The 288358-nt window shown below is 42.6% G+C and overlaps 1 protein-coding gene across 1 annotated transcript; it reads left to right on the top strand.

The window, feature by feature from the left end:
- The first annotated feature begins 96138 nt into the window (after positions 1 to 96138).
- On the top strand, positions 96139 to 287343 carry ANKFN1 (ankyrin repeat and fibronectin type III domain containing 1). The gene is made up of 19 exons (XM_074970973.1): positions 96139 to 96290; positions 187125 to 187238; positions 194180 to 194381; positions 204114 to 204324; positions 211472 to 211666; positions 213433 to 213546; positions 236959 to 237056; positions 241498 to 241588; positions 245687 to 245794; positions 253769 to 253868; positions 255099 to 255231; positions 256398 to 256514; positions 260685 to 260900; positions 262982 to 263148; positions 265441 to 265591; positions 268879 to 269047; positions 273760 to 273926; positions 279820 to 280039; positions 285620 to 287343. The coding sequence occupies exons 3-19, from the start codon at positions 194196 to 194198 to the stop codon at positions 286411 to 286413; spliced, it is 3237 nt and encodes a 1078-aa protein (XP_074827074.1). The 5' UTR covers positions 96139 to 96290; positions 187125 to 187238; positions 194180 to 194195; the 3' UTR covers positions 286414 to 287343.
- Positions 287344 to 288358: the final 1015 nt, after the last annotated feature.

Here is a 288358-nt window from a genome sequence, read left to right as displayed (position 1 = left end):
TGCCAATAACCTAAGTAATACGGTTTTGTGGTTGCAGGCCAGGTAAAGATGGAGACTTTGGATGGTTTTGAGCCAAAACCAAGTTGTTTGTTTGGGTTGTTTCATTTTTTGTTACAACTATCTGCATTACATTACATATAGGTGCCACAATATACTGGGTGCTGTACACGCATAAGGTAAAAGAAAATCTCTGCCCTATGTAAGGATGGGGAGGAGTAGAACACAGGTCTGCAGGCCTCAAGGTTACTGAAACTTCTGCACTGCCAAGGGAGAACTATGATCAATGCACTATAAACCCTGGGAAACTAAGCGTCACAGGAAGTGCCACCCATGGAAGACCTGATTGGCGGCATCCCCTGTGACCATTGATTGATTGGTCCACATGCACTATTTAAGCATGATGATCCAGGAAGCTGTCTGTGCAACTCAGCAGTCCCCCGCATGATGTGACAACAGACCCCACTATCGCATCCTCCTTTGGACCCTGGCTCTGTTTTTCAGCTTTGACCCTTGGCTTGACTCCACTCTGGATTCCTGACTCTGGTTCTGACCTTTGGCTAGACCCGTGACTCCAGTTCTGACCACTAGACCTGACTCCTGGTCCTACTTGCTATCCTGGTTGTGATGCCCTGTGAGGGTCACAGTATAAATAGACAAGACACTCAAACAGTTTGAGAAAGGAAATAACTGGGACATTGAGGCACAGAGAGATGAAGTGAAGTGCCTACAAAGCCTGCAGCAGAGCTGGGAACTATACCCATAACTCCTGAGTCCCAGTCCAGTGCCTTAGCCACAAGAGCATCCACCTTGTTTGAACAGGTAAATCTGAAACTCAGGTGGAGGGGAACCCCATAAACTGATACCCAAATGAGGTTTGCATGAACCCCTGTAAACCCAAAATCCAGTTTCAGTCAAGTTTAATAATGACTGCATCTAATTTTCACTGTGCCTTTATAGGTTTTCATTCCTACCTGGATTTCTCAGACTGTGTTTGCTCTGGTAGAATATTGCAGATCCATGAACACTATCCAGAATGGATGGACCCGTGATTGGTGTCGCTCAACTTTTGCACATTGTTTTGACTCACCACATCTGGTTTTAGGTTAATGCCACTAATATGTGTCACTGTAACAGAACGGCCTGCCCTTTTAAGGCCAGGAGGCCTGGGGACATTCAACCCTGTTCAATTAGCCCTGCCTGCTACACCTGTGCTGGCTGAGGGACATAAGGGGAAGGAAGCCCAGCAGAGGAGAGCTAGTTGGAGGGGAGAGCAGAAGGCTGAGGAGAATCCCAAGAAGAGCACAAAGCGGACAAAGGCCTGTGAAAGACTCCAGGTGGGAAGGCCTAGCAGTGGCTGTTCAAGAAAGAGCAGGGAGCAAGCCAAAAGACCCCAAGAGGGGCTGAGAGGAGAGATGGAAAAGAGCCTGGGAAGAGTGACTGCTGAGCCCAAAGGGTGAGTGGAAGAGCACTTGAATTAGAGGAGAGAAGACAGACCCTTTGGGAAGGAGGGACTGGGCCCAGTTTAAGATTGAGGCAAAGATGGGGTGTTTTGTTTGTTTTGATTTGGATTCCCTGCTGGGGACGGACTTAGCTGGAGGACCAAGTTGCTGCAGTGTCACGTCTTTGGCTGGAGTAGGCTCCAGATGGTTGTGGGGATGCTGCGGCAGAGCAGCTGCAATGTCACACTGTGCTGCAAGGTGGCAAGGTTGAGCTTTGTAACAGACCCTTTCAGCGAGTGAGCTGTACAAATGGGATCTCCCTCCAGTTCTGGTCGCTGTTAAACAACCAGTCACTGGACACAGGTTTACATCGGTTTGCTCAAGTCGGTCCCATCCCTCAAGATGCTGAGTGTCTCCTGAGAAAGCCTTTGCATGGTACACAGTCTGAATCAGATTCATACCAATGTAGGGACAGAGAGGAGGTCGTTTGTGTATCAACTATTTAGAAGCTATGAGGGTGGCTCCAGCATCTGGTGTGGGCTGCCCTGAATTGCACTCCTGTTTCAGTAACAGAATAACTGAAGTGCAAGGATTCTCCTGCCCCCGGCTTGCTGACACCCAACTTCTGCTCCACTCCCAGCTCACCCTGGAATGGCCATGAGCCCAGGACTGCAGCAAAGACAGCTCAGAGATGACTCTCCTCCAGGGTGTTTTGAGCATCTAATCTGGGGCACCTTCCCTGCAACTCCTTAGTGCCAGCCTAGCTGGCATAGAGAAGTCTCAGGGCTCCACAGAATGGAACTTTGGTTTATGTGATTCAGAGTTTCACAAAGTTGGTTGGGACCATCACTTAGAATTTCTTGATTGTTTAGCGGGATTGTAAAAGCTTGAGGCCTAGGGTGGTTAAAATATTTGACTTCGTTTTACTTTCAAGCTAAAATGTAGAATCCACCCTAGTTCTTTCTTCAGAGCTTCCAACATTAGCATGGCAAGTGGCCAGACCTCAATTCAAGCTCATCTATACGCCATAACGCCAAAGAGTTCCAAACAGCGAGCCATCCCTGCAGTAAGGCTGGAAAACTTTTCCTTTAAAGCATTATATGAATCAAACCAGGATCATATTGCAACTGTTACAATAAATTGACCAGAATATGAGTATTGTTTAGCCATAAAAATCTGAAATTGGATCATGACCTACATGCGGTATAAGGCCCTATGTAAATAGTGCCAGCATGAAAAATGGGAATCTCTACATACTGTAACCATAAAAAGCTGTCGTTTCTCCTTCTCGCCGAGGAGTGCTTCACTTTTTGTGGATTTTTATCAGGGTCTTGTTGAGTGAAGCAGAGATTAAACTAAATACATATGGCCTAGAAACCACTTACGACTACTGTGTATAGATGGAGCAGACTATACTGAGATTGCGAGCTGGTGACTTGTATTTCAAAACAAGTTTAGTCCTTCTTTCTGTGGTTGTGGAGATTCTTGTACGTGTCTCTTTACATTACCTCAGCAATGAGAAGTGAGGAGGGCAAAGAATGTGTCTGGATCAAATTTGTTATGGTTTTGGTTCTCACGAGATGAATACAATAAAATCTAATGGGACCATATTTCTACCTTTTTCCCCCCTTTACTTGGATGGTTAGGCATGGGACTGAGATCATTCCTGATGGACTTGATCCAATGCCCATGAAGCTAATGGGTGTCCTTCTGTTGATTTTGATGGGCTTTGGATCAGGCCTTGTATATCATCTTTCAGCTTTTTCCATTCTGTAAATGTGTGCTTTCAGGGGAACGTGGCAGGAGAGACGAGATGCCCGACAGTTTTTTGTTTTTTTTTCATGTCCAGCCCTGGCAGCGAAATGAGCATTGGTGGTCTCCGTCTATCTTCTTCCAAGTGTAAATTTGCTCCATTTCCCAAGCTTAGAAAAACCAGGTCACTCCAAAGGGAAGCTGATGTGTCAGGCTCTGGTATAAATAGCAGCAGGGTTCCCCCACCTCTTATATAGCTGGCTTTGTTGTCATTTAATATTAGAAGTACTGTGGATTCAACATCCGTTCCCTTAAGTCTGGCATGGATGCAGAGATCTCAGGGGTTTCCATTAAGTTTTAAAATAGAATTATTATCTGTTTGTGTTATGGTGTGCACCCAAAAGCCCCAGTCTTGGTCTAAGCACATCCTCAGCTAGCGTAAAGCAGCTTCGCTCCATTGGCTTCAGTGAAGCCTCACCACTTTACACCAGTGCAGGGTCTAGCCCGCCTCATTTTAAGTTGAATTGGATGCCTTCCCATTTTCACGCATGGAGGCTGCCTAATGCTGGCGAGCCTGCGGATGCAGGTATTGCACATTTTGGACTGAGACAACAGCAAATTTCCAGAAACCAACTTCTTATAAAGATTAGAGGTAGCTGTGGATAAATGGAATTATTTGCATTGTAAATTCCAGCCAAGGTGTTTGGTTCAGAAGCAGCCAGAGAATGCAAGCATGAAATCTGAGAAGACTAGGATACCTGTGGACTGTGAAAGTTATTTACTTGTTGTTCAGTCATCTATCTGTGTCAAGAAGAGCTATGGGAGTGAAACCCAGAAGTACCACAACTTCCCAGGGTGACCTATTCCCGCAGGTTTTTGTCTATGTGATTGTCTGAACGCAGCTTCTCTTAGAACTCGCTTTATTTATTTGGGGGAAACTTTGCTCTATTAGTGTGAAACATTTATAGTAATATAAAGCATATTACTTTGTTAAGAATGGTAATGACTAGTGCCTTGATAAGGACAGCAATGCAAAAAGCTGTGGAATCACTCATAAAAATTCAATTTTCATTTTAAATGGTCTAGGTCACTAAGTGAATTGTCTTGGCTAAGATGTAAAATAGAGTCTGGACCCTGTCTGGTTTGTTAAAGATCTCATTTTTTCCCCCAGAAGAGTTAGCACAAAGGGGCTTAGCAATATTCCAAACTTCTTCTCCAGTTTCAAATAGAGACAGTATTTTACACTTCCTGTCTAAACTATAGAGTAGTGTTCCAGTGCAGTGCTCTGCTGCTCTTTGCCCCAGAGGCAGCTGCAATATTGTAGTGGGTGGAAATGATTCCTAGGTACTGTGTATGGCATTGTAAGGCCTTGGCTTCAGTGGGACTCCACGCATATGAGAGGGTTCATGCTAGTAAACCCTGATGCAAGATTGGAGTCTCCGTTTGTAAAGGACTTTGGGACTCTCCGGAAGGATAGGCATTTTATAAAAGTAACTGCTGCCTGCACCTGTGCTGTACATAAAGATTGCATAAGAATTTCACAGTGGCAATGGAGACAAAATTTATATCCTCTCGCTCCAAAACCCCACCCCATAAGAGCTGAGCTAAAGGAGATTCTCCATTAATTCTTAGCAATATAGTGCCTATGAAACACCCTAGATCCAGCTGAAAAGTTGTAATTCCACCCAGTAAAACGCAACAATAGCCTTTGCATTACAATATTATCAACTTAGGACAGAAAAAAAAAAGGAAGCTGATCAGTTTCCTTCACTTGATTTTGTTTGCAAGGTATTTGTGCATCTGTAGCTCCTTTTATGAATTCTTCCCCATCCCACCCCCCCAGGGAATCAATAGACTTGCCAAAATAATGAATGTAGTTCGACAAACCCCTGCGAAGCAGGAATTCTCTGTTTGCTGTCATTGTTTATTTTTGCAGAGGAATTTGACAAGTCTCTGGAAAGCAAGGAGACTGTGTGAGTGACACGATCAGGTTGTGTTGTGGAATGCAGATTACCTGCAAAGTTCATTTAAAACTTTTTGGATCACCAGAAGTTTTTCTCTTCCTCAATTTTTCTAAACTGCTATAATACTTTCAGCAGAGTATTAACAGAAAAATAGTGTAAATTCCTGACCTTAATAAAGCCTACTGGATTAGACACTTTCTCATGCTGTGACCAGGGGTGCTGGAACAATTTGTATAGTGGGAGAGCCACTGAACCACATTGTAAACTCTGTATATGATGGAAACCACTTCCAGCTAGGGGTTGTGGCAGCACCCCCAGGACCCTTAGTTCCAGCACCTATGGCTGTGACCTCCAATTCTATGTTGTCCCCAAGTAACAACATGACTTACATAATTGAATTAGAGTATTGCCAACCTCATCTGTTGGAAAAAGTCTGAGCCTGCCCCCCAAAATGATAAAATTGCCTTAAAAATGATGATTTTTTTAAAAAAAATCTTATTTGCCTTTTGGTTTCTGAGCCTATACGCTGTACTTGGGTCACATTTTCAAGGTTTTCGCTGCAACCCTGATGGCTAGAAACTTACTTTTTTAAAAAAGGAAAACCGAGAATCTCATGTAATTACAGGACATCAGGATCTGGGGCCCTAAGAAAAACACCAACACGAGACTCATAAGAGTTGGCAACATTGGGGTATGATCAGTGACAGAAGTAGGTTAGCCACCATGGACAATTAAGGTGCCTAAGGAGCACTCACAGAAGACAGGCAGTTGCAGAGACGCTAAATAAATTCTTTGCATCAGTCTTGACTGCAAAGGATGTGAGGGAGATTCCCACACTTGAGCCATTCTTTCTAGGTGACAAATCTGAGGAACTGTCCCAGACTGAGGTGTCAATAGAAGAGGTTTTGGAACAAATTTGATAAATTAAACAGTAATAAGTCACCAGAACCAGATGGCATTCACTCAAAAGTTCTGAAGGAACTCAAATCTGAAATTGCAAAATTATTGACTATGGTATGTAACCTATTACTTGAGTTAGCCTCTGTACCAGATGACTGGAGGATAGCTAATGTCACATCAATTTTTAAAAAGGGCTCCCTAGGTGATCCTGGCAGTTGCAGGCCTATTTCTTTGATCCTAAAGATAGAATTTAAATATGAATGATCTTCATCCTGTGGATAGGTCCACTGTATTCAATTTAAATACAATTGGGATTAATTCGACCTGTCTTTAAATTTTTTTTAAAAAGTTGCACACTGTACAATGTAGTCAAAGTATATGCTACACATAAACTAATGAACCCCGAATCTCGGCAGAACAAACCTCTATTGTACATACCATCAAATTATAAGTGGATGAAGTGCTGATCTAATGCAGTTAACCGGCAATATATATTTGTCTATTATGCTGAACCTGTCTGTACAATATTCAAGGTTCATACCTGCTTTTCTATATGATTGATATCCCACAAGAAAAATTGTTACAAATGGATTGTATTAAAATAGATTTTGCCTCTTTGTGTGAGATGACAAGTCTGTATTGAACATGTCACCCAGATTAGTAACATGATAAAATGCAATATGTGATGATGATGATGGGGGGGGGGGGGAGAAAGCAGCTATAGATCAAACAGAACAAACTCCTAGGGTAATATTTTTCAATGTGGCTTAGGACCCTCAGTTCCATTTTTGGCATTTAGGCATCTAAGTCTCATTGAATGTCAATGGGATTTAAGCTTCAAAGTCCCTTTTGAAAATGGGACTTAACCTAAGTCACAGAGGTGCTCTGAAAATTTTACCCTTCGGCAAGTAAATCAGATATTTTGATTGTGATCCTTCAAGGGTGACGCCACTCGGTCTGTGCACGATTGGGGTCCTTCTGAGGAATCTGTATTTGGAACATACTTGAGAAATACCTACTTTAATGACACGAAGGCACTTTGCACTAGTAAGGTCAGACTGGTTGATAAAATAGAAGGAGCATTATTCTTTTTCTTACCATGCCATATAGGGCCCGGTGTGGTAGGGTTAAAGCTTAGAAGAATTTTGAATCAGGTTTTCAAGCAGAACTTTGAGACTGAAATTGGCCGTATAACATCTGTTTCTTCTGCACTGATTACCAGAAGGCACCGAGCTTGATTCATTGTTCAGACACATGGCTGTGAAGACTTTGTGTGACACCAATGACTGAGGCTGCCGGCATTGCTCTGCAATGGAGAGTGCTGCTGAAAAACAGTGATTACTAGTTTTCTGATGCTGCCGTGAGGTTGTTCCCAGTCAGAGGAGAAATATAGAATAACAGTGCACTTAAATGGACACACTCAGGGCTATGACTATGGTTATAATTCACTATATCTATTTATATATGCACTTGATAGGAATCTGATACTTTTCCCCCCCTAATTGTTTTGCCACACAGGTGATTTGCATATTTATTTATTTGGGTGTGCTTGATTTGTCATCACCAGAGGGAATGAATGAGATTCTCTGGCTAGCTGGATTCCCTCTTTCCCTCTGTGGACACCATATTTCAATGGCGGTTACTCCCAACCAAAGCCCTGGACAATGTGCAGGAATGTAAAGTGTGTCTTCCCCCGCGGAGCACCATGAGATCGTTCTGCAGACGTGCATTGAAGAATCCGAGCCTGGAGGCAGAAGCCGGACTTCCAGTGGAATCCCTTCCCTTCGGCTGGGGGGGGGGGGGGGGAGGAGCTGGCAGTCACCACGCCGTTGCTAATGGTGATTTAGCTCCATCAGTGTCTGCAGCATTGGGACCTTTATTCTAGACGGGCAGCTGGCTCAGGGCAGGTGTAATCAACATGGTGACAGGGGCCATCTGCCTATCTACGTTACAGCATCTGTGTGATAGGGGGCTCAGAGGGGCCAATAGTTAGCACAACTGACTTCTAGCCCCGGGCCTCTCTGTCAGGGCCATAGAGTTGCCTGTTTCTGATCCTCAGCCAGGAATCTTCAGCTTTCCACTTGCACCTGGGCCTTGGCCCTTAAGTGAGGCATAGTAGGAGAACCCAGGCCCTTTCTCTCCACTGATTCCCAGCCCAAGGCCATGTGGGAAGCAATACTGGCAGGGTCCGCCCTGCAGTGAGTCCAAGTCCGTTGCCCTGTGCTGCTTCTTACCTATAGGTCCCTTCAATTTGGGGCATGGCCCCTATGACAGACAGTCACTCACTTAACAATAAGTGTCCAGAGGAGTAGGCCCTGCAGGACCCGCTGGTTCACAAAGGGGGTGGTGGTTGGAGAAGGCTCTGCCTGGTGCCTTACCTGCCCTGTGGACCCTTCTCAGGCTCCACCTTCCATCTGGCTTCCTGGAGAAGGGCTCCCCCTCCTGCCATTTGTCCACCACCTCTTGTCTGGGCTTCTGAGCTCCTTTTAGCTTGCTCCTCCAGTCAGAGCATGCTCAGCCAGGGTGGCATTACCTGGACCCAGTGTGAGGTTAGTATACCCTATTACTGCCATTGCCATGGGTTAGATCATTGAGTCTGATGCTATTGACTTCATTGGGCTTTGATCAGGCCCTATAAAGACCACAAAGCATCACAAAATCTTGCATTACCCTGAGAACCTCACATAGACATCCGAGCCAGAGTTACAATCCAGTGTTGGGTGCTCAGATACTATGAAGACAAGTACCTAGGTAGACAAAAATTCCTAAACTACCCCTTCATATGCATAATAGCAATGCATCTCCCAGAGTAAGTACAATTCTTTTTTTCTCTTAAAGGAGAGCTGCTATAAGGAGTGACTTTGATCATTATGGAGTGGTGGTTAAATCAAACCCTTTCCTGTTATGCCTTGAACATAACTTTCTAACAGTAGCAATAAATCCTATTATTTCTAAGATTGGTTTCACAGTGATCATGATTCACTGGATGTTCAGTGATTTAAATCCTGGATTCCCTGCTGCCAGATGTGGCTGGGGCTGGGTTAGACAGAACAAAACTTCTAAAGAACAATAATACACCTTGATTGGTGCTGTTGTAGCAGTGAGGGCACTAGTCCAAGCTCCAGCTCACACAGGAAGTCAGAGGCAGACCTTTTTCAAGCCACTTAGCCTCTCTGTGCCTTAGTTCCCCATCTGCAAAATGGGGCTAATAGCACTGCCCTACCTCATAGGGTGTTGTGAGGATAAACAATATTAAAGACTGTGAAGCAGTCAGATACCACAATAATGGGCCCCATATAAGTACATCCGATTTCCTATTTACCTGTATTTCTTAAGCCCACTGGGGCTTGCCTATACAGCTCATAGATACTGACACATGGACAGCTAATTCAGAGGAGCTCTCTGTAGGCCCAGCAGCCAAAGGTTCCGTGCTGCCCTCCAGAGAAATCCCACCTGGTGGAGCTTTTTATTTATTTTTTGTAACTCTTTGTTTGTTGTAGCACCCATCAGCACTCTCTAGACGCACAGAAAGCACAGGACAGGCAACGGTTCGGGGGTTTAAAGGGATTCAGCAGCGATCGAGGCAGTGCTTGGTGCATAGGAAGTTTTAGCTCTGTTGAACTCAAAGGTAAAACTCCCACTGACCTCAATGGAGGCCGGATTTCACCCACAGTATTTGCCATGCTAGTTCAGACAAATTGTCCGTCTCATCCTGTCTTTGGAAGTGGTCAGCATGTAAAGCTTCCAGGAGGGAAACCTCCCCATAGCATTTAGATTGTAATTTTCTCAGGGCAAGGGCTTGTCTTTCTGTTCCATTGTCTGTGCACACTTAATGTGCTGTCTGAATAATAGTAAGGCTCCTGTCCAGTTGTGCGAATACTGTGACATTAAGGGAGCAAATTCCTTCCATGAAAGTGAAATGTTTCCACAAAGCTCACAAGTTTCGCATGGCTGGAGTGCTCAGTGGATGGCACTGTAAAGTCTATCAGTTCAGAAGAGAGTCCAAAGCATAAACTTCACTCTGTAACTCTGGAATGCAGCCATCCAGTTTCCATCCTTTTTTTTTTTTTTTTTTTTAAATCCAGCACCTCCTTTCCTACAGTACTTGCGTTGCTGGTGGTAGCCAAAACAGGTGATGTGATACATTTTATTGGCATAGTAAAAGACTGAAATACTGAGGCTTTCAGGCTGCATAACAGGCTCTTTTTTGGAGAAGAGGGATCTCTGTGTGTGTGTGTGTGTGTTGTGCTGCGTCTCTTTAAGGATCTATCCAGCTACTCATAGGTCTATGCTTTAAATAACTGTTTAGTCTTATATGTCTCCATATGATCATGCAAGATATATTTCAAATACATCCTTATACGGCTTACTTAGGCACAATTCAGAAAAAGCATGTGCCCTACTCAGAATAGCTCTTTGACTTCAGTTGGTCTTGAGCATGTGCTTAAAGTTAAGCTCCATGCTTAAGTTCTCTCCTGAAGAAAGATGCTTTCCTGAATCAGGGGTTTACACATGTGTAGCCCCGCTGACTTAAGTGGATTAATGAGCATAATTTTGCCCTATGTTATAATGTTTACAAGCTTAAAGCAGGATGGTTCTCAATGCATGATATCTCAATGTGCAATGCATCCTTCCAAGCTGTAATTAGAGGAGCTTCACATTCTGTCCCGCACTAATTGCCGTCTAGGACTTAGACTGGATTTCCATTTCAGTGACACTTGTTAATGGCAATTCAGTGTCCAAAGACACAAACACATTGCTCTGCTTACATGGTACATTCTTCCTTAGTTCTAATGAGATCTGATGGTTCAACATTACTGGTACCTCTGTCCAAAATAAGTGTGGTATTGGTACATGCAATATGGCAGAAAGTAGTCCTGGTTCTGATCTCTCACTGGTTTTACACTGGCATAGCCCCATGGACTTTAGTGGAGTTACTCCAGATTTACACCCAAGGTAGTGCATTCAGATTATTTATTTAATATTGAGGGAACCCCAGTCCTGGATCAGGACACCTTGTTCTAGGAGTTGTACAAACCCAGAACTAAAAGACAGTCCCTGACCCAAAGAGTTTACATTCTTTGTGTCTACAGTATCCAAAGAAAGGAAACCTAGGTTGTTCAGGGACATCAGTAAAGAGAACTTGTAAATAACTGAGCTCACAGAGAGTGGCCAAAGATGATGTCTTTCAAGTGAAAATACATTTTCTCCAACATTGGAAGAGCCAGCTGCTGCTACGGTATGTTGGTTTTGATGTTTGATCAACTAGGGCTGCCCACACAGAAGGGGCATTGACAAATCCATTTGTTCCAATGATGGTTGGGTGAGTTTTGCTTCATTGTTAATGATGCAGGTCAAGTTGAACTGCTTTATTTCCTCTTCTGCCTGCAGGTTGTTTATAAGAATGGATTTCAGCATCTGCATTATGACTTTTAGTAGGTGAACAATAGAGACAAACTGCCGCTCAGTTCACATGCAAAAACAGATTCATGCTTTCTGTGATAGCATGGTTTGACCTCATGGCATCCGAGACTCATCTAGCTGTTTGCAGCCATTAGTAGTACTATTTATCATTATGCCTGTGTTAGTGTTTGTCTTTCCTCACCCATACCTACAATAACTCCTCACTTAACGTTGTAGTTATGTTCCTGAAAAATGCTACTTTAAGCTAAACGATGTTAAGCAAATCCAATTTCCCCATAAGAATTAATGTAAATGTGGGGATTAGGTTCCAGGGAATTTTTTTTCGCCAGGCAAAAGACATTATATACTTATACAGTATAAATTTTAAACAAACTATTTAATACTATACTCACCAGTGATGACTGTGAAGCTTGGTTGAGGTGGGGCGTAGTGGGGCTTTCCCCACTATGCCCGTCTAGCGCTCCTGCCGGGGAGCGGGGTTGGGGGCTTGCCCACTGCCCGGCTGGAATGCTGGGCAGGTGGAGTGGGATAAGCCCCCACACCCCAACCCTGCTCCCAAGCTGGAACGCCAGGTGGGCGGAATGGGGAAAGCTCCCACTCCCCAACCCTGCTCCCCAGCTGGAATACCGGGTGGGCGGAATGGGGCGAGCCCCCGCGCCCCGACCCCACTCCTCGGCAGGAGTGCCGGCTGGGTGGAATGGGGCAAGCCCCCGACCCCACTCCCCAGCAGGAGCGCTGGGTGGGCAGGTGGAGCGGGGCAAGTCAAACAACTTTATAATGGAATGTTGCACAACTTTAAACAAGTATGTTCTGTAATAGATCAGCAACCTAATAACGAAACAGTGTTAACCGGGATGACTTTAAGTGAGGAGTTACTCTATTTGTTTCTCTACATCTTGACTTTTTTTAGATTGCAAGCTCTCTGGGGCCAAGGTCTGTCATTTGTGAGGTGTTTGTACAGCTCCTAGCACGGGAGAGAAGCTGTCTTGGCTGAACTCCCTAGGTGCTACCACAATGCAAATAATTATAGAATTGAATCATAGAGTCATAGGACTGACAGGGAACTCAAGACATTTGTGAAATAACTAGTGATGACAACATGGGAGGAAGCAGGGTCTTGTGGTAAAAGCACTAGGCTGGGGTGTAAGAGATCTGGGTTCAACTCCTCTTTCTCTCTGACCATGGGCAAGTTACCTAAACCTTCTTGGTGCCTCATTTCTCCAGCATTGAAACAAGAGAATAGCCTACCCTCTCTTTGTCTTGTATACTTAGATCACAAGATGTTTGGGGCAAGGGCTGTGTTAAGTTGTTTTGTGCGACCCCTTTGTACTCTGGTATCTTGAGCGCAGCTGGAGCTGCTCAGCGCTGTTTGTAAGACAAACAACAAAATTCTAGAATTTGGCATTATTTCACAGAAAGAAAACTGCCAGCATTTTAGTTCAATCTCCAGCTGCTTTGATTTATAAATAAAACACTTCAATATTATTCTCTGAACACTTCACTTCAATCTCTGTCATTTGGGCTAGATGCTAATTTTGTTGTCCTAGTTTTACAGAACATTTAATTATAGGTGATGTCTGGAGAAGTCCGTCTGGCTGCTTTGGAAGCTGTTTAAGAAAGCGCTGAAATAAGTCTGCTTGGAGAGCCCTTCTGCAGCATTTGAAGAGATGAGTGTAGTGTGTGCGTGCAATGAGTTAAGTGATCTAAGAGGAGACATAATGTTCTGGAGGATTCAAGAACTGTTAGCACTGCCATGCAGGAGGCCCGGGACATAGTAGCCACGAAGGATTCTCTCCCCCCTTCTGCTCCTTTCTGGTGGAAAATTATGTCCGTCTTCTTCCTAATATTCCTGCCAGCTTATTCATGGAACATACCTCAGAGGAGGCAGCATGTTCCTAACCCCCAGTGTGGCTGGACGTGGAGGAGCTGCTAGTGCAGTAGATGAGAAAGACATTAGCCAAAAGGTAGGAAAGAACTGAAAGCCAAGCACATGTTGTGACATGGCAGGTGGGGGGTGTCTCATTTAGATGTGTGTGTGTGTGTGTGTGTCTGTCTGTCTTACAATTCCTTTCCCTGGTGTGTGTTTACTCCTTGACTAACAGCTTCTCCTGTGTCCTTGACTTTCTTTAAAAGAGCGTCTTGGCCAGAAAGAGGCGGCTGTGTGTGAAGGGAGGCATGTGTGGCCCCTTGCCACCTGTGTCTGCATTCACCTCCATAGTCCGTGCAAGGGGGCCAGGTGGTGCTGTGATTAGGTGTAGGTCAGTGATGCATGAGTGGGGGTTCCCTGAGGGCAGGGTTATTTTCAGAGGGAGGCTGTATAAATTGGTGTAAGGGATTGCAAGCCGGTGCAAAAGAGAGACTGAAAGTGATGTGTACAATGAAATACAACCAATAGAAAAGTGCAAGTATAAGCTAACATATCCTCCAACACCCAGAACACTTAATATATCATTTCTATTGCCATAGTACTGAGAGCATGGTCCCATTGTGCTACGCAGCGAACAAGCAGAACAGTCCCTGCTCCAACAAATCTAAGGCCTCCAATCCTGCAAATATGCATGTGCTTAAATTAACACACTGTGAGTAGTCCCACTAACTGTGGTGCAGTGTTGCCAGCTCTGTTTATTGCTCATGATATTTGCAGTTTTTCTTCAAGCTTCAGCTCCTGGAATCAGAGGACTTCATGAGAATCTCAGCTTTCATTTGGGGGAAAAAAAGTTCCTAGCCCACATTCTACAGGCCACTATCCTCCAATCCCACTGAGGGTTACCAAAAGAAACTGCACCATCTGCTCAAGAAACTCCCTGCTATAGCACAGGAACAAATCTACACAGACACACCCCTAGAGCCCCGACCAGGGGTATTCTGTCTGCTACCCAAGATCCATAAACCTGGAAATCCCGGACGCCCCATCATCTCAGGCATTAGCACTCTTACAGCAGGATTTTCTGGCTATTTGGACTCTCTCCTCAGACCCTACCCTACCAGCACTCCTAGCTATCTTCGAGACACCACTGACTTCCTGAGGAAACTACAGTGCATTGGTGATCTTCCTGAAAACACCATCCTGGCCACCATGGATGTAGAAACTCTTTACACCAATATTCCACATGAGGATGGACGACAAGCTGTCAGGAACAGTATCCCTGATGAGGCCACAGCACACCTGGTGGCTGAGCTTTGTGACTTTGTCCTCACCCACAACCATTTCAGAGACAACTTATACCTTCAAGCCAGCGGCACTGCTATGGGTACCCACATGGCCCCAGAGTATGTCAACATTTTTATGGCTGACTCAGCTCTTGTCCCTTAGCGCCCCTCCTCTACTTGCGCTACATTGATGACATCTTCATCATATGGACCCACAGTAAGGAGGCACTTGAATTCCACCATAATTTCAACAATTTCCACCCCACCATCAACCTCCGCCTGGACCAGTTCACACAAGAGATCCACTTCCTGGACACTACAGTGCACATAAGTGATGGTCACATAAATACCATCCTATACTGGAAACCTACTGACCGCTATACTTACCTACACCCCTCCAGCTTCCATCCAGAACACATCACATGATCCATTGTCTACAGCCAAGCCCTAAGATACAACCGCATTTGCTCCAATCCCTCAGATGGAGACAAACACCTACAAGGTCTTTATCAAGCATTCTTAAAACTACAGTACTCACCTGGCGAAGTGAGGAAACAGAATGACAGAGTGAGACTGGTACCCAGAAGTCACCTACTACTGGACAGGCCCAACAAGGAAAATAACAGAATATCACACTGGCCATTACATACAGCTCCCAGTTTAAACCTCTCCAGCACATTATCAATGATCTACAACCTATCCTGGAAAATGATCCCTCACTCTCCCAGACCTCGGGAGGCAGGCCAGTCTTCAGTTACAGACAGCCCCACAACCTGAAGCAAATATTCACCAGCAACTACACACCACACCACAGAAACACTAACCTAGGAACCAATCTCTGTAACAAACCCTGTTGCCTACTCTGTCCCCATATCTACTTTAGCAAAACCATCAGAGGACCCAACCACATCAGCCAAACCATCAGGGGCTCATTCACCTGCACGTCTACTAATGTGATATATGCCATCATGTGCCAACAATGCCCCTCTGCCATGTACATTGGCCAAACCGGACAGTCTCTACGTAAAAGAATAAATGGACACAAAGCAGACATCAGGAATGGTAACATACAAAAGCCAGTAGGAGAACACTTCAATCTCCCTGTATGTTCAATAACAGATTTAAAAGTAGCCATTCTTCAACCAAAAAACTTCAAAAACAAACTTCAAAGAGAAACTGCCGAGCTACAATTCATTTGCAAACTTAACACCATTAATTTGGGCTTGAATAGGGACTGGGAGTGGCTGGCTCACTACAAAAACAATTTTCCCTCTCTTGGTATTGACACCTCCCCATCAGTTATTGAGAGTGGACCACATCCACCCTGACTGAATTGGTCTTGTCAACACTGGTTCTCCACTTGTAAGGTAACTCCCTTCTCTTCATGTGCCGGTATATTTATGCCTGTATCTGTAATTTTCACTCCATGCATCTGAAGAAGTGGGGTTTTTTACCCATGAAAGCTTATGCCCAAATAAATCTGTTAGTCTTTAACGTGCCACCTGACTCCTCGTTCTTTTTGTGGATACACACTAACATGGGTACGCCTCTGATACTTGGCACCTAGCCCCCATGGTTGTGGAGAAAAGCTTGAAAACATGAAGCGGATGCACCCTAGAGGCTCAGCAGTCATTGTCAAGGCAAATCCTGAAGGAACTTAGCCTTCTTGCAGGTCACATACCATCCAAATTGATCTCTCACTAGGTCTTTAAAATGGTCAGGATGGTTATTTAGTTTATGTCCAATTTGGTGATTTTTATGACACTACCGGAGCTTTTGATGATCATGTGATCTCCAGCCATGTAGCAGCATCCCTTGGTAAAAGTGCCTTGTAATTCATTGGTCTACCGTCCTTATAAATATATGCATTCCAATAAACGGATCCAGTTGGCTGGGTTTGGCTCTGACTATCCTCATTTCCTTGTCCTGCCATTTAATATAGAGCAGCTGCTGTAAGACGATGGAATTGAAAACATCAATCTGCCGCTTGTCAGCCATTCTCAGCACCTATGTTTCACTGCACAATAGATCTGATATAACCATTGCCCTGTAGAGCCACAGCGTCATAGCAACCTTGTTGTCCTGACGTCTCCATGGAAGCCTCTGCATGGCATGGAACGTAGTGGTGGCTGCCGCTTTACCAGTGCTCAGAAGGCATATGTTAAAAAATGCCCATTTTTATTAATTAAAATACAAATAGAAACAAACTAACCTACCCTATAATCTTTAAGCCAATCTCCTAAGTCTTTGGGGCCTGCCTGATCATTCTTTGAATGCTTGGAGTCAGCGATACAAGTTGAGCATGTGCTGAAGTCTTTTGCGGGATCAGGGCCTAAGACCATCCGCTCCTGCACCCCACAAAAAAGGCACATAACGCTACGTCTACATTTGACCTGCAGCATCTTTAGATGACTGCAGCGGTTGCCGAGGTCTGAAGCTGTCACTGCTCAGACCACTGGAAGCTTTATCTTCACCATGTTACAATTTTTACAGGATTTATATTTAAAGAGGCCTGTCACTGAGCTCAGATGGAGCCAGATGTGGTTATAAAACTGATGGCAGAAGCAAAAGAGCAGGTCCCAGTGGCTAGATTATGAGGTTTAAACCAGAGTGCTGATCATCACCTGCTACTTGTTTTCTGTGTAGCCTTAAGTAAATCACTAAAACTCCCTGCCTCAGTTTCCTTATTTGTAAAATGAGACCATACTTTGCCTCCTGTGCTATGGATTATTTAGTTTGCAAGGGTCTTTTAAACATACACCACAACAGACGCGATGAGGGTAAGAGCAACGACCGTCTGTTTTAGTTTAAAAAAAAAAAGCAGAATTCAATTGAATAAGTATAAAATGTGCTAATTGTTCCCCCCTAAAACGTTTCTCTGGGACATTGCCAGTTAAAAACATCAGTTCAAGTAAAGGGATTTTTGGCAATGACTGCACATTTGATATTCTGGCTGTCTTGTTTTTTACACTAATGGTGTTTTTATTTGCCATATGGAAAAATACCTATATCCCAGATTATAGTAATCTCTTGGTACAAGGCCTCTTCTTGTCCGTCAGTCTCCATCTGAGGTACGGGAGAAGCCAGGAGGGGAAAGGGAGCTGGGTTGGATGTCAATGAAACAGCAAAAAGTAAAAAGCAAACACAGCAAAGGGTCCCTGCCTGCAACTGCATTGTACTGATTACACATATGAATGGCATGCTCATAGAACAATGATGTATGTATAACCCTAAGTGTTTTTCCCCTTTTATTGTATCATTGCTGATATTCCTTCTACAAGTGACAATTTTGCTGTGTTAATGAATAATAAATCCCTGCAGATTTAAGGGACCACAGAACCCTGTGTGTAAGAGAATCCATGTCCTTGGGCCAAATTTCTCTGTGTGTGTTAAATCCTTCCCTCTAGTTTACTGGATTACAGCTAGTGGAAGCATATGGAGCAAGAGGCTACAAAAGTAGACTGCTCTGATGAACTCCACAGGGAGCAGTTCCAGCTGCAGTTGGGTTTAAATCTGTTTTATGCTCATGTTACAAAACTTCCTGCTTCCAGCTATTTCTCTTGGATGGAAGATACCTAAAGTGTATGTTCTAACAGCCCAGGACTCCTACCTGTCCCACTAAGAACTGAGCCCAGAGCACCCCCTTTCTTTGTTTGTTCCATGTCTGATGATTGCACTGGTTGCAATATATATGGATTCAGGTTATGGCTTCAGTAATAAAATAATTAGAGAATCTTTGAAGGGTGAGATTGTCTCCTCTCTGCTTTAGTGTGGAAAAGAATCCAAGAGAGAGTGGCATGCAAAGGCACAGATTGATTGGAACTCACCACTCCATAGAGCTCAGAGGGTCTAATGCAAGGTTTTCAGACTGTGTGTATGTCTGTATAATAATACTTGGAGCTAATAGGGAGAATAACCTAATCTACACGATCATGACGCTCTCTAGCAGCTAGTTGCAAAGGCTATACATCCAACCCCTGTCCCCAACCAGAAGAAGCTCTCTTTTAGCTGAAGTATTGGATTCTTAGGGAGGAAAATCCAAGGTTCAGGCCCTGTTGATGACTATGAAATCAGTATGGGAATGAAGTCAGAGTTGATTCTATATGGTTACTTTACCATCAGCTTTATCTCAAAACTTTATTATAATCTGGGAACCAGACTCTTGTAAAGTAGAAGTTGTTCATGTCATTTCATTAATGATCTGGAACGAGTGAACAATGAATTGGCATAATTTGCAGACAATACGAAATTACTCAAGATAGCTAAATCCAAGGCAGACTGTGAGGAGTTACAAAGGGATCTCACAAAACTGGATGACTGGGCAACAAAATAGCAGATGAAATTCAGTGTTGATAAATGCAAAGTAATGTACCTGGGGGGAAAATAATCTCAACACATATATAATGATGGGTTCTAAATAGCTGTTACCATTCAAGATATAGATCTTAGAGTCACCGTGGACAGTTCTCTGAAAACTTCAGCTCAATGAGCATCAGTGATCAAAAAATCTAAAAAGGATAGAAGATAAGACTGAAAACATCATAATGTCACTATATAAATCCATGTGCGCCCACACTTTGCATGCTATGTCCAGTTCTGTCCTCCCCATCTGAAAAAGGAGATAGTGGAACTGGAAAAGGATCAGAGAAGGGCAACAAAGATGATCAAGGGTAGGGAATGACTTCCATATGAGGAGAGACTAAAAAGGGCAGGGTTGTTCAGCTTAGAAAAGAGACTGCTAAGAACAGGGCCAGATTTAAACCTTGCGCGCCCCTAGGTACAGCATCTTCAGCACTGTCCCCTACCTACAGGTGACCTTTGTTTGCACAGTTTTAAAGAGATAAGATGTCCCTAGAATGCCAGTGCCGCTAGGCACATGCCTAATTGGAAATCCAGCGTTGGCTAAGGAGGGATTTGATAGAGGTCTATAAAATCATGAACAATCTGGGAAAAGTGAAGAGAGAATTATTAATAGGCAGCAGGCTGAATACAGACAAGAGGAAGTACTTTTCACGCAATGCACAACTAAGCTGTGGAACTCATTGCCAAAGGATGCTGTGATGGCCAAAAGTATTACTGGGTTCAAAAAACAACTAGACAAATGGATGGAGGATAAATCCATAAGTGGCTATTAGCCAAGATGGTCAGGGACACAACCCCATGCTTGGGGCAAGCCTAACGCTCTGACTACCAGAAACTGGGAATGGAAGACCAGGTGGATCTCTTCATAACTGCCCTATTCTGTACGCTGCCCCTAAAACTCTGGTCCAGGTCACTGTTGGAGTCAGGATACTGGGCATGGTCTTACCCAGTGTGGCAGCTCTTATGTTCTTATGATAGAAATGCATTTCCCTCAACTCTCCCAACTCCAATCAATCCAGCTGAGATCAATTTTGGTTAGAATCTGGACAAATAATGGTAAACCTATTTATTTGAATTTCTAAACCATGACTACATTTGTTCCTTCTCTGTGTCTCTCTCCCTTTGTGTGATTTCAAAAGGAGATGTGACATATAGCACCAGTGACAATGTCATTTTTGTTTTTATCACTGTCCATTTAAATATCCTCTCATCTGACAAGTGGATTTGAAATTCACTTTGTTTGTGCATGTTCCATCCTGGAACTAGCACAAATAAGAGACCGTTCTGCTCAGAATGGAAAATTAATCAATGGCTGTAATGCTGGATTTTTGCTCTTTATTATTCTGACACATGAAGAAGTGGTAACAAACAAACCCTAGGACACCAATGGTGTATCACGCAGCTGTAAAATAAGTCTAAATCCTAACTTTACTGAGCTGTAAAGTCTGCTGGAAATTCTACTGATGTGAAGCATTTCTAAACTGAGATTTTCTTCTGTGAGGAAGACGGGGCATCTGCACTGCCATTGAAAACACAGCAGGGTCAAGCTCATCAGTGTATTTCTGGGGATGGTGTTGTGAATGGAATGGCCTTTCTATGTAAAAAAAAAATATTAAACTCTGAAAAAACATGTTCAATTTGTTTACGAGAATTGAAAGAAATCTTCCAAGTAAAGGACAATTCAGCTTTACAGGTTAACTGAAACCAAGGGTAAAATTCTGACCCCATTGAACTTAATAGATGCTTTGCTATTGATTGCAATCCTGTCCCTTCTAAAATCAAGTAAAGCAGATGTATCAGTAAAGGCAGTATTTGCTGCCTGAAGGTTTAAAAGCCTGCTATGCATGTCGTAGGAGCACAGATATAATTGTGCTTCTTGGCCGCATTCTACTCTGCTCACGAAGGAGGGTACTGTTCAATAGGATTATGGCTGGCAAATCAGGCCTTGAATTACTGCTCTCACCTTCCCTACTTTCATGCCTGCCTTATGCTACTAACATGAGAAAGGAATCAGGTCCTCTCATTTCTATTCAAAATCCTGAACTGGTTCTTCCTTGATTTAAAAAAATATATATAACTGGATGGCCTGCAAGCCTTTCTGGGTTGTTAATATGAATAATCCTGCACGGCAGCAGACTTGTGTTATCTGGAAATTAGGGTTGTGTGAAAAAAAAATGACCCTGTTCATTTGCTATGTTGGTGAATGATAAAATATTCTAATACATTCACTATTAATGTCACTTGAGAGGAACTGGAAGCAAATAGCTGCTGTGATTGTGAGCCATTGGCCTCATCGTTTTATATTGCGTGGCTTTGACTGTGAGTAATGTTCTCTGTCTTCGCTTCATGCTCAAACATAGATTTCTGCAGAATCGCACTTGGGTGGAGGCTAATTAAGGCTGTCATCCTGACAACACAGGATTGTGAATTACAGCAGATTTCAAGTGCTCAGCACCCCAATGGGGGCCAGATTTTCAAAAGCGGCTCAGCCCCCAATGTGTATCCAACATGCTGAGCTCTTTGGCAGATCTGGGCCAGTCCAATATCAAGTGACTCATGAAATAGAGGGTTCTGCTGCTTCCCTTTCTACTTAGTGGTACCCTGTCATCAACCCGTTGGTTCACAAAATCAGATAACTAAGAAGAGCCTGATCCAAAGTTCATGGAAGTCAATGAGTCTCTTTCAGCAGACTTCAGTGTGCTTTGGAGTAGGCCCTAATGCAGTGTTGCCAAGTCTCATGATAATTATTGTTTTCCTTAAAGCCCCAGCTCCTGGAGTGAAGTGGATATGTGATGAATTCAGCCTTCATTCTTAAAGCAAAAGTAAGTTTCTAGCCCTCGTGGCTGTGGAGAAAGCTTCAAAATGGGACCCCAGGGCACCCTAAAGGCTCGAAAAGCAGAAGGCAAATAAAAAGGACACCAAATCTATTATTTTTACATAATCTCATTATTTTTGGTGAGCCTGACTCATGATTTTTGAACATTTGGGGTTGGCAATACTACCCTAAGGGCTTGCCTTTATGGCAAGTGACTGTGCGGTGAGTCAGGGTGTGAAGCTACAGTGCACAAGCTTGCTGCACAGTAACCGCCGGTGTCAACACTTCTACAGTGCTCCAAAAGTCCTGAAGGGCTGTTGGCTTAAGCTGGGACTTTCAGTGCATGGTAGCAGTGTCCACAGAGGATGTTAACTGCATTAGCAAGCTGCTGCACTGTAGATTCACATCCTGGCTTTCTGCATGGTAATTTGCCATGGAAACATGCCGCAAGGCTTTCTAATCCTTAGATGTAGCTGTTTATAGGCTTAAGGGGGCTAGCCCTAATATTTCTTGGTCAGCCACAAAACAGTGATTCGTAAAGTACTGTACTTTTATGGCTCTCTGTGCCCCGCAGAGATATTTAAAGTGATTTTCATTATGTAACTTCCCTTAAGCTTCTGCAACTCCCGCCCTACCATCCAAGCCCTGGAGGTGGTGGGGAGGGGAGTGTCAACTTCCTGTGGTCATTCCTCTACACTGTTGATCCTGTCTTAAACACACCTGACTGAAAACAAAAGCCAACTGTAGCGGGGTCGACACCCGCTCCTGCCCTGGAGGGCTTAGAACAGCCTGGGAGAGGGCTATGGCTGGGGACAAGAAGACAGGGTTGATTGGGGAAGGCAGCAACAGCCATGCCCCAGTCAGGCCCAGCTGGCCCCTATAAGAGGCTGCGAGTCCAAACAGACTCTCTGCCTGTAGAGAGAGAGAAGGGCATGGCTGCAGGGGAGCCTAACCAAGTGCCTAGAGTGGAGCAGGGCTGGGGGAAGGTCAAGGGAGCTGGGGAACTCCGGCCTGGAAACCCCCTAGGCTGCGGCCTAGTCGAAGGCCAGTTAGGTACTGAGGTTGCAGGGGGGCAGCCCACAGGTAGGCAGAGGCAGCAGGTCCAAATCCCCCGTTGCCTGTGATGAGTGGCTTATATACTGCAGTCAGCCCCAGTGAATGGGGGCTAGATAGTGACTGAGCAGTAGCCAAAGACTGAGGTGAGGTAGGGATAGGGGGTGGAGGTTCCCCTGGGTGGGGAGACCCTGCAAGTGAGGGGTTACTGCCAGGGGGTAGCACCCAGGTGTACAAGGGGCACCGGGTCTGGGAGGGACACAGGGGCCTGGCATAAGTGGGACACCGGCCTGCAGAGGGTGCTCCAAGGCTGGAAGTAGAGCTACTTCCCAGGACACCAGCAGGAGGGGGTGAATCCGACATGCTTACACTAACCCTTAACAGTATGGAGTGACCTGAGGCAGTAGCCTCTACAGATACTTGTCTCTGTCCCAACTTTATGTATCACTATTGATTTTTGGATTGCTTATCATAGGGAGGTGAGAGACAGGAGCTTTGAACCATGGCCTGAAGATATTTTCCTTTCTGAAAGGCTCATTGGAGACATCTTGACCAAATGGATAGTTGACCCAAATAACAAAAGGGGGTGGAGAGGAGCGGTGACTCTTTCAGAAATGTCATTGAAATTTTTCTATTTATTTTTTCCAAATTCTAAACTTCAGCAAAAATTCTAATCTAGAACATTTCCAGCCCACTCTTGTTAGGCCCAAGATGCTGGCTCTCAGCATTAGCACAGTCTCGCTAGGCCTAGGCGCTCTCATTGCTATTCAATCTAGATCTGTAGATCTGCCACAGCTCCCACTCGAACTAGTGAAAATGGATGGGATAGTCTCCTATGAGTTCCTGTTAACCCCTCCCAGACCTGAGTTCCTTGCATGGGGGATGATGCATCCTAACCTGCCTTTTGCTGTTCCCCATTCCCCGCCAAAACGACTTATAGAGGGAAACAGGCATAGAAGAATACTCATCCCTACACACAGGTCCTCATTCCTCTAGCCGAATGCGAGACCCCCCCCCCCGATCTTACTCCTTCCACAAACTTGCAGCTTGACCAGAGGTGGGAATCAAACTCTTCATCTGTTTACAAACCCCTGTCACTGCATGAACAGCTGGAGGTACCAGACCCATTGCTACCTCTGTCCCTCCAGGAGTTCTCCTTGGGAAGTCTAGCACTGGGATGCTAATGCCGAGATGGTCCTACCCTGACTGCAGTTACTGACATCAGAGAAAGAGAAAATACCAGATCATCCCCATGTGAAACACCAGAAGTTCTGAATTTTTTATAAGACCATTCACTTTGAAATACAGAAAAAAACCCCATAGTTACCATAGCAACTGTCTCCTGGGCTGGCAGCGCTGATATTTTCTTTAGGGTACAAAGTTAGGGCATGATCCTGAAACTACTTCCTATCAGAATAGTTCTTATTCGTCTCACCGACTTCCCGGTGAGTTTTGTTTGATTAACAGCAGCAAAATTTCACCTTATGTGTTTGCAAACCTCTTTGCCCATCCCAGCATTGGGCTAGCAACAACAGAATAACCTGGCAAAGTTCCTCTCCTTTTTTTTCTATGAAATTTGTATATGTTGTTGACATCAGTGGGATCCCGGGAGTCCATCTGGATGGGCAGCTTGCAGTTTCTTGGCCACAGAGAGCTCTGTTTGCTTGAATATTTAGCAGAACATCTGTTCCATTATTGCATATAGGAGAGGTCTGATCCAACACTCAGCAGAAAGACTCCCATTGATTTCAATGAGCTTTCGATCAGGCCTGTAAAAAATAACATTTTGACACTTCTTCCTAAATCTTCATGGTCTATCCTTTCAGTTACATCAGTATGTCTTTGTATGCCCATCTAAAGGGAAGAGAGGGGGTCCTAGGATCAGGAATTACAGGTGCTAAAAGACACATTGTCACCTAATGCCCCGTATTGTTCTGCATTGCATATTCTTTGTTTTGTAAAGTTTTAAATACCAAGCGGTGAGGTCTCTACCACAATTTTTGGGAAGACTGTTACTAAGAGTGGAAAGAAGTTGGGCTGTATCCTCAGTTGCCATAAACTGGCATAGCTCTTGAGGTCAATGGAGTGATGCCAATTTACATCAGCTGATAATCTGGCCCATTTATCCTAACCTTCAGCCTAAGATTTCCTCTTCTTGATTTCCTCCTGCTACTCCTAGTAGAAAGGAGCATGACTGAACAGATCCCTTTGAGCCGAAGTGAATGCTTTTCCATTATAGAGCTGAGGAACCGAGCCAGCTTCCCCCTCACATGGAGATTGCCATTGCTTTTGACATGACCAGTGTCTCTGCCAACCTCAGCCTGCAGGACCTAGTCCTAAGCCCTAGCTTTTCCAGTTGGCTGCTCATAGGATGGTGCCAACAGAAGCACAGGGCTCACTATATTTACTAATTTAAAATGGGTGGAAAAAAATAACTGACTTGAGCCCAAATCAGGTTTCATTGATACTGCATAAAAGACCCATTTATTGAAAAAGTTGTGTGAAGAATCTGCCTCTTTTAGAATGAGAAGGGGAACATGCTGACCTGGGGATGCAATTTAAAAAAAAGTATAAGAAAACTCTAAAGGCATTTATTATTCAGTTTCTAAAGCATTAATTTCTCAGTATAGACAGCAGACCAATATCTTTGCTTGCAATTTGCTTTAGCCAAATACCAGCATTTAATTATTGGTTTGGTGTTGGACCACATCTGACCATCATCTGTGCTATGATTGGTCCTGTGGGGGAATAGTCAGTCATTTATAAAAGTAATCATGTATTTTGTCTAAAAAATTAGTACTTGTAGTGTGATTTGAGTGGCTGTGTTCCACCGATCACGATCTAGCATAAGTTCTGTTGCATTTTATCAAAGGAAAGTATTGATGTCTGTTTTTCAAGCTTTGCAATCAAGGCTTATTGACATGCACAAATACAGACTTCTTGGGACAGTTGATCTCTATATTGATCAAGCCCAGAAACCTGTAGCAGATGATCATTCTTTGAATTTCTCAGCCCTTTTTACCCTTTGGGAGCAACTTTCTAATTTAGGGTCAATGATGATCTGAAAGTTTTCAAGGGGTTAAGCGACTGCTATTAAAAAGGTTTGTGGAGACAGCTGTAGTAGATCGAATGAATGGAGGGGAGAACCGTTTCAAAACTCCACATAAAAGATGCTCCAGATAAGCCCCATTTTATAGATGAGGGTGGGGAGAGGAAGGGAGATAGGACTGAGCCACACAGAGGTTAAGTGATAAACACAAAATTAGAACCTGACTAAAATACAATAGTGATTTACTCAAGCTGACATGGCTTGTAATAATACCTATCTCCTAGGAGCTGTGAGATTAAGTCATTAGTATTTATGATGGTTTTTTGAGATCCTTGCGTGGAAGGTGCAAGGTGATAATGTGTGTGCACGGTGCTGTTTCACTGCAGTAAATTTCCTGTTGGAATCAGGGAGACTGAAACATAGTGTACAAGAGACACATTCACTCTCATTTCTCAGTTCATACATATGGCATAACTACTCATCCAAGACATCTGCCTGAGGTTTCCCAAATCAGCTCTCAGACCCCCAGACAAAGGAACACAGAAGAACAACTCCATGCAGCCACTGGCACATAACTGCTGTCCACAGGCTGAAGTTAGGTGTTGAGGTTCCTAAAGATGCAGATAGGTGCCTACGGGTATTTACAGAAGTGCTTAATCAGGTTAGGTGCCTAACTTCTAGTGGGAGATACACACTTCTGTAAATCCCAGTAGGGCCTATCTGGATCTTTAGGCACATAAATACATAAGGAAGAGATTGGGGGGGCCAGATTTGCAGTTTAGGATCTGAGTAAACCATGCACAGTTTCATGCCTCTTCTTCACAGGAGAGATGTTCTCACTTCTTTACTTTCAATGAAATTGTTTGGTTGACAGAATCTTTGACTACCTGAGCAGCTTTCCAACATTTTCTGGCCCATGGCCTGGATTCAATCATCATTATAACTGTATGAAAACCACGAATAGACAGCAACAAGAAGAAAACTCTTCCCCCAAAATGTATGTTTATCGTAAGAGGGGGAAAATGGAAGCTGGGGCCAGCCCTTCAGCGGGTGTAATCACCACAGCTTCATTTAAATCAGTGGAGCTACATCAGTTTACACAAGCTGAGGATCGATGCCTGAAACCTTAATTAGAGATGGGTCCAAGTTGCAGGGTTGAGATTCTAGGCTGGATCCAGATTTTTCCCCAAATTTGGGAATGTTCAGATTTCGGGCCCAGCTCTAGTTGTTGAATAGGTCTGTACTCTAGCAAGTAGGTGCGCACATAAATATATATTTAGTGCACATACCCTACCACCCAAGGGTTCTGAGGGACTTTTTGTTTATAAAGTGCTTTGAGATCCTCAGCTAGAAAATGGTAAGGAAAAGTTACATGTTCCTATAAAATAATGATTTGTTAACAACCATGCAATTAAATGACATATAGTCATAGAATTTCTCATAAGTGTCATCAAGAATGAATGTATCTGAATGAGAAATAATGCCTCTATCAAATGATCTCACAATTTTAAATTAATTCTCTCATGTCACCAATGTATTGTGATGGTTAACAGGTATAAAGTAGTTGCTTAAGTGGCTGGATGCTATTGTGTTAAATAAAATGAGACAAAGTCTCAATCATACAGTCATTATGGGTGAGCAATTGCCCATAATGGGAAATGGTTCTGAGTGTATATATTGTAATCAACTAATTCTTTTGTGTGCACTAATTTGAAAACCTAGGAATTGCTTTAGTGCATCAGAACAATGGCTCATCTAGACCAATATACTCTCTGTCTTACAGTGGCTAATAGCAAATGTTTTACAGAAAAGTGGAAAACTTCCACAAGAGACAACTCTGCTATAATGTACCTTTTAGGAAAGATGATTTCATGCTCCCAGTAATAGGTCATTGCCTTTATCTCTTGAAGCATGAGGATTGATATCGTTTACACATTTTTCTTTAGCCTGGTTAGCGTAACTAGAAATGACATAGGTAGCTTACTGTTTATAAGATGTCTGACACAATGCTGACTATATTTTTTTATAGTGACAAATGCATTCTGTGTGCCTGATTTTGCATTGTTTGATTTAGACAGAGCCTGGTCTATATTTTGAGGTGTGGGTTTGAACTTCAGCCACTTGATGGCCACATTTTATTTTATTTTTTCAAATTGTGCCCAGGCTATATTTGATATGTTGCAAAGAGCAGGAAGCTAAAACGTGTGTGGTCAGAAAAACCCTCCATACAGCCTCCTCTCTTTCTGTGCGTGAGTGTATCTATATCTATCTAGATATGTAAATTTCTACAGGGCTCCTCTGTAATTCATATTATCCTAGTAAAGTGTAATAAGGGTGGGGAAAACAATATAAGCCTCTGGGCTTGAGACACAGGCACTCACTTTGTTCCTTTGCTTTTGATGTTCCCGTATTGACCCAATATGTCACATTCCAATCCACTCTCCTCATCCAACCAATGGGTATGAACAGAGTGTGACCATTACTGCTCAATTCTTCACATGCCCTCATCCCAATAACTTGGTGCACTCCATGTCATAAACCCAGTGTTTTAATCTCTCTAAATTAATGTAGGCTATTAAGGCTGATTTCTGCCTTCATTCAGAAGTGTGCTTCCCTGTTGTCTTCCAAAGGCTTTCAAAGGTTTCACTGTTTAGGAAACTGCTATCCTTTAAAAATCTACAACTGGTTCAGACCACAACATGCCCCTCTGCTTAGAAGCACAGGCCCCCAAGAGTCTATCACCCCAGTACTCAACTCATTCCATTGTCTTCCTGTTGCATGGTGCCTCATCTTGCCTTACCTGATCATGACTTCCCATGACAGTTGTGGTCCACTAGAGCAATGGAGCGGTCACTGTTTAGAGTGAGACGTGTGTGCAGGAGATGGAATTTTCTCAGAGACTGGCTGACAAAGCTGGAGCTCATTCGTGGAAATGATCCAGATGATCACAAACTTTCAGAGCAAACTGAGAGTGCCCAAAACTTTGAATGAGCCCTCCCTCAAAAAACAAACACACACACACACACCCCACATCTGCAAAACAAGCTTGACACAGCAAAAACAGACCCACCCTGGGTCATCAGAGGTTGAACGTGGGATGTTTAACACCAAATTCTTAGTCCTGTACCACTTGACCTAAAGGAATCATTTCATTAATTGGTAGCAGTAGTAGGTTCTTATCTTCTGTGAACTCTCCACTAAAAGGGGACATGACCTACTCCGCTAGTACTTTATGAAAACACACACACACAAATTCCAGTCCTTGAAGATTTGGGGTTTAGAGAGAAAAGAGTAAGATGAGAGGAAAGAGAGAAGCATCTCTTAGTGAACATTTGATAATTTGAAGGGTGCTCAGATACAGTGCTGGTGGATACAGAGGAATAAGAATCTACAAAGATGGGAGAAAAAGGGTTGTCGTTGTCCCATTCTCTACAGTACAGCTTGTACCTTAGGTCTGGATTCTATTATAGTAAACAGAGTTTTGAAATGTAATTATCTAATAGCAGCAAGTTCTGAGAATTCATTGCCTCTGATTTCTATAGTGTTCCCAAGCTGGAGAGAGCGGAATTCTCACTTGTACTTTCTGTCAAGTCACAAAGCAATTCCAAAAGACTAAACTTACTTTTTTAATTCCAAGAAAGTGTCCTGAAAGAACAGCGCAAGCTCCGATTGGCACACTGGGGAAGTAACCAATAGAGCAATGCTAAAATGCCCCCAAAATTATTCAGAAAATTGTCTTTACCCCTAATTGCCTCATTTATCTTCAAGTAAGTGTGTGGTGGGGGTTTTTTTGTTTTGTTTTTTCCCTCCCCTAGTAAGAATTTGTCAGGCATTCATGTACCACTTTGTCCAGTAAAGGACTAAATCTGCTTTTTGTGGGCCGTGTGAATGGTTTCCATTGGAATGTAACGAAAAACCTCTCCATACACAGCGGCGACCAGATCCTGTGCTGGTATAAATTAATGTAGCCCCACTGAAGCCAGTAGAACTACACCGGTTTATATCAGCTGAGGCTCTGGTTCCGAAGGTAAAATTTAGCCCTTAAGAAGGAACCAGAACTTTCAGAAATCTGTTATTTTGGGCAGGTGTGTGTGTGTGTGTGTGTGTGTGTGTGTGTGTGTGTTCTTAGGAGGGGGAAGGGCGCACCGATTGGGGGAGAGAAGGGCTTTATTCTTGAACATTGATTATGAGCTTTAAAAATTGCCTTCAATTCAGAGAGCCAAATTCTGTCCTGAAGGTAATAGGATAGCAGAGGGCTTCAGGCCAGACTTTGATCCTGGGAATCTATGCTTTATCTGATCAGTTATGTAATAGGCTGACCTTACATGTCATATTTGTTTGTCAGCGGTATGATTCAGCAGCACATACAGAGCAGTTCTGATATAACTTTATATCAGTCTTAACTCAGGCAAACCTCCCGGGTCTGGAGAACTTGGCCTGGGTGACACACTGCCCTATGAAGTTCACCCTTGGTGCAGTGTCCCTGATTTTCTAAACCTCTCAAACCATTAATGTAAGTTTATCTATGGGCCTCTGATCCTTTCTGGCCCTTTGGTCCTTCTGTGAATTTCAGCTTTGAACTTATCTGTACTGTACAAGGTAAATTTTTTCTGAACCACATACGTGGCTTCTAAGTCCCATTTCAAACATGGCTTCGAGACTTAGGCATCTAGTCTCAAGGAACCCAAGCACTAGGGTTGCCAACAGTCCCTTATTACTCGGGACGTCCCTTATTTTTTCATCTCTGTACAACAAGATTGGGAACTGCTGAGTGCTGCAAAAAATCAGCAAGAAATACCCCTGGCAAATGTAGGTGAGTATTGTTTATTATTTGTTGTGTGTTTATTATTAATGATGCTGATAATAATACTGGGAGGAAGAGTGGGGCGGGTGTGCTAAGGAAACTCTTCCTTATTTGGCAACCCTAAGAGCCTAAATAACTTTTGAAAATGTTACCAATAATGATTATACAGGGTTTCTTGCAGACAAATATAGTTCCTTTAAAATCTCACTTGGGGGAGATCAGTTTTTTAATAATACTAGAAATAAATGCAGTAGATGAATATAGGGAGTACTTGAGATCAGACCTCTGCCAATGATTCAGGGCCTACTAAAGGAAAGCCCATTTCCTTTAATGGGGCTTTTATGAAGGTCACTGTCATGCAGCAGATATGAGACTACAGTGCAAACGAAAGAGCTTTAATAGAACTCACTTTACTATGCTCTGTACCCTCGCTCCATTCCCCAGCATATTTAAACCATACGATCTCTAAATTAGAGGACTCATTAGGAATAAGAGAGAGTGAAAAAAGAAATTTTTCAGTGCTCAAGCATGAAAAGAGAGAGAACCAGGACGGTGCAACATTCAGCGTTTATTACCCTATATGTAAGCATACCATCATACCATACCTTCCCATTAGGGGGCGCTATCTATCGTAACATCCCTTTGGTCACATTTGAGATAGCAAAACAGGCAAATGTCTCTGGGATTTTGATGCAATTCCATTGCTATGTTATATGAATGAGGATTCATCTGTTCAACACATGTAGGTTGCTTCCAAACACTGAGGAAATAATTTCATACTGGTAAGTCTTTCCCAGAACCACAACCAGGAGACCCTAGCTTGTTGGTTACAATAGGCTTTGGCCTTTGTGTCTCTCTTCTAGTTTGTCTGTTACTCCTTCCATCACTGCCAGTCATAGTAATGCTGGTGCTATAGGCACCAAGGTATGCATCCATCTTTAGTTGAGATCACATGTTGTACCAGGCTGCTGTTAAAGCTTTCTATGGGAGGTTTTTTTTTCTGTTCAAGAATGGCTTGCCATATATATTCTTTGCTTTATGCCCCTTTCTTTAATAGGCTCTGAGTAATTTTAATTGCTGATGTGGCTTTGCCATTTAACTGGCTGTGAGGTACTGATGATGTGATTTGACTGAATTCCCATTCCTGGGTAAATTGCACAAACTCATTGCAAGTAAACTGGGCTCTGTTTGAAGTTTGGGATATTATGCCTGCTTAAATGCTTCATTAATTTGCCTATGATGGTCATACTATCATACTATATTGTCCCTCTTGGGAAGCTGTCAATCGTAAGAAAAAAAACATCCATTGTGCCCCCAATAAGTGGGAAGGTGGGAGGAAGCTTGTGATTGTGTCTTAGCCATTGTTCAATGGTAATGTCTTAATAAACCAGCTGTAAATTGGAAAGGCAATAAGATGAAGGGGGAGAACCTTAAAATAACATCACTGTCCGCATAACAAGAATTCTTGCCTCTTGATTTTACTTGCAGTGCTCTACAGGAGGACTGCTTCTGCAGTCATGCCTCCTACAATGTTCTGTTTAGGGTTTTGCTTGTGTCAGATCAGTTCTCGTATTGCAGAGGTTCCTTCTTGAAAGATTAAAAACACTTTAATAGTGGCTTGGTTTGCAACACAACAACAGGCAAGAGTGTTTTTTGCCTTGTGATTTTTTTGGGGAGGGACAAGAGAAGGTCAGACAGCCTCCAGCACTCTAACCATTGTTCAGTGAAGAATCCTAGAGAATTAGAGATGGAAAAGACTTAATTGAATCTAATTTGCTGCCCACTAATGGCTATAGTGCATTTGAGCACCTGTCCACTCTTGTTTTAAGTATCGCAAGGGTTAACGTTACCTGTGCCAGAAGATAATTGAAGTGCCTTTCCCAGAAAACAGAGGGGATACTTTTTAATCAGCCAGCTTGATTGCCATTATTGTCTGACCCCAATGGATTTCCTTTGTCCCAGGAATAAAGCAATGCAAAACTGCTGAAAGTTTTCTTGGGAAATTATTGAACACTTCATTCCAGGAGATTTTGTGCCCCTTAAATACTATTTTTCCCTGAATGATGGTAAAATGGCTAATTTTTTTTCCACCAAAAACTTTCTAAGAGTTGAATTTTCACTTGTTTTCTATGCAAAGTCATTTGGTTTGCCAGTGGCGCAAAGAGTCAAGTGCTAGGATCCTGCAACAGGGATGCAAACCTGTTCTGCTGACTCAGCCTTTGAGTCAAGAGCTACCCCTGCCCAGAGATGTAATTATTTGTGCTGACTCACCCTCCTGGTCTGATTAGATGAGTCCTATCCACTCCGACCCAGTAATATAAAAAGTCTGGGAGTGACTCTTCAACCACAGTGAACTAGGGGTTGAGACAAGGGGCAGGTGGATATTCTACACTGATTACTCTAGGAACAGCTGAGCTCAGGAAAGTGAGGGTAAATTCTACCAACATTTAGTGCAACCTCCTCATCATTTGTCATTTACAATACTAATGTGGGGAAAATTTGTAGATTCCAGGGCCAGAAGCACTTGAAGCACTTGGCAGAGAGGAAGGTGATTAGGAACAGTCAAAATGGATTCACCAAGGGCAAGTCAGGCCTGACCAACCTGATTGCCTTCTATGATGTGACAACTGGCTTTGTAGATATGGGGAAAGCAGTGGACGTGATATATCTTGACTTCAGCAAAGCTTTTGATACAGTCTCCCACAGTATTCTTGCCAGCAAGTTAAAGTATGGATTGGACGAATGTACTATAAAGTGGATTGAAAGCTGGCTAGATTGTCAGGCTCAACGGGCAGTGATCAACGGCTTGATGTCTAGTTGGCAGCTGGTATCAAGCGGAGTGCCCTAGGAGTCAGTCCTGGGGCTGGTTTTGTTCAACATCTTTATTAATGATCTGGGTGATAGGATGGATGGCCCCTCAGCAAGTTCACAGATGACACTAAGCTGGGGGAGAGGTAGATACACTGGAGGGTAGGGATAGGGTCCAGAGGGACCTAGACAAATTGGAGGATTGGGTCAAAAGAAATCTGATGAGGTTCAACAAGGACAAGTGCAGAGTCCTGCACTTAGGATGGAAGAATCCCACGCTACAGGCTGGGGACCGATTGGCTAAGCAGCAGTTCTGCAGAAAAGGACCTGGGGATTACAGTGGATAAGAAGCTGGATATGAGCCAGCAGTGTGCCCTTGTTGCCAAGAAGGCTAACAGCATATTGGGCTACATTAGTAGGAGCACTGCCAGCAGATCGAGGGAAGTGATTATACCCCTCTATTCGGCACTGGTGAGGCCACATCTGGAGTATTGAGTCCAGTTTTGGCCTCCCTACTACAGAAAGGATGTGGACAAATTGAAGAGAGTCCAGCGGAGGGCAGTGAAAATGATTAGGGGACTGGGGCACATGACTTACAAGGAGAGGCTGAGGGGACTGGACTTGTTTAGTCTGCAGAAGAGAAGAGTGAAGGGGGATTTGATAGCAGCCTTCAACTACCTGAAGGGGTGATTCCAAAGAGGATGGAGCTCGGCTGTTCTCAGTGGTCGCAGATGACAGAACAAGGAGCAATGATCTCAAGTTGCAGTGGGGGTGGTCTAGATTGGATATTAGGAAAAACTATTTCACTAGAAGGGTGGTGAAGCACTGGAATGGCTTACCTAGGGAGGTGGTGGACTCTCCATCCTTAGAGGTTTTTAAGGCCCGGCTTGACAAAGCCCTGGCTGGGATGATTTAGTCGGTTGGTCCAGCTTTGAGCGGGAGGTTGGACTAGATGACCTCCCAAGGTCTCTTCCAACCCTAATCTTCTATGATTCTAAGGGACCTCTGTGATTATCTAGTCTGACCTCCTGTATAACAGGCCAGAGAATTTCCCCACAATAATTCCCAGAGCAATCTTTTAGAAAAATGTCCAGTGATTTAAAAATTGCCAGTGATGGAGAACCCACCACGACCCTTGGTAAATTGGTTCAATGGTTAATTGCTCTCATCATTAAAAATGTACACCTTCTTTCTAGTCTGAATATGTCTGGCTTCAACGTCCAGTCATGGGCTCGAGCTATACTTTTTCTGATAAATTGAAGACCCCATTATTATTATTTGTTCCCCATGTAGGTCCTTCTAGACTGTCATCACGACACTCCGTAACCTTCTCTTTAAGTTAAATAGATTGAGTTCCTTGAGTCTACCACTGGAAGGCATGTTTTCTTATCCTTTAATAATTCTTGTGGCTCTTCTGTGAATGCCTTTCAGTTTATCAACATCCTTCTTGAATTCTGGCCACTAGAATTGGACACAATATTCCACCAGCAATCGCACCAGTGCCAAATACAGAGGTAAAATAATCTCTCTACTCCTACTCAAGATTCCTCTGTTTATGCATGCCAGGATAGCATTAGCTGTTTTGGCAGCAAAGTCACATGAGTTCATGTTCAGCTGATTAATGTACTTGGGTGCAGTCCATGGACTTCAATTGTCTTTGTAAAACAGGTTGTAAATGGAAGTAGACCAGATCCTGAGTCAATGTAAATAGCTGTAGATCCTATGTGCAAAATCAGCCATGCTCACCCAAAGCCAATGCACTGCAGAACATCTACAGTTAAAATGCATGTGTTGCCAGTGGGTTTTTTAAAAGCAAGGGAATATATTCTATTGCTACATTAATTGTAAAATTGTTACATAAATCTCTGCCCAGTGGCTACACTAGTACTTCTCAGACTTATTTGCTGCAACCACAGGATCAGTCTAGTTATTAAGAATGGGTTGGGGGGGAAAGCTCCACAATGGAACGGAGCTGACTGTTTTGTTTTCGGAACTTACATCCCTGTTAGACCTCTTACTGTGATTATGAGAGCGTGCTACAACAGTTGTCATAGAAACTGAATCTTTTCTCATTACTACTTGCCCCTGCTTAGGTTGTGCTTTCACTTTCCTATTTTTAATGAAATTAGGCACTCAGTTAAATCCACTTATAAAAAATTTAATGAATTTCCCCCCTTACATGCTGTACAGAACAGATGCTAATGTTGTGTTCTCTTGTATATCAACCCTTCTTTCCATCTACAATTGCTCTTGAATGTATTAATATTTTCTATTTCTGTACTGCAGCAGCAAACAAATATTACTGTCTGAGGCAAATATTATCCAGTGGCTGATTGGTCCAAATTAACACTCTTCTGCCTCTTTCTGGAGGTTCAAAATACTTGATGACCAGACAATAGATGACATTACTGGCAGCAGTCACTGAGTAAGTTAAATATGAAAATGCAGGCTTAACACCACAATCCCTGGCTGTTTTCACATTAGGCGGGACACTGTACGAGTTTTAAAAAAATGTTTGGAGGGGGAAATATTTGTCAATTTTTTGTGGAAATGTTTTTCCAGCCAGCTCATTGAGACGTTGATATTTTGCCAAAAAACTGAAGTTTTGACAAATAGAGAGGGAATTGTTCAAAATAGTTTTTAAAACTTCCTTTGCATTTTTTTCAGCCATGTCTAGACACAGCTTCAAATTTCTTTTACTAATATAGGTCTGATTCCCCAATATGTTTACAGCAGCTTTACCTGGGTGCAACTCCACTGAAGTTGCAATGTAAAACTGCTGTGACAAAGTGGAAAATCAGACTTATCTCCAATTAACTGAAAGTCCTCCTTTGACCAAATTAAGTCCTCAAGGGTTGTACAACCCTTTGAATCTCCACTCTGAGGTGACTGCAGGCTCAAAGGGTCATCCCTTTGCACGCTTTGCCACAGAGCTCTGAGCCTGCTAATAGGGGACTGCCAGCTTCAGAAACTGCCTTCTGTGTTTCCTCACCTTGAATGTATTAGGATGCTGACTAGCTTTAAAGGGCTGCACTCAAAATAGACCCACTGTCATCCTAGGAACCCTTGTATTCGCACCATACGTACCACTGCAATGATATTTGTACAACATATGCCTTGTGAGGTGTCATTTAAAATCTAACGCGTTAGCCAGTAACATCATTGCAAAATGTATTTTACAATGCTGTATGTGGAATTATGGATACTTACTGACATTAAGTCCACACTACAAAATTAAGTCGTCCTAAGTTATGTCGTCGTACAGCCGCTGCAGTAATTAAATTGCTTTTGCCTGTCCACGCTATGCTCCTTGTGTCAGCAGTACGCGTCCTCACTAGCAGCACACCCTGGGTAGGTATAACACTTGCAACTCACCACCGTCAGCTCCCCAGCACTGCTCTGCTCTAGGTAGCTTGCTCCCAGGCAGCTAGCCCTTCCCACTCCAGGGCTAGAGTGAGACTCCTCCAGCTGGGTGTTTTGGGAAGGGTTTGCAATGCCTCACAGGGGAAAATGAGGCTTAAGCTGAGGGTGACTGGGAAAATGGTTTCAGCATGCCATGATGCAGTTCTCTCCGTCCCATAATTTTGACCAAACGTTTCAGGTTTGCTCACAATTGACATCAATGGGAATGTAGCGAGGCAACGACTCACCAGTGCGGCTCCTCCTGCTGGTCATCCTAGGAATTAGCTCTTCCAGCCCAGAGCGCCCTCTGCAGGCCAGTGTCTCGCCTGACGGTGGCCCCCATGTCCCTTCTGGACCCCGGTGCCCCTTTACCTTGGGGTGCTGCCCCCTGGCAGTACACCCACACTCTGGGTCTCCCCAGCCAGGGGAACCCCCAACCCTCTATCCCCACCTTGCCTCTGTGGCTACTGCCAGTTGTCATCTAAGCCCCTGCTCACTGGGGCAGACTGCAGTGTAATGGCTACTCATCATTGGCAGGGGGTAGGACCAGCTGCTGCTGCCTATTCCCAGGCTGCCCCTCTGCAGCCCTAGTACCTTTCTGGGCTTTTACCAAGGCCTGCAGCCTGCGGGTTTACCAGGCTGGAGCTCCCCAGCACTGCTCTGCTCTAGGTACCTTGCTCCCAGGCAGCTAGCCCTTCCCACTCCAGAGCTAGAGTGAGACTCCTCTAGCTTCTGCCCCATAGCCCTCTTATAAGGGCCAGCTGCTGCCAGGACCACCCCACTACAGGGAGTTAGACTTGCAGAATAAATTATTAGAACACCTTGCCAAGTATTCATGCATTTGTCAATTCTGGTCTATTGTACTGTAATGAACTTTACATGGGTCTACATCTGAAGACCACTCAGACATTTCCGCATACTGCAGTATGCTTGTGCCCTCTTACATAGTGGTTTCTCTTCCTGGGAAACTGAGAAACAGGACAGATTTCCAATTCCTTTCCAAATGCAGTTCAAGATGCTCGATTTGGTTCAGTCTGTAAGGCCTTCTCTGCTTTGGGTCCTGGGCAGGTAGGAGACCATCGTTCTCTCCATCCTTGATGCTGATCACTTTTTGGATGCTTTTGCTAACAGTTGCTGGATTTGTTCATCAGCGTGCTGGGTACATATTACATTCTTACTGATGAGTCCTGCATTCTGGAAGTTGCTTTTCCTCTTGGTCCGACGGATTCTGTATTTGTTGACTTTTGGGGCATACTGCAAGGTTCATCTATTTATTCAAGACGTATTGAAGGAGGTGGATTGGGTAGGGAGGTTTTGTGGGATGTGAAAATGTACTGCCTTTTTTCTCTAAGTCTGTATCATTTGAATGTTGTTAATGTCCCTGAAGAGTTTGTGATATGGGCATGGTATACAGTGAAAAAATGAATTTAACACACACATACTATAGTGATTTGCATCTTACATAGCAGAGCGTAGTGCAGATCAAGGAGGAAAAGTTTGCTTTGAGATTCAGCAAACAATTGTCTTTTTCAGATACTTTCCTTTTCCTGAGCTAGAAGAGAACAGGGCACAAAAAGAGCATCTAAAGCCACCCAATAATCCCCTATTTGTCTTACCACATTAGAACTAACAAAATGGCTTAACCTACAACACAGACCATTTTTTACAAAAAAAAAATTGCATCAAGGCTGACAGCTTGTGTACCAGGTTTCAGCCCGATACAATTTAGGAACAACGGTGCACTAAATCACTCGGGGGGGTTGGTGGAGAAGGTTTTGTCATCAAAATGGCAATTCAGATTTAACTCTACTGCAGATAAGTATGATAACTGTCCCTGCAGCACAGTATCGCTTGGCCAGAGAGATCCTCAGGGCAGAGACCCTGCCTTGCTGTTTTTGTAAAGCGACATACACACTTGATGACGGTGCTCTGTCAGGAAAGGCCCAGGTTCCTTCCTGTGCATAGGCTCTATTGGGTGCTGCAAAGGGGAGGCTGAACAGAGCCAGTTGTGGCTCCCTCATTTGTGGACTGGTTCTAGGCGAGCTCCGGAGTAGATCAGAACAATGTGGGGGCTCCTCTAAACCATGCCAGCATAGCAGCTCCCCAGGGGCTGTTTTTCAGCAGGGAATAGCTGTAGTCCAGGAGCATCCTGGACACCTCTCCTGGTCTGGCACACCCCCAGGTAGGGGGGTTGTATAGTATGCTGGTTCTTCATCATGATCTTCTCCAACACCAGTTGATGAGATTCAGCCATTTCCTGGCTCCTCTGTGCAGCCATTACAGTGCAAAGGGGCCAGATAGCAACAGAGAAGAAGAAACCATCTAATGTTACCTTTTATTTATGGGCTTGATTCAACCCTATTTGCACAGAGGCAGCTATGCTCCCCACCCCTGCAAATTCACCAGTCTGAACTGTAAATAATAAGCATATCTTATTCCAGTCTTAAAGTATTGTAAATATAAACCATGTTCTCCTGCTTCATTCCATGTCAATCTTCTCAACATTAACACAGTGGTCTGAAGTTTTTGTACAGGACAGAAAATAAGCCTCCTTTAGGTGGTGTGAGTGGGTCCGGAATCCACCGCCTGGGGATTGTGGGCTCTGGCAGTCATCCTGCCTAGGGGCCACGGTAGGTGGGGTAGGGGAACACAGGCCCTCCCGGTCCATCAGGTTCCAACCCAGGGCCCTGTGAGCCCTGCCCTGTGTCTTTCACCCTGACATGCCTCAAGTCAGCCTCCCTGGGTCACTGCCTAGCTCACCCTTTCCTTCAGTGGGCTGCGGTTTGTCCTGGCAAGCACTATCTTGCAGGTTGCCTACCTGTCTCTGGCCCATAAGAGGTGCTGCTCACCGATGCTCCTCCTTCTGAACTGGGCCTGGCTACGTCGTCCTCCAGAGCTCCCAAAGCCGGTCCTTCTCCCTGCCCTGTCCACCCCAGCTGAGCCAGTTGCCTCCCTTTCAGCCCCCGTCCATGTGGAGCATGCTCAGCATAGGCAGAGGGCAGAACCTCCTGAGCCCCGAGCTGCCCTTCCACCCTTTGCTCTCTGGAAAGGGGGTTTATACACCCCATCACAGTAGCCAAAAACCTCTGTGACTATGTAGATATTAAAACCTCTTCCCGAGGCCATGCTCCCTCACTTCATTTCTACTGAAGCCCGAATGTTGCATGAATAATTCCCATTCAGTACTGGTTTGTGTGCATCTGTTCACTTTCACAGGAATCTGTGATTTAAATTTTACCATTGTGTCCAGGGGGATTTTAATTTTACTGTGACAGGGTTACACATCAGTCAGCAAAGAAAGAGCGCTAAAAGAAAAATCCCTTCTGTCTGTTGTAACAGAATGTGGGTCATTGAGCAATGGCTTTTTGCTTTAATCCAATAACTAGTTCAGTTTCCTTTAAGAAAGTAGTGGTAACCTCTGTGGTTACCAATAATTGTTTCCATTGAAAAGTAACGTGCCAGACTATTCCTGTTCATGTCTGATCTCCCCCTGCCCTTTCTCAAAAGACTTAGCTGCCAAGACTTGCCGTCTATAGCAGTACATATTTAAAGTACAAGATTAGCCTTTTGTGTACACAAACCTCTCCAGCCTGCACTGAATATATTTTTACGGCTGTAGCTTTAAGCTGGCAGGCCAATTGCAGAGAGAGCTTTTCTGGCTTCTTTAAATATAGGAGACCTATCTGTCAACATGATACTGTCTGCATTGTCACTTGCTGTTGTGTAACCTAGACAGGAGAGAGAAGGGTGCATGTGTTGGGGCTTTTTTTGCTTCAATATCTTTGTCTACATCTCATTTACAGACAATATCTGTAAACAGATAGTGTGTTGGTTTTGATACTTTGAAATATCCTCGTCTAAGAACATTGTAAAATATATATCCCATGATTTGTTCAATAGTTTGATTGGGGGGGGGCACATTTCTTTATAATTAAAATATTCTTCTTTCTCTGTCCATAGGTTGGTCGCATTTAGGTCCTTCATCCAGTGATGTGCTGAGCACCCGTCAGTTTGTACTGAAGTCAGTTTGATTCTCTAATGTTTGGCCCCTTTTATTTCTATTGCTATTTATTTGTATTACACTATCACTTTGGGGCCCTATTTTGCCAGTTGCACTTCTCAAGACACAGTCCCTGCACTATATCGTGAGCCCCAGTTTAATGCCTTAACAACAAGCTGGTATTCGTGAGATCAGGCCCTTAGCCTTTCAACCCACAGAGGTGTGAATGTACAGGACTCTTGCATTTCAACTCTCTCGTGAGTTCTGATCTTACATTGAGTCAAGAGCATGATATTAATGGAGCCAATTTCCTTTCATATTTTAAGCTGTTTTAGCCCCCTCTAAAGCTAAGGGGCCAATCACCGTATCAGGGGCAGAAATCGTTATGCTTCCTCCATAACTGTACATTAGGGGCTTGTTGGCAAGATAATGACAGAGTTACTTACAACTATATGATGCGTTTTAATTGTCTAGGGAGCTACAGTGAACTTTTCATGAAAGGAAACAAACTGGCTTATTGCTGCCAATAGATTTCAGGGAAATACAGAGAAAAGAAGCGGAGACATTATTGAATAAAATTCCTGTGTGTGCTCCAGGCTGCAGCATCGCTCAATATTAGCCCTAGGAAAGTCATACATAACGATACAAGTAGCATCACAATTTGTACTAGTATTTCCAGGCAAGAATTCTCTTCCCGTATGACCTATTGAATGTAGATAGTTTGACAGTGCAAGTAAAACTAGTGTGTGTGCGGCTGCAGTAAACCATGATGGTGTTAAACGGGTTCATTTAATATGATCCTACCTGCTTTGACAGCTGGTAAGACTATATAACAATGACTGACGAAATTAATTGAAACCCTATCTTCTGTCATTAATTAACCAGCAGCTGTCATGACACCCCATAAAGATCTGGTGCCATACACAACATCTTGGAGGCATAGTATTTTTTAAAAAATGGAAGGGTACTGTGAGCTGAGGAGTAACAAATAATATGTAGCAAAATATGGGACTTTTGGACAAAATATTAACCAGTTAATATAGGTGAGATTTTTTTTCAAAGGCACCTTTAAAAAACTCAAATATCATTGAAATTCAATAACAGTTGGGTACCTAACTCCCCTAAGGTATCTTGAAAGTCCCAGCCGATATTTTTAGACAAAAATTGTCTTGGGCTTTCAACTTTAATATAAGAAAGTATATGCCCTGAAAAGCACATGCTCAATTTGCAAGTATTTACTACAACAAAATAGGTTGCAGCAGATTTGGCCCAGAGGAGTGAACAGATTTGCTCAAGTCCATATAGTGAGTCAGTTGCAAAGCTGGGAGCAGAACTCTGGGGATGACTGATTCCCATTTACATGCTCAGTTCAGTCCATTAAACCCTGAAACTGAGTCTGAGATGTTTAATTTTCAATCCCATCAGTTTCATACACAGTTATCTCTCAGGAGGTCAGAGCATAGGGATCCATTCTTTGATTCATGATGATTAATGCACAGCTGGTGATGTGGCTGTGACATAGCATGAATTTAATTACCAGAATAAGGCTGGGATGACATTGCTGGGATGGTTTGGGTGCAGTTGTCTCCACATGGGTAAGGGAATTTATAGAGCACTACTATCCTACTTCATTTTGGGAAGTCCACCAGCTGGTGGTGGTGCCACATGGAAACTCAGCAGGATCTACAAAACGAACATCAGAAGACTAAGGGGCGGGGGGCAGGGCAGATCCTAATCGAGCTGTAAATTGTCCATCCAGGGGGTTACACAACAATTTACACCAGCTGAGGATCTGCCCAAGGCTGATGAATGATCACTCTGCAGGATAAAAGGATGGTTCCAGCCATAGATATTTTCTGTTCTATCTAAAACCCCCTTTCCCACCTGTGAAATGGCACAGAATTGCAGGTGGACCTGGCACGCCAACCAAAAATGGCCCAGTTTCAGTGCGGCTGCCAGTATTTTCATACAGCTCTAGCCGCTGCTGGTTCTGTGTTGGGAGGTTGACAGCCAAGAGAATTCACATCTCAATTCTTGGTCTCTTCTTTCCTTCTCCATCATGCTCCCGTAGGGCTTTGGCAGTGAATTAGATGAGACTGAGCTTGTTCCAATCCCTGGTGCTGACTTTTGGCTTGTTAATATTTGGCAACAAAGCAGCACTTAATAGGCCTGACATTCTTGACTAGGAGATGATTGATCAAAAGTCAGGGCTAGGCATTTTTCCCCCCTAAATTCATAGTAACTTTACTTCCCAAGCTCCCACAAAAACAGAATGATTTGGACAATGGGATAGAAAGAATGATGATGGCTGGACCGGTGACAGAACAGAAGACAGTGGGGTACTGTGGAGTTGCCTTTTCCTTTCAGTTAGTTCTGCAGCTGCTGTAATCTTAATTTATAAAATGAGGAGGGAGGGAGTGTGTGTGTGTGTGTGTGTGTGTGTGTGTGAGAGAGAGAGAGAGAGAGAGAGAGAGAGAGAGAGAAATGTATTCTCTGGATTATGCCAACTGTACTCTTCAGGAATGTGACATTATGAAATGAGATTTCCACATGCCTACGGGAATGAGCAGACACTGTGTTTATTAGCCTCATAAAAATACAATCTTATATCAAGAACACCCAGGTTCTCTCCCCGTTTCCTCCTGCTAGTGTTGTGTGTCTGTGTCAGCCTTGCTCTGTTGCCAGTACTGGCCAGACTCTACTCAACTGGGGCTCTGAATGTCAGCCAAAAATAGCTGGCGTTGATTGGATGCTCTGGCGAGTTAATAACTCACAGCCAGTGAAAGTGCTTGGAGAAAAGAAGCAGAGTCATTGGCTGCTGGAAACTTGAGTCCACCTATTCGCTGTTGGGGTGACGGCTTTGACTTCCATACGATGTCCTAGAGGAGCTAGTCTAGTTGGGCTGCCTTTGAACTTGTTAAGGATGCTGACAGCACACATTCCCAATATGTCCAGGTATTGTTGTATAGGATGAAATTTGCTCTGGTGCAAAGCGCAGGGCCTATGAGCACTACTGAAGTTCTTAAATTAGGGGACAAGTGATGCAAAGGCCTTGTTCTCCATTGGGGTGAATTTCATCCATATAGCCTCATTCAATACCTCTTGAAGCTGATGGAAGACTTTCCATTGACTTTCAGTGGCCATTGGGTCAGGCCCAGGATAAAAGACACTTTTAAAAATGAAGATGCAGAGTTGTGCCATAAGGAGCTCAGAAATGAAATATGCAACCAATTAAAATGGAGGGAGCTGGTGTGACACAGGCTGCAGCAGCAGTGAAGCTAGCACACACCTAGTTGATTTCACAATTTTACTTTGAGGTTTTTTTATGGTTGTCATCTTAACTCTGTTGCCTATTTTGTTCTTGATCTTTGAGGAGAAAGCTAGGATTTATATATGCTTGGAAGTGTCAGGAATCGGGGCCTACAACAGAGCCAGTCTCTGGACAACCTAACAAGTGCAGTGGCCTTTCATAGGCTAACTGAATGGCTATAATGCCTGATTGGTGGGAAGAATCAGCAGACCAGCTCTTAAGCCCAGAAGCAGCAGCCCCCAGGTGTACAATAGCTGCATTTCATAAATATCTTTAGGGACATTCTGGACCAATATGTCATAATTTGCCTGGACAACATCCTCACTTTCTCTGAAAGTCAAGCCCTCCCATAATCAGCATGTGCACACTCTTGGAGAGACTCTGCCAAAACCACCTCAATGTGAAGCTTGAGAAATGCGAGTTCAATAAGGAAACAGTGGGTTTCTTGAGATGTATCATCTCAAATGAGGGATTTACTATGGACCCATGTAAGGTGTCTGCAATATCCAACTGGGCTGCACCCAAGGACATGAGTAGCGATTCTTTGGGTTCGCCAGTTTTTACAGGTGATTTATTAAAGGATTCTCTAGCCTGGTTGCACTCATAATGGTGCTTTTGCAAAAGGGAGCCTGGTTTGCTTGGTCCATGGTGGCTCAGTCAGCCTTTGAGTGACGGAAGAGCATCCACCTCAGCACCCATCATGATTCACCCCGATTCCAGTAAACAATTTGTGATTGAGGCAGACATCTTGAATTTTGCCATAGGTGCAGTTTTATCTCAGCATGCAGGCCCCACAACCAACTCTACCCCTTTGTCTTCTGTTCTTGGAAGCTAACCCTAGCAGAAAAAGATTATGGTATTTGGGACAAGGAGCTACTGGCTATCAAGGTAGCTTTCAAGAAGTGGCACCACCTCCTAGAATGAGCCTGGTTCCCAGTCAAAGTCCTGATGGACTACAAGAACCTGGAGTACCTACAGACTGCTAGATGCTCTAACCAATGCCAGATCCACTGGTCTCTCTCTCTCTCTCTCTCCTTCACTTTCTTTGACTAGGTGGTAACATTTGCCCAGGGAAGAAATGAGAAGGCAGATGCCCTATCCTACAAAGATTAATGTCTCAGACCTGGTGAATAAGCCTTTGCCATCATGTTGAAGATGTCCAACTTCATCAAAAGAATGATCGACAGCAGTTTGATGTCCTCCATCTACTCCATGCTCCCCAAAGATCCATTCACAACCCAGATCATCCCGACCTGATTCTGAGTTCCTCTATCACAAGGGTTGTATTTATTTTGTAGAGGGACAACCTGGGCTTCTGCTATTGAAACTATGCTGTTGTTCGCCACTTCTGGGCCATTCTGGCCATTGCAAGACCTGGAATCTGGTCTTGAGGAGCTTCTGGTGGCCAGGCCTATGAGCTTACATCAAGGATTAGATCAGGTCCTGCAACTTCTGCACCCGGACCAAGGACTCATGATCAAAACCCCTAGGCCGCCTCCAGTCTCTGCTCACACCTCCACAGCCTTGGTTTACTATATCTGTGAACTTCACTGTAGAACTGCCATCCTCAGAGGGACACTTGGTAACCCTGGTAGCTGTTGACCTCCTAATAAAGATGGTGCACTTCATCCCAATCCATACTGCTTCTACCACACAGCAGACGGCCTGGCTCTTCCTGGAAAATGTCTCCCACTTCCATGGGTTACCCAACAAAGCCCATTCTTGGAAAACTATGGCATTCATCTCCGCTTCCACCCAGAGACTTACCCATGGTTTTCCCAATACTGGCCATCACTGATTTAGACTCCCACCTGCACTGGGAGCTCAAGCAACAATCACAGTTTGCCAGAGAAGCCTACAAACATTGTGGAGAACAAGATCGCCCGGCTACCCCCAGTCTGGTGTAGGGGGCAAAGTGTGGCTCTCTGCCCAGAATTTTAAATCATGCCACCCATCTGGCAAACTAGACTGCTAATACCTGGGCCCCTTCAAGTTTATAGAACAGGTAAACCCAGTGGCCTTTAGGTTACAGCTGCCTGAATCCTTGAGGATCCATCCTGTCTCTCGCATCTTGCTTTTAAATCCCTACCCCGAGAACTCCAACCCACCACTGCCACCTGTAAGAAGGTGAACAGAAGGACTACTTGGTCCACCAAATCCTTGACTCTCAGAAAGTTTAGGGAAAGGCTCCAGTACCTGGTGGACTGTGAAGGCTACAGTATGGAAGAGCGGTCTCGGGAACTGGTAGAGCACATCTATTACAACAGTTTCATGGGGCCTGAGAAACTGGGCCCTGAAGACCCTTGCTGGGGAGGGGCGGAGTGTACTGTCAGAAATCAGGGATTGCAGCACAGCCAATCTATGGGCAACCTAACCAGCGCAGCCGGCCTGTAGGAGGCTGCCTGATCAGTGGGAAGAGTCCGCAAACCAGCTGTTATACCCAGCAGCATTTCAGTGGCTGCTCACAGCACTCACCCACAGCTGTAATAGCTCCTAGGCCTGCATGTTCCCAGCTGCTGCTATGAACCTTGCCTTGCCTCACTCTAGGTAGCCCAGCTCTGACTTCTGACTCTGGCTCTGACTCTTGGTCTGATACCTGGCCTCAGACTCTGACTCAGCCCCTGAGCGCCTGTTCCTGACTGATGATTCCTGCTCCAACCACTAGGCACGACTGCCCACATCCCAGTCTCTGAGAGCAAGAAGGAATGTGGAAATTTGGAAGAGACATAAATTTACTTTTAGCAGCTGTTTAAAAAATAGCCAGTACATTGCACTAGCTATTGAAGGTTTGTGAGGTTCTCAGATACTATAGCAGTGAACAAGTAAATAGATTTCCTGTGTCCTAGTCCTAGGCTTTAACCACAAGATCCTCCTCCCCTAACCTAAAGGATTAGTCTGCCCCCATTATTCAGACCGGCTCACATGGCTGCGTTATTCATGTGAAAACTTTTGCTACCGAGTGTAAAGTTAACACAAAATCCGGGTGAAAGCCAGTGGGGATAAATAAAGTGATTGGACTTGAAGCACAAATTATGTAGTGCAACCTGAAATCTTCCACTCCCAGCTTTATTCCCTTTTACTTGAGGAGCCACATGCTGGCTGGCCAGCTGTATTTCTATTTTCATTGGCCGTGGACTCTGCTGCAACAGCTGGACCTTTACATTCTCAGGAACAATTCCCATAATTTTATTTCCCTCACTGGTGCCCTCACTCAGCAAATGTGCTTTGTCCAAGCAATCCTTTTGATGCATCTTTATTTTTGCAAGTGCATGGTAACCTGCACCCACTGTTTTCCTCAAAGACTTACAGGTAACAGTTAGCTTCCAGAATGAATTCAAACCTGTGGTGCCTTGAATTATGTGCTTCATAATTTCTAGAATTTCAGCACCCCTTTCTATTGTAAAGATAAATGTCATAGACTGCTTCTCTTAAATCTGTAATGATTTAAAATGCAGCTCTAGCATTATGTGATTTCCATCATCCTTTAAGTGATTGTTTTAACTCCCTAATAGTAAATCTTTAAATGCATTTCAATATTCTGACATGCCACATCCTCCAAAGGACAGGTACAGAAAATCAGAGCTCTTTGACTGCATTTAAATCACCATCTGATTTTATCAAGTGCTGTTGAGAGATCTTCAATAATCCAACCAAATCCCAATTTGGGGAAATAAATCATGGCCCTTAAATACATTTCCCTTCTAGTGTCATTTAGAGAGGTTGCATGCTTCCTTCCCTAAGCTGCCAAGAAAGGGTGCTGTTAAGTGTGTATCATACTCCATTCCAGAGAACACTGCATTTCAGTGGTAGGTTTTCCATTCCTTTCATCTCCTCGGGGAGGGGGAAGAATGGAAGGGGATGGTAGGATCGTATAAGGTGTATTTTTAGGGATAAATTTATGTAACTGTAAGAAATAGTGACAGATTATCTGCCTCTGTAGCTTCAAACAAAACTGTTTTCAGGAATACATATTCCATCGGGGATAAATAAGTGTAAGAGAGAGAATCTAAAGCATACGTTCATATAGTGTCACTCCAGACACTTGGGGTGTGATGCAAAGCCCATTGAAGTAGATGGAAAGCTCTGATTAAGCAAACAGTAGTGCTTCAGTTCTTTCTAATTCAGGCAATAATTCTCTTCTCCTATCCCCCTGATATTGCACAGCATCTGTACTTTCCCATGCCATAGTCAGTGTTGCTATCCGTAGGAGATCTTTAGTGCTTCCATTTTTCATAGATTTTCGGGTCAGAAGGGACCATTATGGCTATGTACTCTGCTGACCTGGGCATAACACAAGCCATAGGCCCTATGAGATACAGTATATGAATTCGCAAAAAGAAAAGGAGTACTTGTGGCACCTTAGAGACTAACCAATTTATTTGAGCATAAGCTTTCGTGAGCTACAGCTCACTTCATCGGATGCATACTGTGGAAAGTGTAGAAGATCTTTTTATACACACAAAGCATGAAAAAATGGGTGTTTACCACTACAAAAGGTTTTCTCTCCCCCCACCCCACTCTCCTGCTGGTAATAGCTTATCTAAAGTGATCACTCTCTCCTTACAATGTGTATGATAATCAAGTTGGTCCACTTCCAGCACAAATCCAGGTTTTCTCCCCCCCACACACACACACACAAACCCACTCTCCTGTTGGTAATAGCTTATCTAAAGTGATCACTCTCCTTACAATGTGTATGATAATCAAGGTGGGCCATTTCCAGCACAAATCCAGGGTTTAACAAGAACATCTGGGGGGTGGGGGGGGGTTAGGAAAAAACAAGGGGAAATAGGTTACCTTGCATAATGACTTAGCCACTCCCAGTCTCTATTCAAGCCTAAGTTAATTGTATCCAATTTGCAAATGAATTCCAATTCAACAGTCTCTCGCTGGAGTCTGGTTTTGAAGTTTTTTTGTTGTAATATCGCAACTTTCATGTCTGTAATTGTGTGACCAGAGAGATTGAAGTGTTCTCCGACTGGTTTATGAATGTTATAATTCTTGATGTCTGATTTGTGTCCATTTATTCTTTTACGTAGAGACTGTCCAGTTTGACCAATGTACATGGCAGAGGGGCATTGCTGGCACATGATGACATATATCACATTGGTGGATGTGCAGGTGAACGAGCCTCTGATAGTGTGGCTGATGTTATTAGGCCCTGTGATGGTGTCCCCTGAATAGATATGTGGGCACAGTTGGCAACGGGCTTTGTTGCAAGGATAGGTTCCTGGGTTAGTGGTTCTGTTGTGTGGTATGTGGTTGCTGGTGAGTATTTGCTTCAGGTTCGGGGGCTGTCTGTAGGCAAGGACTGGCCTGTCTCCCAAGATTTGTGAGAGTGTTGGGTCATCCTTCAGGATAGGTTGTAGATCCTTAATAATGCGTTGGAGGGGTTTTAGTTCGGGGCTGAAGGTGACGGCTAGTGGCATTCTGTTATTTTCTTTGTTAGGCCTGTCCTGTAGTAGGTGACTTCTGGGAACTCTTCTGGCTCTATCAATCTGTTTCTTCACTTCCGCAGGTCGGTATTGTAGTTGTAAGAATGCTTGATAGAGATCTTGTAGGTGTTTGTCTCCGTCTGAGGGGTTGGAGCAAATGCGGTTGTATTGCAGAGCTTGGCTGTAGACAATGGATCGTGTGGTGTGGTCAGGGTGAAAGCTGGAGGCATGTAGGTAGGAATAGCGGTCAGTAGGTTTCCGGTATAGGGTGGTGTTTATGTGACCATCATTTATTAGCACTGTAGTGTCCAGGAAGTGGATCTCTTGTGTGGACTGAACCAGACTGAGGTTGATGGTGGGATGGAAATTGTTGAAATCATGGTGGAATTGCTCAAGGGCTTCTTTTCCATGGGTCCAGATGATGAAGATGTCATCAATATAGCGCAAGTAGAGTAGGGGCGTTAGGGGACGAGAGCTGAGGAAGCGTTGTTCTAAGTCAGCCATAAAAATGTTGGCATACTGTGGGGCCATGCGGGTACCCATAGCAGTGCCGCTGATCTGAAGGTATACATTGTCCCCAAATGTAAAATAGTTATGGGTAAGGACAAAGTCACAAAGTTCAGCCACCAGGTTAGCCGTGACATTATCGGGGATAGTGTTCTTGACGGCTTGTAGTCCATCTTTGTGTGGAATGTTGGTGTAGAAGGCTTCTACATCCATAGTGGCCAGGATGGTGTTATCAGGAAGATCACCGATGGATTGTAGTTTCCTCAGGAAGTCAGTGGTGTCTCGAAGGTAGCTGGGAGTGCTGGTAGCGTAGGGCCTGAGGAGGGAGTCTACATAGCCAGACAATCCTGCTGTCAGGGTGCCAATGCCTGAGATGATGGGGCACCCAGGATTTCCAGGTTTATGGATCTTGGGTAGTAGATAGAATATCCCAGGTCGGGGCTCCAGGGGTGTGTCTGTGCGGATTTGATCTTGTGCTTTTTTAGGGAGTTTCTTGAGTAAATGCTGTAGTTTCTTTTGGTAACTCTCAGTGGGATCAGAGGGTAATGGCTTGTAGAAAGTGGTGTTGGAGAGCTGCCGAGCAGCCTCTTGTTCATATTCCGACCTATTCATGATGACAACAGCACCTCCTTTGTCAGCCTTTTTGATTATGATGTCAGAGTTGTTTCTGAGGCTGTGGATGGCATTGTGTTCTGCACGGCTGAGGTCTCTGTGGATTAGTATGTTGTTCAGAGGTGTGTTGGAAATATTCCTTGAGTCGGAGACATCAAAAATAGGATTCTAGGTCACCACAGAACTGTATCATGTTCGTGGGGGTGGAGGGGCAAAAGGAGAGGCCCCGAGATAGGACAGCTGCTTCTGCTGGGCTGAGAGTACAGTTGGATAGGTTAACAATATTGCTGGGTGGGTTGAGGGAACCATTGCTGTGGCCCCTTGTGGCATGTAGTAGTTTAGAAAGTTTAGTGTCCTTTTTCTTTTGTAGAGAAGCAAAGTGTGTGTTGTAAATGGCTTATCTAGTTTTAGTAAAGTCCAGCCACGAGGAAGTTTGTGTGGAAGGTTGGTTTTTTATGAGAGTATCCATTTTTGAGAGCTCATTCTTTATCCTTCCCTGTTTGCTGTAGAGGATGTTGATCAGGTGGTTCCGCAGTTTCTTTGAGAGCGTGTGGCACAAGCTGTCAGCATAGTCTGTGTGGTATGTAGATTGTAATGGATTTTTTACCTTCAGTCCTTTTGGTACGATGTCCATCTGTTTGCATTTGGAAAGGAAGATGATGTCTGTCTGTATCTGTAGAAGTTTTTTCATGAATTGAGGAGGAGGCAATGGATGGCTTTATTGTGTGGCAGTATCTTATTGCTTCTGGGTGGTGGGGCGGGGGGCACAAAAGGCGGTAAAGGGAAAGAGAAAATAAAGTGACTGAAAATTGAAACAGATACTGAACATGTGGATTACTGCATGGATGGGAGATCATTTTGTCCCTACGCATTTTTGTTTTCCTTTTAGGATGATTTAAAAAAAATAGAATTGTTTTGTAAGGATCAAGAACCCTTTTATAGAATTATCCCATGTACTGAAAATGTCTGTCTTCCTCTTGATGTAGCAATGAGGGGGAGAGAGAGCAAGCGAGCTTCAGTTTAAACTTCTTGTATTCAGGGAGTTTAGACTGTTTGAACGGTGTGACTGAGATTTGACTAGATCATCTGAAAAGCTGAACACGGTTTTGTGTGTGATGACATCTCATCTTGTAGTTACCCCCAGCACAGGCTGCTGTTTACCCCTTTGCATGGGACGAATTTCACTTTGGCACCTTTCTGTAGAATAGGGTAATATTTAAGAGAGTCTGTCTAAACCCACTTATTTTCTCCATATTATAATTTAGAAATGGAGCAGCTTTTATTTTTCCAGGAGTTCACAAGTATCATTCAAAATTTCCCAGTAGAGAAATGCACTGATCCAAATCAATGAATTAAAGTAGCGGGTTATGGACATTTCTAATGAACATAGCTGACCTGTACCTATATCTGACTTTGACGCTATATAATAAGCAGTCACCACACTTACCACAAGCTTGGGTAATATTTATATTTTAGACTTAATACTCTAGTTCCAGGATGATGTGCTATTGCTGTCATTTTAACTGGCATTCCCTTCTGTCCTGAAGCATCAGATCTCTGAAGACCATGCGCCTGGTTACTGAACCTCCTGTTAGTGAAATCTATTGTTCGGATATGAGATCCTTCTGCAGAAAAATCATGGTTTAGCTTGGATCAGAATGATATGTTCCCTTTGTTTCTGTCGTAGTTCTCTTTATTTTGCAGCTCGCAGCTTGCACAGGTTCGTAAGAATGTTATTCATCTTTTGAAAACGTTGTAGAAAGAGTTGTGTAAATTCAAATGATGGCATCACTGTTACATGTACCATCAACTTCACAAATAATGCCCCATGAAATCATAATGTTCAATTCCATGCATGACAGATTTTCACAATATTCCTATTTCCAACTGTAAAAAGAAAAGGAGTACTTGTGGCACCTTAGAGACTAACCAATTTATTTGAGCATAAGCTTTCGTGAGCTACAGCTCACTTCATCGGATGCATACTGTGGAAAGCGTAGAAGATCTTTTTATATACACACAAAGCATGAAAAAATACCTCCTCCCACCCCACTCTTCCTGCTGGAGAGTGGGGTGGGAGGAGGTATTTTTTCATGCTTTGTGTGTATATAAAAAGATCTTCTACGCTTTCCATAGTATGCATCCGATGAAGTGAGCTGTAGCTCACGAAAGCTTGTGCTCAAATAAATTGGTTAGTCTCTAAGGTGCCACAAGTACTCCTTTTCTTTTTGCGAATACAGACTAACACGGCTGTTACTCTGAAACCTGCCATTTCCAACTGTGGAGACGGTAGCTCAGATTTTACTCTCGTCAGCTCTCTCAAGCTAAGCAGGCTCAAGATAGGTCAGGGTTTACATGGGAGATGTCTTGGCAGTACCCAGATGCTGCAGGCAGAAGAGTAGGGAGCATTCTTCCCATTTAATCAGTGTTGAACCAGTACCTGGTGTTAAGGGGCACTTTAGAATGAGAAGAAATGTCTTTTGGATATGGGGCAAAACAAAAGTCCTGACTGGCTAGAGCTGGCAGAGAAATTTATTTTTTTTTCCATGGAAAATTTCCAAAAATACCCAAAACACTTTTGGTTTCCATTTGAAAAAAAATTGGGGGGTTTCTTTGAAACCCCCCAAACTGAACATTTTCAAATGCTGCACATAGACAAAATGTCCCTATTTCCACCTTTTTGATAAAAAGACAACTGGTTTTGTTCAAAACAATTTGTGTATGGGGAAAAAATTCATTTTTTTTCTGTTGGCGTTGGGCTCTTGGGGCATAGTCCAAAATGGCAACATTAAATTCTGCCCATTTTAAGTCCCCTTGTATTTCCAAATGGAACAAAATACTTTTCATTTCCTGAACTTGCTGGCTGGCTTTCCTGTGTGCTGTTAAACAGTACATTTGTTTCACCCCAGACGTGGTTGCAATTCAGTAATGAGTAAAGAAGCATTAGGGCCAGATCCTGAGTTGGTGCAAATTGTGTAGCTCTGTTGAAGTCATGGAGCTATACCAACTGATGGCAGCTAAGGATCCGTCCCTTAATTTTTACATGCTGACTTAGAATTTTATTTTCTAAATGATACTTGACGTTTGTTAAGACCCTAAATAGGCTCAGTGGCCATGTAACATTGTTGTTAACACCATACAACTGGCTTCAAGACAGTCTATAGAGCTAATAGGGGGTGTAATTAAGCTTTTCAAGCTTCAAGCAGGACACTTCAGCTATCCAGGTTACCTTAGCATTTTCTGTGGTTACTAGCAAAGGAAGGGAGGGTTGTCTCATTAAGATATTTAGTGCATTTTAAAAAGTCTAGGTTTTAATGCCAGTGTATTGCTACTGACTGTATAAAACCATCATAGTTTTACCTGGATTTACTCACACACTTACAAGTTCATAAATAATACTTTGTAGACTTTCCATGGTTCAGAATGCCAATGGGAGACAGATGATACACTGTGCCGTCCTGCAGCAATCTAATGTGTTACCTCTTCATCTCAGGTTGCTGTCCCCTGGGTATTCAGATGGTATCAGCTGTCAGTTTCTTGTGTGTTGTTTCTTCCAGCACAAGCTCAGCAAGTGGAAGATGACAGACCCAAAGCTTTGCCTGCTTTAGGGGAGCAACAAAACTCCAATAATGGCATAAGAGTCTGCGTTCATCTGGGAATCTCAGACAAAGCAGCCTGGAGGAAAAGCATTTCTGTCGAAGAAGGTTTGTTTCAGCTGAAGCCCAAAGAGTACCAGAAGCAAAAACCACTGAGTAGACTGGCAAGAGGGAAAGACAAGCTGAAGCCACTGCATGTGAGTATCCTTTCATGATTTTTAAATCTGGTTTCTTTTCCTTTTAAGATGAGAAGGCTGGGAGGTGAAAACCTCATCTAGAAATAAACGCAGAGAGGAAGAGCAAAACTTGCATTTCCCTAAATAATGTTCATCAAATGTGAAGTGTTAGGCATATGCTTTCTTATCTATTCTCTAAATATGTGGCTGAAACTGTACAAAGAATGGATTTTAAAATCTTTGCAGGGGCAGAAAATTCCCTGTCATTTTGCCTGACAAGTGTCTACAGACATATTGATCACACAGGTGCTTAGTAGCAAGGTGCTTGTAAAGGATTTTGAATCAATTGATTTTCATGCAACCCAAAGACAAATAAGTGTAGCATTCAGGGAGGCTCTTATTCATTGTGTCTGTCTGTAAGGTTAGCGACATCTTCACTGTTCTCAGCAACTGCCAAGACTATGGAAGTATGGGTTAATTTCGTTTAATATCGGTGTGAATGCAGCTAAGATAGCCCAACGAGGAAACTGGCAGCATGGAACAAATATACCTGTTTTTATGGCATACCTGAGATTGAATTTATAGTGTTATGGACAATTTTTGTTTTGGCTGGTCCTTCAGGGGGTGGGCAGGGAGGTGTAAAAGAAGGTGAATGTGGGTTTGCACTTCTAGAAAGTCATTTATTCTCAACTTTCAGGAAGTGCAAACCCACATTCACCCTCTTTTACACCTCCCTGCCCACCCCCTGAAAAACCAGCCAAAACAAAAATAGTCCATAACACTATAAATTCAGTCTCAGGTGTACCATAAAAACAGATGCAGCACTGCCCCTCGTTGCAGTAATTACGGGGAGCCGTATTGATGGCTGTACTATGTCCACTTGGATCTTTGCATGTTTCAGAAATTGGTGCGGATGTTGTAAGAACGGGGGAATCATGTAGCCTGAGTTCCTTTACTATTGAAACGTTTGCCTGTATTTTGCCATAGCTCACTGAGGTGCTGTAGGGAAATACAGTGATTCATAGAACAGTATTCTTATGGAGGCTGCTCATGCAGCAGAAAGCTTGCCCTGTACCTTCGTGTACAATTCAAATGAATGCCTTGGAAATGGCATGATTTACTTGCCTGTGTCTTCTCAATATATGGCAGGTGAAACACACTATTGATGTTTTTTAATGGTGACTTGGGGATATTGCCTCTAGATCCTGACCAGGACTTTGGCAAAATAAACGTCCCCAGAGAATTCATCCCAAATCTGATACTGAGACCACTGCATATTGGGATAGGAACTTAGTCCCTTTAATTAAGATTGTCCCAGTAACCTGAGTGTTGTGAAATGAATTGATGGCCTCAGTCCAGTTCCTACTGGAGAGCTGTTCATCACAACTGGCATCATAATGGTCACCCTCTGTTGGCAGAAACGTTAAGGGCTGGGTAGTTATGGAGATTTATATATTCCATTCAGTCTAAATGGCCACTGAAGAATAGGACAATCCTATATTGGTTGATCAGTGTGGGGGTAAGCTTTCTGTGCCACTGCCCATAGGTCCTAAGTTTAAACAGAACCACAGTCTCCAAGGCCATGTCTACACACTTAAAATTTCCCACTCATGCAACTCCACTGGTGATAGCAATGTTCAGAGTACTAGTGTAGATTGGACACTGGCATTTCAACCCCCATGGTTTTTTTAACCCTGTTCACAGCAGGTTTACAAGACATGGGGTAAAATTTTCAAAAGTACCTCAATGACTTCGGAGCCTATGTCCCATTTTCAGAAGTGTCTTTGACACTTGAGAGCCTAGGTCTCATTGAAAGTCAATGGGACTTGGGAGCCTAGGTGTCTTAGACACTTTTCAAAATGGGATTTAGGCACTTTTGAAAATGTTGCCCATGTTGATTAAAATAAAAGATTTGCTTTGTGCACTAGATATCTCACCTTTGTTACCACCCAGAAGGAGAAACAATGGGAAATATTAAGAAAAGGCCCGAGCCCAAGACCTTCGCAAGTGCAATCTGCACTTTTAAGTTGATTGAATAGGAAGCTTTAAAGAAGACAGCCTGTGCCTAGAGCAGCTTGGAAAATATTTCCCTCCCCCTGAAAACCAGCTCAGTTTTTGGCATCTAAAAATATTTAGGCCTAAAACTGCCAAAAACAGGCAAAAAATGACTGAAAACTGCCTTTTAGATGGAGATTTTCACTTTTCCCACAAAAAAACATAAACTATTTAAGGAAGCAAATATTTACCACATAAATTTTTGTTTCATTGAAAATCCAGTGCTCCATCAATAAAAACACCTCTATGGAGTGCTTTGGCCCACCCCTTCCTGTAACCACTAATTTTCAAAGTATTGTCCTAGACTTTTAGTTGCATGGTTTGCTCTGATGTCCATACAGCCAAACCCCGCATTAAGATTTGAGAATGTAGCTGTTAGGATTATACACTGTATTCAATATTGGTGTTCAGCACTTCTGAGAAAATTCTGAAAAGAGTTTTTCGTTGCCTCAAGTTAACAATTTTAGTAACAATGTTCATTAGCGTCAAATATTCATTAACCCATTTGCTACATTTTAGTGGGGAGTTATTAATTGCATTTGGTAGGATGATGGATAATTAAGAAAAAAACACAGTGGAAGTTTTGTGCTGGGCTGTATATTTATCCAAAAAGAACACATTGTTAATGACAGTCAGATGGGATTGAATGCATAATTGAATAGAATAATTACCCTGTCTTCAAGACTCAGAACCATTCATGTCTTTCTTTTCCCCACCCCTGTCTTCAATATTCTCCTTATTTATATTCTTCTGATATTTCACAAATAAAGGGCTATGTGCAGTCTTTGATCTGTGAACTGGGAGTTCTGCAAATGGATCATGGGCAAAAATCCTACAGTCTATCACATCCAAAGCATGTTTGGCCTTGAATGCTTGATGATTTAGTTTTTAATGCTAATCCTCCTTTATCTAGAGAGAGCATGCTATCAAATCCAGCACGTTAAGTAAGCATGATCAATGCTTGGATGGGAGACTGAAGAAACACATGGGTGCTGCAGAAATGGGATTGGTGATTCAGTAGGTGATACTCTTCTCTCTTGAGTCAGTGTTCACTCAGTGTCCCTAGCAATGGACAAGGGAACACTGTTCTTCTGGATGTGCCATCTTTTACACAAGAATAAAACTACAGTCATGATTAGAGCTTCTGCAGAGGACAGAAGTACTGCAGAGGATTTTGAGATTCCAAAATCTGGCATTGAACTGAATTGGAACAAACCCCCAAAATATTGAAATTCTCCACAATGGAAACGTTGACAAAATCCAAACATTTTGTTTAGATTTTGGCTTTTTAAATTGTGCTGTATTATAGTATAAAATGTCATATGCATTTTTAAAAATCAAAACATAGTTGTTTCAGATAGAAATGTTTCATTCTGAAAATGTCGAAACAAGATGTTTTGACATCTTCAGAACTTTTTTTACTCTGAGTTTTTTTCCAAAAAGAAAATCTGGCAAAATCTACCGGATTTCACAAAGCATTTAGATTTCTATTAAACTGCATGTTATGACAGGATATGGCTCCACTGAAGTTTTTCTGACCAGCTCTAGTGCTGACTATTTCGGGTCATTAAAGATTCCATATCTCTTTTCATAGCCCTGGTGTCCTGGCCAAATTCCAGATTAGGTAATTACGTTATGTGTACGTTAATTCCTCCTGCAGTTTCAATGGATGTGGAATTCTCCTTCATGTCCCATCCTAAACCTGTTGTCCACTGTTGCTGGGCCCTGATGCTGTATCCTACTTCAGAAGTGGCTGCTGCATGGATGGATGAATTCAGCTCTATGTAACCATCAAAGGGGATGCTGGAGGTTGCATTAATTCACTGAGGTTATTGAATGGAAGACTCAATAGGAGGGCAAAGTAATATTAAAAATGAGTCTAAGCCAAGACTCTAAATCTCAACTCCCCATAAGTTTTGGAGGAAGGAGAAAGACTCAAAATAAGTGGCCCATTTCTTCAGAATAGGGTCAACCAAAACCTTAGTTCTGAAACCTCCCCACCCCACCCTTCCGTCAACTCTGTGGGAATTGAATGTTGCAACTCAGATCCATCTGTAATGATAGTGAGCACCACTGCTATATTATGGACACAACTGCTGGAAAGCAATGTGGCCAGTGATCTGCATCCTGATCATACAGTTACAAAGTTACCTCATCCCAGACCAAAACTTAGTGGCGGCATGGCTCTGGTGGGAAAATTTCTGATCTTAGTGTGCTCTTAACTGCAGCAGAAAAGTAGGATTGTAGATGTTGTCTGGAGGCCCAAGTGGGCTTGGAGCAGGTGCACCTGGAGAATTCTATTGGTATCCAAGAGACTGTCCTTATAGCACGGCATGGTAGCCCCAGAAAATCTGTATATCTGAGTGTTGGGCAATAGTGTTTTTTTTTTATCTTCAGTGGGGCAAAATCCTTTGTCAGTATTTCCAAGAAAGAGAGTTTTGCACCAACCTATTCCAGAGCATCTGTGATTAGATGACTGTCTATGAGATATTATTATTATTGTTCTATATTTGTATTTCGGTAGCACCAAACAGAGTTGAGGCCCCATTGTGCTAGGATCTGTACGGACACACAGTAAAGGATAATCCTAACCTTGAAAAATTTACAAGAGACCATTTAAAAAAAAGGGTAGGAAGAATTGATATCTCCATTTCACAGAGGAGGAACTGAGGCATCCAGATATTAAGCAACTTGCCCACAGTCACAAGGGAAGTCTGTAGCAATCAGGAATTGAATCCAGGTCTCCTGAGTCCCAAGCCAGTCCCTTAACTATAAGACTATCTATCTGTAATCCTATATATCTACCTACCTACTTATACAGCATCCAGAAGGCAGAGTTTCTCCACATCTCCTTTAGCCAATCACTGCCATATATGCAAAAGTCAGGTCAGAGTCTTCTTCCCCCTAGTCATCATCTAAGATGATTAAAGCAAAGATTTAACTTTGAGTGAATTAATTACAATTAATTGCTATATTTATAATGAGAAATTCTGTATTTTCCATAACACTTCAAGTAGAAGATCAGATTAAGAGCCCGCATGAAGGAAAATTACTTGGCGGTAAATTTTCTAAAGAATCAGCAACTTTGTAGGACCACAGGGTTAGTAATTTCTCAGCTATTAGATGAGTTTATATTTCAGGCAGGCAGTGAATAACCCTGTGAGAATGGAAGGGGGTGAGGAGATCTGGTTTACTGTAAATGAAGATGAGAAATGAGATGGAAATCTTCATCTTTTAATAAAACTATAGAACATGAAAGCTCTCCGGGTTCCCAACTCTGTAAAATAAGTTACAAGGGGCCATGAAATCATCCTGCTCTCTGGGGATAAATTCACTTCTGGTGTAAGTGCTTGTGTGTATATGTGTGTGTTTCTGTGTGCATCCCTATTAAATAAAACTGAGTGACTTTTTGGACAAATAGTTTATTCTCTTAAAAAATGCAGTTTGGTGTCAATTGAAACTATTTGCGAATCTGAGTTGAATTCGGCAAATAGTTTCAGCCCAAAAAAATGAGGACTTTTTAAGTCAAAAAGTTTCATTTTATCATTTTAAAAACTAAATGTTTTGACTTTTCATGTCAAAAGAATGTTTCCTTTAGAAATTTAGCTAGATTTTTTTTAAAAAGGTAAAAAGCACTCTAACTAAACAACATGAAATTAATTTTTTGTTATGTTTTGGATCAGATGAAATATTCTGTTTGCTCCAAAATGATTTTGATTTTTCGGTTCAGCCTCTGAACAAAAAAATCAATTGTCCATTCAGCTCTACTACTAAAATCAATGCACCATCACTGGCATAAGTAAGTGCGTTTTCATAGAGCTCAGTAGATTAATTACTTGACCCTGGCTCCAGCCACTTTGTATTGACTAAGCAATGCAAAGCAACAAGTAAGTTGGCCTAAAGGGACAACCAGCTATTCCCCCGACACAGAGGAATTGTCAGATGACACATATCTGGTGCAACCATTTCATATCCCCCTACTCCACGCCTCGGCTCCTTTGATGGTATATTCGGGGCCTGATCCTTGGTTGGCTCAGCTGGTCCTTATTGCCTTTGCAGCAAGAACTTGGGCTGCTTTAAATGAGGTGGTGCCACTTCAGTTCCTGGCTGGCCCTGAATTAGAAGAATGGAAATGCAGGTCCTTGGCTCAGCCTGTTTTCCTCAGCTGTGCTGAGCATAAACTCAATTCCTCCGAGGATTGAGCCCACAGAGCTATATTTGCTTGTGACAGGAGTGAATGTGTCCCCTTTGAAATCCAGCAAATTCCTTGGATAGCCAAAACGTTCTTTGGAAGTGAAATTGTCCCTTTACAGGCCACATTCTAAGCAAGTTCTAGCCAATTGAAAGAATGAAACAACAGGGCCCAAACCTGGTCAGATCCCACCTGAATAAGTCACCACTGAGGAGCAGCCTGGCTTTTAGTCAAGGAATCTGCATCCCCTTAGTGAGCAGAAACCAGAGGAAAATACTGAATTTTAGCAGCTGTGGGGAAAGGACAATTAGGGACAGAAAGACCTATTAAATTAGGTCTGTATGCTTATCTCAGTACAGTGCAGTAACTTATTTGTAGTCCTTGCAAAGGATGCCTGTAATTTATATAATTTGATATATTTCACACCTTCTATCCCAGGATCTCAAAGTGCTTTACAAACCCTAATGAACTGAGTTTAACCATATCTGTTAGGTAGGGGAGCTGCCATCTGTTGTCACCCCAAATTCTATAATAGTTATCATGCCAAAGGTCTAGAATAGTTTCTATTCTGACAACTATTTCTCCTAGGGCTTTAGTCACAAGATTAGAGCTGGATGGAACAATTATCCAGTGCAACGGGCCAATTTGTCAAAACCAAAATGTTCTGCGGGAATGTGATGATTTTGATTAAATTCTGATGGAAACTAGGCAGACATGTTTCCAGGCCTGGTTTCCTGACAGCTTTCCCACCCAGCTCCTCAGCAGCCTTCCTGGGGGGCTGCTAGGGAGCCCATGCTCCCAGCTCTCCGCACTCTCCATAGCTTCCATACTGCTGGCTCTGGGGCAGCCCACCAGACAGGCTGCTCTGGCACCTGGACTTCCAGGATTCCCAGCTTTGGGGCACCCTAACCTGCAGACTGCCTCTGAGCTTTACGGCTCTCCATTTGGTGGGCTGACAGGGTTCTGGGCAGCCCAGGGAGCCTTGGGAATATTTTACAATGGTTGAAACCAAATGTTTCAACTTTCGCAAAACAAAATTTTGGCATCCTCGTTCCTCAGGAAATGGTTTTGTGTTGTTCCATTTTAGGACATTATTTTTATAATTTCACAATTTCCCACAGAACAGGAATTTCAGTTTCTGGCCAACGCTACACAATTCTAAAACTGTTATTTTGGAACTTGGGAATGAACAGCATAGATGAAAGCAGATGTGCGCCCAATGCACGGGGAAGGGCTGGGGTGAGGGGAGAGGCACAGTGGGGCAAAGTTAATGAATAGCGGAATGCCATGTTTTGGGCCAGAGACACCAATTTAAACTAGCTGAGGAACGCCAATGACTTCAGTGAAGATGCGTGGATTTTCAGCAACAGAGAATTTGGTCCTGAGAATTTACATTTCTATGCAAAGGACATCTTAATAGCCAGTTTGTGCATCTGTCTTTCTGCTGCACTTCTTTGCTGCATGTCAGTAAGATTTAGGTTTCAGAGTAACAGCCGTGTTAGTCTGTATTCGCAAAAAGAAAAGGAGGACTTGTGGCACCTTAGAGACTAACCAATTTATTTGAGCATGAGCTTTCGTGAGCTACATCCGATGAAGTGAGCTGTAGCTCACGAAAGCTCATGCTCAAATAAATTGGTTAGTCTCTAAGGTGCCACAAGTACTCCTTTTCTTTTAGTAAGATTTAGGATTTTCAAAGATTCTGGAATGCACCTAAAATTTACTGGCCCAGCCCAATTAAACTACAGCAGGCTCTTTCCAGTTATAAACTCCTATTTATTCCTCTTCCATACTGTCTTAAACAGAATTATAGAGCATGCTTTCAAACTGCCTACTGGATCTGACTGTTATTTGTTTAATAGACCGGGGGAAGAGCTTCATGATTAAGACACTGCTTTCAAGCCTTTGATTCTATCTTATGCATCCACTCTGCAGCAGTTGAACATATTTGTAACCTCAGCAGTGAACCCACAATCGTCTTCAACTCTGGAAAAAATCACAGTGGAAGCTCACCAGTGAGCTAGCTGAAGGGACACTCTGCAGCCTACAATTTCCTTTTGTGCTACATATCATTTTAGCTGCATGATGAAAATGTAGGGACTGCGGAACTGGCTTTAAGCAAACAATTTTGTAAATGTTTTTGGGAGTTAATTGCCAAGCTTCATTTTCAGATGTTTATAGTAAATATAAGCAGGTTCCTAAGTATAATGTGATTGTGCAGCTACATAATAGGCAAATTTGATACATTGTTGTGCTCAAGAATCCTAAGATTTTTAATTTATTTCTTTTAGTTGTTCCTGATTCTCTTTTGCATTGCACCAGTCCAACTCCAATGAACTCAGGGAGACCCTGTAAGTTTCTAGTCATTATGTGTGAAGAGAGCCTTCCGCAGGCGAGGAAATTCTTGCTAAAAATCCACACCTCCGCTGCCGGCAGTGCAAGTCCATGTGTGATCACAATAGAGGGACCACTAGTGTACACAAGGTACTGGTGGTGGGCAGAGTTTTGAGCACCATGTCTTGTAGAGCTACTCTAAGCACTGTTAGACAACAAAGAGCTTAAAACAGCGGTGAACCCTTTCTGTATTAAGACGCACTGGTGGTCTCACTGGTGGAATTGCACAGCTGTGCCAGTGGGAAATTTGAGGCAAACAATGCCTGTTGCCAACATCTTCTAACTATGGATTCTGGCCTTGTCTACACTAAGTGCCAGATCCTTGGGTTTAGCTGATCTGTGCTCCGTGCCAAACCTGCTTGGCAGGGTGGGAATGGGAGGGAGGTGGCTGTGGTTACAGAAGCTCTCCTAAGCTTCCCTCCTGTTCCTCTCCTTCCTGCCTACGTAGCCACAGGATGGGGAGAACCCATGTCAAAGCAGCATTAAATGAGATGGAATCAGGATCTGTACCTATGAGCAGATATTGACAATGGTTTCTGGATCATTGCCGAACATATTTATCCTGGCCCACAAATACAGCTTAAACTGGTCTCCGAATCATGTCCTACTGTGGGCAGGACCATAGGGAAAAACAAAGGAACATTCCAATATTGGTTGTTTTTCCAGGAACGTAGCAGCAACGTTTCAGGACTTTAGCTTTTAACTGTTTGACTATATTTTTATCTTCAAGGAGAAACTGTGAGCAGTTGAAATAATATTAGAACTGGAACTGGGTGAAAATTTGGGGGCAAATAGTAAATTTGCTGAAAAATTTAGTTTTCAGGGAGTCAAAACTGTTTGTGAATTCAGGTCAAATTCGGTGAAAAGTTTCAGCCAAAAAACCCCTAAAACCAAAATTTTGAGAAATGTCAAAATGAACTGTTTAGAAAATGTCAAGTTGGAACAACAGTTTTGTTTAGATACAAATATTTTTTTCCAATTTTCCATTTTGTCAAGGGGAAAAAAAATCAGTTTGAAACAAAGCAATTTTTTTTCAAATTCTTTGGTTCAGCCCCCCAACCCAAAAAATCAATTATTCGCTCGGCTCTAATTAGAACACATTAAATTTCTGCCTTCACAGTGATTTTAAAATAAAATGATCTCTGCTGATGAAACTGAACCTGTTGGCAAAATACCAGTTTTTTGCTCCTTCCAAAGAGTCAAAACCAAAAACTGTGAAATAAAATACTAGAGAGAGAGAGAGAGAAACATTAGCAAATCCCATTGCTATGAAGGATCACCCAAAATGAGTGTCTGCCAGAATATAGTTTCTAAGTGTGGAGATATGATGCTTGTTATAGTTATGAATCTCCAAGAAGGGGAAAGGTTTAACTGTGGCTTGAATTGAGATTGCATAGATATTCATTATTCAATCTTTGGAGCACTCTTATATTCAGAGCTGTCAAATAGTAAAAACTGATCAAAGACTCATTAGTCATAAGTGTATCTTTAAAAAGGGTATCTTAGCCATTGCATTTCAGAGTCTGTTTCACATTAAAAGGCAGTGTGCAGCAGCATGGAGCTCTGGTACATTTTACCCTAGCAAGTGTTTCGTGATAGTGTGAACCAATATTGAAATGATCCAGAATAAAATAAAGCCTGAAGGACACAATTAATACACTGGGCTTTCCTCCCCTCCCCCCTTTAAAATCTAAAATTAATGTAGTGCTCATGAAAAGTGCCTGATCGATTAGCCATGGAAATAGAAGTCTTATAGTGAAGTCCAAGAATCTGATCTAAAGCTCGCTGAAATCAGTGGAAGACTCCTATTGAGTTGTTGGACCAGGAAACTACAGGAAGGATAGCAGAAGTAAAGCTCCGGTGTATTTCTCATTGTGTGACTCGACCATGCTTTGGAGCAGGTACCCCTCCATGGTGTGCAAGTGAGTAAGTGTGACCAAGATTCTGTTCCGGCCTCTCTCTACTGTACAGAAGGCACAAAGTTGTAGAACATGGTCCTAAGTGGCCAACTGAGAATTCCACCCACATATGGGAGCTCTGAGATGGTGTACAGTGGTGTGGCTGGCTCTGACACCAGCTGCCCCCACACATCCTGACTTAAGGGGCAAAAGGGGTGTGAGGGGATTTGAGGTGGTGGGGCAGTGTGTGCCCACTCTACCCTGGTCCTTAACCATGGTCTCATAAAGACCATAAGCAGTTGGCATAAATTAGAGCAGCCCTCAACCTACTCTAACATATGCTGATATGTAAGGATATTTATGTAAGATTTATTTGAAGAACTTTTGCAGACAAGACTCTGTCCTTTCCTACCCCTTCAATTTTCCAGTCATCTGCCTAGGTTTGGAGACTTGGTAGATTTCCAGCTTACTTGAAAGGGAAATCCATAACAGTCACAAACATCTTTTCAGTCCTGAAAGAATGTCACTCTGACATTTTAATACCAGTCCAAGACTTGCTCTGTTACCATGGACAAGTCACTTATCCTGGGAGACTCAGGTTCCCAACTGTAAGATGGAGATAACACGTTTCTACCATACAAGAGTGTTGTGAGGCTCAATTAAGGTTGGTAATGTTCTCTGAGAGCCTTTGATGGAGGGTGCTATGGCAGTCCAATGTATGAATGTGTATTATTCATATGCATAATATTAAATTCCTCTTGGTCAGAAGGTTCTTAAATTGTACAGGGTCCAAAAACTCTGCAAACATCTTCCTAAAAGACTAAATAGTGCTGCAAGATGAGAAAAACATGACTACGAATTTCTATTAGGTGATTAGATTTATTGCAAACAAAGAATATTTGTTCTTTGACTGGTAAAGAAAATAATGGATACTACTGATGGGGGGTGGGAGAAGGAAGAAACACTTTATACTTCACAATAATAGAAACCAATACAGTTAGAGATCAAGAATGTTTCCAATCTTCCTGGACTTTGTCTGAGACTCTGTTCCAATGTGAGCCTTTTTAAAAACACATTGTGATAATTAAAGATCAAAGTCTATGCACTATTAGAAATTCATTTCTCCTAATGTTATTCACTAAAAAGCTAGGGTATTATAGGAAACATAAAATGATCATTCAGCCAAGGTGTTGAATTTGTGGATCAGATTATTATGGAGTGAAAATCTACCCAATGATTGCATAAAACACCTCCTTTCAAATACATTTCCAGTGCTCATAAATGTACAAAGCCTGGCTAGAATTGCTACTCTGGCATTTTCAGAGTAACAGCCGTGTTAGTCTGTATTTGCAAAAAGAAAAAGAGTACTTGTGGCACCTTAGAGACTAACCAATTTATTTGAGCATAAGCTTTCGTGAGCTACAGCTCACTTCATCAGATGCATACTGTGGAAAGTACAGAAGATGTTTTTATACACACAAACCCTGAAAAAATGGGTGATTATCACTGCAAAAGGTTTTCTCTCCCCCCACCCCACTCTCCTGCTGGTAATAGCTTATGTAAAGTGATCACTCTCCTTACAATGTGTATGATAATCAAGGTGGGCCATTTCCAGCACAAATCCAGGTTTTCTCCCCCCCCAACACCCCCCCCAAAAAAAACCACTCTCCTGTTGGTAATAGTTTATCTAAAGTGATCACTCTCCTTACAATGTGTATGATAATCAAGGTGGGCCATTTCCAGCACAAATCCAGGTTTTCTCTCCCCCCCTCCCCAACACACACACAAACCCACTCTCCTGTTGGTAATAGCTTATATAAAGTGATTACTCTCCTTACAATGTGTGTGATAATCAAGGTGGGCCATTTCCAGCACAAATCCAGGGTTTAACAAGAACGTCTGGGGGGGAGGGTAGGAAAAAACAAGGGGAAATAGGTTACCTTGCATAATGACTTAGCCACTCCCAGTCTGAGTTCAAGCCTAAGTTAATTGCATCACTTTAGATAAGCTATTACCAACAGGAGAGTGGTTTTTTTTGTTTGTTTGTTTTTTGGGGGGGGGGTTGGAGGGGGAGAAAACCTGGATTTGTGCTGGAAATGGCCCACCTTGATTATCATACACATTGTAAGGAGAGTGATCACTTTACATAAGCTATTACCAGCAGGAGAGTGGGGTGGAGGGAGAGAAAACCTTTTGCAGTGATAATCACCCATTTTTTCATGGTTTGTGTGTATAAAAACGTCTTCTGTACTTTCCACAGTATGCATCCGATGAAGTGAGCTGTAGCTCACGAAAGCTTATGCTCAAATAAATTGGTTAGTCTCTAAGGTGCCAGAAGTACTCCTTTTCTTTTTACTCTGGCATTATTTTCTATGCTGAAACAGCAGAAGAAGAAATTCTGAGGGCTTGTTTGCATGCAGAGTTGCACTGAGTTAGTCTGAAGTGTGATTTTTTTTTTTTTTTAACTAGTGTAAGAGGATGCATTGGCACTCTCTGATTTTGGTTTAAACGTAAAGCTGAGCAAAAACTGGATTTTTCAACCCCTGGGAAATTCACAGACTTTGACATTTATTTTCCTCCTGATTTGGACAAAAAGTTGAAATATCAAAAAAATTTCACAGAATAGTTTGAAATTTTAATTCAGAAAAGTTTTGACATTTTTGAATAAAATGAGACATTTCAACATTCCTAGATTGGAACATTTCAGTTTCTTGAATTGAATTGAACTATTTCATTTTGAGTTGGTTCAACATCAGACTGCATCTGCCCAAAGTGTCTGATGGGAGTTGTATCTTGAGGGCCGAGTCCCCTTGTGTCTCACTGAGTCAGGCTTCCTGGCCAGACTACATCTCCCATAAAGCACCACAGTTATGTAACTTACCTGTTGCACCATGCTGTCAGAGGATACACAGCTGAGGACATGTAATCCAACCAAGAAGCCCAGCCAACAGGACTTTGGAAGTTTGTGCATAGACAAGTCTTGAGTTTTATACTCCTCTTTCCAGCACCTACCCAGTGTCCTCCCTATTCCCCTTTAGAAGTATTGGATATTCCACACCATTTACCCACAGATCTCCAGTCTTACTTTCCAAGACTCTTACAGACTCTACATTGGTATACAATTTATCAGTATTTTATTGTTTCCATGCATTTTTAATATGGTCTTTGAATGTTTGAGCCAGGGGTTCAGCAAACCATGACAGTGCAGAAGATGGGTTCTTCTGCATAAGTAGAGGTTTCTGATGTTTCTGAAAGAGGCCTGTGGGGAATTGGAAAACTTGTTATCTGTTTAGGGCCTGAAACTTGTCTCTATTGATTTTTAATGATGCCAGACCTGAGCTTAATGGACCCATTAGACAATAATAATATTGTACAAGACCAAAACAATTTCAATTCAATCAGATGCTTTGTCAATGTCAAAAGAAACTACAAACATCTGGATTTAGCCCCGGTCAACAGCTTGAAAATCTTGGCGTGTTGTTGAAAATAGTAATTATTCCAAATGTTATCTTGTTCACCCAACACACAGAAGAGGTGCTCAGTTATTGCAGTGATGAGCACAATATAAAAACCAATATGGAACAGAAAAGTTCATTTAACTATCACTGTTTCAGGTGCTTCTTTAACATTTTTACATACATACATTTTACCATCCAACTACTCAAAAAAAAAAAAAAAGTGTCCACACAATCCCTCTAATGATTCTTCTTAAAAATCACAGCAAAATTACTGCATGATTAAGTATTGAGGACTAAGTAGTTTGTAAGGACATGATTAAACAGTGCGACAATAGCAAAATGTTAAGTGTTCTGTCAGTTATATGTAGTTCTAGTGATGCTCTGGTAAAGTGCAACTGCAAACTCTTTTTTGTTATTGATGGTTGTTTCGTTATTATTAGAAGCCTGTGTGTGACAGGACTCAGAAATGTCTTTGCAAATTATTTATGAACAGCTGCTGAACGGGTTCTTACACTTCAGCAAAAATCAAAATAACAAGGCCTGTCAGTGATTATGAAGTGAGAGTCTGTAGCTTAATCCTAATTAAAGCTTGTCAAAACTTCTAGGTTTGGCTTTGGGAAATTTTTCAATAGTACTGCAGGGTGGTAGATTTTAGATAGTCAATATAAAAGCTTATGGGTAACATTTTTGTGTCTAAGTGGCTTAGGAGCCTATGTCTCAAAAGTCGGTGAGGCTTAGGTGCCTAAGTCACTTGTGCCCTTTTGAAACCTTACCCTGTACCTCATATGTTGTTTTTTGTACTACACTAGTCTTTAAAGCCAAGATCATGGTCACATTGTTCTAGACACATAAGAGATCGTCCTTACCATGAAGAGCTTGCAGTCTACATCAACATGGCAGACAAGAAGTGGGAGACAGGAAATATTATTATTCCCATTCTACAGATGAGGAACAGAGGTACATAGAGATTATGGGACTTGCCCAAAGTCACAAAGCCCTGGTCTACACTAGGACTTTAGGTCGAATTTAGCAGCGTTAAATCGATGTAAACCTGCACCCGTCCACACGATGAAGCCCTCCATTTCGACTTAAAGGGCTCTTAAAATCGATTTCCTTACTCCACCCCTGACAAGTGGATTAGTACTTAAATCGGCCTTGCCGGGTCGAATTTGGGGTACTGTGGACACAATTCGACGGTATTGGCCTCCGGGAGCTATCCCAGAGTGCTCCATTGTGACCGCTCTGGACAGCACTCTCTACTCAGATGCACTGGCCAGGTAGACAGGAAAAGAACCGCGAACTTTTGAATCTCATTTCCTGTTTGGCCAGCGTGGCAAGCTGCAGGTGACCATGCAGAGCTCATCAGCAGAGGTGACCATGATGGAGTCCCAGAATCGCAGAAGAGCTCCAGCATGGACTGAACGGGAGGTACGGGATCTGATCGCTGTATGGGGAGAGGAATCCGTGCTATCAGAACTCCGTTCCAGTTTTCGAAATGCCAAAACCTTTGTCAAAATCTCCCAGGGCATGAAGGACAGAGGCCATAACGGGGACCCAAAGCAGTACTGCGTGAAACTTAAGGAGCTGAGGCAAGCCTACCAGAAAACCAGAGAGGCGAACAGCCGCTCCGGGTCAGAGCCCCAAACATGCCGCTTCTATGATGAGCTGCATGCCATTTTAGGGGGTTCAGCCACCACTACCCCAGCCGTGTTGTTTGACTCCTTCAATGGAGATGGAGGCAACACGGAAGCAGGTTTTGGGGACGAAGACGATGATGATGATGATGGTGATGAGGTTGTAGATAGCTCACAGCAAGCAAGCAGAGAAACCGGTTTTCCCGACAGCCAGGAACTGTTTCTCACCCTGGACCTGGAGCCAGTACCCCCCGAACCCACCCAAGGCTGCCTCCTGGAACCGGCAGGCGGAGAAGGACCTCCAGTGAGTGTACCTTTTAAAATACTATACATGGTTTAAAAGCAAGCATGTGAAAGGATTAATTTGCCCTGGCATTCGCGGCTCTCCTGGATGTACTCCCAAAGCCTTTGCAAAAGGTTTCTGGGGAGGGCAGCCTTATTGCATCCTCCATGGTAGGACACTTTACCACTCCAGGCCAGTAACACGTACTCGGGAATCATTGTACAACAAAGCATTGCAGTGTATGTTTGCTGGCGCTTAAACAACATCCGTTCTTTATCTCTCTGTGTTATCCTCAGGAGAGTGAGATATCATTCATGGTCACCTGGTTGAAATAGGGTGCTTTTCTTCAGGGGACACTCAGAGGTGCCCGTTCCTGCTGGGCTGTTTGCCTGTGGCTGAACAGAAATGTTCCCCACTGTTAGCGATGGGGAGGGGGGAGGGTTGAGGGGGTAGCCACGCGGTGGGGGGAGGCAAAATGCGACCTTGTAACGAAAGCACGTGCTATGTATGTAATGTTAACAGCAAGGTTTACCCTGAAAGAATATAGCCACTGTTTTATAAAATGTGTCTTTTTAAATACCGCTGTCCCTTTTTTTTCTCCACCAGCTGCATGTGTTTCAATGATCACAGGATCTTCTCCTTCCCAGAGGCTAGTGAAGAAAAAAAAACGCACTCATGATGAAATGTTCTCTGAGCTCATGCTGTCCTCCCACACTGACAGAGCACAGACAAATGCGTGGAGGCAAATAATGTCAGAGTGCAGGAAAGCACAAAATGACCAGGAGGAGAGGTGGCGGGCTGAAGAGAGTAAGTGGCGGGCTGAAGAGAGGGCTGAAGCTCAAATGTGGCGGCAGCGTGATGAGAGGAGGCAGGATTCAATGCTGAGGCTGCTGGAGGACCAAACCAGTATGCTCCAGTGTATGGTTGAGCTGCAGCAAAGGCAGCTGGAGCACAGACTGCCACTACAGCCCCTGTGTAACCAACTGCCCTCCTCCCCAAGTTCCATAGCCTCCACACCCAGACACCCAAGAACGCGGTGGGGGGGGCCTCTGTCCAACCAGCCACTCCACCACAGAGGATTGCCCAAAAAACAGAAGGCTGGCATTCAATAAATTTTAAAGTTGTAAACTTTTAAAGTGCTGTGTGGCATTTTCCTTCTCTCCTCCACCACCCCTCCTGGGCTACCTTGGTAGTCATCTCCCTATTTGTGTGATGAATGAATAAAGAATGCATGAATGTGAAGCAACAATGACTTTATTGCCTCTGCAAGTGGTGATCGAAGGGAGGAGGGGAGGGTGGTTAGCTTACAGGGAAGTAGAGTGAACCAAGGGGCGGGGAGTTTCATCAAGGAGAAACAAACAGAACTTTCACACCGTAGCCTGGCCAGTCATGAACCTGGTTTTCAAAGCTTCTCTGATGCGTACCGCGCCCTCCTGTGCTCTTCTAACCGCCCTGATGTCTGGCTGTGCGTAACCAGCAGCCAGGCGATTTGCCTCAACCTCCCACCCCGCCATAAACGTCTCCCCCTTACTCTCACAGATATTGTGGAGCACACAGCAAGCAGTAATAACAGTGGGAATATTGGTTTCGCTGAGGTCTAAGCGAGTCAGTAAACTGCGCCAGCGCGCCTTTAAACATCCAAATGCACATTCTACCACCATTCTGCACTTGCTCAGCCTGTAGTTGAACAGCTCCTGACTACTGTCCAGGCTGCCTGTGTACAGCTTCATGAGCCATGGCATTAAGGGGTAGGCTGGGTCCCCAAGGATAACTATAGGCATTTCAACATCCCCAACAGTTATTTTCTGGTCTGGGAATAAAGTCCCTTCCTGCAGCTTTTGAAACAGACCAGAGTTCCTGAAGATGCGAGCGTCATGTACCTTTCCCGGCCATCCCACGTTGATGTTGGTGAAACGTCCCTTGAGATCCACCAGAGCTTGCAGCACTATTGAAAAGTACCCCTTGCGGTTTATGTACTCGCCGGCTTGGTGCTCCGGTGCCAAGATAGGGATATGGGTTCCGTCTATGGTCCCACCACAGTTAGGGAATCCCATTGCAGCAAAGCCATCCACTATGACCTGCACATTTCCCAGGGTCACTACCCTTGATATCAGCAGATCTTTGATTGCGTGGGCTACTTGCATCACAGCAGCCCCCACAGTAGATTTGCCCACTCCAAATTGATTCCCAACTGACTGGTAGCTGTCTGGCGTTGCAAGCTTCCACAGGGCTATCGCCACTCGCTTCTCAACTGTGAGGGCTGCTCTCATCTTGGTATTCATGTGCTTCAGGGCAGGGGAAAGCAAGTCACAAAGTTCCATGAAAGTGCCCTTACGCATGCGAAAGTTTCGCAGCCACTGGGAATCGTCCCAGACCTGCAACACTATGCGGTCCCACCAGTCTGTACTTGTTTCCCGAGCCCAGAATCGGCGTTCCACAGCATGAACCTGCCCCATTAGCACCATGATGCATGCATTGGCAGGGCCCATGCTTTCAGAGAAATCTGTGTCCATGTCCTGATCAGTCACGTGACCGCGCTGACGTCGCCTCCTCGCCCAGTATCGCTCTGCCAGGTTCTGGTGCTGCATATACTGCTGGATAATGCGTGTGGTGTTTAATGTGCTCCTAATTGCCAAAGTGAGCTGAGCGGCCTCCATGCTTGTCTTGCTATGGCGTCCGCACAGAAAAAAGGCGCGGAACGATTGTCTGCCGTTGCTCTGACGGAGGGACGGGTGACTGACGACATGGCTTACAGGGTTGGCTTACAGGGAATTAAAATCAACAAAGGGGGTGGCTTTACATCAATGAGTATTTCAGGCAGGACTTCACGGAAGGTTCCAATAAGCACCTAAGTAATTGTTCTTATTGGAACAAGCAGGTTGGTCTGGCCTCTGATTGATACATGGCTAGATTTACCTCGCTGCACCTTCTCTGTGAGTGACTTCAGTGTGACCTAGAGGAATGAGTCCCCTAGACGGGGGAGTGAGGGAAGCAAATGAGTACAAAACAAATCTGGTCTATTTCTTGTTTTGATCCACTCCATCGATCTTTTACATCTTTGGCTGGCAGCAGACGGTGCAGAAGGACTGCAAGCCATCCACATCTCATGGCTGCTTGGCAGAAGATGGTGCAGTAGGACTGCTAGCAATCCGTATCACCTGCCTGCTCACCATAAGATGGTTCAATAGGACTGACTGCAGGACTAAAGAGAATGACCTGGTCAAGTCACTCCAAATTTAGTCCCTGCACCCATGTCTGCCCAGGCGCTCCTGGCCAGCACCTCGGACATGACGATGACGGCTACCAGTCCTATTGCACCGTCTGCTGCCACAAGGCAATGGGTTTAATGCTGGTGTGTAGCAATGCAGTACCACATCTGCCAGCACCCAGGAGACATACGGTGACGGTTACCTGAGCGGGCTCCATGCTTGCTGTGGTATGGCGTCTGCACAGGTAATTCAAGAAAAAAGGCGCGAAACGATTGTCTGCTGCTGCTTTCACGGAGGGAGGGAGGGAACGGGGGCCTGACGATATGTACCCAGAACCACCCGCGACAATGTTTTAGCCCCATCAGGCATTGGGATCTCAACCCAGAATTCCAATGGGCAGCGGAGACTGCGGGAACTGTGGGATAGCTACCCACAGTGCAACACTCCGGAAGTCGACGCTTGCCTCGGTACTGTGGAAGCACTCCACCGAGTTAATGCACTGAGAGCATTTTCTGTGGGGACACACACACTCGAATATATAAAACCGATTTCTAAAAAACCAACTTCTATAAATTCGACCTAATTTCATAGTGTAGACATACCATAAGGAAGTCAGTGGTAGACTTGGAAATTGGACTCAGATCTCCTTAATTCTAGTCCAGTGCCTTAACTACAAGACCCTTTTTTCAAGAGTGTGTTTGGGAGTGGGGGGGAGAGAAGGGACACTCTGCTAGAACAACCAGTGAACAATCATGTGTCCAGAAATTTTGTGGTGAGCAGAAAATGTGACTTTTCACCTGAATGTTGGAACGTGGTGGCAGACCGTTTTTTCATGTTCACAACCTAAGTCTCATGCTTAGCAGTAACATTATGCAGCACCTAGACTTTGTGTATCTTGTAGGCTTGAATGCAAAGCAAATAACTAAGATCAACTAAAAGGTAAAAATCTCTCACATCCCCACAGTGGCTGCCATTTCTTCTTCTACACACAGACTTCCCAATAATACCAGTGGGAATTCTGCACAAGCTGTAAGAAGGCATGCCACTGAAGCACAACAGATGGAAGACCAGACCACATGAAATGGGTAAGACAATGGATATACATGACGGCTTAAAAATGAACCAGCATCCTTACTCCATCCGTATTAGCAATTTAGCCTTCTTAACTGAAGCCCTGGAAACAACGGGATTGAGCATCTGATGGTGTGAATTGAGGCAGAAGCACGGAAAGCAAAGGGGATATGTCAGTTTACACCAGCTAATGAGCTGGCCCCATTGACTTTTAAACACTCATCAAAATTGCCATAGATGCAAATGTATAGATGTCAAAAGCCCATGTTAGGTTTGATTTTTTTTTTTTAAAAAGGGATATTCATGCATGAAATCAAAGGGTGCATTTTAATTGCAAAGATGGAACACTGTATTTTGCTTGTAAGAAGAGTTGACACAGAAATGAGGCAGGATGTGGCATGTGGTTCGGTGTAATCTAGAGCATAGTTTTGGTCATGGAAAATGTGTCTGGCCATAGGGGACTAGGTCTTTTCAACTATAAAAAGTCAGCATGGTTCTCCTTTCCCTTTTATGGAATTTGTATAGTCTGTACCACATTTGCATAGTATTTATGACATTAATATTGGCAATGGGAGCAGAAAGGCAGTGTGGTTTTCTGGCTGTACAGACGACGGGGGGCAGGAGAACCGGAGACTCAAACTAGCTGTGACACCACATGAACTTCAGCAAGACACGCACCCACAGTTATAGTTGCCGTTGGAGCTCTTGTGAGGCTCTGAGTTAGAGTTGAGGCTGGATCATGTTCCGAGGCTAGGTTTTGGGTAGGGGCCATAGGTGTCCTAAAGTTGGGGTTTGGGGTTGAACCCCAATTGATGGCCTATGCAAAGGTTAGAGCGGGGCCTAGTTGATGGCCCCAGGCTAGGGTTAGTGTTGGGTCCCATAGGCAGCCACAGGAAAGCATTTGGGTTGGGGGCCTGTAGACTGTCCTGAGGTAGGGTTTGGGTTGGGGCCTGTAAATGATGGTGAGCTAAGGGTAGGGTTGGGGCCAGGGTTAGAGTGGGATTGTAGTCTCTGGCTAGGTTTAGGGTTAGAGCTGGATCACAGCCCTGAGTTACACTTAGGGCTGGGGCCTGTAGTTAGCCCCTGGGTAGAATTAAGATTGGGACTAGTTGGAGGTGCTGGGCCTGAGTTAGAACTGGGGCCTATTGGCTGTGGGCTAGAGTTGGCTGGGGACTTTCAGAGGCCCTGGGCAAGCGTTAGGTTTGTGGACCGAGCTAGGTTAGGCTTAATGGAGATGGTTGGGAGCCCTAAATTAGAGTTTAAGTTGGGGCCTCTGGGGCAGCCCAGGCTGCTATTAGAGCTGGAGAATCATATGAGGAACTATATCCAGTCTAGGTTTAGGGTTCAGGCATATAGATGGTACCCTGGATAGAGTTAGAGCATGTAAGTGGCCCAGAGCTAAGATTAGGGTTGCAGCTGCAGATGGCCATATGGCTTGGGGTTCCTAGAGGCTAGGGTTAGTGTTTGAAGCCAGTTGTATCTTTGGGCTATGGTTAGGGTGGCTGCCTACTGGTGGCCCCAGGCTAGGTATGAAGATAATACAATTTACACTAATGCAGGGGATAATGTGAAGCTTAATCTATTTATTCATTGTTAAGGAAAGATAAAGCACTATGTAAATGCTAAGGATGACTATCATCACATTTGCTAATGCAAAGTGAAGATGGATGCATAGGAATGAACTGAAGAATACCACAGTATCTAATGGAAGAGAGGAAATGTATTAATACATATTGTAATTACTAAAACTAAAATGTGGGGAGGACTCTGGGGCTAATATCCCAACTCATCTAAATAGTGCTCCGAAATCTTTCGCCCTAATGCTTATCTCAGTGATATCTAAAAGATGTTGCTTCAAAAGGAGCACTGTTCCCTAGCCCAGTGCTGGGGGACTGGATCAATACTGACCGAGATTGACGTGTGCCACTTACTTACTGAATCACCAGTCCTGCTATTTGGTCATGCATCAGCTGGCTCAAACCTATCTATCTTATCAGGAGATGGTAGCCATATGTAAGCGGGGGAATAGTCCTGCTACTGTGGGGAACTTTCCTGGCTTCTGCACTACCCTGGTGAAGTGGGCTAGCAAAAGGATTTGAGTCCTCGCTCCCACTACCTTTACCCAGTGGCCTCCCTGCCCTTGAGGACTCCCCTTCCACTCTCCTGCCTGGCAGAGTCCTCGTAACCCCAACAAGGCTGGGCCCAGGATTCCTGGGGGGCTCGACCCCCAACCCTGCTGTGGTCACCTAGGACAGGGGCTAGGGTGTCCCCACTCCAGGGTACTCTCTCTGCACTGGGCACTTCTCTGACCCACTGACCATTACATACAATTTAAAGCAAATGCAAGTTATTTAATCAACAATTAATTTTAAAAAGAATAAGGAAAAATGGGAAACGTTAAAGGAAACACATCACCCCGCTCTGTGGCAGGGAACTTCACAAACAGTGTCCCTGGAACATCAGGGCAGTTCACAGTCTGTTCCTTGTAAGTTCCAGGCCTTCTTCTCAGGCCCTGGCTGGGCTGCAGGGATGCTGTGGGCTGGACACTTGCTCTGGTGGTGGCCACACGCTCTCAGGCTCTAAGTGGTAGGACCCTTCTTCCCAGTGTTGCCCCTGCCCTGTCGGGATTACGATCCAAGCCTGGCCTGCAGAGCCTCTTGGCTGAGGCGTCTCCCTGTGCTGGGCCCGCTGCCCAGGGTCCCCCTCGCTCTCCCCAGCTGCTCACCGCGCCCAGCTCCGGACTGCTCCAGTCCCAGCTCCACCACTCGGTCTCTGCACTGCTGCTGCTGCTCTTCCTCCAGCTCCCTGGGCTGCTTCTCTGGCCCCTCTGGCTCTGGTTGCTGCAGCTCTGCTCCCAGGACAGGGTCTGCTCTGCAGGCTGCTTCTGTGACTGCTCCCAGCACTGACCTGCTTCCTGGGCTGCTTCTCTGGCCCCTCTGGCTCTGGTTGCTGCAGCTCTGCTCCCAGGACAGGGTCTGCTCTGCAGGCTGCTTCTGTGACTCTGCTCCCAGCACTGACCTGCTTCCTGGGCTGCTTTCCTGGCCCCTCTGGCTCTGGTTGCTGCAGCTCTCCTCCCAGGGCAAGTCTGCTCTCTCTGGGCTGTGCCTCTGGCTTTGGGGCTGCAGCTCTGCTCCCAGTACAGGGTCTGCTCTCTCTGGATCTGGCACAGCTCTGCTCCCCAGCTCAGCTTGGGCCCCTGCTTTCTCCTTAGCTCGGCCTCACTCTGTCTGACCCAGGCAAATCCAGCTCACACGGAGAACGGGACCTCCCTGGTCTCCTGACTCTCTGATTAGCCTGCCCGCCGTGTCATTCAGGCTGACGTAGAGCATTGGCCTTTCCCCATTGTTCCTGGGGGCCGTCAGTCTCAGGGTCCTGATTCCCCATCGACCCTTCCCCCTTTTTAGTACTGGGAGCTAGCAACTAAAACACCCCCACTGAATGTTAGTAAGGGGGCAACAGTCCCCTTACACATAGGTGAAATAGCTGTGATCACATTAAGGTAGGAGACCAAATGCTGCATTTCCTGGAACGTGTGTGCTGGAATAGATTGCATGCTGTTATTTAATACAATAAGCAGAGCTGCAGGTGACCAAATTTTCAGCAGAGTTGTGCAACCTGAAAACTTCTGCATTTTCAGTGTGCTTAGTATCTGTGTTTGACTGTCTGCTGTTCTGAGTCCATCTGAAAGAAGCATGTTTCAAATGTGGTGTGATAAGTAAAAGTGATTCCAGCCAAGATCCTCTGCTGTACTTATGGTAATGCCGAGCCATACATAGTCACCTGTCTCCATTTGGGTATCTCAACTTGTGCCCTATTGTAACAGGGCTGTGGTTTAAGTTACCTGTGAGATTCCCCCATTTGAGGAAACACATGTTTTCTAAGCTGCTTTTAATTAGGTTTATTTGGTCTTCACAAGGTATGGGGCAAGATTTTCAAGGTTGCCTCAGAGATTAAGTCACCAGGTTCCCATTAAAATTAATCGGAGTTGGGTATCCAAATAGCTTTGAAAAAAATCTCACCTTTAGTCTTTTTTTGGTGGTTGTTTTTCTTTTTAAACTGCAAAGTGGGACTGCGTGAGCCTTCTCTTAAGCACTTGCCTAAGTGTTTGGGTGACCAAGTGGGCCTAAAACACATCTTAAACCTTCCCTTTATTAATCTAACTAAAGGGGAAATCTCATCAGATTTTAGACAAAGTAGATTTGCCCACCTGAGCCTTTATAAAAGAACATCTCTGTCTAGAAGGGTGAAGCAAAGGCAGATAAGAACAATCAGGAGATAAAAATCTCAGCAAAGAAAAATAAGCATATCATTAATAGTGATTCCCTGTTGGGATCTGAGGCAGCTACAGGTATGACAGGAGACGGGGAGCAGCCTTCCAAGAAAATTGGGTTCAAAAGCTATAAAATTGCAAATAATATTTTAAAGAATAAATACAAAATCCCAACACCATTCATTTTTCTCAGTGTAACTTACAATAAATCCATTAAAATCCATCTACAATCTCCACTCTGTCTATTAATGCAGAGTCAACTCCTACGTGTGCAACCCTCACTTAGGTTGGTGAGCACTTGTTCAAACAAGTAGTCCAGCTCCTTACAGGGAGAGACCCATGAGCCCAATCAAGGGGCTGAATTGCCATCTACCGATGCTTGGATGGGCAGAGCCAGGAAGCACAAGAAGTTTCCACCATGATCCTTGCAAATCCTGTGCAAAGGGCAGAGCATGAAAGCAGCCCTAGTGAGCGAGGACTTGGTCCTTGTTTGTTTCAGGGACCCAGGGGGTGAATCACATCTAAAAGAGCTGGGTAGTAGGCGGAGCTGTAGACCTGCTCTTTCCTCCAGATCAACCCATAGATACGTATCAATAAACCCTGGGGAGCAACCCTTCATGTGCCTTGAGCAACCCTGGAAGAGTGACCTTCTTGATGCATTGTATCATCTGGTGCGCCCCCAGGGTGGGGTGGATGCTTGCATCTGAACTAGCTGCTCTGCTGATCAGTCCATGCAAGTCTCTCAACACCAGCAGGGATAGCAATAAGCATGAGAGTGTGAACTAATGGGCTGGGCAAGCTCTAGATTGACAGCTCGCTACTCTGTTTTTTCAAGCCTGATTCTGACATTAACTCCCTGTACATCATCAGTCCTTGAAACGAACTTCTCTGCCTCGGTTTACCAATCTGCTACATGGTGATAACAATACTTCTGGACCCCACAGGGGGTTGATTGGCTACTACACAGCTGTCATGTGGCAATGATTTCGAATTACTACCAAAATGAGTATAGCATTTAACAAGAGGAAGAGCGATCTGCTAAGTGAACTGGGACGCTTTTCAATTAACCAGGGAGCATGTCCATTGAAAATGAAAAAGTGATTTAATAGGATCTGTTGTAACTTGTTGCATACTGGCAGTCATGCTGGGCTGTGGAGCTATTTCTGTAGACATTTAAAGCAGGAAAAGCTGATGCACAAAGCTTGTGTTTTCAAAAGCATTTCACGATGATGGCTCTAGCTGCAGATGCTCTGCATTGCTACTGTCTAGGGCATACGATGGTAAAACCAGAGGAACAAACTCTGAATGGAAACGAGAGTTATTAATATACCATGCAAACATGTCTTCAATTTTGAAGCAAAAGGAGGAAAGTGCTATTTAGTGTAATTAGAAGAGATCAGTTTTCTAAAGTTAGATGTCACAAAAGGATACTTGTCAAGCAACACACTGATCATATTTTATTAGCACAATATTTCCAATGCATACTCATTTAATATGGAGCAAAATGCATTGCTTTCATTAACAAAAACATTCCTTTTGTTATGCCTGGCATTATGGCACTGCAATCAGGAAAAATAAAATATAACCTTGCCATGGAAATGTTGATTTCAATCCAGGCTCCTAGTTTGTGTGTGTGTGTCTCTCCTCTAACCATGCCCATGAACATCTAACGTCTAGCTCTAGTACATCTAATGAAATTACATTCTTGAGGACTGGTGTTCGGGTATTAAAGTTGTCAACATAAAAATATCAAATACCAGACTCAGTATTGCGGGGGTGTTTTTGCTATTAAATTAAATCTGGAATAAAAATAATTGTCCTTGGATTTTTATTTTATTTTATTGTATTTTATTTTTAAGAATTTCAGTAGCTTAGTTTAAAATGTTAAACATTTCTTGTAGGATTCTTTTGAGTGTTTAGTAGGGAACATCAGTTTATGGTAGATTGATTGTAGATTAGTGTCTGTGAAGTGACTTTTCAATACAATTAACCTACAGGGGTGGGGGGAAGGTCTAAATCATATGCTCCAATTTTTTTTTTCTGAATTCCTTGGAGGGTTCCATATGTTTACCTTTAACTGACTTTAGACTGTGTGTCCTTTTTGTGGTTGCTGGGAAGGGCTATTAAATTCTTTCATGTCTATTACTTTATTAAGGAATGTGAAGCCAGATACAAAATCACAGGAGAGCACAACAGTATGAAACACAAATAATCCTTGATGAGATGCACATCTTGAATAGGGATTAGGAAATGTTTTGCACTTAATTCTTCGCTTTGAGCTGTTAGACTTTAAAATTCCAAAAGGGGGCACTCTTACCCTCTGTCCAAAATATAATCCATCTGAGAAAATGCAGCACAGGTCTCTAATATTGTTCTGAAGTGAAAAGCATATTAAGTTCTTGTATTACTTTGGTAATATTAAAGTTTAACTCTGGTACATTGGTGATAAAAATGCTTATTTCTTTTAAAGACTGACTTTTTGAAATGTGAGATACTGGAGGTTATTGTTTTCTTATTAGCCACAATAATAAGAATAAGAATGTGGTCACTGTGGTGACTATGGTTAAAGTTATCAAACGTCTGTAGCTGGAGAGCAGTCATTGCTGATGGAGAGAACCATAAAAATGCCAAACTACATATACTCTTCAGTTGCTTTTGGGCATAAATCAAACACATTTATGATGAAGATTAAGAGAAAAACAGAATCCCAAACTGCTCCCCACTTTTCCAGCTAATTGGAAAGTGTATGAGTCAAATGTGTGAGTCAAAAAAATGTATGCTTTCTTGTGGAATGTAATTTATTGCCAAATCAGTTCAAATTGGTATTTTGCTCTTATTTCTACAGAGTACGTGGTAGAAATATAGCTTGTATTCTTTTAAATAAACTCTCCAAAGAATACATGTCAGCCATTCCTTTGTAATAAATAAGTTTTATGTTATATAATATCTGTTATGAAAACATGGCTACCTTCTAAAATGGACCGCAATATGCATTAGTAGCTATATACATCACAAGGTAATTATCTAAATAGTCTTTGTTACATTGTCCAGACTTTCATAACCTTCTTGCAGTTAAATACCACTACCCGTCCAGCAAGGATTCTAGATCAGAAATATAGGTATATAGGCTGGCTCACTGTAGGGTTCATTAAGGAATGTCATCCCAGAGAGAACTGTCAAGCCAATATCAAACAATCTGGAAGGGTGCTTCACATGGAATTCCAATGGGGACGGGCTAATGTTGTACCTAACAGTTTATTGCAGAGATCCTGCATATTGAAATCCACTTCCCTTGCTTTACCATTAGTGACACTAGAAAGAGCAAGAGGAGGTGGTGATGCAGATGGCATCAGTACTAGCAGTCGGGATGAAGCTCACTTTTCGAGTGGTCTTGACTTTAAGGGGGAGCTTTGGTGGAATCAGTTTGATGTCCATTGAGGAGAAGGTGACAGGGAACTAAGAAGCTGAATTCTCACTCCTGACTTATCTGAAAATGCCAGAAGACAGTCGGGGTATCTCAGAATGCTAGGGAGATGCACACTGGCACCCCACTCTACTGTGAGACTATGCTTCAAGTCACATAATCTAACCCAATGCATATAACTCTTGCCAAACAAATTCCAGTTGGGAATTTCACTCCCACTTAATGCAAACTGTGACCGGTATGATTCCAATCCACCACATGAATGTAGAAGGAGATATATTGCCAAAGTTCTTGTAACTTGCAAAGAAAAATCTTTTCTGTGTCATCTTAGAAACCAATGTCGGCTGTGCCGATACAATGTTTGTTTGTTCTGTTTTGTTTTTTTCTACAGTGAATTAGAATTCTATTCTAATTTAATACATGATTCAGATCTCACCGTTTTATTCCAGTATAACCCCATTAATGTCAGTGTGAGGATTTCTGCTGGTGTGAGATCAGAATTGGGCCACATGTATCAGGTAAAAAATCCAAACAAACAAACCAAAACCAATTTTCCCAAATAATCATCAATTTAAAAAAAAATTAATATGCAAAGTATTTAAAACATATATCTATCACTCAGACATTCCAAGCTCCATCACAATAAAAGTGTCTTAAACTAGGCATTAATACATTTTACTCAGGGAGTTTCTGTTCAATTCCACCTTCTGCATAGCAAGTAACTTAATTTTGGTTTTTGACAGTTCATGACTGTTGAATGCTCGTTGACTGCACATACAGATTTCTGGCATCCTTCCCCACATAGATCAATACTTTAAAGGGCCAGATTGTCAGGTGGTGTAAATCAGTGTACTTTCCAGTGAAGTGGAGGATCTAGTCTTTTGTTTGTGGTTTTAGTTTCAGGATCAGTGTTATAGGACTGCTCAGATATATGTTTGGGGTGGGATGGTGAGGCTGCATTGCTCCTGATCTTGGTTTTATTTAAACATTTTTCCTTGTTTCAGATTTAAAAAAAAAGTTTCTAGTGTTTAAGTTTCCAAAGACTTCCAAATACAGTTATCTATGAATTTAAAAATAATTACTATTCATTGGTGGTTATTCCTCAGGTCTTTGTCAATTACAATTTGCAACTCATCCTTATAAAACCAACACTGTATAATTTCCTATAATAGGGCCAAACCCTGCAAATGCTTACTATCACAAGTAGTCTGGTTGAAATCAATGGACTACTCCTGGTCACAAGTACTACAGACATAGGTGCTGGAACTAGGGGGCTGCTGCACCCCCTGGCCTGAAGTGGTATCCATCATATACAGGATTTACAGCAGTGGCATAGCCAGGATGGGACACGTGGGTGGGCCCCGACTTCGGGTGGGTGGCCCGGTGGGCGGGGTTTGCCCCACTCCACCTGCCAGGGAGCGGGGTCAGGGCATGCGGGCGGGCGGAGTGGGGCAAGCGCTGGGGCAGGAGCAGAGCAGGGGTTGGGGGGTGGCCCTGGATGCTCAGTGGGTGGGCCACGGCCAACCCAGTTCCACCTGTGGCAATGCCCCTGATTTACAGTTGGGTTCAGTGGCTCTCAGCACCCCCACTATACAAATTGTTCCAGCACCTCTGACTATGGGTGGTGGGTGTTTGCAAGATTGGGCTCAACAGCACGAACGCGGTGGGCTAGGTCCCCAGCTGGTGTAAATTGGCATGACTCCAGTCACTTCCATAGAGTGACACTGATTTACACCTGAGCATCTCACTCATAGACTCGCAATCCATTTTTTGTGCAGCAACAGGAGATAAAGTTTTCATGTGCTGTATAAACTGAAGCTAAAATGGATTATCGTTGCACTCTACCTTTATTATGACAAACAGTATACATGTGAGACGGATATTTTTAATAATGTGATCTTTAGCCTTGTTACCCATTAGATGATGTAGACCATTTTAAACCCACACTGGCTTTAAAAAAAAATCTTGCTCCTGAGGAAGACCATAGAAATTGCTCCATTATCTGTAAAAATTATAGAGAGATTTATTTGGGATTTTTTTTTAATTTTCTGAAATAAACCTTTGCATATAGATATTTTTTTTAATTGTCACATACATGGCATTTTTCAAGTAAATAAGAGTATAAGGTTTATATTATTTTAAATGTATATTGTATTTGTCTTCCCAACACTGTGGTTTTTAGTAATGTGAATACCGTAGTATGGAGCCACCCTATTAAACAGCCTGTTTTTGTAAGGAAACTGTTAGTCCACCTACAGTATTCTATTGCTTACTGTGTTCCTCCAATATGCTTAGCATTCCACAACCTAAATGATCATTTGTTGAACAAATTCATGCTTTTATTAGTCAAAATACAGAGAAAACAGAGCCCCCCTGTTTCAAGATATTTGCTAATGCACGGTTAATTATCACATATAGCTTACTATAATTCATTTTACAGGGAGACCTCCTGCAGGTAACATACTAGCAGTTTATGAAGCAAAATAACCTCACTATAGATTCGAACTGTTTCACTACTGGTCAGACAGTTGCTGCTTCTAGGCCTTCTCACTTCACATTGCTAATTTGAACAAGGCTTTATTTTTATATTTGTCAGCAGCAAGACTGTAGCATGGTTGTTAAACCTCTCCCAGGCCTAATTAGAGTAGCAATGCTAGCATTCATAATGAATCTCGTGTCCTGGGTTGGAGGAGGTAGCCGTGGTGCTACAGTAGCTTCCTGGCAGACAGTTGCTGGCAGGTTTAAGGTAGCTTGTGGCTTGCAATATTAAGTGACTGTTGAAATTCATTGACTCCACTGCGGCTTATGTGTCTAGATGACAACAAGTTTACACGGTTCTTTTATAGTTACAGCAAATGGGTCCATTTAAATATTTATTAGGTGATTATGGTGATGTGAAATGGAAAAAAAATGGCAAAATACAGCATTGCGTGTATAACTGTTTTAGCTGTTTATACAAAATAGGGCTGTGGTATCATTTGAAATTACAGCATCTTTTTTTGCTCATAAATATTTATAATGTATCAGTAGCTAGGCAGGCTAGTTTATTTGCATTTTGTTTCTTATTTAATTTGACATTCATTTGGGCAGCCATTAAAAGCTCTCCCTCTGATTTGACTGAAGTATATTTCAGTCAGCAGTCGAGTGACATTTTGATTAGCCTGGGTGAGATTCAGTTCTAGGAGCTCTTTTGCCTTTATGAGGCACAGAAAGGAGGAGTGTTGGCTGCATACGTTTGACGATGGGAATCGTGGCAAAAAGTTTGCTTCTCGCAAACTTTTCCTTGCAAGCAATTTGTCAGAATCTTAGAATCAAACTTAGTCAAACTTGATTTATTTTGCTCTTCATTAGACCTTTTTTATTGCTGCAAGAAAAGAGAGCACCAAAGCTGTGTGACTATATTTACCAAAAATTAACCAGCAGCCACGGTAAATTATGGAAAAAGAACAGGAGGACTTGTGGCACCTTAGCGACGAACAAATTTATTTGAGCATAATCATAAGCTTTCGTGAGCTACAGCTCACTTCATCGGATGCATCCGATGAAGTGAGCTGTAGCTGACGAAAGCTGATGCTCAAATAAAATTGTTCATCTCTAAGGTGCCACAAGTCCTCCTGTTCTTTTTGCAGATACAGACTAACACAGCTGCTACTCTGAAACCTGGTAAATTATGGATTTAAATAGAATGCTTGTGTCTATAGATATAAGGGAAGCACATTTTTTAAAACCCCTGCTCAGTTGAAAGTCTTAGCCGCTGCAGCGTTTACCTCCATATCAACAAAAGGAGAGAGGGCGACTCAAAATCCGTCTCTCAGCCAAAGGCAACAGAGTTTATCGTTCAGTTTTATAGAGGGAAATGAACTGGTAATGCCTATCCAGAGCTGCCCGAGCACCTCGATGTTCATTGCAAATGTTCACACTGATAAGCAGGCATAGCGAGGAAAAATCAAGAAAGGAGTGGGAAGTCTGAATAGAGGTTCGACTTATAAATAACGAGACAACCCAGCTACCTATTACCAGTAATTTGATCTAAAATTGTGCTGGGGAATTGGGAGAGAGGATTGCGTTCATGTCACTATCATTAAACCTGTGTTGCCATTACTTGGCTGTTTAAATTCTCTCCAGGCAAAAGGCTGGCATCCAGCCTCATTGCTATAGAACTAGAAAGAGGTTTAAGTCTTGTCTGTTACGTGCTAAGGTAAATCTGGAGTTGGGGAGTTACTCTAGCTTGAAAATGGGCTATAACTTAGCATAGAATTTGACCCATGCAATTTAACATATGCCTCTACAAGATGTGTTGAAATCCTTGAACCAAAGTTGATGGAAAGAGTCCCATCATCTTCAACAAGCTTTGGATACATCCCTTAGCTTCATATGTCAACATCAGTTCAACTGAACTAGTCCTGATGGACTGCTGCATTCCAGCTGCTTTGCACCTCTTCACTGTGAAGCATCCCTAAAAACTAGATTGGGATCGTCACACATCCTGACTGCCACTTTACAAGACATGGCCGGGGAAAGCAGGCAAGGCCAGGACTTCTCCACAGTCCCTGGCTAAGGCAATTATTTTGTAGGGCATTGGCCTTCGTAAGCCAACATAACTGAGCTATGTCAGGGAAGTGGGCATGAGCCAGTATTGAGGAACCCCCCCCCCCCCCGCCCTTGACACTTTCCCTCCTTGAGATGCACCATGCACTCTGCAGCTGCAGCCAAAAATCAGGGCCACCCTCTCTCTTGGAAGGAACACAAACAATTATCTCTTTCATCACTGCAAAAGATTGAATTGGATATTTTCTGAAATCTGTAGTCATTGGAGGAGGCAGAAGAGACAGTTTGGATCACAGGCTAGCCAAAGGCCTTGAGAGTCCATGTTGGGAACCATGGATCTTGAATGCTGGTCCACAGGGCTCTTAGGAGCTAGGGAGTCCCAACCTGCCACCCAGTGACCTGCTAACAGCTGCCAGAATAGCAGCTGAACTCTGACAGAGGACTCCAGTCCTGTGATCTGATCGGCGGAACACTGCGGGTCCTGACTGATCCCCAGATTCTGTTTAACCCAAGCACAGGACCAAGAAATTGTCCATGCAACTGGGGTCTGGCTGATTAGGCCCGCTTCCCATGCAATACCTGCTCTTACTGATCTAGTAACCTGACCCTGCCTGCCATCTATCTCCCAGTTTGTCCTCTGGCTAGCCTCAGACTCTGAACACCCAGTATCTGACCTGGCCTGCCTCCCAATTCCTACTTTGACTCTAGGTCAGACCACCCATACACTGGTCAAGACAGCTAGAGGTCTTCTGAAATCAACATGAAAATACTGAGAGTTTAAAGATTAAGGGAGGAATTGACCCTACCACTGCAACCACTTTTCGCCAGCCATACAGCCTTCCTAGGAATATCCCCTGCCGAAGAGTGTCATTGACTTCCACTGGAAATGAAGAAGTTCCCCACTTCTGAAAATTAGGCCCAATTAACCTTAAAAATAGGTTAGAAAAATCCTGATACCAAATCTGGGGACTTGTGCTATATTATGTAAAGTTGATCTGTTTCTGCTCTATCCCACTGGTGCAATGCCCGCAGACTGCTCCTGCGTAACTACGGTCAGGATTTGGCCCATTAGATAGAACATAGAGGAGCTGGGGTTTGGAGCTATTTCCTTTTGGCTTCTGCTCGATGCTTCCTTGGCTTGGGCCATCGCCCCCCGAGTGACATTGGAACCCTGTGTGCCAGGCCACAATGCCTCTCTCACAGATTTGGAGAAAGTGGGTGTAGAGATTCATGGAGCAGGGGACTCAGGCTGCTGGTGGGGTTGGATACCTCGAAGGGGTAGAGGAGGATCAGGTATGGGGGGTAGAGGGAATCTATATCTTCACACACACTTTAAAAGGTTCTCTGCAGCCCCTGACTTATATTGTACGCTGCCTATCACAAGGGGGGCCCCAATGGCTCATAGGCACTGCTATAATACAATTAATAGATAATAATGCAGTAATGCTTTTAACCTCCCCCCACAAAAAAAAAACAAACCCCACCTCACTGCCTATAGGTCATTCAGTCTTTTCTGTTGCACAAGTCCATTTCGGAATGAGAGTACTGAAAATTTTGAACTTCAGACAGTGACTTAATGCATTCATTTATCTCCCTTGGTAAATTGGGTTCAGATCTCAGCTGAAATGAATTTAATGTACTCTCCTATTAACCCCATTTATTCTTTCAACAACAGAAGAGAGAAGAGAAAGCTTTTCACCTGTAGGCCATCAGTTCTCAAATTCAGCCCAGGTCAGGAGTAATAGAAAATTGTTACTATTTGATTCCTGATAAATCATATGGTAGTTTCAGTCTAGTTCCTAGTTGACCTACAGCCTCAGCACAAAATCCACCACTAGATTTGGCACTAGTTGCACCAGGGAGGCCAAAAGACTGAAAGACCATGAACACTGAAGTATCCTATCACCCCCAGAGGTGTTTTTATGTAAACCACTATTCAGTGTCTGTTAACCTTCCACCTTCTGTATCTAATTTGGAGGATATGAGTTCTCTGGCACTGAAAGCTAAAGGATATAGTGCTATAGATACTTAAGCTTTAGCCCTGGAGATTCCCAGGTTCAATTCCTGTTGATGGCAATTGGTTAAACTGGTAGCTCACCATCAAGGCATGTTGATGTGCAGTCAGGAACCTGATAATGGATCTGGTTTTGTGCATACACAGAAGCCTTCAGTCTTCGGGGCTGTCAATCTGGTTCCTTTCACAAGCACTAAACTCATTTTAAAAAAAGAGAGAAAGAGAACATTCTTTGGCTTTTTGAAAGTCTGGAAGTTCCGTGCTACTGTTTTCTCAGATTTTCCAGCGAGATCACTTCCTGAATGGGGCTTAGTGTGAATAATCAGTCTGAGGGGGAGATCCAAAACCCACGTTTTCAGAGACTGTCTGTCTGATTTCAGCAACCCTCAATGACAAAACTGAATTACGTTCAAGCTTGACAGTCAGCTCTGAAGGTTATCTCAAGTAGTGACTCAGAATACAAATTGGACTAATTAATCAGAACCTTGATTGTATTGTATTTTGTTAACCCCATTAAAGGCCAGATACTGACTATCTTACTCATAGGGAGAAGCACCTTGCTCCATGAATGGTCCTACTGATTTCAATAGAGCGACTTGGCAATAATGAGTATAAGGGTATCAGAATTTGGCCCTAAAAGTATGTGCCAGGTGAACTGCTTGAATCTCTCTGCAACCTACAAAATCAAGTGCATGGAAGAAACATAAGAGGTAGCTATAGAGAGGAGACCACGATATAATACAGAGCTACATTCAGCATCTGCAACCTCCCCTTCGCTTTTTCTGCTGTCCGGTTGGATGACTGAAATTTTTATACAGAATAGAAAAAATACTCTTGTTTGTACCCAAATCCACTTAAGGCACAAAGAGCAGCCGTTCCCCAACAGCAGTGGGAGCATAAAGCTATTTATGCAAATATTCATGAAGAACAAATTAAAAGGGGCACAGTCATGGTCAAAGTAAACTGTCCTTTGGAATTCAGACTAATGTCCACACAGTATTTTTCAGAGATCACTAATTCCAGTAATGATCGTGTCTTGGTTATCAGGCATGAAAACTTCACTGGCCAGATGAGCAGCATATGATGTTGCTAATTTTACTGTGCACCGGTTATGTTGGCACCAAGCTGCTGTTCCAACTCCTGCAGTATGTTGAAGCAGTGTGGTCTTTTTGGGATCTTGTAATACAGAATGCATCATGCGTCGTGACGCCATAGAGACATCTGACTACATATTTTCCGAAGAGATCTCATAGGCTGTTACTGACATACAATCAGTCTGCTGAACATGAATGAAGTTTTGAAGTGGGGCAAAGTGAGTGGCTGACACAAAAATAATCAATATGGATTTTTCTGAGTGGGAATGAAAATAGTAATGTTTGGGGCCTGTTCTATATCTGAGGTAAATTTATGCGGATCAAGTAGCAAACAGATGATCCTCAAAAGGAGAAGGTCCCGCTACAATATCATTGGAAGTTCTATACAAAACACAGAGCCTGAGAACATTGATCAAGATTTTTAAAAATGGCTGTAGATTTTTTTTTACTACCTCAATTTTTGCATGTCCATCTTAAAGGGACCTGATTTTCAGAAACTCTTTGAAGATTTTAGTGTATCATACTGGGCCGCTAAAATCACTGGTCACTTTTTTTAAAATCTTGCCCATGGTATGTATAGAACTGAAAATATACCATTTTTTAGAATAACATTCATAAACCCTAAATTAGAGGAGTATGACATTCAACCAAACAATCCTATTTACATTGAGAATTGTGTTCCAAGTCTTGTTCACATGTATAACAAGCATACAGATTATGACTGTTCATGATCTAAATACTTATTTGCATGCATGTGTATGTATAAATTTGGAGAGAATGTGCCAATTTCAACAAAACTTTTAACAAAAAACTACCTACTTTGTGTGTGTGTGTGGGATGGGGGGGGTGTTTTGTTTTTTTTTGGTAGCTCACCTGGCTTCCTTGACTTCTCAGCAGCCCAGATCCTAGTTTCCCAATCAGGCTACTTTGTTCTGTGGCCCATCCGGCAGACTCTGGGGAGCCTGGGAGGTGGGGCCAGACATTTTTGATAACTTCCATTTCAGCTTTTCCAAAATTGAAATTTTTTAAAAAATGTCCCTTCCATGGAAAATTTTGTGTATCCACATTTTTGTTCAGATTCAGAAGGAAATTTTTCCAGAAAGGTGATAACTTTCCATGCGAGGGAAATTCTAGTTCCCAGCCAGCTCCACCCTGCACCATTAAAGTCCAATGGGACTTCACAGAATTCTACCCACATGAATCTTATTGCGGACTGGGAGTTATGTTTGCCACAGTTAAGCTTTTTTTATATATATATATTTTTGTGCCCTTTCAACTTTAATACAGCTAGGATGGTATATTTTTAGAGTGCTGTGAGTATTAATTTAAAAAAATTGCTCTTAGACACCTTAAATGGAGTAAAAACAATTCCCCGTCTCAGTTGCTAGATTTCAGCCTGTAGACACAGGCCTCCCCAGCCCCCGCAATGTTTTGACTGAATAATGAACAGAAAATAGGCATATATAATGAAAACACTGACTGACAGGTCCCGAAAGCAACATCATCAGTACTCTCATGTACTTTTCCATAGCCTCAGCCTTACAGATGACAGACCTCTCACGTACTTGTTTTAAAGTAAGTAAATAAATAAACCTCAGTCGCACTGTTAGGTGATTTCTAAGTGCGTGTGTGTGTGTGTGTGTGTGCGTACACTGAGAGATGAGAAAGAAGCATTAATAATGGTATAACTCAACTGCCTAGATCTCTCTCTTCTGATACTCAGGCTAATCCTTTAGTATATCAAGACCTGTAAATGGTAAATTTCTCTTTTAATTGATCTTTGGAGGAGCTTGGATTTAGTGGTAGGTAAAGTTCTTCCTCTTGTGCTGCTCCATTAGAAGAAGAGGGACTGGTTTCTTCACTTCACAATAACTTGTTGAAGATGGGCATTCAGAGGTGGCATTGTCAGCTTACTAGTTTTTGCTGGTACAAAATGCACTGTTCCACAGCATGGGAAGCATTGTAGTAGCAGCATTGAGAAACTAAAAATTGCCCTCCCCACCACAAAGAATCTGGTTTGAGTTGTTTGCCATGGGGTGGCCCGGGGATTAAAGCACTAGATTAGATCTAAGGAGACCTGGATTCTGTTCCCAGCCCTGCCAGGGGTTTGCTAAGTGATCTTGGACTTGCCACTTTACCCCTCTGTGCGTCACCTATCCCAGCAATAAAATTAACAAACGGCCCCTGTTATCATAGTGGCTTAGTATCTCAAAACCTTCATTATGTTTACAACACCCCTTTGAAATCAATGGGAGTTTGGCACCTTGGGACTGGGGCTAAGTGACTTGCCCAGAGTCTCATAGGAAGTCTGTGGTAGGTCTCCCATGTCCCATGCTACTGTGCTAACCCCTGAACCATTTGTCCTTCTATAACAATGCGTATCTGCTTTGTAAAGGGCTTTGAGATCTACAGAGGAAAAGCCTCATATGAGAGCTATGTATTATGACGAACACACGATTTAATTTCTTGAAAGTGATCTTTAGTAGAATCCCCTCTTTGTGTTAATGAGGTAGTACCTCTGGGTATGAAACTGGCTGTATTTGAAATAATAGCAAACTGGTCAATGTAGTTAAAAGTAAGGCTGGGTCTTCACTGCTAAGCAAAAAGTGGAGATCCTAAAATCTTCAGGAGTGTTTACAATATCACATTTCCTCTAGAGATTCGCTCAACAAGCCATAAAGTGATTTTTACATTTTGCTAATTAAGAAAAGTGTATAAACATGAGAGAGAGATGGGAGAGGTTCATTCATCAAATTAATTCCTGAGATAGCACAAACCTAATGAAAAATGAGACTTCAGTATTATTTGACTCATTATATCCTTCAAGCAATAGATTAGAAAGGGGATGAGAGAGATCCCTCTACAGGGGGTTGTGAATAGTCCAAGTTCCAGTGAATCTCTTTTAAAATTAAGTAGAATGTAATAAACCCCCTTCTCAACAAAATACGGGAGAAACAGCAGCTTCTCTGTCTTTGGAGGGAGCATGGTCTAATGGTTAGAGCACGAGGCTGGAATTTGGTGGAGAGCTTCTCTTCTTGGCTTTGCAACAGTATTGACCATGTGCAAACCAATTCACTCCTCTGTCCTTTGTTTTCCATCAGTAAAGCAGGGATAATATCTATGCTTGTAAAGTTCTTGGATAAAATGTGCTATTGGAAGTGTAGAATATTTTGGTGGAAATAAGCAAAAATAAAAGACCAGTTGATTTCTGATGATGTTAACCAAGTGATAGGAAGTCAGCTACATGCTGTCTCCATGTTGCATGTTTTATGCACACAGCTGGAATACAGAGCATTGAGGGAGTTACCACCACAGCTGGCTCTGTTAGTGGCAGTCTCAGCAGAGAAGCCAAAAACTAGAGGGGCTTGCTACAGGTCAGGAGCTGAGGCACATTGGCAGAAGCTTGTACCTGTGCTGACTGCAGCTGGAATGCTTCATTCTTGAGAGCTGCTGCTCTCCCTTCTGGGCTCTACAAAGTCTCAAGGCCGCCTCATCAATCTCTTCCAAGCATTGGCCAAGACAGCCATCCGTCAGACCAGGAGGAAGAACCTGGATGGGGTGGATCTCTGCCCCTGTGGGGCCTTTTTTCACTCCCTCGTCTGGGCATGCATCAAGGCTGAGTTCCTCTGGGTGGCATCCGCTGTCCTGAATTCTGTGCTCAGTGTCCTTCTCAGGGTCCCTCATCCTGATGTTCCAAGCTACATCCCTGTCCTTGTTTCCCCCCTCCAACCTTCGTCTCCCATAATCAGTTAGATTCTGGATTCTGTGGCTGCTCCCTTATCTGAGGGGCACTCCTTTTGTTGTTCTCATAGGCTCTGTCCACAATCCTTGGATTTAAATAGGGTGGCACCTTCAGCCTGTGCTAAATTAATTTATAAATAATTTGTAAAAACTGGAGTTTACATGATGAAACAAAATCAATGTTAAGAGTAAAACCAGGGAAATTTGAGTTGATTTCTTCCTCACAAGCTGCTCCCTGTTTCAAAGAATGATGTGATTGAAACCTGCACATTAACCATTGGTTCAGTGACCTTGGAAAGCAAACCCTAAGCCTTCACTGATAATCTCCATACATTTTCTGATCTTTTGCCAGGAGAGCTGAGGGGCCGCTGATCAAACCTGCCTTCATTGCTACATTTCAGAGAGCACTGCTGAAAGGAACAAAAAGTTTAAAGCTCCTATCATGTCTCTGAGTAAAATTTTACGTGTGCAATAAAGTAAGGACTGAATCCTGTGAACCTTTGTGTTGAAGGGTAATTGCTGGACTCGAGCTTTAGGCATAGAGGTCTAGTGCTCTCTGCCTGGTGTTCTCTCATAGCAAAAACCTGACTGTAAAAAAAAAAAAAAAAAAGAACAAACGTGGCATTGATCTCCCTAACGTCCAGTCTTCACAAAGCAAAGTTCATCTCTGTTCAATAGGAGGCTGGGACTTTCACTGCTGCAGACACCAGCAGCTGCTTCCTGATGGAATGAGAAAAAATCTGGTTTCAAAATTGCAATGCATCATCTTAGCGTTTGTCTCCACATTGAGATTAAATGTTGCAAGATTTCCCAATAGCTCTGTGTATGTGTCAGAGGCAGGTTGGTGTATGGGTGTGTATGAAGATTAAGACTGGCCTGAGGTGTAAAAATCTGGGTCTGGATCCAAATTTTGACTACTTCTACCCTCATCCCTACAAATACCCGTTTGCATCTCAGTGCAACTCACTACAGAGAAACAGTCTAGCTGCGAATGTTAAAGGTGGCTGGACTTAAGTTTTGGTTCCATCTCTAAGCTAGAGGGAGATGTGATTAGGGGTGTGCTATACAATATATTTTATAACATAGCTATGTTCAGCACTTCACAGCATGACTTCAAAGCAAGGACAGAACTCAGATTCTTTTGCTCCCTATGAACAGGCTCCTGCACTTGGCCTAAAGGAGAATCTACATTAGTTGTTAGCAATATAAAGCCTCTGACATACACTTCAACAATTCTTATCCAGAAACATGCACACTAGCACGTTCATTTTATAACTGGTGATGGATTATTGCAGAAACTAAGGACTGACCGATATTGATCCTGGACTGAATCCTAGGATCAATTCCTAGAATCTATGGGGGTAACGGAGCACTTCCAGAGCAATGCTGGGGCCCAGCAAAGGACAGGGAGCAGGGGGTAGCAGAGGCAGGGAAGGGAACAAGGAATTCTGGCCAGAATATTTGAAGGAAGGAGTTAGCGCCCCAAAATCCCATTGGAGTTCAGTTGGATTTGAGATCCTTTGAAAATGGCACCTTTCAAAATCTCACCTACTATGAGCATTTTTGAAAAAGTGGAGAGGCTTTTGATTGTTGTGATAGATCCCTTTTGTTTGTTGTGGACAGTTTGGGTGAATCAGTGGTGCAGTCCCGGAGTGGTTAAGGTGCTCAACTAGATTCCTGAAGGTTGGGTTTGCATCTTGCTCAATCTTGCCCTGAAAGGCTATCTCCAATTTATCCAGCTACAAAATGGGTAACTAATCCACTAGGTGAGGGTAGTTAAAGGTGGTCAGATGTCCTTTACTCTCTTGGGGCCCAGATAGCCACTTTACTCCCTTGTGTACTGTTGGCTGTGAAACTGGCACGCCTTAACTGTGTTATACCGATGAGCCCTTGGCTTTGGGTGGATGGGATCTGCACTCTGTTTAATCTGGGTCCAACAGTGAGTACTATATCTGAGTCTAGTGTAGTGCACCTGAGTTCCATCCCATCAGATGCCATGAAGGAGACCCTGCAGTATCTTCAATGTCACCCTCCCCCCAAATCTGTTAATGGCTACTTTTCTTTTAAAAATTCGAAATCACCTTTTCTGTGTGTGGGGCAAGGGGGGGAGGGGGGACATAAAACATTTGAAGCTTTTAATCCTTTTCCCTCCTGACACTGCTATGCTGTTTGCACTACTCAAGAGCCCGACTCCAAATGAGGCAGCCATTCTTAACCTATGCAGACAAAGGGAGTGGTTCCCCTAGCAACAGGAACCATGTGGAGGTTCTCAGAGAGCTCTTTCCCCCCCCCACTCGTGTTTTCTTTCAAGTTAGCGTTTTGCACAGCAGCATCTCAGGTGGAGACTCCGACAACTGGGCTAGCGGCAAACAACTCTTCTGGCTCTCCAGAACCAGCATTCAAAAAGCAATTATTCTGCATGCATCAGACAGAAAATATGATAATCATAGGTAAGTGAACTGGCAAGCATCCCAAGTTGAGGATGTGTTGGTGGGGAGGAAGTTTAACATGCTAACAGACTGAACTGCTCAATGCTTTCCAATAGTATGTGTTTTTGTAACAGACACAGTGATGTGATACTTGCCTCTTTTACTGACATGCTCATGTCTCTAGATCAGCGGGTTTACTGCTTTGAGTAGGAGTTAGAAGACCTGGGTTCTAATCCTGGCTCTGCTGTTGACTTGCTGTGTGACCTTGGGCAAGCCACTTCACCTCTTTGTACCTCAGTTTCCTCATCTGCAAAATGGAGATATAAGAACACAGGGCATTGTGAGGATTGAATATGTAAAGTCCTATATAAATGTACTATTATCTCTGCGATTTTACACACATTAGTATTAGCTTCAAGAGCAGGTATAGTTTTGTCAAGCAGTTCCTTATTTTCATTATACCTTCAACGCCATTTATTTTTTCTGCAGGTTTAGCTATATATTTTTCCCTCCAGTACAGTACTTATGAATCTTAGCAAGTGCATAGTGTGTGTGTGTGTGTGTGTGTATGTATATGTGTGTGTGTCTGTGTGTATATATATATATAGTGAACAGCTTTACCTGAAATGAGCCATGGATCTGGTTAAGTGAAAATCATGTTGTATTGTGGTGAAATTGAACATATAATAACACAGTGGTTTTAATCTTATTACGTGCCAAACCATTAAAGTATGTCATTTTATGCTCTGTCTGCAGTTTTATTTATTATCAAAATGTTTGCAATCCCAATTTTATTTGAGCAAGTCAATATGTAAATTCCACAGGCTCTCACATAGCATGTTTCATCAGTGGATCTCAAAGCACTTCCCAGTCTTTAACGTGAAGGGAGGGGAATATTATCCCCATTTTATACATAGCCTCTCAGTGGCTTGCACAAGGTCACACAGGAAATCTGTGACAGAGCAGGGAATTGAACCCAAGTCTCTTAAGTCCTAGGCTAGGGCCCAAACAATTACAGCATCCTTCTTCAGAACACAGCATCATGCTTTCTAAATATAATTTAAGGTTTTGGTCATATGTTAATTAACCCCATATATTAAAAGACTTTTTTGTGTGGAAACAAACCATTGCTGAGTAATCGTATATGTTGGTCATTTGTGCATCATCTTTCTGACAGTTCCAATCTGCAATTGGGTTGCATTATGCATGGACAGTCATAATGAGGGCACTTACTAATATAGTCAATTATTGCAGGCACTCATGATAACTGGACTTGCAAAGTAGGTGCACAGTTACAGGCATAAGCTGCCTGCAGATCATGTCAATGATGTACATTATTATTGCTTTAATTATTACTTTGTGGGTCTCGGGGCACATTCTGTGGAAATATCATTTACTAAATGTTTGTGCAGAACCTAACACAAGGGGGTTGGCTCCTTTGGGGTACTTCCAGGACACCAATATCGCTGTCCTATTGTTATACAAAGTGCCATGGTGGGATCTTTAATGGCTATAAATGGTCAAAGCATTGCCTTTTATATCTCCTCTGAAAGACACCTCTATCAGAACAGTATCCCCTCACGGGTACTTTGGGGCTCTGTGTCATTATTGACTCAAAGGGAAGGGGAATTGATAACTCACGGCTACCTGCAGCAGATAGGTGGTACTTGGAGATTGTTCCAAACATTCACACAGCTCATTCTTGCTGGACCTGTGAGATTTGATGGGATCACTGCACAAAGGGGTATGGCTGCAGAGCCGACACTGCCTGGCTTGCATCATTACCAGAATCCAGATCATATCAGTAATGCTTCCCTCTTGCCACCTATATTCACTGGTTCAGGAAGGAGTTGTCTTGAAGTTGTTCTCAAGTTCAGGAGCTCTATGTGGCAACATATTGCAGCACCAAAATGGTCAAATATATTCTATCCTTATTAAATGATGATGTACCCAGGACCTATCTGAAATTCCAGGTGCTTCACATATACCACACTTATCGAGCTGCCCATACATAATGTAAGACTGATCTGAAGAGAAGGGTTAGGGTGTTTTGTTTTGTTGCAAAGACCAAGATAAATAAATTCTAATTGATCAACAAGAACGGTTAAGAGAAGCTTCGTTAGGCAACAGGATGTCAAGGAGTCGGAGAAACTTTCATGCTCTAGCAGGAAAGATAATCACACCATTTTCTTGAGTTTATCCCTTGTACATCATGGGACTGTTGCTGCTGAAGAAAGGCAGGATTTATAAGTGTGAAATCATTTTCTATCCAGGCTGATTTCTTGTCTAAAAATTAGAAGGCACAGCTCTTTCAGAATACCTGTATAGCTATTTGCTATTTATTGTGACCGTTATCACAGCCTAGAGTAGGAGGTAGTCTGGAGTCAGACTGCCCAAGGTGCACTGTGAGTGGGCAATCTGCTTGTTCCATTAGGCACTGCAGGCAATTGCAGGGCAGGGGCAAGCCAAGACCCCATGTCTTCCTGCCCAATTTTCATCATAGTCCTTACTGGACAGCTCGGGAGCATAGGGGCTGCTATTGTGAGTGGCTCCCATGCAACCCTTCACAATCTAAGCTGTTATGCTGCGGTTTTCAAAGGAGCCTTAAGAGACTTAAGTGCACAAATCCCATTGAAAGTCTATGGTAGTTGGTCACCTAACTCCCTTAAACCCTTCTGAAAATCCCAACTTCCTTTGTTCCTACGTACAAGAGACACAAATTGAAAGTGTCCCATACTCCAAAGATCTTAAATTTAATGGACTTAGAGAGGACTGGGTACACTGGGCAACCCAGATGATGTAGCATGATAAAAATATAAAGCAAATGATTTATGCTCACTCCTTGTGGGCATTGCAAGAAGAAGTGGCTGAAAACCTTAAAGGATTCAACAGATGCTTGGAGGAGCAACCCCTATCTCTCTGTCTCAGACATTATTAAAAGGCTGGGGGGAGCGAGAAAATCTGGTTGCCCTCTTCTGTATAGACTCTCTGGGCCATATGTAATGTTTCCAAATAAAGCTGACTTGCACGGGGAGATGATTTGCCTCCCATTCCCATTTTTGTCATCATGTCGATCTTTGGGCAGATAACTGGTCTGTTTGTTTTGTTTGTTTTGTTTTTGTTTTTTATGCAGAGTACAGTTTTTGACAAAGATTTGGCATTTTTAATACAAACTCCTTTCCAAAAGCAACAAATGTCCTATATGCTGCCAGGTTTATATTTCTTCTCTCTATAGGAAGGCTAGCTTGAGGCTTTTAATGGACTAGTCCTCTCCTGCATGGTACAACTGATTTATTCTTTTATTGACGATGAGATGGACATTTCTATTTCTATTAATTCTTCAGTCATATTCTTTGTCGAACTTCCTTCCCCGCCCCCATTTTCAATAACAAGATGATTTTTCTTCTGCAGCAGTTCCATTTCGTGGATGTTACCTTTTCCTACTCCTCTCCATTACGGTGACGTCCCGTGAGAAGAGAAGCATTGCCTGTTTATTTTTCTCAGCTCTCTTCAGGATTGTCATTAGGAGTGTATGTGTGTTTGCTGCAAGGCAGCTGCTATGGATTGTCACTGCCTATACCCAGGGGCTTTCACTTTAGACTCTAGATTGATGCTTGGGGCAATAGAAAGCAAAATAAGAGGAATCGTCCCCAAAGGAAAGTATGTATGTTTTATCGCTTCACCGTCTCATCTTCTCTTTGTCGCCATCCCTAGCAATGCATCACTATGCGTACATAGGTAAAATATTAACCTTTAGCCTTCTTAAGAGGGGTCCATCACCACCTGCGCGTACCTCTGGTACCCAACCACTCAGAGACATCCTCAGTCCCCGCCCTGTGGGATCATGTGACTCTGGTGCCAGGAGAATCACAACACAAATTAAATTCCTTTACTGTGTTTCCTCCACACCTTATTTGGAAGGCTCAGGCTTGGCTACCCCTAGTGGCTTTTCCTGGCTTTCTAGCCAACATAGGAGGATCAGCAGTGACTAGAGAGGGAGGCTGGTCTTGTGGTTACAGTATTGGCTGGAAACACATGCGGTCTGGGTTCTATCCCTGATTCTGCCGCTGATTTCCTGCAGCTTTAGTGTAAAGGTGATTCAGACTCATATATATAATTTTAAAAGAAAATATCAACTAAGCCCTTCTACCTAGTCATGGTCAACAATGACAGAGAATGGGGAGCGTTTTGGAAGAAAAACCAGGAGTTCAGCTTCAGCTGGGTTAAGTTGACATTGACATCAAGACATCCAGGAGAACACGTCACAGGGACAGGCAGAGACACAGCATTGGATGGGAAGAGGCAGGTTCAGAGTGGAGAGGTAGATTTGTAACATAAAGGCTGCAGGTGAGCTATGAGCTCACCTAGAGAGAGGGCTAAGGACAGAGCTTTGTAGGGTTGATCAAATATCCTAAAAACCGTTGTTCTTAAAACTTTCCAAGGCTCATATCACTTTTTCCATTCACATACTGACAATGCTCAGATACATAATCTTGGGGTTTAAAACAAAAATGGAAAGTTGTACCTGGATCTAAACTTCCTCAAAGTACAAGGTTACCGCAGACCTTGTTCAGACCTATCCCTAGTGTAAATCATATGGTAACACACTCCTGGTCAGGTCCCCCGCAAATATTCTTTTCATATGGGCAGTTGTGATAACCAGATATCTAGATCTTCACAAATCTTTGTTCATAAATGGTTAGATTCTTTAGCACCTTCTTGGGCAATGTGGGAATACACAATGGCTGAATGCATCCTCAAGGAGTACTGAATTCTTTGGGGACGGGAAAGGGTTAGCTTTATTTAGCTTGACACTAAAATGTTCTTTGTATCTGAATCCAGGCCTCGACTATTCTGACTGGATTTTAAAATGGATAGGGATTTCAAATCAAAACCAGACATTGTAATGGTTAAAATAATATTTCATGAAAGTTGACTTATGGTGCTCAGTGTCCTTTTGAACAGCAAAGTTAAAGGCATTGTGAAATACTTGACTCTGTGTAAAAGCTGCATGATTGTATGGTAGTCTGAGAGGGTTTCTGTAAAAATATTTAAAATTATGACCATATTTCAAAACCAATTAGAATACCGTGTGTTGAATGTATTCAGAAGTCAGTGCTGAGCTAGAATTGCCTTATTTAAATCAATTTACCCATTTGTGCTTCTTTTATATTTTCTAAATCACTAGGCATTTTATATATGGAAAAATCTATGTACAGCCATTGCAAAAAGGTCTGGAAAAGAACCGGCCATTTTTATTGAATTCTGTCTGGTCTGACACTTTTTTCTGGCTCACAAGTGAAGGTAATCGTTCAGTTTTTATTTAGTAGACAGCCAGAAAGTTATCCTTAAAAACACCAAACCTCAACATAGCATTTTATTTTGTTTTTGCATTGGATGTTTAAGCCCTATGATTGGTTGAAAAAGTTTGTTAGGGCTAAATAGGCTGACACTGCCTGTATAAATCATTGCAAGGACCTAATATTCATAATTTTAAATGTGACATCCGCTGCACAAGACTTTCTCTGTAATCCCATTGCTTTTTATTTAGATGTAATATACAGTGAAACCCGCATTAAGTGCCAAGTCCAATAGACAGCCTCCTGCCTTAATATGGACCATTTTAAAGGTTCCTCAATTTCCAGAATATGTCCAGAATGATTTTGTTTGACCTTTAGTTAGATCAACTCTGCTAGACTGATTTCTGCTGGCTCCTTTGGGCATCACTTAAGACAGATGTCACTGTAGCTGACAGTGTTCTCCAGCATTTTAAGATCCCTAAATAAAGTATGTTTCTTCCTCCATTATCTTTGTCAAATGAGCATAAAGCAATCACCCACATTCATTTATATTTGGGGCAGGACGCCTATCTTTTGGTTAAGTGCTTTGTACATTTAGGGGTAGATCCTTAGCCAGTGTGCAATGTCATAGGTCTATTGCTATTGACTTCAGTAGACCTACAACAATTTATACCAGCTAAGTATGTGCCCCTTAGAGCACTACATAAAGAATAATGTAATTTCACATGGATAACATAATTTATGCAGCTGAGCAGTAGCAATTCCTGAATATTGTCCGTTTAAAGGCAGCAAAATGGGATTGCGATGGAATTTACTACGGCTTAATGCTTTCTGTTGCATTAATCTAGGCTATTCATTTTCTTCCAAGACATACAGTAGTATTATTGTGAAGGTGGTATGTGTTTACACTGAACATTGTCAGTCGTTACAGCATGGTTAGAATGAGTTCAGACTTAGAATTTAGATTAAATTTACATTCATCGTCCAGAAAAGGAAAAAAAAAACAGGGTCATTTTCTATATGCTGTCATAGTAGAGATGGTAATGGAAATAAAGTTAAAAAATTGTAGCATGTAAACTTGCGGGGTAATTAGAGAATCTAAAGGAGAAAGGAGTATGATATTAATACCCCACTGTATTTGCGTGTAATCTAGTGGGGTTACTTTGTCACAGTGTATAATGTGCCTTTGCAGACACAGATGGCTAAAAGGAAGATTAATGCATGTGGTCCTAACCACCTTTCATACCTTTACAGCTAAACATTATTTATAGAAATCAATTAGTTCTCTGTCTCCGCTATTTTATTATGAGCCTCTGTCCAAGTTTCTGGCAAGCTCTTTAAGAGGATGATTGATGGTAAACTTACAAAATGAATAAAAAAGGAACTCCTCTGCGGGAATTGGTAGTGAAGAGAAAGGCAAATGATAGTAAAACACAAACTTGGTGATATACTAGGAACCTGTATGTATAGAATAAGTGTGATCATTATTACATGCTATTTTTTCCCTAAAGACTTGAGCTCAGCTTAATATTTGCTGCGGAAAACTAGATGAAGTTTTACATCTCCTATTTAATTTGTGGCAATGGCAGTATTATTTACGTATGGAAGTAGCAAATGCTCAATACATTGTATGATCCAGCAAGCACTTACTCACCTGTGTAGTCCCATGGAATTCAGTTACTTCTGTGCGTAAGTGTTTATAGAATCAGGCCTTTGTGGCTTAAATTATTATTTAGCTAATGAAGGATGCTGCTTTCAGGACGCTGGTTGATTTGCCTATGTTAGTAATAGAATACGAATCCCAGTGGCCCCGATCCTTCCTGCCCAGAGCCCTATTGACTTCAATGGGATTCCACATTGGGTCTGCTCACACAGTTCTCTTTGCAGGACCAGGATCTAGGATTGATAGGATTTTCAGGTGCTGATGAATGGAAAATTATTTATTTCAAGTTAACTGGGCCTTTCCAAACCCGTCAGTGAGCTTTGGGTCAGGCTCACATAGCAATTTTCATCTTCAGAGTACTTTAAAAATATTAACTAGTTCATTCTCCTCAAACGCCTGTCTATAAAATGGGGGTAGTAATACTTGCTTTACATATCTCAGAGCGGACAAGTGACTCACTGAATGTCCCAGCAGGGCATCTCAAGGAGGACTGGAACTCTGAAATTCCACGTTCCCAGTCCTGTACCTGCAACACTATATCATGCCTCTCTCCATATACAGTAATATAATCTGGGCATCCAGGAAAGCAGAGTGGTCAGGTACTGGACTGGGAGCCACGAGACCTGAATTCTAATCCTACCTGAGCCACTAAACTGCTGTGTAGCCTTGGCTGAAGTCACTTCACTTTCCTGTTTCTTTTTGTCTTATTTACTTAGATTGTGAGCTCTTCGGGCCACGGATTGTCTCTTAGCGTGTGTTTTCACAGTGCCTGGCACAATGAGGCCCTGGTCTCAGTTAAGGTCTCTAGATGCTACTGTAATACAAATAAATAATAATAAAAGTCTGTAATAATCACCTTAGAGGTTTTAAATTTAACAAAGTGGTGATCATTTCAAAAGCTTCAAAAGTGTGTCATGCCGGTTGTAATGCTTTACCTTAAGCTTGCAAAACTATTTTTTTTCCAGCCAAAGTTATTAACTTGTCTTTGATAGAACAAATTGCAAATCACTGACCTGTCTATTTTTCTAAGCAGTGACTATAACGCATGTGTTACGGATAACTGTATAACAACATTTCCAGTTCACTATAGAGCACGTGCACTACCCGCAGCACCCGGATCCCTGCCATTGCTGCAGCCTGAAGAAGGCTGCAGGCGCAGCTGGAGGCAATTATGCACTTTCTGTTGGGAGATTGTGAGCACCTGGGCGGTAATCACTGGGCTAATGAGGTAATTGGGAGAATGTAAGTGGAAAAAACAAGAAGCAAGGGGCAGCTCAGAGGATGGGCCTGGACTGAAGTGTGAGGGCTGCAGGGAAGCCAACCCTTGCAGCAAGCTTGTTACTATGCAACAAAAGAATAAACGCACACCTTGGTGAAAGATAACAACGTGGTGTGTGTTTGTGACTCCGAATCCTCCTGAACTGGCCAGACAGTGCCATTCAGCAGGTAGCGACAGAGGTGCCCTGCGACACCCGGTGGCTTTTTCCGGGAGCACTAACTCTCTCAAGCTGAGAGGAGGCTTAAGGAGAACCTGTGTGTAGGAAGGAGATCTGGGCAAGATGCTGGGCTGGCTAATGAAACAACCAAAGGGGATGCAGCAGGCAGAGAGGCAAGCACTTCTGAGCTGACACGTGCAAGAGCAGTGAATGTTGCAAGAGTTCATCAAGGCCCAGTATAGCAACGGCTCTTGCAAAGGCTGGTGAGTTCCAGTGAGGGGGCTGGAAATCAAATGATAGGCCTGGGACTTGGTCAAATGGCCCTAGGGGATGACCCTGATGCCTTTTTACCAACCTTTGAGCAGGTGGCTACTAGCACCGGACAGGACAAGGGTGCCCGGGCACTTTGGCTAGCTCCTTATCTGGTCAACGAGGCTCAGGCAGCTTATACAGCCCTGGGCGAACGCCAGGCCAAAGACTATGATACACTGAAGGCCACTATTTTGGACCGAGTTGGCCTGCCAGCTGAGACATACTGCCAGACATTCAGGGCAGCCAGCTGGAATGGTGGGATATGTCCCAGGGCCTTTGTACAGAAATTGTCAGACTGAGCGACTCAGTGGTTGCTGCCAGATAGACAGGACATTGAGGCCCTAACCCTGAGACTGTAAGAGTCTGGGTTCAGAGGCACAAGCAGAATCATTAGAGATGGTGCTAAGTTAACAGAGGAATATGTGGAGGTGGACTTTCCATGGAAAGAGCTCCATACCCCTATGACCAAGGGTAGAGGGAAGAAGGTTGAAGAACATCAAACAGGGGTAGCTCAGAAGGATGCTCAGAGGGTAAACCTGGGCTACGGAAGCCCATCCTTTCTGAAAGCCTCCATTACACTGCGTTACTATGTAAGAAAATAAATGCATACCTTGATGAAAGATGACAACCGGCTGTGTGTTTGTGACTGTGAAACCAACTGCCCAGGCAGTCCCAAAGAATTTATAAACTTGAAACAAATATCTATAGTGAATCTTGTGTTCTTCTGGGATTCCACTTCAGGCTTAGCCCTGGTCAACTTCTCACTTGTTTTCTGTCAGTTTCCATATTACAGAATAATTTTTTTAGGATTAATTCTCCCGGTGTGACTGCTTGCTGCAGCATTTCCAATTTCAATTGTTAGGCCATTTGTTGCAAAATAGAATAAATGTGCAACAGCATAGTTCATGATTTAAGACACTATTCTTCCTTTGGAGGATGAATGGGTTAGTAGAACCCAGCTTGTGATGGCAGCTTTTTTCATCACGTGCTGTTATGAAATATGAAGTACCGTGTGTGTACGAGAGGGGTGTATGCTTGGTTTCCTGCAAGTCCAACAGTAATAAGTGTATTTGCCTTTTAAATAATGATTAGCTGGTTGCTCGAGCGCATTCTCCTACATTCACACTGAAAGACTTCGCTTCATGAATGTTGAGGCCTAGCTGGGTGTATTTTAGGCCTGTTACCTCTGCCAGTATTCCATTCCTTTGGAACTCTGGTTGTACAGCATTAGGTGCGGAAAGGCCTCTTTCCTCATGCGCAACCTGCCTTTCCAGTATTACGTGGGAAATTTGTGGAGGATAGTAAAATGTTCAGTGCATAGTTTGCAGTTGTTTTGGAAGCTGATGAAACAAATATGGATAAACTGAGGTATTCGTAGATAATCCTCTAGGGAAAATTACAGTCATTAACTAAAGACTATGAAATCATTACATTAGAAGTACTCTGCCATCCCCCCGAACCCCGGCTTGAAGTGGTTTCCACCATATACAGGGTTTACAGTTTGGTTCAGTGGCTCTCAGCACCCCTACTATAAAAATTGTTCCAGAACCCCTGAGGAGGAGTCTATTTGTGTGCAGTGGAGTGTAGGGGAGTCTGTCCAGAACTTGACTCCTGGTGGCACTGGTTACTGCTCTGTGTGGGTCAGAGAGAGGGGATATTCCCCAGCCGACAGAGGAGCGGGGAAGAAGAGGCATGGGGTGTGGGTGAGCAGGGACCAGAATCGGGTCCTTGCTGATGGCCAGGAAGTGACGGGAGATGAGTGGGAACCAGAATGGGGTCCCTGCTGAGGGGGTCCAGAATTTGCCACTCCCCCCCAACATCTGAATTGGCAACACTTCTGACCACCCTTCCAACCGGCCAGTCCTCTGCATGTGGATGCAGCTACACGCTGATGCAAGTGCTAATACTTGTGTTACCTAAAAATCATATTGCAGGCAGTGGGGATTTTATGTGAGCAAAGGAACCCATGGGCTTTGAGTACCAAATATGCAGTGCACCGGCCATATGAGATGATGAATTTCTAATATCCCCGTTGGCACTTTAGCTGCAGTTCAAGAAAGTGACCCTATTCAGGGAGGGCACTAAAGCACATACTTAATGTTGAACATGTGCTTAAATGCTTTCCTGAATAAGGATCTTTCTCAAGTACTTCACTTTCTATTTCTAATCAGATGCTGCTTGCAGTGTTTTAAAGCTGGAGGTAAACATGTGCAATATTAATGCACAACAGCAGCAAACCAAAGCTGGTGATACATGTGGTATTTCTGTATCCTGGATAGAACGGCCTAGTCTTGTTTCACGGTCATTTGGGCAACAATCAGAGAAGCTCCAAACACACACTTTGATACAGATAGAAATACTCTCAGGGCAAAGCATATAAATTGCTATTTCATCCTGTTCTATTGTAACAAGTCCCCCCCGCTCCGAGACTGAAATTACTACAGCAAATTCATAGTATAGTAAAATAACAGTATTTATTTCAGACTCCTGTGCATTCAATTTGGCAGAGTATCGGTTGCCAATGCTCCTGCAGCTTTTTCTACAGGATATTTTCAAGCCTTTTTTGTGGCGGTGGGTGTTTACAGAAAGCTTATGCACTTTTTGGATTGTATTCATCTTTTTGCATTTGGAGGCCAATCATCGATTCCTTTTGGCTTTCATTGGCATAACATTCATCATTCGGGACTGATTCATTTGGATTTTATAAATGGGGCTGTAATATGCCATTCTGTAAAAATTCTTTCCCCTCTCTTAAGGTGTTTAACTCAGCTATATATAATTCAACACAGAGGAACATCAAGCTTTTTGAGTCCCATTTTCAAAAGCCACTTAGGATAAAACTTTCAAGACTGCCCAGGTGACTTAGGCTGCTAAGTCCCATTTTCAAAGCTAACTTAAGCATTTAGGAGCTTGAGTCTAATTAAAAATCAGAGGACTTAAGCTCCTAGTCACTTAGATGCATCTTGAAATGTGTTTATAAAGTTCACTAAAATGAAATTAAAGTCTGGAATAGGCAGAAGCAGAGAGAATCCCCCTGCACTGCCCTGCAATGAATAGAAAATTGAAACTTCACTAATTTGTGAAAAATGCTCACTTTTTTTGACCAATTCTAGAAATAAGCCTTAATCCTGACTTGGAAGGTGAAATGAACTGTAAGGGTTAGGGGAGAATTTAGTCTCTTGCCAAGGAGAAATGAATAGCGCAGGACTGCCAAATTAGTTGGTGGATTTTTTTGTGACTGAAAACTGTCTGGAATCACCAAACGACTTAAAAGTCTGAATTCTCAGTGGGGAAGTAATGGCTGCAGACTGGGGCTACCAGAGGGAATCAATTAGAGCCACTTGCAATGGTGATATTGGCACCAGCCCATCAAGACCTGAGGGGTGAGACTGTCATAAGCATTTGGCATTTTCCTAACTCTGTTCCCATTGACGTCAAAAACCCCACCCGAGACTGTTAATCTGTTTCACGCAGGCCACAGAACAGAGCAGTTGAGTATTTTGTAATACATCACGAGGAACAGTTTAAATATAGGTTGTGCATGGCAGGGGCTAATGAGGATGTGACCAAGTGGTCACAACTTTATTATAACAAACAATAGAGGGCTACCTCCCCACGCCTGCCAAAGGTATCCTGGCCTGGAAGTTCTGAACCGTGAAAGGAGGGCAGCTAGGGTCAGCCCACAGCCTTCCCCCCTTTTGATGGCTAAATCCAGACCAACCTAGTTATCCAAGACCTACTCAGCTCACTTATTGGCCCACCAGCGTTTTGGGATTACCATAGCCATGGCTTGTAGATCCAGGAAGGCTACTGTACAGAGAAACTCTCAGCCTCATCATGAGAGCACAGGCATCCCTGTGATTCCATCCCCCTTCTGCACAGAGAGTGGGTTGATAAAGGTCATTGACTCATTCTCCCATTGTCATGGCCACTCTAGGACTGGGAGACCCAGCTGCACCACCCCATGGATGGGTCTCTAATTCCTCCGTAGGGCAACCCACCACAGCTACCACTAGCCTTTTGTTTCACTGGTGTCCCCCAGCAGCAAATGTTGCTACTGAGTCCTGATCTGTAACAATTGTGCTCAGGTTTACAGCACTGTGTTCCCTGTAGGTGTTTAGCCACCCATTCATGAGCCCTGCGTGTGACGCTATGGCCAAGAACCCAGATCACGAGAGGAACCTGCCGTTCTGGTCCTGCAATTCCAGAGTGCAAAAGTGAAAGCACAAGTAATGCCATGAGACTAGAAGTGAACCAATATCTGTCCAAGCAGGGTAGCTATGCAGTCTCAGTGAGGGCATGTCCAAACGTGGATGGACATAAGTCCCAACAAAATGAGTGTCACCCACTCCATGCTTGTATCTTGTTGTCCCTGTGGCCATCAGTGGTACCAGATGGAACTGCCCCAATTTGTAGCCATTTTGTTCAATCAAGTGTTTTGCTGTTTTTACTGACTTTTCTCTAAGTCCATTTGACAATGTAGGGTAATGGCTTCATGCTCCCTGCTAGAAGGATGTGCTGAAATGAAATAACCTGATGACAACAACATGCATAGTTAAAACCTTAGCATAGGTGGAACCTACCCGTGTCTTTAACTTGACTATTTAAGCTGACCATTGTCTGGGTTTGGTGTTACGTCTTACTGTGACTGAGATATTCTCTTTCACTTTGGCTATTGTGTGTTTGAAATGTTATTGGGATCAAATATTTGTAGGCTGTGATTCTCACAGGGGCAGAAAGTTAGGGGGCCACCTCCTATTGAATTTCAGTGGGACCTGAACACCTACGTCGAGGTATGTCTGTCATTTCCTGCAGATTAGTGACCGGCTCAGCAGAGTTAACCCCACTCGGTCTTCGTTTTGCAGGACATTCTGGTGCTGTGGGCATTAGTCCTGCATTGCTGCAAGACACGTGCACCCTGTCTTCCCCCATGCAGCAGTCCACTGCCAGCACACACAGAGTTATGTGGATCTTTTTTCATGGGTAGTGCATTTTCAGCTGTCACATACAGCAACTTTGCAGCAAATCTGTGCCTTTTGACCTAAATTAATCAGCTTGTTTGTATCCTCAGCGGTCCAAACAACATGTATGTGTTTGCATGTCTGTGTCATACTGGCTCTGTGGGTGCAAGTTTATATGTGTATAAAATTTGTATGTAACTGTATGCAGCATTTTGGCTACACAATAAAATGCACAGTGTTTGTTGTGATGAATGGCACACTATTGATAATGTCAACAGGCAGGAGGGAGTTGTCTGCGCAGCAGGAGAGCGTGTGTTAGTACAACTTCAGCATTCAGAAACTTGTTAATGCTAGCACACCTCTGCCTACCAGTAATTAGGCCATAGTCATTCTCTGACAATGTCTGAGAACTCCTTGGGGAAGTTCTAGTTAGCAGGGACCTGAAGGAATCCCTTTCAGTCTTCCTGACCAACAGGGAAATGAAAAATGAGTCGGCCTTTCTATCCCCTTTAGAAAAGACTGGCTTGCTGCCTCATGGGGTCTGATTCTGGGAAGGGACTCGTCCATCATTATTGACTCACCATATTCCTCTGTAATATAGCGTTATGGGGCACATCCTCAGCTGGCTCAGTTGCCCTGAAGGCAGTGAAGTCAATGGAGCTATGCCAGTTTACACCATCTGAAGATCTGACCCTTGTTGAAAGCGATAGTAGAACAAACAACTACCGTTGCAGTCGGGAAGTCTTTTCAACACAGAAGAAACCAACATTTAAAACAAGGAATCAAGAGAGCTCCTCAGCTGGGGTTTAGATTGGGGCAGGGCCTATCTTTTTGTCCCACTTTGGTGCAGCTTCTAACACAACAGGAGCCTGGTCCATGACAAGGGTTCCTAGGTGTTGCCATAATACAAATAAAGAATAAAATCTTCAGACCCTGAATGTGGAGTTCAACCTTTGCAAAGGTATCCTCATCTCTCTCTCTCTCTCTCTCTCTCTTTCCCTCCCCGTAGTTGGTTTCTAGCCCTTCCGCGAAGCACATATGCAGGAGGAGGGGGAGGTGAGCTGGAGTTTACCCCTTGTTCACCAGACACGGGGTAGTGCCCCTGCACCTTGTCACATAACAGCTCACAATGATATAAATGTCAGTCAGCTTTCATTTCTTATTTTCTCCAGAGAAGGTTTCTTCTTTAGTGTGTAAATGATTTTGTGGCTTGTTTTCCAGGAACAATGTGGGTTGAGGGTGGGGGAGGACAGGACATATGGTGTCTTTTTCTGGTTTAATATGGACATTACAAGGGGGGGAAAAGTTAGTTTCTTAATTTAGAAATCACTCGGGGAGGCTGATTTCTCAGAAAACATAAAGCTCTGCCACATCACTTTTTTCACAAGTGATTAGGGAAGCTACTGTTAGGCAATTCAAAAGAAAAATGAGAAAACCACAGAGCCAGGATATGGGTGAAATCTGGGCAGTCATGTTGAAATGCCATCTATTGAGAAGAAGCATTCCTATTGTCCTTTTTCCTTTTCAGTGCTCAAATACAGTGGTGTTGCCAAAGTGTTCCCTTTGAAAAACTGAGCTGAAAATCCACCAGTTTCTTCAAATCTGATCTGAATTAAGTTTTCCAGTATTTTATCTAACAAGTTTTCCCAATCCAGGTCCCAAATAAGCAAGGTATTTAAGATCATGCCTAACTTTTAAGTACACTGGCATCAATGGGACAACTAACATGCTCAAAGGTAGACATGTGCTTAAGTATCTTGCTGAACTGGGTCTAAATTCCCGATCTTTTATGATCAGTCTGCATTGGTCCCCTTGCCAATCTGAAATTGGGGAAGCTCCCCAGCTCTCTGCATGTTGGTACAAAACTCCAAGGGATTGGAAAGAGATCTCACCCCCTACATACATTCACAAATGCTTAACATTAACAAGTGCTTAAGTGGTTTGCTGGATCAGAGCCTTAATAACCAATAACTTGTATTGATGTAACCCAATATTTGCAATCAGTAACTTTGTTGCATTTCTTCCAAGAGCAACCTGTAGCATGCCAGAAGTTCAATACCAGCTGTATCACATGCATAAGCTGCCTCTTCAGGGCACTGGACTAGATGACCTCTCAAGGTCCCTTCAGACATAAATGTGAAGTATGTATCCAGCTCTTAGTGAAAGTCAATCCCTGTCTCTGTGTGTTTGCACCGTCCATAGACCCTGATCTCAGCTAAGTCACTAGTCAGTGCCATAAAATAAATAATAATCAGAGTAATAATCCACCAACTGTTCTTACAAAATGTTCAGCAACCAGCCTTTTGGATTAGGAAAGAATAAAGTGGTTTGTTTTTTGCCCACTAAACCTGGTGGTTGTCAAAAGCCATTATGTAAATGCTCAAGGTTACTTGCCTCATTATTTGTTTTTTTGGTTATTTTTCTGCCTCGTTTGAAGGATTATCAGGCATCTGAAATGCAAAAAGAGAGAATTTCTTTAAGGGGCTGATTCCAAACCCATTGGAGCCAATGGGAGTCTTCCCATCCATTTCAGTGTTAATTGGATCAGATCCCTATAGAATTGCTTTAGGCCCCAATCCTTTTAAACACATGCTTAACTTTAAGTGTATGAGTAATCCCATTGAAATCAAGTTAAACACGTGCGTAAGTGTTGTGCTGGATTGGAGGCATAGACAAGAAAACAGAATGTCCATAGTGATGCCTCTGACTGAAATGTTTCAAAAGGTCACTAATGAAAGGAATTCTAACATGGTTTTACTAATTACTATTGTAATGCCCATCTACTCTGCTCAGGATCCGAGCCCAGTTCTGGTAGATGATGTACAAAAACCTAAGAACTCAGTCTCTGCCCTGAAGAGTTTACAATCTAAAAAGACTGGTGGCAGAGAAGGGGAACATGCAAAGGTGGGAGAAAAGAGTGTAATAGACAAGCAAAGGTCTTAGGGGTTTGATGGGCACATGGCCTGTTAGTTGCATTTCTTTTTCCATATCTATGTTTTGTTTATAATGTAATCAATGAAAGGTATTGAAGCTTTAAAAACAGCAGAAAGCTTCCCAGAATTCTTGCTTCTGTCTAAAAATTCCATGGCTTCCATCTCTGTAGTGCCCGAAAGCCTCACAAATATTAATGGATGTATCCTCACCTCACCCCTGTGAGATATGGAGCTTTTATAGATGAAGACTTCAAGCATTCCAAAGAATTCTCCTGTGGGTTGCAGTCAGTGATGGGAGAACCAACTGCGTTTGCAAAAGAACCATCCGAAATCTTGGTGCAAAACTCGGACTGAATAACTTGACCTCAGCTGAACCTGAACTTTTTTTGAGATTTGGGCATTATTTAGGAATTATTTCGGCCAAGACTGGAAGCAGAAATATCATGAAACTAGCTTTGCTAGCAATTTTTACAATGCAGACAAATTAAGTAAATACTGGAAATCTACAAAGAATACCATGAAATTTCTAGCTTGGTTTCCATATTGTCAAAGCTCTGATAAATTTGGATAGGCTTATGGCTAGGAATCCAAATATTTGGACGCTTCAGCAAACTGTCAAATCTATTCTAATTCCCTTGCTAGTATTTATAATATTGAAAATGTCAGAAATACAAAAGAAAATACTCATTTCCCAGCTAAAGCTATCTTGAATAGCAGGGTTCATCAGTTTAGCGACGATGGGCATTGAAATCAGTGAAGGTGTGCCAATTTCCTACAGCAAACCATTTGCCCCTATGGTAATAGACACCATCGTAAATCATTAGTTAGATTACTCTGGATTCAAGAAACTCTCAACACTTCTCATTCCACTCAACTGAGTGAGAAGAAAGCAACTAACTATGGATACAGTTCATCGGTCGGCATTGCAAATTCCCTCATAACTGGTGCTCCTGCTTTGCATACAGCTTCCATCGACCTCAACAGACACGCAATAGCACAAAACATGCAACAGAGATGCATCTTGTCGAACAACCAGGAGAATTTTGCACTAAGCAAGTTTACCTTTGTGTGCAGAATAGCAGTGTAAAGAAGTGGCATGGTTACAGACGTTGTTGAAGAGGAAATACAACGGTACTCTTACCTGAAGGAATGAAATCTATCTTGTCATCTAGCTGGAAGACTTCTGAGAAGGAATTTCCTGTTGTGGCCAATTTAACCTCTCCTTCTCCTCACCCCCCATTACACCTCTGCTGTGCCACTCCTCCTCTATCTGAATATGTTTTCAGTACGGCACATTTAGTTATCAATCAACGGGAATCTCAGCTGTAGTTGTGCTTGGTGGACAAGCTGGTCTTTCTTTACACCAATGGGGAATGCCTGAAATAGCCAGACACACAGTACTGATTGATGCAGCCACAGTTTACACACCTAGCTTCAGACAGTTTGAAACTGCAGGAATTAATGGCTTATTATTAGGAAAATACGTCTGCTGGACTTAAATCTATTTAAACATTGCAGACAAAATCATTGGAGTTAAAGTTTAGTGCCTGGCTTAATGGGTATGAATTCGATTACTGTCTTTTCTTCATATTAATATTTTTATGTTTTAAAATGTTCTGATTTTCTTTTAAAATAATTAAAATATATACATTAATTTCCATACTCTAGATCAGAGGTGGGCAAACTACAGCCCGGAGGCCACATCCAGCCCTCCAGACTTTTTAATCCGGCCCTCGAGCTCCCACCAGGAAGAGGGGTCTGGGTCTTGCCCCACTCTGCATGGCTCCTGGAAGCAGTGGCTCGTCCCCCCTCAAGCTCTTACGCGTAGGGGCAGCCAGGGGGCTCAGCACGCTGCCCCACCCCAACCGTCGCCCCCCGCAGCTCCCATTGGCTAGGATCCTCAGCAAATGGGAGCTGCAGGGGCAGCGCCTGCAGACAGGGCAGTGCACAGAGCCGCCTGGCCTTGTCTCCACGTAGGAGCTGGAGGGGGCACATGCCGCTGTTTCTGGGAGCTGCTTGAGGTAAGTGCCACCCGGAGCCTGCCCCTGGATCCCCTCCCACGTCCCAACCCCCTGCCTCACCCCTGATCCCCCTCCCGCCCTCCGAACCCCCCAGTCCCAGTCCAGAGTACCCTCCTGCATCCCCAACCCCTCATACCCAGCGCCACGCCAGAGCCCGCACCCCCTCCCACACCCCAACCCCCAATTTTGTGAGCATTCATGGCCCTGAATACAATTTCCATACCCAGATGTGGCCCTCAGGCCAAAAAGTTTGTCCACCCCAGTCTAGATTGAGCTCTTGTCTTATATTTTTGAGCAAGGGAGTAAAATCTCCCTGTTTAGCTGTGTAAGACCTGCCCAGAGCATAGGTCTAGTGTGGAGAGCAGCCCCTGTTCTCCAGATACTGCCCCATGTGAACGGGGAGTGGGAGGAGCTTTGGCTCTGGCTCAAAGAAGCTGCCCAAGTGCAAGGGGGATAATGAGCTGCACCCTTTCAAGGGCTTCAGTAACTTTCCTCCCAGAGCAAGAAGGAAGCAGGGGAGGAATTGTGCCTCAGAGAGGTGTCTGACTCACAAAGCCATCTGGAGCTATTCCTGGACTGGCACAATCCAGCTCTAAAAGCATCGCCTAGGCTCGTGTGTGTACTTCTGTGTTAGAACTGGGCGCAAAATACAACCCCAGACCTGGAAGATCTGGACTCACATCCTTGCCTTTATATTTATTGGTGCATATTTAGAGCTGTATATTTCTGTGTGTCCATGCATGGTTCTGTGTATACATGCTTTTGCATATATTTCTGTGTGCTCTGACATGTGTCATCGCATACAATGTATTCCATTTTCCCAACATCTCAGGCAATGGCAGGCAGAGCTGGGCAGGGGGCTCTTCAGGAGGTGAGCGTATCATGCAATAGCCAGGACAGCATGCAGCCCCACTACACTTCCATCTGCTGATTTCAGGGGTGCCTTCTGCAGAAGATGTTTCTCTGTGGGTTCCATAGTTACTACTGCTACAAGGCTCATGGAGTGGCTATGACCCACTAGAGGGAAGAGGAATCAAAAGGCTACCTCCTGAGTCCTCACAAAAGACACCAGAGGGACCATCAAACCTCAGAAGCTATTGGACCAGAGGGAAGGCCAAACACCAGTATGATATCAAAGATAAGAGGCATAGTCCCAAGTCCTGGAGGAGAAGGTTATTGGCATGGCAATGCTAAAATGATGGAGGCTATAAATACCTATATTGATAGTCTGGGAGAGTGCCTCAGGGATGTGTTTAGAAAACTGTGCAACTGTAAAATCATGGAGCCTCATTCTAAAGGTCAGAAAATCACTCAGAGTGGAAAAAAAGAATACTATGTGACCTATGTGTTCAATAAACAGACGTCTTCAACTCTGAATATCAATAACTGCCATGAACCGTTTTTGAAGGAGCTATGGACCAATAACTATTTGGTGAACAACTTCGAATAAACAAATTTTCAATAAAATCACAATTTGTTCATGGACAATCTGTAGACAGAAGCACAATTTAAATTAACCGTTGCTTATGAAAGTTCTCATGACATTTCACTTCTAAAGTAATTCATAATTCAGATCACTTAGCAGGAAAAACTTCACAGATGGAAGGATAAAAGCAGGGATAACCAAGCTAAGACTTGGTCATTGTTCAACTCAGTTGTAAAATCATATGTGGGAAACCACAAATAGTGGAATGAAATGCTAGACTCCATTGGTTTGAATCACCCACTATTGTTTTTCAGTACTTTTTTTTTTAAATGGTTACAGTTTGTACTTTTGCATGATCAGATTCCCTGGTGCAATTATGCACTTAATGCATCACGATGTAATTATGTACTTAATGCATCGCATATAAATAGTAACATAAAAGGCACTGAGAGGTTTCTGTAGCAAACTTTTACTTACAGGCCATCGGAATGCACCAAATATTTATACTGTCAGCACAATGTGGGCTTAAAGACACTTAATATAAAATGCTCCCAATAATTCCTGAAGGGTGTTGACCCCATTTTCTCCTACATCTTTGAGTAATACTCAGTGATTGCTTTGAACACTGCCATTACTGGAAATACACATACTGAACAAGAGCCCTTTTGAAAATCCTAGTTAGACTTGTGCAGTAGAGTTGAACACACAAAGCAAATTGATAAAATGTAGCTTTATTTTGCTAGGTTTCAGAGTAGCAGCCATGTTAGTCTGTATCCGTAAAAAGAAAAGGAGGACTTGTGGCACCTTAGAGACTAACAAATTTATTTGAGCATAAGCTTTCGTGAGCTACAGCTCACTTCATCGGATGCATGCCTAGTTTTGCTAGTTTAGCTTGGCTTTTCACCCAGAACAAGTCACATTCTAAAATGCCAAGCACAATGGTGCCATGTAAATAATAAATATTCGGGATAGATCCTGCTGTCTTTGTCCATGCAAAACTCCCAATGATTCTAAAGGGATTTGGGATGTAAGAGGAATGTGAGGTGGTCCCAAGGGTTTTTTATTGGTCTAACTTATGCCATCAAAATTGCTTTGTCTCCATAATGCTTCTTTTAAGAACATAATAGCTGCCATAGTGGGTCAGACCAATGTCCCATCTTCCCCACTTTCCTGTCTCATGCCAGAGCTTCAGGGGGAGTGTATAGAACAGGGCAGTTTGGGTGATCCATCCCTGTCTTCCCCTCCCAGCTTCTGGTAGCTTACGGGGGTTGGGTCACCTTGAGCATGGGGTTTTGTCCCTGATCATATTGGTTAATAGCCATTGATGGACCTTATCTAGTTCTTTTTTGAACCCACTTGTACTTTTGGCCTTCACAACATCCCATGGCAATGAGTTCCAAAGGTTAATTGTGATTTGTGTGAAAAATACTTTCTCTTGTTTGTATTCAACCTGCTGCCTATTATTTTCATTATAATTTTCATCAGGTGACCTCTGGTTTTTGTACTGTGGGAAAGGGTAAATAATACTTTTTTCCACACTATTCAGGATTTTACAGACCTCTATCATATCCCCCCTAAGTCATCTCTTTTCTAAGCAGAACAGCCCTAATCCTTCTAGTCTCTTCTCTTATGGAAGTTGTTCCATACCCTTGATCATCCTTGTTGCCCTTCTCTGAGCCTTTTCCCGTTCCACTATCTCCTTTTTGAAATGGGGTGACCAGAACTGGACACAGTATTCAAGGTGTGGGTGCACCCTGGATGTGTATAGTGGCATTATAATATTTTCATCATATTTGCTATCTCTTTCCTAATAATTCCTAAAATACTGTTAGCTTTTTGCTGCTCATTGAGCTGAAGTTTTCAGAGAACTATCCTTGGACCCTCCAAGATCTCTTTCTTGAGTGGTAATAGCTAATTTAGAATCCATCATTATGTATGTGTTTTTGGATTTTTTTTCCAATGTATATTACTTTGCACTTACCAAGGTTGAATTTCATCTGCCATTTTGTTGCCCAGTCACCCAGTTGTATGAGATCCCTCTATAACTCCTTGTAGTCTGCTTTGGACTGAACTGTCTTGAATATTTTTGTATCACTGGCAAACTTTGCCACTTCACTGTTCACTCCCTCTTCTAGATCATTAATGAATATGTTGAACACCACAGATCCCAGAACAGATCCATAGGGAGACCATTGCTTACCTCTCTCCACTGCGAAAACTGATTTATTCCTACCTTTTTGTCTCCTGTCTTTTAACTACTTACTGATCCATGAGAGGACCTTCCCTGTTATCCCCATGATTATTTAGTTTCCTAAAGAGCCTAAAGGGACCTTGTCAAAGGCTTTCTGAAAATCCAAGCACCCTGTATCAACTGGATCACCATTATCCACGTGCTTGTTGACACCCTCACAGAATGCTACCATAGAATCATAGAATATCAGGGTTGGAAGGGACCCCAGAAGGTCATCTAGTCCAACCCCCTGCTTGAAGCAGGACCAATTCCCAGTTAAATCATCCCAGCCAGGGCTTTGTCAAGCCTGACCTTAAAAACCTCTAAGGAAGGAGATTCTACCACCTCCCTAGGTAACGCATTCCAGTGTTTCACCACCCTCTTAGTGAAAAAGTTTTTCCTAATATCCAATCTAAACCTCCCCCATTGCAACTTGAGACCATTACTCCTCGTTCTGTCATCTGCTACCATTGAGAACAGTCTAGAGCCATCCTCTTTGGAACCCCCTTTCAGGTAGTTGAAAGCAGCTATCAAATCCCCCCTCATTCTTCTCTTCTGCAGACTAAACAATCCCAGCTCCCTCAGCCTCTCTTCATAAGTCATGTGCTCTAGACCCCTAATCATTTTTGTTGCCCTTCGCTGGACTCTCTCCAATTTATCCACATCCTTCTTGTAGTGTGGGGCCCAAAACTGGACACAGTACTCCAGATGAGGCCTCACCAGTGTCGAATAGAGGGGAACGATCACGTCCCTCGATCTGCTCGCTATGCCCCTACTTATACATCCCAAAATGCCATTGGCCTTCTTGGCAACAAGGGCACACTGTTGACTCATATCCAGCTTCTCGTCCACTGTCACCCCTAGGTCCTTTTCCGCAGAACTGCTGCCTAGCCATTCGGTCCCTAGTCTGTAGCGGTGCATTGGATTCTTCCATCCTAAGTGCAGGACCCTGCACTTATCCTTATTGAACCTCATCAGATTTCTTTTGGCCCAATCCTCCAATTTGTCTAGGTCCTTCTGTATCCTATCCCTCCCCTCCAGCGTATCTACCACTCCTCCCAGTTTAGTATCATCTGCAAATTTGCTGAGAGTGCAATCCACACCATCCTCCAGATCATTTATGAAGATATTGAACAAAACCGGCCCCAGGACCGACCCCTGGGGCACTCCACTTGACACCGGCTGCCAACTAGACATGGAGCCATTGATCACTACCCGTTGAGCCCGACAATCTAGCCAGCTTTCTACCCACCTTATAGTGCATTCATCCAGCCCATACTTCCTTAACTTGCTGACAAGAATACTGTGGGAGACCGTGTCAAAAGCTTTGCTAAAGTCAAGAAACAATACATCCACCAGCAGGAGAGTGAGTTTGTATGTGTGTGGGGGGGGGGGAAGGGTGAGAAAACCTGGATTTGTGCTGGAAATGGCCCTACTTGATGATCACTTTAGATAAGCTGTTACCAGCAGGAGAGTGGGGTGGGAGGAAGTTTTGTTTCATGGTCTCTGTGTGTATATAATGTCTTCTGCAGTTTCCACGATATGCTATGCATCCGATGAAGTGAGCTGTAGCTCACGAAAGCTCATGCTCAAATAAACTGGTTAGTCTCTAAGGTGCCACAAGTACTCCTTTTCTTTTTTCTTTTTACGAATACAGACTAACACGGCTGTTACTCTGAAACCTAATAGGATTGGTGAGGAATTAATTCCCTTTACGAAAGCCATGGTGACTCTCCCCCAAGAAATTGTGTTCATCTCTGTGTCTGATAATTCTGTTCTTTAATATAGTTTCTACCAGTTTGCCTGTGTGGTGCGGCGGCTGCCCCACACAGGTAGATGGAGGGTTAAAGCAGCCCTCAGGGAGGCTGCACACAACCCAGCCAATGGGAGGAGGGCTTATAGAAAAAGTTTGTTGGAGCATCCAATCAGGGCCAGGGAGGGCCATATAAGAAGGGCTGCTCAACGGAGCAGGAGCAGTGTTTCCGTGGGTGCAAGGGAGAAGGACTGGCTGCCTTAGAGGAGTGCCTTAGATAGAGCGGTGCTGGGCAGGGTCAGGGGAGCAATAGGTTGCTCCAGCATGAGGACTGCCAGACTGAGGCCCCTGATACAAAGGGCTGGGAAGGTGCTAGGATTACAGGGAAGTGGCCCAGGAAAATAGGCAGCGGGAGTTGGAGGAGCAGCAACATGTGGCCACTGGCTATAGGGTCCCTGGGTCAGGGTTTGGAGTAGCGGGCAGGTCCGTCCCCCCCCCTTTTCCCCACTTGCCACAGATGGGGTGGCCAGTATTCGGACTGCAGTTTACCCCTTGAGGTGAGGGGCTAGACCGAAGGCTGTGGTAGGCCACAGCGGCAAATGGATGGACGAGAGACAGCCTGTTCCCCCAGAAGTGGGGAGAAAGAGGAGTGGGGCACAGCCGGAGGGCTGTGCGCAGAGGAAGATGCTGTGGTCTGGGGTCTTAGATGTGGAGCAGAAGTGACAGCAGTGAGACACCACTTGAGGAAGGCGCACCTGCAACCAAGAGCTAATTTCCAGCACAGCCAGCAGGAGGCACCGAGGTGGGAGTCAAGTCCCGTCACAGCCTGGTACTGACGTTAAGTTCCTGTCAATGCTAGGATTGCCTCTGGAGGCCTTTTTAAAAATCGGCTTTACATTAGCTACCATCCAATCTTATTCAGCAATGGTTAGTAGATCTGCAATTTCATATTTGAATACCATGGGTGAATACTACATGATCCTGGTGACTTTTAAAATCAATTTGTTCTAAAATCTGTTTACTGGCCCACATTGATGTGTTAATCATTTTAGATTTGTTACCCAAAAGAGAATAGCTCTGATGTGGGTATGCCCCCCACATCCTCTGCAGTGAAGACCGCTGCAAAGAAATCATTTAGCTTCTATGCAATGGCCTTGTCTTCCTTGAGTGCTCCTTTAGCACCTTGGTCATCTAGTGGGTTCACCAGCTGTCTGTCAGGCTTCCCGCTTCTGATGTAATTAAAAAAATCTTATTGTTCATTTTTGTGTCTTTAGCAAGTTGCTTCTCAAATTCTTTTTTGGCCAGCCTTCTTCTACCTTTACACTTAACCTGCCAGAGTTTGTGCACCGTCCTATTATCCTTATGAGGATCTGATTTCCAGATTTTAAATTTTTGTCTCTAACGGCTTTCAGTGCTCTACTGTTTAGCTATGGTGGCATTCTTTTGGTCCTCTTAGTCTTTTCTAATTTGGGGTATGTATTTAGCTTGAGTCTCTATTGTGGTGTTTTTAAATAGTTCCCGTGCTGCTCGCAGGCATTTAACCCTAGTGTGACAGAGTGCTAGCTACAGCATGCCGGTCACTTCGATAATTGCATAACTGAGAAGATTACAGACTTAACTGGAATCTATTAACCTGTTATGGTGGGGACTGGTGACCCATGGGGACAGAGGTAGGGCTAATGAGATGATTAGCTCAATAAGGGAAGCTATATAGTGGGCAGGAACAGGAGTAAAAAGGGGGAAGCTCAGACTGTGAGCTAGGTGTGGTAGAGAAGCCAGGGTGGAAGGTACCTCCTGAAATGTACTGTGCTATGTTCTGCAACGCTTGGAATCTAAAGATTAAAGGTACCCAGAGGGAAAAGAAACAGAATGTGTGTACGTTGTGAATAAGAGGGTGCACAAGCGGGCCAGGCTGTGTGGCACATCGGGTAGCTGAGGGAGCACCCTGTGACACCTTGTGATGGCGCCTTATAATTTCCATCTAACAAGCATTTTCCCCTCTCTCTTTCCCTCTCCTCAACCCAGTATCCCATATGAGACCTGATCCTGTACCATTCAAGTCAATGGGAACTTTGCCATTGGCTTCAGTGAGTGTAGAATCAAGACCATGGTAAACCTAAAGCTGTTAAAGCAGGTCATGGAAGAAAGTCTCCCTGAAACTTTCCATTACTATTGGTCATCTGACAAGGTCAATGAGTAGAGCTGAGGAAGTAATTGATTTTTTGCTTTGGTGGCCAAGCCAAAAACTCCACCCTCCTCAATTTTTTCGGGTTGAACAAAAAAAGTTTTTGTTTTGTTTTTCCATTTTCTTTCATTTTGGATGTTTTTAAACCATTTTTTTTAAAAAGGCTAGCTACATTATGAAATGAAGCATCATTTCAAAACAAAAAGTCAAAACATTTCATTTTGAAAATGTCAAAACAAAACGATTTGAGTTTAAGGGCTTTTTTGCTGCAACTATTCACCAAATTCAATCCAAATTCATTAATAGTTTTGATCAATCCGGGACCACGTTTTTTGCTAAATAAATTCTTCCTCCAAACATTTTTGCCCAGCTCTGTTACAGTGAGCTGCTGTTTAATCAACAGTCTTTCTGCTGGGACTTTGGCACTTCCTCTTCTTGGATGCAGACTGTGTCACAGAAATACTGGATTTGAGGTTAGGCTGAAGGCATATGGGGCAAGGTTTTTATGCTGGACTAACTGGGTTGTCCATCCCTAGAAATAATGCTTTTGTTTCTTTTGCCCTGAAGGCTTAAATTTGCCTCTTTCAAATCAATTGTACCAATCAAATCTGTGGTATTCAGATTCTAGGACTGGGGCTGTAATAATCCTTTCAATACATTCCACTCTAACTAGTAGTTTTCTGTCAAAGGCCCTGGTCTGTGAACAGTTACACACATGAGTCACTTTATGTAGCTGGATAATCTCACTGAACTCTGAGACAGATTTTTAAAGATACCAGGGGCCTACGCCTACTGGGATTTTTCAGAAGAATTTGGGTGCCTAACTTCCAACTGCTTTCAGTGGGTGCCATGAAGACGATTTAGGAACCTAACTTTTAGGCATCCAGAAAATCCAGGGATGATGCTGCAATCCACAAAGCCAAGTTGGGCACCCAGGCTCTCTATACCTTGAATAGGGAGAGATAGGTAGGCGCCTCAGAAGGCGATCCTCAAAAGCCGGCACACGAGGAAAGGAACTGCCTAAGGTAGCCAGTGGGAGATGCTGATGAGCCCTATGCTCTGCCTCTAAAATAGGTGCCTAAATTCAGGCTGCAGGGAGGTGCCTAGCTCTGTGTAGCAATCCACGCGTGGGAACCTGCCGTCTGGCATCAGATAGCTTAGGCCCCTCAGGTGTTTCTTCAGGAATGAGTTGGACACCTATCTCACTGCCAGTGGCTAAAGTGCTTGCCTGGGATGTGGGAGACCCAGGATGAATTCTCCTTTCTCTTCTGGAGGCAGAGAGGGGATGTGAACAGGAGTCTTCTACGTCCCAGGGGTGGTGGTTGAACCACTGAGCCGTGGAATATTCTGAGGTTGGGTTCCCTCAGTCTCACCTGTGGCACTCTGGACAAATAATGAAAGAATGGTTACAGCAGGAGGACTGGACCCAGGGTCTTCCCAGGTGGGTGCCCTGCCCCCCAGACTACAGACTTATTCTCTCTCTGGCCCAATGATTGTTCCATTGTGGATAAATACTGAAATAGCCATTGGGCCGGAGAGAGACAGGGAGAGGGAATTAGGTGTCTGCACACCTGGGAGGAGGAAGCTGTACACGTGCTCAGAGCCTGAAACACTGGGGGAACTTGTACCCTGAGAAGTCAGGCACTGAGTGAGATTAGGCATCTACTGGGTTTGGCAGGATTTTTGTGGAGCCCAAACTGGGACTTAGGTGCCTAAGTCAAGGGTTTAGGCACCTAATTAATTTTGTGGATCCTTTCCATAATGCCAAAGTCTGTCCTGTATTATGCCCATGCAACCCACTGGAGTCAGCTCAATAAGAAAGAAAGGATGGTCTCCTGATTAGGGCACTAGCCTAGGCCCTGGGAGAAATGGGTTGATGTGTACTCCTGTATGACCTTGGGCGAGTCACTTTGACTCTGTACGTCAGTTCCTCATCTGTAATATGTGGCTAATAGCACTGCCCTGTTTCACAGGGGAGGTGAGAAGATACAGGCATTAAAAAACCTGAGGAGCTGTGATAGTGGGGGCCATAAAAGTACCAAAGATAACGAACCTATTTTGACAGGTTTCAGAGTAGCATCCGTGTTAGTCTGTATCTGTAAAAAGAAAAGGAGGACTTGTGGCACCTTAGAGACTAACACATTTATTTGAGAATAAGCTTTTGTGAGCTACAGCTCACTTCATCGGATGCATTCAGTGGAAAATACAGTGGGGAGATTTATATACGTAGAGAACATGAAACAATGGGTGTTACCATACACACTGTAACCAGAGTGATCACTTAAGGTGACCTATTACCAGCAGGAGAGCAGGGGGTGGGGGGGAAAAACCTTTTGTAGTGATAATCAAGGTGGGCCATTTCCAGCAGTTGATAAGAACGTCTGAGGAACGGGCGGGGGGAGGGGGGAATAAACATGGGGAAATAGTTTTACTTTGTGTAATGACCCATCCACTCCCAGTCTCTATTCAAGCCTAAGTTAATTGCATCCAGTCTGCAAATTAATTCCAATTCAGCAGTCTCTTGTTGGAGTCTGTTTTTGAAGTTTTTTTGTTGAAGAATTGCAACTTTTAGGTCTGTAATCGAGTGACCAAAGAGATTGAAGTGTTCTCCGACTGGTTTTTGAATGTTATAATTCCTGATGTCCGATTTGTGTCCATTTATTCTTTTACGTAGAGACTGTCCAGTTTGACCAATGTACATGGCGGGGGGCATTGCTGGCCCATGATGGCATATATTACATTGATAGATGTGCAGGTGAACGAGCCTCTGATAGTGTGACTTATTTTGAACCTAGTTTGGAAAAACATTTTTTTCCTGTATTTCAGTGGAAATATTCAACAAAACCGCTACTGTGTTTGCAATTAAAATATCCGAGGCACGGCCTTGTAGTGAGCCCTCTGCTGTCACTACGTGAAGAGGCTGCTGTGATGTGTCCCTGCCTGACACCTGTTAGAAGCTTTTGTTTCCTCTTTGGGAGCGTTTCAATGTGTTGCCAAGGTTTACTGAGGGATCGAAAGGAGACAAAATGAAGCTAAAGTGATGGCCATTAACACAAAGATTTATTTAATGTTTCTTGGCTACTAATTTTATACTGAGGTTGTCCTTGTTCTGCTGATCTGTACACCTTGTTCTTTACAAACATTATGAGCCTGGTTTTGTATGCTTTCTCACCACAAGTCATACTTACTCCCATTGAACGCAGTGGGACAATTCATATAAGCAAATTCCTCAACAGAAGGGTTGCAGAATGAGGTCCTAGTTAGATAAGCCTTGTGACATCGTGTGTGGTAGGTGAATATCCCTATTTCCATTTTACAGAGAGAGAAATGGAAGCACTGAGACGCTAGATCAATCAAGATCACAAAACAAGTCAGTGGCAGAGTCAAGAAAGCCCCAGGAGTCCTGGTTGCCTCTAGAGCATTCTAATCTCACTTTATTTCCTAGGAGCTGCCTGTGTCCATGAGGGGTTTTTTGGGTGATGGTGGAAGAAGATTTAGAGCCTGATTTGGATCTTACTAACACTGTTATTACACCGGTATAAGCAAGGTCAGAATAAGGCGGTGGGGCTAAATTAAAAAAAAAAACTCAGGGCCAGATTTTCAAGTGTGCTCTCTCTTGCCCAGTGATGATTTAAGTTTTTATCCACAGTAGAACAGCCATTGGGCCAGAGAGTGGGAGATGGGAGACACTGCAGGGATAAACCTTGTTTGACAGTCTTTTAAATGGTATAAAAGATGGTAAGAGCTGTCCTTGTGGGGAAAAGGAGAAGTTGGTTGAGATGGGCTGGAGCTGTTGTTATTGCTGCTATAGTTAAAGTCTAATTCCGTTTCATCCCAGGTGGTGGGTGGGATTCAGCTGGAGCCAGTGGAGGTGTTGGTGTTATCTGGCTTCTCTCTCTGGCCTGGTTTGGTCAGGACATCTTTCACAACCAGGATGATGAAAGCCTGGGGCCCAGGAGACAATGGGAGGGGTGAAGCTTGCTCCAGTAGCCAATATTTCTCACCCAAGTCTCTTTCTTTCCAAAATGGGGAGTCATGTGTGGAATAGCCCATCCCCTCATTAGTTTGTTCACCACTTAGACCTAATATCTGACATGCCAATTTTGGCTTATTAATTTTTCGGTCTTCAACTCCTCTTGTTTACAAGGCATGATCTTAACACAGTCCTTGAGTTATGTCAGTCGGCCTTGTGTTTGGACTAATTCAGACTTCCTGTCTCCTTTTTGTACCTTTTTCCATCAACATTTGTTGTTATAGGTTATTGTGACATTTTATAAACTTTCACTTACTTACTGGGAGTCAGGAGACCTGGGATCTATTCCCTAGATTAGTTCTATTCCCTGTTTCATCTGATTTTCACATTGAATTTCTGGAATTTGTACTTGATGATAACTCATGAAAAGGAAAAGTGAAGCTGAGCGGTGAAATATGGCTACTGAGCCAAACTCCCCAGAGTCTGTGTGTGTTTGGATTCAAGGCTTTGGATGGTGTCCAGCTATAATTGAAACCACCAAGTTCTGCACAGCGTGTAAAATTCCTCCAGAGATGCCTGCCTGAGTGTTATCAGCTAGAAAACCATGAATGGTATGAATGTTTAACATGTTTTCTGAGAGCCAGACTCTTGGCCAAAACCTTTAAAATTGCACTCTTAACTTTCGAGCGATTAGGCTAAGGAAACATTGTAGCACTGTCCAATTTATGCTTGTTTAAAAACAGAGAAGTAGCTTTCGCAGCTCTGTAAGGTGGGCTTTTTGCTATGGCATCTGAGGGTTAGCATTCAACAGGAAAGAAAATAGTCGTCTTATTGTTAAATCCTTTACCTCTTTTCTCTCTCTTTCTCCTGAGCATTTTTATGTGTTTGATTACATGATTCCTTAGCTTGAGCTATTTGACATTGGACTGGAATTTCTATTTTGACCCTTGATGTCAAGTTGTCTCTTCAGTTTCAAGAATTCATGTTCCGTGATACTCGTAACATAAGAACATTGGTGGGGAAAATAAGAATTCATTTAGACCTGTACAATGGAACAAGGTAGTGCTATGTATCGATCACACATTAGGAGTACACAAGAAACAAATGAAAAGCTACATAAACTTTATTAATTTCTGATTTTTAATGCATTGATGTTTCTTTTTCCTGTACTATTAAAGGACCCCTGAGAAGAGCAGTTATTGAATATTACTTGGGTCACTGTGTTTGGTTTACCTCTGGCACTGCAGATACTAGGGTGCTGTTTGTGAATATATGCACTGCTTTGACTGGTGCATGAAACTAACTGGTAGGTCAGGTATGGTACTATGTTTTATAGATTCCTGGTGGCATGGGGCATGGATCCTGTTGCTAATGCTAATGGCTGTGGGGTCGCATCACAGTGTATTCATGGGATGTGAAGAGTAAAAGTTGCTGTACCTTTACATCAAATTTAGATTCTTTTTTTAAAAGATCTGTTCTGTTTCAAAGAGTAATTATTTTGGGGAAGTCCTATGGCCTATGCTACACAGAAGGTCAGACTATATGCCCGATGGTAGTCCATTCTGGCCTTAGAATCTACGAATCCTACCATACCTCCCTATGCCACAATTTTGAATGTAGTCGTCATCAAACATACCAGCCACTCTCACCTGTCTCCTATTCTGATGTCCTTCCTGGAAGTAGAGCTTCATGTAGTTATCACTTCCATATGTACTATCGTAGCCCAGTAGTCACCACTGGCTCTGTTTATGGTGCCTGTGGCTCAATAATGAGATGGGTATCAAGGCATCCAGAGTTTCCATGATTAATGACAACACATTTTGGAAGTGATATTAAACCTTGTGCTTCCGGGTTTGAGCCAGCCTCTAACTATTAGAGATAACCTGCTCCCCATATCATCCTTATCCCACATATGTCTGCTGTGGTGTTCTGACAACTTCCTCTGAAGCTACTGTCAGAGACAGGATACCAGACCAAAATAGATCTTGGGTCTGATTCAGTCTGGCAATTCCTATGCTCCTAATAAGATATTTGATAGGTTGTTTCCTGTTTTTATTCTTGTTGTGTCTCTAAGAATTAAATAATGGAATATTTTACAATTTAGAATAAGGGGTAGCAGCTGCATGTGACCTCCTGAGTGTATAGGTTTGGAGAGGATTCCTTTTTTGTTACCCTTAGGGCTATACTTCCAAAAATCAATTTTTGACTAAGTCTTCTACCAAATTGCAACTGCTAGATACTTAGCTAAAAACCAGGAATTCATATGCATTCCTGGGGCAGCAGAGTCTGCATCCTCCTAAAAATGCAATTTTTTATTATATGTCTTTGAATATGTTCATGAGAACATAAGAATGGCCATACTAGGTCAGACCAATGGTCCATCTAACCCAGTATCCTGTCTTCTGACAGTAGCCAATGCCAGGTGTTTCACAGGGAATGAACAAAACAAGGCAATTATGGAGTGATCCATCCCCCGTTGTCCAGTCCCAGCTTCTGGCAGTCAGAGGTTTAAGGACACACAGAGCATGGAGTTGTGTCCCTGAGCATCTTGGCTAATAGCCATTGGTGGACCTATCCTTCATTAACTTATCTAATTCTTTTTTGACCCCAGTTATACTTTTGGCCTTCACAATTCTCCTGGCAACAAGTTCCACAGGCTGACCATGCATTGGGTGAAGAAGTACTTAAGTTTGCCTATAATTTTACTGAGTGATCCTTGGGTCTTGTGTTATGTGAAGGAGTAAATAACCCTTCTCTATTCACTGTCCCCACACCATTCATGATTTTAGTTGTCTCTTTTCAAAGCAGAACACATTTGAAGCTTTCATTTTGGTGATTTCATGCAAATTTATGTTTAGTACTTCAGTACTAACATAGGAACTGACTCTGTGGGTGCTCCCAGGCTGGAGCACCCATGGGGAAAAAATGGTGGGTGCTGAGCATCCACTGGCAGCCCCCCCATCAGCTTCTCGCCAGCACTGCCCACCCGCCAGCAGGCTCCGCGAATCAATACCTGCCCCCCCCCCACCGCCTCAGCCCACCACAAACAGCTGTTTTGTGGCATGCAGGAGGTTGCGAGGAGGGGGAGGAGTGAGGATGCGATGTGCTCGGGGGAGGGGGTGGAACTGGGCAGGGCGGGGGCGGGAAGAGACGGGATGGGGCCGTAGGGGAAGGGGTGGAGTGTGGGCAGGGCCTGGGACAGATCCGGGGGTTGAGCACCCCCTGGGGCTTTGGAAAGTCGGCGCCGGTGAGTACTAAAATAGTCCCCTTGACTTCAATGGCTATACTTACTGAAAAATAGACCTCAGTGGGCTGCTTGTATACTTAAAGTTAAGCAACTGCATACGTATTTGTAGGCCTGGGAGGGCCTGACACAAAGCCTATTGAAGTCAATGGAAAGACTTTTTGATTTCAATGTGCTTTTATCAAGCCTCCAGTGATTTGACTAAGTTCACTCAAGAAATCAGTGGTGTAGCCAGGATATCAACCAGATCTCCTAGAGTCCCACAGGCAAGACCATCTTTCTCAAGAGGTTCATGGGTCTCTAACATTAGTGTTACCTCTGTGGTGAGGGCTTGAACACTGCATTAGCAATATTTCATACTCTTTTTTTCTTCCCCCTTGTAGTCTTTATTTCTTGTTTTCTCAGGAGTGGATTTTCTATACTGCCGTGACAGCATTGCTGCACCCAGACAGGAGAATTTGCTGGATATTTTATTAACTCGGGTGCCTTCTGTGTTTCGTTCCCCAGCAAACTAGATGTACAATATCTGTACCAGTGACTGAACTAAAAATACTAATTTTAAGTTGGAAAGTGAACATTATTTCCTTTGCAATATGCTTTGCATGAATTCTTTGAGTGCCTAAAGGATTGTCACTTTTATCCCCCAGCCAAACACTGATCTGCGCAGATGAATTCCTGCAGTACATCTTGATGAAACATGGGGAAGAGCAGAAATAGCTTTAAAAGGGCTCGGACCACTTACTGCGTCACAAAAGATTAATTTGTTTTTTCTTTAAAACATTTTAATGGTTTGCACTATAAGTGTATACCCAAGCTAAGATAAAGTGAAGGCACAGTCAGCTATTGAGTCTACAAAAAATAAATCCGTGATCTGAAGTTTACCCTGGTAAAATAAAAATGTTTTTGAGAGTTACAGGGGGGAGAAAGTGTTGCAGGGAGGGGTGGTTTCCACGTGGTTTAGCCTTTTGTCTTTCTATCAACCTATTTTTCTGCTATTGGAAAAATGATCAGAACTTGCTCCTGGACATCAAAGAATGGCATCCCCAAAAGAGGGGAGATTAGGCAAATAAATGGACAAACTGGGCTTCATATTGATCCCACAGAGCTTTGCAAATCAGAATTCAACTGGCTTCACTGAAATTACACCTGATTTGCTTCCAGGGCCACCACTGAAGGGAGACAAATAATTATTATCATTGGCAGCTTGACTGAGTCCAGCCTTTTTGCCAACAAAGCAGGCAAAGACATAGCCTGCTCATGTAGGATCTGATCTTCTGGGGTGCTGAAAATCCACCGCTCCAAGGGAGATTAGTGGGAGTGTAGGCAATCAGTCCCCTTGGAGGCTGTCTTTAGTGCCAAAAAAGGGGGGGTCTGGTAACAGCGAGGTAAGTCACATGCAATCGTTATCTTATTGTGAAATCCTAGTGGAGAGAAGGTGCTGACAATGCTTACTGTGATGCAGCTAGGCAGGGTCAACACTAAACCCTCCACCTGTAGTTCACCTGGACTATCTACACCATGGTAAAAACTATGGAGCCTGGTCGTCACAAGGATTTCACAGTGAGATAGCAAAGACTCGTTAGCTATTTGAGCTCTTCATTGCCAAAGCAGGGTAAAAATGCACCTTTCTTTGGCAGTGAAGACCTCAAATGAGGCCCATAGCATATAGCTTTCTACCCCTGTTTTCTCCCATTTTGTGGCAAAAATCTTTAGGAGATAGAGGCTGCAGGAAAGAGCTCAGTGTAACCATAACATTCAGGAGAGCAAATATTAGCCTTTGGAATGCATCATATCACAGTGTTAGCAGAAGTATATCCCTGATGACTCCCTTCAGCTCTACCCCAGGCTTCTAGAATTGTATTAAATGACATTTTTGTAAGCCACACAGGTTTCTACAGTAAAGTATGCTTATAATATCTTTTTCCTGATTTGAACAAAAACCAAAAACAAGCCAGGCCTGTTGCTTTTAATGCTTACATAGCTGTTCTGACATCTGAAATATCCCAGTGTGGACGCTGTCCTCTGGGCCATCACCCGACTGCAAATATTGGGAGATTTTCCAAACCACACAGTAGCTGCTAATTTGTCAAATCCACAATGTAAGTTCCAAATACTTGACTATGCAGAACTAGCTATAAATAATTATATTTGCCAGAAATAGCTGTATTTACCTGTTGTTGCTAGTGGGGTCAACAGTGGGAAAAGAGCCAGCATAAAATGTAGCTAGTTAATGTTTTTCTGTTGACTATTAACATTCCGTGACACCAAGGCATAAGATAAGCTTCAATGAGGAGAGACAGAGTGTGCTTAATCAGAACAGATGCTGTTGTCTTCTGATGCAAATTCCCATTCACTGTCTGATGTTCCAAGCTCACAGTCAGTCCTCTGCGCTAGCAGGATCTTGTGAATGTTGTCAGGAAATGTCATCCATGCAAGCTGATCATCTGTGCCTTCCTAACACTTCCATGAGAGTGAATTTTCAGAAGGCTTTTTACTCGTGTTCAGTGTTCACAGGAAAGGATTCCCAGGAAAAGCACTGAAACATCACAGAGGAATTTGCTCTTACATGAACCTCCATTGACTTCAATGGAGTTGGACCAGGAATTAATTTTGCCACTTTAGCTCACCTCATAAAACTGATTTTTTTTTCTTATTATCATACAGCTGTTCCACCTTGGGGTAGATCAAAAGATCTCACAAACTAAACATGGTTGGGTCTAATTATTATTTGGATGGAAGAACTCCAAAGTAAATCAAGGGTTGTCCAGAAAATGGTGGTGATTCACTAGATGACCATCTTCCTTCCAACTGTGAACCAACCTCATTCCTTAGCATGGTATTGATTGCTCTGTGCTGCTATATTCGGATGAGACATAAAAGCCAAATCCTGAACACTTGTGGTTCTTGAGGAGGTGCTGGAACAAACTGATATATTTAAGAACAGTGAGTCCCCAGGACCTTCTGTTCAGAGTGTAACGTGCAATTTTTTGATCTTACCTTCTGTAATAAAAACGTGTGTGTGTGAAATTATATTTTTTTAAATTCCTAAACAAAACATTTCACTGCACATGCTTTTCCCCCTGGGGAGAGGATGAGAGAACAAATATGACAGATGTCAATCACATTGCTCAATGCATTACTGGAAGGAGCTCAGACTCTACTGTGATGAGCGTGTTATAAGGACCTATACAGAATAGATTATATTCATCAGTGAGTTCAAAAGGAGTTTAAAAATAAAGAGGCTGACAAAAAATAAAGTTACTGATAAAAGTATGCAATCTCATTAAAATCAGCCCCATAATGGAAATCTGGAGGATAGCAAATGTGGTGTATATCTTTAAGAAGGTGATCCCGGGAATTATGAACCAGTGAGCCTTTCTTCAGTCCAAGGTGAATTAGTTGAAATGATAATTACAAATAAAATTATAGAACATCCAGATAAACATGATATAAGGATAAGTCAGCACAGCTTCAGTAAAGGGAAAATTGTGCATCTATAATCTACTAGAATTCTTGGAGCATGCAAGCAAAGTAGTGGAGATCATTTTGCAAGTGAAATAATTGAGCCTTACTCTAGTATAGAAATAACAATGGGCTTCAGTACAAAAGATAAAAGACCAGATTCTTTGGTCTGCTTCAGCTCACTTTGTGAGCCTGTTAAATGAATGTACGTTGGCTAGAGAAAGCACTTGGAGAATTTTCCCTCTGTACTAGGAATCTCCAGCCAGTGTAAAGTTGGCAGAAGCCGTTCTCCCATCTGGCATCACTGCTTTTTCTGATTGAGTTGCTCCTCCTGGCATAAAGTGGGAAGAGGGTGGAAAGGAGCCATGTTGAAGGGAGGGGGCAGGAGGCAAGATGGAAGTGGGCTTCCTAGGGGACAGAAGTGAAGTGTGGTGGGAAAAGAGTCTGCTAAACTGGATTCCCTGCCTATCATTAAAAATAATATACTTAAATTACATTAAATTCAGTTAACACATCCAACCTAGTGCTTAGTCATTACATTATGTATGTGACAAATCAAGCTTGTGACTTATTTAGCTTCAGAGGACAAGTCTAGATTTAGGGGCTCTTGATGCAAGATTTGCACTTATATTAAGTAAGGGAAACCCATCCAAAGGCTGTATTAATACTGACTGGTTGAGAAAAGGGTGTGTGCTGCCCAATCACATGAAGGTTGAGTTAGGGGGAGAGCAAAGAGGACTATCATGTTGGTTGTACTGAAGAAGCAGCATCTTAAGTGAAGTTAAGAGTCCTGTCTGAGCATCAATCTGCTAACAAAAATTATCAACAGGCAGACAGGAGTTGCAAGCAACAGTGGCAAAGCTTGGAAATCTGTGCAGTGCACTGGCATATCTAAGCAAGGACATCTGTTCCTTTACATTCTGCTATATAGCATAAAGCCCTTGGTTCCCCACCAACACATTGTAAAGAAACACTCGCAGCTTGTGTTTCTGTAGCCATGTACAGAAGCTCGTTAACTGGTGGAGTTCAGCTGTCAAGTTTCCCTGTGTGAACCAATTAAAAGAAGCTAATTGGAAGTATTCAGCTCTTCAAAATATTTATGAACGTTGATGCAAATATTTATTTACAGATCATCCGCTTGCAGATTTTCCCATCTCTGTTCTTTTCATGGCTGTTTGTAGCCCATTAGTCCAAAACATCCAGTGCTTGAATTAATAATGAATTGACAATGAGCTAAAATATTTAGTGTTTTTATATATTGAGCAATAGATTTTGACAATGTATTTATACTTCATCGACCATGAACGTTGGAATTTTTTTCCTTCCAAATTGGATGGCTATCTCTATATTTTTCATGGCCAGAATTTTCCTCATTCTGTTGCATTATTTTCATGGTGTGTCTTTGCTGATGGATGCTGATTGCATTGATTCAATCCCATAGGATTCTTTCACCAGTTACAAATGGTGGCGCACACGATGCCCCTTCCATCAGATCTGAATTTTCTCTTTTGCCAGCCTTTTGTGGGAGATGCATTTTTGGGATGATGCTTTCCTGAACCTATATTATTTATACATATTCCCTTCCTTACAATTAACCATGGCGTTGGAAGCTGAGAACCCTACCAAAATGTGAGTCTAGCGACAATGCTGCCAATGACTACCCTGGAGGTACAGTTCTTCAGGAGAGCCGCTGAAGATTATCAATCTTTGTAGAGGTCCTCTGAAGATATTTCAAGCAAATAAGCCATCTGGCAACTAGATAAAAGCTGGCTTCTGAATCTGAACTCCTTTGAGTTTCAGGGCGTGCCAGTTTCAAAATGCTGAATTTCAACTTGCCTCTGTGATTTATGATTCTAGTTCAGAGCCAAACCTAGGGGGAGTGTCTGTGTTCGCTTTTGAAGTATCCAGCTTTTTCTGCTATTGGAGACGAGATGCAGAAGTAGATCTACTCGCCTGTTCATATTGCTGTACTAGAACAGACGATTTGGTTAATGTAGTCTGATTGTCCTGTCTGACGCTAGTTAATCCTGAACTCTCCCCTGGAGTATACTGAATTGTGTAATGATATACCATAGAGGGGAAATGTCTTCATGACCCCAGGTGATGAATATGATTTCAAAAACTCAATATTAGCATGTGATGGTGGGAAGATCAGATAAGATATTTCCTGAGGTCTCTTACAGTCAGTGATGGTGTCCCTAGGGAAATCCATGCAACAGGGCTATTCTACATGGCGAGTTAATGCAAGGCAAGCCAGGAAGTGAATCTACAGCTCACCAGCTTGTGGTTCACTGATGTCCATGTGGCCACTGCTACAGCACAGCGAAAGTCACAGAGTGCGCACTTCAGGACCTCCCACGTGGGACATTAATGTAGCACAAGCTGGTGAGCTGTAGATTCATATCCTGGCTTGCCACACACTAACTCACTGTGTAGACAACCCCGAAGGGAATACCCTTTCAGAGATCTAACATTTGCATAAATGACAGCTGGCATTTCTCTGAAGAACTGCATGTCCCATATCATTAAGGGGATTCTCCTTTTGAAGATTTTCTCACAGTCAAGGGGATTGCATTTGATGTGTAGCTGTAACACTGTAACCTGTATCTTTTAAAAGTAAGGAAAAATGAGCTGAAAACAATTTCACCTTTTGCTATTGTTTTGGTCAACATGATATTTGTAACCTCTGATTTGTTCCTTTGCTCCCATCCCGCTTGTGTATGCTTAATGTCTTTGGTTGTTTAAGAGCATACACGTAAAAGGCTACGTTGTGTCTTTAGACACAGCCCTGAGCAGAGCTGGGAAAATAATGATATTTTTTTAGTAAACTGACCATTTTGAAAAGTTGAAAAAAATCATTTTGGGTCAGACTGAAAACAAAAAATTTCTAACTTTTTAGCGAATAAAAAAGTTTTAAAAAAATGTTTCAACAAAAGTGAAATATCTTATTGTGATTTCAACCATTTTTCAACATTTTTGGATTTAAAATAAAATTAAAGGAAATTTTGAAGTGAATGTCATTTCAAACTGAAAAATCGAAACTTTTTTTAAAATATGTCAAACTTTTTTGACATTTTTCTGTCCTTTTTTTGTATATTTTTCCCTCCCACTCTGCCCCCCAAATGAACAATTTGGCAAAACTGACATTAATTTGTGAGACAAGGTGGGTGAGGTAATATCTTTTATTGGGCCAAGTTCTGTTGGTGAGCGAGACAAGCTTTTGAGCTTATATAGAACTCTTCCTCAGGTCTAGATTGAATTTGTGAAATATTTTGGTGTCACTGAATCTGAATGTGCCTCTGAGGTATCCCTTCTTAGGCACAATTATTATTCATAATTATTATTTATTTGCATTGCAGTAGCACCTAAGGGGTCCTGTCAGGAATGGAGTCTTCATTGTGCTAGGCACTGTACAAACACAGACCAAAAATACTGTCCCTTCCCCCAAAGGGTTTATAATCTCCTGTCCTGCTCCGAGGTGGAAGTAAGTAAATTGCTGCAGCTCCTCAAAGTATACAGCATCCCTTCTTCTGTTGATGAATGAGGTAGTGTGGGGGAATTAGGGATTAAGCCAAGGTCCCCCCCCATTCTTGGTCCATCTCTGCTCCCTCCCCTTGTGGTGACAATATATGCAGAGCAGCACTGCACTCTGTATTCTGCACCAAACCCAGAATCTGGATAGGATCTTCACTGAGCAGAGCGGTGGATTTGGGGGGCTTATTGCATTGCTTTGGCACAGGTACAACCTAAGCCCAAGTGACTAGCAGCTGTCTTGACGCTCCACAGCTCTCGCTAAGAAAGCTTCTCAGAGTCTTTACAGTTATCAATAATATGGCAGCCATAAATAGCTTAGCTTTCAGGGAAATCATGGAAACCTTTTTTATGGCTGAAAACCTGACATACAGACAGGCAGTTTTCTTTGCTCATTCATGGCTGAAGGAGAACACACTTTCTGAAACTCTATTAGACCTTTCTCTAGGCAGGTAACTAGTCAACATTCTAAGTTTGTTTCCTAGCAACATAGATTTGAAAGACACCGCAGGACCATAATTTTGCTGCAGTTTACCCCTTCCCCCTATCCCAATAAAATAAATCCACAAACATGTTTGTGTTCCAGCATTTCTTGGAGGAATACTCCTCCCAATTAAAGATTCTTTTTTCCCAAGATGCCACCCAACTCTTTCATTTCTCAGCAGATGAAAAGCGCTTGCTGCCTTAATAAACTGTGCGGGGAGCAATGTTCCAGGCACCTCAGACTTAAACAGCCCTATTGCTTTTCAAGTATTCCTAATTATGGAATCCTAAAGATAAATGCATTGGCCCATCTTTCACTTTTTCTGTATGGACACTGCAGTCTCCAGCTAGGCCAGTAACAAGCTGCAAAGAGGAAGTCATTTCTTCATAGCTGTGCAAATCTGCTGTGATTGTTCCCAGGGAGGATGCTGAAAAAGCATACCATTTTACTTCTTTCTATTTCCCACATTCAGAGTCCAGAACATGGCAATTCCAATTAAACTTTCTGCATTAGATTGGGAGACAGGTGGTTGATGAGTATTTAAATGATGAAATGGCAGGATTGAGCACCTTCAGCTGAGCCTGAGGACTAGCCAGGCCAGCCCCCAGGCAGATTGATGGGCTCAGCTAGGTTGTGGTAGAATTGGCTTAGCTGCCCGATTGGCTGAAGAGAGCCAGCAGGCTCGCTTCTAAGATCAGCAGCAGCAGGTTGCTGGCTGCTCAGTGTTTGGCCCACAGCTGTGATCACTTTTGCTCCTGCCTAGGCCGCATCCCCAACCTGAATCCGGCTCCGACCTGTGGCTCTGGTTCCTGGCCCCCTTAGTCCAGTTCTAACCTGTGATGTTCTCCTTTTATGCAAACCAACAATCTCTGTAAAGGGACATCTGAAAGGTTGACAGGCGCCCAAATTATGCTGCTGTGGTCCTTTTAGTGAAAAACTGTATCAATCCTCCCCCAGAAAGACTGCAACCACAATCAGCTCTTAGCCTCTAGGCTGGATGTGTGAAACTTACCAATGGATCAGGTCAGAAAATTTTTGTTATAAGAGTTTTCCACTGGGAAAAATGCCATTTCAACTGAACTAATTTTTTCCCCCAAAATCGTATTGATTGTGACTAAATTTCCCATGAAAACAAATTTTTCATAAACTATTTTTTTTAAAAAATAGTTCCATGGGATTTTCGAAGATATTTGTTTTCATTCTGATTCAGAAATGGAAACTTTGGTTTTTGTTCCAGTTAGCAAACAGAGATTCCAAATTTCAACCAGCTCTACGTACCAACAATAAGAAAGGAAGGATGGCCTTGTGGCTAAGGAGCTGGACTGGAATGCAGGAGACTCAGTTCCAAGCTCTGCCTTTGACATCCAATATGATCTTGAAAAGATATGGATGTGCATCAGGAGTATTTTTGTGCATTGAGGTGGTATGCTACCTGGTTGCTTGCATTGTGTGTGTGTGGGGGGGAAACACCACCTTTTCCCAGGTTCTGCAAAAGGCAGGAATTTGCCCTGTATTTTTTTACTAAACTGATTTCCTGGTATCTGAGACTGGTCTGTCTATATTAGTACAACAGCAGTCCTAAAAGTTTGGATTTCATGCTGCAGAATTGTCTCTTGAGTTGTCAGGGCAGTAAGTCACTCTGTATAAATATACATGCTGTGTAAAGTGTAGCTCCTATGTCTGCCTGCTCTTTCAAAAAGGGGCATCTGAAAATGCTGGAGCTGGAACAAAAACACAGTTTGTATTGATTGCCTAGGTTATCTGAGGCAAAGTGCCGTTTTGCTTTCTCTGGATAATTTAAGGCATCTGTTATAACCAGTGCTTTCAGGCATCCGTCAGGAAAAGGATGCAGCACTGCAGGAGTGTGTTTTGCAACCGCAGATGTAAGTCCTTTATATATAGCCTTGCTATAGGTGATTAAACACGTAATGTGCTGTGTATAGAAAAGTTAATGTGTCTCTTTATTTTTTTTCTTTTTGTATTGTGGATGAATGCATAAACGATTGAAGGGGTCAGATCTAAGCCATAGTTAGAATGCACAAATACTTTTAAACTGGCTTTAAGTTAATAGATGCTGATTTTTGCACCCTTTCCAACTACCAAAGCATCTATTGTGCTTATTTAGGAGGCATAGTCTTGCCATCCATAATTTGTACCCCAAGTTCTCGTTAGATGCGTAGTCTGAAAACGAACACAGATTTATGAAGATACCCACATCAGTCTGTGTTGTTGCTTTCTGCAGGTATTGCTTTGGATTTGGCTACATGGGAAGTTAAGCCTAATTAACCAAAGGTGTGAATTTAAACCGCATTCGTTAAAGCGTATTAACCCCCTGCATGGGAGTTCTCATTCAAAAATAAAGTGGCCTTAATTCATGTCCAATAGAAGGGCTGTCTAAATTATGGCTGCCTGCCTGGGTCCCCTACAGGGAGCACGCTGCCCAGAAGCTTCACAGCACTGCCTGGTACAACCCTGCCCCTGACGCACCCTTCCCAGCCCCACCTTCTATGCCAGCACTTGTGAGGGGGTCCTCGGAGGGCAGCTTTACAGCCATCTTCCACAGTGCCTGCATTGGGGAAATCCTCACCCAGGTGGAAATGGAATTTATAGATCTCCTTTACACCGCTCTGGCCTGTTCCGCAGTGTAAAGCGTCCACAGTATGGTGAGGCTGTCACCCAAGCAGCTGTCAGAACACTTTGAAGCCTTCTGGAAAAAAGATATTGTAGAAATATGGTATTGTCTCTTTTCCCCGTGCAGATGTATTCCTGATATAGCAACAGCCTGTTTCTCTACACAGATGACATAGATGTCAGACTTATCAAAATGTTGCAGTCTTCCATAATTGTGCTAGTCGATGCTTCTATGAAAAGAAAAAACCCAGTCAGTTTTTAGTCTGCATTAATTTATGCCATCAGGATTACCACCTGTGTTAATAAATGTCTTGTATTCTGAATGATTGGAATGAGACAACTAAGAAATGAAGCTGAAAGCAAGAAATCAGTCTGCTGTCCTAAGAGATAATTTGATAGCATGTTGTCTTTTTACTATAAATGATTCAAGTGTGTAGGGGTAAGCTAGTATCTTCTGCACCATTTTTGGTCATAAATTTGTTTTCGGTTAAACAGAAAATCCCCTTATTAATGTAACTGCTAGGGCTTATCTACACAGGGAAATAGATCACCACAGCTTGTCTATACAGGGAAATTGACTGGCTTGTGTATATGGGGAAATTGACCACCACAGCTATTCTGGAATAACTCCCCGTGTGGACACTCTATGGTGAAATAAAAGTGATTTTATTCCAGATTAATTACTCCCCTTTCAAGTGCCCATATGGAGGAGTTATTTTGGAACAGCTAAATTATAGCTAAATCGTTATTCTGGAAAAGCTATACCACTCAGTTTCTCTGTGTAGATAAGGCCTTAATGGTTTGAGATCTCCAGCAGTTAACAGTTAGTTAAAATAAGAGTATTGTCAAATCTGGGATGCTAACTGGCTGTTGAAGAGATGGCAATAGATAATAGCTATATATCCTTCTGCAAATTCATTATTGTTTATTCATCCCTATATTCTGCGATAAGGAATACAGACTAAATGCTCTTAGAACTTGCTATAGACTTTTCTAAAATTGTTTATGCCTCTTTTGTTTTACTTGACATTAGATAAAAGAGCTTTATAGTGTCTCGCATCTCTGCTCCAGTCAGAGCTGTGCCTTTATGTCAGGGAAGGGCAAACTACGGCCCGTGGGCTGGATCCGGTCCGTCAGGGCTTTCAGTCTAGCCCGCGGGATTGCCAGCCCCATGGCACAGTGGGGCTAAGACAGGGTCCCTGCCTGCCTTGGCCCCACACCGCTCCTGGAAGCAGCCCGCACCACGTCCCCGCAGCCTTTGGGGAGCGGGGAGACGGAGGGCTCCGTGCGCTGTCCTTGCCTGCAGGCATTGCCCCCGCCAGCTCCCATTGGCCAGGAACGGGGAACCGCAGCCAATGGGTGCTTTGGGGGCAGTACCCACAGGCGAGGGCCTCGCGTGGTGGAGCTGCCTGCCCCACTCACCCCCAGGAGCCACTGCCGGACATGCTGGCCACTTCTGGGAGCAGCACGGGGCCAGGGCAGGCAGGGAGCCTGCCTTAGCCCCACTACACGCTACTGCCACCCCAGAGCCACTTGAGGTAAGCAGTGCCGGGCCGGAGCCCACACCCTGAATCCCTCCCGCACTCTGCACCCCCTGCCCTGAGCCCCAAACCTCTGCCACACCCTGCACCCCAACCCCCTCCCCTGAGCCCCTTCCTGCACACCACACCCCTTCCCGCACCCCAACCCCCTGCTCCAGCCCTACATTCATAGCCGTGCGTACAATTTCCCCACCCAGATGTGGCCCTCGGGCCAAAAAGTTTACCCACCCCTGCTTTATATAGTACTTCAATGAAGTGTCCGTGTGATATCCAATTTCTCTGGGAATTTTATACAGCATAACATGTTGGAGCTTTTTATGGTGCCTATCTGTAATACTAAGGAAACCAGAACTATGCACCAGGTTTGGCCCCACTCCTCATTGTTTCTATGTCTAATCATGTTATGTGAATTTCCCCATTTTACTTTCAGTACTTCTGTTTATCCTTTATGGGATTTTTGACTGCTGCTATACACTAAGCTCTAGATTTCATTGTATCAAACACTAAGGTGACTGATTTAGCTGTATTCAACACAAACCATAGCGGTGCAATATGAGGTGTAAATTTAAGAGTAACCATAGGATCAGTGCTGGGTTCTTCATCACTGACAAGTTTTAAATAAAGACTGGATGTTTATGTAAAAGAGATGCTGTAAATATTATTGCGGGGAAGTTTCTATGGCCTGCGTTTATACAGGAGGTCAGACCAGATGATCAGCGTGGTCCATTGGAATCTATGAACCTGTGAGCTCAATCCTGCAAGGTGCTGAGCACTCTGACCCCGATCTAACAAGCTACTTAAGTACATGCTTAATTTTAAGCATTTGAGTAGCCCCATTGAAGTCATGTGCTTAAAGTTAGGCATGTGCTTAAGTAGATTGCTAGATAAGGGCCATAAGGGCCTTTGTGCTTGACTCCATTCACAGTATTAACTTAAACCAGGGAAGTTTGTTACCTGCGCCAGGTGTTCACCACAAAGTTCTCAGGTTTGATCAGAGCTGGCATATTGCTCGTGTATGGCTGTGTGATGGCCCTCAGTTACATTTCTTTCTGCATGGCTAGATGGGGGAATAAATGGAATATTTTTGTTTGGTCACTTCACTGACAAATGGAATAAAAGTTCAATTAATATTTCAAGTTGTTGTTTTCCCCTTCTTTGTTTTGCCTCCTGTGCTTCAGGTTTTGTAGAAATCAGCCTCATTATATTCAGCCCTTGCATTTTTATTTGCATTGCTTTGTGCACATTTTCTCTTTTTTCTTGCATCTTGTTAGACGTATTTGGGGAGGGGGGGTTGCTTCAAGTTGTTTGAGAAAATTAAATACTAAAGAATCAACAGTTCATCCCCAAAGACCTTTTAGAAGGTTGACCTTGTCAAAATTGAAGCCTTTGTTAGATAAAGGAACAACATTTATACCATATGAAACCGTTGTTTATTAAAACAACCAAAAACCCAAAATGATTAGTAGTAGCACAACAAAGTAGACAGACAAATTCTCAGAGACCTTACTATACCACAGGATTTTTCACTGCACTCTTTAGTGAAATAAGGTAATATATTTTCACTTGCTCTTGAAAATATATTTTGTGTCTTTTTATTAGTTTTACACAGCTTGCATGAAGAAAACAAGCCAATAATGCTTTGGCCCCATTAATGATTCACATGTTTGTTATATATAAATGTTTTTTTGTCCCAGGGGATTAGGATAGCAATAAATTATGAGTTTTATGGATAAACGGTGCACTCTCTTGATTCATGAGCGTGGAAGGAATATGTCTGAAATGTTTGTAGGCAGAAAGTATTCTCTAATTATTATTATTTGTATTACAGTAGCATCTCGAGGCCTGAATGGAGATCAGGACCCTGTTGTGTTAAGAGAGAGAGCCATCCAGGAAGCTTACAGTCTAAATAGACGACAGACAAGGGTGGGAGGGGAAACAGAGGAACAGAGAGATCAAGTGACTTACCCAAGATCACATAGCAGGTCAGGGCTGGGAATAGATTCCAGGCCCCCTACCTCCCAGTCTTGTGTCCTAGCCACTAGTCTATACTGCCTCTTATTATGTATCTTTAGCTATTTCTTAAGTACCAACGTGGATGGCGTCCAAGCGTGGATGACCTGAAAGAGGGGCATGTCCCATCTGTCCTGGGTCCAAGAACAACAACACAAACATTTTAAATAGGCAAACTTGCAAGGTTAGCAAGTTTTATAACAGCTTTGTCATTTCATATCTGTGAAGAACACTGTTCCAATCAGAATTTAATATAAATATAACAAGGCAAGAAGAAATTGGTCCAAGAGATAGGTTTGGCTAAGATTTTGGTTACTCTGTACATGCAGTGAATTCAGTCTGGCATTCCCACTTGTCATTCAGGCAAAAATGTGTACAGAAATATTCAGGAAGGATAGTGGGCCAATAAGCTCTGGTAGGCAAGTTTGTAGATACAATGATCTCTGTCAAAGATGCTTACATTTCTTGGTGAGTTGTTTTAACTATGAGAAAATAAAGATTGTGTTATATCAACTTCTAAGTTTAAGGCATAAAATCTATCTTGAGCATGTTGTGTTCTTGTTCTTGTGGGAGCTTATTTTTTATTCACTCAAGATGGCGGGGGGTGGGTTTCGGTTGTTTTTTTGGACCTCAAAGAAGTCAATTAGGTTGTTGTGCAATCCGCTGCAGACAACAAAACTTTGCCAACTGAACATCCCATTAGTATTCCTACACATGAGAAGCAGGTCAGGGAGTCTGAGTTGGAGGGTTCCACTTATATTACAATGGGCCTGCGGTTAAGAGCCATCCAAATATTAGCGGAGAGGGAAGAGAAGTATCCAATGTGGTGAGAAACCCTGGCACTGTTGTATGTACATGAATTATTTCACAATCCCTCTAACACGGGAATCTTCAGCCCATTTACTGTGCATAAGTGCCAGACTAGACCTTATTGACATCCATCAACATTCCAATCAGTTGTGTCATTAGCCCACAAACGCCAAGAAGGGCATGAGTCTTCAAACTAAGAATTTATTAAAGAAGAAAGGAAAAAAAGGACCTGAAGGCTGAGTTATATTTAACTCAAAGAAAGAATTTTTCAGACAGTGAAAAGAGTTTATAGTAGACACCCTGTTCAGCCTTAAGTGTAATAAAACTTTGTCCTTCTCTGGTACCTTGCAAAAACTTTCCAAATAGTCATTAATCTAACAACAACCATTTAAGCACTTGGTAAATGCTGTAATTCTATTTACATGATATAGGTGTAATCTAATGCTAGGGGAGGGTGGACTTTTAAGGTCCCTCCTCTGAAACAGTTAGGGCACTAACCTAAACCTTTGGAGAGACAGATTCAATTCCCTTCTCTGCCAGATTTCCTATGTGACCTTGGGCAACACATTTATCCTCTCTGTGGCTCAGTTCTCCATCTGAAAAATGGAGATACCAGTACTGTCCTACCTCATAGGGGTGTTGTGAGGATAAATACATTAAAGATTGTGAGACACTCAAATATTATGATAATAGGATTACTCATGTGAATAAATACCCCCCACCCTTCTATCATAGATATCTGTAGATTGATCTAATATCCTTTTTTCAGTGTTGTGTGATGATGTAGCTATGTGTCTCCCATTGCAGTTCATCAAAGTAACACAATTTATGTAGGTGAATATATAGGAAAAAATGTCAGTTTGGGGGTCTGGCTTTGATTGAATTTTCATTGCAAACTTCATCTTTTAAGATATGGAATTATTTTGTCCCTGAATTAGACTCTGTAATTCATACATATAATAGGTTATGTTGCTTGCTAATGGAAATAAATTGCATTGTGTTGCCACTGTGTGTACATAATTTGTTTATACTACATGCGCTGCAAATATATTAACTCATTACATTTTGTATTTTCAAGAACAGTATGGATATGTTCAGATGCCGCTGTTATTTTTCCCCTCATTGTTTAAAACCTCATTGTCTACTTTTCTGAGAATTCATTTGCATTAGAAATTACATTTTTGTTCGAACACTTGGCAGATAATAATTACCACTTAAAATGTCAGCTGAAATATGCCAAAGCTGTGGTTCCCGTATCTATTCTCCACATTATTTTATTGTCCACTAAAGCAAATTAATTATACTGTGGTTCTTTTGCAAGTCAGCAGGAGGCAACTGAAACGGATGGAAACCAAAGGGAAAAGGTTAAAATAAAAGTTTCCACTAATTTTGTTAAATTTTCATTTTTCTTTTCTCTACGGTTTTGCCATAGCAAAACCTGGAAACTAAATGCGTTTTACTGGTTTGTGCATTGGCCTAACTCTGCTCCCACTGGAGTCAGTACAGATTTCCCCATTGATTTATGGGGAGAAGAGAGAGGTCAGTGCTGAGTGCTTTAGAAAATCCCATCCTGGCTGTTCTACAGGTTTTTGAATGAAAATTAGGGGTTAGATTTGCAAAACCAGCTTGGAGATTTTGACACCCAAATCCCATTAATTTCTAGTGGGAACTGGGTGCTCACATCCTGTAAATGACTGAAAATCTCAGCCTAGATTTATTGGTCTGAGGGTTTATGTAGAACTTAAGTGGCACACTGGTCTTCTCTACAGGGGTGATTACAGCTATAGTGCTCATAAAAAGTGCCAAACTGGTCACCGTGGAGAATGAAGTCCTTTCTTAGGGCTAGATCCAAAACCCAGGGAAGACATTTCTATTTTCTTCAGTGGGCTTTGGATCAGGGCCTTTATCTACCCACAGAACAAGTGTAGTGTTGGCAGTGCACATTTCACCCACACACTTCCCAGCTGAGCTTTAGCTGAAGAAACTTATCTTTAGGGGTGCAAAGAAAATGCAGTGTCCATGTCCCATTCTCCGACGAGCCTCCCATTGACAATACCAATTAATACTTGTTGCAACAGCAGCTGTGTGCTGTTATGGATAAACATCATGCATGAACTTGGCCAGCACAATTAACTCTTTGCTGGAGAGCTATCAATTAGTATTGACATTTGGGCACCACTAACTGGTTCTGGTTTTGAAGCAGGACTGATGTAGAGGTGAAATTCTCACTAACCCGTTGCCAATATTCTGAACCACACATTTCCCAGGCCCAGTAGGAAACACAGAAATGAGCAGCTGCAACACCTGCTACCGGTTGTACAGTCGAAGTGATGACACTTCAAGAAGCGTGGGGAAATGGACATCATTTCACTCAGCCACCTGTATGATATAGTTATTTTTAGTGGTATAGTTGGACAGGTTTGGGGATTTAAAGAAAGGAAGTGAAGCAGGAAGTGCAATATACAACGTTCCAGTGAGGTTCAGGAGCAATATAACTTGAGCTGCTCAAAATACTTCAAAATTTGAAATTTTGATGGACAAAAAGGTGGAGTATTTTTTTTGCAAAATTTTCACTTTTTTTCTCCATCTTCAGTCAACTATGGAGCATGTAAGAACAAAATTAAAATTCAAAATGTTGATTTTTTTTCATTGAAATTTCAAATTTCAGTATAAAAAAGGAGCAAAAACAATTACTATTTCCCGACATTTTCTCCTTATTTTTCAACTACCTTCTAACAGTAGCATTGAAATCTAGATGTTCTGTTTTCTGACATTTCTGATATAAATGACTTACAAAAATCACTGTGCAGTAACAGTGTGTTTGGAAAAAGAAAAGGAGTACTTGTGGCAGCTTAGAGACTAACCAATTTATTTGAGCATAAGCTTTTGTGAGCTACAGCTCACTTCATCGGATGAAGTGAGCTGTAGCTCACGAAAGCTTATGCTCAAATTGGTTAGTCTCTAAGCTGCCACAAGTACTCCTTTTCTTTTTGCGAATACAGACTAACACGGCTGTTACTCTGAAGTGTGTTTGGAAGTAGCTATAGGTCTATACTGAAGGGCATCTCTTTGAAGTGAGGAAACAAGTGAAAAGGAGGAAACCTGGAGTTTAGAAAAGCTCACTGGCTACATGACATACAGTAAATCCAAAACCTGCAATGAAGGGGTTAAAGGAAGGTCTGATTCCAGTCTGAACCAGCAGCAAAACACACAAGTGCAAATGGAAAGATGTAAATCTGATCTCACAAGTCTAGACATAACCAGGCAGCTACTTTTAGCGATAGTTCTATATTGATTTTTGGATTTAGTTTTATTTAATGAACAGACTATTTCCCCCCCCCCACTTCATCTCTAATTTTGATTTTATTTAATATAATGCCACATTGTACATCCATTTTGCTTTTTGTGGGGGGGAAAACCAAACCATAATGGGCTTCAGCAAGCAGTTTCCTGTACGTTTTTAGGAGGATGTTATGAAAATTAGAATTGCATCTTTGACCCCATTTCATCTCCAGGCATCTGGCTTGCAATGTTCTGTTTGGTGACATTTCTTTCTTCCAATATGACTTTGATAAACACTTTCTGTAGGCTGCCCGCTCTTTCCATTTCAAAGCATTAGGGTTATTTACTACGGGCCTGCAAACTTTCCTATTATTTTCCACTGGCCTTTGTACCAAATAAGTTAGAAACCAGCACCAGTTTTGTAGCAGATTGATTATGTGGCTGCTGATGGCTGCTTCTTTTGGTAGTTTTGAATTTCAGTTCAGAGTAAGAAGACCTGTGCAAGTCCTATAAAATTATATCTTTTTTGCCTTTATTTTCCTCTTGCACATGATGCTTTTATTAAGGTGATATAGTATTTTTATTTGCCGTGAAATCTTAGTTCCACAAAACTAATTTGGTTCAGATGGCAATACCTGACATACGAATTTTTAAGAACTTTGATGACCTACAGAACAACCAAACTTCTTTTAATGCACCTTTAGCCAAAGAGACATATTTTTCACTCCGCAATATCGACTATATAATAATTCTGTCTTACAGCAAAACTCAACTGAGATTAGGGCCCCATTGTGCCAGGCATGAAACGTACACATAGTAAGAGAGAGTCCCTGCCCTGAAGAGCTTACAATCTAAATAGAAAAGACAGGTAAAGAGTTGAGGGAAGAGGAAAGCACAACCCTGGGAGATATGACCATTTCAATTAGCCTCATTTTACAGGTGGAGAACTGAGGCACAGGGAGACTAAGTGATTTGCCCAAGGTCACCCAGGAAGTCTATGGCAGAACTGGGAACTGAACGTACATCTCTTTCCAGTGCCCTAGCCATAAGCAGAAGACACCGACCCTCTTTGCTGATTCCAGAACTCACGCTCCAGCCCAAGCAGGAACATCAAGGCTGCTATTTCTTGCCCCATAGGGCGAGCCCGAGTCAGTTGACCCGGGCTCTGAGACTCATTGATGTGGGTTTTTTCTTTATTTGCAGTGTAGCTGTACCCTGAGTGAGGCCAGCAAGACGAGCCTGTGATGGGAATGCGGAATCACACAATATGGGCGAGGCCCATAGCAAAGTTGTTGTTGTTGGTTGTTTTAATATAATTATTTGTCTCCATGAAAACTAGACACCAGCAGTGACAGAAACTGCAGCCTTATAAAGGTTACCATTTCCAAGTCAATGTTTGCAAGCAGTCACCACAGAGTGGAATATGGTAATTGCCCTATCTCAGATACCACTATGCTGGTAAATGTTGACTTTGGAATGGTGCCTCAGGCATTACTTATCTCTAAGCTACTTACAAGTTCCCTCATATTACTCTGCTGCGTACTTGCTCTACTTTTGATTCTGGTATGAGAGAACAGCAGAGAATGAGATGAAGTAATTCAGGATCTGTTTTTCAGCCCTGCTGAGCTCCCATGGGCCCTATCAATCTCCACTGGACATGCAGATGCTTAGCATCTCTGAAAATAATGGCCTCTGCCTCACTCTACAAATAGATATAAGTACTGGGTAGATTGTCCTGTAAGTCAGTGACCAGTTATGTTGCATGCATGTAGAGCCTCTTAACAGGTTTGTGATGAGTTACACAAAAGCCTTGAAGAAAATAGACCCAGTATGTGTCCTAGTAACGATTTAAAAACAAAACATTAAAGAGTTGGGTTGTTCTCTTTCCATTGTGTTTAAATTAATATGTCTTTATGCAAGTCTGGTTAATTGCATGCAAGTTTTAGCTGGACTGTGTCCGGGTTTCAAATATGAATATAACGGAGCTGAAAAAATGCCCAACATCAAGGGCTGTAGTGTATACACAGTGCCAGGCACCCTTATCTAGCCATATAGGCACTTATAAGACTCCCATTCCCATAGTACCTGAGCCACTCCATCCCTGCATAACAAATTTCCAGTGCAAAAAGGAGGAATGTTTATAAATAGGGTGCATGATCACTTTGTCCCGAGAGTGGGTACCTGGGGAGACAGTTGCAGAGGTGTTTTTGAATGAGAGCAGAAGTGTGAAGAGCTGATTGTTGTTTGCTGCTTCAGTGGATTGTAGTAGTGCATTTGTGGGGTAGCACAAGAAAAACGGCTGCCAGGAATAGGTAGGCAGCCAGTCCTAGTTGAAAATGGCAGAGTTGTATATTTTTCATTGTCTGTTTCCGTGCTGATAAAATTTAATCTGACATCAGTGACGTTGTGGCTTTAAAATCTCTCACCCGTTCATGCTTCCAGAAAGGACTGGTTTAGAGCAAACGAAAATAGTAAGCAATCACCTTTAAAGGCTAGGAAACAGACACCAAAACCCAGTGAAATGACCAGATCTCCCAGGGTTGTGCTTTCCTCTTCCCTCCACTCAGGGTTCACTTGATGTGAAAAGCTTCCATTCAGTTTCTCTGAGGTAGCTCTAGAGGCTGGCTGAAGAGATTAACCAGCCCACACCTCTTCACTGTTCTCTGGGTTCCCCAAATGACAGCATGGTATCCCCATGCTGGTACCTGCGGTGGGGAGCTGGGAATGCAGAGCATGCTGCTTTGCTGGTCCAGGGGAAAATTCATGAGTCTCAATATTGGGAAGAGGCAATCAGCAGGCCTTTAAATTTTTCCCATGACTGAGGGACCGGAATATAGATTTCAAAGTTTGCTTGATCAGCCCCATGATTATCTGAAGGTTTTGGTTGTTCCATAACCAGGATTTAGAACTACTGGGTTTATAACATCATGCTGATCATGGAAAATACTTGTCAAAAATCCAGTCTCTCCCAGGACCTATTACTGCTGCATTTGTTTGGAAGGGGATGGGGTCTCTGACCTACTGGTTGGGTGTGCAAAGCCCTGAAGGTGACCTACGTGTATCTGAAAATCGAATCCAGATCACTGTCCATTCCCTCTCCCACAAGGCCATCCTGGCTGACCAACATCAGCCCAGTAGAGGGCTCATTAAAACTATTCATGCAGTAGTAATGAGGAAATACCGTGAATCAGGCAGTCTGTCTGGTTACACCAATCCAAAGAAACAGGGCAAATATTGTTCTTGTGAAATGGGGCCAATACGTAAGCTTTGTTATGTCCTCTGCCATTTATTAGCTGCTAACCTGAGATCAGTCAGTTCATTCCATATAACAGCTTTACTGAAATTTCAATAGCATCATTTCACAGCACCAACCAAGCATTTATTATATTTTAAAGATAATTAAACGTTTCATAATTTGTGGGAAACTTAACTTTTATTATTCCTCTGACATGCTTTATGGCAAAAATTATAATTAGATTATTTGAAGATCCATGTACAAATTTTTAAAAGTTAACATTTTGCAATAGGATTTCAGTTCAAATGTTTCTCTATGGTTACATTAACACTTTTTCTGTTTCAAAGTTAGAAAATAAATTGCCTTTATACTAATTTATTGGATAATAAAAAAGTCGCCAATAAATAGAGCCAGATCCTTAGCTTGTTTAAATGTGATGCAGCTTCATTGAAACAAAATGGAACTGTGCCACTTCTCACCAGCTGAGGATCTGACCCGCTAAGTATAAAAATGAAAATGACATGGAAACAAAATAGAAACAGTTTGATATTAATGAAAATATGCACAAGCTCTTTCACCATTTCCTATGGCTCTTTACCCAAAAGAAAAACTGCTTCTTTATTCAGTCACATAGCAAGATATTGCAGAATGAATGGAACGTCACCAAAGAAATAACACATTGTAACTAAACCTGGGCACGTATGCCAAATATTTATTCCTCAAATATTGGTTTGGATTTCATTTAAATTGTATTTGTGCTTCTTTTTTATTTTGTTTGTTTCCTGTAAATATTCTAGTGAATGAACTTACTGAAAGAAATCTTTGCAGAAACAGCACGTTTAAACAATTACTGGAAAACTGAGCAGGTAGAAAATATGGAAAACATGCATAATTTTTTTCCGCAATCGTTTTCTTTTTCTTGTTTTGAAATTCAAAAAAAAAATTTTCATTTAATCGACGTGAAATTTTGAAAAATTTCAACTGCTTCTACTGGAAACTGTTTGCAGAAAGGGAATTTTGAATTTATAAGTATGAGTGTTAGAATCACATTTCTGGTGTGAAAAGTTATCCTTACTCCTCTCATGAGGAAACAGAAATGTACCATGTGAAATAGCGCTCTAGTTAAAGCAGCTCCAATTTTGTATATGAAAAGCTCTTACTCAAGCTGCAATCCGAGAATCATCTGCAGAAAATATATATAATAATTTCAAACAAAGTATACATTCAAGAAAATTATGATCTCTCAGCAGTTTGCATGGTGACAGGTGGCATTTCTCAAGTAATTAATTATATATTGTTCTACCAGCTCCAATCATGATTAATTTTAAATGAACATTGCTGCTGAGAAGAATAGGTTTGCTTTATGTTCAGGTGACTAACAGTATCACAGCTGTATGGTACTGGGCCTGGTACAGTTGCCTTCGAAGTTAATGGGAGTTTTTCCATTGTCTTCAATGGGCATTGGACTGAGCCCTTAGTAAGGGTCTGGAGAGATGTATGGGCCCTTCAGTGTGATTGGGAGACATGCCCCTTTTATTGGGTAAGCTGCTGGACACTTAGAGAGCCCAGAACAAAATGGTTTCAGGGCACAATAAGGATCAAAGGACAGCTCTGTACAGGCAGGAGAGCCCAGCCAATAGAAGTTAATGTGCACCAGGACATGTAACTGTGACTGTTTGTTTCAGTTTTATTGCATCACAGAGTGGGACGGCCCCTTCAAGAGAGTTGGGCATAGTCTCACCCATGACTAACTAGCTGCCCTCTGGGCAGTGAGATAAAAGACCAACCTGCAGCTCCATCAAGAGAGCTGCAGGGAAGTGGGAGACTCTGGATCAGGAAAAGGACCTGGAATGGGTCTTGCCGTACCAGCTAGATGAATGACCTCTGTAAGCCAAAGCCCAAGCAGCAGGACCAGGTTTACCTGGTTTTATTCATGTTGAAATGTGTTTGTGTTTGAACGATAAATGCATCCCTGGGAAAAGGGAAGGAAATAGCATTACTGAGGAAAGATTCATTGCTGAAGGTGGCTGGTGAGTTGGCCTGCTGGTTTACATGAGTGGGGAAACTGAGGCAGAGACATGGTCCGATGCTGGGGTTGGGGAGACCAAATGCTATATTGCAACAGAGTTCTGTTCAGTTTCCCAGGCAAGTGCCTCTGTTCCTGAATAGTCTTCCCAACTCTCCTTTCTTTTCAGAGTGTGCCGCAAGCTATGCAATATAACAGATCAGATCTGTTTAGTCAAGATTAATTTTACAGACAGAATCATTTAGTAGAGAGTTCACACAGACTATCTGGGCACTAGCTTTAAAATAAATGAAATCTGTGGAGCAAGTTCCTTGTATAAAATGGTCTTGGTCTATGTTCGGGATCAGCATATATGGAATCAAAGTGAAATCCTATATGGGACTAGAAAGGCGGTGGTCTTTATACCAGGGTGGTCTTAAACTGGGCTTTAATGTATGTACAATATACAAACATTTTTGACAGACCATTAACACCTATAATCTTGTAAATATTTGCAATTTTCTAGATCATAAATATAGCTACATAAGCAGTTCTTTCAGGACATCATTTATACTCCATTAAAGGTTAATTTACAAGTTAGTGCCTTATAGAAAGAAGATATGTGTACTTTTATGTTAACTTTCTGTAAAGGGAGACCGGTGTCTCTGACAGCAATTTGTAATTCTCCTGTGGCGCTCCCAGTGGCACCATTCAAAGCACTATGTGAATTCTTTTCATCAGCTCATGTTCACAGCAAACTTAATCTTCTGTTTTGAAGGGGAGGGGAGGAGAAAAAGATCTTAGGTCTTCAGTCTGCCTTCCCAAGCATCCAACTGTTTGTTTAAAGAGTCTCCCCTGACACACATGCTCATTCGTCACAGTGCTCAGATACCTGCTGCTGAATCTTAACCCAACTTAACCAACGGAGTTTGGTATTGCTAGACTTCCAGACCTTTCAGAGGGGGACGGAGGTAAACAATGGAGGATTGACCCTATAGGCCACGACGTTATTCACTGTAATGGTGTTTGTGTTTTGTAAAGATCAAAGGTGCACAGAACAAAAATTGCTCAGTTGTAGACCCAGGCTGGGATGTTCAAAGGAGCCTAAGGGAATTAGATGCCCAGCTCTAGATTTGGCCATCTAATTTAAAAATCCCCACCTCGGGGCTTAGAGAAGGATCTGGAATTAACCATGAAGCTCACAAGCTGTAAAAGAGCAGAGTGTAAAATTCAACGGTTTTGCAACTTAATTTTTTTTTTCTTTGTTGGGATTGTGTAGTTAAAGAAATTAAGTGGTTTAAGAAGCTGCAGGTAGCCACAGGTCAGCAGAGGGAAACAAGATCTGTCAATAATGCACATGCTGGATTGTGTATTGTTGAGATAAAACACTTGCACTTTCCCAAGCTGGCTGCTCAACAGGGGCATGACATAAGTTCATGCAGCCTTATTCATTAAATCAAGCACCACAATTCTTCTCTAGCAAGAGGGGGGAGAGTTCTTTATATTTCTTACCAAATGTATTGCAGTAATATAGTGCTGTCATTCATGCCTCAGTAGAGCATTTGGGCAGTATTTCCTCTAGTTTCAGCAGCTTTTGTATGTGAACTGCAAAAGGTCCTAAGGGTCTGTTTTGGGTTCACCCAGACTTTCTTTGAGCTAGCTCTATATGCTACCGATGGCCATTGTTCCTCTTTCAAACAGAACCTAGGCAGCTTTTCCAGGGCATCCAACGTTAATCAACACACACTTTTCTTTCCCACCCCATGACTATCCATGAGGCTCAAAGGAAGAAGCTGCCCTCTGCAGGCCTGCACTTAATGTAACGTATTTCAAACTTAGGGCCTGATATCATTCCGGTTAAATTCAGCTGAAAGTCTCCCATTGGGTGTAGCTGGACTTGTATCTGTCCCTAAGCTAGGCAGGGGGATCCCAGTGTGCCAGTCACAAAGCTTTAAGTCTCAGGGCTAGCAGTGCATGTGGTTGGAAAACACTGCTTTAGGCACCAACACCAGAGACGTGTTCTTTAACTGCATGGTGAGGAAAATCGATGTTGATGCCCAAAGAGCTACTGCTGTATGCTAGGAGGTTGCTCCTTAATGCCAGATGCTCGAGGGCAGTGGAACCTTGACAGAGAGTGGGAGAGAGACATATTAAAATGACATTTGTAGAGGACAGCCCTGAGCTTATGAGGAGGCACATAAAAGGGTCTCCCGCATTCAGTGGGGTGCTGGATTTGTATTTAGTCACCATAAGTAGTGGCTATAATTTTTATTTAAATAACTACCATAAATATTGCTCTTTAGGGGTGGGAGGAATGTATCTTGGGGAGGAGGGAACAAAACAACCAAAGCTGGTACTGAAGAAAGGCCCATTTAGGTCTATCGCACTGGAGAAATTGTTAAGGAACAAGTTTTCTCTTATGTATCAACGTTCACCGGCAGAACTGCCAAGGTCAGGGAGCACTTTGTATATCTGCTGTGTTTGTGTCCGAATAGAATTTGGTTTCATAGAGCAGAATTCATACTCTGGGCACCCCAAGTCCTTCACAATATCATTCTGGTCCCAGGCCTGCTTGTGGGCCTGTAACTCAGGGTTGCACTCCCGGAACAGCCAGCTGTGTGCCCTGTAGTGGAACCAGATTCAGCAAGCACGTGAGGAGTTCCATTGATGCCAATGAGATTATGTAAGGCTCCGATTCAACAAAGGATGTGAGCATGTACCTAACTTTAAACACATGACTAGTCTCATAGGGCTCAGTGGAGTCACCTAGGTTCTTAAAGGTGCACAGGAACACCTGTGCTTTGCTGAATTTTTGGGTATTTTAGTAGGAGCCAGCCAAGCAGTGGAAGATGGGAAATGGCTAAAATGGAGGAGCATTGTGGGCTGCTACCTGATAGAGAAGGAGGCAAGTTGGTGATTGGTGACTGCCATGGGAGGAAGAGCGAAGACCTTTGTATATGACATTTCCCTCTTTCCCTGGGGTCAGAGATGGGAGTGACAAATACAATGAATCTCATAACCTGAGCACAACTGAGATGTAAACTACCGAGACAGGATCAATGGGAAGTCCCACAGGGACATTTTTGCATTGATTTAGGGTTCTTTTCTGCCTTTCTCCTTTGGAGCCTCTGCACTCACATTTTTAGCTGGAATTATGAAACGTTCTATTGAATTTTTGTATTTGCCTACATGCCAGGGATCAGGGTCTGCCGCAGTGCCGGTCTCTGGGCGACCTCACAAGCACAGCTGACCTGTAGTAGGCTGCCTGATTGGCTACATTGCCTGACGGATGGGAAGAATCAGCAGACCAGCTCTTAAACTCAGCAACCACAGTTGTTCAGTGGCTGCTCAAAGCATTTTCCTACAGCTGTGATTGCCCCCTGTGCCTGCTTGTTCCTAGCCGTGCTCCCATCTTGTTCCAGTTCTGCTCCTGCCTTGGTCCCAGCCTTGCCTCACTCCAGGTAACCTGGCTCTGACCCTCAGCACTAATTCCTTACTTCTGGCCTCTGCCTTAAACTCTGATCCTGGGCTCCTATTCCTGGCTGCTGACTCCTGCACTAGGCCTGACTCTCCCGTGTCCTGGTTTCTGATGCTGGCCTGTTTATTAGTATGTTGTTGGGGTTCCTATTTTGAATCCTTACCTTGACTCTTGCAGGAAATATTTGATACGATCCCATAAGAAATTAATAGATCTGGTCAGAAATAACCTTAAATCAGAGCCGGTCAGAAAATGACCCGTTTTTCCCAGTTAAAAAAAAATTGACAAACAACCAGTATTTTAAAGTTTTCGTCAGTGTTTTTCTTTGAAAATATTAGAGTTTTCATTGAAAACCCAAACCTACAAAACTCAAATGTTTTGTAAGTTTTTAGCAACTGAAACTACGTTTTAGTTTAAAGCTGAAAATTTGGTAGGGGGAGAGCTGCAAAAATGTTTTTTGTTTAAAAGCCATTTTATGGGAAAACAAATATATTCAGATGAGGGGTGAAATTTGGAAAGCAAAAGATTTTATTCCTGAAGACATAAAAGATCTGTGTGTCTAAGCAATTTGTTTTCCTGTCTACCTTAGGTGGAAAGGACCTTAAGGCAGGGGCCTTGTCATCTTACATGTTTGTAAACTACCATGCAAACCAAGGGCTAGACTGCAAGAAACTTCACAATTTGCCCTTAGTATGGTGCAGTGCATTCTAGCATTGGGTGACAATTTTGACCAAAAACCTTCCGTAGAAAAATTCCCAACCAGTTCTAGTGCAGAGCAGGAGCAGCCTAGAGCAGCGTTTCTCAATGACGGGTCCCTAAGATCTCCCTGACCCAGTTTAGGAAGACAGCAAGCTGGTCACTGGTATCAAAAAGGTTGAGAAACAGTGGCCTAGAGAACTAAGTTTGTGACTCCGGGCTGGTCTTCACTAGGGGGAGATTGACACTGCAGCAGAACACTCACCAGTCGACCGCAGAACTCAACCTCTCCAAGAAGATTAAGGTAAATTGACCGGAGAGCATCTCCTGTTGACGCAGGGCAGTGAAGACTCTGGGGTAAGTTGACCTAAGCTACGTCGACTCCAGCTCCAGTTATTCACATAGCTGGAGTAGCGTAAGTTAAGTCAACTTACCCCCTAGTGAAGACAATCTCTGAGTCCTGATTCCTTCCTTGACTCCCTCTTGTTCTTGGCTTGGAATAAGTTCTATCACTCTCTTTTTCAGAGAGGAGCTTTCTCCCTAATGAGCATCTGGCCAGCTATTCTGAATGACGAACAAGTATAGAGGGCAATCAGTAATTCCAGGAGGGTCTAATTCTCCCTTTCTCATACCACAAGAACAAGGTGACTTGACAATGGCTAGGATGCTAGTGTGCCAAGACCACAGCCCATAGTTGTGACCAGTATTATCCCATTGTTTCCTTGTGCTCCCCATCAGTCATTCTGTATCCATCTGTTGCCTTATTCTTAGATTGGAAGCCCCCTGGAGCAGGGACTGTCCTTTTGTTCTGTTTTGTACAGTACCTAGAACAGTGGGCTTCTTGTCCAGGACTGGGACTTCTAGCTGCTACAATAACTCAAAGAATAAATAATAACCATAAATTCAGTGAAACTGAAAGGTGGCCAGTTCAGAGCTCATACAAGGAAACACTTTTTCACACGATGAGTAATCAGACTGTGAAACTCATTTCTGCTGGAAGTTGTTGAGGCCAAGAACTCAGCAAGAGTCAATGAAGGAATGGGCATTTTTGTGAATAACAAGAATAGCCTAAATTATCATAGTTAACACATTTTGGGAGGAATAATAACTTCACACTTCAGAGTCTAAACTAGTCTTTGACTGCTAAGGAGCAGCACGAGACCTTCATGAGAGGCAAATTATCCCACATCTGCCTGTTAATGGGTTTTTTGCACCTTCTTCTGAAGCTTCTAGAGGTGGCCACCTCTGGAGACCAGATAGTGGACCAGATGGACCATAAGGTCTGATCCACTATGGCTGTTCCTATGTCACTCCCACTTCCCTCTGCCCTTTCCCTGCCCACTCATTCTCAGTGAGCAGCAAATAGCCCCTGTTCCCCCAGGCCACAGTCACTATCTGGGCAGGGCCTTACTTCCTCTGACTTTCCTCTATGGCTGAGTGAGGGTGGTGGCAATGTATTCTTAAGGACCTGCTCCTACAAAAAATGTATGCAACAACAAGGTTAGTCATGTGCATAAAGTTAAGCATGTGCCTAACCGTTTGTGGGATCAGGGCCTACGTTGTACAGACATTAAATAAATATTCCAGGAACATTGCTGAATTACAATAAATATGTTGTCTTCTTGATATGTGTATTGCCCTATTCACTTCAGTGGAATTAGTCTAGATTTACACCAGTTTAGGCTGTCTCCTCTGCCCCAGTTTAGTCTACCAAGGTGTGAATTACAGCGCACACCAAAGTGCTGCATTGTAACTCTCCCATGTGGACTCTGCAGACATGAACTAAAAGGTTCCTATTTTTCATTTATGTAGTTCTGTTTGACTTTGACTACATAAATGTGAAGTAGGAACCTTTTAGTTCCCACTCACTGTGTCTACACAGAGTAGTTACAGTGCAGCACTCTGGTGCACACAGTAATTCACACCCCTGTAGTCTGAGCTGCAGGACAGTGTAGACAAGCCCTTAGTCTAATGCCTGTGTGTGGTGCCATGGGTTATTACATCCACTAATTTGGTTAGTAGAATGATAGTTGACTCCTTGGATTCCATAATAACGTTAAAAATGTTAGCCCTCTTTGTAGACTATTACGATTTATTTTAAAGGAACCCAGAACCAGAACAATATAGATTGAGAATCAAGTCTCTGATGTTTAATTTCCTAGCATGAAAATCAGCTCAGGTAAATTAAAGAAAATTGAAAGGGGATATTTGTCAATAATTAAATTCATGCTTTAAAAAGTCTAACAAATATTCTTAAAATTATATGAAAGCTTGTTTTCTTACGTAAATCAGTGCTTTGTGAAGGTACTTTCAGTTACCTAACCTTTGAAGTAGTAGCACACCAAACAGTTAGACATTCAAGAGGCTTTCCAGTGTGTTACATTAGGATGCTATTAAATTGTACCTCTCCTTTCCACTGATTTTACCTACTTCAGTGTGCATGTGGATCTTAGGTCTTTCTTTTATGTAAAGAATGGAGAACGGGTTTCGTGCATGTGATTCCTTTCCCATGCACTAAGGGTTGTGGGGAAGGAATTAGCTGCTGCTGAGAGGCAGTGCATGATCTAGTTTTGAATACTTTACACTTGGTTATTGTGCAGATGTTTATAATAAAATAGAACTAAGCAGGCCAAAACTGATTTTATTTTTGCCTAAGAAATTGCCCAATAAGGGCCCAGTCCTGTATCTGTTAAAGTCAATGGGATATTCACCACTGATTTCTCAGTCTGAGCAAGATCTGGTTCCTAATTTAGAGGAAAATCAATTTTTTGTTTAGTTAGGATTTGTTTGTTTTATGTAGAAAGTGTTTTCATTGGTGCATAAGCTTTTACATATTTGTTTTTACCAATAAAACTCAAGTAGTTAAATAATAAGGGTTACAGCAAATGTTTTTTAAAAAAGGAAGAATGAATGACATTTAAAATATTATTTTCATCTGACTTCAGTTTGCTCTTGAGTATTAATATTTCAAAGGCACATTTGCAGATGCAGGTTACATACTGTTACAGTGTTGACATTAGCAAACAACTTAGGGACACCAATAAGACAAAGTTTTTTTGCCCTTATATTTTAAGGAATTCATAGTGTAAATGGATTTTACTGTGGAGATGTTCTTGAGATCTGAGAATTATAGACAAAAATAATAGAAGGGGTGAAGGGTGGCCCAATGGCTAAGGCACCTACCTGGGAAGGGGAAGACTCAGGTTCAGTTTCCTGCTCTGCAACAGATTTCTTATGTAACCTCGGGCAAGTCACTTAATGTACATCTACATTTACAGCACTGTGTAGAGTACTGACATGGCACACCTAGCTAGCACGAGTATAAATAGCAGTGTTGATGGTGAGGCGTGACTTAGGCAAGTAGAATGGCTTACGTGCCTGAACCCTAATGTATATACCCTGGATGGCGCTCTGGAGACCCAAGCAGTCCTACACTGCTATTTTTAACAGTGTAGTTTCCGCTGCCTCCCCTGTGCCAAAGCCTTTCCTCGCCGCAGGGAAAGCCCGCGGCTGGTGTGGGGCAGCTGGGAAAGACTCTGGCAAGCCTTTCACTGCGGCACGTAGCTATTCTTTTACTGTGGCGTGTTGCTACACGCGTAGTGCCTGTACTCTATACGCTGCCATAAGTGTAGCCACGGCCATGGGTGATGGATATAAGAGGCTTGGGGAGGCTCAGCCTCCCCAGCTGGGCAAGAAATGCCAGATGCCGCGCACATCCCTTTGGAGGCGTGCCAGTGCACATCCCTTTGGAGCACCACTGCCAGAAGCTCCTGAGAAGTTGGCGGGGTCACCTGCACCCAGACTGTGGCCCTGCCCAGGCTGCGCCTCTTCCTGTCTCCACTCCACCTCTTCCCCTGAGCCCTCCCCCGCAAATCACTTGGAGAGGAGTGGGCAGAGGGGCCTTGGGGTAGGGGATGGAGAGGAGCAAGCGTTGGGCAGGGGGGACTTTGGTGAGGGGGCGGAGAGTCGTGGGCATGGGGGTTCTGGCGGGAAGAGGCAAAGTGGGGGTAGGACCTCAGGGGGAAGAGTCCAAGTGGGGGTGGGGCCTTAGGGTGGAGCAGGAGGCGGGGCCATAGTCCAGGCGCCTGTGGGCCCCCCACTTCTAAGGAGCTTCCAGCACTCATGCCCAGCCTCCCCAAATGCAAGAATCACTCCACACCTATGGCCAAGGCCTTAGTTTTCTGTGCTTTGGTTCCCCGCCTGTAAAATGGGGATAATAGATTTCCCTACTTCTCAGGGTTGTTGTGAGGATAAATAGGTTGCAGATTGAGGTGCTCAGGTACTACGGTAATGCGGGCTGTATAAGTACTTAAGATGGATAGCTAGTGGGATAGATTTTGCACAGGATCAGTGTGCAGGGGCAGTAGTACCTGGTAGGTGTGTACCTTGCTGTGCCTCCAAAATAGTCCTTATTTTATACCGCCATCTGGGAAGAGTGATCTCGAGGAGTGGGCATGGTCAGAGAACCAATAAAAATATACCCTCTATGAACTGATAATATTATGGATGAGCAAGTGATAAAGGCAAAGTCAGGGGTCATGAGAATCAGTGTGTGTATTACATCTCAGAAAGTGAATAATAATTGGGGTGACTTATCTGCAGAAGGGATGGAAGGGTGGGGCTCAAAATATGAAAAATATCCAAGGTGTAATGGAGGTGTCGGATAAAGCATGCCAGCCCTGACTTATTAGTAATGCTTAACTTACACCCGCTTTTACATCATGTATGAATATAGCCCAAAGCTTTCAATCATAAATTGTAGGAAATAGGGGTGGACGGTTACTACTATGATAATTTGCTTGTAGGAAAGCTTGAAGCTGTTCAATCAAAAGTATTAATAATGTGCCTTAAAATGATGTGAAGAAATAACATCATAATGGAACCAAAAAGACATATCTATATCCATGTGAAAAGTGACGGGAAAGTGTTCTCTCTAGAAGTGTTTTGACATCATCAGAATTATAAGGCAACAGTTTCTTTATTCAGAACTGCTTTCGGGGTGTGATGTGTTTTCATTAGGTTGCTGGTTAGGTGAATGACAGGAGACTATTTTTCAGAATGGCGTTTATCATTGGTTACCGATTAATGGGGATAGTTTGCATGAGAAGATGGTGACAATTTTCACTGAACACAGCATGTCCTAACCTTGTCTCACTGACAGCAAGAGGTGACAGAGCTGTTTAACTCCAATCCCACTCTGAAGGTGCAAGGATGATTCCATAAGGTGATCATCAGCGTAGTGAAGAATGGAGAGCCTAATTTTTTAGAGTGAGACAATCTAACAGTGACCCAAATGTTTGCTGTCCTAGCTCTCCTGCTGCTTTTGAAAATGGGAGCCCCCATTCCATCATCTTTCACCCTGACAACAAAGCTGCTGTAACTGGAGCATAGCTAGGCTGTAATAAATGCCTGCTAAATGGCAGTGGAAAACTGCCACTTGGACAATTGCATGTGCGTTGTAATTTGTGTGTTATAATTCTTCTACCAGAAGGCTATTCTGCAGTATATATCTCAGTGCTGACTTGTCCATCTTTTCAAGGAACTGGTATTTCTTTCATCATCAGCTTTTATCATTGTCAGAAGCTGGGACTAGGTGACAGGGGGATGGATCACTTGATAATTGCCCTGTTTTGTTCATTCCTTCTGAAGCACCTGGCCACTGTCGGAGGACAGGATTCTGGGCTTGATGGACCATTGATCTGATCCTGTCTGTCCATTCTTAGGTTCTTATCTGCCACAGAATAGCACTTTATCAGATTGGTAAATGACTCCGATTTTTTGATTGCCTTCCTACCAAGATGGGATGGTCAGACGTCTAAATTCCAGGGGAGCCTACAATTGTCAATCTCAGGTCACAGATTTAAAAATGGCTTTCATTATTCTTTCAGGTCCTTATGACTGTGATTCACTTATTTTTAGGGAAGGACAAGGGATTACATGCCTGTTACACAGTGTACTTAGTGGTGCAGGACAAGCTTTTTTTATCTTTTTTTTTTAAGTGTTTTCTGAACTGTTCTTGTGCATGGAACAGGAGATGGAGAATTAAAACATGAAAATAGAAGTCAGGGTGTTTGGTTTCTATCCCAGGCACTGCTACAAATTCACTCTGTCACCTGGAGCATTTAAGTACTCTGAGCCAAAATGTCCAAGGTATTTAGGTACCTAAAAGTGCAGATAGGCACCTAGTGGGATTTTCAAAAGAACCTAGGCAGGTTAGGGGTCTAACTCCTATTGACTGAAATTAACCAGTTAATATCCATGGGACTTAGGCACCTAACCTGGTTAGGAGCTTTTGAAAATCCCACAAGGTGTCTATTTTCACTTTTAGGTACCTAAATACCTTAGACAGTCTGGCCTTCCACCTCAGTCTCCCTGTCTTTAAAGAATGCTATTCTACTAAGTTTTATGCTTGATGTCTGCAAATGCAATATAAAAATTACATAATATTTCTGAGCCCACAAAATGTCAAGGCACGTACATGGTAAGGGGACGAGGGCCATCCGGTTACCTAGTTAGATAAATAAATTCATTCTGTCTAGCATGCAAACCTAAAATTTAACAACACAGCTTTGCTGAGGTGCCTTTCTTTATCTTCCTTTGCCAGATTTCAGAGTAGCAGCCATGTTAGTCTGTATCCGCAAAAAGAACAGGAGTACTTGTGGCACCTTAGAGACTAACAAATTTATTTGAGCATAAGCTTTCGTGGGCTACAGCCCACTTCATTGGATGCGTGCAGTGGAAAATACAGTAGGACGATTTTGTATACACAGAGAACATGAAACAATGGGTGTTACCATGCACACTATAATGAGAGTGATCAGTTAAGGTTAGCTATTACCAGCACGCAAGGAAAAAAACCTTTTGTGGTGATAATCAAGATGGGCCATTTCCAGCAGTTGATAAGAACATGTGAGGAACAGTAGGGGGGAAAATAAACACGGAAAAATAGTTTTACTTTGTGTAATGACTCATCCACTCCCAGTCTTTATTCAAGCCTAATTTAATGGTGTCCAGTTTGCAAATTAATTCCAATTCAGCAGTCTCTCGTTGGAGTCTGTTCTTGTAGATCCTTGATGATGCACTGGAGAGGTTTTAGTTGGGGGCTGAAGCTATGGCTGACTTAGAACAACGCTTCCTCAGCCCTCATCCCCTAATGCTCCTACTCTACTTGCACTACATTGATGACATCTTCGTCATCTGGACCCATGGAAAAGAAGCCCTTGAGGAATTCCACCATGATTTCAACAATTTCCATCCCACCATCAACCTCAGCCTCGACCAGTCCACACAAGAGATCCACTTCCTGGACACTACTGTGCTAATAAGCGATGGTCACATAAACACCACCCTATACCGGAAACCTACTGACCGCTATACTTACCTACATGCCTCCAGCTTTCATCCAGACCACACCACATGATCCATTGTCTACAGCCAAGCTCTACGATACAATCGCATTTGCTCCAACCCCTCAGACAGAGACAAACATCTACAAGATCTCTATCAAGCATTCTTAAAACTACAATACCCACCTGCTGAAGTGAAAAAACAGAGTGTCAGAGCCAGAAGAGTACCCAGAAGTCACCTACTACAGGACAGGCCCAACAAAGAAAGTAACAGAACGCCACTAGCCATCACCTTCAGCCCCCAACTAAAACCTCTCCAGCGCATCATCAAGGCTCTACAACCTATCCTGAAGGACAACCCATCACTCTCACAGATCTTGGGAGACAGGCCAGTCCTTGCTTACAGACAGCCCCCCAACCTGAAGCAAATACTCACCAGCAACCACACACCACACAACAAAAACACTAACCCAGGAACCTATCCTTGCAACAAAGCCCGTTGCCAACTGTGTCCACATATCTATTCACGGGTCACCATCATAGGGCCTAATCACATCAGCCACACTATCAGAGGCTCGTTCACCTGCACATCTACCAATGTGATCTATGCCATCATGTGCCAGCAATGCCCCTCTGGCATGTACATTGGCCAAACCGGACAGTCTCTATGTAAAAGAATAAATGGACACAAATCAGACATCAAGAATTATAACATTCAAAAACCAGTCAGAGAACACTTCAGTCTCTCTGGTCACTCGATTACAGACCTAAACATCGCAATATTACAACAAAAAAACTTCAAAAACAGACTCCAACGAGAGACTGCTGAATTGGAATTAATTTGCAAACTGGACACCATTAAATTAGGCTTGAATAAAGACTGGGAGTGGATGTGTCATTACACAAAGTAACAGGTTTCAGAGTAACAGCCGTGTTAGTCTGTATTCGCAAAAAGAAAAGGAGTACTTGTGGCACCTGAGAGACTAACCAATTTATTTGAGCATAAGTAAAACTTTCCCCATGTTTATTTTCCCCCCTACTGTTCCTCACATGTTCTTGTCAACTGCTGGAAATGGCCCATCTTGATTATCACTACAAAAGGTTTCTTTTCTCTCCTGCTGGTAATAGCTCACCTTAACTGATCAGTCTCATTAAGCGTGTGTGCATGGTAGCACCCATTGTTTCATGTTCTCTGTGTACATAAAATCCCCCGACTGTATTTTCCACTGCATGCATCCGATGAAGTGGGCTGTAGCCCACGAAAGCTTATGCTCAAATAAATTTGTTAGTCTCTAAGGTGCCACAAGTACTCCTGTTCTCTTTGCCAGATTGTTCATCCCTGGTTTCACCACCTGGGATTCCCCTCTGAAGATTCAAAGCACTTAACAGTGTTTTAGGTGGATTCAGTGCCTTCCTTGAAATCACTTGTGAGGTTCATTCTACTACTGATTTTTAGCCTATGGCCTTGCAAAACAAACACTCCATAGCTCCTAATCAGTCCAAATCTGTCATCTACCAGCTGAGGTCACCCCTTGACCAAGCAACTCTTTTCTCAAGGTTTCTAATAGGATAAAGGACAATGGGCTTAAGCAGTTCTGGTGTGTGAGGTGAGGGAGTCTGTTGTGTTTTTGTTTTATTACCAATTATTTTCATTGCAAATGACTCTGTGACCCTAACCTGGGAATCAACCATCAGTTAACCAGTTCAGTTTAAATCAAAACTATCTAACCTCAAGGGAAATGCTTCCCTGAAGCATGCAATATGCTTTGGTATCATCAATAATGTCACCAACCGTATTCAGCACTCAGAAAATGAATGTGAAGGGTGAATATTGCAATGAACAGAGACCAATTAATAGGAGCCCCTTGGCAAGTGGGATTCTGGGAGCTATCATCTCATTTTGGTGGATGATATCTGGCTCCCCATTCTGCCAATAGCGCAATATGCTATTGTACTATTTTCTCCTCCTTTCCAGACAATGAGAAGATGGTCTGAGTAAGGAGCTTTCTTCTAGGACATGAATTATGCCATTTGATGGATCATCCAAAGACTGTTATTTGAGGATGAGTGGTCTGACAATCCTGCCTCAGAGACATACTGCGTAATATTTATGCACTACTTGCCTGCATTATCCCAAGGGTCTGAGGTAATTTCTATTCCAAACCTATTTCTGTTTATATAGCAGTGCAATACTATCACACAGTGATCACATGGAGAATAGATAAAACTAGAGATGGGTGGGATATGATTTTCCCATCCTACAAGAGTTTACGATTTCAAACGTCTCCTCTCTCCTGAACCATGACAAAAAGCCAACATTTTGAACATTTTCACGAACCAATAATGCAAAAAAAAAAAATTAAATGGGGCAATCAAAACATTTTGTTCAATAATTTCAAAATGTTTCATTTGTTGATTTTTAACAATTTTTAGTATAAATTAACTAATTTTGATATGAAAAGTCATTTTGAATAAAAAAAGAAACTTTTCATTTTAACAAAAATGTGGAACCTTTTTGTTAAATATTGGAACTTTTTTCAAATTGGTAGATTCATTGAAACCAACCCGTTCTTGCACAGTTTTGGTTTCAACAAATCAATGTTTTCCTATGAATAAAGGTTTATCTGGAAAATTCCTGTCCAGCTCTAGGAAAAACAGCAGTCACACTGCATGGTGCACATACTGATTTTAAGCATTAACTGACACACTACAAGGAAAAATGTCTCTGTTCTTACGGCATGCATGCACGCTAGATCCACAGCTGACATACCAGCTGAGAATCTGGCCCTTGTATGCACGGGACACATTTCAGTAATTGTCAATGAAGTCTTCCAACCACTTTTCTGTAAATACAATTGTTCTTGCTGTGATGGAGAGTGGGGAGACTTCTCGTATTGTTTAATCTTTGTCTCCAAACCATAGTGGTATCCAAGATAGTAAGGTGATGGGCACATTAACACTTGAGATGCATGAGGCTTTTTTATTGACAGTCTTATTGAAGTCAGTGAGAGTTGGAGACGCTCAGCACCTTTTAGGATCTGGCATTCTAATATAATGATAGATGCCACGATAAAAACTTGACAAATGAACTTTGGTTGATATGGACAAGTTGTAAAATGATCAGCTATTCTAGAAATGGCTTTAACCTATGATGTGCCTGGTTTGGTGTAGAAATGACACAGGCAAAACATGTTCCTGGGACAAAGAATGGTTTGCAAATGCAATTCTTAAAGAACCCATTGAAACCCACTGAAGTTAATGGAAAGATTCTCCTTTTTTAAGGTATCATTGACTCTTAACAGATCAAATATGTTGATATGTGATTCTGTCATTTATTCGTTTTGCTAAGTGCACAGATAATATAAATGCCACTGATTATCTTCTTCATCATAATGTGACAGGGTTAGCTAAGTTTTCTTTTTTTCTTTCTCTCTCTCATTTGCTCCTGGATTAATAACAGTGCAAAGTCCTTTGTTACCTGAAATTTGTGAAATTGTATTATATCAGTGTGTGCTGGAACCAGAGGTGAAAATAAGTTAACATCTTTTTATAAGGAACCAATAGATATAAAAATTCCATTGTAATTACTTTCATACATCAGTGACTTTTACATTTTTACTAGCAAGCTTAATTTTCACTTCATGCCCACCTATGCATCCTTTTCTGATTGTGTTAGCAGTACTTATGCTATACTGAAAAATACTAGATGGTAATTAAAGTTGGTCATGTAATTGGCAGCAAATGGCTTTTGCCTCTCTTTCTGTTCATTTGTCTGCAAGCAGAATACAATTTTTTTCCAAACTTTTTACTGATTCAAAATGATTCACCAGCTAGTTTTGGTGAAAAATTCTTTGTCTACTGATCATGCACCAGCATTGTCAGTCATCATGACTGTTCGATATTCTAACTTTTAACCAGGTACATTCATTTTGATTCGATAGATAGGTCACATAATATGATTCTCTTCCTTGGCAGATGAGCCAAAATATTAGTGTCAGGTTTCTGGTGTGGATCCTCTTGTTTTTATACATAACACTGTGCTTTCTTAGTGAAATTCACCTCTGGACAGAGGGCAAGCACAAGTCCTAAGCAGTAGGACTGGTCAAAAATATTCCATCAAAGCTTTTATTGATGAATAATTGGGTTTTTGACTACATGTAAATGTTCACAAAACATGTCCTCTTTCCTTGAAAATTTGTATTTATGTTCTCAAACATATTTTTGGTTGGGGTTAAATTTTTGGTTTTCAATTTGCCAGAAAGTGAAAAAAAAATTCAGTTTTGAACAAAAACTCAATTTTTCCCACTGAGTTGGTATGGAAATTACTTTTTTTTCATTTTCTTCAACATTGTTAAGAGGAAAACATTTGTTTTCTATCCAACTCTACTTTGGACGCATCAGTAAATCCCACTGAAGGGCTTTTGAGGGCATAAGAGAGAATTAAGTGGTGTATAAGCTTACTGAACTCTGTCAGCATGGCTATGACTTCCCCTCCTGTGAAAAGTCTCCAAAAATCACTTAAAATTCATTGCAAACACAGCACAAGAGTGAACACAATCTAAACAGATGCTTTAAAATAGTCAACATTTAGAGGTGGTTTTTTTCAGTATACACTTCGCTCTAAAGCTAACCTTGTAGGAAAACTGTTAAATCCAACAAAATAAAATGGATTATTTTAAGTGACAATTCATTTTCCTGACCATTGTAATTCATTTTCTGCATGTCTCCCCCTGCATTTTTTAAGCCTTCCAAAGAGATTCAAAATTTTCTGCTGTAACAGAGATTTTCTTATTAAAAAAAGGTCTAAATTTTAGTGTGTCCAACTCCAAAGAGCATCTGGGGATCTGTTTGGTTTCTTTTTTTCCAGAAAGGCCGGAGCAGTCACTCTCTGCAAATCAGGCCCATTTAACTTATCTCAGGTTGGGCACTCAAAATCACTAGTCACTTGAAAATTTAGTACAATAAACTCAGAGTGAGACAAGCTAGCACTGGTAAAAGACAAAAGGTTCATCACATGAACTAGCCACTGAAGGTTTTGTGGCCATTTTCACCCACTGCTGATCTGATTGAGACAGGAAAAAAGGAACGGGCAATCTTTGGAGAAATCCCAAAGAAGGATTAGTTGAATCCCAAAGAAGGATTTAGCTGAGTCTATAAAAGTTGTTTCTGAAATATTAAATGCATCCGATGAAGTGAGCTGTAGCTCACGAAAGCTTATGCTCAAATAAATTGGTTAGTCTCTAAGGTGCCACTAGTACTCCTTTTCTTTTTGCATTCAGCTATTGTGTCCTCTCCCCAAATAGGCAGATAGGATTTTCTGTACGGGAGACCAATTTGCAAAGCAAAAACCAAACGCTGTTGCGGGAGCGCCTCACATTTTATTTTGTTGTGTAATTTAGCGATGACCTGTTCACTTCTGTGACTTAACTTCACATGCTCCATATATTTCTGGAGTGCAGTTGGCTCACAGCACACACGCCGCATGGCTAACTGAGGCACTGTCTGCACATTCTGAAATAGTGTCTGAATATAGAGAGTTTTCTTTACATTTTGGCAGCTGATTGACAATACAGAACAGCATGATGCTAAAGTTCCTTAGGTACTGTTTTGTTTGTTTGTTTGTTTGTTAGATTTATTTGGGGTTGAAGAAAGACAAAATCTCCATTCAGTGATGTTTCCCATCTCTGATCTCCTGTATGACAGGGAAGGACCCTCTTTATCTACACATATTACTCTCATAGGAATCCTTTTGCCAGACGTTTCAGCCTCTATGACAGGTCATTGTCACAAAAATTGTCGTTAGCACCACAACATACGTGTGTTATAGCTTCTTCCCTTTGGAATTTGAGATGTGCTTCTGTTGGGACTGTCTTTGGCCGTTGGGTGTTCTCTGTTCTCTCTGCTACAGAAAGATCAGCATCATAATTTGTTCTTTCTCTGATTCCGTTTGATACTATGGGCGCTCAGCCTTCTGAAATTCACATCCAAGGAGCTTGTCTTCATTATAAAATTGTGTCGTGTTCTAAGATGGCTAAGAAGAGTCTTGTTAGCTGGCAGGTTGACCACTTTGCGGTCAGTTTAAACGAGTCCTGTTCAGCATCACGCCAGCTAGAGATGGTTTGGCCCTAAAATCAAAAAACACTTCTTACAGATTTTGGATTTTGCCTGCCATTATGCTAAAATGGCTCCTCAGAGCCTAGAATGGGATTGGATATTTTTCTAAAAAGAGAAGCTGTTGGTTCAAACAGGAATTACTATATTTTGGGGACGTTCTATGGTCTGTCTCATGCAGGAGGTCAGACCAGATGATCACAATGGTCCTTTCTGGATTTAGAATCTACAAATGTCCCTGGAATAAAAGCCCAAAAGATTGAGAGACATCATCCATTCAAACCTAAGATCAACCCTCTATCAGGCTTAAAAGCCAGTGTGAGATGTTAAATTAGAATAATAGTCATTCAACCAAAACCTGCAAACGTATTTGGACACTTTTTTTATTTGTATTATGGTAGCACTTAGGCTCCCCAATCATAGACCAGGACCCCATTGTGCTAGGAACTGTAGACCCTTATTTATCTATGTCATGTAGAGACTCACCTTGATGTCTGAGTGCCCTAAATATGGCTTGGGATCCATTAACGTTCCTAGATGTAGCAATCAAATACATCCCAACCTTCCCACCCTGGATAAGATAAAGAAATCCCATCCTATAGCTCACATAACACAGATAAGACATTGTGAGAACGCCGATTAAAAGCTTCTTTCTTTAGGAGTGTGTAATTGCCTGGGCGGAAAGGGAAAACCCTTTCAGACTAAAACTAATTACATTGAGTCACAGGCCAGAAGACGACTTTGTTTTCTACATTTCATGAACTAGAATCATATTTTACATGGAAGCAATCCTTCCCCACCCCCACTTCCTTTTTAAATAGTGATTTATCCTGTATTCTTCTCTTACAAACCCCCCAAAATTTCTGAGTTCCAAAATACAAAATGTACCACACACACATCACAAGCCCTTGAACTATATGAAATATAGGATACTCTTATTATTACTGGTTTACATTAGAAATCTTAAGCTTCTTATGTAAATCCACAAGGACAATGTTTACTGTATATCCTCCACTAATCACACAGCACAGCAAGGTACATTAAGACTATTAAGTTGGGGACCTCTTTGAGCTTAGGTATTGGAGAACATGCTATATTTTCTCTTTAACTGATCGTTTCCTTGCTCTTGTCAAAGTGTCCTGAAATTCAGCATTCTCCCCCATGTACTTTGTGTCTGATATGTAAGAACATTCTATTTTTAGACACTCTTGACATTGTCAATGTTCTCTTAGGCTGCTAAGCACATTCTTGTTTCCTTTCTGACTTTTTTCCCCCTGTCTTTCTCAGGAATCAAGTTTCAAAGGCTGAACTTTATTAATGACTAGCGGTTCTTTCAAACTTCCATGGGTATCTTTCAGCTGACGGGAAGATATAGTCAAACTGTGACATTTTGCTGTAATAATGTTTTCATCAATCTGCAGAATTACTTCTGCAGAATGCTCCATCACGTCTTTAGCATGTGCATCTACACTGTATATTTTCAGTTAAGAACTTCTTTACACACCTCATTGCAAAACCAGTGATGGCTTGGGGAAATGGTAACAGGATATATCGCCAGTACTTTGCCCACTAAGCCTGTGTCTAGATTAATTTCATTTTACCTAATCTAATCTATGTTTTCATATCGCAGTTATCACCCTAATATGTGAGTGGCTTGAAATTCAATTGCAAAAGGGTTGGCAGTTCTAGGATAGAATTTTGAAAGAGAAAACCAAAGGTTAGCTAACCTTGGGCAAGGTTCTGCTCTCAAGAAGGCAGTGTGGATACAGTGTGAGTAGGCAGCACAGCCTAATGAATAAGGCATGCATAGACCTTGGGTCTATTCCTAGCTCTGCCACTGATCTAGTGAATGACCTTGGGCAAGTCACTTTACCTCTCTGAACCTTTGTTTCCCTCTCACCTATACAGCACCTAGCACAGTGGGGCTGTGATCTCCACTGAGGTATGTAAGTGCTACTTTATTGCTGCTAGTACTAATAGACCCAACAGTGTAAATCCATTGATTCCATGGAGTGATTCTGGATTTACACCAGTCTGTGAGCCTGAGATCAGGAACTATCTCCGTCTGGGTTGGGTTTTTTTGTTTGTTTGTTTGTTTTTAATATTTCTTTATTGGAATGAGTAGGCAAGGAGTATCAGAATAGAATGTTCTTTCCTAACACAAAGCAGACAATTGCTGTCATTGTACTCCCTTGTTTTTAGCTTAAAGTGGCCTATAACAATGTATGATTTTACTTGGCGAGTCTCCTCTGCTCTTACGTCAAGTGATTTCCCTATAATAAGTGATTGCTATGTAGACAACTGAAAAAAGTGTGGATTTGTTTCAGTGGACAGCTTTAGCCTCAACAAATTACGAGCCCACATACAAGGGAGCCGTGGTTCTTCTCAGCTTGATTCCCCGTTCCCCCTTGTAGCTTAATGTTTGCCTCGAATGAAATTAATCTTATTCATAGCGTACGGTGGGCAATATAACCAGCTGCACCATTGATTCTGAGAAAATATCCTATATTGATAATACTTGCTCATATTGCTTTTCACTAAACACAGCTGGGACCTTTTGTTGTGTAGTGAAGTTTGTTTATTTCAGAAGGAGGAGGCTGTTTCCTGGCTGAGTCCCTGCCAATTGGGACAGATAAGAAAGAAAGTTTGCAAGCTCTCAAGGATTTGAAAGATAAAAATTGAGTAGTATGATCCTCGTTTGTTTAATTGTCAGGGAAGAACTATTGGAAGATGAAGGCAAAATGCCTACTGAATAAAGTTCTGTTTGTTCAGGGAGAGGGGATAATCCTAAAACTCTCATTGGAGTCTTAATTAAAAATAATGTGGTGTTGTAAAACGCAAACCCTGCAAAACATCGCAAAGAATTGCACTGTTAAAGCGTTAGGGCTTACTGTTAGTGGACTATATGTAATAAATCTGTCTTCCATCTGAGAATCTCTGGGCACTTTACAAGCATGAATGATTTAAGTTTCACTACACCTCTGTCAGGTAGTTATTTTACAGTTCGAACATTGAGGCACAGAGAATGAAAGGGACAGATTTTTAAAGGTATTTAGGCACCTAATTCCCATTGAAATCAATGGGAATTAGGTACCTAAATCTCTTTTAAAATGTGGTTTAGTGTGACTTGCCCCAGGTTGCACATCAACTGGCATTGTAATCTAGGTCTCCTGAGTCCCAGACCTGTTTGTTTGCCCTCAGGCCATCCTTTTCCTCCCCTTAAAGGAATAGGTCATTCCATCTGAAAAGCGGCTGCCCTCCCTAGCAATCGTTGAGATGAAAACATGAACCTTCTTTGCAAGTAGCACTGCCTTCCCCATTCCATTTTTAAATTCATAAGTAGTCAGTCTGTTTCGGCAATATACCAGTAACTAGAATGGTTTTCTATTGGAAAATGCTAATTTGTCAGAACTGAAATGTTCTGCTGGAACATGTCAATTTTGATGAAATTCCAGCTGACCCAGTCAGTTGGGACTAGCCCTTTAAATCATCTAGAAAGAGAAACAGAAAAACAAGCTCCCCCCAGAAAATCCCACCTGTCCTCACCAGTCCTTTTGGGAAGGTGTGGTTTTAACGGGTCCTGACCGGGCTGGTGGTAATGGCAGCACCCACGTGATCCCTGCTGGCAGGCAGAGTGTAACCGTCATGTGAATTTTTGTATATAAGAATCATTACTTCTTCCATTTTATATGAAAAAAAGTATTTGAGGGAAAACAAAAGTGGGGCGCACATGAAAGAGGAGTTGTTTAGAGTTACAAAAGCTGGGGAAGGGAATAAATAATAATACCTAGTTCTACATAGCACTTTTCAGCCATAGATCTCAAAGCACTTCACATAGGAGGTCAGTATCATTATCCCCATTTTACAGATGGGGAAACTGAGGCACACAGATGTGAAGGAACTGGCCCAAAGTCACCCAGCAGGCCAGTGTCAGAGCCAGGAATAGCAACCTGGTCTCTCGAGTCCCAGTCCAGTGCTCTACCTGGTTTTGCAAATCTCTATAGGTCACATGACTGATATAAGGACAAGGGTGTTTCATATATGCCTTTTCATGCCAGAGAGGCTGCCTCCTTACATCTCAATTCAGCTTATTTTAATTAAAAAGAGTAAGGGGGGATTCAGGATGGGAATCTGTCATCTCTCCTTTTGATAGTAAAAAGGGGCTGGTTCCCTGTGTTGTTTTCTTGGTTTCAGTTGATGAGAACTCCAAGTCTTCAAAGGTCAGGAGTAAGGTCTCAAAATTCATGAGATTTAATAAAATGTGGGTTCTTCTTATTTGCCTTCTGGCTTTTTGAATCCATTGGGAGCATTTGGGTCACATTTTCCATATTTTCTCTTCTACTATGAGGGCTAGAATTTATTTTTTAAATGAAAGCTGAGGTTCTCTTGTAGATACAGAAGTCCAGGTGCTGCGAGAAAAACACCAAACATCCCAAAACTCAGAATAAAATCGCATGTGTTAGCAATGCTGTAATTCTATGTATGTCCAAACCTTGCTCACATGCTGGTATTTCTTCTTTTAAAGCCCTACTAGTTCAAGTGATCTGTGACAAATTTTTATACTAAATTAGGAAGGTTGTTTTTCATGAATAGCACTCTAAAGACAGCACAGATCTTTGATGTCTCACAGAGGCAAGATTCATTCTTTTGGCTGATGGCGTAACAACCATAGCATAAAAACTATGTAGCTTTCCAATTGCAGCACAGGCTGGATGTTCCTTTCTAGCATTTCGATAGCTGTATGGTCTATAATGCGGGAGAAAAATCCAGTGGTATCTTGATTAAAACTTTATTCAAAAGCCAACCTATATTTTAAATGGATCCCAACCCTGCCTCTGAATAATCCTGGATAAAATGTGGCTCTGGATCCAGATCTGAACTTAACTATGCAGGGGCCATATCATGTAACTTAAAATTACTGGGAAATCATTTGTTCCCACAAACTTCTGCAAACCTCCAAAACAGTGAGATTTGCAAAACCTTGAACTCTAAAAGGGTTTCCTATCCGTTGTTACATTGCATTGACATTTAAACCAACACATTTTATACTGTACCAAAACTCAAGTGTTTTAGTTTATCATTTCATTGTTCAGTGGTATATGAAATGGCAGTTTCGCCAGTCCAATATATGGTTTCAGCGGGACTCTAGCTGGACATATGGGTGCTTGCATGCATCTCATTGTAGGACCAGGGCCTGCGTGTGTGCATACATCATCTGCATGTGTATATGTGTGTATGTCTATGTTCATATATATATATATATATATATATATAAAAAAAACACACACACATACAAAAATAGAAACAGAAGAAACACACCTTTGGACTTACGAAAAATAATATAAGCGAAAAGATATTCAGTCAGGTTTTTTTGCATTGTGTGAATTCAATTAATTTTTCCCTCTATTGCACCTCATAATTTTTCTGAACAGAGACTATTAATCATTCCAAGTTGTGTAGAAGTTTGTGGGATAGCTGTAAGATCACCAAACTCTGACCCGGGAGGAAATGAGTTCCAAAAGGTGAAAAGCAAGCGGTTTCTTAATTAAGCCACCTAAGCCACCTGCTCTTGCAAACACTTATTAACTCAATTCAGATGAAGTCAAATTAGCACTTTTAGCTCAAGTGAATATGCGCTTCATTGGACCATGTGGCCTAGTTTGCAAACTGATATTCAATCATTTAACATAACTGCAAATTATTCTGCCCATCTGTCTCCTGTGACACCTCAGACTAAATTAATATTAGGGTGGTGAAGTGCAAACATTTTCTAAGTGTTTTCTTTTAAAAAAATATATTTAGCAGATATTTGTAGAAGCTTGTTACATTTTTTACACCTTTTTGAAAAACTTATTTTAATGATTTTTCTTTTAAAAAATTGCTGGATGGGGAAGTGGAGTTGGGACTTACATATTCTACCTTCCTTCTAAAACTGGAGTCCACTAACATACAAGAGGGTCATTTTGTAACCAGGCATGCCAGGCACCTTAAACACATGGATTAAGTGAGTTTGGTATAAGAAGGACTACTTCAAAAAGTGATTCTCTAGATGGGACCAAGAATTATCTTAGCAGCAATATGAAAGATAAAGGACACTTCTGTGACCCGGGGCCTGACTGGAGGCAGAGCTGACCCAGAGTATAACTTAGAGTGGCCCAAGGACTGTTCTAAATTACATAGACACCAGAGAACGCCTGTCAACCAGGGATCACCCAAGCCAGCCCAGAATCATCCTGTATACGTTGGGAAAAAGTGAGAGGCATAAAGAAGGAGAGTCGCCAGCTGTCCTGTTAGGGCAATGAAGGTGCAAAGGGGGCCAAGGCAGGAGGTCAGGATTCGGCCCAATGTTCCTGCCTTTCAGTGTTAGCTGTAGCCATCCTCCTCCCGTCTCTTGGTTGCTGCCCTGTCTTCTCTCAAACTGAACATATGACACATGCTTACGTACCTTGCTGAATCAGGGCTTAAATGGGGAAACCCGTACTAGGAATCTTCTTATTGCTGCTTACATTCTCCTTAACCAGGAGGGAAACAGAGGTAAATGAATTGCTGAAACTTGCTCTGAGAAGTTGAAAGGTGAAAACAGTTCAGAATCCTTGTCCTCCGCACCCTCCCCCCATGTGGGGTTAATTGATTCATCACTCAGGACATACTGGGGGTGTCAGAATGAAAAGAGAAGCTCTAAGCATAGTACAACTAAAGGTACATGATCAGGCTCATAAAAGAACAGGAGAAACAATGAGGAGTCCTTGTGGCACCTTAGAGACTAACACATGTATTTGGGCATAAGCTTTCGTGGGCTAAAATCCACTTCATCAGAGGCATGGAGTGGAAAAAAAGTAGGCAGGTATAAATATACAGCACATGAAAAGATGGGAGTTGCCTTACATGTGCTTTTACATGCTTTCATGTGTTGTATATTTATACCTGCCTACTTTTTTTCACTGCATGCATCTGATGAAGTGGGTTTTAGCCCACGAAAGCTTATGCCCGAATAAATTTGTTAGTCTCTAAGATGCCACAAGGACTCCTCGTTGTTTATGCTGACACAGATTAACACGGCTACCCCTCTGAAACCTGTCAACATTAAAGAACAGGGATTGCCTTCTATTACACTTTGGACTGCGGTAGAGGAGTTGTGATACCAGCAGTGACTAAACAGGAAATTGTAAGGATGTTGATTATTACTGCGGGACTAACATAGCTATATTTGAAAACACGGATGCATCATCTTTGGGGCTTGAGGGAGGAGATGAAAGCGGCTACCCTTTGAAATTATTGTTCTAGTTACTTAACCATATTAAAAATCTGTTCTCAAATGGGAAGTTATGTGTTTTGACAGTACGCTGGGCTCTCTGGTATAGATCTCTTACGCTCTACATGGAAAAGCTAACCTCAAGTTTGGTTCAGTTCCCTGTGTGAATGAGTCAGGCCTTTCATTGTTCCATTTATAGAAAAAATGGGCATTTTGTTTGTCTCAGATGAAGAAAGGAAGTTGTGGTTAAGGCACTGGAGTGGGATGCAGGAGAGTACTTCATTTCCCAGTTCTGTCACTGACTTCCTGTGTGACCGTGGCCAAGTCACCTAGTTTCTCTGTGCCTCAGTTCCCCATCTGTACAATGTGGATAATAGCACTTTTTGTCTATTTAGAATGTAAGCAATGTGAGGCAGGGACTGTCTCTTGCTGGAAATATGTACAGTGTCTAGCACAATCGGCCCCTGATCTCAGTTTGGTGCTTAATGATGTAAAACTCACCTTAAGAGACCAGCAGTACTGGCTGTTTAGACAGGGTCTTCACTAAATGTAGAATAAAATTGCACTGGAAAGATTGGAGTTGCTTCAAAGTGATCATTTCTCTTCTGTCTGTGTTTCTGTACTGCTCCTATAAGACTGGGGTTTCCAGCTGACAGCAATTTTCACCCTAACTAATAAATAAAGAAAGAAAGAATCAGATCTGCCCAGCTGATTCAAGTAGCTACCAATTTTAGTCTTTGCAGAACTAGCAGGCCCCAAAAGGGTCATGTTCTTATGTTATTAAAATGACCCTATGTCACGGTTTTACTGGGATAGTCCTGATGTTTCATTTTTTGACATATTTGATTTTTTTTTTATCCCTACAGAACGTTTGTTCAAGACGTATCGCTGCCCTGAGTAGACACTGCTGTGGTTACCAGGAACAGACAGTCCTGTGAACAAATGTTTGGTGTAATGAACAATGTTTGAGGCGAAGGGGAAAGTCAAGTGATTGCAGACACTATCAAATCTGTTCTTTCGCTCAGACTAAAAACTAATGACACTAGTTCAGTGTTTCCTGATAGACTTGTTCAGATGCTAGGTTACGGGGGCGGGGGAATGTGCCACTCCCAGGAACATCCCATACTGCTGCTGAATCAGAAGCTGGTAGTAATGACACCTGCCTGCAGACATTTGTTCCTCAAGCACACCGTTGTCATTGGTGTGACAAGGGTGTCACACCCTTACAAATGTGGCTGAAATTGTTCCACTGTCCAATATTAAAGATGCTGTCACCTCATAGCTAAATGAGTAAATGAATAACTTCCTTTATATCTCTCTGGAATCTTTCAGAAAACGGTTTCTGCCACAATTTGTGCTCTTTTCACTCTAGTTTTGATCAATGGCAGCTTTTTCCCCTTCTTCCTAATCTAGAAATTGCCAGTTATGAAACGCTTGTTAATTTCTCTTTGTAAAATGTGCTCCGATTACTTGGATGTAAACACTGTTGCATCACTGCTGGAAGTAGTCCCAACCAATCAATATGTGACATAAATTATCTCCATGAGGAGCGGCTGAATAGATGGCATGAGATTGACAAACTATCACAGCTGCACTTTGGCTGTTGACAGCTTCATTATTCCTATGGCATTCAACTGGGTAATTCATTTCAGAGGAACAGCAATATCTCCTGATACGTCTAATGGCCTGAATGTAATTTTGCAAGCTTTCTGAAAATGAATGTGCTCCCTCATGTTTAGCTTTGCCCTGGAATGGAAAACAATTAGTGCAACCATTAGCTAACAACATTGGAACACTCACTGTTTTACCATAGGGCAGCAGCTCCAGCAGGAAACATTAGCGATAAGTTCCGATCTATGTATGGGTCATGGGTGGCCTTAGCAGCTGCTTTTTGATTCATAATGATTATAGTCTTCACGGGCCTGATTGTGTTCTCTCTTACACTAATGTTACAATGAAATATCTTCATGGATCTCAGTGGAGTCATTCTTTATTTACACTCGTGTGGGAGAATTCAGACCCCCAAGTGACCAGATAGTTTTCTAACCACAGGAAATGCATAAGCCTGTCCCATTGAAGACAAGGACAGTTTTTCCATTGACTGAACTGGGAGCAAGATCAAGCCCCATATGAAGTTTTTAAAAATCCTGACATGATTAGTTAGGCTTCTTAACCCCAAACTTTACTTCCAGTTTCCAAACCCCACTGTTCTTTTGAGCATTTTGCATCCTCTCTATGTGCATAGGGCCGGACTCTTAGCTGGTGTAAATCAGTTCAGCTCCGTGCTTAATTTGTGCCCAGGCTTGCCAGGGGTGAGCCATAGCCCCTCTAGGCTTGGCAGTTCAAAGCCCTGGCACCTCTGCGCTTGCCATGTCAGATATGAATGTAAAAAAATTGCTTGAGCTTTGGCACCTAATTGCTTGAGCCCCAGGACCTCTTTCATTACCAATTAAGCACTGGTTTAGCTCCATTGACAATGGTAGAGCTAAAGTAGCTTACATACACGGAGGATCTGGCCTAGAATATGCAAATGATTCCTATTGAAATATCTTGTGCAAATTTGCCTGGTAGTTAAGAGTTGGACATGGTGTAACTGGGACAGCTCAGTATATGTGTGTTCCTGCTGTTCCGTGGTCCATTATCTTGCCTGTGAAGAACTGAGTGAATACTGCCACCTATTGTTTGATGAAATAAAAATTTAGTGTTGCCCACCTACCTTGAGATGCAACACACCATCTGAGCATTCCCATTCAGGTAAGCAAAATGCTACATATGTTATCACTTTGCATAAGACATAAGTACAAATCTGATCAATGGAATTGGAATCCAGCAAAACATACTGCTTAGCTGCTAAAATATCTATTGTATATATATTTGAGGCTACCACAGGGTAAAAATTATGTTAAACATTCCAGTTAGTCAGCAAGTTAGGGAGGCCATGGTAAATGAAATATATTGCAAAACTCACATCTACAGGAAAATAAATCATCTGCTGGAATGCAAAGTGGCTCAGTTAGTGATATGCTGGACGCAGCTCACCTTGTAAGGTGATCAAAAGAAGGATATGAAAATGTCCCCACTGCAACATGTCGCTTCCCTAGTACAGTTTGTGGAAACAGAGTAGTTGAACTATTCAGCTCAACTAATTCAGTATGAAATATGGGCAGCTGAAATATTAAATAGCTGACGTGTATATAGGTCAACCAATGGAATCCCCTTAATCGCCAAAGTCTAAGAACATGTGAGTTCCTGCACCAGATCAGACCAACCTGTGGCACTGTTTGTTTTATCTTAATCCCAACTTCTTCTTCTCTCTGTGCCTCTCAATCTTTTCTTCCTCTTCAGAAATCAATGGCGGTATCTCTGGAACTCATTTATACTCTCTTATTCAGTCACCTTTCCTGATCATTTATTCCATGTTTCTTCTCCTTTATGATAAGTTCCCTCCTTAGCATACTTATTCTTACTTTATTTATTAAATGTTATTTTATGTCCTTTCATTTCTGAACTTGCAATCAATGAACTTAAACCCACGTGGCAGGAAGGGTTTTCAATGCATTAATTTCAGTTAATGTTAGCAAAATAGTTATTTGTTAAAGAAGTAGCCTGGACAAGAGAAAAGTCTGTTTCATTTTCTACCAACTAATGTTTGCACTGAAGAATATGGAGAAATACTAGACACCATGAAAAGATAAGTCATGAGGTCAAATCCAATAGCCAACCTTCAAAATGAAAGCAGAAGGGATAGAAAATATTGACACCAGGGGAGGAACCATCAGGAAATGGTCATGAACAGACCAGTTGTATTAAATTGTCATCACACTCTGTTTGTCCTAAAGCAGCCAGAGAGCTCTCATCCATAGGAGAGTTGCACAGGTAAAGAACCTAGATATAGGCAGACCTGTCCCTAGACTAGTGATGACTGAAGCTAAATCAAATATTTACATCTTTATTCCAATGGGGATACAAGAACCCCTCAAAGTGGCTTTACTTGCTTCTGTCGATTTGGTGCTCACGCTGTGGGTATGTTAAATTAACTGTCATCACTCAGATTTTCGTCTAAGCTGTGTATCAGACTTCATCTGGTCTTTTTGCTAAATTCATCTGGCCCACAGGACAAGATAAGACTCCACAGAAGAGAAGAAAATCGCTGAAAAAATAAGTTTCTAATCCTCGGTTTCAGAGTAACAGCCGTGTTAGTCTGTATTTGCAAAAAGAAAAGGAGTACTTGTGGCACCTTGGAGACTAACCAATTTATTTGAGCATAAGCTTTCGTGAGCTACAGCTCACTTCATCAGATGCACACTGTGGAAAATACAGAAGACGTTTTTATACACACAAACCATGAAAAAATAGGTAATTATCACTACAAAAGGTTTTCTCTCCCCCCACCCCACTCTCTTGCTGGTAATAGCTTGTGAAAAGTGATCACTCTCCTTACAATGTGTATGATAATCAAGGTGGGCCATTTCCAGCACAAATCCAGGTTTTCTCCCCCCACACACACACACACAAACCCACTCTCCTGTTGGTAATAGCTTATATAAAGTGATTACTCTCCTTACAATGTGTATGATAATCAAGGTGGGCCATTTCCAGCACAAATCCAGGGTTTAACAAGAACGTCTGGGGGGGGGTAGGAAAAAACAAGGGGAAATAGGTTACCTTGCATAATGACTTAGCCACTGCCAGTCTCTATTCAAGCCTAAGTTAATTGTATCCAATTTGCAAATGAATTTCAATTCAGCAGTCTCTCGCTGGAGTCTGGATTTGAAGTTTTTCTGTTGTAATATCGCAACTTTCATGTCTGTAATCACGTGACCAGAGAGACTGAAGTGTTCTCCGACTGGTTTATGAATGTTATAATTCTTGACATCTGATTTGTGTCCATTTATTCTTTTACATAGAGACTGTCCAGTTTGACCAGTGTACATGGCAGAGGGGCATTGCTGGCACATGATGGCATATATCACATTGGTAGATGTGCAGGTGAACGAGCCTCTGATAATGTGGCTGATGTTATTAGGACCTGTAATGGTGTCCCCTGAATAGATAAGTGGGCACAGTTGGCAACAGGCTTTGTTGCAAGGATAGGTTCCTGGGTTAGTGGTTCTGTTGTGTGGTATGTGGTTGCTGGTGAGTATTCGCTTCAGGTTGGGGGGCTGTCTGTAGGCAAGGACTGGTCTGTCTCCCAAGATTTGTGAGAGTGTGGGGTCATCCTTCAGGATAGGTTGTAGATCCTTGATAATGCGTTGGAAAGGTTTTAGTTGGGGGCTGAAGGTGACGGCTAGTGGCGTTCTGTTATTTTCTTTGTTAGGCCTGTCCTGTAGGAAATGGCCCACCTTGATTATCATACACATTGTAAGGAGAGTGATCACTTTACATAAGCTATTACCAGCAGGAGAGTGGGGTGGGGGGAGAGAAAACCTTTTGTAGTGATAATCACCCATTTTTTCATGGTTTGTGTGTATAAAAACGTCTTCTGTATTTTCCACAGTATGCATCCGATGAAGTGAGCTGTAGCTCACGAAAGTTTATGCTCAAATAAATTGGTTAGTCTCTAAGGTGCCACAAGTACTCGTTTTCTTTTTCTAATCCTCATAGTTGCAAAGAAAACGCTTGGAAAGTTGACCCGAGCGTAACTGACCCAGTGATGTCTGCTAACAGGATTCCACCAGTGGGGAGAGAGATGGAGGAAGAGTGGGTGGGGCCAGGGCAATGTATATCATCCCCCATCACTGGCCCCACAGAGCTCTGGGAGCAAATACATACTGGGTTATACTAAGGCCCCATTTCAGAAAGGCACTTAAGCATGCACTTAACTTTAGGCATGTGCCTAAATCCCACTTGCCTTGGGTAGAATTAGGCAGATGCTTAAGTGCTTTCTAAATAATAATGGTTCTTATTATTCCTCTCATCTGTAATCTTTATGGGAATTAGATTCTTGTCTTCGTAATTTACAATGGGCAGCTGTAGAAACTATTGTGGCGTAACAAGAGGAGTATCAGGATATTAGCTGAAAAATAGGGAGCAAGAGCAAATTAAAATCCTAGCAGAGACAAAGGCCAGGTCGCTGTGCTAATGTCTACAGTTGAACAAATAATTGATACTGAACAATTTGCTGGATGAGTCTGGGTACTTTTTATGTTTGTCAGAATAACTGAGAGGATCTCATCTTCCTCAGATATGTGTGTTAGAATTTACTCATGAGCTTTCTTGTGACGTTTCCCCTTCTTCCTCACTCTACTGATGGATCACGTTTCCCCTTTTCCCTCACTCTATGGATGGTTTACTCTTAATGTTCAAAGTGTGCTATTTTAAATCTGAGTTGTGTTGGTCATTGTATTTTTTCTGTTCCCTGAATCAGGAAGAGCAGGACTTGATCTGGGTCTTCCACTCCTCTCCTCGCACCCCCCAGTCTTCTTAAATGGAAACGTATTTTAAAAACTCAAAATTGCTCATGAAGCAAAATAGTTGTTTACCAGTCAGCCCTACCGTATATCCACATGGATAGGTTACTAGACTGAATGAGACCAAACCCAGCTCGGCCACTAACTTTCTGAGTGACATTGGACAAGCCACTCTGTAATAATTGTAAGCAATTTAAAACTGGAACAAGAAATTATTGGTTCCGTATATTTGTCAGCATTGTTTAACTACTGGCTAACAAAGTGCTTTCTGAAATTCTAAGATAACTTCAGGAACTGATCCATTATCAGACCGAGTTATACTTCACAGAGCTCAACTCAAATGTCTGAAGCTAGCTGCGATTGACTTTGATAAAGAGACCTGCAAGGTGCTGTTCAGCATGCCAGCTGGAAAAGAATCCTGAGCTGAACTGAAACTAAGGCTTTTGTTCTTGCTTTTTAACATCTATACCTCTGTTGCCTTGAAAGGACTTTGAGAGGCTTTCAAGTTCTCGCAACCCACACTAAATGCCCCCAGCTGGTATAAATGAGTGTCACTAAATTTACTTTGATTTACACCAGCTGAGGATTTGGCTCTTAAGTTTTATATTTGAAACTTAAATTAAAAACTTGGGAGAAATAGGGAGCTCTCATAATTATTCAGCAGTCCTTTAATTACATAAACAACACTTTTTTTTCAATTTATCCCCACACCCTCAAAGATTCCCACAAACCACGCTTTTCCTCATGAGAATATGTGAGCAAGATTGGCACCTCCATCACAGTGGGCCTTGTTTAGCCTTACGTCTCCCTGCTGATGTGCTTTTGAACAATACCCATTCTGACAGATCTCCTTTGCCAAACGAGTTCATCACCACTGAAGTAGTCTCCAAACTAGTTCATCCTCCACCATTGACAGAATGGTGCTCAAACGGGCCCAAGCCGAGATGCAAAGATTTTCTGCAGTTGCAATTCACATGTGATTTATTTGCATCCCAGGAGGTTTTCACTGAGTCTTGAGCTTGAATGAATCAGAAAACCTCAAAGCAAAACAACCACCAAGTTTCAACCAATTCTGATCCAAAACCATTTCAATGTCAAATATTAGGCCCAGTCTGGCAAATCTTGTTACTGAAACCTGGGCTGGGTTGCCAGCTTAGAACAAAATCTGAAACCAGGTGAGTTCTGTGGAGTGCCAAGGTTTTGCAGGGAACACTTTGCACTGCTCTGACCAGTTAAACATAAGCAGCTAACATGTCGGCACTAAGCAGCAAACCTATAGAAGCTTAAAATAATTCCAGTGCTCGCCTTCATCAGTCCAGACCTCTTCTGAGCTTCACTAGGTTTACTGAAGTCTGACACCAAGTTTCAAAAGACAGATTGGAGTTCTTACTCCATACTGTGCAGCTTATGCCTAACAGATTGCTGAAGCTATAGTTAGTGGAAGGCTATGATCGCTATTAGTTGGCCCCAATCTAAGGATCATTGTTTTGACTAATCACCTGAGATGGGCTCACGCTGCAGAGCGCCTAGATCCACATTTCAAACTCCCCAAAGTTTGAAAGCACTTATCATTCAACACAGAAGTCAGAGTTATATTCAGCTGTCCAGCCAGTTCTGCTGCAGGCTGTGTAAGAACAGACCCCATGTCATGTAGGGGCATAGGGACAGATTCTGCTCTCAGCTGCACTGGTGTAAGCAGGACACCACCCCGCAAGAAGTTCAGCACCCTCAACTTTCTTTTGAAGTGGGTGAGAGTCAAGCGTGGCCACCATCTCCCAGAGCATGCTCAGCACTTTCCAGAATCATACCTGAGTAACTGCACTGAGTCAGAGAGGCTACTTCAGGCTCACTCTAAAACCCACAGTGCCTACAAAAAACTGAACAGTGGGCAGGCTACTAGTATGTGAGGTCCCTGCCTATCACGCTGACTGGTACTGTTTCATCGTTCCGTTGTACCCCCGGGTTGGTCTGTTTGTATCCACCTGTTGTTTTATATGTAGATTGTAAGCTCCTTGGGGCAGGGACCTAGCATAGTGGGATCCTTGCCCATGACTGGGGCTCCTGGGCTCTATGATAATACAAATAATAATAGTAAAATCACTATTATAGACAACTGATATAGACACATCCCAAAGTGAGAATCTAAAAGAGTCTTTTCATTTTATTCTGTTGCTAGGTGCTTAACTTTTATGGTTGTTCGAATTTAACCAGGAAGGCGATCCAAAAACATATAGTGCTTTACTTGAGCATCTTTGTTTATCTTCAGTCCAACACATATCTGTATTTTTAGCATTCTGAGGTTTGGCAAACTTTTTGCATATTCTGACTTTGTAACATATTACTCGGTTCAATGGGATCCAGGTTTTACATTTTCTACTATACATTTAAAAAAAAAACACCTCTTTTTTGTCACTGTTTTTGTACCAGGTTGTACTGTCAAAAGCATTTTAAAATTAATTCTTGGGGACCTGTTGTAACTAAAATGTAAGCATCATTAAAGTTGTACGTGCTGGTGGGGGGGCGGGTTTACGGGTTTAATAACCTTTTAAAGATAACCTATTCATGCTGGGAGCTTTGAAATGATCTTGCAGATGTCCCAGAGCTATGGATATGGTTGCTGCTTTTGTTGCTATGATTGCAGACAGCTGTATTGGTAGCTTGGTGAAAGAAGGAACAGTACATCATATGCAATCATGAATTCCTGGACAAAGTGTAGGGTGAGGATTATTTTTCTCTTATTGATTTAACTTAGAACTAATTGTTTTAAGATGACTGCATTAATGTCTTTTTGTTCATACTGAGTGACAATTGACTACAATTCCCGTTTTGTTTACTCTGGGCAGTGATTACTTGTTCTACTTGCATGCTGTGCTGATCAATTCTTAGAGACACAACAGGCTAAAAGCATACAGAAGTCATGGCATCTTTGACTACAGAAACAAGAGCCTTAGATACCGGTCATTACTATAGCTGCAGCACTAAGAGCACAAGTAGTGTTAAGACATCAGATATTTTACTTCAGATGTTTCATAATTTGTTTTTATCTTTGGTTTTTGCACTGAGATTTAATCAGTGATCTTGGACGTCAGTAATTGCTTGTAGTAAGCTCTTTCCTTTTTTGATCATTCATACAGTGTAGGAAAGAGGCTGAACCAGAAAAGAAAGCAAAGCCAATGTGAAATATTGAATGAAGATAGTGGACAATTACTACCAACTAGTTCCCATTCTGCATTGTACAGCCTAAGCTGGTAAGTCAAATTTAATTCTCTAACTCATATGTTCTCTAGCTATGTGTTGGTGAATGAAATCACTTAATAAATAAGTGTGTGGGGTTTTTTATTATTATCTATTGTGTGTGTGTGTGTGTGTGTGTGTGTGTGTGTGTATTTTTTATCAAATCTTCCAAAGTTAACACATCTACACCTATGCTGTATTTATACAGCGTGCCGGTATATACAGTATGTTCATATGTGTATAATCGACACACACCGATATGTAATCCAGGGATTTGTTTTTCTTTTGCAATGTGATTTTAGAAACTGTGCGTGAATATTTGATCAGTTCCCCAAGATGAAATAAGCTGCTTTCAAGGGTAGGTTATTTCAATGGATTTTATCTAAAATCTGCACTTTTAAAACACATGCCTGTTAGGAAAGATTACTTTAGTAGTGCCTGGGATGTGTGATCAGAAACCTGATCACAAAAATTAGATTACATTGTGTACAGTATGAAACATGTGTTGGGTGACTTCCCTCTCTTAGTTGGTACATGCTAAATGAGAGTGATAATGAGAACCAGTGTCTGCATGTGATGGCCATTACTAGTGTAAAATGTCTGCAGAAGACTGTTTGCCCGGTGATTCAGATATTCATTATTGGAACCATTTTTGTTGTGATTTTTAATTCTTAAAAAAGTGGGCTACTGACAGTATTGGTTATGCCCAGTTATAATGTGAGCAGATGCTCTGCAGGCTACCCTGCAGAGCACTACCTATGCCCCCAAACCTGCAGCACATTTGTCGTCAATTTCTTGATTGACTGTGACAAGCATTAGCCAGTTAGGTCAAATATTGTGACGGTTATTGTGATGTGCACAAAAAGACCTATTCCGAACAACACTGAGATCACCTAACTCATTTAAATTTGTGACCTAAGCTAGATATGTGCTGTGGTTTCCAGACGTGAAAGCCTTGAATATATCAACCCCACTGCACCACCTAGCACCTACCGGGTTTGTTTTTTATAATACACTGCTACCAGTTTAACTCTAGCAATCATCCATCCTTCATCGTAGCACATCTTCAATTGTCCATATGTTAAAAACATGAAGACATGTCCAATGTGTAACTTCAGTGAGAATGATGTATGTTTTGCTGTATCATCTGACATGGCTCTGAAAGCTAACCTGAATTTCTTATAAAAGAATCCTAAGGATGTTCTTATAAAATTGCCTAGATGTTATAAAACTGCTACCAGCCAATTTGAATATCCCTGCATTTGGAGCAGTTTTGAATCATGTGCGTTAGAGATGGAAAAGACCCCATAGATTATCAAATTGCCTTCCCAATGCAGGATTGTTCTGTGTTTTTACTGAGTCTAGTTTCCATCAATTCCCTTGGGAGACAGCTCTCCAGCTTAATAAGATCACACTACTAGAAAGTTTTCTGTGAAATGCAGCATACATTTTCCCTTTCCTTTCTTTCATCTCATAACTGCTTATTACATATCCCATTGTGCTGTCCTAAATACAGTAATCGTCAGCAATAATTTGCATTTTACAAACATTCTATGAACATGCTGATCAGGACTCGAGTGAATTTGCATTACATTATTTCCAACTGTTACTTGGCTGTTGTGTGCTTCGTTCATGCGATGTTTTATGTACTTCTGTTCATATATAAAAATAGCCCAGTGAACATTTTTAAGGTCACTGATGACCTAATACGGGATCAGTGTGGATGTGCTACTATTGTCACATAGAAAAAAGGTGTCACTGAATCACTGCAAGCTTTATAGCTATGTTTACTCAACCTCCTCTTTGACCTATCTCTCCTTGGATAAAGAGAAACACCCATGGGGTTATATGGTCATAAAGATGTATATTTATCATATATGCACAAATAAAATAATAATAGGTAGCTCTTGTATAGCACTTTTCATCAGCAGATCTCAAATTTCTTTACAAATGAGCCATATATTATCTCCATTGTACTGATGGGGAAACTGAGGCACAGAGCAGTTAAAGTAACTTGCCCAACGTCATCCTGCAGGCCAGTGGTGGAGCAGGAAATAGAACCCAGGTCTCCTGACACCCCATTTAGTGTTATAGCCATTGGGAAATACTGCCTTTGTACCTGCATATTGATTTTAAAGATCAGCTATGGCTAACTCATAAAAAACCACCCATGGGTCATTAAAGAGACAAGGTGGGTGAGATAATATCTTTTACTGGACCAACTTCTGTTGGTGACAGAGACAAGCTTTCAAACTACACAGAGCTCTTCTTCAGCTCTGGGAAAGATACTAAGAGTGTCACAGCTCAATACAAGATTGAACAGATAGAATATATACTAACTACTAATGCTAAACTAAGGAGCCATTCAAGGTGAAGTGGCCGGTAACCCTCCAAGCTCAGCATCAGGAGCAAGCTCCCCACACACCAGGCCACATCAACTGAAAGCTGCATCAGACCCTGCCAGAACAACAGATGCAAAACCTGCACACACATCTCCACGGCTACAATGATCAACATCCCCCACAACACACCTTTCAAGATCCAGTGCACTAAATGTTCCAATAACAACTATGTGGGTTGAAACCAGACAATCACTATACTCTCAAATGAGCACACACAGGAAAATGATAAAAGACAAAAACATCACATCACCTGTGGGTGAACATTTTTTTCACAAAGCGATCGCGCTATATGTGATCTATCAGTCCTCATCCTCAAAGGAAATCTGCACAACACTTTCAAAAGACAAGCCTGGGAGCTTAAATTCATAACTTTGCGAGACACTAAAAACCATGCCCTTAATAAAGACACTGAATTTATGGCTTATTACAACAATCTGTAACCAACTAACCCCCCTTTTTGTCCTGTGACTGCAGGGGTGTTAATGGTTCCCTTTCCCGTGGAATGGCCCCTTAGCATAGGTGCTAACTACTTATGCTAAACTATATGTTCGATCTTTTATTTAGCTGTGACGCTCGGAGTACCTTTCCCAGACCTGAAGAAGAGCTCTGTGCAGCTTGAAAGCTTGTCTCTCTCACCAACAGAAGTTTGTGTCATAAAGGATATCACCTCACCCACCTTGTCGCTCTCATAACCTGGGACCAACACAGCTACAACACCACTGCATACATCCATGGATAGAGCAATCTACTGCAATGGTCCTTGGAAGGGTGCTGTTCAAATGTTTGGTACCTAAACGTATTTTGTCCCTGAGGTTACACTAGCATCTTTCTCATTTTTATGTAGCAAGCCTCATTCACCACCGTGTTACTCAAGCTGCACAGTGCTATAACTGTCGAAGTCAATGGAGCGGTGATATCGATTTTTAAGGGCCAAAGCAACCATCGTGATTATCAAGTCTGACCTCCTGCCTATCACAGCTTCCCAGAGGGATTGCTAGTGTGCAACACAATGGTCCAGCTGTCCATCCTTAGCAAATGGGGGACTGGGCTCTCCTTTAACAGAGCATCACCCAGCAGTCAGAAGTCCTGGGAAATCAAGACTGCTGACATTTAGAGAAGATTTGTTCAGGCTCTGTCACCAGCAGAGGCTGAATTCCCCTTCTTATAAAAGAGCTGGGGGTTGGTGGCAGGGTCCACCTGGGCCGGTTAGTGTATGACACAGTAGTGGGCACTAGCATTTACACCCCCTGGTGTGGACTAATGCACCATGTAGGTAAGCGCTTAGAATGGCATTGACAGGCCAGTACATAGGTTGTTTGGCCTGGCTCTAGATGGAAAGGCAGCCTATTTAGTTACACAGGCCTAGATTCTCAAAGGTGTCTAGGTGCCTAACTCCAGTTTATTTCAGTGGGAATTAGGTCTGTAGTGTAGACATAGCCTGACAGCAGCACCGCTGTACCACTGCAGCTGTGCCGCTGTAAGGTCTCCTGTGTAGCCATTCTCTGCCGATGGGAGAGAGCTCTCCCATCAGCGTAATTAAACCATCCCCAACAAGCAGCGGGAGCTATGAAGTGCATCTCAGGCCGGCGCTTTTGTCAGTGAAACCTATGTCAGTCGGGGGGACCGGTGTTTTTTCACAGTCCTGATATGGGTGTAGTTCACACTGTTGTTCTTAGTTCTTTAATGATTTAATGGGATCAGCCGGAAGTAGCAAGCATCGAATGCCACCATTGCTTGTTCTTAATCGTAGCATGATGGTATTTCTAGGCTTAAGAAATCCCATTCAGTACCAAGCAGAGCTGCTTGACTTGTTCGTTACAAATGAACCTAGCCCTTTTCTCTTGCTGTTATCAAGGCATTTGCAAACCATTCATCATCTCTGCAAATGCAAGAGGAGATTTTCAGAGGCGCAGATGGGAGTTAGGTGCCCAAGTTCCTTCGACTTTCAGTGAAAGTTGGGTGTTTCCTGGTCCCCTGGGCCTCTGAACATCTCCCCTGCATACACTAGTCACAAATATCTGCTCAGCCACTTGGACAAACTATTTGCAGCCCCTGGATTATTCATGAAATTTCCCCTTTTACTATTTGCAGTACATGACTGCTCACTTTTCTTGTGTGGGGTAGCCTCTGCTCCATGACTGGATGCCTGGAACTTTTAAACAGGCGCAGAGAGAATTGAGCTATGTTGTGAGTGTTTGCAAGACCCTTCACGTTATTGGTACACAGCGTTTGGGGCTGATTCTTCGCACACGCTGCTGTACAGAAGGAGCCATATATTGTAGTCAGTGCAGGGTAAAGCTGATGTGAAAGCAGATGCCCTTTGTATTTCAAATCTGTTGCTCGGTGGAATACAAGGAAGCAGGTTATCATGGGGGCATTATGAGGGGCTCTTTGCCATCACTCTGAGCGACTGAGAATAAAGTGATCTTTGGTAAGGTGCTGAGTCACCATTAAATATTAATAACATGAGACTGTGGGATCTGATGATCTCTGGGGGCAACACACCAAATCCAACCACCTCTTTAAACGTATCTTCACACTTTCATTAGAAACTTATTGAACTAATGGCAAGAGTCTGAATAGGGAGTTAATGCGAGCACACTCTTAACAGCCATTTTTAAAAAATCGTTTTATTTCACTGACTGCACCTTTGCTCTTGTTTTCAATTAAAACTCCTGATTGAGCCGCTCACTGCATCAGTAAAACAGAATGGTTTTTGCACTTGTCATGTGTTGGCCGGTAAAATCAGCGCTTACTGACCGTTTCCACATCTGGTTCATGGAGTATGTGGGGGCAGATCCATGCATGCTGCTCCAGATGTAACCAATGTGATTCCACCATATGGATGAGGAAAAAAGGATTTGTGGCACCCATGCTGAGTGTTCACATCCCTTGTGTGCCATAGAGACCAAGTTTGGAGGGGCTCCTTTCATACCCCCATGTCGCTAGGTATGGGGAACTAGGACTAGGGGGAAATCTTCCAATATATGGATCCACGGGATATTGCCCCAGTAGGGGACGACTGCAGCACCACGCAGAGTGATTCCACTGCTGCTCCTCAGCCGGATGGGATGGAGGGGACCTTCCAACCCAGCTTCCTGCTACCCCTACAGAAACCCCCTTCCACTAAACTTGGCCACTCCTGTGTGTTACTTTGCAGGGAGGGAGGAGAAAAGAGGAGGATCATTTACCTCTATTTCCCTCTACTGCAAATAGGAAAAATAATTCCAGAATTTCAGGTAAACGTAGATTTTATTTTTATTGTAACCGCTGTATAATATTACAAGGTTCCTTGGTTCAGTGAATGGAACACACTGTAATTCAAAAGACCTGGATTCTGTTCCTGCCTCTTCTGTTGATCTGCTGTGTGACCTAGGCAAAGGCATTGACTGTGTCTCTGTTTCCCCTGCCACCCTTTGTCTGTCTCATCTATTTAGACTAGCTCTTTGGGACAGCGACTGTCTTACTCTGTGTTTTGTGCAAGTGCTTAGTGCACGGGGTCATAATTTCAGTTCAGGCCACTGGGCTCTACTAAAATGCAAATTAATAATAATGAAAAAGCAAGATAACTTCTAGTGTGTGCAGTCTCACATGGCCATCAGGCTCAATGAAAGACGATCCTGGAGATCTTCGAAGGCCTGCTTTGCCTTGCATCCATTTTTTGCTCATTAGTTGCAGGGATGCTGCTCACACAGAGTTCTGTTCTTGTTTGTATACACTGGTGTGCTGATTTAACCAGGAAGTCTCCTTGTCACATGTCCCAATTATCTCGAGTCTCTGGGCATATGTTCGTCATTCAGAGAACTTCTTTATTTGTAGTACCTCGTTAGCCTGGGAAATGTGTGAGGTTATTTGTAAATGGACGCTTTTGTGTTCAGAATGTCTGCTGTGCCACCATTGACCAACGGGAATGGAAGACTTAGAGGACTTGTGAGAGTTGGCGTTGAGCTTTAAATCTTAGAGGCAAATTAAAGGCAAAGAGCAGCCGCAATTACGGGACAAGAAAATGTTTAGTAGAAAAGCTTTTATGACAATAAATGGTAGGGCCAAATTGCTAGGTCCTGATTCTGCAATCCTGCTTGTTCTGGTTGAATTTAGGGAATATCATCATCACTTTACATACATAGAGTATAAATCCCTCTTCCCAGTTCTCATTTAACCCAAACTCGTCCCCCACTTTTTAATTTTTTTTTTTACCAGAATTGTTGTTTTTCCCACAATGTGACTCACTTCGTGAGTTCCCTGGGTATCAAACCACATGTTAGAGCTCTTATTCCTCCCATTGGCTGGCACTCATAGGGGTGGTCCCATTGGTGTCCACATCATACACCCTCCCATCCACTGATGTCAATGGGACTATCTCTGTAAGCAACAACTCACCAATGGAAAGGATCTAAAATATGGCCCTTCGTATTCTTGGGGTGGGGTTGGCCTACCTTAATGGAAGTCCATTGCTGCATAAGTCTTGCTGTGTGTGTGACAACAATGAATTTTGAACAGATGAAGATAGTGTAGCAAACCTGTATCCAACGGCTGCATTGCCTTCTTTCTAGGAACTGCCCCGTGAAAATGACACAGCAAATGCAGAACTTGAACCTTTCGCAGACAAAAAAGAACAGTGGGCCGTCATCTCCGAATGCTGCTAAACGACTGTATCGCAACCTCTCCGAGAAGCTGAAGGGGAGTCACGCATCTTTTGATGAGGCGTATTTCAGGACCAGATCAGATCGACTCAGTCTCCGAAAGACTTCTGTGGTAATTACTTCATTTGTAACAAACTGTCATATTAGCTAATTTCACCTTGACCTCGCTTCTCTGTTGTACCCCTGTCTTCATCCTTCTTCATCTGCATTTTGTCTGTTCACTGACCTGCTCGACACACACCTGTTCCTGAGCTTATGACACAGAGGAATCCCACTGATGTGAAGCACATGGTAATAAGCACTATGCTTGATAGCAGATATTGTTTTTCTTCTTGTGGGCCAGATTCTGGGGCCCCCTTGCAGTACCAGTTCTTTATTCCATGAGGAGTCCACTTTTAAGGTGTAAGGTTTGACACAGTATGAGTAAATGTGGCAGAATCTGGCCCTATAGATAAGGAAAACGTCGAGCCTACTTTGGACATATAAGGAACAATCATTTTCTCTAAAAGTTCGATGTATGCGCCAATGGCTCTAAACAGCAAAGGAAGTGACAGTCGAATAAGTACAAGGGTCCCAGGCTTGGATGGTGAGCACCAGATCAGAACCTAGACAGAGAGCCAAGGACCCACACACATCCAAGCTTTTGGCACTCTCCTCTGGTCGCAAAGCCCATCTATGGCCTTGATTGTACGAGATGCTGAGCACAGCACGTAGGCACTCGCTTAACCAAGCGCAGGACTACTCCCGTTGACTTCAGTGGGGCTGCAGAGACACAGCCTCGTGCGCTGCATTCTGGCAGGCTCGGACAAACAGGCAAAGACCTCCGTGGAATGACTCAGGCCCAGGTTCAGTAAGCAACACAACCTCATCTGTTTATTACTGGAGGGAGGTTCCGAGGCAGCTGCCCTCCTGCTGCTGGTGTTGCAGATTTCCTCCCCTCTGGAGGCAGGAAGGACACGCCCTTGGATTTCTACTCCGAATTGCTTCTTGAGGGAGGGGAGGAGCAGCCACCTGGAGGGGCTGCCTGTGGATGTGCCAAGAAACGCCTGCTCACCCAGCCAGCACGGTAACAACGCATGGGCTTAAAGTTAAGTGCTGTGCTGGATAAGGGCTAGTGTGCTCAGCACCTTGCAGGACAGCACTGCCTAAGGCCCATATTGCTAATGGGAACCGTATGACTGGCCAGAAAAAGATGTATGGCTTAGATTTCCTTAACATGTGCAAATCTGCCTTATATGTAAAAAAAATTGCATGCAGCAGTATAAGTGCTGAAGCCCTAAGAGAGTTAATTCAAAACAATCACAGCCCGTAGATCAGGCTAGATGTTTCTTTCATGAAGTTATAGGGCTAGATTTAGCCTGGCCCTGTTAGAGGGGCATGGCAGTAGAGAGGGCATTAGCAGACTGCTGTTCTCTTACATGGCCTGCAGAAGAGCTAGGCAGAACTGCAGCCCCTGTGCGCTGGACATGACAGGATGGCTCTGTCCCCATTCCTATGATGGGCACAGGGCATTGGCTGTCTCCTGTCTTCCATGCACTGGCCAGGGGAGCTGCCTGGCTGTGGGAGAGGTAAGCAGCTGTGCATGGGCTTGGTAATGGGAACACAGCCTGTGTGCATCAGGAATTTCTTCTTTGAGGCACAGCACCTCGTGATGCTGCCGTTGGGTCAGAGCAGCTACACCCCTCCCCTTTACAGGAGCTGCACGTAAATGGCACTATCTAGCCCAGGGGTGGGCAAACTACGGCCGGGGGCTGCATCTGGCCCTTCAGACGTTTTAATCTGGCCCTCAAGCTCTCGCCGGGGAGTGGGGTCTGGGGCTTGCCATGCTCCATGTGTGCCATGGCTCTGCATGGCTCATGGAAGCAGCAGCATGTCCCCACTCCAGCTCCTACACATAGGGGCAGCCAAGGGGCTCCTCATGCTGCCTCCGCCCCAAGCACCGCCCCCGCAGCTCCCATTGGCCAGGAACCAAGGCAAATGGGAGCTGCAGGAGCAATGCCTGCAGACGGGGCAGGGCGCAGAGTTGCCTGGCCGTGCTTCCGCATAGGAGCCGGAGTGGGGACATGCCGCTGCTTCCAAGAGCTGCTTGAGGCAAGCGCCACCCGGAGCCTGCACCCTGACCCCATTCCATGCTCCAAATCCTTGCCCCAGCCCTGATCCCCCTCCCGCACTCTGAACCCCTCGGTCCCAGCCTGGAGTACCCTCCTGCACCTCCAACCCCTCATCCCCAGCCCCACCCCAGAGCCTGCACCCCCAGCCGGAGCCGTCACCCCATCCTGCACTCCAACCCCCAATTTCATGAGCATGCATGGCCCGCCATACAATTTCCATACCCACATATGGCCTTTGGGCCAAAAAGTTTGTCCACCCCTCATCTAACCCATGAGAGGAGTTTGTACAATGAAGTTTGAATGGATCCATTTTGGGGAGCATTTGGATTTAGGGGGTTTGCTACAGGCCTAGGTATAGGAGTTAGCGGTGGAAAAGGCCTACTGGGTCATGATTTCCACCCCATCCCCTGCCTTTTTTTTGTTTCTTCTTACCAGGTTTTTTTTAATCCTGTCTTTTGTATGGCAGAGGCACTGCAATACCAGGCTGATGCATGGAGTGGATGGAACGAGTTCCTAGCCCAGCTCCCTGTTCCAAAAATCCACTTATTTTGCAGTCCCAGACAGGGAACACATCAGATCTTAAACTGTATAAATCTGTTCTCAGCCAAAAGGCTGCGGTGCAAATGATGGTTGTGGAGACTGAACTCCTCTGTCACCTGGAGAGCTGCTGGCTTGCTCTCTTACTGCCCACCATCCTTCTCAGATCTGACCTGTCAGGACCCTATCTAGGCATGGGAGTGTTTGTTTCAGTCCTCAGCCTTACTGACAAAACTATATTGCCAGGTATGATGTGGACAGTTGTATAATGGGAAATAGATCGAGCCTCACTACTTTTATGTCCTCCAGTCCATTATGCAGCCATGAAAGTGTAATGGCTTTCTGCCACGGCTGACCTGCTGTAGGCCAAACGCTAGAGGTGAAAGTTTCTGTATCTCATCAGTGATCCAGAGCCTGATCCAACACCCACTGAAGTCAATGACACAATTCCCACTGACCTCCGTGGGCTTTGGATCAGGTCCCTGCTAAGCAAACCAATCAACCAACTATCTATTATTTTCAGTGTTCACTGTGGAAAATAATCAGGAAACTACCAGTAAGGAGTAAAAATATGACACATCAAGGTGTTAGCTGATACGTTTTTTAATCCTAAACCTCAACTTAAAGGACATCTGTGGTATAGGGTCAACACACTGATTAAAATCAAATTTCCAGATGAGAGAACAGGATTTTTAGACCCTTTACTCACCGTCCAGTAGTGAACAGGTTTCTTGTCATTCTTTCTATGTAACACTTTCCATTCAAGAAATTTGTTGTCCAGCCAGAGACATAGCCACGTCCCAAAACTGCTTTATTCTCCCACTCATGTTTGTCAAAGCAATTCCTTGCTGGAACTAGTTCAACATTTTGTTTCCAACTCCAGCACCAGACATGGGCTTTTCTAGGTAACCCAAAGCAAATAGCTCCATGAGACTGCGTTTTTAAACACTCGGCACTTAATCACTTCACTGGAACATAGCTACTGCTTACCGCAAAGCAGCACGGTGGTTCTTTTCAAAGTGTATTATTTTTGCATCTGTGTAACACCCTCCATAAATTAATCTTGTCGTGCAACTCTGTTAAGGGAGTAGAAACTTGAGAATTGTCCCTAAACTGCACTTGATCACTTGTAACTGGGCCGTCAGATACTGCTTGCTCCCAGTGATGTTTTCACAGTGGAGAAATATACCGTGGGTGCAGATGAAGTCGGATGGCACTTTTGAGTCATTTTGATGGTACCAGCTGGTCTGAAGTTGAACATGTCGATCTGATGAGATCACAGTCCTCCTTTTCCCCCATTTGAATTCCATCCCCAGGAGTTGCAGGTGACTGAATATAGTATAGCAAATACTAAGGGATGTGTTAAATAAGAGTTTGGTGAACTATTTGCATTAACTGATATAGTATATAAAGATATTGCTTGTTTGCAAACTGCACGCTACCGGGAAGAAGGATGGTCTAATGGGTGCAGCACTTGACTGGGACTTGGGTTCAATTCCTAGCTCAGCGGCAGACACCAAGTGCAACCTGGGGCAAGTTACTTAATTTACCCTTTCCGCTCTCTAAAATAAGAGGCAATATTTTGCTCTCACACAAGCGTATTATGAGAATAAAACCCAGTAATTATTGCAAGATGCTCAGATATGATGAGGAGGAGGAGGGCCATATAAGTACCTAGGTAAACAGAACAGACTACAATTTCCATTGTTTATTTCTTCCCTCAGTGTTCAAAACTGTTAGACAATTATTTTATGCAAATACTTTTCAGCCTATTGGTTGCTTCTGAATTGTTCATTCAGCCTATTTGCAATTTGGCCTCTGCTGTTTTGATTGGATGCCAAGAGTAGGTTACAATACATGCTCTTCTCCTTGTCTAGATGAGAGCAACTCTGCATCAGATTTTCTGTGTGATTATGAACTTTCGTATTTGCATTTTGGGGTGAACTAATTTAGGCCCCAATTCAGCAAAGCACTTAAGCACACGTTTAGGCGCATCCCTGTTCAGTAAAGCTTTTAGGGCCACATTTTCAAAGGCATTTAGACAACTAAAGATATAGATAGGAGCCTAATATGATTTTTTGAACAATGTCTATGCAGATCTCACTGGGCACTTATTGGCATCTTTAGGTACCTAAATATCTTTGAAAATCTGACCCGTTAGCCTTTGCTTAACTTTAAGCATTTGTTTAAGTCCCATGAAAGTCAACAGGATTTAGGCATGCACTTAAATTTAAGCATGTGCTTAAATGCATTGAGGAATAGGGGCGGTTTGCTGAATTAAGGCTTTATTGAGCCTGAATTTAAAAAAAATCCCATCAAAGTTCCCCAATAATTTGTGCAATGTTCACCCAGAACTTGTTTTAGGTACAGCAGCTGTATAGCACCCAGCCTGCTGTCTAGTACCGTACATATAAAAATAGTATATGTTTGAATAAGAAAGGGCCAAATTCTGCTCCCAGTTATAGGCTAGAAATCCAGAGTCATGCCCCTGAATTCAGTTCAGCTACACAACGCACACTGCACAATTTGGCCCAAAATTATAAAGCCCTATTATTTTTTCTGCTTTTTCCTAATGCAAGGATTGCCCCTATATGATGTAATGTCTGTAAGACTGATTTTGAGCTTTGAATGTAATATGAAGACAAAGTAAGTTGATGATTATATTTGGTCCTTAAATAGCGCTCCATAAACACTAGTCAGATAATCTTCATTGCACTCGTATAGTTTCTGTTTTCAAATTGGATGAACATGCAGGTGCTTCTGACATATATTCTGAAATTAATTTTGAATTTTGCTTTCTGTTAATATATGTGACAGTAAAATAGAGAGCTCAAATATTCACAGGAAATGAACTCGAAAGGGTACCAACTTGACTGAAATGAATTTATTTTAAAGTCCAAACAAATATGCCTGGAGAAACAAAAAGTGGCATTATTTGCCAACTCTAATTTTTAATATAAAGGTGGTTTTGGTAGGATATAGTTCATAGTTCTCCATCCTTAGCCTTAAAGCTGCAGGGAGAAAAGGAGTGTAACCCTTTTGCTCTTCTTATCTGGAATTTTAATGACCCAATTTAAAACATGTTAAATGTGCCTAGACAGCATAATAACGGGCAACTATTAAATACATGTAATAATATCTAATTCCCATTGACTCCAGTTGGAGTTGAAGACACTCGATATGTTTCAGGATCCATGCCACTAATGAAAAGCAAAGTGTTTCATCATCTCAGATGGGAGGGGAACCCCACAAACACATGAAGAAAGTGCTGAGTTCTAATTTCAGAGTGATCCAAATCAAGCATTAGAAAAGGAGGGGAACAGATGTGTGGAGCTGCTGTGTAGTGCAAGGCAACTGCTGCATTGCAGTAAAAATTTCTCTCCTTTTAGGTTTTGCCTTACAATTGAGAAATATGTGACAGGATCTTTTCTTACATTGAGACGTGCCCTCACCAATGACAGTTTGCCTTTAAAACTGTTCAAATTATGATTTAGATAACTGGATGATAATCTCTATCCATCTGCCATTCATTCATCTATCATTTTAAGATTTTTCTCTTGCACCCCTCCCACTAGCATCAAAGCACTGGGTGGGTATATGAAATCTGGCTATTAGAATTCCTTATATTAAATACAAGGAGAATTAATTAGTTATCTTGAGTGTCTTTCCTGAGTAGTATTTATGAAATGGAGTTGCTTGGAAATTGTCAGAGAAAAACGTTTACTTCTCAGTTTTTTTATCTTGGGCTCTCAAAATAAAACGTACAAAAAGACCTATTTTGAAAGCAACAGGTGTGATCTATTATACAACCTTCTTAGAAAGGATTGAAAAGCTTAAAGCAAATGTGTGTTATTTATGGTAGCTGAAGTGAAATGAAACAGGTGAAAATTTTGAGTGCAGACAATTTTAAATACTGCTAATCTCTGTTCTGGTGGGCCACCATATCTACTTTATCACAGTAGTACCACTTACAGTGGCTGCCCTTTTAAACGTTTAGATAACATCATCTCAGTAGTTGCAATATTTCTTGTATTTCCCATGTTGAGCAATGTCCATGTTTTCTCTAACGAGAAGGTGTGCTGCACTGTTACATTCTTTCTCATAAAGTTATTGTATACATTTAAGGTAGTTGTTTGCTTGTTTAGAACATTATAGTTAGAGCTGGTCAAAAAATTTCTAACTAAGTTCTTCCATCAGAAAATGCCATTTTGTTGAAAATTAAACTTTGTGCTGGAACGAGTAGGTTTCAGCAAAGGTTTGTTTTTAAAAAAGACAAAACTTTGAAACAAAGTGTTTCGATAAGGTCAAAACATTAGGAACATGTTGATTTTTCATTTCAAAATGTACATTATAATTTTTTTTAAAAAGTTGAAATGGGAATGAAACATTTCAATTGACCCAAAATAAACAGATTTTGAAAATTTTATTCTATGAGAAATTTTGTTGGGGTGGGGTTTTTTTACATTTTGGTTTGGGGGTTTTTGGTCTTTGATCTGCTTCAGAGCTCATATCTATTGCACTGGAGTTGGGGATCTCATCCTAGTACAGAGCGTACATCGCAGAGCCCACCACACAATGTGGAACAACTAGCAGAGTATTAATACAACAATGCCATTGACAGGTATTAAAGATATACTAGCAGAACTGTCTTGAAAAGCTAGTATAGTCCTATATCCACCAAAGTATCCATTGATTTTTGGGTGCCCAACTCAAGACATCTTGGGCCTGATTTTCAGAGGTGCCAATCACCTGCAGCTCCAGCTGAGTTCAATGTTATCAGAGCTTCCCTTTCACAAGTAATAATTATTTTCCTCTAGAGGTCCACAGATGCCTCCTTGGAGTCTCCATAATCCCTTCATTTATCCCCTTTTTACTCTCCAACGCTCCGCCAGGCCTCTTCTTGCAGCAATGAGGGCCTGAACGCAGAGTTCAGCAATGCTTCGCCTTCAATAGGCCAAACGGGAGAGCTAGTGAGTGCGCTGAGCAGGCTGCCTCTGTAACATTTCCGCTTCCAGCAGCGAGGGAGAGCCAAGCTTCAGTCCTGAATCTCTCTCTCTCTCTCTCATATCCAAGTATTTCTTTAATGCGCCCTTCAGCACAGTACGTCCACCCAAACTGTAGCTCCCTTGCATGGCAACATGCTGAGCTCTCTTTGCACAGCTGGGCCAGTTGCTTCTAATAATTCACTTTTAAAAGAAGAAAGCTGTTGGGTAATTATCACAAAGGGACATTGAAAGGGAGTTTAAAGTAACTTGGCAAATAACACGTCACCACTGTAGAGCCCTAGAAGGATGTTTTCATAAACAAAAACCCTGCAGACCGTGCTAGCTTCCGGCACCTGCTTCTCCCCAGCTCAATTAAGGAGTGATATGTTTCTTTACATCCTATCTCTCTTCCTTTATCACTTCTCTTAGTTCTTTTATCTATTGTTGAGGGGAAAGGGGGCCTCACTGTTCTTTTCTAGCCTAGAATAGCGGAGAAGATGCTAATACATGGTACATCCTTGGGTTCTATTTTTCAGGTGCTCACCCACTCAATCCTGCATTTTTCTGAGTACCACACAGATACACGTATTTGGTTGCCTGCCGATATTTTGGAGGTACCCAGTCAGTTAATCTACTTCAGTCCCATCCCCTCTTCTTACTTAATGATGACAAGCTCCACTGAGTTTCAATCCTTCTCCTAGTCACAGGTTTCCTCTGGAAGCAGGTGAAATTATTAGGGTATTTAAAAATGGCCTAGGGCTTGTCTTCACTGCAACAGGTAGCTTGAATTGGTACACTCAAGTTATTGCCGTCGAGCTAACCTACCCTAGCTCAAGTGAGACTGTCTACACAGCACAGCAATAGTCAAGTTGCACGGAGTGATTACATTCGCAGCTGCTGGGTAGTTGGGGGTATGTCTATACTGCAAAGTTTCCTCCGCAAAGCCTTACCTGCGTTACTGTATCCTCCCTGTTTCGGCTGTCACTTGTGTGTCTCTGGAGGTGTATCCCAGGGTTCTTTGAGCTGAGACAGGCTAGGATTCTTTCGCAGTCAGTTCTGTCAGTTGTGGAAGAACTTGTCTGTCCTTCGGGGGAATTGTGGGAAGGGTGTTGGAGGATCATCAGGACTTATGTGATCTTGCTTGAGTCCTCACTGCAAAGTGGGTGGATTCCAGCCTGAGCTTTCACCCATACCCCAAGCTGTTGAAGCAAGCACAGGTTCAAAGCACAAATAAGCACATGCTTGGGGGGGGGTTGTGTGTGGATGGTAGAGGGATGTGGGCAACAATGCATGCATGCGCTAGTATTACAGTGTAGACATACCATTTAACTTGAGCTAGAGGTTTTTTTGTGTGGATGGGAGTCAGATTACGAGCAAAACTCAAGTGATAACTCCAAGCTCTTACAGCAGTGAAGAGAAGCCAGATACACTGCTAGCATGCAGAGACCGCTGCCTATTATGCTGACAAATATTATTCCTCTTTTTTTTTCTTACTGGTACTCCCCCTCGGTTGTGTCTTGTCTTATAATTAGATTGGAAGCTCCTTGGGGCAGGGACCATCTTTTTGTTCTGTTTTTGTACAGAGCCTAGCACAGAGATGTCCTGCTTCATGACTAAGGCTTCTTGGTGCTATGGAAAAACAAATAATAATAATAAGCCCTGAAGAGTTCAGAATTTATGAGCAATTTCAGAACCAGTGCCTGGTACCAGCTCATGATAAAACTGCAAAACACTTTTTGAGTTTTGCTTTGTTTTAGCTGGATGTTGATTACCTTGGGTTACATCCCCCAGTGTTTTGCTTTGAGTTTTGGAGTTTGAACAACCTCAGAGTCAAACCCTCTGCCAAAACCACAAACTTTTACCCCGTTTCACATCTAAATCTTAAAAGATCACTTCTGTGGCTTGGTTTCAGGACAAACCTGTAAATCAGCTCAGATTTGCTTTGGAAGGATTGTGAACCTCATTGAACCTTCCAACGAACCTGAACTGAGTTCAAGGGTATAATGAAACCTGAAGCAAGGGGAGATGGGCTTTGTTGAAAACAATTTGCCCATCTCCAGGGGGAGGCGAACCTACTGGTAGGGCCCTTCCTGTAGTTTTTACGCTTGGGCTATAGGATTGGGCCAGTGGTCCCTTGAACAGGATACAAAATAAAACTTGTGGCTGCCATAGGAAGAATTGTAACTAATTTCTGCTGTTGCTGATGTACAGAATTTCCAGTGCAACGAAGCTATGTTTGAGGCGGTGGAACAGCAGGATTTGGACACTGTTCAGATTCTCCTCTATCAATATACACCAGAGGAGCTGGATCTGAACACACCGAATAGTGAGGGATTAACTCCCTTGGATATTGCCATCCTGACAAACAACGTGCCTATCGCTAGGATTCTTCTGAAGATTGGCGCAAAGGAAAGCCCGCACTGTAAGTATAGCAGAACACAAATTGTGTTGCTCCAAATAATCCATACTAAGGGCTTCCTCTTGCTCTGGGAGGCTTAATTTAATTACATAAAAGAGAAAAGCCCATCTGCTTTTCTTTGTAAGATGAATACAAACAGCAATGGCACCACGACAACTGGAGACAGTTGCAGGGGTATTTGCTTCCTGAGCACAAGCTCAGCAGGTCTTTCCTGTCTCATGTGTCAGCAACTGGGGTGCAACCTACCAACCCAGCAAATCCCAGCCTCGAGACTAGCTTTAAGTGGCTCTGGGGATAAAGTTAGCTGCTTGCCGTGTGCCATAAAGAGGAAACACACCAAAGTCATGTGGGAATGGCCTCAATAATGTCCAGACATAGCTGTTCACTTTCGCTGGTTCAGTGTGTCACCCATGAGTCTCCATAGGTATAGCCGTGTAGGAACATGACGACATACGTATTCCACGTAGGCACAGGATCCATATTTCTCAGAGTTATTGTTATGATAGTAGTTAGTGTGAGACACCCTAGTGCGCACTAGAATTCACACCCCTCAAGTGCAGATAGTGTAGACAATGGTAGTTTATATGATGCTATAGGGTCAGGGCTCATTAAATACTTGACAATTACCAATTATAGCAGCTCAAGTTACCATGGTATGTGCAGTAATCTCCATTTTAAGTATTAGGTTTATGTTTTGAGGCTTGTTTAACCCTTCATTTTAAAGCTCTTTGGGATGAACGGCACAAAGCAGAAAGCAAAATCTATTACTTGACTGCATCCTCTCTCTCTCTGGGTCACACGGCTCTATGGACCCGTCTGCCGTAGGTCCATTGTCTACAAATGCCCCATTGCTGCTAAAACTGGTTCATGTCCACTAGTGTTATCAACACTGCAAACCCTAGCATAGATGTACCAAGACAAGTGGCAAATTAATCATTTACTGTCTTTCAGTAGAGACAAGATGTCTTTCTAAAGTATATGCTGTACTTCAGCTATAGGTAGGGCTTCTGATTTTAGGTTTTAGGTAAAAAACACCTATAAAACACCCCAAATACAAAAAAAAATGAGTGTTTATCCAATGAACAGCCAAAAAAATATTGGAAATGGTTACTCAACTCAGGTTGACTTCCCTGCTTTCCCTATAGGCAGTGTCCCTGGCTTGTATCTAACATTAATTCATGCTAGGTACTTTAAATCTGCCTCCACTACTGAGTGCAGCCAATGCCTACATTCCAGTGGACACTCCATAGATAGGGAGGACTGTACATGCGCACAGAATTTACAACACTTCTGCATTATGAATTGTGAATGCAATTAAAAAAATTAATAAAAATTTTAAAATCCATTTTGCTTGAAGATGGAAATGACTATTCTTGACATCATAAACGTTGTACTTTTTGATTACATTGGGATATTAATATGATGGGAAAGGACACAATCTCTCTATATGATGGTGAGCGTATTTGTATTTTTTTTTTTTATTAAATATCAGCTTCTATCTGTGGTAAATATGCGTTATAAAAAATGTCAGCCTAGTGCCAGGGAGAGGTATATGAAATGCACTAAATGCTAAACCAGGGATCCATAACAAATTTACAAAGCTTAAACTAACATGTAAGTCATTTTTATACATATAATAAAAATTAAAGTTCATCCTATTTAAACAAGAATTTTGGGATGTACCCCCCAAAAATCTTCTCATTACAGTATATAAAAAGTGAAAAACCCTGATGTTTGCATATCATCACAGAACGCAAATTGCTAAAAAATGAACTTAATACACCCTGAAAAACAGAAGCCGTCACTATAAATTACTGGACTCAATCATGTTCAGGTACCCGGTCTGGGTTATGCAGGTGGTCAGACTAGATCAGTGGGTCTGGCCTTAAAATCTATAGATTTAGGGCCACATTTTTATCATTATTTAGGAACCTGTTGATGTAGATAGTTGCTAGTGGAGGATTTTCAAAAGTGTTTAGTGCTTCCACTGGGCACCTAGCTGCATTTTAGGCAAGTAAATACCTTTAAAAATCTGGTTCCTAGTTCCTATTTAGAGCATGGCCTATTTATGCCATTCAACCAGTATAAAAGGACCTCAGTGTACCCAGCCTTAGGAATGTGTAAGATGGGCTACCAGCTGCTGGCAGGGTTACCAGAGCTAAATAACCGTGTTAAAAATGATTGCCTCAGCCAGCACCCCATCCAAGCTAGGGCTGTTTAACATTATTAACACCAGTGGAGCTGAACTGATGTTAGCAATAGTGGGAAATCTTTAGAAAATAGGTAGACAGGGCCTGAGTCAGTAATACAGAGCTCATAGGTCCCTAATGGCATTGAGTATATGAAACAGGATAATAGACTCTTATGTCTATGGAGTAATGGGACGATTATTCTGGTCCACGCCATGGTGTCCCAACGAGGTAGCAAGGAATGTGGAGATATATCACTGTTGAGCTAACAGTCCCATTAAAATCAGATTACCACAATTTTAGGGCCTGATCCAAAGCGCAGTGGAGTCAATGGGAGTCTTTCCATTCACTTTGTTGGGCTTTGGATCAATGAGAGAATGACAGTAGCAATGAACTGGCAGGATGGCATCGGTAAATATGTGGTAACTGCACCAATGAAAATTCAGCTCAGATTATACCTCCTCACTGCACGGGAACACTAATAGCACTTATTGTGGTTATAAAACTATCCTTTGTCTTCTGTCATGGGACTTTTCCTGCATAATTTGGGGAGTGAGGGGGAGGGAAGGGGGGAGAATTTACCAAGTCAATTAATCAACCTTAAACCATGACACAAACTCTGACGCCTTACTTTTGGCTAAAAATACACAAATATATACGAATTTGTTTTAAACTGTCAATGCCTATATTTAGGACATTCCCAGCAAGGCTATAATGAGACTGTGTTTGAAGGGTTCAGCCACTGCAGACTGTGTCATTAATTTGAAGTTAGTTAAATTAACAACATTTAGGACTGGCATGTCAATCTCAGTGCTCCAGGAAATTGCACCTTGAGGCTACTCACATTGCCAATTTTTTTCACTAGAGAGTGTATGTGTGTGCGTGTGTATGGGTGTGTGTGTTGGGATTTTTTGCCAGACCCTCAGTGTTGGTACACCTTTATTGCTTTTCTATGTCCACAGCACTTATATTATCATTTATTCTGGCCTCCTTTAACCTTCCCAAGAGATTTTTGCATAGTGTAGCTGCTCAGTGAAAAGAGTTGTGTTTTTTTTTTTTTGCTTTATATTTATTTGTTTATTTTTCTGTCATGGTTCATGACTGAGGCTTTAAAAAAAAGTGTGACAGCATTTAGAGTGCATGATTGACTGCTGAAGCAACATTCATTAACCATGACAAATCTAGAGGAAAACACAGTCTTGAGTGTTCTAAACAGCAGTAAAAAAAAAAGAAAAAAAAAGACTAAACTAATTTTTCATTGACCTCATCTGTAAATAAATGCAGTCTGATGGCAAGCAGGGGCAATCATAAATTAGTATTCATTTCCTGTAATTAATGCAAACATGCCTATGAACACGGAGAATATGAATATATAACCACTTCATTTCCATTTCAAAATATGCCCACCAAATTTCCATTTCACTTATCATGATTTTCAGTTTTTCTGATTGAAATAATGGTTAAGGCTTTCTCAATAAAAACCAAATCACTGGGTTTTTGTCCTTGAGGATCTAAAGTCGCTGCTTGAAAGTGAAAAAGAAAGTGTTTCATTCAAGGCTCCATGGAATGGCTTTCAGCCCCTCTGTATTTGTCTCCATTGTTCGAAGCTGGCAGTAATCGTTGTTTTACCCTATTCTGCCCCCTTGCCACACTTCACAGACCCTCCTTCCCTGTTAGAGTGAAATCCCCTTCACCCGCATGGCATTTGGGCTCTGGAGGCCTGACCCAACACCCAATGGAAAGACCCGCATTGACTTCAATGGGCAGAGGGATCTGGAGGTAGAACTCCCACCTGTCCCTTCCCTGTAGCACCCAACTCAGTTGCAAAGGCTGTTGGGCAGCTAGACATGTATAAACTCGGCCTCTCGCTGGCTGCCTCATTTGAGACCCTTTCTGTGGTTCAAGGTACCTGTGCCTGGCAACTCTGCCCACTATCTCTGCCCAGCACAGCCCCTGGCAGTCATGCCATCACTCTTTTCTGTCATGTGACTGTTACACGTGAGGCTCAGAATTCTTTGTTTCCTCTCCAGGGCAATGTGGCCTTCCACTGGCCTTCGCAGTGGGCCACACCCTGAAACCCTCCCTCAGTTTCATCAGTTCCCTGAGTAAGGAACAAGGGAAATCTCTTTCTTCCTCACCCACCCCAGCAAAACACACAGGAGTGGGCCACGGTGCGGAAATCTCCCTGAGGTCACTCTTGAAGAGCTTTCCTTGCACCACCCCCACTAGTGGAAGGAACTTGGGAGCTATGGATTGTGGAGGGCATGCCACCTACCAACCCTCACAGACCTTGGTGATTCAGAGCGAAAGGAGCCCCGACCCCCAATTCCAAGGGAAGACAGCAGCCCTGCTACAAGAATAGCTCTTGCTCTTCCTCTCCCCTTCCCCCTGCACATTAGCAGCAGGGGTCCAGCAGGAATCACATACCATTAGCTGGGTCCCCTTGTAGCTACACTGCCATCGCTTTAGAGAGGACACAGGTGACATACCTCCTAGCTGCGTTACTTGGATTTCTGTGTGGAAATCCAAAAGCAAATCAGAGAGCAACAACTCTCACTTCCAGATCCACGTGGAGCCCAGTCTGTGCGAGCCCCAGCACAAGCTCATTCTTCCCTTAATTACCAAATAGGCAGAAGGATATGGTGCAGTCCCTAGAACATTTACATTAAAATTGTAAAGCAGGTTGCTTTACTCTCCCTGCTCTCAGAGTCCACTTTGTGCTGTGTAACCATCTCTCTCTCCTCCACTGATTTTATTTATCATTTGTTCTCATCTTGGCTTATTTGTGCAAAACTAAGTACAAATAAAATTAACATGTCCAGTGGTTGTTGCCTGTAAACATTCTACACCTTGCCAAGGCCTGACAACTGTTGAATTGAATCTTGATGAGGGAGATATGGTTAGATCATCCTCTGGAACTTGGAACAATGCCAGTTTACACCAGCTGAGAACCTGACCCATAAAACCTTCCCTCTCAGTCCTGATATGCTATCAGATATGCTCCACACTTACCATTTGCATGGATCCAGGAAGGTCTGTCACCCTTTGCTGGTCTCACAAAAGGTAGTGAATTCTGAAGATGTCAGCCGAGTGCGGTAAGTGTGGCTATGTGTCCACAAGATGTCCACATGAAGAATGATCGTACTTGGAGGCGAGAGGCTGCAAGCCAGCTTCTGAAAGCAGAGCCCTAGAGACGACCATTCTTCAAAAACCTTTAGGACGTCAGAGGTGTGGAGTAATTCTTTACTCTTCCCCTTGTGGTTGTTAAATGCCCGATGACACTTTTCACATTAGTAAGTGGGATTATCCTTGGACTCCTGGCTAAGCTCCAGTCATGATACTGGGGTTTGAAATGAAAACATGTACACATATATGTATACACATCAGAGTATCGCTCGGCTTTTTTCCTGGTGCAAAACTTCTGCTTTATCCGAGCTGTTGGACTGATTTTTTGATATAGTGGAGTAGCTGTAGAAGGCATCATTTAACACCCAGATCTGGTTGCTTTTGCTCTTATGTGGGGTGTTTTTTATGTCACAGCAGGTCAGAGTCCTGTCCCCATATCACATATGTTTGCATTCTCAGAGATGCGTTGGTCCCTTTTTAAATGGTCATTGCAACTTGCTCTTTGGCAAGGTTGGTTCAGATCCCATAAAAGACATAAAGGAGCCAGTAGCCTGGCTGTGTCCCTAAGCCCCATCTTCCCCAGCATTGCTAAGAGCTGTGGCTTGTCGTGGTAAATTATTTCTGATGAATAGGGCCCTTTTTTTTTTGGTCCAAGGCAATTACGACTCTGATGTTAAAATCAGACAGCTCTTGTGGAAAGTTACTGCACTCCACAGCAAGATTATTTCTGGTGATTTCAGGAGTCCTCCTCCTTTACACTATGTCCTGAATTTTGACCACCACCTGGATTTGCCACTTTTCCTCCCATGTTCAATTAAACAGCTTTGCAAATAATATTTTCTAAATTGCGAATAATTTGATCAAACTCCCTAAATATTTCAGAACAAGAGCAATTCTAAAACAGTTTGCTCCACGCAACTTCACTAGGCAGTCGTGGCGGTAGTTTGCATTACAGTAGTGCTCCCAGGCCTCGACTGAGGTTGGGCCCCATTTTAGATTTAACCTCTGTAGCTGTCATTTTCCGTATGTTTATACAGCACTTAATGCAATGCGGCCCAGACCTGGCTGGGCTGTCAGCACTACTGCTATATAAATGTTAAATAATAATAATACACACACACACACACACATTCAGACAGTCCCTGCTTACAAGACAAGGCAGGCAAATGAATTATTATTACCCTTCTTTTACAAATGGGGAGTTCAGGCATAGGGAGACTAAGTGAATTGCCAAAGGTCGTTCTGGAAGTCTGTAGTAGAGCACAGAAGTGAATACCGATCTCCTGAGTTCTCCTCCAGTACCTTAACCACAAAGCCATCCTTCCTGGGCTTCCAACAGCTGTTTCTTTTGACCTGTAGATGTTTGTGAATTTTATGTTTTGTCCATAGTTGACCACAGCTTTTTGTTCATTAGAAGCGTATGGGTTTTTATGACCAAGTAAAACTGAGAACTGGGTGAAAACTGAAAAGCTTTAATTTTGGCTGTTAATCTTTTGTAATAATCTGTCAACATGAAAGAAAAGGATGTAGGGTAATTTTGGTTTGCTTAAGACACTTTCAAACATATGATAAATACTTGAGCTTCAACTTCCTCACCTTACTCATGTGGTTAGTCTCATTTAAACAGGACAGATCCTCAGCTGGTTTAAATTGACATAGATTCATTGACTTTCATGGAGCAATGCCAGTTTACACCAGATGTGCATCATTTCACTTCAGTAGGGCTACTCGAAGGATGGAGAGGATTTGGCTTTAAATGGGTTGTGCTAGTGTAAGTGAGGACAGAATTTTATCATGCCATCGAGCAGTCACTTGCATTCCCCTTTTCTTGGCAGTTGTTAATATGGAAAGCAGGTCAATGCATCTGAGCACCTTGGTCCAGGAAGCCCAGCAGCGAGTAAGTGAGCTGTCTGCACAAGTGATGAGTGAAGGTCTTAGTATGGACAACACAGACAAAGAGAAACAACTTAAAGCGTGGGAGTGGAGATACAGGCTATACAAGCGCATGAAAGCAGGCTATGAGCATGCCAGTAAGTAGAACCAAGGTGGTTATACACCTAAAAGGAATATGCTTTAAATAAGAATTCTTTGCACTTGTAGAGCAATTCTTTCTCTACAAAAATGCTCTGATCAGTCCTCATGATGCCCCTGGAAGCAGCTGAAGGTTATAGGTGGGGAAACTGGGCACAGAAAGTAAGTGACCTGCCCAAAAGTGGAAAGGGAGTTGGTGCTAGAATTTGAGAGGCCCGATTATCCTGACAATTGCATGTGTGCAGCTTCTACAGAATGGGAGTTGTGTGCTCAGAACTGTTCGGATATTCAGACCCTAAAGCTCCTGGTACAATGTCTAATTCTTGCACCATTAAGCCACACTCCTTTTCCCTTTCCCCTATCTCCTTGCTTTTACATTTTCCTTTCAGGTTTCATTTAATATGATTAAAGATAGTTGCAAAATAGGGACATTTGAGAAAAAATGGGGGGAAATTCAACCTTTTTATCATAATTTGAGAAAGCAATTAAACAATTCTGTTGGTGGTGAAACACCAGAATGAAGTTTTCACACAGAAAATTGTGAGAAGTTAATCCTATTTGTTGGCATCTAAATGCAATACTTCGACAAAGAAAATGAGCCAGTTTCAAAAATTTGGATCTTTTTAAGCCACTCTAAATGTGGTTCTGTGCAGAAAGGCATACTGTGGCCCTTGGAGAGGAGTAGACTAGAGATTGAAACTTCTGTTTGTATAAAATTTAGATCTTTTGGCTGTAATAGATTCAGTGACAAACAATCATTGTTACCATTAACATCTTAAGAACCACCTTTCAAAAAATCTGTTTGCAAATAATTAACTTTATCTAAAGAGTATTGCACACCGAGAATACTCCTCTAATGTATTTATGGTGTTCTCTGAATTAGGATATGGGGAATACTACAAATGTACATTCATTACTTGCAATGACAAAATTGTAAACATATTAGGCCACATCCGTAAGTGGTTTCAGTCAGTGTATCTTCATTTAATTCAGTGGTGCTACACTGGTATATACCAGTAACCAGCTGAGGATCTGGCCCATCAGCCAGCATGTGTTATGTTACATGACAAGAGTTTGCTTAATGCCCTTATCCTAAATCAGATGTAAAAAGTTAGATAACTATATCATCTTCATCCACACCCAACATGACCTCAGAATCATTTACATGTTCAAAGGGATTGCCAGTTTCTCCTACAAATAATAGGTAATTAATTTGATTTCTGGACTGAATTATTCTTCGAACTGATCTATATGCTCAAAAGAGACTTCATGCCACGACACATGTTAGAATGACCATAGTGAAACATATACAAAGTAGCTGTTACAATCTTGGTCATTTCTAAACCAGAATAATGTAAAAATGTTTTTCTGTCATGTGATACATTTGAATCTGTTAGTGAAATCCTGATGATTTAATTAGCTCTTTATGGTACTTTTTGTCCCTTTTCTTTCCTCCCACCCCAAAAGATTTATAGGGGCTTTTCATTGACATAATTAACATTATTCTGTTCTATTGGGTTACATATGTACAGGAAGATATTTTTAACCCAAAGGAGCTGAAAACCATGATAGAAACAAATGGTGTCTGCAGGATATTGTTAGTTGAGGCACTAATTAAAATGTTCAAAAGGCAAGGAACACAAACACTTACGAACCAAAGCTCACAATTGCCGGGTGGTTTTCAGTTGGTTCTTTGAAGACACACAAACGTTGTTTGAATAGGATTTGTTGTGCTATGGACCTGATGTTTTTTCTTCTCTCCCAGGAGCCCCTGAGGCGCCAACCAATGTCTGTTTCATGGTAACAAGCAGCACATCACTCACTGTCACCTTCCAAGAACCTCTTAGCGTCAACTCGGCTGTAGTGACCAAATATAAAGGTACTGGATTTGAACATATTTCATTTACCTTTCTTAAGAGTGCGCAGAAACGTTAGGGCTCAATCATGAGCTATTTACTTGCAGAAAATATTTTGTTCTGAAAGTCTCATTTGGATAGAAATATTTCATTGGTTATTTGTGTTTACGTGAGAATGTTTTGGATGGGATTCCCTAATGAGACGGTAAGACAAAAAGACAGTTCACCCAAACCATTATCCATGGTGCCTTGAAGTTTGCTTGACTCATTGTGGTTAGAACACGGGATGAGCCAGCTTAAAAACATCAGCTAGCCTGTGGGCTTCTTAACAATCCTGTGTATCCTTGCCCATGCCAAAGCCACACTGCCATCCCTTCAAGGAATGCCTCTGGAAGCTGAAGCTGCTGGCTGTGGTTTCACACAGCCCAGCTAATTAGCTGTTCCAGTGCCGCCACCTAATTCCTGGAAGAGTATCACACTAGGGGTGGCACCAGTTACAGTCTTTAAAGTGGAATGAACAGAGAAAATACCTTTCTCTGAGCAGTCCTGCTAAACACTCCAAGCACATGCAGCTCATCTGCATTGTTGTAATGAATATTAAATACAGTTCATGAGGCTGCGGAGAGGGGCTTAAGTATTTAAAATACTTCTTTTTGTAAGCAAAGCAAATCTGTTTTTAAAGCCATTGGTGTGTTTACATGGACTCTATTAAGCTTCATCCTGAGGAATTTTAGAAAGGAAAAGCATCATTTTTTCTTTGCTGGAATATTTCACATGAAGCCCATTCTAGTTCCTATCCAGATTAATCCTGTACACTTACACTAATCACCCTAGTAGCGGTAGTACTTTACAATTCCATGGGACCTTTCATCTGAGGATCTAAAAGCTATATGTAAACAATTAAGCCTCAGTTAATTAAGACTGGCCCACACATTCAGGCTGTGTCTAATTCTTGCAGCTTCTTCCTTTACGACATCTCCAGAATCCAGCCTTTTGTCGCAGCCCACACTACCAAAACTCCTGTCCAAATCCTTATCATACACTGAACACAACAATCTTCACCTTTCTGACAGGTTTATAATGGTTTGCAAATTGGTTAAAATGAAGTGGAGAGAGGCGAAGGCCAAAACTTTCAAACTTGGGTGCTTAAAGTTAGGTATCTACATTCATATTTAACACCTAAAATAAGTAATCTTGTTTTCAAAGACACTGAGTAACTGTGGCTCACATCAACTTCAAAATTCATTGTCAATGTTGTGTCCAGACACCCAAAGTGGCCCCAAACCTGATGGTTTTAGAAGAGAGTTAAATCACCCATATTGCAGCTAACTAGCTGTGCAAAAGCGATTTAGTGATTAAGAAACTAGACCCCATTTTTCAAAAGTAACTTAGGAGCCTTCAAATGACTTTCACCGATAGTTAGTCTCCTAGGCACCTAAGTGCCTATGTCTTTTCTGAAAATGAGACTTGGATACCTAAATCACTTGGGTTAAATTTTCAAAAGCACCTAATAGGACAAAACTCAGATATATCCAACATGCAGGGGACCAATGAATCTTGTACAAGTCATAACTTCACAATAACGTAAATTCCGAAATACAATTGATTATTTTTTTAAAATATTTACTTTCCAAAGGTTGTGTGATATTTTTCCCAAACACAGTTGTTTAGTTTGAATCTGTTTTATAGCCTCTATCCTCTTTTCTGCAGATATGAAGGCAAGAAAAATGTTACCCAACTTGACATAACCTTCCTAAATCTAATTAGTTCACACTCGAGTGCCTTCATGCTTTGAGTAATCCATACTGCTGACTGTTCTATGCTTGGTCAGAATGACCATGAATTCTACCAAGATGTTCATTTTAAACCCTTTATCCCAGGAAACTTGCATATTTAAGGTTAGATGAAAAGAAAGAGCATTAATGGGTCCTGTTGGTGACTTGTGGGGATTAATTAAGCACAATATATGGAATTGTTTATTACACTGCAGAGCAAACTTCTTTGTGTTAAAATTAACCTTTCAAAAGAGCACTCATGTTTCGAACCAGGTTAGAGTTACTGTTCCCACAAAGATGGTTTGATAATATTAATTGAGAACCTTTTAGCGAAAAGTATAAGCCCCAATTCAGCAAACCACCTGAGCACATACTTAAGTGCTTTCCTGATTCGGGGCCATAAATAGTACATTACTATTTATTTTTAAGAAAGAAGGAATCAGGAGAGATAGTAGTCTTTCTCCTCCTCACTACCAAACTCTAATAATGATGTTTTCAATGGATCTATGGATTATTTTGGATAAGTATCAAGATTAAAGTTGCTTCAGGTACTTAGCATTTTGACAAGCTGCCAAGGCCCTTTTCATGGCATCTCTTTTGACATGTTTGATATGTGGCTTGAACCTGCATTGTGGAATAACTTTTTTCCCCGCGTGCCTATTTGTTCAAAGTGATTCAGAAACATGTATCAGAACATTATCTGAATCCTGTGCAGGGTTTTCCTTGGTAATTATATAACTTCTAAATAATAAAGGACAATAACATTTTGCATTCTCTTTAACCCATAAAAGCGATTTACTTCCTTTAAGAGACTTAATTGAAGCACACAAGGTAGATGGGTGTTAATGTTGGGGTCCCAGCTAGTTTCCAGTTCTGTGACTGCATTCTGCCAAGCCATTTCTTTAAGGAGCTGAGGTATTCTTTACTTCCTACCCTGGACTGCCGTTCAATCTTACTGCCACAATCCTAACGGCTCCTTTAGTTTCCCTCCAGAGAAGGCTGCCTTATGTCAGTGTCTGAAGTGAAGTGATTCCTATGTATATAGTAGTTCAGTAAAGTGTTTTGAGGCTTGAGACAGGCATGACATAAATCAATAATAATAATAATAACAATAATTGTAATAATCATCTCCAAGCTACAGAGAAATATTCATACCAGTTCCAGAAAGACCCCACCCCAGCAAAAGGATATTAAGGATTACATTAACTCACCAGGAAAAAATCTCGGATTGACTAATCATGCCCTGAGGACAAGCTTTGCACCTGAACCTGCAAACACTTGGACTTGCCTACACTGTATAAGCCTCTTTGCACCCTCATGTAAATGTGCTGCGCCGGTGTTAAAAAGTGAATTACACCAGCACAGCTTACTCCAGCTTGAAATTGGGTCAGTTATTTTGACATTGAGGCAGTGTGTCTACAATGGAACTGGACGGGAAACAGTTTTCCCATGCCATGAAGATTTTCAAGATATAAAAATATTTTCCCATTCCGAAGCAGGATGAAAACATCGAAATCTTGAAAATTTTCACCAACCAAAAATCTAAAAAAAAAAAAAAAATCTTGTTCCAGGTCAATTGATTTCTCAGGTATTTAAAAAAAATTTTACTCTAATTACCTTAAATTTGAAAACAAAAATGTTTTGAACCAGAAAACTGAAATTTTTCTTTTAGAAAATGTCAAAAAAAAATTTTCAAAAAAATACTTTGAGTAAAAAATTTCATCGAACCTGACCTTTTAAAAGTTTCCGCTTCAACAAATCAGCGTATTTCAATAAATAAAAGGTTTGATTGAAAACTTCCTGACAGCTCCAGCCTGCACTACGTTTGTACCAGCATAACTATACTGATGCAAAAAACCCCACAAAACCATAACACCAGCATAGACAAGACCTTATTCCTCACTGTTGTCCCATTGGAGCCTGGAAGTAGGGCATTCAAGAACAGTTGTCTTCAAGAAGTAATCCTTTTAATTGGTGTCCTCTCTCTCTCTCTCTCTCTCTCTCTCTCTCTCACGTGTGCGCACGCACACACACACACACAGAGTTTAATTAAATGAAAATCACTTTTCAACATCATTAACCAAAGGTAATAGTAAAGATTATTGCGAAATTCAAAAACTGCACTGGAGGAAAAGTATTGCCAGTCTGGAAAAAATGCTACTTCTCTTTCTTTTCTTTTTTTTAAGCCAGTTTTTTGTTGTTGTTGTTGTTTTCCCCCTACAATAGATGTAATTTCAGGCATATATAATCTCCTTTTATTGCACAATATTATTTTATACGTATCTCCTGTCAGAAATGCTTGAAATTCCCCAGGCATCAAGATAAACAAGAGCATGTGTAATATCAGAAGATAACCACTGAATGAACCACCAATGAAAAATTACCATGAAATATAGTCTCAAATTATACCCCTGAGTTTCGTATATCTTATTAATTTTTAAGAAAACATATGTTAGACAAATAAATTTTCTTTTGGTGAAAAATGTGAAGCTGCTTATGTTTTTGAGTTTAGTTATTTAGCTAACAGATCTGAAAAATTCAAGTCTGAAGCTGTAGTAGGAAACAGAGAGAGATTCTAAGTTGCCCTTTAACTGAGCAATTTGAGCTGCTCTACTATCTGCATGAACGTTGATCCCAAGACCCACATGACAAGCTTCACAAGCTGTTTTTTCAGTAGCAGTATTTGCCTTTAACAAGGTCTTACAAAGTTCTCTAGGTGGGTTTTGAAGTAGCTTCCCAGCCTGACATCAAGTTGGGGGGACGATGATTTGTTTAGACCACCTGATCCCCCTGTTACTATTTTCTTTTTATTAATTTTTTGGTTAAACATTTTACACATTTCTGTTTGTCAATAGTCCCCCACTACCTCCTAGGATTTCTGCCTGGTGGAAAGTATGTTTTTCTTTTATGTCAATTTTGTAGCCTTAAAGAAAAAGTCAAGCAGTCAGGTTAGATCAAGACGAGGTGGAGGAGGGAGAAAGCAGCTATTGCTTGCTCAATTTTTTACCAAAAAATTATTCCATACCTCCTTTCCTCCAGGGCAATTTGTGGTTCACCTCAAACATTTTTTGCATTAGTATAATTTTCTTTAATTACCTCTAAGTCACTGGTTCAGCCCAGGTCAGAAGTGAAGTGGCCAAAACTTGTTACCATCTGATGGCTGGCTTGGTGTCCTATGTGAAGTGAGTTTACTGGGCTCAGCCCTGCTCCCAGAGAAATGGGTGTCGATATTACCAGCACAATCGATGCAATTTGGCACTATTGTTGGAAGTCTCAGTAGAGGGAACTGAATGGATCTTGGAGACTAAAAAGCCATTTCATACTTAGAGGGGAAACCCTTTTAGAGTTACAGTTTGGGACCCCCAGCGTGGCAGAATGGGGAAGCTTGCACAGATTGGCTTGCATTGTACAAGCTGTATAGATAAATAGACCTTCATTGACCCAGGCTCTCAATCAGTTACCCTTTACAAGGACTAAGGGGATGATCCAAAGCCCATTGAGGTCAGTTGGGGGTATGTCTACACTGCATTGTAAACCTGAGTCTGTGGGACCCAGGCTTGTGGACTTGGTATGCCCAAGCCCATACCTGTGCATTTTATATGCTACACAGACGTTCGGACTCAGCTCTGTGGCTTGAGCTGCATCCACACTGCAAAATGACAGGGCTTGACCTGAGTCACACCGGGACTTGGCTCTGACCTATCCCCCAAGCAGGATCCTAGGACCTGAGTCCTGACTGCTTACTGACCCCATCAGACTGACTTCTGTGTGGACTGATTTGTGTGTGTGGTTTGGGCTCAAACCTGAGTCAGAATTTGGGCTTAATGTGCAGTGTAGACACACCCTAAACTAGGAGTCTTCCCTTGAAAATCTTTACTTGAAAAATCACAGTTTAAGATTGTAAAAAGAATTTAGGGAGTTTTCCTGATCCATCATATTTTATTCCTGTGAATAATCTGTACTCTCATTGACTTCTCTGGGTCTACACACTGTGACAGACCCAGACCAGTGGGGTACAGGAGTCTGGTAGAAGGCAAATATACTGGCCACTGGATGAATAGTTTTCTGTTCCCTGAGTGACCAGAGCAGGGGCTCCCCTAGAGCAATCGGAAACCTTCTAGAATCAATTAAGACAGGCAAGCTAATCAAGACACCTGGAGCCAATTAAGAACTTTCTAGAATCAATTATGGCAGGCAGGCTAATCAGGACACCTGGTTTAAAAAGGATCTCCCATCAGTTAGTAGGGGGGTGCGCAAGGAGCACGGAGTGAGAAGGCGTGCTGCGGAAGGACTGAAGAGTTCAAGCATGATCAGGCTTCAGGAGGAAGATCCTGCAGTGAGGATAAAGAAGGTGCTGGGGAAAGGCCATGGGGAAGTAGCCCAGGGAGTTGTAGCTGTCACGCAGCTGATACAGGGAACGTTGTAGACAGCTGCTATCCACAGGGCCCTGGGCTGGAACCCGGTGTAGAGGGTGAGCCTGGGTTCCCCCCATCCCACCAACTCCTGATTGGACACAGGAGGAGTTGCCCCAGTCTGTGAGAAACACCAAAAGGGAAGGTCTAAATTGGAAAGGGATCTGCCCTGTTCCTGACTCACTAGGTGGGACACAGAGACTGCGGGGATTGTTTCTCCATTTCCCCCATGCTGGCCAGTGATGAGGTTAGCTGAGTGGACGGCAGGTTTGAGCCAAACGGAGGGCTGCCGGGAATCTCTGAGGCAAGCAGATCCGCCAATAAGCGCAGGACCCACCAAGGCAGAGGAGGAACTTTGTCACAACACACACACGCACAACCTCCCTCTCGTTCTTTCTCTTTTTATATATATATAATAGACAGTATGTATGTATGTGCAGGTAATCCAGCGCACATATGCACACAGGTTTTGTAAGGCTGTATTAAACTGGTCTATCAGTAGAACTTGCACGTGTCCTTTTTTTTCTTTTACATATGACACCTACAGCCTTTTCCCCATCTCTCTCTCACGACAGCCATCCCCATTAAACGTTGTCACTGGGGAGTCAATAAAACAAACACACATAGTTCAGCTCCTTTTGACTTCAGTGGGTAGGAGCTAAGGGTGCTGACATAAACTCCTAGTGTATGTTTACACTGCAGCTAGAAGCCAGCCTCCCAGCCCAGGACCAGACTCTCACTAGCAGGGCTCAAGCTACCATGTTAAAAATAGCAGTGTGGATATTGCGCCTCTCGTGGAGACTCGGGCTAGCCACCCGAGCTCAAGCCCGGGGGACTGGGAGGGCTTGAGAGACTGAGCTCACGCCCAAGCCGCGATGTCCGCACTGCTATTTTTAGCATGCTAGTCTGAGCCTCTGACTTCCCAGGTTGAGCGCTCGCTCCCAGCTGCAGTGTAGACATACCCATAGGACTGAGCCCTTACCAAGAACTGTGATGCTGTAACATTAAGTTCCAATGAATGTTTTATAAAGTGCTGCAGCAAATGCTACATCACAACTTGAGTCTGCCCACAGCTTAATGGCACCATATATCCAAATTGGTCTTTATGCCATGTTCGCCAACCATTCTAAGTATTTCTGTATATTTTTAAACGTTCTTTTTCCTTCTATCCCCAAATCAGTCCTTTTCTGCATTAAAAATGAAAGAATACATTTCTTTGTAACATATTCAAGTTTATGCTGCAGAATAGGTGTGGTCTGGTATTTTATTTTTACAGTAGTTCATTTATGGCATTTTATTAGGTCTCATGGGCACTTTATTTGCACACTACATTTCGGTAGCTAACAAGACTGTGCAACTTGTTAGCTGTGCAATTCTATTTTTATGCCCAACAAGTACAGAAATGTGTACATGTTAAAACAAACCTTTCTATTTTCAAGTCCTCTCAGCTTTTGTAGTATGCTTTGGACTTTTTTTTTTTTAAAAAAAAAGGCTCTTAAACTTTAGGACTAGTTTAAAGATACCAGAGACAGATATGGCAATTTCCTGCAATATTCTGGGTAGCTTTACTGAATTAAGTTTAAGTATGTTTGGAGTTCATTGTATTAAAAATGCAAAAGTTGATGTGTTATTGCCAAAGTACCATAAATGAACTACTGTAAAAATGAAACGTGGTGTTGTGGGATTGTATGTAACATATCTGGGGGGAGACAAGACTAATGTAAACCCTGGGAGAGTTATGAGCATCAAAGGACTATTTGAGACAATGGGCCAGACAAGAATGAAATTTTAATTAAGTGGGTTTTGCAGGAAATCAGGGGGAGGGAGGATGCAAATGTACCCCCTTCAGCTATGCCAAGATTCAGCCTTTTAGAGTTTCTCTCTGAGGAGGAGACTTTTGTCTGGCTGATTACCTCTTCACGATCTCTACAGATCAAAGACCCAGGCTGCGTGAAGGAAAGGCTAATGTACACATTAGTTTGCTTGTTCCGAGTGAAAGGGTGTTATGAAATTGTGACCACAGAAAACCCCCTGGGTAGACTTTGAAGGACAAACTCCTACCAGAGCCCTGGTTGGAGTTGAGGGTCTCTGGAAAGCATATTAGCTTCGGTTTCTTTCATTGGTTTGTATATGTTTTCTCTATAGTGCTTTCACCGTAAGAATTAATGTGCTTGCTTAGGAAAAGTTGTGTGGTTATCTAAGAACTGTGATAATTACACTATTCATAACCTCTGAGAAAAAGACAACGCAAGCCTGCTTAGTGAGTCTGACTCGCTGGGAAACTCACAGTGTAGGCAGAGAGCTGGGCAGCCTGGAAAAACCCCAGTCAGATGGGAGAAAGACATGGGTCTCCAACCAAGAGAGGTGACATCATCTGAGGACTGGGTGCCCTTGTAGGACCAGGAGATGGAGTATAGTGGCAGTTGCCCTGAACTGGGACAATATCCATCAGCTAGGGTTAAATATTAAATGAAGGTACAAAAACTAATGTAATTGATCAGCCAAAAACTACTCAAGTCAGTTATTCTGATCTTCTGCTTTGTGTTTTATGAGCATTTTGAGCAGCCAGTCAAAGTGAATGGCAATGAGAAACCCAGAGACTTAGGGTCTGATTCTGTCCTTATTTTGGGTGAACAAGGAATACAGCATCATACCTTTAAATGGATGATTTTTAGGAGATGTTGGTTTACCTTTTACATTTGCTTTGACTTAATAATAATTAATAAGTAATAATTAGGGCTGTCAAGCAATTAAAAACATTAATCATGATTAATTGCGCTGTTGAACAATACTAGAATACTATTTATTTAAATATTTGTGGATGTTTTCTATATTGTCAAATATATTGATTTCAGTTACAACAGAATGCAAAGTGTACAGTGCTTAGTTTTTATTTATTTTGATTACAAATATTTGCACTGTAAAAAACAAAAGAAATAGTATTTCTCAATTCCCCCATTGCAAGTACTGTAGTGCAATCTCTTTGTCATGAAAGTTGAATTTACAAATACAGAACTCTGTACAAAAATACTGCATTCAAAAATAAAACAGTGTAAAACTTTAGAGCCTACAAGTCCACTCAGTCCTACTTCTTATTCAGCCAATCACTCAGAGAACAAGTTTGTTTACATTTGTCAGAGATAATGCTGCCAGCTTGTTTACAATGTCACCTGAAAGTGAGAACAGGCGTTCACATGGCACTATTGTAGCCAGCATCACAAGGTATTTATATGCCAAATGCCCTAAAGATGCATATGTCCCTTCATGCTTCAACCACCATTCCAGAGGACAGCATCCATGCTGATGATGGGTTCTGCTCTAAAAGGATCCAAAGCAGCGTGGACCAACACATGTTCATTTTCATCATCTGAGTCATATGCCACCAGCAGAAGGTTGATTTTCTTTTTTGGTGGTTCGGATTCTGTAGTTTCCGCATCGGAGTGTTGCTCTTTTACGACTTCTGAAAGCATGCTCCACACCTAGTCCCTCTCAGATTTTGGAAGGCACTTCAGATTCTTAAACCTTCGGTCAAGTGCTGTAGCTATCTTTAGAAATCTCATATTGGTACCGACATATGCTGGGTCATTATCTGAGACGGCTATAACATGAGATATATGGCAGAATGTGGGTAAAACAGAGCCAGAGACATACAATTCTCCCCGAAAGAGTTCAGTCACAAAATTAATGCATTTTTTTAACAAGCTCCATCAGCATTGAAGCATGTCCTCTTGAATGGTGGCCGAAGCATGAAGGGGTATACAAATGTTTAGCATATCTGGCACGTAAATACCTTGCAGTGCTGGCTACAAAAGAGTGCACACCTGTTCTCAATTTCAGGTGACGTAAATAATAAGCAGGGAGCATTATGTCCCGTAAATGTAAACAAACTTGTTTGTCTTCATGATTGGCTGAACAAGAAGTAGGACTGAGTGGACTTGTAGGCTCTCAAGTTTTACATTGTTTTGTTTTTGAGTGCAGTTATATAACCAAAAAAAAATCTACATTTGTAAATTGCACTTCCATTGCACTACAGTACTTGAATAAGGTTAATTGAAAAATACTATTTTATCATTTTTAGAGTGCAAATATTAGTAATCAAAAATAATAATATAAAGTGAGCACTGTACACTTTGTATTCTGTTGTAACAGAAATCAATACATTTGAAAATGTAGAAAAACATCCAAAAATATTTACTAAATTTCAATTGCTCTTCTATTGCTTAACAGTGCGATTAAAATTGCTATTAATTGTGAGTAATTTTTTAAAATCGTGATTAATGTTTTTTAGTTAATCATGTGAGTTACATGTGATTAATGGACATCCCTAATCATAATAATTAATCATTAGTATTTTGCTAGTACTTTGCATTTTGAAAGCACTCTTCAGACATTAGATCAATAACCCTCACATCACCGCTTGGGCTTGGTGAATAACTATTATCCCTACTTTGGAAATGGGAAACTGGGATAGAAAGGTAAAGTATATTGTGTAACTTTGGGCAAGATATCAATGGCATTGCCAGGATTAGAACTCCAGCCCTCCTTGTTCATAGCCTCATTTTCATTTCACCAGGACACCCTGCTTTTCAGGTGGCTAAGAAATGTCCCTGTAGGATGGTTCCTGCCTCTGCAGCTCTAGTGAGGGCTCCCAACCCCTTGGGTCACCCACTTCAAATTTTACAGGAACCAGAACCCCTCCCGCTGCTGGAAGATGTTAAGCGGGAAGCTCCGAAGGAGAATCTCATGGAGATTCCCTGCCTTTCTCTTGTAGGTCTCACTGAGCCAGAAGGTGATTTGACCCATGGCATACACAAGTGCATGGGGCCTGAAAAATATTGTGAAATCCACTTTCCTATCAAGTTAGAAACATGTCACAGTCTGACAACATTTTAGTCACCTCATCTAAAGCCCACAGTGGTCTATGGGATTGTTTCCATTGACTTCAATGTGTTTGGGATCAGGCCCCTAGATCTGGTACCAGTTCCTTGCCTGGCTGCAGGATCCAATTTTTCATAATGTACTGTGCAGTTGGGGATCCAGTCAAGCTCATCTGTGTGGACCTTGCAACATCCAAAAAACCTCAGTGTGCAGAATCCAGGACCTTACTGTACTAATATTGGGTCTCTCACATGGTCCCGCCAATTGACAAATTACATTGAACTACCCCATTTGCAAGTCCTACTACACTTTGTGTTCCTTCCTATCCCCGTGCCTGGATCATGTTTCCTGTATGAAGAAGAGTTCCATGCTCAAAGTAATGCAAGTACAGTAAGCAGCAAGGGACACGTTGGGCAAGTAAACCCATGTTTGTGTTTGCTTTATCTTCACTGAGCGCTCTGCTTCTGTCTCTAATGCTTCTGATCCTCTTTCTTCACCTCAAAGTTGGTACTTTTGTTGGTGAAAGTAAAATTTCACAGCTTAGGCAGCCCCCATGCTGAGCAGAGAATTTCTTTGATCCCTAACCACTATCTAATGGCATTTTAAAAAGAATTTAGGGATTAACTTAGAAAAAATAAAACCCCTAAACATAAGTAATTAATGCTCTCGGCAAATAAGACTTATTTTTTATTTAATGTTTCTAACACTGCAGCACTAAAAGAACAATGCTGGCATCAAACAATTTCACTTGATGGTTGTTAGTGTATTTTCTTTTGTTCGGTTGCCGTTAAACATTCTGATACCTGAATGTTGGGCACATGTGAGTGAAATGACCTTTTTTCTGTGTTTGCGTCTTTAGGACTGTTCATTTTTTTAATTGGATTTTTGAATGTAGCAGAGTTCAGAAAGAGCCTGAGCGCAGACAATGCATGCTTTAGTCATGTGTATAATCCTTACTGGTGTGCACCATCCCCATGGCTTTGGTGGCACAGCTTGCTTGAGTCAAAACTATTCCCTGTGAATGGGGGGCTTGTAAGATTGGGGCCAGAGGCAGTTATGCTTTTCTAAGACATGTTGCCTTTGGGCTACAATCACACTTACGCTAAGGCCCCTAGTAAATTACATGTGATCAGGTGCTCCTATCTCCTCATCCCCTGCCCTTTAGAGTATTTGAAGGAAGATCCCAAGTGTCTGTTGGGGAAAGTGAAAATTGTGTATAGGTCTTGGGGGGGGAGTCATGCAATGCTTGGAATTAGAAAAGAACTGAAGAAACTGAAGCAACAAAGATTGGCCGCAGCTGGAGAAAGGACACCGGATGGAGTAGACTAGTGCTGTGAGGTGGTACAGAGAATCCTCTTTCTTAGATGCCTGGCTGATGAGTCTTGTTCACATGCTCACAGTTAATCTGATCACCAGCTTTGGGGTCAGGAAGGAATTTCCTCCCATGTCAGATTGGCTGGGACCTTGTGTATGTCGGGGTGGGCGGGGGGCTCCTTTCTCTGCAGGATGAGGCATAGTTCACTTGCCTGGATCATCTGGGTATATCTCACTTAATCAACTCCGTGCTGTTGCAAAGGCCTCTGGCATTGAAGCACATTGCTCCCTTCTATTCTCCGCCTGTGGCACACAATAGTTTAGTCCCCCAGGGTTGCAATACTTTGGTCTAACTTCCCAACATAAATCAAATCTTTGGATCTAATTAAACCACAGAGCAACTTGGTAAGTAATTTAAGTGTGAGTGAGGAAACAAATGCCAAAAGAAGTGACCAATTCTGCTGTGGCTTGTGCTTTCTGTTTATTCAGGAAAAGCTGCTCCTTTCCTGAATAAATCAATGATTGGGGTGGGCGAGATGTTTTATTACCTTCGCTGTATCTCTTGTCCGTCCATCCCTCTGGTGAGCTGCCCTACACTCTGCGCATCGCCCCCAAAAAAGGGAGCGGTGGGAAAGAAACAGGTGACAAGAAGCCTATCCCTTGTTCTAAAATGTAAAGTGCATGAATTGGGTATTTTTAAAAAAAAAAAAAAAAAAAAGAAAAAAAATCTTGGCTAAAAGTAGGTTACATAACTTAAGCCAGTCTAAAATTATGTGCCAGCAATTTACATGAGTTTTATGTAACTGTTTATACTGCTGTTTATTTAAAAATTACTACTTATCTTGGCAACCGCAGCTACACACCATGCATTTGCTAGCTCCGGAATACAGGGCACCTTCATTAAAAACACATAGTCACCAATATATTAGATACAAAAAAAACCCCTGCTCTGACAGAACGTTAAGAGTCAGATAGAAACCCGCAACAGCAAGGACATTCAGTGTTCAAGACAAAGCAGGCCTTTCGGGTGTCGAGAACAGGGCTGGAGCATGCTCCATCCTTAATTCACCCAGCAGCGCTGAGGTATCTTACAGCTCAGCTGCTACAGTCTATAAGACGAGCTCTTGTTCTTGAGCTCTTATAAAGGACCCTCTTCATCCGTAGATGTTTATACCTCTGCTTTTGTGGGTTCAAGTCAGACCCATCACACTTTTAAAATGCTGAGGGTAGACGGTCTTTTGTTCTTTCTTAAAGTCCCATCATCATGTTGTTTAGAGCTTTAATTTTACCAACCTTTAAAATGTTGCCGTCTTGTATTTTATTTTATGTTTTCAATCTACCCCTCCATACCCAACATTAAAAAAAACCTTGTCAATGGCCATTTTTTATGTCGGACCTACTCAAAAGCAATATTTAGTGCCCTCTCACTGCTTCTGCGTGTACATTTTTAAGCAACAATGTGCATACCCCAAATCTGTGCAGCCGTCTTTGAAAAGGGTTGTGCATTAACAATCTAAACCGTGAAACAGAAGGGAAAAAAACTAATATTTGTGAAATGGTAAAAGAGACAAAATTGGTAGGAAAGTAACTTTTATTCTCAAGTTTGAAGAAGGGAACAAGAAACAGTGAAGAGTTAGAGGCTATTAGCCATATAACGGTCAGCCTCACTTCAACAAAACAGCAGTGTCATCAGCATGGGACAGTTCCACAGACAGAGCCACTTCTTAGCTTGGCCTCATGAGGACTTGCAGGATTATTACAGTATTGTTACTGCCCTGTATTGCAGCTCAGACTGGAGGGTGTCCTATGACACTGGCTTCTCTCTCTCATTGCCCCATGTGAGTTGCAATATCCGTTGCAAATTGAATCCAGGAAAGTGCAATAGCAGTAAAGCCATGTCATCCCTCCACAGTCCAGAGCCCTTTGTCTAAGCCTTACCAGCAGAGGCCCCGCCTTTCACCAGTGTAGCACGTCTATATGAGGGGTTTGCAAGTTACAGCAGTGAAAGTTGCTCTAATACAGATAAAGGCCGTCTGAGGCATTCCAGCTAGCAGTCTCTTGATTTAATCAGGAGGAGTGTTCTCAGCTCTGGCACTTGCGTTTTTGCTTTGGTTCACCATAGCCCAACCCCGATGTTCTCCATCATCCAAGTTGTCTTCAAGAATCCGATTCTCGATTGCCCTGCATCCCAGTACAAAGTGAATGTAAAGTGCTGAAGTTCTGATCTGGTGGTGTTTTGCCCTCCCTTTGCACCGGTGTGAATAGCAACATAAAGTGCAGGGCAGTCAGTGGTGAATTAAGGCCCAGACTGTATGACTACACTGGGGGGGATGGAGGGGAAGAATGGTCTTAACTTAGTTAGCTAACTCACATTAAGGTAGCAGTGTAGACATGGCAACTCAGCTATGAACTCGGGTTAACAGCCTGAGATCCACCTCGGCACCCCTACAGAATTTCACCTGAGCCGCTAACCTGAATTAAAAGCCAAGTTGCCGTGTCTTGACTGTGAATTGAACCTGAGTTGTTAACCCAAGTTAAGAACACACCTTCTTTTGTTTTTTGTTTTTCTACATACAATGTGAGTCGGGAACTGACCGGAACAGGAAGGGAGTAGAGTTTGGAGTACAATGGTGGTGAAGGGGAAACTATTTGGAATAGAAGTCTCAAATAAGACCCAGAAGTCTTAATTCCCGGTCTCCTTCTCTAACAAGAAAGGAACAGACCCTGCTTCCCTCTGAAGTCTATGGGAGTTTGGCCATTAACCTGAGGGGATGCGGGATCAAGCCCTAAATGATGCCCACAATTCTCTGGTCCTACCAAGTTGTGCTCAGTGCAGGAATGGGGCTTGGTGGAAGGTGGTTTTGAGCGACTTTTGTGCTTCCCCTATTCTCAGGCTGAACAGTCTGTGTCCAAATTCCAGCTACTTGGAAGCCAAAGTGAATAGACATTCTGGCTACATTCCAGCTATGCCCAGTACACTAGAGGAATTCTTTGACAAGCAGCTCCATCTGGCTTATCGCCTTTTTGCACCACTGGAATGATATAAAGAGGCTGTAAAACAATGGAGCATTAGTCTCTTAATTTCTGTGTATGTGTCAGATTGTGGATGACACTGTGTGATGCATCATTAATATTCCATGTCCTTTTAAGCATCCTCTTGAACCATTGCTCAGAATATTACCATCCCAGCAACTAGTATTCTTACCAGGAAGTGCATTTCTGCAACATCATACCATTGCCTTTTATTCATACGACACTAAAAAAAATGCATTCAGATCCGGTGGTGCCGGTAATTTATTCATTTCAACCAAGCTTTGCAACATACGCTAACACATAGTAAAAAAAAAAAAAATTGTATGCAATGAAACTTCTGCCAAAATTGCTCTCAGTGCGCTCTGAGATGCACCAATAAGCACATTATCCTTACCCTGAAGTATTTTTCTGTATTGTGGGCCTCATCAAATGTCAAGTGAAGTCAATGCAGTTAGAAATGATTACAGTGACTGTGAAGACTGTGTCACAGACATGCTAGCTTCTTTTCACTGCGACTGTTCTATGTAAAAATACTACTGTGTAAATAAATAAGCCACAGAACAAGGTTTACTATGCAGTAATATGCTTTTAATTTGCAGTTGACTGCAGTTTATTTCAACGAAATCTAAGCCTAAACAGGCTCAAAGTGTAGACATACCCCTAATCACACCCGCAGAGTGGCAGCCACTTTCCCCTGGACACAGTAGCTAGGCACCTGCCAATTGCTCAAGGGAGTACTAGCTGAGAATGTTGGCCAGGTGCCGAGTGAGCATATTAGAAAGAATCACTTGCCCTTATCTCATGCCCCCAGCTAGCTGTGTGAGACAGGGCATCGGTTTGCTCGGAGCTGTTAGAACTGCTTTCACCTGTTTACAATACACTTTTTTGTTTTATTATTTTGAAAACCTCCTCTTTTGTTTTGATGGGTACAATAATGGCTGTGGAGGAAGGGGACCTCAGCCTTTTCTTGCTGTTCGTAAAATGCACACCTTTTTATTACCCAGTTTCTTTCTTTGAGTTCTGTGATCTCTGAATATTTGGGGAAATGGATTATTATTTTTATTATTTTATTTAATAAATTATTATCCTTCAGTACTACATCATGGGGATGTTTTGTTGGGGTTTTTTTTAAAACAAATAGCCTTCAGAACGTAGAAGATCTTTAAGCATAAAAGGGAAAGTTACTGTCTAAAATATATCCCATAAGTCACCGATAAATCCTGACCATGACTCTGTACTAGGGCTGTTGATTAATTGCAAATAGGTCATGGGATTAACTCAAAAAAATTAATTGCAATAAAAAAATTAATCGTGATTAATTACAGGTTTAATCACACTGTTATTTTAGTAAATATTTTTTTAGAATTTTAGTAAATATTTTTAGATATTTTTCTACATTTTCAAATATATTGATTTCAATTAAAACACAGAATACAAAGTGTACAGTGCTCACTTTATATTATTTTGTGACAAATATTTGCATTGTAAAAATGATAAACAAAAGAAATAATATTTTTCAGTTCACCTCATACAAGAACTGTAGTGCAATCTCTTTATCATGAAAGTGCAACTTACAAATGTAGATTTTTTTGTTACATAACTGCACTCAAAAACAAAACAATGTAAAACTTGAAAGCCTACAAGTCCACTCAGTCCTACTTCTTGTTCAGACAATCGCTCAGACAAACACATTTTGTTTACATTTACAGGAGATAAAGCTGCCCACTTCTTAATTACAATGTCACCTGAAAGTGAGAACAGGCATTCGTATGGCACTGTTGTAGCTGGCATCACAAGATATTTATGTGCCAGATGCGCTAAAGATTCATATGCCTCTTCATACTTCAGCCACCAAGCCAGAGGACATGCTTCCATGCTGATGACACTCATTAAAAAAATGTGTTAATTAAATTTATGACTGAACTCCTCGGTGGAGAATTGTATGTCTCCTGCTCTGTTTTACCCGCATTCTGCCATATATTTCATGTTATAGCAGTCTCGGATGATGACCCAGCACATGTTGGTTGTTTTAAGAACACTTTCACTGCAAATTTGACAAAATGCAAAAGAAGGTACCAATGTGAAATTTCTAAAGATGGCTACAGCACTCAACCCAAGGTTTAAGAATCTGAAGTGCCTTCAAAAATTTGAGAGGAATGAGGTGTGGAGCATGCTTTCAGAAGTCTTAAAAGAGCAACACTTTCATGCGGAAACTACCACCAAAAAGGAAAATGAACCTTCTGCTGGTGGCATCTGACTCATGATGAAAATGAAAATGCGTCAGTCCACACTGCTTTGGATCATTATCGAGCAGAACCCATCTTCAACATGGACTCATGTCCCCTGGAATGGTGGTTGAAGCATGAAGGGACATATGAATCTTTAGTGCATCTGGCACATAAATATCTTGCGACGCCGGCTACAACAGTACCATGCAAATGCCTGTTCTCACTTTCAGGTGACTCTGTAAACAAGAAGCAGGCAGCATTATCTTCTGCAAATGTAAACAAACTTGTTCTCTGAGCGATTGGCTGAACATGAAATAGGACTAATTGGACTTGTAGGCGCTAAAGTTTTATATTTTTATTTTTGAATGCAGGTTTTTTTGTACATAATTCTACATTTGTAAGTTCAACTTTCAAGATAAAGAGATTGCACTTCAGTACTTTGTATTAGATTAATTGAAAAAATGCTGTTTTTTTACAGTGCAAATATTTGTAATCAAAAATACATCTAAAGTGAGCACTGTACACTTTGTATTCTGTGTTGTAACTGAAATCAATATATTTGAAAATGTAGAAAACATCCACAAATATTTAAATAAATGGTATTCTATTATTCTTTAACAGTGCGATTAATCGCGATTAAATTTTTTTAATCGCTTGACAGCCCTACTCTGTACGATTGGATAGTCGGGAATTTTGTTAACCCCTCTGCAGAATTCCTGCATTTTGTGTGCTCAGATACAGTCATTCTCCTTTGCCTTTCCTTTAAATTCTTCCAGTGCCTAAGAGCACTGTCTGCTGGAGGTCACTGATCGTGATGTTTTGCACTCCTAACATGTCTTTGAGCAGCTCATTCAGACCCTTCTGGGTTGCTCCAAGTGCTCCAGTAATCACTGGATCATCTTTGTTCTTGTTGTCCATAACCGTTCCACTGCATGGCACAGTTCTTCAGACTTTGCCATCTTCTCTTCTTGTTTCTTTTTTGTGTTTCTGTCTGCTGGTATGGCAATCTCAGTTAACATGGTCTTATTTGTCTTCTTTTCTGCAACAACTGTGTACGGCCTGTTTGCCTGCACTGCTCAGTCTGTGACAATTGCCAGATCCCATAAAATCTGAGCCTCTTCATTCTCTAGAGCGCTTTCGGTTCGGTGGTTATAATACCGCATGGTGCGTTTAAATCCGTACTTGCCACAGAGGCTCCAGTACAGACTTGGCGACCTCATTGTGTCTGTTCACATATTGTCTCCTGCCCAGGCTCTTCTGAAAAGGAAGAGACTGTGGAGCATGTGACGAGTGCCTGCTCAACAGATGCTCCACCATCGCTTCCTTTTCAGAACACATTCTGCAGTTCGGGGAGCAGTTCTGCCGGTCAATTTTGTTTTGAATGCAATTAGTCCTTAAGGTCTACTCTTGTGCACTCATAATGAGGCTTTCTGTCTCTTTTTTGAGGTATCCTTCTACAAGCCATTAGCCATTGTTAATATTAAGTAACTGTATTAGCATCCAGTGGTCTCAAGCAGAAATGGAGCCCCATTATGCTAGCTCCTGTCCGAATACATACAAAGACACAGGAGCTGATTCTCATTTACACTCAGGCCTTTTTACACCTCCCTGGCATCTTATAAGGGGCCTTAAAATGGGCATAAATTACAGAATGGTGTCAAGGAGCCTTAGTGTCAATGAAAATCAGGGCCACACTCCTTATTGAAGGACTTTTATTATATTAAGGACCAGGTTCTGAAGCTAGTCGAGATCTTCACCCCTGCTCCAAATCCTTCATGCTGGGTAAAGCAGGCAGAGCAGTGTAAAGGGACCCTAAACGCCCTGGTTCCCACTGAAGGAGGGTTCTCCTGGCACATGCACTGGTGAAGATAGACATAATGCTGCCTTCCAAGGACTCCCCTGTAAGCCCTGAAGCAGGGGATGTGCTGGGGCAGGAGGGGCGTGCTAGGACAGGGCTGCAGCATGCAGCAAGCCAGAGATTTCTGGTAGCACTACAGCCCTTGGGGCTTCCTGTGGTGGCTGCCATAGTTTAGATGGCCTTCCTGGGCTGTGTAATTTATGCACAATCCCCAAAACAGCCTAGGATTGGGAAGCTCCCAAGGTGGCTTAAAGCTCCCATAGTCTCCGCTCTCTCAGAGTTTCGAGCATTTGTCTTACATACACAAGACACACACCATTTCTCATGCTGAGAAGTACCTTACTCTGGCTCTAGTCCCATTGGGCTGAGTGGAGCAAGATGCTGTTCCACAGAATCTGGCCCTAAATGTCACCATCTTGTTTTACCTGGATCTGTGAGAAGAAAAAAGGCAGCTGAAATGACGGAAAGCCTGTTTGTTAGATGCTCAGCAGCTTAGGACTGGCTTCTCCAATGTACCCTACTGCAGTAAGGGAACATGTCCATGCTAGCAGCATGCATTCCAGACTTCAGTTCTAAGTGATTTAATACAGCTGAGTTATAAAACCCTGAAAATCATGGTTTACAATGGAAACTCTGACAGGCCATCAAATATAATGGCACTTATAGGCACTGCTATAATTAAACCCTCCACACACCAAAAACCCTACAACATCTTACAGTAACAATCTCTACATGTTCGTAGAGGCGGATGGAGATAGCCCCGTGACTCCCATTAAAGCCGGCGGTAGATAGCTAGTTAAAACTCCACGGAGCTCTAGGGAAATGTGTCCTGAAAAAAGCCAGAGGCAAATGGACAAAATCAAGAACAACAGTGTTTACTTAGCAGTGAATGTTAAAGTGTTTGAGAACATAGCATACAATATCTCAGATCACACAGCACTGTCAGGGAAAAAGGGAGTGCTGAGCATGGGGGATGGAATGAGAAGAGAAGGGAAAGGTGGTGGCATGAGCCTCTTGTTCTGGCAACCCTGCAGAAATATGGAAATTAATTGCTAAGCAGAAAATATTGTGAAATATTATTTTCTTTTTTTCCAAATAAGGCAGACTCAGCTTTACCAGTGATCTGTATGAGAATCATATGCTCTAAATAGACTTTTATCTAGTGCTTGATCTTAAAAACTAAAGCTGATAACAATTAAACCTCTGAAAATAGTAACCTCTCTGGGGAATTTTGAGGGTCTAAAATGCAAAAGTCTTTGCAGCAACTTCTTCTCTCGGTTACATTGGTGTAAATGCAAAAAACTAATGGAGTTTTTCCCACACTTACATCAGCATACCTGAGAGAAGAAGCTGGTCTCTAACCTTTAATGACATTGTGGGGGTTTGTTGAAATAGATGTCCAGGATGACAGCTTGTCCACAAGTTTGAGTCTGATGCGTTTTTGAAGTGGACAATTATTAAATCCCAGATGTGTGAGTCTTCAATAGTAACTGTCCTTTGACTATACCCCTGGTACCTGCCATTGCTAGAGTATAATTTTTTTAAAAAAAGAGAGGCTATTTTCCTGTCAGCAGTCACGCTTCCCCACTTGCTTGTGCTCATTTTAAAAACGATTTAACTTGTCTGCATCGCTCTATTTTATATTATTTTTATGTTCTCATTCATTTTTGCAAGGAATGGAGGGGGGAGATTGATGGCAGTGGGGCTGATCCTGTAAATCTTTCACTCATGAGTACTTCTTATAAGTTAATGGGAAGACTTAAGTGAGTAAAGATACCCCGGCATCTGCTTAAGCCCACAGGATAAGCCCCTTCAATTGCAAAGTATATGTCAATACAGCATCATTTGATTCACTTTCATAGTGGGCTACTGCTTAGTAATTCCTCATGGTTCTGTGTGACTTCTGTGATTATGTAACACAATCTGATATGGAGTAGAGATCTGGTCCTATGTCCTCTGAAGTCAATAGAAAGACTCCTATTGACTTCAGTGAGCTTTGGATCAGGCCCAGAGAGGATAATTCTGTTGTGGGTTGGGCAAAATATCATTGAAGCTGGTGGTTGCAACTCCAACCCATCATTTAAGATAGCTGATGCTCCTTTATAAAAGCCCACTCCTAAAACAAATATGTTTGCGAGTCGACCCAGAAATGAGTACTACATGTACAGAGGGTTTCACTGGATATTGTTCTGGGTGGGCTGGTGGAAGAGAGAGAGAAGAAAGCTACACACACAGCACAGACAAGCACGGTGTGGTGCTGGCTAAAAGAGTTTGGGGGCTATACTCCAAGAAACTATCTCCTCTTTGATTCCTCCTGTGTTCAAGGAAACAGGACTTTGTACATTCTTTGTAAATAAACAAGATTGCATCAGAGGTATCTGGCCCCATCCCATTTCTCCTCCTAACTGGAACAACCTGCAAGAACCCAAAGTTTTATTAGCCACTCAGGCCAACTTTTAGGCCAAAAAAGGGGTAATGGCTCCTGCAGTAATAGCTACGTGATGTGTTATAATATGTAGGCCATATTTACTCTGTCCTGGGATGCAATGACTGAAAAATACTTGGAGCTGAACATGAGCTCCCAGTGGGATGCTATAGCCAAAAGGGAGAATGTGATCCTTGGATGCATAAATAGGGGAGTAGAGTATTTGGTACCGGTCTCACTGCTGCTGGAATATGATCCATTTCTGGGATTGGCAGTTCAAGAAGGATGTTGATAAATTGGAGAGGATCCAGAGAAGAGCCATAAGAATGATTGAAGGGTTGGAAATCGTGCTTTATTGTGATAGACCAGTGGTTCTCAACCTGAGGTGATCCGCTGACCCCTCGGGTCCATGGACTATGTCTAAGAGGTCCACAAAAGATTTAGACTGAAAACTGACTGGCCAGAATTCATATATTTACAGACAATAGATTTCCAAAGGGGTCTGCACCTCCATTCAAAATTTCCAAAGGGGTTCGCATGTCCATTGGAAATTTTTTAGGGGTCCGCAAATTAAAAAAGATTGACAGCCACTGAGAGAGACTCAAGGAGCTCAACCTGTTTATCTTACCAAAGAAACTGTTAAGGGATGACCTGATCATAGTTTATACATACATATCTGGGGAACAAATATTTCATAACGGACTCTTCAATCCAGCAGGCAAAGGTATAACACGATCAGCTAGTTGGAAACTGAAGCTAGAAAAATTGAAACTGTAAATAACATGTACATTTTTAACAGTGAGGGTAATTGACCATTGGAACAATTTACCAAGGATCAGGGTGGATTCTCCATCACTGCCTATTTTTTTAAATCAAGATTGGGTGTTTTTTCTAAAAGATCTACACTAGGAATTATTTTGGGCAAGTTCTGTGGCCTGTGCTAAACAGGAGGTCAGACTAGATGATCACAATGATCCCTTCTGGCTTCGGAATCTATGATCAGAACTTGGCACTCGTGTGAAACTTCACTGATTCCCGGGGGCTCTGCATAGGCACAAGGGTCCACCCACGCAAATCCATTTGCAAGATCAGGGGCTTTCTATTGATTTTGATTTATAGGCTTGCTTCATTGTGTTTGCAGACCAAAGTCCTCCACACAAGATGTTTTTCCTGCTGCTGCTTTTTCTTTAAAAGGAAGTTGCTTAAATGAGAGCAAATGCTAACTGAATATAACTTGCATGCCAAAACATTTTAAATGTACTTTTATGAAAAGCTTTTGAGCTATTTTTTGTTATTGAGAGACACACAAACCACAGTCAATTGCTGTTCACAGTGTTGTGAAACATCATCATTTTGTCTCGCTATAGTCCCATGGGAGAGCTAATAGGGAAACGGGAGGTGGCGGGGAGAAGAAAAAGAAGGCTAGTTAATTTCCGAGTTGCTAAACTGCCTCAATTTCTTTACCTGACACTGAAGTCTGATTACATTTCCCCCTTGTTATTTATTTTCCAGTGGAATGGAGCTGTTCTGAAGACTTTTCTCCTTTGGCTGGGGAAATAATCATGGACAATCTTCAGTCTTTGAGATGCACCATCACAGGCCTCAGAATGGTAAATGCCAAATCATTAATTTAGATCTTAAACTCCCCAAATGGTACACGGGCTGTGACATTTGCATCCAGGCCTCTTGGCAAGAACAGCAGAGTGCCATTCCTCTGACAACAACTGCCAGTTATTAAGCATAATATGTCTGGTATCCATAATCTGAAAGTCACAAAGGAATAGAGAGACAGCAGGAACTGTTTTGTAAATTGTCATGTTATGGGGAGATCAGAAAAGATTGGAATGAAAGCCGCTGCTCTCTGGATCACAGGATAATCTTAGTGCAGATCAAAGGCTCCTGAGAGATCCAATCCTGACTCCATGTCTGATGGTTAAAATAACAATTCTATCTCCTCTACCTCATTCAGGAACAAAGTCACTGATTGCAGTCTTTTCAGAAGATGTGTATTTTCATACAGATAAGAACTGGGTCAATGACGGAGAAAATCTCTCATGAATATTCACTTGGATTTTTAAGCAGGCTAACTTGAACCATATGTTTGTAACGCTTTTCTGCAGGCTTTTTGTGAACATTTGTGCAAGCAAATTTTGGTTTTGCAAATACTTGCCGAGAACAAACCTTGTTCAAAATTCACACAAATATTTGCGCTGGAACCATTCACTTGGGGCTTGATCCAGCACACACTGAAGTCAATGAGAGTCTTCACTCGGGATTGAATCAGGCCCTTAAGACAAAATAACAGCAGAGAGAAAAACAAGTTTATGCCAAAAACCCCTCGCCAGTACCCTGAAGCACAGGTGTTCGAGATCTGACTGTCTGCTTGGGTTAAAATTCTCAAATGTGTATGCCTGGAGGCATGTCCACACTGCAGGTGGAGGGATGATTGCAGCCCATGTAGGCATACCCGAGCTAACTCTAAGCTAGCAGGGAGGCTGCAGCACCACAGGCTTCAACCCAGGCTGCACAAGCCCACCCTGGTCACTTACTTAGGCAGCTAGCTGCTGGAGCGTCACTGCTATAGCCACTCATGCTAGCTAGGTCAAAGCTAGCTCAGTGCCCACCCCTGCAGCAGTCACAGGTCCGATTGTAGGGTAGATAGGCAAAGAGTAAAGTGATGGGCACAATATAAAAACCTCCCAGCCAGAATAGAACAGGCATTTTTTCAGTCTGAAGAGCTTTGATTTGAAACTTTTCCAGGCTGCCGGGCCATAGCCTGTATTTCCTGCATTTGGGCTATGTTCTCAGCAATCCAAAGTACCTTTACTAGACATAAAAGCACCTCGGCTTGCATAGTCACTTTCAGGGGCACATGTAAACAGCAGAGCCGATGGTACGCTGTCTACACTCACACTCTCTGCCAAGGATGCCGTATCTTTAAATGAAGGGCAGGATTTTCGAAAAGCACTCCTCACTGGGTTAACACTAGTCTCATTCAAATCAATGGTAAAGCTCAATGGGAGCAGTGTTAGGTGTCTAGACGCTTCTGTCTGCATTGGCGCGCAGGCTGTGATGCAGGACTGCGGAGCTGTCCATTCATGTCAAGGGTCTCCCTATGTGATAATTGATAGTTTGTAATGTCTCTTTTGGACTCATTGTGGTCCATTAACTCAGGGATCCACCCGTACTGGGATTTTGGGGAGATCTTTGAACTATGTCTTCCAATCTCTCATGATATTCTGGTCAAAGCACCTTGGGTAGTATGTTTGGAGGAAGGTGACTCTGGGTGTGGGAACACTGTCTAGTGGTTAGAACACAGGTCTGGGCAAGCAATTGCTGGTTCTGTTCCCAGCTATGTGACTGAATTTTTATGTGACTTGGGCCCAGGATCCACAAAGGAATTTAAGCTCCTAACTTCCATTGATTTTGTGGATATGGGCCTTAACGTCTGTTTCACCATGGGGGAAACAGACGTAATATCTGCTACTTCATGGGGTGTTTTGAGGATTGAAAAGTGCTTGAAAATCATCTTGATGTCCTAAATTTAAAGGTGTCTCATAAGTGTAATGTATCACTTATTTGCACTACACAGTCTCAGTCAAGAGACGATCCGTTCCAGCTGAGATTGTAGTTGTCAAAGTGCAGTAAATTGCAATCTGCCACACACTCAATCACTATACATTCCTTCTCCTGCCTTCCTTACCTGATGCTTTGTAGCTGAGCTATTTAAGTACTCAGCTGTACTACCTAGCTACAGTGGAATGAAGTAAGGAGTGAACACCAGCCCTAGTTCTGAGTATCCTAGCTCTGGTGGTGTGATGAGGTGTAAAGGCACTCGAGCGTGTAGGGAGTTACCAGGTTCCTGCCTATCGCATGGCTGATCCAGGCAGAGTTATAAAAGGAAAGAGGAAGCTGGTGCAAAGGAGGCTGCCACAAAGGGTGTGTCCTCTCTCCCAGTTGGGTGAGGCTGGAAATGCCTGAGGCATTTATAATTCAGTAGCTTGAGTTTATTTGCTCTAGTTTTGAATTTTGGAAACAAAACAAGTCCTGAGGAAATGGCTGTGAGTTGCAGGGGAAGGCTGGCCCAGTGACTAGGGCACTCATGTAGGAGTGGGGAGGCCTGGCTTCAGATCCCTGCACTGCCACAGACTCCCTGCATGATCTTGGGCTAGTCACTTACCCTCTCTGCCCCCACTAGGACTTCCCTACCTCACAGAGGTGTTGTGAGAAGCTTGCAAGGCACTCGGATACAACAGTAAATTGACCATGTAAGTACCTGAGATAGAACAAAGAAGCCTGTAGTTTCCTTCTGTGGCTGGTGAATCTGCCCACAAGCTTACAAGTGAGTTAAGGTCCTGATCCTGCCAACACATAGTGCTGGAAGTAGCACTTACTACTGTGGTGTTAGTGGGACTAAACACTATTCGCAGAACTGGGTCCTAAGGACCAGAATCTGCCACCCTGATGCACCAGTAGTCCCACTGAAGTCAGTGAGCCTGATTCTCATTTATACTGAGGCCTGTTACCATTGCCAGAGCGGCATACGGACAACTTCATGCAAATGAGAATCAGGCCCCTAGGGATTCCTTGTGAAATAAGGCACTCTCCAATGTGAGTAAGGATGTAAGGACCTCATCCTTAGTTATATTCGTAGGGCTTGTCTACACATCGCCAGAGTCTGGACTACAGGGGTGTGAATTGTAGAGCAATCTAACGAGTCATGCTCTAACTGTTCCAGGTTGACTTGCCAGTGTAAACTAAAAGGTATCTAGTATACATTCATGTAATCATGTTTGAAAGAGGACTACAGTAGAACCTCAAAGTTATGAACACCTCGGGAACGGAGGTTGTCTGTAACTCTGAAATGTTCGTAACTTTGAACAAAACGTTATGGTTGTTCTTTTAAAAGTTTACAACTGAACGTTGACTTAATAAAGTTTTGAAACTTTACTATGCAGAAGAAAAATGCTGCTTTCCCTTTATTTTTTTTAGTTATTTACATTTAATACAATACTGTATTTGCTTTTTGTTTGTTTGTTTTGTCTCTACTGCTGCCTGATTGCATACTTCTGGTTCCAAATGAGGTGTGTGGTTGACCAGTCAGTTCGTAACTCTGGTGTTCGTAATTCTGAGGTTCTACTGTACATCAGTGTGAGCTGGGTATCTTTCGGTTTTGTGCCAGCAGGGTCTACATGGAGTGGTTACAGCTCAACATGTTAGAGCACTGTACAGTTCATACCCCCATAGTCCAGATTTGTGCCATGTAGACAAGCAATGGTCAAAGCAGATTGGATTAGTAAGGAACCAATCATCTTTGTACCTCTGGTTTGAACTGAACCAGAACCTATTTTCAACTTCAGAAAAGTTGTTTTAACATTTAGTTTGTTTGTGTTTCAACTTTGCCAGCCTCAGTGCTTCCTGGGTTCCTCCAGGACCAGAGGAGAAGGACCAAAATACCCCAGAGGGAGGCTGTTTCTGCAGTTTTTCCAACCTAGCTAGAATGGGAAGTGCTGTAAATCTAGCAAAAATGTCTGTTCTCATAGCAACTCCAGCCCAGTTTTTTAGACCAAAGAGGATGGACAGTTAGATAAGCTTTGGGTAAACTTTTTAGTATTTAAACAAAGCAGATTTCTATTGATCCCTGTCATAGGGATTACTCTACTGCTGGGAGACAAACAAACAAACAAAAAACCCCTAAAACTGTAATCATTACTTCATTATATATTTTCATAGGCCCTGATTCTATGACCTTTGGAGTGAGCAGTACGTACGTACTAATCTCTCTGATTTCACCGCTTTGCCACTGACTCACTGTATAGCCCCGGGCAAGTCATTTAACTTCTCTGCACCAATTATTGAGTTCAGTGGCCCTATTAGGTATGAGTTAGGGTTGTAGAACTGGCTATAAGTAATTTTAAAAGTCGCTATGATAAGGGGTTCATTAGTTGATGTTTGTATGGGGCATTGAAGAAGCAAAGTGCAAAGTATTACTGTTAATATTTTAAGTGAAATGTTTAATAACATTTTGTTTCCATTTCAACGCATTTGCAGGGCCAAAGTTATTACGCTCGTGTCTCAGCATCCAACATGAAGGGATGGGGACCTTCACAGACTACCACTCCTGCCTGTGCTTCTCCTTCTAGTAGGTTAAGATCACCATGATTGATTTATTAGAGCTACTTTATCAGAGTCTTTTTGTTTTTAAAGTGAATTTGACCCATTGTCACCCAGGAATGAAATAAATAAAATATAACTTCAAACAAAAAAAACCTGGAAAGAATTATCCTGTACTGTTTCCACTTCCACACTTTTTCCAGTCCTTTGTCAGCAGGTTGTCTCTTTAGGACCTGATCCTGCACACATATATGCACAAGGGTTAGGATTTTGATCCTTATGTCCTTTAATAGGCTTCTGTCATATTGAACTTTCTATAATGTAAGGAAAAGAGAAGATCATAGTCTGAATCTGAACTACCATCAGGAAAACATTGATAGCGCAGACAATTCTGCCCTGTGCATTGCACTGAATCAAACATTGTGGGTCCAATCCTTTAAGACTTTGAGGGGTGTTAATTCTCAATGAAGTCAATGGACTGCTCATATAAGTAGAGATACTTATGTGCATGCATGTTCTCAGTAGTAGTTAAAGTGTTCCACATGACTGAAACCCGCCTTCTTTTTAAAAATCATGGTGGGTTTGCTGAAACTCCACTGGGACTGTAATTTTACTTTTGCAATTTTTTAATTTATCCTAATGGCATCCTATTGTTAGTCACTTTTCCCGGATTAGTATTCACTGCTGAATTGGCTAGGCACATTACAGCTTCCCTTGTATTGATTAGTGTGGTGAAGGTTTTCATTTTATTGCATTCGCACTTTCTTTTATTAGGCTAATGTAACCAGTTAATAAGCTTGAATGGTAATGTGAGAACATAAAGGAAGCTGGACTGACACTAACTAGCTGAGAGTTGTGGGAAGTGGAATTTGGGTAAATGAGGCTGTTACAGTACTACTGGCTTATTCTGGACCGAATTCTGCTCTCACTTACACCAATATAAATCCAGAGTTACTCTAACAAATTGACCCCCGGTGGATTGATCGCCGCAGAGTGGGTCCACCAATAAGTGCAGACAAACCCTCAGTGTCAGTCAACAGCATAACCCTGCAGAGCAGGGAACCCCTGACAAAACAAGTGGCATTTTACACTGGAGCCCTGTATTGGACTGAGGTATTATTCTGGGAATATTGTATTGTCCCACCCTTCTGACAGTGCCTCTTTCTTTGTATTCTTGTTCAACCTTTTAAAAATACTCTGCAAGAAGGGCCTGATCCAAAGCCCATTGAAGTCAAATGAAGTCTTGTCACAGACTTCAGTGGGCTTTCCATCAGGCACTATGAACCCAAACAAGAGTTGGTCAGAAAATGGGGTTTATTTTCCTGGAGAAAGTTAAGACTTTGCATCTAAAAGAACCTGCTTTTTTTTTTAACTGAAAACTTCTCCCCACAAACACTCCCCCCCCCACACACACACACCCAAAAAATTGGTTTTCAAGTGAAAATTTTTGGGATTGGCTTTTTCGGTATTCCAACAAACAAACATTTTCAAGGAGAGCAGGCACATTCCAGCAAATTTTTCCTTTTGTCAAAAACCCAATTTTCTGTCGAAAGCAGTTTTGATGGAAAGTTTTTGACCAGCCCTAACCAAAACCCTGTGGCCCTTCCTGCAGCCTGCCTATGCCACTCTGGCAGCATTATGGTGCTTCAGTGGCCTGGGAGAGAATGTCCCCAGTTTAGGAGCAGCCTAGGGTTGATATAAGCAAATGAACAGTGGCCTTCCTTGTGGGCCCTGTTGCTCTGGAGGATCACAGGTGGGAAAGGAAGTGCTCATAGAGCTCGGTGCTGCAGGGACACAAAGTTGCAGAGCAGCCATAGGCAGCCCCAGGTAAGTAAGAATTAAGGCCACTTTGTCCCCACAGCTTCTGAGAATCCAGGTGGAGTAAAGCCACCTTTCCCCTACCTCCTCCCAGGCAATGCCTTCTATGACAATGGTGCCACGGCTGCAGGTGGGGCACTCGTGGCAGGCTGCAGTGTTATTTTTAGAAGAGGCAGGCATGGCAACAGTAGAAAGAGACCAGTCATCGCCCGTGATACATATGGAAATTTACGCACGGCCCCCGTGTGTCAAAGAACAGTGTTTCAACAAGACCATTGGCATACGTTTTCCTCTTCGGGGAACACGGTACTATTAAGCAGGCCCAGATCCCGTTGTATAGCTGGCCATTATGGTGTATTTTCATTGTTATGTGTCCTCAGTGACACACGCTCAAGCTTGAGTGAGACTCTGTTAGCCAAAGTTTCAACTCTTTTTATGAGGTAACGTTAACGTCAGCGTTTGAGCTTGCTAAATAGCACCATGCTATTTATTCATTGGTCCAGTTGCAGTCGGCAGGACTTATTCTAGTGAGAAGGTCTTTATCCAGGGGACTGCCTTTACCACTGGGTTTGAAAGCTAGCAAAGCAAGTACTCAGCAAGAGCAGTGTGCCCCTGGAATGACGCTGGTGTAACCGAGCAGAATTTGGCCCTAAGCTACAAACTAAAGTTAGATTCTTTAACACTCTATAAAATGGTCTATAATGACCGCCAGAAAAAGATGCTAGTGCAGAGTTTCTCAACCTTTCTGATCCCAGAGACCAGCTTGCTGTCTGTGCCAGGCAGATCTCAGGGACTGGCACCGGCCTGTGGACCGGTCGCTGAGAATCAGTGTGTTAGGGGAATTAAAGATCCAGGCTTCAAGCTTGAATCCCACTCCACCCCCAAGGCACCGAGGGATTGCAAAGTCAATTAATCTTCTTGGCTGGAGATTCTCCTGGCATGGGGGACTCATTGAGTGCTGGCTTCTAACCCCTCTCCCTCACCCCCCGCCCCAGCTCCAGTCAATGAACCCGAGGCAAACTTCGGCAATAAAAGAGGTATGGCCAGAATGCTGCTCTGCTCTGGCCATCCCCAGCTGGCAGATGTCCCTCTGAGGGCCAAACCAAGCTGAGCTGTTCTAAATGACGCCAGCCCCCAGCCGGCCCCAGGATCCGCGAGCAGCAAATGGTTCCTATGTGTTCCACATACCTGCACTCAGTGGATACCGAATATAGCTAAGAATTGATCTCCCAGTGTTGACCTACAAAAGTTATTGCTTTTGACGTCCACCAGAATATCGGACATAAAGGATACTTCTCTACAGCTGTTGCAATAGCCCACAGACTATAGGAGTAGCCACTGTCCACTACATCCACCCGTATGTGGGGCTTGTTATTGTAGCAAGTCAAGGCCAAAGCACATTTAGGTCTCTGGCATGTTGAGTCTCTGGGAAGGAATATGTCACTCTCAACTTAAATTAGTACTGTATGTCCAGCAAGTGAGCAGTTAGCTGGTGGCACATGTCTTCTGTGCCCACTGAGAAGAGAAGAAGGAATCTGTTGATGCACTGACATGCCAAGGGCACGCTTTTATTTGTGAAACCGGGGTGTGTGGGGTTTTTTTGTTTTATTTCATTCTATTTTTGTAAATAAAAGAAGTGTGAACATAACATTTTAAATTATCTGAAATCATGGCTCACCCTGATTTCATGAACTCAGTTGATTTTCTCACGCCCATGACAAAGAATTTGTGATGGAAGGTTTTAGTAAGGCCGAGATTTTAGCTAGCAAACCAGGAACAGGTTTTCAAAAGTGCTGAGCCCAGCAAGCAAGGATGTTCCAATGGTTTGGGCACCATCAGGAGACCTGGGTTCGATTCTCTGCTCCGCAACAGATTTCCCATGTGACCTTGGGCACGTCACTTAGTCTCTCTCTGTGTCTCAGCACCCTATCTGTAAAATGGGATAAAGGATAATTATATTAACGATTGTGAGACATTCAGAGGCTATGGTAAACCCCATTTTCTGACCAGCTATGGCAGTGGGGGGCATATAGGTACCTCAGCTAGATGTTTCTGGCAGTAATTGTCACAACAGAAGCTGCTGGGAGCTGATTTCTTTTGAATTTCTTGTCCTACATTGCTATTATTATATTATCTATTTTGCAGGGGGAGAGGAAGCTTATAGTGTAGGCAGTGCCATTCCATCCCATGTGCATATATGCAAATCCCCCCCCCCCCAACAGCCAGGAAACATGAGGAGCAAGAAAACATTTTAGAGCCCTCTTCTCCTCCTTTACATTTCCATCTGTTTATTTCTTTTGTTCAACAGACTGGAAAGACTGCGATGGCAGAGAACCTAGGCACTGGGGACATACCGAAGCCCTGGAACGTCTCCTTCAGCAGGTTCGAGCGGCTCATCAGCATTACAGTTGCCGAGGTAAGGATAAAAAAATCTGTGGTAGGGCACCAGTCAAAGCCTCTGTGGCGCCTGTAATTTTAGCAGTTTCCTAACTGGGTCATACCTTCTCATTCATCAGGAAAAGAAAGATATTAATATTGGCCCATCTGGAATCACTTGAGCGTACTATCTTGCTCTTAACCCTTGCAATAAGTCAGATGCAAACATGTGAAAGCAAGCGTGCATCCCCGCTCTCATTTAATTGTTCTTCCCTGAAAATTGTTTTCATGCAGGGATCCATGAAAAAGCTTCAAGGATCTCTCTTTCTATTCTCCGCCCGCCCCCCCCCATAATTTTTTTTTAACTGTTTTGGATCAACAGAGAGGACTTGGCCGCCTCCAGATGGGAGACACTATGTACTCTAGCAGAGGTGGTGCCAATGGAATGAAAAATTGTTGTACTAACCAGTGTGAGGGCAAGACTGCTACGTTTTTTTTTTAACGTAACAACCCAAAACAGGGAGAGGGTTCAAATCTCAGCCAGTTCTGCGCTCTTCATTCATGGGAACCAGACTGTGTCTTTGATAGCTCAAGAGTCAAAGCAGCAGCCTGGGATACTTTTTAAAGCTGTTTAAAAGTCTCTCTTCTATATTGACTGTTGAAATGTTCCTATTTATTTTTTAAATCCGATTTCTAACTGGAATAAAGCTTGGAATTTGGTTTTAACTGAAGAAATCAAACTGCTGTGAAGTTGTCATTTTCCCCTGCTGTTTTACTTATCATATTCCAAGCTGCATCAAACGATTCACATTCACAGAAGTGCTTAAGCCTGAACATGAAAGATGCAGCCTTAGTTCTCTGAGTGCAAATATGCCATAATCATGATGATCAAGGGTCTGCCACAGTCCTATTGTAACTATGGCAACTTAATTCAGCAAGGCTACTTGGAAATTGAAAAGAAATATTGCAAGAAAATAGAATGTTTCTCCAATGAAGAGTCACAAAAACACCATCGTTTGTAGAGGATTTTGGAAGTGAGCTGCAGACTGCATATTCTGACTCTTAAATAGCTGGCTTCATATAGGACTATGAGAGGAGCTGTTTTGCATGAGACTGTCTCCCCTCTCTGAGTGATAGCAGATGTCCAGGGTCTTTCAGGTCAACTTCTCAGTGGAGGAGAAATAAATGATACAGAGTCTGGGTATATTCTAAGTGTAGCTTATTTTATTTGCACACACACACACACACACACACACCAGTCCTGGAGCAGAAGTGGTCACAAACTGCATGCAGGGCAAGCCATTCTTTCAGGAATCTCAGCCCTAAGCCAACGTCAAGTTTCTAGGGAACACCTCTGCCTCAAGAATTGACTCCAATTGGAGATCAAGGCAGAAAGCAAATTCGGCTGCTGCTTTTGCAACTCCCATTTCTGTTCCTTGCCTAGAAAAACTAATAATAATACAGTGAGTTTTCCCAAGGCTGAGCATTTTCTTGCATGCTAAGAAAAAGAATTTGGAAGACTCTCTGGAACAGTACCATCTGGCAGCACCCGCCATGGCACATATTCTTACTTTGGATCATATAAAAATTCTCAATCGCTTGTGTTGTAGCAAAGCATCACATATTGGATGAATGAGAATTGTAACATGATAAAAGAGCCTTTGGAGACTTGCCTAAGCTGTGTAACTGGTGTCAGCCCCTTCCATTTCAATATTTTTATGAAATTAGAGGCGCCTGGAAACTGTTTGCATTGAAGTACAGTGGGGGGAGGGAACTGCAAGGTCACTTTTGCTCTGCAATTTGCAGCTGGGAGTTGTCAAGCTGAACGGAAAGCCAGGTTTGTAGCAGGAAAAGGGTTGCCTAGTGGGTGGATCACGGACTGGAAGGAAGGACCTCATGACTCCTGTCCACTGAGAACTGGCTTTCGTAATAGTTTTCATCAATCTAACACTTTGCAAAGACTGAGCCAGCCCCTCAGCTGGAGTAAATCAGCACAGCTCCACTGATCTCAATGGAGCCACACTGATTTACACCAACTGAGGAGCCGGCCCATTATTTAGTTAGGCCTCACAACACGTCCAACAGAGTGTAAGTAAATGTTGTTACCTCATTATACAGAGGAAGAGACTGAGGCTCAGAGAGGTGAAGTGGCTATGAGTTAGTGTCACAACCCTGGTCTCCTGACACTCAGTCTTATGTCAAATCCACTAGGCGACACAGCGCTCTTCAGGTTAAACGTTTAAATCTGAGGGTCAGAGTTTCAGCCAGTGTAAATCAGCATAAGTATATTGACTTCAATAGAGCTTTGCTGATTTATGTCCGCTGAGGATGCGGCCCTCTGAGTCTGTTTCTGCAACATAGCTGAAAAATAGGACAGAATTTGCTCTCAGACCATCTTTCCCTGTGTAACTCCATTGGTTTAAGTGGGAGCAGAATCAGGCCCAGTGTTTAGTAGAAATTAAGACTAGACAGTAGTAGAAGTAGGATTAGAACACAGGCCTCCCTGGCCTCCGGCCTTGTGCTCAATTCACTAGACCATGCTGCCTTGGTGAATGAACATCAGTAATAGATCCATGACTGTGTAGATCCCACTGACCAAAACCTCCCTATATAAGGGGAACTCTAAGGGCAGCAGCTGCGTTAGTGCTCCAGCATGATAAAGGAGGAGTAAATTCCGCAGACTCCATAAAGAGCTCTGCACAAAGCCTGGTTGTCAGGCTTTGCACGAAAGCCTGGAATTTGGCCTGGTGTGTAGAAAAGCTCACAAAAGCACCAGGAAGAATACATTGGAATGTACAGTGAGTTTAAGAGCTTTTGGAATTAGATCAGCTGTTGCTTTTGAACCTGCTCTGTGATATGATGAAATCTCCTAGGGAATTGCTTAGGAAGCTTTGCTTTCATATGTTTAATCTTCTGGAAAATCCTGATGATTACAAACAACAAAGTCATCCATTTGTCTTCATAATACCATGCTACAGAATAGCGTAACCAAGTTACTACAATTACATATGTCCTGGCAATACTTCAGTTGTATTTTTAAGTGCTTTTTTTAATGTAGGATCATTGATTCCAAACAAATTCTGTGCAGGGAGAAGTAATTGTGTGGTGCTTTGTTACAAGAGAAACCCTTGTCTTCACTGAAATGCTTCCCAAATATTTTCTTTCTGGGACCTAGTTGTAAATATATTTTACTGGACAAGTCAGAGGTTAATTTTTAAAAATATTTTAGTAGTAATTTCTTTCATAAGCAGCAGAACCCATTCTTTTCATTTAGCAAAGGGGTGGGAGGGGGCTCTGATTTCATAGTGCATCATATTTTTAAAGTTTTTAGTTTGAACTAAATGCTTAGCGTGAATATGAAATAACAGGCCTGAGGGGGCTTTCATAATGCCATGGGTTGAGAACAACGCACAAAACTATCCATAGATTATAAAGCCAGAAGAGACCATGATGACCATCCAGTCTGAACTTCTGGTATAACTCAGGCCAGAGAACCTCACTCAGTCATTTCTGCACCAAGCCCATAACTTCTCTTTGAGCTAGAGCATCTCCTGTAGAAAGACATCCAGTCTTGTTACAAAGACTTGAGGTGATGGAGAATCCACCACATTCTTAGGCAAGTTGTTCCAGTGGTTAATTGCTCTCACTGTTAAAAATGTACACCTTTTTTTCTAGTCTGAATTCGTCTCGCTTCAGCTTCCAGCCACTGGATCCATTTTCACACAATTTCAGCCCCATGTGCCAAGTCAGCACAAAGGCTAGGCACTGCTTATGCCCTCAAACAGGGGTAAGTGGGCTCTGAGTACTGAATAGGACTTGTGCTGACCCTCTTCATGGTTGAATTTCACTCTGAATGAATATAACTTTTGTGGAAACCCCTGGCCTCATTGGGTTGGAGTCTCCTCTGATAACAATCTGACGCTGGTGTAATTCCATCAACATCAAAGGAGTTACTTCTCATTTACACCAGTTGTGAGAGAGGTACTTGCTTCTGCAATGATGGGATGATAGACAAGCAGACCCTTTCCATCCAAATGTTCTTCCTTGTCAGGAAAACAGAACAGACAAAGTAACAGAGATTCTTTTAGAGACTGGTGCCATGATTATTGTACACTGGAAGCCTGGGTGCAATTTTGCTCTTATCCCTCCACAAATCTATGTGTGTTGCTTTTTTTAAATATCAGTTGCATTTTCCATAATTTAGTGGACAGCAAAGAAACAGTTAGACATCCTGCCTAAAGAAAGAAAAACTGCCCCTGTTATAAATTTACATTGGTGGTTAATTGCTTAGCACAATCCAAGTTTAAATGTTTCAGATCTCAATCTAATCACTAGCAATTCCCTAATTTCTGCCAGTAAATGTTTGTGCTAAGGCTTTTGTTAAGTGAGCTCATAGCGTGGTTGTCTTATCATTTATTAATGTTGACTTGCTCTGCTGCTACTGATATTTTACTAGTAGGGGCACTCCATGTTATTTATTAGTTAATTAAATAACAGACTATTAAAATTCCATTTCCTCTGGATTCAAATTATCCTCTAATCCCAGCTCCACATTGCTGGCTTCTACTTACAGAAGACTGTAAAACAAAAGCGAACAACAATGTGGGAAAGTTTACAGTCTTTTATGTAGCTTTACATTATTTCTTTTGCTGTTGGCATCTAAGAAGCTGTGGACTGAATCCAAACCACTGAATAGCCCAATAGCATGTATGCTCACTTTAAATGTTCCCTATTATTTCAGTGCTATAATCTCTGGGCATTTTATGTGGAGTTATGTTGCTTTGTCTGTAGCAATTCAGCTCCCGCATGCACAGGAGAGAATCTAATTTACATAATTAGGATGGAAATGGTATTGCTAAACTGGTTTTAGTCAAGGAGGAGAGGAAGCATGATCCATGAGCTTTAACACAGTGTTTGGTTTCCATTATGGAGGTACACTGACATACACTCGCTTGGCAGTAATAATGATCCATGAGAATGTTTTCCAAGTACTGTCTTTCTCCGGGGGACGGGGAGCGGGCAGAACCAGTATTTGAAGGATGTAAACACTGAAGAGGGAGTCAGGGGTGTTACTTAGAGTAATGGGGTAAAATTAAGGAAAAGTAAATTGAAGATGAACGTCGGAGAAAGGATCTAGAGCGGGCATGAGAGAAGGAATAGCCCTAGTTAAGGCACTGGCATGGGAGACAGGCTTCAATGCCTGGCTTTCCTTGAGCCACTCATTTAATCTCTCTCTGCCTCAGTTTCTCATTCTCTGTAAAAGAGGGATAATAATCCTTCCTTTGTCTTGACTCTGTAGATTGTAAACTCTTTGGGGCTAGAACCAACTCTTAATTGCAGTGCCGAGCAAGTTTGGGCCACTAGTTGCTACTGCAATACAAAGAATAAGAAAACATTACATTATGGGAGACCTAGTTGTGAAATTATTGCTCAGATTATTCTTCACCTATCTTCCCTCCACCTGTTGCCTCTTGCCTCTAAGACTGTAGGCTGAGATGTTTAAAAGCCCTTAATGTCGGCCTAACTCTGCTGTCACTGATTTCAATGGGAGCCGTGATACACTAATGCTGAGTTGAGCCGGTTGGGAATTTTTCAACGATGCATTTTTTTCTGGTCAGAAAATGCCAAATTTGTCAAAACTGAAACTTTTTGCAGAAACGTATAGGTGTTGATGAAATGTTTGTCAGGAAGTTTTCTCAGGCCCATGTTGGAATTTCTGGTCAAAATGGGAGAGTGAGAAGAGGGGTTGGGGGAAGGAAGGAAAGAGAGCAAGGGATGAACAAGCCTACCATTGAATAGCCATTAACTCAGTGGTTAGGGACTTAGCTGGGATGTGGGAGTTCCGGGTTCAAATTCCTGCTCAAAATCAGGCAGAAGAAAGAGCAAAAACAAATGCAAAAGCCTCAATTTTTTTCACACAGCGGAATTCTTGTTTTCCAGCCAGCCCTAAAACTGGCTATTTTTGAAAACCCCATCCATAAATTCTTTGGAGACGAGATTGTTTTACAGTGTGGGACAGATTTTGCTACCTGTACTCATGGTGAGTAGCAGCTTACTACCCATGTAGTCCCATTCAAATCAATGAGAACACTTGTGTAGAAAACAGCTACTCAGCATAAGTAAAGGGGGCAGTATCTGGCCCTGTGTCTTTGCAGAGCCTGGCCCAATGGAGGTATGACCTGACTGAGGTCTCTATGCACTAATAAAATACAATTAGTAAATAATAAATAATGATAAAAGGAATAATCTTCCAAGGGAAGAACTTAGCTTGAGACATCTAAAACTAGACCAGACAAAGCACTAGAGACAATACAATTGAGAAGAGTTTTGCACTGGAAAGAGTATGGATTTCATGACCTAATAAGTTTTTCCCATCTCTGAACTGTATCATTGCATAATAAATTCACCTCACTTGTTCTCTTTGTGTTTGCTGTTCGGCAGAGCAATAATTATGCTAACAATGTATCTTCTTTCTGTGGTCTTCAATGTGCAAATTACGGTGCAAATTTCTTCATCATTTTAAAATATGTTGAGTACTTCCACAGATGGGATATTGACAAGAACAAATTTAAATGTTCAGACTTAGAACTTGTTAAGGAGCCACAGTCAGACACCTTCTATTGAGCATTAGAGGCACGAGGAAAATATGTTACTCTGAGAATATCCAAGGAGACTGATTAGCAACATGCAACAAACAGTTTTCGGCAAAGAGCTGGCAGAATAATAAGCTTTTCTGAAATAGAAAGGTTAACCTACAGATGTATTGGAGGTTCAGTCCAGATGCTTATCCAGACTTCATCTAATCAATCAGAACATCTTGGCCCTTTAAAACTGAACTGGAATTTCACACAATTACCCTTCTTTCTTTCCAGATCAGCCAGAAATACCATGAGACTTGTCTCTCTGGGACCGATTCTCCTCTCTTTGAAGCCAGTGTTAAATAGAAGTGACTCCGTTGAAGTCAATGGAGTTTCATCAGTGTAAAACCGGTTTTGAAAGCCTGCTCCTCTTGAGAGCTGCATGTAAAAAGCTATATACCAAAAGCGATTTGCAAAGCACAACAGTGACTTTTACTGGTTGTACAAAACCTGTGCACAATGCTGCAAGTTCTTGAGTGCTATTTACTGGCACATCCTCTAAAAACTATTTACATATATTTTTTGTAGAGCACTCTCATAACAGTTCCCCCCAACTCCCATTCGGAGTCTTTTTATTGGCTTCAAAGGAAATCGGATCAGGCCCTCATTACACTATTTTAGCAGAGACTCAAGAAAGCTAAAAGCGATGTAACCAATAAAACATTAAGCAAATTTTTTAGAACCTCTGAAAAGGGTGATTTCTTCTGTTATCAGATCTGATCCACCCATCACGCTTTTACAGTCAGACACACAGTAAGGTAGATTTACACCTCAGCTTGCCACGAACTAAGTATTCATGTAGACACTTACGCTGTCTTATTTAATCTTTTATTGATGTCACCAAAATGTTAATGTCTGACATTGCTTTTGTAAGTCTCATCCCTCCTTTCTAAGTGTTTAAAACCAAAACAAGGAGGTCAATTGTTCCATTACTAGGAGCTTGAGAGTATAGATGGGCTCAAGTCACAAAATTTGGAACATGATTTCAAGCATCATAAAATTCAAGGGCATTCAGATCTGGAGCTTTGTTTCCATCCATTATAATTATAGGGACCATTTGCAAAATTCAGAACCAGATTTTGAATGGCCTAAAGCTCAAGATCCAAGACATTGATTCAGGCCTGTCCTTGCTTGGGAGCAAACTAACAAGATTTTTTTCCAGATTTCATTGGCATTAGGAGATCATTTTAATCTTCCTGATCACCGACAGCATGAACACATAAGGAAAAGGGGTGCATTCCTGAAATGCTTGTCTGTGGATAGGCATAAACATACTGAAAGTAATGAGATGGGAAGACACAAATTTTCTTTATATTTTACTGTAACCTTGAAGTTCACACTCTGATTTTTTTGTTGGTTTTTATTTTCCATTTTAGAAAGTTCTAAACTACAGAATGCTGGTCGCAAGCAATCAGTCTCCAGGAGCCTGAAGCATCTTTTCCATTCTTCAAACAAGTTTGTGAAGACTCTGAAACGGTTTGTCGTATATTTCATTTTCCCAAAATGCCAGTTTAGCTACAAATGGGAGCTTAGACACCCAAAAGACCGCAACTCAGACATAGCTATGGACACGTTCTCCTGTGGCTTAAATTGCCGTAAATCAGACATAACCGTGGTGAAGTCCATGAAGGTATAAAAAACAGGGGTGGCTGAGTGGAAATTGAGGCTCATTGAGCTTGAGCCAGCACCCACTGAAGTCAATGGGAATCTTGCCATTGTCTTGCTGGCGGCGGACTTATAACATCATGGAACTTTGCACGCAAAACCACAATGCTGTGATTTAAATGTTTTTGACATGCTGGTTCTGTTGCTGCTCAGTAATGGAATTTTGTTTGTTTATGACATAAAATGTAGGGTGTTGACAGCCTGCTTACGTATATTTATAATACCCCTTCACCAGCAAGCAACCCACCTGAGAGGTCCCTAATATTTTTAGCTAGTTCTGCGACCTTGGTGACCCAGGCAGCACTGAGCCTTGATGGTTTGGTTTCAGTAAATGAAAGTTGCCCACGCTGGATTACTACTTCTTTCATCACCAAGAGCGTTCCATTTGCTTTTTCTTCTTTGTGTTTTGATAAGAGTTTTGATTCTTCCAAAAGTGCTCTCTGGGGTCTTTAAATTCCCTAAAGCGACTGGTTTATGTCACTAATTACAAGAGTAAATATTGAAAGGAATGATTTCTATGACCAGTTTTGCAGATATGCTGGCCAAATTATACCCTGGAACATTTATGTAAATCCATAATAGCCCTGTTGATTTGAGTGGATTTACTCCAGATTTACACTGGTGTAGAAATGAGCAGAACTTGACCCATTATTTGTACAAAATACTAACATTTCATGATTTCAGAAAACATAATGACACCAATCATCCACTATTTACTCAGGCAAAAATCCCGCTGAAATGGATGTCAGCGGGTTGTTTTACTTGAGCAAGCCGTGCAGATCAGAGTCCTAGATAACGACATTGTGGTAGTTTCCTTTGTTTGGAGCAATACATTTCCTGTGACCATTTTGCAGGAATCACTGGCTGAAGTTCTATGGCCTGTGTTAGGCAAGAGGTCAGACTAGATTATCAAAAGTGTCCCTTCTGACCTTAGAATCTATGGATCTATGTGTCTTTGCCTATCCAGGACACTTGGTGCTGATTGAGACTGCTATTGAGACTCTGATTGCTCGCTTTCTTGTTTGTCTTTCTTCCTTTCAGTGGACTCTACATAGCTGTCATATTTTATTACAAAGACAACCTGTTAGTAACCAATGAAGATCAAATCCCAATTGTGGAAATTGATGACTCTCACACCAGTTCCATTATGCAAGATTTTCTGTGGTTCACAAAGGTAACAGGCACCTAATTTCATATAGTGACTCTCAATGAGTGGTCTGTACCAGAAATTGCTCCAGCCTTAGTATATTTCCGGAACAAAACATGACAGGAGTGAAGAAGCTAAGTGATGAAGCACAGTCAGGGCCGGCTCTAGGTTTTTTGTCGCCCCACGAAAAAAATTTTCCACCCCAAACTCAGGTGGGGCTGGGGCTCGCAGGTGGCGCTGGAAGCGGAGGAAGTGATGTCACCTTCTCCCAGCGCCTGCAGGGGCTTTGCCCCCTCCCCCGCCCAGCCGTGCAGAGAAGCCCCGATATAAGGGGTGGCACAAGGCAGCGCAGCAGCCAGGGCGCAGATGAGGGGGCGCAGCCCCGGCTCCCCGGCAGGACTCGCCCTCTCCTCCCCAGGTAGCGGCGGGGCCCTGGCAGCTCAGCATCCCGGGGCTGGGGCTTCCCCTTCCCGCTGCGGCCGGGGGCGCGGCGCCCTCGCCCCGTCTAAGGGGCGCAGCTCCGAGAGCGCAACTGCCCCGAAAAGAAAGGCTGGCCAGAATGCCGCCCCTGGAAATGTGCCGCCCTAAGCACATGCTTGCTTTGCTGGTGCTTAGAGTCGGTCCTGAGCACGGTACTTTTTGCTTGGGTTAATTATTTTTCCTTCTAACATTTTTTAAGGGATAAAGCCTGCCTAACCCATTGATGGGCATGGAAGGCACTGGCCAAAGCAGAATTCATTCACTGAGATGTCTAATCCCACATGACCCGATTTCCAGTTACTGTTATTTAAGGGCTTCTGGGGAAAGAAGGAAGGAGTTAAAGAACATTAACCACTGACCAGAAGTTTCAAGGGCTGGTGTTTTGATTGTCCAGGATTAAAGACATCTTCACATTATTTTTGAACCCAAGTGGATACTGAATCAATCTTACATGAAAATCCACAGATGAACCGGGATAGGTGCATGCTGTTTATGAAATGCTCGCTCTCTCTGTAGCTAGATATGGGATCTTTTTCTAAGGCGCGCTCTCTCTTTCTCTCCAGTCAGTAACTCTCCGCTTTAGTACCACCCACAGAAACTCAAAATGAACAATAGCTACTGATTTTTCCAAAGCCAAATATGCTTTTATTTTTGCTGCCGGCTTTTCAAGCCCTGAGAACAAAGGGGATTGAACTGTGACATATATTTTGCAGCTGTCTTGTATGTGGGATGATATCAGATGGCTGAGGCAGAATATGTCCATATCCATGTCCTCATCAACAGCACTTCAAGCCAGGCAAAAGATGGTCTCAGCAACTGCACAGTTACAGGTTAGTTACCCTGCATGTTTTCAGTCGTTAATTTCATTCATGGTCTCTGAGGCAAGGTGCTACCAGCTGTTCTCTGCCTTAGCACTCCCCACGGGCTCGTCCTTGGGAGTAGTGTTAGCATCTGCTGTGAAGTGAGCTGCTGCACCTATATCTCCTGCTGGAAAAGAGTGGTCAGGTAAAAAGTAAACCCTAGGAAACGAGGGGGAAGGAGAAACGATGACAGAAGAAGAAACAAACATAATGCAGCAAATAAATATCCCAAATACGTCCAAGATTTTGCAGGTCGGGGACACACAGAAAGAGAGCAGCAATCATAACCCTGAGATATATTACTCAAAGGCCAAGATGCCGCATATGGAAAAGACCTTTATATTACCATTATTTGTATTACTGTAGCACTTATAGGCCTCGAGCAAGATTAGAGCCCCTTTGTGGAAGGTGCTGGGCACACACACAGGAAGAGACAGCCCCTGCCCCAGAGAACTTGTAGTCAAAAATGACATGGCAGACAAAAGTTTGGGAGCATTATTATACCCATTTACAGACACATTAAGGCTTGGATCCCCAAATCCCATCACATGTCAATGGAAGCCCACGGTTACATATGAAGTCTGTGGTGGGAACTGAATTTAGCTCTCCAGAGTCACAGGTCAGTTGTGTAACCACAAGACCATCCTTCCTGGCTATAGGCTTACAGAATTGAATAGAGATTGTCAAAGAAAAATTGATCAGACACATCAATAACACTTCCTTTTCCCCACCTTTGGTGTGATTTGTGTATATAGACTGTAAACTCTCTGGGGAGGGTGGAGTGTCATGCGTACATAGGGTGCCTAACACAATGGGACCCCTTTCTCAGTTGGGGTCTTTAGATGCAAATAATTATTGATAATGATAATAATCCTAGATCTCAGGAAACTGCATGGTGAAATAAATGACTTACCTGGGGCCTTTATACACCAGAGCTGTCAATCTATCTGAGTATTTCTGTGCCCCCCCATCCCAATCACCAGGGCACTAGAATTATCAGGGTTGGAAGGGACCTCAGGAGGTCATCTAGTCCAACCCCCTGCTCAAAGCAGGACCAATCCCCAACTAAATCAAACATTAATGTATTTAGTTCATTTTACAGATAGGGAAACTGAGGCACAGAGGGGTTTTGGTTTTGGTTTTTTTGGGTTTATTTTAAATAACTTGCTCAAAGTTACCCAGAAAATCTAGAGCAGAGCCATGGAGGGAACCCAGCTTGCCTGAGTCCCAGCTGGTGTCTCACCACAAGACCACTCTTATTCCTATTCCAGATCACGTCAAAAATGGAGTTTTATGGTATCCATGATATTCTGGCACCTAGTGACAAACTAGCGATGTGGGCATATTAGGAATATCTTTATATTAGTTTTTTATTTGTCTACAATGAAAGCTGTGCCCGAGACCAGCCTTCCCAGGCAGCCACCTGTCTTGGGAGGTAGACCCAAAATATCTGCAAATGTCTGGAGTACACGTCTGCTCCCTCTTCGGCTATGTCTGCACCAATCGAGGAGGGGATGTGAGCCCCAGCTCAAGTTGAAAACTTGCAGGAGCTCTCATCAAGCTACTGTGCTAAAAATAGCCGTGGCGATGTGAGTGGCGGGATGGGCTAGCCACACCGAATATGTACCTGTTCGTGACCCTAGGTGTGTACTCAGGAAAGCCAGCGTGTTCTGCAGCTCATGCCCCCACAGCTACTATGTTAGCTTGATGAGAGCTAGCACGAGTATGTCTCCTTGAGCTGGGACCGCCCTGCATCCCCCCAGCTTGAAGTGTAGACATACCCCTTATTAGAGAACCACCTATTTTAAGCAACAGATGCTTGTCAGAGCTTTGAGTGGTCACTTGACAGATTTCACCATATTTGTTGAATGCCTCCATATAGAGCGGCAAGCTTGGTTTCTGTGGCACACATTCCTATGCTGAGCTGCGTTTAATTTTGCCTGCGCAGATTGTCTTTAACAGACCATTGTTGTTAATACTCTTTGTAAATGTACAGAGACTGTATTTTGAGATACCCAAGATACTGGGCACATTGCATTCGATTTGCTAGCCGCAGTTATAAGAGAAGAGCTGGAAGCACAGAAAGATGGTGTGTTTGTCCCTGTGGTATACTGCTCTGGTGGTTTTTTTGGCAAATTTATCATCCTAAACATTTGTTCTATCAGTTTGGTCCCCTGATGAACATAGGACTGTCACCAATCTGCCAACCTTTAGCAGTATGTGGTCTAATGGAATCTACCCATGAAGGGTCTCAATAAAGTTTATACAGTTGAATAAACTTTATTGAGGCTGTTTAACAGACTGACTCCATAGGAACTTAGGACAGAGTGGGAGAGATCAGTGACAACACAGCTGGTAAGGGACTGGATCAGTGGACTCAAAGAGACTGGGGATTGTAATTTTGCCTGCTGCTACCATTAGACAACTAGAGCAAACAAAACATAAGTGATAGAATGCCACGCCGGGGGGGGCTCAAAAATGTTTTTTGCTTGTGTACTAGCAATATGTTCTTGAGTCATCATAGGCTCTTCCATTCTGTCTGCTGGAATTCAGTTCAGAATCTAGTGCTGTCAATAATCCCATTACAACAGGTTTAATTAAAAATGGCAAATATATGACCAGCTTCTGGCTAGTGTACTGTCTCCCATCCCCTTACTAGACACATATGCCAGTACGTACTGCAAAATCTACCCCGTGCCATGCTGGTAGGGTTAGGAGGCTAATCTTTACAGGCAGCAAAAAGGAAGAGCATGTGGCAACATAGCCTTCTCCAGTATGCCCTAGAGAGGGCTACATAAAACTAAAATAGCTACTTAAAGCCACTTATAAATGACAGCCACTGTACTGACTACCTTGAGTGCTTAGTTTATAAACAATTTAATAATACAGATTATAAGTAAATAGTGCCTGCTAAGTGCAGATAAATCAACTCAGGGTAATCTATCAGTGCAGAATGTCATTAAGTTAAAGTACAGCTACATACTTTCCTATATGTACAATGTGCTACATTGTCAATTGAGTTTTTCCTTTTAAACAATCCCCACCCCTTACCAGCTTACTGTAGATCTCTTGAAAACTCCGAAAGTCATGAGCATATTTTAAATGTTAGGCATTTTTCTTTAAGACATCTGGGAATCTCTTCAGTGGCTGGTCACTGAAGTCAATGTGCTCACATCGACAAGCTGATTCTTCCTATGTGGGGAAAGGGATTTTGACAGAGGTTAGTTTTGTTCTTTTTAATAAATTTATTTAATCTTCAGATATTTTGCCAGAAAAATTTTGGCCTGGCAGATTGTTAGGGTCTCTGCTGTTTTTGTCTAGCACATTTTTGGTTTTCAAAATAAAAGGGGCGGATCAATACCTCTCAGAAGTCCCTCTTGTCAAGAGACATCACTCATTTTAGTCCCAGATTTACCTGACCTGCATTCCGTACATATTTGGTGTCCCCTCACTTTTACTGCTGGAAATAAATTACATCAGAAAAAATAATGAACCTGAATTTATAGAAAGTGACTGACCGTAAAGGAGGGAGTTCAACAGCATTTTAAGTTTCCAGAATCAGTCATTTTGGGGTCCCTTGTACAGCATCTTTGACACCCATTGTATCCCACAATCAGACCTTGGTAGGTTGGAATGTGTATGCAGATCTTCAGTCAGTATAAATCAGCTTGATTCCATTGAAGTCAATGGGAGCAGAGGTAGGCCAACACTGAGTGCTTTTGAAAATCCCACCCTATATTCACAGACCTTGATGCAACTAGAAAAAAAAATTCTGCCCTAGGTTGTGTATGTGAATCACATTGCAATTTGGTCTTTTAAAAAGACCTTTTGTCATAATGATCAGATTGATATTTACCAGTAACCTCTGTCTACACCAGCTGAGGAATTGCCCCCAAATTCTACAATGCAATTCTCACACATGCAACCCAGGGCAGAATTTTTCTCTGATTGCGCTGAATGATGTTGGACATAGGGTTGAAATAGCAGAAGTGCTTTGCATTGGCCTAACCAGCTCCTCCTGAGGTCAGTGGCAAAACTCTCACTGAGTTCAGTGGGAACAGAGCTAGGCCTACGCCGGAAATGTCACCCTCCTGATGTGTAATGGCTAATATTGTCTTTTGTAATCTGCTTCCTTTCTAGAACTTGCTGGGAACTCACAACTTAGGCAGAGTTTATTACGAGCCGATCAAGGACAGACATGGCAATATCCTGATAGTTACGATAAGAGAAGTAGAGACTCTCTATTCATTTTTTAATGGCAAATGGATGCAAATATCCAAGCTACAAAGCCAGAGAAAATCCCTTTCAACTCCCGAGGAGCCAACGGCATTAGACATCTTGCTCATAACAATCCAGGTAGCACTTTTATTAATTTTTAAAAGCCTGTGACTGTGAGCATGCTTTATGGAAAAGTCTTACAGGTTTTAGACCCTGATCCAATGCCCATTACAATGCATGGAAAGGCTCCCATTGAGAGTAAAGTTTTCCATTGCCTTCGATGGACATTGGATTGAGCTCTTAATATGAATAAAACTAATAAGATTCTATAGAAATGACTTTAAAGACCTATAGTATATAAAGGAGACTGATATATTTTCTGTAGGTTTTTGGAACCATGCTATAGAATTGTATAGCAAGGGATGTAATTCTCTCTTATAGGATGGCTCTGAACAGCTATAGAGAAGCTACCATTTTCTATTATAGACTATATGATTTTTCCATCAGAGACTGATCACTAAAACCAGGTTTTATTTTTGAACCCAGACAAACTCAAGATTCTGGGAGTTGCTGAGGGCCCTCAACTCCCAATGAAATTAGCCCCCATTGAATTATCTACAGACCATATCCTCCCATCTGTTTTTACGTCAAATTCCCAGTGGACTTCAGTGGTGGAATGACGCCAAGATATTGGAGTGATCCTGCAAGGTGAAGAGCACCCCCGACTCCCATTTAACATCTGTGAGTTGCGGGTGCTCAGTACCTTGCAGAACTTTGTCTATTAAAGTCACATCCTTCTGTTGTCTCATGCACATAACTCATATTGAAGTCAAGAGAAGTTGTGTGTAAGTGACAGCAGGATATATCCTACGGAATGATTTATCAATATCTCTTCTCTCTAAACCTAAGGGATCACCTCCTCATTGGAAATACTTCCAGACAAGTTATTGTCTTAGCTCTGTCTTGGGTCACTTCAGCTAGATATTGACTACTGTGGCTAATTGTGATTTATGGTCATTTTCTTGGGTGGTGACTGTGTGCTTTTGTGCACCAGAAGCTGACGGGTAATCATACGTACACATTGCAAGGTTTGGGATAAATTAAAAGATTTCCAAATGACAATAAAATATACTTGATTTGGTGCTCGACGTACTATATAAAATATGTCTCACAGGTGCAAAAAAATCCCAATCTGGGCAAAAGTTTTATATCAGGAAACACAAAATACAGGTCCGATCAGGTTTCCACAGAGATCCTAGTGGAAAAATTTCCCCCTAATGGTTTGCACATTCCTGTGTAATGCCCTCCCTTTCTTGTATTACATGTTGAATCATCAGGCGGGTATTTTGTTCATGAAGTGCTCATGAAAATGAAGATCTAATTGCACTAGTTAGAGCCAAGCATAGCACTGGCAGATAATGTGATGGTTCCAAGGGTGAAGGCAGAGGGCCAGGTGGCTTAATCCTTACTCATTGCAGAGGGACACATTACTCAGGATGGCCGTCAACTTCATTTATTAAGGTAGTCTTTGGGGAATGCTATACATAGCCCGGTTAACGTCTGCTAGCTACAGCAAAGAGAACATCGGTGCCAGTCCTTTCCAGGCTCTTTTTGATGGTAAAGTTCATTGTGTTGAAAATGTAGTGATTCATTTGACAATACATTTTACTTTGGTACTATACTTGACAACCTGGTGCACACAGAAAACTCCTCATTGATGTTAGTAACTGTAGAAGGAGTTCACTGGCGACTTACACTGTGCATAAAAGAGCCCGGAGCACAGATCAGAGAGGAGAATTTTGCTTTAGGACTGCAACATGCTTCTTATTTTTGGATAGTTATTGTTTTACAGCTAACAGAAAAGGAGTACTTGTGGCACCTTAGAGACTAACCAATTTATTTGAGCATAAGCTTTCGTGAGCTACAGCTCACTTCATCGGATGACTCCTACAAGGTGCTAAGCACTCTGAGCACCTGATCCACCAAAACATTTAAGCACATGCTTAACTTTAAGCACGAGTAGCCTCAGTGCATCAAGCTTAACATTCCTAACTGCAAGAGGATTGTGGCTGTGCCTAGAGTTAAGCATGTGCTTACATGTTTTTCTGGGTTCAGGACACTCTTAAAGCAAAAGACCTGCTATAAAAACATTAGCAGATCTCTCTTCTTATCTGGGGGAAAACAGGCATTTATATGTAGGAATGTTTCTGTTCGAACAGGAAACACTTTCCTACCACAAAAGAAGCCAGCAGCGCCTGCCTCCTGGCTTGTATCTGGGTTACCTGAAACTCTGCAGCTCTGTAGATCAAATCAAAGTCCTTGTACTGCAAAAGCTGCCCAACATTCTGTGTCATGTTAAAATCCGAGACAACAGCAATGTTTCCAAGTAAGTGATTTTTTTTTAAATACTCATTAGTTTAAGACAGTTGATCAAACTTGGAAACTCAAGTGCCAAGTCTGTGAAAATATGTTCGGTTTATGTGGGCACCAAATATGAAATCTACCATATAAATAGAAAGAAAAGGAGTACTTGTGGCACCTTAGAGACTAACAAATTTATTTGAGCATAAGCTTTCGTGAGCTACAGCTCACTTCATCGGATGCATTCAGTGGAAAAACTCCTTTTCTTTTTGCGAATACAGACTAACACGGCTGCTACTCTGAAACCTACTATATAAATAGAAACAGAAGATGCAGATAACTAATAATTAATGCTGATAGTCACAACAGTACTGTCAATAATTGCATCACACTGAATAAAAAGGAGTAAAGTGAACTCAGAGGTTTGCAACCTACAAAACATTGAGCACTCTGGCCCTGAGATAACAAGAAATTTAGGCACTGAGGCATTGAAGTCAGGAGGACTGCACACCAACGTAAAGATAAGCATGTGCTTAAGTGCTTTGCTGATTCAGGACCAGAGCACTCACCACCTTGCAGAGCCCTTGGAATATAATATTTATTTAGTTTATGAATTCTACTGTATGCCCCTTATCACCATCTATCACGTTACTTGTTAACATTTAGAGCTAAATTCTACTCTCAGTCATAATCCCATTGAATCTATTGTTGGTTGAGCAGGTATAATTGTCAACTAAGTTTGGCACAAGCTGCGTATCATAGAGCTCCATATTGACCTCAAATGTGCACATGCTTACGTCCATCTATCTGGTATACAGAGGGCCTGATCCAAAGCCCATACTGGTTGAAAATCCCATCGGTTTCACTGGGATTTCGCTCAGGCCCAAAGACCCCAATCCTGGGGCTCTGCCTGGGTCCTCCTACATGAATCTGATGGTAGGATCAGGACCTAAAGGCCTGATCCAATGGGAGTCTTCTCATTGACCTTCAGTGGGGGAACGATCAGGGCCTAAGAGGGTGTTAAGTCAGTTTAAAATATACTCTGATCTGTGATACCTTGTTTGTAACTCCCTCCTGCCCCTAAACGATAAAATAGATGATGATTGAAAAAACACATTTGTTCAAATGCTGTCAGCTCTGGATGTGCTCTCTGTTGGGTCAACACATTCTTCCTGGCTCTGTCTCCACGGTCCTCACCCCTGGGGCAGTGCATCAGTGCATTTTCTTTCTTCCTCTGTTTGTTTTGTTTGTTTGTTAGCCCACATGGTTCCATCAACCAGCCAAGAACTTGGCAAGATTCAAATATGGGCTGGACATTAATATGGATAACAAGACCATCCAGCATTGTAATAGTTAATACTAACAACAGTTTTATATTACATTACATCCTTCCCTTGGTAAACAGGGCAGAAACTAGTATCCTCTATTCCCCTCTGTCATTTGCTATTGCTTCCATCTGCTCTGTGGTGTGGAGCTTGACTATTCTGCCTAATTCTAAGGGTTCTAATTAAAGCATCTCTTGGGCATCCTCGTTTCCTCACACCAGATGGTTTGCACTTGACAGCTTCATGTGGGAGATGGTGTTGGCATCCAGGGTACATGTACCAAATATATCCAGTGCTTCTTTCTGATTCTTGTGAAGATGAGCTGCTGGTTGGTGTTTTCTTGGATCTCTTAATAACAGTTTTGGAAGGGATGCAAAACCTCACATCTCAGGGTTTAAAACAATCTCTGCTATTAGGAATTAGGTTCAGACCTTCATATGGGGCCAGATTGCCCCACGCCTGCCTGTTGTGGGGTTTCTTGCACCTTCTCCTGAAGCATCCAATGCTGGACGCTGTCAGAGATAGGATACTGGACTAGATGGATTATGGGTTTGATCCAGTAGTGCCATTCCTGTGCTCATCTGCTCTAGAGCTGAATCCAGTTCATTGGCTGCATTCAGTATAGGAGATGTCTGCAGCTGATCAGACATTGAACCCGCCAGTAAAAGCAGCTGTAGACCAACATATGTTTTAAAAGACATGGAATGGAGTTCTTCTCCAAGAAAAAATCTTGCTGAAATATTTCAAAGGCAGTCGATTTTCAGGTGTTAGCAAGGAATGGGTCAGCTTGATGTACACGTGCTAGAAAAATTAAACAGAAAACTTTTTTAGGTTGGTTTTTTAACCACAAACAAGCAGGACTGCATCATTTTAGAACATTTGACTATTTTAGGATTAAACCCTCAACAGATCCCAAATGCACATACTGTAAATTCTTCCTTGTGCACTGAACTTTTGTTATATTTCTAATTTTAACTCGACTCAACATACAGAAATGAGTGGGAATGGCTCCAAATGCTTTCTGGCTTGGAATCGGTGGAAAGTGTGGATCATGCGTCAGACTGCCCTACTCAGTTGTTCTTCTATGAGCTCCAGATGGCAGTGAAAGCTCTCCTCAAACAGATCAATCTACCTCTGCGACAGGTACTGTGCTTTGTGGCATTTATCACCTTTATTTTTTTTTTTCAACTGATTCTTGGGAACATGAATGAAATCTAAAAACTGTATATAGTTCTACTAGTGATTACATGTTAGAGTTGCAAAAGCAAAGCAATCAGAAAGAGTTTAACTAGGGTTATTTTAAGTGTATTGGGAATATCATCTGGTAAAAATCACCTTTAGGATAGCATGCTTTCCTGGAGTATATGAATATATGGGACTAAAACACTCAATCAACAGAGGGCCAGTTTTTCAGTAGTCTTCCTCATTTGCATTTGCAGGCACATGCCTTTGTATTTGTGCAACTGTATGCATGAGCAGACAGGCACTTTTGCACACACATCAAGCAGTAAGGTGTCCCTTTATCCTACTTGCAAGGGCAAATATGTATTTGCCTATGGCCATGGAGAATTTGTAAATTCCTGTGGCTGCACCTGCAGCTATTGTAAGCACTTATAAGAAGGCCAGCTGAAAGTTTGGCCCAACGTGTACTATTGAGTTTAAATTCTTTTACATCCAATGGAAATTTGGTGCTTCTGAAAATGTATCTCCAGTCTTCCAGACTCACTGCCCTGGAGACTGAAATCCTCCACCCACTGAATAGGGATAATATAGGCAGGAGCAGTGCAAGCTTCCCTAAACAGTGGATGAAATCCTGGCTCCACTGAAGTGAATGGCAAAACTCCCATTGACTTCACTGGGGCCAGGATTTCACACAGTGTGTCAACTGAGATATCGCCCGTTGAGGTGAGAGCATAGGTGAGCCTCCATAGCCCATTCAGTCCTTGGCCTCTGCTGATGCTCCCATTAAAAATGCCCATTAGGGCCAGCTGTAGTAGTGGAGACCTGTCTAGTTGGAACTGAACTAAGTCCCAACACAAATGTATTTCACATCGGCCATTAAGCAAGCCTATAGTGTGTTTATAATTTATTTTTCACTCACACAACGCTGCATGAAGTAGGAACTTACTGTGGTTATACAACAAAAGACACTTATCCAATTGTAAGCCACTGGTAAGTGGTCGCTACCAGTCCCCCTCTGTGCCCAAGCCATGGGAGATATGGGTCTGTTACAGCCCCTGCAAGGGACTCTGGATCTTTAACGTAGGCTATAGCTGCTCATTCTTTTAGGTCCCCGATTCAGTCCCTGGTGAGTTGGCCAAAATAGCAGCAGATGCCCAGTCACTATGGACCAGATTGCCTACCCTTTACTTACACTTGTGCGCGGTTGCTCACACAAGTATTCGCCCTGACTTTAGTGAGGCTACTTGTATAGCAATATACAATGCATGGTGAGTGAGGGTATCAGAATCTGGCTGTATGGCAAACTGAAGAATAAAGCAAATCTGAACAGGTAAAGAAGTTGCTGGAGAAAGGATAGAAAAGATTAAGAGAGAAGCCAAGATGTGGCTGTGATGGAAGAAAAAAATTAAAAACCGTGAGCCTAATTCTTATGTGCAGGAAGGTCACTTTGCCTGCTCTGGCAATGTAAAAGAGGCCTTGCAGTGGAACTATATTATTGGTATAAAGAAAAGGAGTACTAGTGGCACCTTAGAGACTAACCAATTTATTTGAGCATAAGCTTTCGTGAGCTACAGCTCACTTCATCGGATGCATTCAGTGGAAAATACAGTGAGGAGATTTATATACACACAGAACATGAAAAAATGGGTGTTATCATACACACTTAAGTGATCACTCTCCTTACAGTGTGTGTATGATAACACCCATTTTTTCATGTTCTGTGTGTATATAAATCTCCTCACTGTATTTTCCACTGAATGCATCCGATGAAGTGAGCTGTAGCTCACGAAAGCTTATGCTCAAATAAATTGGTTAGTCTCTAAGGTGCCACTAGTACTCCTTTTCTTTTTGCGAATACAGACTAACATGGCTGTTACTCTGAAACCTGTCATTATTGGTATACTCGCTTTAAAGGCTGTTTACACTTCAGAGAGGTGTAAAGTGGCCTTAGTGTAAATGGAAATCTAGTCCAACTTTTCAATGAAACTTTTTTATTAATACTGAAGGGCTGGGTTTAGGCCCTACACAGACCCTGTGCCCATGCAAAATCCAAATAAGACCTAAGTACATCCAAAATTAAGACTTTCTTATAGACTTTAAGGTCAGAAGGGACCATCATGATCAACTAGTCTCACCTCCTGCACATTGCAAGCCACAGAACCTCACCTACCCACTCCTGTAATAGACCCTAACCTCTGGCTGAGTTACTGAAGGCCTCAAATCATAGTTTAAAGACTTCAAGTTACAGCAAATTCACCATTTACACTAGTTTAAACCTGCAAGTGACCCGTGCCTCATGCTGCAGATTTGCGGCCACTTCCTCCCATTTCAGAATCCTATACAGGGCTCCATGCTAGCGGGTCCCCAGGCAGACTTGGAGTGCTCATGCCAAATTATTCACTTTTTAAAAAACTAATGGAGTTCTACTGAAGTCAGTGGGGACTGGGCAGAGTGTAAGTCAGAATTCAGTTTGTTCCTTAGGCCCCAGTTCAACTACGCACTTCAGCACATGCTGAGCTCCATCTCCAATCAATGAAGCACTTAAACACATCCTTACAGCATGAGTTTAAATACTTGGCTGAATCAGGACCTTAATTGTGGATTAAGGAATTTAATTTTGGATTCAATAATGGTATATAAGTGTTGTTATTTATTATTTGTATTGGGGTAGCACCTAGGAGACCCAGTCATGGCCCAGGATTCCCTTGTAGTCTGCACCGTACAAATACAGAACACAAAGACAGTGTTTTCCACACCAGCTACACAACAGCCTTCATCCAACTACTATTTGTGCCGGTTTCCCTTCATGCAGCACTTGCTAAATCTTTTCAGTCCTGTGTTGGGGGAAGGGGGGTTCGCATATTTCTCTTAACCAGACCTAAATTGAATCTTAAAAGCTTTTAATTGAATCCATTTTCATGTTTTCACATAATTATACAATCATAATCTTGAAAAGCATAGGGCATGTGATCATTTTCTGCCTAATAAGAAACATAAATGTTGTTTTCAGGGGGGTTGTTTGTGTGGGGTTTTTTTTTTTAATGTGGAACATTACAGCTTTAAAGCCTGATTTTATGTAGCGACATTAACCCGAGTTTAAGTCCCCCTAATATTTATGTTTTATAAAAATTCCGAGCTTGATGTTGTGCACGTTTGCTTTAATGTTTTATACCATTTGGGGTGTTGTTTATATAAGTGCCATGTTGTAACTCTCTCCCACTTCTTTCCCCGCGCGTGTCCCTCTGCAGGCTAAGCACTTCCGTCTGTATACACAGGAGGTGTTGGAACTGGGTCACAATGTCTCCTTTCTTCTCCTGCTCCCCGCCTCAGACGATGTCTGCACTGCCCCAGGACAGAATAATCCTTACACCCCACATTCAGGATTTCTTAACCTCCCTCTTCAGATGTTTGAACTCGGTATAGTAGCTTGCTTCACCTAGAAATATTAACCTAGACTCCTTATAATAAAATCACAAAGTTGTATCTGTTTTCCCCCTTGTCCCAGTGGAGAGTCAATAAATCACATGATGGCTTTGGCAACAACACTACCTATAACTGTGTACAAGTTATAGAAGGAGCATAGCGGCTGGAGTATATACTGTAGCCATCATTATTGAAATGCAAAGCATAGAGCAAAAGCCCACAGTTATCAAGCATAAGCCCTAGTCTATTATGGAGGAGGAGGATGCGGGGGTGGGGGGTTATACTGCTCATAAGATGCCAAGCCTGATATTCTGAGAGCAGCCACAAAAATGTCTTTATTCTGAAGTGAGGTTGGCATCATCGTGGAGAAGAAGTAGGTCAATGGACAGATCTAGCAGTTTTATAGTGCAGAATTGTTGCAGCTTTTGCTGTAGAGGATCCTACTGAGGGCCTGAGACCCCGGCGCTTTAAGGATGTTCACAAATCAGGCCCATCTCTTTGCTTTTCATCCTGAAATACCAAAGGGCCCAGTGCTAGTATAGGGATGCAGCAAAATCCCCATGGTGAGGCGAGGAAGAATCCTGCATCACAGCCACTTCGACCTCCCTGTCCCACTGCAGTGCATGCTGGGGAGGCATTCCATAGAGCGGGATCTCCTGGCTGACTGATGGCGAAGGAAAAGATGCTGCTGACACCCCTTTCTCTCAGTTCCCTCCATGGAGCGGAGGGGAGCAGCCCAGAGGATCTCACAGTAGCTTTCAGAGAGGGGATAAGAGAGGCAGCTACTGAGCCTGACATATTTGCTGGAGGAGAGACACGGGGGAAAACCCAGCCCCACACTCCTGGCCTCTTTCTGTTTCCTCCTTCTCCCATTCCGCTCAGTCTCCTTGGAGGGGAAGGCAAGAGAGGGGCAGCAATGGGCAGTCCCTGAACCCCAGCAAAAGCTGTCACCCCAAGATAGGGAAGGGCAAGAAAGTGCATTTGTGGTGGGGGTAGAAGGGGTGCAGTAATTGTGTGTCTCTCAGGCTGCATTCACTGATCAAGGGGGGGCTACATCCGTTGTGTGTGCAGGGGGAGAGGGGAGCTCGTATTAATTGGGAAGGGGGGGGCTGCATTAGGAATTGCGTATGGGCAGGTGGGGAGGTAGCATGAACTGAGTGTGATAGGGAAGAAGGAACTGGATAGCAGGAGGCTATGGGAGGTTAGGAAAAGGGAATCCCTGCCCGGGTGTCTCCTGGGACACCAGATACAGGAAGAGCTATGCCTGAAGAATGGTCTGTTTTGGGGGTAACTGGACAGAGACCTCCCCTTCCTCCATAGTCCTTCCTCAACCTGGTATCCCATAAGAAACCCAGGCAGGGACTCTCTCTCCAAACCTCCCAGGAGCCAGGATAAGAACACTGGTTCCAAACGTTGGAACACCTGAATGTTGTTGCATGTTTGGACCAGAAACAGAGACCCACTTTTAAATATAAAATTGTTTTGAAGGATGTTTTCGCCCTGGACGAGTCAAGTAAACCAGATTTCACTCTGTAACAGGCCTCCTTCCCCTCACTGAACCTCTACCAGGCCACAAAGCTGATTTAGTGGTGAAAATTTATACATCAAAAAACATGAATGTTGCTTAGGGTGCAACACACAACAAAGCACACATGTTCTGCATTTTGGTCATTGTCCCATGTCTCAGTGGTTTGGGCCACACATTGGCAAGCTTGAAAGTAGAGATTTATGAACACGCTGTTAGCTGCAAGCTAGAATATAGTCATGAAACAAATAGCCCAGTTTCAATTTCTCTGTTTTCATTCAAATATATAGTGGATGTGAACAGGGTCGCGCTTTTGAGTCTAGTCATGTACAGACGAGGGTCTTGTAACCACGCAGCAGAAGGCAAGGAATGTGAGAATGCAGCCGATTGAAATATAAGGAAGCAGGATGTACTGAATTACACTTTATGCTACTTGTGATTCAGAAATAGAGAAATCAAGCATTCAAGTCACAGGTGTGTTATCCTCTGTCACTCAGTTGAATCCCCAATTAAATCTATTTTGGGTTCTTATCCCAGCACCTCACAATCTTTAATATATTTATCCTCACCAGGCAAGAAATTTTATCCCCATTTTGCAGATGGAAGCCAAGGCCAAGATAGGTTAATTAGCTTGCCTGGGGTCACACAGGAAGTCTCCCCAGTGCTAGGCTAGGGCTCTAACCCCTGGCCCATTCTTCCTCATGGATTCATTTCTGCCCTTGCTAAAGCTGAGTCAATTCAGATGCAGAGCGGCCAGCTCACCGCTGTTTTGACTAGGGTGGAGCTGTGTTCTTTCCCAGGAGGATGTACAGCTGTGTTATTTCCTAGGCAGTATTCTAAAATTCCATTGGAGACAGTGTGGTGGTAAAATAATAGATCAGACAGGTAAGGAGAGGGTAACTCAGGATCTACAGTCAGGCTCTGGGTACAGACCATGTTGCCCATGTGAGAGGGGAGAAATGAACTCGATTTGCTTAAGTGCATCACATTGGCTGAAACTCCCTCCTGGGCAGAGGGCCTGTGCACCACTGAAACCTCACTGTGTGATGCATAGGTCCTAGGCAGGAATGAATCTTGCCTCTTGTGCACTCCACAGATTAGTCATAGACCAGGGTGAGGCAGTGCAGCTGTGAGAGCTTGCTGCATGCAGTAAGGAAACGGTGACCACTCCTACGGCGTTCTGGGCCCACTCCTCGCTGCCCAGCGAGGCTCCGGTGATGAGAGTGTGTAATATAGTGGAGAGAACAACAGTGAAGGCTAAATTTTACTCTTTAAATAAAAAAGTAACCAATCCTATGGCCGAAAGCCGATGATACGTTCTCTCTGATTTATTACATACGTCTCCCCAACATTCTATCAAATGGCTGTGTTTCACATCGAAAATATTAGACGCTTCCATTCCCCATTAGCTGGTGGCTACCAAATATATAATTGCAAAACCACAAAAGACTATGTTGAAGTAACATTTGTTAAAGTAACATTAAAGGCTCTGCCTTAAAACCACAAAGGCTAGGAACTTCAGCACTGAAGCTGAAACCACGGCTGTAATTCACTCAAGAGTGCAGCACATATGGCATATATGCTGTAAGACCACACACTGTTCAGACTGGATCTTGGCAATATCTAGAGACAATGAGGGGAGAAAGCAGAGCAAAGAATTCTGTCTTTGACTCTCCATTTTCTGGGGTTCTTGGGTTCAGATTAGACCTCTATTATTCTACAAACAAAGTTGTTGTAGCTTGATTTCCTATATTTGTTCTGTCATGTGGTGTGCAAAAGAGAGAAAAATATATTTTTCTATTTTTGATTGGAACAAGGGCACAACTACCCCATCTGTAAGTCCCCTGCCAAATGGTTAACAAACCATTCCGTAACAAGACAAAAAGTACCTCACTACCATACCAAGATATGTACTATACGACTGAGTTTAGTAAAGTACTAAGGAAACTTGAAGTCCTCTGATAAGTTGTAGGGACAGTACCAGGTCCCCAGTAAGCAAGAGGTTGTATTCTGGGTTTCCTTCTTTCTCCCTATGCCTGAATTTTCAGGGGATGGACTGTGAGGAAAGACCCCGAAAAGCATAATTGTTCTGCCCAAATTGAGGCATTTTCTGAAATACAGGGTATGTAACTGCAGTGCTCAACACTTTAATTATTGCCCTCAAGTTAGCCTTGCTTGAGTGAGAGCAGGCCTGCTCAAGCTGCTGTGTCCACAGTGGTTCTCCTGGATGGCACTAGGACTTGTGGGGACATATCACATGGTTCTTTGCACTGCAGTAAGCTCTCCGAATTCTCTCTCAGTAAACTGTGGGTGAATTTGTATGTCCTTTTTGGGCAGAAGAGGAGAATTGTGGGAAGGCATTGGAGGACTAAAGTTTAAAGTCATCAACATCATCAAGGACACGTACAGAGACATGAAGTTCTCTGCAAGGGTGAATAACTGTCAGTGATCGGGATGTGGGCGGTCATGTCCAATGGTTAGAGCAGGAGTCAGGTGTCGTAGGCCAGGTGCCAGAGCCAAAGACAGAAATCAGAGCCGCGGGTCAAGGCTGAGTTACCTGGAGTGAGGCAAGGCAGGAGCTATCGCAGCTGTGGGCAAATGCTTTGAGCAGCCACCTAACTGTTGCTGCTGCTAGGCCTAATAGCAGGTTTGCCGACTCTTCCAACCAATCAGGTGGTGTCGCCAAATTCATTAGGTTGCCCAGAGTCTGGCTATGCTGCAGGCCCTGATTTCTGATTATTGAGCAGTTCTTTGTGGACACTAGTGTAAAATAGGGCTGCATTTTATCTCCATTGTTGTTTGGCATAGCCGTAGGCTGGATAGTGAAGCGTGTTAGCCAAACAGACAATGGTATAGCCTGGGTACATGGCAAATGCCTGGAAGACCTAGACTTTCCTGATGATATCACGCTATTAAGTGACACCTCTGGAAAGCTACAAAGGTAGACAACCTGGCAAAAACAGCAGGCCAGGCAGGGCTCAAAATCAGTTTCACCAGAACAAACATCCTTGAAACCCAGACATCAAGTGAGAGGAGAATCATGTCTTTATTATTTATTTCTGGTTCAACGTGTTCCATCAGGAATTTCAATAACTGTCTAATTAAAATTTGTGTTCAAGAAGGTAAGGATTTCAGGAGCGGAATGTAATACTAATTATTTTTTTCTCTGTCATTTTCACAGTTCATTTTTGCTGTTACAAGGAGAAATTTATTAGTCTGTATTGCCACCTTTCTGCTGTCATAGAGCTGGACTCTCTGAAAACCCAGCAGTCCCTAAGGGAAGCAATTTCAGACAGGGAAGTTGCTGCTGCCAAACAAAGACACCAGCAAGTTTTAGACTATATACAGGTAACAGTCTGTGTCTGAGTAGACCAAAGAGATTTGTAAGGTCTATAATTTGGAATCTAAAAGGAGAATTATTTGTAGACATCGTAAAAAGACTAGTGGTGTCAACATTTTATTTTTTATGAAATTCCAAACCCAGAGCACAATTTCTCCAGTGGTTGTTTTTATAAAAGAGATTTTTGTAATGGATAAAATCAAATGACAATTACACTAGAATGTTGTAAAGAAATGTCTCAGTTTGGGTTATAGAACTGACTCCCCTCCGTGTGAGGGAAGCCAATGCCAAGCACAGGGCATTAGTCTGGCTCATAGCTTCTCTCTTATACAGGACATACATTTTTTTTCTCATTGGCAGGTTGCAAAAAAAAAAAATGAAAGTTGTTTCAAGGGCACATGCTATAGGAATAGATCATTGTCAATAAAAATGATCTGAAGACAATGTGATCCAGTGACAACACAAAGAACCAGGCAGAGGCGGGTTATCTGTGTGCTAGGGGGCTTTACACCAGGGTGACTCTTGCAAACTATTTTGGTAACTAATACTCCCTGGTTGAAACTTATGACTCTTCCACAAAGCATTTATGGATGCAGTCCATCTACAGGACAGGACACAGATCAGCTGTACAGCCTTACTCTCCTGCAACTCAAGCCTTCTCCAGTTGGAATATGGGCCAACACAACTGTTCACCCCCTCTGTAGAGATTGGTGGCCACTTAAAACTACATAATTATGGACCAGCTGACCATGACTTTGCTGATCCTTGTTGTGAGTCAAATCCACCTTTGCAGTAGCCTCTTTGGAGCTGCCTTGGAGCTTAGTGTTACTTCACACATGGTGTCATATCTCACTGTGCTCCCACTTTAAAACTGCTTTCTCCCCAAGTCCCTCCACACTCTCACACTCAGCGGAGCCAAATTGGTCCTAGTGCATGAAACCTTCTCGGGTTGCTGGGGGAATGTATGTATTTTGCATGAAGGGTGAAATTCACCCAGGAGCCCCAGCAGGTCTCAAGCATTAGGACCAATTTGGCTCTTCTGAGCATGGGAGTGGGAAGGGATCTGGGTGCGGCAGGGGGAGAAGCAGTTGTCAAGTGGCAGCGAAGTGGGACATGCCACCCCATGTGCAGTAAAACTAAGTTCCAAAGCATCTCCAAAGAGGCCACTGTGTGTGTATAAAATTGCAGGGAGAGCTATAGATGCAGCAACTGTCCCTGCTGCTCTAGGGTGTCTCAGTTCACATATATATTCTGAAGAAAACTTAGGAGAGTACTTTAAACCCCCGTGTTTTGTATTGAATTATTGTGAAAACGTATTAGCCTTGTCAGTTTTCCTCTCAAATGAAAACCAGCTGTATTCCACCTATTGGCGAAAATATCTCAGCCCACCACATACTGCAATCTTCAGTGGCAACCACAAAACCACAAGAGCATTTGTGTGATCCCAGATCTAAGACAGTGTTGAAGTTACTACACAAACCAAACATTGTAAAGAGCAAAGGAGTCTATATAAATGCAGCTCTGAAAAGGAGTCAGAGGGCAGCCAAAAAGAAAAAATAGCAGATAAGGTACTTGGAGTCTAAACCAGCATGGTAGTAAGAAAAGAAATGTGTAGGCATATTCTCCAGCAATTAAGCTGAAATTGCAATTAAGTTATAATTTATATACTGTAATGCTTCAAATACTCTTAAACTGTATAAGAAGCCTAGCTCATTAAATGTGACTGGCCAGGTATCCCAGGAGACACCTTATAATGGTATTGGGGAGAAAACCGATTGGCTTTACATTTTAGTGAAAATATTATCTCTCCTGCATGCAGCTAGGGGATGAGTTATGGAATGGAAATCTAGAGTCCTCTAAGCCAAATGGGTGAGGCGCATGCTAGCTGATCGGCCAATCACATCAACCTCTTGGAGTTACACTGAGACCTTGAAATGAGATGGAATTATCTTGTCAAGTCCCTTTATTTCTCTACAGTTTGCGGTAAAATAGGTGGAAAGCTCCACTTCTGAAGACGCTCTGAACCACTTCTCATTACCCTGGGGGTGACATCCCAGTCCCATTGAAGTCAGTCGCAAAACAATCATTGACTTCAGCGGAGCCAGAATATGCCCTTGATTCTTATTGTATGTACTGCTTGCTGCTTCTCTGCAACTTGGGAAACAATCCTGATTTGGTGTAAGAGAATGGGCCTGGCACAAAGGGCTCAGGGTAGAATTCTGGGGTGCCATAAAAAGTGATGCAAGTGACATAATGGGCCTAATTCTCCACTGCCCAGCGCCTTGTGCAGCCACTTGCACCAATGCCAAGCATCGGCAAAATCCTCTGTGCCCTCACTTTGTGTTGGTGGAGATGATGGCAGAAGGGGCAGAGCAATGGAGAATCATGCCGGATGGGTACAATTTGCACTGCTGTGGCACTGAGTGTGCCACTTACACAACAACGGGGCAGAATTGGAGGTTAAGCAAGAAGGGCAACCAAAAGAGAGGATGCGTTGAATTGAAAGCCCTATGCAATCTTCATTTGCAGCCTCCTATTAATTGATTCCCCCACTGAAGCCCCATTCCACACTCCCGGCACGGAAGGTACCACTCTCTTATGCACACTCACCGACTCCCAATTCAGCACAAGTTATATTCTTTTATCACTCACACCCTTTCACTGACCAGCTCTCCCATTGCTCTTGCCATCACTGCAGAAAGTTGGCTACTTTGGCTTCAAGGCATCTCCATTTAAGCAGCTTTAATGCTATCCCTTAGGACTCAGTCATGCTTTATGTGAAGCAGCCTGCACTGGAAGAGATGTGGCAGCCCACATGAAGCTCTGGAAAGGGACCTGCATCACAGGGAGCATGCACCCACGGCTACATCCCTTCAAATGGCTGCAGCAGCATCCATTCCATTGTCAAAGCACTTACATCGATTAAAAATAACCACTCAGTTTCACTATCAAAAGACATTCTTCACTTTAACAGGTGCCCGTTTTCCTCTCTGTGCAGACACTTAAAGTCACATCCTGCTATCGATTTATCCACACGCCTCCCATTGCCTCAAGAGGAGTTCAGGGCATGGAACTGTGGCACAGATCCCATTAGTATTAATGAAATGGATGCGAACTAGAAAGGCTTCCAGGGAGAAGGCGGGGGCTTTCGGGCTATTGATCCAGTGCAGATGCTTTCCCTCTATGCGTAATGAACCAGTGTGCTAGAGGTTTTGAGAGGGGCATTTTCTTTTATTGAAACCAAACTAAAAAAATAAATAAAATCTAACATCTGACCAGAGGCCATGATGAAACATGTTAGTGGATTCTGTCCAGTTCTCAGCCTACAGCTGTGGCCCTCATTAACATTGCCACCACAATAATTAGCCCCTTGTCACCTAACTCAACTGATGGGTAAGGAAACTGAACTGCACCTCAACTAGCCCTACAGGTGATCCCTTCAGGCCAGTTTTGAGGCCCTTTGGCCCAGTTGATAGAGAAGGTCAAAGGGCTATCGTATGTGTTGTGCCTGTTTGGTAAACAGATGAAGGAGGCCTTCATTCTCCAGCCTGTCACGTTTCACGTGCACTAAATTCTCACCAAGAGTTTATGAAACCGCAGGCTTGATTTTAATTTTCACCAGCAGAACTCCATTGATTTCTGTGGAGTTCTCCCCCATCCCCTGATATTACACTGGGGCAGCTTAGCGCTGAAGCAGATCCACTCTTGTTAAAGGAGGAATCTAACTTACAAACCTGTCACTTCACTCTGTTTGCCAGCTCTGATGAGGAACATTACTGATCACAGACCTGAGCCAATGAGCTCTTTCCTTTGACTTCCGTGGGCTTTGGATTCCGCCCTCTGTCCTTTAAAAGTTCTACAGGGAGCAAAAAAAATTCCCATGTGAGCACAGGATCTCCAGGGATTTTTGGTGAAATGTCACAACTTTTTGTAATCATCATGTGAGTTAAAAGGCCAAATTTAACCTTTGAAGGCACCCAGGGAGTTCCCATTGACTTGAGTAGGAGCTGAAAAGCCAACATCCTGCCCTACTCTTCAGTTTTCTTCTGAACATCCACTGTGATTCTTACAGGTAGAGCCCTGCAAATCTGCGGATATCTACTTTATATCTGTGGAAATCCACATCTGCAGATGCGGTTGCATTGTTTACCATCTTTGCGGATCGGGGATCAGATGCGGATCCAAATTTTTGTATCCACGCAGGGCTCTAACAGTCAGATAAGGTGCTGGTGTGGGTGTGGATGCAGATGTGGATACATATAAAAGGTAGAGTGCAGCTCGTGAGTCAGATACAAGTTAATTATCGTGGATCAGAGGCGGATCCAAATTTTTGTATCTGTGCATCTGTAGGCTCTACCTACAGGAAACTGCCAGTTGCTAATGGCTAGACAGATGGCCATTGGGATTTATTATTGTTATTAATATTCATAATTTATTTATATCTTTTAAAAAAATCCCATCCAGTTACGCAGGTGGCTAGTCTACACCATCATGTTGTTCTTTAAAAATCTGTTCTCCTGGTTCCCCTCCCCCTAACCCTGCAGAGTATTTGTCACACCTGCTTGTTGATGTTCCTCAGGGAGCAATCATGTCTCTCTCTCTCTCTCTCTCTCTCTCTCTCTCTCTCTATATATATATATATATATATATATATATATATATGTGTATATATGTACAGTGCCTAGCACAATGGAGCCATGGTCTGGATGGATTAGGGACTCTGGGCATAAATGTAATATCAATAAAGATAACAGCAGAGGCCAGATTCTGTGCTGGCTTGAATACTATGTAGCCCCATTGGAGTTCTTGAGAATGGGGAAAGCCAGAGGGAATTTGGCTTTCCATGTTGAGGGCAAACTTAGAGAGATAAGGTGGGTAAGGTAATACCTTTTACTGGGAATCGCCAAGACCTGAAGCAGAGCTCAGGGTAGCTTGAAAGCTTGTCTCTCTCCCCAACAGAAATTGGTCCAATAAAAAGTATTACCTCCCCACTTTGTCTCTCTAATATCCTGGGACCGACACAGCTACAACACTGAAAAGAAGGCAGGATTGTCACTTGCCCAATGTGCCAACTTGTTCCCCTGCAAGAGCTACCCACATTGCAGGTCACAGCATAGGTGGAGATCCCCATGAGGCCACTACTCCCCTGCGATACAGACGGGTGGAGATTGTGCAGAGCCTTGACTCCGCCCTCCCCCAATATATATTGATTTAGGGGAAGGGGTGAGAGAGAGAGCGACTGTCTGTAGGTTGGTAGTTAGGACACTGGCCTCGGATGTAGGAGACTCATGTTAAAGTCCCTGCTCTATCTGATTCAGAATGATCTGGAATGAACAAGTCTGCTCTGAATCAGGCTCAGCAGGGACTTAAGTTGTGTCTCATACATCCCAGTCTGTGCCGTAGCCACCAGGCCACGCTCACACATGCCTGCTTCCCGAATCAAAAAGCTCAGGTTTTGATCCAAAGATGGACATTTTGACACAATTCTTGTTTTCCTAAAAATGTTCCACAGTCTTGTTTTCATTCCAATGCAAAACCAAACCAAACTTTCAAAACCTTGAGAGTTGCCATGAAACAGAATTGTCATTCTCGAGGCAGCCTAAGCATGGGCCTGAACCTGAACGTGGACCCAAACCCCTGAAAGCTGGTCTGGATTTGAATTCCCTTGCTTGGGCCCATCTCTCTATGCTCTGTCAATGGCGCTATGTAGATTTATACCCTGGCTCTATACATCTTTTTGTAAAAATTAAATGAAAAAATAAAATACGTAAAAAGAACTGGCAATTTCTGTATATTTTTTAAAGAAAACCAAAATCAATACCTTCAGCACTGAGTAATTAAAAATTTTCACTGTTTTTGTTTGTTTGTTTGTTTGTTTTGTTTTTTTCCTTTCTTCCAAAGCAAATCGACGAGATCTGGCGTGAAATGAGATGGATCACAGAGGCGCTGCAGTATGCCAGGTACAAACAGCCGGTGGCTGGCTTGCTCATAACAAAGCTTGTGGACCTGTCAGAAGAGCAGAATCAGAAGAAAATAAATTCAACATCCTCCCATCTAGATTGTCTTCCATCACCACCACCCTCACCAGAGGCCAGGAGCCAGAGGAGAAAAGCCCTGAGTGGTAAGAGAGGGATTTTTTTTCCCCTGGGTGAAACTGAGTAGAAAATCAAGACGGCCCCTTCATCTCCCATTTGCATCGGGAGCTAGTCTGTGGTATTTTTTCCATGCCTGTCGAGGTATTTTAACAATTATTCCATTTTATTTTTTTATTTTTAGTGTTATTATTTATTATTTAAGCTGACAGGCTGGGTAGGATAATCATAGATTGGGGGAAAGAGGTATCAAATTACAGTGCCTTCCAATACCTACTTTCAGTGTTTTTTTCTTGAATGTTCACTCTCAGTATAATCTCAGAATTATAGAAATTGCAGATGGAAAAACCATCTATTAGCTCAGTCTCCCCAGTCACCGCAGTATCATTCCCTGCAGTTCTCCCTTCCCCTCACCATCAATGGTACCCAGTCTTCTCCTTCTTCCTGCCCACCTCAGTCTCTTTTTTCACACCACCCCCCTTCCCTCCCCACACATGGAATGCCTTCCCCAGACTGGCAGCCTAGACATCACCTTCTCTGCATTCAAGTCCTTGGCTTCGGGCCTGACCCAACGCCGAGTGAAGTAAGCAGAAGGACTCCCTTTGGCTTCAGGGAGCAATGAATCACTGTCACTCCCATTTTCTGTAGTCCCCACAAGAAGTGAACCAGACAATACAAAACAATAAATACATGCGTGCACATCCCTCAGCCCACACCACTTCCCGCAGCCCCCATTGGCCTGGAACGGCGAACCACAGCCAGTGGGAACTGCGATCGGCCAAACCTGCAGACGCTGCAGGTAAACAAACCATCCAGGCCCGCCAGAGGATTTCCCTGATGGGCTGCATGCCAAAGGTTGCCGATCTCTGGCCTATAGCCTACCAATGTTCTGTTCCCTTGGTTCTGTTCTTGTAACCAAATTATTTGGTGTCACAGTTATGGGCCTGCTTGCACCTTTGGCCCCTTTCCGGTCTCCATCAGTGCTCCACCCCACACCTGTCCCCTTGGGTGTTAAGCCTCATGCCCTTACCTGTCTTGGGATGTAATTCACAACTCTCCCACTCTTCGACTGGGATCTGGGTACAACACCCTGTCTATGACAACTGTTTATTATCATGCAAAACCCACTGGATACCTGCATCTCTTCACTTCAGGAGCCCATGACCAGTGAAATAGCAACCAACAGCCTTCTTAAAACAAGTATGTTTATTAGTAAATGGAACAAAGCATTAGAGAAAATGGTTTCAAAACAACAAACAGAGAAAACACAAATTTAGTCTCATCTAATGCTGTACTTCATTACAAGATAAATTAAGCTAGCATGCTTCTTGAGTTACAAGAATAAAACAGACCCAACTCATAAGACCCAACTCTTAGTGGGTCAGACCAATGGTCCATCTAGCTCAGTATCCTGCCTTCCAGCAGTGGCCAATGCCAGGTGCTTCAGAGGGAATGAACAGAATAGGCAATCACCGAGTGATCCATCCCCTGTCGCTCACTCCCAGCTTCTGGTGAACAGAGGCTAGGGACACTCAGAGCATGGTATTACATCCCTGCTCATCCTGGCTAATAGCCGTCGGTGGACCTATCCCCCATGAACTTATCTAGTTCTCACATCCTGTTAACAACAGGTGTGTGTTGTGTGAAGAAGTACTTCCTTTATTTGTTTTAAACCTGCTGCCTATTAATTTCATTGGGTGACCCTAGTTCTTGTGTTGTGTGAAGGAGCAAATATTCACTTTCTCCACACCAGTCAATCTTTCATAGACCTCTATCTTATCCCCCCTTTATCATCTCTTTTCCAAGATGAAAAGTCCTAGTCTTTTTAATCTCTCCTCATTCGGAAGCTGTTCCATACCCCTACTCATTTTAGTTGCACTTCTTTGTATCTTTTCCAGTTCCAATATATCTTTTTTGAGAGGGATCATCCAGATCTGCATGCAGTATTCAAGATGGAGGTGTACCATGGATTTACAGAGCAGCATTATGATATTTTCTGTCTTGTTATCTAACCCTTTCCTTATGGTTCCTAACATTCTTTTAGCCTTTTTGACTGCTGCTGCACATTGAGGGGATGTTTTCAGAGAACTATCCACAATGACCCCAAGATCTCTTCCTTGAGTGTTAACAGCCAATTTAGACTCCATCATTTTGTATGTATAGTTGGGATTATGTTTTCCAACATGCATTACTTTGCATTTATCAATATTGAATTTAATCTGCCATTTTGTTGCCAAGTCACCCTTTTTTGTGAGATTCCTTTGTCACTCTTCACAGTCTGCTTCGGACTTAACTACCTTGAGTAATTTTGTATTGTCTTCAAATTTTGCCCCCTCTGTTTACCCCTTTTTCCAGATCATTTATAAATATGTTGAACAGTACTGGTCCCAGTAGAGACCCCTGGAGGACACCACTATTTATCTCTATCCATTATGAAAACTGACCATTTATTCCTATCCTTTGTTTCCTACCTTTTAACCGGATACTGATCCACGAGAGGACCTTCCCTCTTATCCCATGACTGCTTACTTTGCCTAAGAGCCTTTGGTGAGGGACCTTGTCAAAAGTCCAAGTACACTAACTCACCTTCTTTTAGCAAGTCCCAGAGCTCTTGGGACCCAACTTGGTCTTCCCTTGCCTTCCAGCAAGTATATCTCCCTTAGAGCTGTGTGGAAAGCTAATGTTTTGTTTGGCTGGCAGTTCTGAAAAATGAAAATCAAACAATTGTTTCGGGTCAACCCGAAATAAAAACTTTTCAAAAATTTTGGCTCACCAAAAAGTTTGTTTAAAAGATTGTTTCAGGTCAAACAAAACATTTTATCTGACCCAAACTAAACCTTCTGTTTCAGTTTTGAGCATGTTTAAAAGGTAAGGGTGGTAAATAAAATTGAAGGAAATTTCAAAACAAAAAGTTGTTCTGACTGGAAAAATCATACAGAAAAATTTCACACTGCATTAGTCTCCCAGAATCTTCCCCTTCTTGGGGAAATTCCCTTTTCTCAAAGCCCCATCTTCCCTGTGTCACCTGAGCCTAGTTTCTATATTTGATTGCTCAATTTTTTTGTTACAGGGCCTAGCAGTGAAGCCTTCCTTTTGCCTCAGACTGGTTTTGCCCAGCCAGTCAGCCAGGCCATCTAGGAGAAAGCCCTTGCAATGGTTGCTCCATTGTATGGCATTTAGACCCATAAATGGCTTGCAGTCACTGATGCATGATTGTCAGAGAGTGTGCTGAAAGTGTCTGCTCCTTTCCAACATACCAACCCTCCAGTTCAGGAATCCCATACGCAAAACACATCTCAGCGTACAGGTCGATACTAATCACTGAGCAGCCCCACATTCATAGCCATCGAGTTTAAGGCCAGAAAGGCTCACTAGATCACCTAGTCTGATCTACTGTATATACCAGGCCACCCACACCACTGCATGCTAAATCCAACATGTGCATTATATTCAGGCCATACTGCATTTGATGCTGTACTTGGGAGGTAGTGTAGCCTGTGGGGATGGCAGCATTGGCAGTTCTGGTTTCTGTTCTGCCACTTGCTATGTGATTGTGGACAAATCACTTTGTCTCTCTGCCTCAGTTTCCCCATCTGTAAAGTGAAGATATTAACCTGCAGTAGCTATCCCATAGGGCTTTTGTGAAGAGTAATTAATGTTTGTACAACATATGCAACATATATGCAACCATATCAATGTGAAGTATTCCAGAATTAAATTCATCCTTCTGCACATGGCCAGCACAAGATCTGTGCATCTCTTAGGTCTGTTTTGAGGACATAAGTGGTGTGCTATCCCTGGGCTGGTATGCATACGTGTGAATTTCATCCATGATGATTAAGTCCTGTGAACTGCAAAATATGAAATATAAGCGGCTGAGGAATAGTGAGCCCAGGATGTTTCTTATCATGTCTGAGGATTTAGTGCTCCACAGAGGCATCAAAGAACATTTCAGAACATTGAGGTCAACTGTTCCATGTTCATCTCGGATCATATTTTCCTCCCATCCTTTGACAACTCTTTCTTTTTGCACTATTTCTTTCCTATGCTCATCTGGTTTTGTATTAACGAAGCAGCTGACTTTCTGAGCCATTGGGTCCAGTTTGGTTTAATTGTTGTTTTCAGATGGCTCGGTGTCCCAAGTGATCTGAGATGGACCCTTTAAGAATATAAAATTAAGCAAATTAGTAAAATGCTATACCCACTTCATTGGCTGCTATCGCTGCTCTGAATAGCTGGAAAATTAAATCGATGAAATAAATGGATTGCAGCAAAGAAAATAGGAGGCAAATTAAATGACAGTGCCTGTTTCATTAATAGAATAAGGACTTCGGGGGAAAAAATAAATCACTGTTCTGCTGAGCTGTCATTAAGCAATGAGTTAATGACATGGTAGAAACAAAAGCTGCAGATGCTGCATGGAACAACTGCCACAGCCTTTTTGGTCATAATAATTTATTTTTACTTCTAAATGGCAGTTTCCTACTGTCAAGAAAACCAAATAAATCTGCTCCTATTCGAGTAAAAGCAAAAAAAAAAAAAAAGCCCAGAGAATTTGGGTGGAAACTGTGGCCTTTATAGAAGCATGTGTCCCTGACTTTGATTTAATCCATTATATATTAATGTTCTCCTTTGATTTCATGGTCTCTCTCTAGGCCAAATTCTCCTTTGAATAACATGGTGCAAATGCAGAATAATCCTCTTGGATTAGGTGGAGATACTTAGCATTAACACCATGTATCTAAGAGCATAATGTGTCCCCTAGGTGGACCGGATTCATTATTGCCCTGCGCCTTGTGTATGGTCATGTACACCAATGCAAGGTGAGTAGTGGGTATTATTTTATACCAACTCTGTGCTTGCTTTGTTCTGGTGTAACTGACGACCCCGATAGAGGGCAGCAGAGAATCGGACCAATGAGGTCACGTCCACCGCTATTTACGTTCCTGCAGAACTTGGCCCTGACGCTGCCATGACAAAAGAATGGCAATGACGTCGGTGCAGAAGCCAGCCTGAACTTTGATTAATAAATTCACATGTGGATTAAATTTGTCAGTTTGGGATTTGGATAAACATTCCTTCAAAAGGGCAGACTTTGCTCTTGCAGCTCTATATCTTTTCTCCATGCCTGTTAAAGACCGGTAAGGCCACATCCTGCTCTGGATTACACAGGTGTAAATCAATTCACTGCTTAACAGCGGACAGAATTTGGGTTACAGTTTCTCAAAATCCAAAATTTCAATCTCCATGAAATTAGTTGGAAACTCAGAAAACAAGATTACTTTAAAATTTCATCTCAACCCCAATTCTTCTCCTTTGCTCACCTCCCATCACTTCATTAGTCCTTTCTTCCCTTCCTGTTTCTTACTGTGCGTTATCTCCCGGCCAGCACGCCCATCAATCCACCACAACCATCTCCTCTTTGCAACTGTCACCTGGCCCCATGGAAAATTCCACAATGGAAATACACAGAGGTTGCCAGAAGCGTGTCTGATATTCATTTTGCTCCCAAGTTAAGAAAATACGTTAAGTGTATTAAGCAGTTCTTTTAAGTGGGGCTGTGTGTCATGTTAGTGGTTATTCGGTTTTAATGAGTCTTCGATTTTCAGATTCCCAGCCCTGCTCGGACGAAGAGGGCTGCTCTGAAGTGTTTCTTCCAACCGACAGCGACTATGATTCCAGTGATGCATTGAGCCCCAGAGAACTGGATTTGGTTTATTCATCCTCACATGACATATCCCAACAGGCAGTGGGTGGCCTGGGCGGCAGTGCACCTGATGTCCTCCAGGTCCATGATATGAAGCCTCACCTGACTTTGAAAGAAGACCCGAAAGGGGGCAGTGACTTGGATGCCGAATACTGCACGGAGTACATGAACAGTCTGACCACGGGAGGGTTCACATCAAAAAGCCTGGACAAGACTTCCAGCTCCAGGCAGCCTTTGAGTTTCTTGGGGAAAAAAACAAAGCTAGGGAAACATCAGCACTATAACTACTTCAGCCGGCACCATCGCTGGCTGCGAGTGCACAGCGAGACGCAGCCCGCCTCTCTTTCTGAAGGCGTGTACACACAGCATCTCACACGAGCCACGGAATTATCACAGGAGCCTACCTCCAGCCACCAAATAAGGATTCCCGTCGATTGTCCTCGGAGCGCTTTCTTACCTCATGCTTCGAGCCTCCCAGAAGATGGGAAAGGCAAGTACCATGAATCGAGGCAGAATATCCGTAGGATATACGTAGAGCCCTACAAAACCACGTTATCAGATGAAGAGGGCAAGCCCTGGGCCCTGAGTATGCAGTCCGTAGAACATGGAGATTTGCACGATACCACGGGACCGGAAATGGGTTTGGATGATCAATCGAGTTCTCCCATCTCTGAAGTATTCAGTAGCACGCTTTAGGAGTTTACACTGGGTCATTGCACTGCCTCGCACCGCCCCCCAAATGGCATTGTGAGCATTCTGAATTTAGGACCATATTTTCAAAAAGACCTTTAAAATGCAGATCCTCAACAGGCGTCTCCTTCCACTTACTTTACCAGCTGAGGATCTGGCCTTAAATGGGTATTCCCAAAAGCTCATGCCAAATCACTTGCATCTGCAATTTTGCAGGTGTAAATAATAAACATTTACCATCTAACTTAATGCTGCATGGTGGCAAATCAGGTAGTTAGGCATTGAAATTTGCTTAATTACTCACACCAATGTCTGGGCATGCAGAATTTCAGGCACATATGATTTTGCCTGCAAAATTTGGGGGAAGGTGGTTAAAGTCACTTTAAAAATGTGGTCCTAAGCTTTTATTACTTTTTTTTTTTTTTTTGCTATAAATATTTCCACTTCCCAACATGCACTTTGTGTGGATTTGGTTGGAATACAAGTAAAGCACTGAGTGCTCTGGTGAATGAAAATGCCACAGGTACCACAGCTTCTGGCCATTTCAGTGTGTCTATCACAAAAAATTAGTGCCAACTGTAAACACTGGCATAGCCCAGTACAATTGCTAGCATAGGATGCTTTGTTTCAAAGGCTTAGATTTAAAAGAACATAAATACCAACTTATTCCGCAGCCCTAGATGAGAGAGAATCCTTCTAGATCAAGAGCAGAGGGTATTGGCGGGGTTTGCTGTAGCTGGCCTGACTAGTGAATGAATCATATGTAGGCACAGGAGTTTCTCTAGCCCTCTGCATGGGGGTGAAATTCATCCTGTTATAGGCAATCTCAGATTGCCATGGGAGGTGGATGTAAACCAGGGGTCTCAAACACACGGCCTGCGGGGTTATTTTCTGCGGCCTGCCAGCTCCCCGCGGCACCCCCACCCCCCCCAGCATTTACCAAGAGCGGATCTGGCCTGGTGCGCACCAGGGGCAGGGCAGGCTCCCTGCCTGCCTGCCCTGCCCCCGCGCCACTCTGGGAAGCAGCTGGGACCTGGGGGGGCACAGGGGTCTGTGTGTTGCCCTGGCTGCTCCTCCAGGTACCTCCCCCGAAGCTCCCATTGGCTGGGAACAGGAACTCCAGCCAATGGGAGCTTCTGGGGAGGTACCTGGAGGAGCGGCCAGGGCAACACACAGACCTCTGTGCCTCCTCCCCAGGTTCCGGCCGCTTCCCAGAACAGCGCAGGGGCAGGGCAGGCAGGCAGGGAGACTGCCCTGCCCCCGGAGCGCGCCGGGCTGGACCTGCCCCCCGAACCTCTCCTGCACCCCGACCCCCTGCCCTGAGCCCCCTGCTGCACCCCACACCCCTCCTGCACCCCGACCCCCTGCCCTAAGCCCCCTGCCGCACCCCTCCTGCACCCCAACCCCCTGCCCTGAGCCCCCTGACACACCCCGCACCCCTCCTGCACCCCCTGGGGGCAGGGAGGGGGCGAAGTTGGGGTGGGGATTTCAGGGAAGGGGTTGAATGGGGGCGGGGCTGGGGCAGCGGGGCGGGGGTCAGTGGTGTAGCCCTGGGGCCAACGTACTAGTTCTTATGTGGCCCTCGTGGTCATTTGAGTTTGAGACCCCGATCTAAACCATAAAATTCAGATCCAGACCCTTTTCTTTTTTTTCCAAATACCCCCTCCAAACTTCAGGGTTGTTTGGATCAATGGTTTTAGATTTAGACCATTATGGTAATTCTGAATTGGAACTAGATTAGGGAAAAATTGGGGGGCAGTTTGCATCAAAGATTTTGGTTCAGGCCTCATCTCTGATCACTATGTAAATATCAATATCATTAACAGGAGAAAAAAGATTGACTTGAAATGCCCCATTTCTTAAGGACACATCAAATCCACCATTGATTTGTCACTTCCAGCTGAAATAAGGACCACAGTACTCTCACCCTCCAGAAGATGTCCTAGAAAAC

This window comes from Natator depressus, chromosome 14 (assembly GCF_965152275.1).
Source record: "Natator depressus isolate rNatDep1 chromosome 14, rNatDep2.hap1, whole genome shotgun sequence".
Lineage (NCBI taxonomy): Eukaryota > Metazoa > Chordata > Testudines > Cheloniidae > Natator > Natator depressus.
The sequence above is the reverse complement of the archived record's forward strand: the minus strand, read 5'-3'. Positions and strand labels throughout refer to the sequence as shown.

Excerpts from the sequence above, each read along its gene's own strand:
- ANKFN1 (XM_074970973.1), top strand. The coding sequence starts at position 194,196 with ATGACACAGCAAATGCAGAACTTGAACCTTTCGCAGACAAAAAAGAAC. Across the intron at positions 194,382-204,113 it reads GTCTCCGAAAGACTTCTGTG|AATTTCCAGTGCAACGAAGC; the intron begins GTAATTACTTCA and ends GCTGATGTACAG. Across the intron at positions 204,325-211,471 it reads CGCAAAGGAAAGCCCGCACT|TTGTTAATATGGAAAGCAGG; the intron begins GTAAGTATAGCA and ends TTTTCTTGGCAG.